The sequence below is a fragment of the Odontesthes bonariensis genome, chromosome 22 (assembly GCF_027942865.1).
Source record: "Odontesthes bonariensis isolate fOdoBon6 chromosome 22, fOdoBon6.hap1, whole genome shotgun sequence".
Classification (NCBI taxonomy): Eukaryota; Metazoa; Chordata; class Actinopteri; order Atheriniformes; family Atherinopsidae; genus Odontesthes; species Odontesthes bonariensis.
The window spans coordinates 19957482-20201274 of NC_134527.1; the positions used below are offsets into that span (position 1 = coordinate 19957482).

Genomic DNA, 243793 nt, shown 5'->3' on the forward strand with positions numbered 1-243793 from the left:
ATTTCTTTCCCACAGATACGAAGGAACAGAGACACTGCAGACAAAATCTGCTGCAAGATTTTTGCAGTAAGGACCTGTATAACATTTCAGAGTGGGGCTGCGAGGGGCACCTTTGTAGGTTTAAAGTGATGTTTTGTCATTTTTCGTGTGTCAGTATCATCTTGATTTATAGTAGCATCTCTTATATGTTACTCATAGTCAAATTGTATAAATCGGGTCTGTTGCCAGCAACCGGACTTATTGTTACAGTATTTTGTTTGCATTTTTGCCTCTTTCTCCTCACCTTTAATAAATTTGAAGTTCAGAGGCAGTTATTGCCAGCTACGATGCTGACAATTATAATAAAAGTATTTTCCAGTTGTCGGTGCTGTGGTAAGAAGCTTTAAGATATCCGGTATATCTTTTCACTGAAGTAAACAGTCAGTGCCATTTGTAACATAATCATTAATAAGATGTCATATTTTTGTCTGTTCTTGCTGTTGTTGGCCTGCAGAGCTTCATATTATACACCATATAATATGCTATGGAATTAGGTTGAATCAGTAGATTTAAAGGTAGATCTACTCTAACATTATCCTTCTGAGATAATTTCTCAGCAAGTGTCTCAAATTTTGTATTTGATATTGTGTAAGAAGGCATCCTCCGTTGATGTAAAGTTATCCAGATTGTCAGATGAAGTTGTTATCGGCATACTATTTACCAGCCGTGTCAGTTCTTAATTGAGTGGATCAAATCCAAGATGAGCTGGAATTTCTAACAAGTGGGAGTCCTTCACCTGCTTCACCAAAACATTTTGGAATCCTTCCTTTTTTGTTCTTCGTTTCATCTATGCGTGTGTTTTTTGTTAGACGTTAGAAGGTCTGTAAGCTGAGTTGTTACCTCCCATCCCGTGTTTTCTGCATCTGCTATTGCAGAGAAATAACATCACCAAGTGGCCAGGAGGCTTTGACATGCCTTCATTTTTTCGGAAGCAGTGTCTGTGCAGTCTGTAGCTTTGTGATTATCAGCAGCTCTGTACCAGTTTGTGCTGCCCCTGGTAGACTGGTTTAGTCATGATATATATTAGCTGGTTGCACCTGTTTGGAAATCTCACCCACAGACACTCCCTTTCACATGATCCAGGATTTGTCAGCGCAAACTAGTTTGCCAAGCTTAGTAAATCTGGAGCTTAATGAGTTTCAAAGAAAAATGTTCACTACTTCAATGTTATTCAGAAAAAAAAAGAAGCAGTTAAGTGTTTGATGACAAACTAGGAAAATGTGTACTCTCATCTCATTACTGCTTAAATAAAAAGTCTTATTTTTGCTGAGGTGACCGATTCCCTGATCTGCTTTAATAAGTAATGTTAATTTACGGCAGGTTCGTGATCCATACATTAATTTCTGCTCCGTATCAGTTAACTGGATACATCCTCATATCCTTTTCATGCCTCTCTACTAGTTCACTGTAATTTCAAGTGTTGAAATGATTCTCAAATATGATACTTTTATGTGCTTCACTAACACTAAGAGAAACATTTCTTGGTGATAACATCTGTTCAACTAAATAGGCTACCTCATGTGTTGAACTGCCCAGCAGAAGCTGTCTCAATGAAATTTGGTTTCTGGTCTCACAAAATATACACAAGACTTTTGTTTCATTAGAAATGACAACACCTCAATTACATCGCTTTACATGTTCCCCTTTTTGAAATGATGACTTGCACTAAAGAGCAGCTAAAAGCAGCCAAGAAGCATAAAAAAATACCACATTGTTTCTTTAATACGGACTTTTAAGCATGTCGCCTCTGACATGAATTGAATAATAATTTGTAGATTAATAAGTATGCAAACAAACCGTTATATTAACATGTTTGTAGTGTTTGTAAATCCAGGCTTATCGGTTAATCTGGCTAAAGCCTTTGTTCAGGGGCAGTTCTTTCCATTCAACTCATGTTAATAAACAAGCACATTCCTTCAAATAATTCACTCCACAGGATTATACTGGGTGGTCGTAAAAATAACAGAGCAAACTGCAGGGTCTCCAAAAGAAACTGGCTTTTATTCACCTGCCTCTCACAAATCTGGGACATGTGCCATTTTTTTCCCCACGAAGCAGTGCTTTCTTCGTGTCGACGCCGGTTAATCATATATGTAAAGCGACACCACTCTATCTGTAGCTAATGTGTAATTTGATAAGCAGCATCCACACTGATTAAACTTAGTTAACACGCTATATTTTGTTTCATATCAAACAAACTGCATTGAGGGTTTTTTCTCAGTGTTCATAAACTCTACATTATGTTAAAGAAAAGTTCAGAAAAGTTTTATGCATTTCTAAATCAAAGTGTTACAAACTATTCACTAACTGCTAGTTTAACTCTTGTATAGTTAATTGAACCCATTAGTACGATAAATGTGAGCTCATTCATTAAAAATCTATTGAAAGTAAAGAGTGGAGGAGGACCCAAGTGCAGAATGAAGAGAGCCAGGTAGATTTGAAGAACCTTTATCTAACCAAGACCACAAATTCTGCCACGTAGAGAATTAAGAAATGAAAACAAATGAAAAAAATCCTCAAACAATTAAATTAGGAGGATTTACACAACCCCAGAATGCTAAGCACATTAGGAAGACTGCTTACTAGAGTGGCTGCAGGTGGTTCAAGAGGGAACAGGTGGTGACAGAGTAACATGAGACGAGGCATTGGCAAACAAAGGACAGCCGATAAAAAACCAAAATGCAAAAAAAAAAAAAAAGGGCAACTAACCACATGATCCTAACACAACAGGAACCACAGACCAGGACAGAAATATAAAGTATATATAGATCTTCATCCTCTGTGAAATTTGATAAATGCTGGTAAATAGTGAATGAAATCGTGTGGATTTTGAAAAAGGTTTCACAAAAATAACACGACCCGTGTCGAGTTTAGAAAAGCATCATGCAAATGACATTTTAGACTGAGTGACGAGCATTGTTGAATCAAAGCTGGGCGAGCTTGTGATAAACTGACTGACGTGCCAGAAATCGCACCTGATTTAAAATTTGGTCATTATCCTGTTAAATATACACACACATTTTAAAAGCTTCCTGGAAGTCTGCTTCTGTCTTCTTGCTGATTAACTAAATTTGTGGTGATTGTGTTGATGTGGCTGAAAGACTAGTGATTTTACAGCAAGGCATGAACACATGTTGTTACATATGTTCACCTTAGATGCTTCAGGTTCTTACAACAGGCTTTGAATATGAACTGCATGTTTGCAATGGCTACCTCACGTATCCATTTACTTAGAATGACAGCTGATGCTGTATGAAGTTAACAGTTAACACGGTATAGGAGCCCATGTAACTGGAAATAAAATGCTCATGATTAAGGAAACATAAATACTATCTATAATGCTGTTATTTTTCTGCCATGGCATCAACATCACCCACAAACTAACCTCCTTTACTGAACACATCCAGATGGCAAAGCACTCAGGCTCAAAATTGAGATCAGTTACAAAAACCTGAGCAGGTTGCCTACGTGAGGTTAAAAAGCAAGTGCATCCTCAGCCTGAGAATTTTCTGTTGACAGCCTGAACCGGGGTGAGAAAAAAAATCTGTTTCAGAGTTTACGATTCTGTGAATGTCGAAGGGAAAAAAATGTTTCTGGTCACATTCCTGAACTGAGACATCCAACTCTCACCACCTCTGATGATCCCTGACACGAGGACAGATTTTGACGTTTGCTTTTGTCTTTTAAGCCTGATTCTTACTCGGCGCAACCGCGCAACTGTTCTGGCTCGAGAACCATTAATGACGTCATCGAAAGCGCCAGCCCCTTCACAGTTCCTTCAGCTCATAAGCGCAGTTTGCGCCGAGAATGCGTCACATTTGCAGTTCTCTCCAGACCAGCGAGCGTCACTGTTGAGGAAACAAGCTGAAAAGCATACGAAGAAAGCATACACAATGCCACCTGTGGTGTCACGTCAGCAGAGGCTGGCACATCTGATGCGGATGCAGAATGAATTTACTCTGGGTGTAGAACTGTATATGTATCTCAGAGCTAAGCGGCTGCGGCAAAAACAGAAGAGATGGTGGATTGTTCGTCCTTTGCAACAAGACGAACTTTGTCAAACGTTGTCCCAGTGTAACTTCATAGACGTGTCGTACAGATGTTTGTAGAGGCGCATCCTCGCGGTCACCGCGGTCTCTGCAGTGTTCATTTTTTCTTTTTCTTGGTCAGCTGTTTCCGGTGGAGCGCGCGCGAAGTCAGAAAAAAAGTTGTGTGCGCGCCCTTGCGCCGTGCGAGGATTTTCTAGCTTGCGAAGGGGGGCGTGGCGGAATTTTGGGACACGTGACCGTTTGCGCCATTTGCGACCAGCTAGTATGAGCGAGGTTGCGCCGAGTATGAATCAGCCTTAAGCGCAGTTTGCGCCAAGTATGCGTCACATTTACAGTTCTCTCCAGACCAGCGAGCGTCACTGTTGAGGAAACAAGCTGAAAAGCATACGAAGAAAGCATACACAATGCCACCTGTGGTGTCACGTCAGCAGAGGCTGGCACATCTGATGTGGATGCGGAATGAATTTACTCTGGGTGTAGAACTGTATATGTATCTCAGAGCTAAGTGGCTGCGGCAAAAACAGAAGAGAAGGTGGATTGTTCGTCCTTTGCAACAAGACGAACTTTGTCAAACGTTGTCCCAGTGTAACTTCATAGACGTGTCGTACAGATGTTTGTAGAGGCGCACCCTCTCGGTCACCGCGGTCTCTGCAGTGTTCATGTTTCCTTTCTCTTGGTCAGAAAAAAAATTGTGTGCGCGCCCTTGCGACGCGCGAGGATTTTCTAGCTTGCGACGGGGGGGCGTGGCGGAATTTTGGGTCACGTGACCGTTTGCGCCATTTGCGACCAGCTAGTAAGAATGGGTCAAAGCGAGGTTGCGCCGAGTAAGAATCAGGCTTTAAGGTTTATGTCCATGGGGCACTGATGCACACCTGTAGTCTGAATGGGACTTCCAGGTAGCATCCTGAACGTGGACGGAGTGCAGTATGCCATGCAGCACTGCAAAACCTATTCACTCTGAAGAAGAGACATTTTTTTTGGGTACAGTCTGAGAACTATCTGATCACACCTTGTATAGTGCAACATATTCACACATCAGCTACGCGTGCAGCAGTAAACCACATAGGACTTTGTATTCAAACCTTTTTACACTTGCGGTGTGACACTTGGTGCGATTGCACGTCACCCATTGAGAGCATGACGACATTGTTTATGTGATCAGTTAAAATGAAAAAAATTCCATTCCCACACAAATATGTTTTGCTGCCCTGGAATGTACTGCACACACCACATCTTCAAACTGCCAAGAAATGAAAACTAACGCAGGGTCTACTGTTGGAGGATTTATTGGTAGAAAGAGAGTGGAGCATGGGAAAGTTTGAGGGATGGCATTCATCTAATCAAAATCTGGGAGCATCTTTACGATCGGACCATTTTTGAAGTCGATTTTCAGACACACTTGAGCAGCAGTTTACAAAAGGGAACATTAGAGCAGTATAAAAGATAATACAGCATGCAGGATGCAGCATGTACACACATATACATAGTATATATAAGCAGGGGTGGTAAATAGCAAGTGTACGTGAAATCCAACAATGATGCAAATGAAAGAACTTTATGATGAAACGTGTCATTTTGTGTGGTTAGAATTGAGAAATAAATAAATATAATCAATAGTAAACTAGTTTTACAAACTGTCCAGATTAAAAAAACCTGTACTGAATCCCAGAAAGGGGTCTGATGAGCATCTTACCATTCCTCTTCCTTTGGACAATTTGATCTGACCGAACACAGAGCCTGCAAATTATAACATCAATTTTCAATATGTGGCTTATTTGAGTGAAAATAAAGTTCACACACATGAAAAACAAATTAAGACAACAGACAAAATGCCAGGGTTCAGCTGTGTCGCAGATTCAACACCTGGACAGCACATTATGCCAAGTAGCATGCGTTATTTATCATAAGGCATTCTCATTTTAATTAGCACTCCATACACCAGTATTGAGTCTAAATATGACAAAATAGTCACTTTCTGGATGTTCCTAATGGTACTGTGGTCTCCCTCTTTTCCTGGAAATGTTATCATGATAAGAATCACTTGTTTGCCTGCCTTATTTCTATTAACTTTCTTTTCTATTTTGCACTTTCAGTTACAGTGTGGTTAAAACTACGTGGTTGAGTTGAACTTTACTCTAATTTTACATGTGGTTCACGTTTGTTGTTAACAGTTGCTGTCTGCTGCTTGTTGGTTTTAATTGCATCAGGTGATCAGATTGGGAGAACACGCCGTGTTCTGCAGACATTCACTTCAACATGATGTTCGTGGAGTTTAGCCATATATGGCCAGCCACAGAAACTGCACCAACACCTGGGAAACAGTTGAAGGATTTGCATATATGTTTAAAGATTTCCCTACAGTATTTAACAAAAATAAATGAATAATTAAAATCAAGGGAGGGAGAGCTGTGTTTTGAAAAAGCACAAGAACCTCCTCATGCTCCATGCTCAGAGGCCAGACCCGACCACGCACAGATGCCAGTCACGCAGCTGACTTTTGCCGAAAAACACAAGCTGACACTTTTTTTTTTTGTTCTCATTATTCTATCCTGATGGTCTTATTTTTCCTGTAAAATCCCCTTACAACCCTGTGATAATGTTCTGACAGAGCATTCGCTTAATTCTATCAGTTCTGCTAGCAACATGGCCAAACTCAGGAAGCTTGCCTGTGCAAGCTCTCCGCCTCAAACAGGAAGTGCTAAGTTTTGCTCTGCAAATATTTCATCACTCTGCCTGCATACCCCAACGGACACTTGGCATTCTGAAACGGATGAATGAAAATACACCCACACATCTGTAACATGAAGCAATGTATCTTTCCCTAACTGCAGTTGCTCTGCAGCCTCCCTGCATTTATCACCTTATCTTGTCCTGCCAAAGTGAGGGGAATTGTTCGTTGTAATCATTCTATTGCATTTCCCAGTGAAAAGCTGTTATTTCTATTGTCGTTACATCCACAGAAGCTCCTAATCTGATCGTCAGTTCTCCTCGCGAGCTTTTCAGCTTCTTTGCACTCCTTGTTTTGGTTTGTGACCTTGACTCTTTTGGTTAACTGCTCATAGTGTTTTGTCCACAGCAGTCAGCTTTTTCTTGGTGCAAAAGAGTGTTGATAACCCAACTGAATTTTACATTGACATACCCACATGAAACACAACTATGGAAATAAGACCTTTGGCCTAAAGATACTAATCGTCAGGTGTGGTATATCAAAACAAAACTGCCTGTTAAACATTGTGTTTTCTTTTTCCTGCAATGCTCAATCAAATCAAATTGGCAGATACTGTTATCGAAAGCGACTAACAAGTAAGACACCTTATTCGGGTCTAAGTAATACAGGTGCAGAGCGAGTACAGAATAGGTGCGGAAGTACAAAGTAAGTGCAGGTTAGGTGTGTAGGGGGGTGCTCTCAGGAGAGATGAGTACTGAAGTAATTCTTGACAGTAGACGCCACTGCTCTGATAGCACTGAAACCGCCTTGTGCCCTGCGATGGCGGTGTCAGATGATGCTCCTGAGAGGAACGCAGTGATGGAGAAGGAGCACAAGCCTGTGCGGCCGAGTTTCGGCAGCTGGATGCAGACGCTGCTGTAGGCAGCACTGAATTGGATTTCGACAGCCACTGGAAGACAGAAGTTAAATGAGTAATGGAGTGACTGTTTTGGTTGATCAAGTTCTAGACCATCTGCGGGGGTACCACTGTGTAGTAAGAGAGAGATAATGGCCTGTACCAGGAGCTGGGTGGCATACAGAGTCAGATAAGACCTGATTTAACAAGTGAGGGATTTGTCCCTCCACCCCACCCCACCTCCTTTTCTTTTCCCTTTTCACTGATAATGGCCACAGATTTGATGAACTGTTGCATAAATTTGAATAACACAGCATAGATCATCCATTTTAAGCTGCAAAGTATTCTCATTGTTTCATCAGCAAAACAGAAGCGGCTAAAAAAGACTGAGGTGAAAAAAAGGTTTTGATATGTTTATTAGTCACTGGAACCTGAACCTGTAATGAGCTGGCTGACAGAGTGGTTAACCACATGGCAACGCTCGTCACACAATTCTCTGTTTGACTGTAACACATATCCCTTTCCTGTCAGTTGATGGGGCATCAAAGACGAATGTCTTTCCTTGGAAACATAATTTTTGGCAAATGGACAGGAATCATACCTGTGTGTCAGGATGCGAGGTCGGAGTTCTGCAAAAAGCAGGAGAACTTTCCTGCTCGTTCCAAAGCTAATTATACAGACACATCCGGCCATCTGATACACGTACACACTCATGCACACTGATATTAACACTTGATAGTGACTGCTTTGTCAAGAGAGTTGTTGACAAAACATGATGATATTTAAATCTATCTTGTTAATCTTCTTTTTACGACTCGGGGCGTTAGGTGCTGTAGCTTATGTAAATTGGTGTAACTGACAGTAATCATTTATTGAATTTTTTTGTTTAAAGGTCCTATGGCATGAAAATAAATGGAGGCTTTTATATATTTTTATAGGCTTTAGTGGTCCCCTAATACTGTATCTGAGTTTTTTTCCCCAGAATTACGGCCAGTCCCAAAAATGAGCTTTCCTTAGGATCCTCAGAATGAGCTGTTTAGTGTGGCCTTACTTACGCCCGTGGTACCTTGCGCAAATGTTTTGTGAATCGCTATGGCACGTAGATGGCACGGCAGCCCTATGCCGTAAAACTAGCGAAACCTGTTGAAATGAGCTTACTTTGACAATATGACGAACTAGTTACTGAACAACTCTCCTAACACTGTCAAACATCAAGCAAGTGCTACACAAGACACAGCAAAAAAGGCGTGCGTGAAGGGGAAAGCAAGAGGATTTTGACATTCTCATCTGATTGCTCTGGTTTGCACGTACCGCACGTAGCGCTATGAATGAATCATTATTCTGATGAAATGCACTGAATCATTATCTTGATTAAATGCACTGAATTTACGGATTCATTCTTCTTCAGGAAGCTTGAAGTAGGAGGTTTTGGTCTAAAATGAGCAAGCTAACCATCTCATGGGCATGCAAACACCTCCAACAGCCCAGTTGGCAGAGATAAGTGCTTGCAGATGCTATTAGCTGCATAGCTAACGATACAAACCCTTTGTTGTGGTAACAAGCTATGTAACTATACTGTACATACAGGAAAGCAACACAATTATAGAGCGTTAAATTACTAACTATCAGGAATGAGATCCTTCCCCAAGTGAGGGACGAATGGAGCAGGAGATTGACAGGCGGATCGGTGCGGTGTCTGCAGTGATGCGGGCTCTGCACCGGCCCGTCGTGGTGAAGAAGGAGCTGAGCCAGAAGGCGAAGCTCTCGATTTACCGGTCAATCTATGTTCCTACCCTCACCTATGGTCACGAGCTGTGGGTAGTGACCGAGAGAATGAGATCGCAAATACAAGCGGCTGAAATGAGTTTCCTCCGCAGGTTGTCTGGGCTCTCCCTTGGGCTCGGTATTGGCCCAAGTTCTGGAAACATTCGTCGGTGAAATATTTGGCGCACACATACACAAATCTCTTCGGTTCTGTCGTCACTTTCCCAGAAAAAAATAAATCTGTCCACTGGCTCTTTAGAGGTTCTGATGCAGGAGCTCTAAACAGATTTTTTACATCCATGTACAGCGCAATGAGCTGGCCAAAGAGCTGTGGGCGGGGAAAGGCAGTTTTGGCATAGCCATATATGGGCTCTGGGTGGAAACAACCTCCATGTCATAAGCGGCGCCCACGTCATAAGCGGCGGCTTTCCCGATCAGGCCATCTGCATGGTCACATTACCAAAAGCGGAGAATAATTTCCATTGCATGGTTTAGGTCTATCGTCATTTTTAGCCACTGGGGGACCGCAGGCAGGCTAGAGGAACTCATATCAATGTTAAACAACCTTAAAAAGTGAAAATTTCATGCCATGTCTCCTAAGATTTGGAAGGATGAAATGTCAGCCCATCTCTTGTTAAATTAAATTACCTAAAATGCATGCATAGTAATATTATACTCTTTCGAATTTTTTTCACCAATATAAAACTTGTGTTCATGACACACGGATGTTTCTTTTTTCCCAAAGTGATGAAATTAAACACTTTAGGATTACAAACTCTGTACTTCATTTCAGCTGTATTTGTGTCTTTCGGTTCAGCTCCACAGCTATATTATTCAAAACAAAGGCAGACAGCTGTTGTGAATTGAATTTTGAAATTAGATTCCTCTGACTAAAGGTTATTGCTGTTCCGCGTTTCCTGAAAGTGTAAATGGCAACTAAAAATAAACCCCCCCCCCAAATAGATAAAGCCATATACTAAGCAATTGTGGTAATTCTGCAGCCTCAATGAAATATCTGATTACAACATAAGGCAATGCAACAAGGTATGTGAATTAACAGTACAAGAAATATCTATCTCAGTAAAACCTTTTGACAGACTATCAGCATTTGCCAAATTCAATCATTTCTGTTGGTCATACGTGGTCATTATCAAATGAGTCAAACCAGATTTCAGGATATTCCCTCAGGGCTCTAGACTAACTTTTTGCACTGGTTGCACTGGTGTGCCCAACTTTTTTCTTAGGTGCACCAGCACAAAAGTTAGGTGCACCCAAATTTTCAAAGTTTTACAGGTTCACTTTTTTTATTTATTTATTTTTAAATCGCTGTCCTTACTAACTACTTACTGAAACTTACTGAAAAAGTGTTGGGGGGGGGCAGCAAGACGATGACGACGTCTATGCGCGACACCGAAGCTTGTAGAGTGTTAATCCAACATGGCAGCGGACACAACGTTACCGTTCGATGCAGCCTTAGAAAGTGTTTTAAGTAGCTTAGAACGCAAGTTTACTTTTAAAAAAATCGTTAAACGCCATCGTCTTCTCATACACAGTAAAGCGTCTTCTTCTTCCTCGTCGAATTTCTGTCGCTCTACATACGTCATCTGGTACAAGTGATACAATTGGCTATGAATCGCGCGCAAAGCAGCATGGGAAGAACCAGACGCCCTTTGATAGACATTCGTAGCGCCCAATAAACGGCTCTAGGCATTCGTAAACCACGCCTCAAATACGAGAAAATGCACACCTAGTTCCCAGACCACCATCTCATCGAGATGTGGACGCGTCAGCCAGGCTAGCCAACTCCTGTAGTTTGGTTAAATAATATATATCAGTATATTCACCGGTCTTCCTCTCCTCAAGATACGGCCGTACACAATGACGCATTCCTGCCATGTACTCACTGTTCGCAATTAGCACAGATGTCTTTTTTTTCAATGTATCTGCGATGACTCCTATAAATTGCGCGCACGCGACATCATTGCTGTACGTCGGGTTTACGTTCAAGCCATTTTTCTTCTGAAGAATTATTTCGGACTTGAACTTAGTGAAGGGAACTTATGCAATATGGTAGGCAACGTTAAACTTGATTATCATCTCGGGCTCTTCCGATGATGTGTTTGCTGCTGCCTGCCGCTGAAAGGCAGCGGGGAGAGGGGACACTTGACTCAAGCTAGCCTTAGCCACCACTAGCATACTAGCTAACGCCAACTAGCAGACTTTTTTAAAAGACAATTTCGGTCGTTTACAACATCCAGCTGTATTGCCCAATCTACCCATGATTTAGCCACAGCAAAGACGCAAAAAAATGTCATCCGACCCTGACAGTGTTGCTTGCACGGAGATTTCGGACTGACAACATAGCCATGGGGGCATCAATTTATATTGTGTTTTAAACGCTATTTTTATACCTCTTCTACAGCTCCAAACAACATAACACTTACGTGGTAGTGAGTAGAGGGTCCCTAAAGCCAAACCGAAGTGTCCCGAGGTCTTCATGTGGTCGGATATAGAGTCCAGAATGAATTTAATCAAGCCAGTACCTGCTCTCAATCAGAGCTCTTCCGTCAACAGGAGGCTATCTCACGCGAGACATCACGTCACGTGCAGGGCTGTAGTGGTCAAATTAGAGGTGGGTAAACTATGAATTTTTTGATCAGACAGACCGTGACGCGACGCAACGCGACGCGACGCGACATAGCACAAAGCAACGCAAGGTGTCGCGAATCTGTATGGCTGTCCTGGCCATATTCCATGACGTTATCAGTTAAAGTCATATTAAATCAATGACAGTCAACAAATGTGTTTGTAGTTTGTAGTTTATTAAATTTCAAATTTCAACAGTAAAGAAAAGTATGTGTAGAGTAAGAACTATCTACAGTAGATATGGTGTGTGTGTGTGTGTGTGTGACTTTAGTTGCGGCCCATTCATTTGAGAGACACATTCCTGTTTCTTTAAACACTACAAGGCCTTTCACTTTTTTGCGATTTTGCATCCAAGATATTCACCATTGACAATAAGCCAAGGGTTATCTTTTTTAAACCGTATGTGTTGTTTTTCTGTCCAGATACTGGGATGGCATCTGCTCTCTCTTTCTCCTCTCACTGTGTCTTCAGTCTCAGATTCTGCATCTCCCTCTACTTCAGACTCTCCACTCTCCATCTCTCCTGTCCCTGTTTCTTCTCTTACTCCTCTCGCACTACCTGTTTCTTCATCTCCTATTTCATCTTTCTCTGTTTCCTCATTCTCTGTTGGTCCTCTTTCATTTCCTCCTCTTTCCTCTTCTATCTCTATCTGATCTCCTGGTGTTTCTCCTCTCCCTGTGATCTCTGCCTCATTGCCTGTACCATCACTGCCTGAAAAAAGTAGAATTTAAGAGTTGTGGGGCTAAGGACACCAGTTAAGCAGCCTGCCAATTACACTGACAACATAAGTTAAAGGATCACTCATGTAGGCTATAACTACCAATGTCAGCATATTTAGCCTATACAGCATGTTTTTTTGTTATATTGTTTTATATTTAGAAAATATAAGATTGCTATTTTTGTTTTACACGTGCCAATTCAATGGCTGTTTAAAAAAAAATCATATATAAGCCATCATATAAATCGTATTTTTGCGGTATTTAGAATGACAATTGACCTTTTATTTGATTTGCTATTCTCATTTCACCTTGAAGCACGAGAACGTCTCGTGCTGTAAAATTATTGTTGTAAAATTACACTGGTGGCATTGCTAGCTTTCGTGATGTAGAATGACTAGCGGTGACGAGTGCAATACAAGGATAGCATGACTACGCATTAGCTAATCTGAAAGCTCGTTCTGTCATTGCCATAATTCGTCAAGTCAAACTTATTTATAAAGCACATTTAACGACTCATGTAAATTGATCTCTGTCAGTCTTACTTTGTACTTGAGGCCTTTTGCTGGCATCTGCGGAAGTGGAAGCACTGGATGGTCTCTTCAAATATCTCCTAATATCCATGATGATTAACTTTGAACAGGTAGGCAGGCAGGCAACTACACAACGTGTATGTGTTTACATATTCCCTGGATCCTGATTGGTGTTGCCGCTGCAGCCGAAAGGCACTGATTGGAAGGTCACATACCCGAATACAGAGCAAATGAAAATGATTCCTACTAAAGAGTTAAGTATGCTCAACAATATTTTTTAAATGACACCAAATTTATTTTGGATTATTCCAACGGCAGATCACAAGGCGCAGGGAACTTTGACGTGCGTAATTGCCATTAAGAGCTGCGTAAACGCTATTTAGAGGTGGGTAAACGCTATTTAGAGGTGGGTAAACGCTATTTCCTAAATTCCAGAGGTGCGTAAACGGCGTTTACGTGCGTTTACCCTCCACTACAGCCCTGGTCACGTGAGTCCGTAGTTGATTGCCGAGTGTGGAGTAACTCGCTCTGGAAAGTCACAATTTCGTTGCCGTTCTTTTTACAAACATAGTATTTCTTTCGAAAGTGAAATGAAGGTGTATGCAACATCAAAGCCTAGCTTTGTCACTCACCTCTTGTCGGTAGGCGCGCACATGTGAAAGCCCAAAAGAAAAATTGCGTTCAAGTATTTAAAACATTACCACAATACATGCCCAGTAATATTGTTGTAATGTTTTAAATACTTGAACGCAGTTTTTTTCTAAAGAAGATAATTGTTTTGTATATGGGATTATCGTCCATTGACTGTTTTGGGCTTTAACATGCGCGCGCCTACCGACAAGAGGTAAGTGACATGCTGTTTATAAAGTTGTTTTGTAACGTCCCCATGCCAGTAATGTGAGAACCATGCATATGGTTTTGATGGTAAGGCGTGTGACTTTATTGTTGGATGGTTTATAAAGTGGTGTGACGTTTCTGCAGTGTGCAAGTTGTTGTTTTACGTGGAAGGGTTAGCGCTTGCCCCTAGCCACCACGTATTTGGTTAGCATGAAAGGCTGCGCAAACAGCGCAATCGCTGCACAGGGAGCGCCGATTTGCACCGGTCTGTGTCCTACCGTCAGTATTTGACAACCTCTAGCAATGGAAATGCGCTTCAAATGCCCCGGAGTTCCCCTTTAAGAACGGTTCATAGAACTACAATTATATGAACTGCCACAACTTCAATTGGTTTCAGTTCAAGATGTCAAAGGCTAGCTAGTAGCTAGCCAGTTATCAACGTTTTTCAGTTAGGTAGCGCCAGCTATCTAGTCACCAAACTGGCTTGAAAAGCTATCTTGTGGCTAACCGTGACATGAGGTAAAACGTAGCTAGCGGTTATCCGGAGATTTTTTTTGTGCTAATCCGTTCGTAACTTTACGAACGTTTCATGAATGAGACCCGAACTGGCTTGAAAATAATAAAAATAATACTTTTATTTTGTACAGCGCCTTCCACCTATGAGGAATTATAAACGTTTCGAAACCATATTACACTTTGATGCAAGTTACCCACCTGTGAACAGACTCCATCTAACAGCTTGTGTCCGCACTGACTCCACTTCAAGGCAAAGAGATTCTGCGATATGGATGCAACCATTTGTGATTTCGTGATTGGGGGGGGGGGCAACATGTTTCTTTTTCAAATTTAACATCCTGCAGTTTGACACCGATTTCGGATTGTTTTGCATTTGATTTGATCTTAAAACGATATTAATAATAATTATCCAATAAATCACGAGTTGGTATTTTTTGACTGGGGTGGCAGGTGGGGTGGCAGACCCCTTTTCAGGGGTGGCGGCTGCCACCCCTTGCCACCCTGGTAGTTTCGCGCGTGCACTTGAGCAGGTAATATATTTCATAGTTGCGTTGTGCTTTTTCAGCGTTTCAATTCAAAATGTATTAGAACCAGTCACAAATGCACTATTGCCACACTTTCAGTAAATGCAGTGCATTATATTATCGGCTTTGCTGTATCTTAGCCAGGGAAACTGGTCAAGCCAATCTCTTCAAAATGTATACACTTTACCCCTTTTAATTTCAGTTGGTTCTGGCTCGGAGTCGATCATATGTGGCTCATTATCTGATGCTAGCTCCGGATGCTGGCTCATTATCTGATGCTAGCTCCGGACCAGGGCCTGACATAACGTGGAAGGTTGATGGCTCCGTGTCAGAGCATTGGTTGTGGTTATTTTCGGACGTATCAGGCCTTAACTTAAGGAAAAAGTTGTCAATCGTTCTTTTCATCTTATCACCCGCGGCTACATCCGCTGTTTATCTGAAGGGCAGAGGTTCATCACCTCTCTCTACAGGATGCGCGTGTTCAAACGTACACACACGTACACGGGCCAATCAGAGGGGGGTCCCGTCCTTCACTATCTCTGATTGGTTTAGACCACAATATGGGTCTAATGTGTGTCTGTTGTTGAACCACAGGGAGACTTTCAGAGTCACTAGACTTTTTTTTTTTTTTTCCTTGCAACTGTGCGACCTGAGATTTTTTTTAGTTGCACCATTGAGAAAATAGGTCGCACTCTAGAGCCCTGTCCCTGGAGCTCTCATCAGGTCTCAGTCTGCATGTGTTTCTGCATTAAAAACATGAATATATTCAGAATTTTTTTTATATCAGAGTGACAGTCTCTAAAGCTAAGGAAGACATTCCCACATAATGGGACCGCCACAGTAAGCAGATTCGATTGAGTTCTTACTCAATATAAATATCTCAGCGCAGACTCATTTCAAATACATACTTCTAAAGTTCCCAGAACAAAATAATTAAAAGGATCACAGTGTTGGCCCAGACAGACGTGACTGATTGTATACCGTGTGCCTGCCCGCAAAAGACCTCATTGTGTTTGCCAACTCATGTTTATGTGAAAAGTCATGCCTTAGGAAACCCAGAGAGCAATTTGAAATTGAGCAGATCATTTTCAAGAAACGCTGCCAAAAGTTGCCAATCACAGCGGTCCAATTGCCAGTTTGTTTAGACAAAGTTTGATTTGTGCCTCTGTAGGTAACTACAAGTTGTTTTGAAACTGGTACGAAGCCCTGGGGATGAAGTGGTGGCAATAACCATTATCATTCCCATACCTGTAAGCAAGTGAAAGAAACACAGTGTGTGCACGTGAATCTGCATGTGTGAACAGTTGTAGAATCCAAAGCTTATATCAATATCATTAAAATTAATCTCAACTGCGAGCGGATAAGCAAACAAAAAAGTCGTGCACGCACATCCCCACCTTTGAACCATCTATTTAGCATGATCTGCACAGTTGGTAAAGCAATCATCATCAGAACATATTTCTTATGAAGGAATGCAGAAGACAGGTGTGGCAGTGCAATATCATAACAAATGCCTACACCTTCTGATCAAGATTAATAATCATCTCATTAAATTCTGATACGAAACGAGTGAGGAAGTCTTGCACTCTTTATCCCAACAAAAACTCAACTCAGTGGAGGACCACACCTGAAGTTTGATTGCGAGTGATGTATTCACACATGTACAGTAGATTGAATACAGGAGGGGCTTATGAAATGATTATAAAAGAAAAGTTCTATTTAGTTTTCATTGATTAAAAGGCTCATGATTTGGGGGAAGGGGTACAAAAGCAAAAACTATCAAACAAGACTGTCGCAGGACATTCACAGGGGTCGCCAAGGCAAAACACTATGAAAGTATCAGCCTGAAGAGCAAAAATCTCACGTCTTCTTTCACCACCGCACCCTCGCACCTGTGCACACTTTGTCAGTTATTCATTTGGCAAACAATCCTGGTTGTAAGGAGAGCTCAGCTCCTCTCCCCGTCAAATATATCAGTGGCAGGTGTACTGCAGTTTGAGATGCACATGCTTCCAAGGCTCTGTCAAACTTTGCATGCACTTTGCGACTAATCTGAGAGGAAGCAACTACCGGCCGCAAAATGTCAAGTACATGGCTATTTTTAGCTGTTTGAGCTGTTTCTACTTTAAAGTCAGACCCTTTTCTACACCTAGATTACTGCAGCAGCGGCACATTTCCGGGCAACTTTGTCAACGTCCTCTTTTGGTTAAGTTAATAATACATGTCTGCTTTTAGTTTCTTCCGTTATTGTTGTGATATGACTTTCCAAAACATTATTTTCTCATGGTCCATTGTCTGTGCTGGAAGGGCCAATCTACAGCTTCGGGAACATTCCAAATGGGGCGCTTAACATTTGGGTGGGTGGTCCGACCAAGAGGAAAAACTATGGCTATCATTATGCCGATCCATCTGCCCGATACCTACCCGTGTCATTTTCTGTAGATGACGCCACAGCCTCAGACCTGCAAACACTGGGTGGATCTACCTGAAGAAATTGTCTGTGAAAATAAGATAATGTCTGATAGAAAGCATACACAAGGTACACAAATACATGAAGTCTATCTGTTCAAAGGCTTTTAGACTCTCATGGTAGTTTTGGAGTACAACAGCGTTACTCAGGGTAACATAGTCTGGCACAATCACTTTGATTCATACACTGCACATATAAAACATGAATATGTTGCATTGCTTTAAAATATCATCAATGAGTAATAGGACATGGCTGTTTAATCTGCAGATAAATTCCACACTGACATGGATAAGGCACGAGGTAAAGGTTAACTAAACTTGATTTATTAAAGTCAATGACAAAAAGCGCAGCCAACCAGAGCACCATAAAACTAAACTGTGAGAAACAAAATTCTAGGAAATAACTAAACCTGACTGAGAATATAATCTTTAACACGAAAGAACTGCGAAGAGAAACACGAGCAGTAACGGTGAGGATCAGACAAAAGCTATGAGAAACCAGGGAGCTTGAATATCGTGGAGTACTCATCTGTGAACGGTTGCAGCTGAGAAGATTGAACACAGGTGAGTGAGTGGAGCTAATGACCTGAACAGGGAAACCGGGGCTAACTATGCGACTGAAGGTGAAACTAAACTGAATCAGGACGAGACGAATGACATAAGAAACGAGAAACAAAAAGACAAATAAGGACTTGGCAGAAATAAATTGTAGTAAAACCCATGACTTAGTAACAAACAGGAAAAGAGAAGAGAAACAAAACCCAGAAAACCCAAGAACAAAGTCCACAAATCCACAAACCCTAACTCTTCTTAATACTGAAAGTTGTCTTGTGTCTTTTGATGCCAAGATAGTAATACAGAGTTGCAGAAAAAAGCATTGCTTTGATTATTTTCACTCATTTAATAATAGATATTGTGTATGAGTAGGATGCAAATGGTAGAATGGGCTTAAACTAGTATGGTATGCTCAGTAACTTATAGGAATTAGATGCAAGCATCCAGGCAGAAATCATCTCTGATCTTTTTCTCCCATGTTTCGGCCTCTCCTTGACATGCAAACACAGAAAGATTCTGTTGAAAGATTTCTTCCACGATGAGGGTTAGGGTTAGAAACTCTGGATAGTTCTTTAGTAGACTGAGTTTTGGCTTTCAATGTCAAATTGTGCAATGTTTGTGTTCAAGACAGGGGCATATGTGATAAAAATTAATGCTTTTACATGTTTGCACGTTGATGTTAAAGCAATACTATGTAACATTTCTACCTTAAAATAACAGCTTGAAAAAAATTGTGCAGCTAGAATGAGTTTTAATATTACGATTGGCATGTCTCCTATGCCCTTTGGGGGTCTGAGTTGGAAAAACTGCGCTATGTAACTTTGCTGGACCGGCCCGGGAGCTGAGCGGAAGTACTTCGACTTGCTTTCTGGCACACCTACCGCAAAAACAAATAGACCCCTCTCACGCTCCCAGGTATAAGGCTAAGCTAGCGCAACATTATCAGTACGATCATCATTGCAGAGGCACCGAAGAAACAGAAGAAGACGTTGACTGATAAAGCAACGTACATTACCTCCAAGCCTGTAGGGGGAGCTCCATAATGGGCTTTTTGAGAAGTTACATTGTATTGCTTTAAGTCACGGTTCCACTATACTGAGTAATGACGGTATCAGAATGCGCCATAGAGGTCAATGCTACACAATTCTACACTTTTGTGCTTCCATGTGGAAAAACAGCGATTCGTGGATGGGATTATAGTCATTATTATACATCCATCCATTTTTCTATACCCACTTCATCCAATTCAGGGTCGTGGGGAGGCCAGAGTCTTGTGAGACTTTCAGTAGAAGAAAATGATTTATCAAGTAGAGGAAAACCTGGAAATTTGTTCACTGTGGAGACTCGCGTGCACTAATTTCTGAAAACCAGCAAAATCTAGTCAGACCAGTTTCTCCTTTGAATGAATAACTCAGAATCAGTTACCCATTATTCTAACTGGCAAGTGATTTACACATTTATGCATCCTCACTACTGATTGTTCCACTACCATTAGGTTTAAGGAAGATACTATGCAAAACATCATTGGAATTCTATTTCAGGGTGGACTTCCCCTTTCCCATTTGCTCAAAGTAGCGTGTCTCATTGCTCATGAGACGTGCAATGTGCCATTCAAAATGACAGCCATGTTTCAGCAGAGTAATCAGCTGGGTCAAACAAGGTCAGTTGTTCACATAGCTCGTGTCTGCCGAGGCCTGTTGGGTTGTAGGTAAAGCTAGGTGAGGTAAGAGCTTTTGTGGCCTTGTTTGTGAATAAGATAAAAGGCGCATGAGAGGTTTTGGCATTAATTTGGTAATTATATAATTCATCTTCGTCTCAAACACAAATACTGTGAAAGCTGCAGGACGTGACGTGCCTGATGTTTGCTCTGCGAGCTGCCAGAGGGAAATACTTTGCAACTGTTGAGACTTGTTCCTCTAAAGCTTATGTTAAAACCGCACCTGAGTGTCGAGCTGATGAAGATAATTATAGCCATAAATGTTTGTAGTGCCTCGTGAATGTACTGATTGAGAGAGAAAACCAGGACAGATACAAAGAAAAAAACAATGTGTAAAAGCAAGTATTTGTAGACATTGCTTGCACTTGTTGCAGATTTCTGTCACATCCAGGAGCTCAGGACGGACCCACCGGTTCCCGAGAAATGAAATGACTGGACAGATTTGTGACAGTTCGGTTTGCCTCGTGTTGGAGTATCGATTGTTATCTTTTAATATGCAGACTCACACAAATACACACAGCCACTCTGCTCTCAGCATGTGCCATCAAGATAGTCAATCACAGACTGTATGTTCCAACCTACATAGGCAATGCTTTTCAGCAATGAGTCATGATTCAGAAATGATCCGACTGCACAGCAGTGTGACTAACAAGACATCTATTGTTTTTGTTTATTCCTGTCTAGAGTTGCACAATATATATGAACAAATGTGTAAAATATATGATATGCATTCAATCAGAATGCACTCAAAAGAAATTGAAGGCCCAGATATTATCTCTGCGTCCAAAAAAGTTTGTTCCAAGCAAAAATGTTATGTGGAAAAAATTGCCCCCTTCTTAGCTGAATTTTGTAGATGGGTTTTATGCTAAACGATGGCAACTGCATCATGACATTTTTCAATCTAGGTAGTGATGATTGCTACATTTTAGGAAAGACGTCTTGGTTAGCATGCATGCTAAGCGGTTCCGTCAGTTGTATGTTTGCCTGCTGTTAATTGTCACGACTTTTTTGGTGGCTAATTAGTTAGTGTTTGCCATCAGAAGCTTGGTGTGAAGATGTGAAGCCACTGCTGTTTTCAGATCAGTCCGCTCACAGGACGCAGAGGAGTGTAAGTCAATGTTCATAAATGAAATTGCTAATATGGGATGTCATACAGCTTCATGTCAAAAGAGGCGAACTATCCCTTTAACACCTTCTTCCAGTGCAATTGCTACTCTATATAAAACCCCAATGTCAAAACGCCTTATATCTTTTCCTCTTTCCTTGATGACATCACATTCCCGCACTTTGTCGACCAGACGCTGGGACCGTGTGTCTGTGTGACTGCTTGGCGAGATCCACAGTTACAATGTTATCATCAGAGGGTGTACATGAGTTTTTGAGTGCAAGTGGCAGTTTGATTGCCTGGACTTGTTGACTGATTTGGATTGCATGGTAGGCCAACAGCTTTTTCTGGTAATGACTACCGGAAAGTGTACAGCAAACACTATAACAGGAACCACTACTTATCCATGATGCCTGAATATTTTCCTATGTATGCCACGAACCACATATGATTGGGCTTGTTGTAAATAATGGAAAGAGTCCATGAAAAAGACAGATTTAGTTAGAGTAATGTCCATAGTTTTAAATGCATATCATTGAAATTATTTCCATGATAAAAATACAAAAGGTACACTATAGTGTAGGCATTCCATGGTATCAGCATTTCATTTCTATATGGATTAAACTGTGAAGTTCTCTTCATATGTATCAGAAGCTGAAATCAGTCAGCAAAAATAAGGCTGAAGTTAGGATAGAGAACTAAGATTTTGTTTTCTTTAATCTATTTTTTCATTTGTTATCTGTAATTGCAAATTCATGAAAAAAAAAAAACATCTCTTTGGATAAATCGTTCAGGAAGATGCTCTTCTGTCTCAAAATGGTTCAACATTAACATGACAGGGATTTTTTGGATTTTGGAGGCAGAGGGACAGTGCATAGTTCAACCCTAACCTTATATCTGATAAATCACTGCACATACAGTATATGTTGAATAGGGATTAGAATCGCCATGCACTTCATGGACCACAAATACAAAAGTATTGTCAGTTATTGCTCAAAAGCCTTACAATTAAAAACAATCTTTCAGTGTAACTCAGTCGGTGTTCTGTTAAATACGCAGCCAGCTGAGCAGCTTTGAATTCTTGCCCTCTGTTCTGAATTTTTATGGCTTCTGTTTTAGTCTTGTATAGCCACAAATCCCACTGCTGATAGAATTTTTGCATTGTTTATTGGGGTTAAATGCAGAAAACATCCTCATCTCGAGTGTTCCACCTCCGACCCGAACTGGATCACAGGGCTCGGGGAGTAACCTGACTCCCCCGGGGGGTTTTTTACTCCTTTCAAGTGACATGGGAAGTTTGTGTGGGATGTATAATTCGCTGGACTTCTTCAAACACACAAGCAAACACACAAACTGACAAGCCAATTTACGGTCCCTGTCTATGTTGTAGAATGATACTGTGTTGGTCTTTACAAACACTGATACAATGAGTTTGACTGTAAGGTTGCAGGAACTGACATACAAGTACAGACAAATCAGGACTTGGTGTTCAGAGATCTGTTCTCCTTATTTAGATCAACAAGGAGCTTTAATGAGGTTCTCCCTCTGTTGGCACTCTGCACCACGCTTGTGCAAAAACATGGTGGCATTGTCACAAACCAGTAAAATAAACAATAAAATGCAGATCTGCACTTGCAAGAGAAAATAAGTGAATGCAATTCATGCTGGCACTCACGTTAAAAAGATAAAACGATCATTCATTTTTACTCTTACTGATCATCAAACATTACCCATGGACGCCTGGTCTCACAGGGTTATGGTGCAAATACAATTCAGCAGCTAGATGATCCCCCGCCCAACCACCACCTCTTTTTTTTTTTTTGTAAATTGTGTTTCGATAAGGTCCTTGGGGAATTCTGCAGTATGAGGGAATCTGAGGTTTGCTCACATGACCTGACTCACGCATGATCCGACTCCCCAACGTGGACCTGAATAAAGATGGGAGGATGATCGAGGGTGGGGAGGAATGGGAGGCTTCATGCTTACTTGTTGCTTATACCTCCCTGGGGAGCTCGGAGATTTTCTCTGGTTTTCCCAGGCTGAGACACAGCTTGTTTTCAGTTGTTCTTGTTTGTTTCAACATTCAGATACTTTGTATGAACTCTTGATTGTTCTGAACACCTTAATCTCCACAGTTTTCCAATAAGGTGTCAGCCTAAGAAACTTAGTAAGAAAGTGTAAATTTGCACATTAGTAAAAAATTTAATTCAATTAGACTTTTACAAGAGAAATTAAAGAGTGATAACTTTCCACAATTATGTCTGAAATGCTCTTCTTCAAGCGCTTTACCAGCATCAAGTTCATCAGCTACCAAAGAAACAAACCAAGAATAAAAAACCCACATACACCCTTTTATGATTCATGAATTATTAAAGAAAATACCTTTGGGCTGCTTTTATTTGTCAGAATTGATATAAAGCTCAAAACCATCACTGTTTAATTAATTAGCCAAATATGTTGCCACCATGCCACAATGGAGTTAAAGGAGATATAAATCCATAGTGGACTATCAGGAAGACTTTTGTACACTGTCACAACCTGACCTGTGAGGCAATGACAAAAGTGGAGACACGACACACTGTTTATAGCAACCAATTAAAAATAATTTATTAAGTTCACCAAATTTTATAGCCAAAAAGGCTAAATTATGGCGTGTGAAACATCAGTAAACTGGTGGTGTAGGATGTGGATGGAAATGAAAATTCGATGCTTGAATGTTGTGGAGTGCAAATGAAAACAGAAGATCAAATGGGGAAAAAAACCCAAAGCCACCATCACCGAAAGGTCTGCCTCCTGCAGGAAGAAAGAGAGAGAGGGAGAGATGTTAAAGGGATAGTTCGCCTCTTTTGACATGAAGCTGTATGACATCCCATATTAGCAATACCATTTATGAACATTGACTTACCCCCCGCTGCGTCCTGTGAGCCGAGCTCCAGCCTCGTTTTGGCGTTGATGAAGGTAGTCCGGCTAGTTGGCTGGGGTCCCGAATATATAGCGTTTTGCTTCTCAAAACAATATGCGTTCAAAAGAGTAATGCATTTGCATCACAAAATCGTTAGCCAGAAAAAGTCAGACCTCACAATCGCTTGGCGCTTGGCCTGACAAACCTTCAATCCAGAAAGGCAAGGGCCTTCGCAGTATGAAATCAGTTGTTAAAAGAAACACAAAACAACCTTCCCCACAGCTGACAAATGTGTGTAAATCTGGCAGAATTTATTTCAGCATCGTGGCTTTTGAATAAAGAGCTCCCGCAGTGAGCCAGCCGTGTGCATCAGAAATTGTGCTTTAATTCAGTTCCTGCGTTTTACCTGAAGCCTGCTGTCACATGCACGAGGGTCCATTTGCATTTGAGCTACTTTGCCCATAACAATAATTTTTTTCAACAAAACGTAAAAAAAACCTAAATCCTGAATAAACACAGACATACACACACACATCATAAATACAGATTAGGCAGCTCAACCCAGGTGAAGTAATTTCAGCTACCGCAAGAGCAGAATCCAATGTGCCGCCCCACATATGTGCCCACGTGTGTCAACCCTGCGTCTATCTCCTTATACCCCGGGGCATTACCAAGTAACTGAACTGTTTATGTTATGATACAAAGATTAACTTTGCCTCTTTGGCTACCCTAACACAGTTACGGCAGCAATGTTTTGGACTGTCTGTGTTTTCTGTGTCGCCCACAAACGATCATCATGGCTCCCGGTCCAAAAGGGTAAACTGACCCATGTGGCATCATAAATCTTGTCATGCTGAAACTGTGTGAAACTGGTGGCTGTCCATGTTGCAAATCCCTAAAACTGCTACTGAATGCGTACAGAAACCTTCCTTCCAGCGGTGCAGTAAATATTTTCATAAGTTTGATGTTTGTTTCGCTCATTTTCAGACATGAAAATATATAAACTGATTTTATAACAAAAGACAACAACCCTGTCTCTGCATGCTTATATATAGATACATATATATAATAAATGTATAATTTATACATTTCCAGGTTTTGTAGAGGCACAAAATGGCAGATGTAAAAAAAAAGTATTTGTATTTCAGTGTGAAATGCTTGTCTTATATCTTGCTTTGCTTGTTGCTTTTATCTACAAGCCTGAGTGTTAACATCTATTTCTAATTTTCTTTTTATTTATACATCTAGATTCAATTATGTAAACAGAGAAAATGTCTCAGGACATTAAATTTGCATCAGCAATATTGTATTCCGATAATTTCTCTAATTCAGGGTGATGACCAGTTTCTGGATATCGACCCGAAAGGTGAGTCATGCAGCATTTACCAACTCTCCCTCGGTTTTTCATGTTTGAAGATTGCATTTGGCCGTCCAGAAGCCAATTTGTCTTCAACAGCCAAACAGACGGTAAACAGATTAAACGGATTTACACATGACCGCATGGAAAAAGGACTGACCTATGATGAGGCTTTCTTGTTTGCTTTGGTGAAACGTCACGCCATCTTCCGAGGTTAACTGGTTCACTTAATCTGTCTTCTGACCTCACGAGTTGTGCATTGAGTAAACACGATGTTTTTGCGTCGTGTCGACCTGCCTGACGGGCCAGAGAACATCCCCCGGTGACCTTATTCCTTTCCCATCTTTCCTCAAGCCGAGAAAGCGCCTTTGTCACTGTATACTGCCACATTCACGCACAAGATGCTTTGATTATCCATGAGTCTGACGGAGGGACTCATGGATAATAATTTAACACAATACAAAACAGAGCACGTATGTTAGTTTCTATAGGGCAACTGCATTGAGTAAACATTTTTTTGCGTTGTGCTAACCTGCCTGAGAGGCCAGAGAACATCCCCGGGGACCTTATTCCTCTCCCGTCTTTCCTCAAGATGAGAAAGCACTTGAATGCGGCCACATCCACCCACAAGATGCTTTTATTATCCATGAGTCTGAAGCAGAGACTCACGGATAATAATACAACACGATACCAAATGTTAGTTTCTATCGAGAATGAAGAATTTATTCCACTTTAGATATCTCATATGCCAACCATAATGCCTCGATACTTGCTTGCCTCATTGTCAAACTACAAAAGAAGATCAACTGTGAAATAACTGAAGTGTAAGACACGGAAGCCGCTGACCCGAAGAGAAAAATAAAGCCTGAGATATTGCCATTTCCAAGAAGATATTAAACCTTTAAAATAGACGGGATGAAAGTACACACGATGAAAAGAATGATATAACCCCGCTGGTGTGAAACGCAAGTTAAAGCAGATTGTGATGGTTTACAGATGCCACAAAGCAAACAGTGATCAGTATCTGGCACTGAGCAAAGGAACCCAGTGAGCATTTGTACAGAGGGAGCTAACTTTAAGAAAAATAATAAAGGGCAGGTGTGATAATTGGCCAAGTGAATCCAGGTGAGCGGAGAGAGCAGGAGAAAAAGGAAAGAGAATAATAGGACATGAGACAAAACAGAAAAATCCAAGATGAACTTCGAACATAGTCTATCGAGTCCAACATAGAAAACCCGGATATCAGAAAAACACCAAAAACATAACAAAAACCAACAGATCGAGGCAGGCACTGAGAAATCCAATCGTTTTCTTCTAACTTGATGCCAACAACACATTTTGCTGCATTAGCTTTTCTTTTAACAGCAAATATTTGGAAATTAAGAGACCACCTGTTGTCATTTCAAAAGCAAAATGTTTTTTCAGTCATTCTGGACCTCCTTTGTCATATTTTCAGTTACAGATGACAAGAAATTTCTACACCCTCAATTTGTGTTGGATCTGTCTCAATCCAGTCGTTTTTGTTGTTGTTTTTATAATCAATTTTGAAGGGTTAATCCTCCCCTCTCCTCCCGTTTATCAGCAAAGGAGTCATTATGTATTGTCATGTAGGCAAATGTTGCAGGTGATTGACATTAAGCGGTGTCACGTGCCAGTTGAACATCTTCACATGTGTGGCTTGTTGTACCCTCTAAATATTGTTATGGTACGGTACTTTTCAGTCTGTGTAGTACACAAGCCCTCACAGATCATGCAAGTTCAGTACTTGCTTTTAATTACGATGTCTACCAAAGGTTATGAAATCTACATACTCTTCCTCGGAGAATCTTTCACACAGTGGTGAAGCCCACTAATATTCACCTCTGAAGGATTCAGCCTTTCTGGGACGCTCTTTTGTTAAAAACCTTTATGTCACTGACAATGTTTGCTAATTAACCCAACAAATATTCCAACCAGGTGTTTTGGCATTGCACAATATTTTGTACCTTTCAAAAAGCAAGTCATTGTTTCAGTTTCAACATTTGATGTGGTGTATTTAAAAGAGAAAACATCATCACTTTGATGCTAAATGTGGTTTATAGGAATTGTTAATCATTGCATAACTAATTCATATTAGAGATTTTATGAAAAAGTTAAACGGGCTCCCTGAGCCAAACTCTTTAATGTGTCCTGACATTTATTTGAATTCTGAAGCAGAATGATTGAGATGAGGTCATTTTGTGTGTGAAGGCTTTTTTTTTTAAAGTCTCCCCCGTCATGTGTTTAAATAATGTTCAGCCAGCCAGTTAATAATGTGCTCCATATGTGCTCCGCTTAGGTGTTCTTCTTTTGTGTCTTATTTTGACCCATTTATTTTACATCATTAGGATGGCTAATACATGTAGATAAAAGCCAAAGAATGCACAATGTATAAAGAGGAGTTTTACCAGCTTTATGTGTAGAAAATGTCCTGTGTTAGGGCACATTGAAGGCTGAGCTTTCATCGTGGCAACATTGACGTCAGCAGCGATATGGTTATGTGATTAAGGGAATGGGTGTCTTGCTGAAGAAAGTGTCGATTCGTGGTTAGAAACAGGAAATGAACAGCAGGACTTTGAGAGTTTTTGTGTGATGCAGTGTGTTTTCTTCTCTTAAACACCTGTGACACTGGAGACATGTTTGCAGGGGAAGAAAACCATCGTGGTTTTAGCAAGTTGATTTGATATAGGCTGCTGTAGTGCAAGGAAACTCTCATGGGTGTAACGCTGACTGAAAAAGCCTAAACACAAACTTCTTCCAGCTACTGCTGCTATGTTTTACGTAACTTCTGTCCACTTGGCAGCATAATATGAACTGCTTTGGAAATATAAGGTTGCTTTAATAGAAATCTGACTCTGTGAGGAGTTCAATGATTATACCCTACTTTGTGTCGCTGATGCAAGTGTTACTGAATGAATTAAAGAAAAAGTATATGTAAGAATTACTGAATTCCATCACTTTAACAGACAGCTGAAGTCATTAATGTTTTTGTCTTTTGTGTCTGGAAAGACAACAGTTAACACCATGTCTGTGGTTGAAGTCAAGGCTACAGCTTTGACTGCTGCTATTTCAACTGTGGAACATTGGTTAATGGGTTTCACGCTACATACATGCAGTGTGCTTAAACTATGTGTACAGAGATGCTTTTGCAGCATTCTTAGAAACCACTTCTCCACCAAAGCCGACTTCATACACTCTGATCAGGACGCACCTTCTGTGCCGTTGTTCCATCCGTCATGCTGTGTATAAGCCACGTGCCATTTTCTCACAGAAGTTATGCTGTACTGCTTCCATAATGACCCACGGTGACACAGGTGTAACAAATGATTGAAACTAAAATAAACTGACCAAAAATGGGCAATGCGACATCATGTAACATTACAGATCTCGGTGGTGGTGCATTACTAACAAGCCCCCAGCTGAGCGCCTCTGTATGGAGTTCTACCCTGTGAGTGAGAGGGACACAGGAGGGAAGTCTCTGACTGTTGTTTGTGCATATGCACCTAACAGCAGCTCAGATTAGCCCGCTTTCTTGGAGTATCTGGGATGGTGTCCTGGAAGGGGTGCCACCTGAGGATTCCATTGTCATTCTGGGGGGACTTCAATGCCCATGTTGGCAATAAGCGTGGAGATAGGTGAGGAGCTCGGCCATCCGGAGGGAACTCGGAGTAGAGCCGCCGCTCCTCTGCATCAAAAGGAGTCAGTCGAGGTGGTTCAGGCATCTGGTTTAGGATGCCTCCTGGTCAACTCCCTTTTCGAGATTTTTCAGGCACGTCCAACTGGGAGGAGGCCCCAGGGCAGACCCAGAACTTACCTGAGGGATCACATATCTTCTCTGGCCTGGGAAAGCCTAGGGGAAGCTGGAGAGATTCGCTGGGGAGGGGGATGTCAGGGTTTCTCTCCTGAAACTGACCCGACCTTAGATAAGCAAAAGACAATGGACGGACGAGCAGTCATATGAGCATGATTTCATAGTAGGAAAATGTTGTACTGTCACCATACCAGGCAAAAAAAAAAAAACACTTTATAAATGTCCTGTCAGGCTGTTATTTTCCACTATCTAAATCCATTACAACGTTTCATTTCTTAACATATATTTTTAGCATATAACCCTGTTTTTGTTGAAGGATGATTAAATTAAGGATAATTAAGTTTATATTCTACATTTAGCTTGATTACTGTGTCAAAATGTCATAAGAGCTGCTCAACGTCTATAAAAAACACACATATCAGTGTAACAATGTTTTTTTGCTATGACAAGACCAACCCATTTGCCCTGTTTAACTTACCACTAACTGTTTGTAAAATTTAGGTCACAGTTGTCATGACAAAGACACGCTTCAGCGCTGTAGTTTCAGAGTTCACATCTTCACTGTGAGACAGAAACAGTGAGGTCAGAGGAAGTGGTACCTCTGTTTGGTGCGTTTTTGCACATTTTCAGCCCACATCACAGATCACACCACAGCTTTGTAAAGGTGTGCAAACACTAACATTCTGTCCTAAGAGATCTTGGTCACAGTCCAAAATGAACAGAATTGATTTGTTATTGGTTCTCTTCTTGAAGCAGCAAACGTGATCAGGGGTAGGTGAGCAATTGAACTGGGACTTATCAAAGTCTGATCTTTGCAGCTCAGGTTTTTGGAAGTGAATCATAGTGCTGAGAATCTTTGTAGATTTCCATTCATGCAGATCATGCTAATCACAAGCGAATAAAGAAAAAGGAACTGAACGTTTTTTTTAATACGGCTTCCTCAGCTCTAGCTCAGCACAGTTAGATTCCACGCTGAGCTGAGCTACAAATACAGCTCAACTTGTTCATTCAGTTAGACCACTGTCCCTGTCTGAGTGTACGTGTACTGGAGCGAAATCGAGTTATTGACAGAAGTACGTCCGACGCTTCAATGATGTGGACTATGACATGTTGTTTGTTTGACCATCGGACAAAAGAAACAGAAAAACATGTGAATGAAAGCAGCTTCATTGGGAATTAGTCTGTATTAATATACTCTTAGGCCTTACTTGTTTTACAAAATCTTGTTGAAATCATAATTGTGTTTGTCCAGCTTTGAGAAGTTTAATATAGTTTGATTTCTGTTGGACTAACATATCGTGTTCATTTTAAACTGCAGACTTGGTCGTACATACACAGCAATTTGTTTTCCTTGCTTCATTCAAATATGCTCATTGTTTTGGCTTTTGGTTTTGCCTTCTTCTTGGTCCCTCTCCTTTGTCGTACTTTGGATTTGGGTCATGAAACCATTTCTTCTTGTGTGCAGAAAACCCAAGATTCATGTATATAGTAAAAATTCAAAGGGTATAGTCACACGACTGGTGGAAAGTTCCAAATATTTGAGCTCATATGGGGTCATTCAAACCTTGAAAGTCCTTAAGGTCGAATATGTGTCCAAACATGTAACTTAATGATCTGGCAAGAGTTCAAATTCCCGGAATTCCCCACCAATCAGTTAGATCGGACGGAGCCTCTTGGGTGAAGAAGAAACAAGAAGAAGTCTGGTTGAATTCTCTTTAAACACTTAGGATTGTGGCAAAAAACGGAAAGAGATGTCAGTGGAATTTGGAAAAAGAGTTGTTGAACCTCATTAGACTGTAAAATGTTACAAAACCACTTCTAAAGAGTCCACAGTCGGATTATGCCCAAATAGTGGAAATTAAAGTGCATTGTTACGTTTACCAGGGGTGTCTGACTAACAAAGTTCAAAGGCGAAAAGAAGCACTCTCCAAAATGGACAGGTTTGGAGACGGTCTTCCTCCTTAAAACAACTCCATGGGTCGTTTGTTCATGCAGGCAATAACCACCTTTTATCAAATTCAAAGAGTATGAAAACTCTTTCATCGTGAAATCTCGAAATGACGTCCATAAAGGAGACGGTGGCATACCACAAGAAGAGATGTTAGCTCTAAACCAGACCAAGTTTTTATTTCTAAGCCTTAGCCAGTGATGTTATAGACTAAAACCAAACAAAAGGTTGCATCCTAAAGTGGGTTACCAGTCGCCAAAGGCAACCAGCAAAATGGCATCATAATCACATATGTTTTAGCCTGAACCAAGCTATACTATTGTCTAAAACCAAATTGCAAAGTGACAAGCGATTTTTTTTTTGTGTGTGTTTTGTTTCACGTTACCAACTGAACAAAATCCAGGAGAAATAAATTAAGTTGTATCTTGTTGCCAAACTTGCATCCATAGAGGAGATCCCTAAAGGTTGTATTTAAAGGTAAAAAAAACCCAAAAACGCAGCTAAACGCATGCTAAAGATCATTTGGACAAACCACAAGGCTGTTGGAAAAAAATGAAGTTAGCATAACACTGCAGCCCAGCATAAGAACTTTATGACATATGTTACACACTGCGGTGGTAGCATCGTGGTCTGGGCCTGTTTTTTTTTTTGGTTTTTTTTCAAATAGAACAATGTTGAATTGCATTAGTAATTCAAACGGAAAGTATCAGGGGTGGGCAACTGAATCTCAAGAAGAAAAAAAAAGGGTCAGTGAGACAGCAACCCCAAGCACACAAATTGACAAAGAATTATCAAAAATAGGTGTTTTGGAGATCCTGAGCTCAATGCAATGGAAATTTTGTTGGTACTGTACAGGACAGATAAAAAGCTTCCACATTGGGTTGCAAACATCTCTGCTGAACATCAGTTTCTGAAAGCAAAGGTTTGCGTAGGTTTGCAACTCATGAATATGTAATCAAGGACTATTCTCCTCATTAAATAAATGAGGCAGTAAGATCCATTTGTCTGATAAGTCTGGCTAAGGGTTCTGAGTTGGGAGGAAAATTGGTGACGTTAGTTGATGAGACTTTCAAGTACCATAGTATGGAAACAGAATTTCAAGAATTCATAGCTGCAAACCACGTACCTAACTTGTAAAGAAATGAGGCAGTTTTGCAGCGGAAATGTTTCAGCTGATTGGAATTTAGCTTAAATTATCTTCACTTCAGTGGAACGAAAATTATTTTAAAAAATTGTGTTCCAGCAGCTGATTGAGAATCTAAGAAAGTGAATAAATCTTTAATTCTGTTTTCACTTCATCATGAAGCAGTATTACTTATTATTCATTACCCTGTCAAGCCACGTGATGTTTTTTTTTTTTCAAAAAACAATATATTATGGGAACAACTGTATAGTGTGTAACAATGGCTAATAAGAATAAGAGGCTCAAAAGCAAAGCAAAAAAAAGGTTCAGACAGAAGGTTGCTTTAAAACAAATATTCAAAATGATACTGAAAGGCCATGTAGTATTTCCAGCTGGGGCAGGTGGACTGACAGACAAGACTGAATGGAGGCAGGCATTTTTTTATAGGTTAAAAAACAAGAACAAAAACAAGAACAAGTACAAGAACAAGGACAAAAAGGTTCTTGCAGAAAATAGAGTCGGATGGGGCTGTCAAACCGAGCTGGCAACAACGACCCGGTGATAAGTGGAGGAAAAACCAGGGAAGATAAGCAACAGGTTGATGAGTTGATGGAACTCAGGTGAGGAGGGTGCGCTGCCAGGAGCTGCAGACCACACCCTGTGCACACATACACTCAGACAGGGGAGTACAGACCAGCACACACAGAGGAAAGGGAATGGGAAACACACAAGGGAATTCAAAAGACACCAGCAGGCAGGGGAACAAGAATACAAGCGTGCGTAATACATGACAAAGAGAGCATTTATATTTAGGTGCTACTTTGCAGGACTTTATGTATTTATTCATATCCCAGAACAGTTCAAAGATAAATCAATTAGAACACAGGCAAAGCAAATAGTTATACTAAAAAGAAAATCTGCATTCTGCGGCCCGAGAATTACTGGTCAGTTGCAGCATCTCCCTTTGCTGCCAATTAAAAACGTTGTTTGAAGAGTGGTGCCATGTGTTCTTTCTTACATGTTGTGCTTTTAAAGAAAATACACTTGTGAGGTAAGACTCTGAGCATTTCACTGTAATGAAAGAGGTGTTTATTTATACATGAATAACAGAACCAAACACGAATAAACAGCAGAAAAACAACAAAAACAAACATAAACACCTTTAAAAATAAATCCATTCAACAAATAGCAAATCTAGAGAACAGATGGGGCAGGAGTTTTAGAAAAGAAGAGGGATTAATCAGTTTGAATGGACTTCTTTTTAAAGTTTACGGCTGTTATATTGATGAATGGCATATCACATTTCAATTGTTGTGATGGAGAAGTAGTGGATTAAATGTTCTTTAGTTACTTCTCAACACATAGATTCTATTAATTCCGTATAAATACGTTAATTGATCTTGTTCAAGCCACCACTTTCTTTTTTTTTTTTTTTTTTTTTTGTCATGTGAAGGATGACGAAAACAATATCCTGAGATGCACTGAAAAGAAGGAACTGAAAGTGTGACCCCAAACACAAGCTCAGCGTCTCTCTTTGCATGTGCTTGTCTGCGCAGTGTCTCAAACAGTTCACCGGTCAAATGAGAGGCAGAGGAGGAGCTGACGTTTGCAGCTTCAAACTTCCCCGTCAGTTGTGGGTGTGATAACAACGTGGAGCACTGTCTCGAGGCACATTTTACCAAACAAACTCCCCAGACTAAAGATGTTTCTCCGGCAAAGTCGTGTTTTCATTGGGAATATCGAGGTTTAAGTCTGTGCGTAAAGAGGACGCTTGGACAAGATGGATTTGGTGATCACTGGGGAAGTTGAAGAACGCACATCAATGGAAACGCTCTATTCCACGGAACTGATTGGAGAATCGTCGCTTTTTGTGAAATAATTCCGTACAGGTATGAATACCACAGCATCAACGGGGGGGTTAAAACCGCCCACCATCCCGGTGATTATGTTCATTTTCGGGGTAGTGGGAAATGTCATTGCCATTGTGGTCCTGCGAATATCACGAAAGGAGCAAAAGGAGACGACTTTTTACACACTTGTGTGTGGACTTGCTGTGACAGACCTGCTGGGAACCCTGCTGGCCAGCCCCGTCACCATAGCCACCTACATGAGGGGCTCTTGGCCGGGAGGCGAGTCGCTGTGCCAGTACTCCGGCTTCATCCTGCTCTTCTTCTTCTCTGTGCAGCTCAGCATTGTGCTTGCAATGTCAGTGGAGAGATATCTGGCTATAAACCATGCATATTTCTACAACGACTACATCAACCAAAGACTAGCAGCGCTGACTCTTGTGGCCGTATACATTTCCAACATCTTGTTTTGCGCGCTGCCCAGCGTGGGGGTCGGCCATGTGAAGCGCCAGGAACCGGGGACCTGGTGCTTCATCGACTGGCAGAACAACGACACAACAGTCAAAACTTTTAATCTCACGTACGCCGGCGTGAATTCCGCCGTCGTGCTGGCCACCGTCATATTTAATGTGATGGTGTTCGGAGCACTGATCCTGATGCACAGACGGTTCATCCGCCGCACGTCTCTGGGCACAGACCAACGGCGCGTCTCGGAGCTGCGGCGCAGACGGAGTTTTGGACGATTAGCTGGAGCAGAGATCCAGATGGTGATCGTGCTTATAGCCACTTCAGTTTTGGTTCTTACCTGCTCCATACCTTTAGTGGTGAGTATTGGGAGAATTGTGATATTACCATTTTGCTTGTGCGCATGTGCGCACTAGAATCTCACAATTTGTTAAAAAAAGTCGAGTTAGGGAATTCATCAAAAAGTGAGCGTATATAACATAATAATAAACGGTAGGATGAGTTTTTACCTGACAAACGGTCTGATGAAAACAAACAAGAATGTGGTTTATCCAATAACATGCTCTCAGAACTGTGTGTTCTCGTTAAGATCTTTGTGGTCGGATGACGCATCTTTCCGACTAACAGATGTGCTTGTTCACACTCTATGCGATCAGTTGAGCTGTTTACTAAAACTGTATCAGTATTCTTTCTTTATCTGTTAGCATTGCACCTGAAAACAAAGTGGTGCAAAACGATCCTCCTTTGCTCACCCTCTGCAAAGGAGCCTTGTCTCTTTTGGTGAGCCATTCACTCATTGTGTTACAAATGTATTGCACACACAACAACATGTTTTTAAATATCATCCGTTTTTTCACCATCAGAAGCATGTTAGAATGGAGTCTTAATGACCAGTATGAATATCTGTTTGATTAATAAAGAGCATAGAAAAGTGGAAATGTGCTTATGAATAGATCCTGAACTGGACTTAAAAAGAAATGTAACTTCTTTAAGGACCCAACTTTTTAATAAGTCGAAATATTAAACGTGGAGGCATTTATGACTCTGGCTTTGTGAAAGAATGACTTATTGATGGGACTCAGGGGAAGCAATAGCCACAGGCTCACTTATGATAACAGTGAGAACTGTTTTTTTTGGCCACATGCCACCTCTGCCCTGCAGTCGACTTACTTTCAGTAAAGCGTCCGTTTAGATTGGACCGTTCCCTGGCAATGATGCGGAAAATATAAAATAAACAAATATATTCATCCTGTTACTGAGGCGTAGAGAAGTTTGGACTTTCTGAGAAAACAACTTGAAATCGAGGATTCTGATTTATAACATGTTTATGTGTCTTCCTCCACGTGTTAACCATTTGTGGGTTGTTTGTTAATCTGCCATTCCTGTTTTCTCGTCTGTGTTATCAGTTTAGGATCTTTGTGAATCAGTGGTACAGAAACGAGAAAGAAGAGCTCTTAGGACTGAACCTGATGGCCATCCGCATGGCCTCAGTCAACCCCATTTTAGACCCCTGGATCTACATCCTCCTCAGAAAAACAGTGCTTCTCAAGCTGATGGAGAAAATCAAGTGTCTCTTCTGCAAAATGGGCTGGCGAGGACGCGAGGGCGGAGGGCACTTTCGCTGTGCCGACGGCTACTTTGCCTCATCCATCATCTCAAGGGATTCGCCGTCACTTGTGTCCCGTCATCCTCATGAAATGACGAGCTCCTGGCGGAACGTTCCGTACTTGTCCGAGAACGACGCAGAGGACCGGGGTTCATTTCAAGCGGGGTCGCAGGGCAGCGCCACTCCACCTGTGGCGCATGAGGTGGATCAGCCTCAGACGGGGCTCTTACAAAACGATTCAGAGGATAGAATGGCATGCAAGAGGGCCAATAAGCCTCCAGTTTGCCCCAAGGACCCAGCTCTGCATGTCATGTTCACTGATGAGACAGCAAACATGCAAGAGAAATGCATATAACCATCCGCATGACGTCAGCATGATCACTGTAAAAGGACACTAGTAAGCACTGCAAAAAAGATCTATCAGTCTGATTTCTTATGGATGGCAACTGCAATGACATTTAACAGATCATTACCGAACATAATATCCATTGTCAATACCTAAACTCCTCAGTAATAATTCACCACACCTTTCAGTAAAAATCACAACAGTTATCATTCTATAAAACGCCGTAGAGAAAAACATCACCGAGGAGCTCTTCTGCTGCACTTTTCTGAATCTCACACCTATGCCAGGCTGTTGGCAATGCTGTGCCTGTAGCATTTAGGCAACCTGTGCATTTACTGCAAAAGAATCAATGTGAAAATGTGAACATGATGTTAATTTAATTTCAAGTATGAAAATGTACGTTATTGTCTTCTCTGTGAGAAGGTCCACACAGTACGGTGCCATTTGAAATCCCTACAACATGAATATGCTTATAGTATTTTGTTGTTGTTGTTGTTATTTTGTTTGTATGTAACACTTTGGTCACATTGGTTGAAAGAGCAGCTCCAAAATCAAAGCTAGACTTGCACCAATCCCTGCATTTCATAACAGGCAGCTACACTGAGGCTATTCCACCACACACTAGAGGTTGAAAGGAGGCTTCTTAATGTACTTTGTTACTATAAGATTGTTAATGAAGTCCTTTCAGCCCATAACTTTGCAAGAATCAATCCAAATTCAGCTCATTTTAGCTCAATGTAATGTGCAGTGCATCTCATCTAATCAGACTCGATGGGAAAGCTGAGACAATGAAAATGGAAGACATTAAGCGGCCCCTCTGATAAGTTGTTTTAGACCAGATTTCCTGTCTAAACTTGGCTTTGACTCAGTGCTGCTTTAAAAAAAAAACCCACCCTCATATTTCGCCACTTTCTTGTGCATGAATTAAACCGAAAAATAAAGTTGGTAAATATTCATATGAATTCTGAATGTGTCTCCTTTTTGCCTGAATTACACGTTACGACAGCTGGTGCTTCCGAACCATGTTTTAAATGACTATATATCAATACTACATAACAGGGCAAAGAATCTACAAGCAAATGTCTCTCTTTGCTGAAAGATAATCGAGCCAGAATAAACCTATTGACCATCAACCCAGATCTCTTTAGTTTAATAGCAGTCACAGCTTTGTCAATCAAGTCAATTTGACCGGATGTTCCAAGAAATGACGAAAAAACATTACAACATTATGTACGATAAAGTTCTGTTTAAAAAAACCCATCCAAAATAAAATGAACCAGGACACAAAACAACGATGTATTCAGACCCTATTGTGACATTAAAGCTCCACATTTCCATTTTCTTTTGTCAGCAGGTCACTGACAGTCTCATTTCTAAGATTTGCAACACATGTTATCCCTCTCACCTTTTCCCACAGCAGCTCTGGTGGCTAAAGCGCTTCACCAGTAGCCGGTTCAGATGGCACGATCCCGCTCACCTGCAACCAGGTGGTTTCTTTAACCCCAGAAGAGTTCCAGGTCCAACGTGGCCATTGTCCAAGAGTCTTCCGAGAGCGCTGAAATATTCCTGGGAGAACAATAACCCATTAAAAAATCGAGCGCTCTGACCTCAAACCTAAGAAATCTGGTAAAGCTGGAGTTTCCCTGGAGACAGGAAATTGTGATTGACAAATAGTTGTGAGGACTTTAGCAGAGGAAAAATGATTCTTGGAAACTTGCACGCTTTTCCCACCTCATCATCTTACACTGCAGTGCATGTGACAGGCTGTTTTAGACATTTACACTCTTGAAATAAGAGGCCTGTGAAAACAACTGCCTATCAGAGGATGACACTCAAAAAGCAGTTGGCCAGCCTTTTTTTAGCCCCGCAATTCGGGAAATGAAAAGATAGGTGGTTTTTGCATCTGGTCAAAGTGTGTTTGTATTCAAAATGCTTGTCAAATGCATCTTTGAGCAAAGGTCAAGCTTTGCATTAACTTTTAGTCTCTCCCATACGTTTTTTTGTGTTCAGCTGTTCAGAGTTTTAGATGGGCAGACCATAGAGGCGCGTCCAGTCAATAATCTTTCAGGCCTGCGGAACTTGGCCTTTGAATTCACACCGGTCCCGCTGTAGCTCGCGCTCAAAAGGGAGTTTCTGCGTGCGGTTCTCACGGAAAGTTTCATGGTCTTTCCATGAACCATTGGGCCTATCACACTAAAATAACCGCCACTATTCCAGGCCACTGCCACCCTCTAATGACAATCCAAACTGAGGGAGCAGCTGTTTTGAAAATGCTTTTCCTTCTCTTACAACCATGAGCCGCTTTTCTGGACATCGGTTATTTGAATTGTCAGGGCCGCGTCGCTGTTCAGAGGCAGCCATGCTGGTTGTTGGGATGTTGGGAGTTTGAGGGGTGAAAGCATTTATAAAGGTTTGAACAAGCTCATTTCAGGCGGAAAGCTTGAGTCGCAAAATAAATAGTCATCCGAGTGCTCTGTGGCACCAGTGGCATTTATTGGAAAGATCTTTGACGGGAAATGAAGGCAGAGAGACAGAGAGAGGGAGCGAGGGGCATGAGTTGGAAAAAAGCGCCCCCAGCTGGGACTCAAACCCGGGGCAGCTGCGTCAAGGACCTTCAGCCTCTGCACGTAGGGTGGTCCCGGTGCCCCTTCCATTGCATGCTTTACTTAGCTACTTCTTCTGTTGACCTGACCTCTGCTTCCTGATCTCGTGTCGCACCTGTATTCGGGTAGTTTTTACTCTGCCCTATATTCGTTCATAGTCAGATCTTCATCCTTCAAAGCATTTCACAGCTCAAACCACATTCACACACACATTCACACTGGTGCCGCGTCACACACACACAGATCACATCTTGCGTAATGTGGTGACACGTAAACCGTGGAAGCTCAGGTTTGCCATACTGACCCTCTTCTGAGTGCCAACTGTTGCCAACTGAGCCAAACGTTAACTTGTACGAACAATGAGAATGTTGTCATCCACCTCTCAGAGCCGCTTTAAAGTGGTGGAGCTAGTTTGGTTGCTCAAGAACAGGCAACTCATGCATTAGTTCCTGTAAAAAAGGAAAGAAAAAAATAAAAATAGGACTTCGTGATTCTCTGTTAAACCAGGTCAAACACCATGAAGCATGGAGATGATGGGCACACCCTCATTACACACAATGTATCTTATTATGCAAGGTCTTAAAACAACAGCTGCACCAGCAATGATTCAGGGAAGTTACAGCCGAGAGCGCGCCAACTTAGATCATCGGGTTTCCTTTCTACCGATTCTTCTCTGCCATACTGAATTACACTTTCTGCCAAAGAGAATATGCAGCTATTTTTCTATTCTCCTGCAAACAGTGTTGCAGAGAATTCTGATTATCGTGACATTAAAAAAAGTATTAAGATCCTAATATTTACGCAAAATACAACCAAAGAAGACCGAGGAATGCCGAGCAGGTAGGTCCAGCAGCCGGTCTCCTCCAATCTAAGATGTTTATGGACTGTTACGAAAAGGTTATTCAAGTTAAACGTCTCACTTTCAGCATTTGAAATCTTTTCCATGTTCTGCTGTGAATGCAAATATCGGTTCATGAGATTTGCAAGTCACTGCATTGTGTGTTTGTGTACACTTTGCACAGCATCACACCTTTATTTGGAATTAGTTGTAGATGAAGGTGTGTGCATGCGCCTCTGAGAGAGGATGATGGCACGGGGGTGCGTTGTTGCAGGCAACGTTGGTGACCTCGAACCACCACAGGTATCACTCCATCACTCAGTCACTCCATCACTCGATCCTTGACCTTTTCATGCAGCAACACAATGACTCCAAGCACACCCAGAAGTGTTGCAAAAACAACAGGGAGCAGAAAGATCCGTCATGTCAAGCTGACCTTAGTCATTAACCCCAACCCCACAGACCCTGCTTGCAATGGCAGAGAGGTTTGAATCATGAGGCCAACAAACACAGCTACTCTGGGAACGCTTTCAAAAACTGCAGAGACTGCCGTGAGCTCCACAAATTCACTGCCAGGATGGTGAGAGTTTACAAAGCTCAGATCGAGACCGAAGTTTGAAAAGTCAAAAGATCTGATATCCGTAACATGGAACTCTATGATGACTCGGGGTTTTTTCTTTCAGAGCTGATGTTCTATGACGATAATTAGGCCAAAGCAGTCAGTTAGTATTAGTTGTAAATTGTTGCATTCTCTTTTACACCTTACACGGCATCCCTACTTTTGGTTGTAAACGTCTCTATAAAATGTAAAATCAGGGATGTGTCGAGCACAAGATACAAACTCTGTGTTAAAACGAGGACACAAGGATTAAAAAAAACAGTTCTTTCTCAAAGGTTGATGAATGTTTACTCACTGGCTGACATACTGCAGAGCGCGCCTGCTCTTTCTAAGCAACAACCCGACAGCAAGTGACGGCGAACACAGCTCATGTGTCTTCACAAAGGCTTCCACATAGAAAATGTTTTTTCCAATTTTACAGCTCACTAAACATGCACTAAGAAGGAACTAACACAACTCTGTTGGCTTTCAGGTGTCTGAAAGTAACCATGGGGTACGGAAGCTTTTGTGTGCCAAAGAATGAAACTTGTGCCATTTCATTTTGAATCCACTTTGAAAAGAAACAACTCAAAACTGTTAAAGTTTGAACTTCACATGAGCATCTGGAAGTGTTCTCACTCGATATGAGCAGTGGACTCCAACCCACAACTAATGTTGAAGTCTTTACTAGAGATGGAAAACATACATGACCTCAGCAGAACGAGTTAGTTCTTGCCTTCATCTTTCAAATGAGGGTTTTATGCTAAGGAGTTGCAGACCGAGTGGTTTCATAAATAACACAATTCATTTCTGAAAGGAAACGGAGCCGGGATAATCAATTCTTTCTGAGAGCAGTTCAAAGTCCTCTTGATTTGACAAACTGTTCCTTTGATGACGTCGCTGTGTCCTCTGGTCCTTTCTCCCCAGTCACTACATTTCTGATGTTGCCCTCGGCATCTATGACAACGGTTGTCCTCTTCAGCTCCTCATAGTGGCTCTGCCGCTCAGCCACAGCCACACAGGCTGCTAGCACTTCATCCGACTCAAAGTCGTAGTCCCGCTCCAGTTCGGGGGCATTAAGGATCCGTTTCTTGGTCTCCTCCTCCTGCCTCGTCTTCTCTTTGGTCGCTGAAAGCTGCCTCTGTAACGTCCACGCCCAGCTCAGGTCTTCCTGCCACAGGGTGTTCTCTGACGGGCACTGGTGGATTGCAATCTGGAAGGACCTCACAGCCTGCGGGGACAGTCACCAACACGATCATGCACATGAACGCAGGGAAATAACAGAAAACATCTGTGGTTATTCATTGTGTAAGTGAAGACAAGGTTACTGCTTAAAAAAGATGGAACGGCTCTGCGTGAACTCGGTCAGGTTCTGCTTGTAGGTTCATTGTAGATAAACGGTCACTGCTATCAGTGCAGGTGGCGAGCAGATGTGCAGCTTGTTATTGCCAAAGACGCTAACATTCTTTATGTTATAAAGTGGACAGATGGATTTTTTTCATTAAGAGGAGCGCACCATCTCTTGCCAACTGTGGACTTGCAGACTGGATTTGGAAATTATAGCTCCGCTGAGCAAAAGCACCAACGGTGTCGGTCCTTCGTGTGACCAGATGTCACATGACTGCCTGTCGCACGACTTCAAACACAAAGGGGACCAGAAAACAAGGTGAAGCTCGACAATTTTACAGCAGAGCACAGATCAACCGGTAAGAAAAAAAACACGGCGATGTCTCCAAGGGCTCCGCAAAAGCTCCGTTAAGCCCGAGAAGATTATTTTTCACGAGAAGTGAAGGATTCTGAGTGTCTGGAATGTTTTTAGCTTTTATTTGGGGTTAAAAGTCAAGATACCCTGGCCTTTGCTGCAAGGGTTTTAGATTGTTCTTCGTGATTCTGTAACACATAAGTGAACAATCCCACCAAACACGGCCGATAACACCTGCAGGTCCAACTACTGCAGAGAGGACGGGCTCTCGCAGTGGCAGACAAACCGTCTCCGGCAGACTGCAGAAGTCCAGTTTAATCAGCTGCGGTTAAAAATAAAAAAAAGTGTGAGCTGAATGTTTTGAACTCTGCTCCTTTCTATGGAGAGGGGGGGATAAAACCTTCAACCCGTGTGGAAATGTCCTGAATTCTTCTGTTTCGTGAACTTACACTGTTGAACCAGAGAGTCAGAATCAAACATTTGCAACACCAGCGGGTTAACGCAACAGAGTGCATTAGGGAGAGAGTTCTGATAGTTTGATAGCCTGGGAATTCCCATGCTGCTTTGCGCTCGATTTCATTCTCACTGCAAAGTCAGCCTGGAAACCACCGCCCTTATTTTTGCCAGAGTTTGGGAACCAATCACAGAACGGGGGGGGGCGGCAGCAAGACGATGACGACGTCTATGCGCTACACCGAAGCTTGTAGAGTGTTAATCCAACATGACAGCGGACACAACGTTACCGTTCAATGCAGCCTTAGAAAGTGTTTCGGAGTAGATTCACCCTAGGGTCATTTGAACCGTGACATCCAGCCAAGTAGCCCACCCGAAGTTTTTCCGATATTGGCTGAACATCAGCTGAGTTACTGAGTTATCCCGAATAGCTTAGTACAAGCGCTAACGGACCCTGGCAGTATCTCCAAAATTACCACACTAAAATCACATGTCATGAAACCAAACTTCTACAGTAGTACAAATATGGTCTGTAGTCACAAAACGATGCATTTGGAAGTTTGTACATAGTCCAGGAGTTTATTATTATCATCAACACAAGCCTGATAGCTTTTCTGCTGCTAAAGCTACGTCGACGTCACTTCTGGGAGCTGGGAGCTTCAAAGTAAGATGAGGGTTGAGCTACTACTGTAGACAACAAAGCAAGGCTGCTCAATTTCTCCATTATTAAAATAAATTCACAACTCTACAACATAAAAATTCATGTAGAATATAGCATATAGGCCTACTTTGTTGTCAATTTAAGTAGCTTAGAGCGCAAGTTTACTTTTATTTTCCATTTTTTTCTTCTTCCTCGTCGAATTTCTGTCGTCATCTGGTATAAGTGATACAATTGGCTATGAATCGCGCGCAAAGCAGCATGGGAACTACTTGACGTCATTTGATAGACATTCGTAGCGCCCAATAAACGGCTCTAGGCATTCGTAAACCACGCCTCAAATACGAGAAAATGCACACCTAGTTCCCAGACCACCATATCATCGAGATTGTGGACGCGTCAGCCAGGCTAATAGTTTGAGTTAAAAAATGAAGAAATTTAAAATACATCACTTTTAAGACGAGAGAAATATTTTCCACGTGAAAATCCGAGCTTAAACTAACCTCCTGGCGGAGGTCAAACATTTCCCGTCTGTTGTATAAATAACCTGCCCTGTCTGTGGCAGGTAAACTGAAATAGATTCCTGACTAATTAAACCGCCTGTGCCCAAAAACGGCAGAGCCAGTTCAGTCTTGAACAGACTACAGCCACATCAGCTCTTTTAATGTGAAATGAAACCTTTACCCAAAGATGTACCACTGCTGGCAAATACACCAGCCTCTCCAGGAAAACCAAGACCAAACAAACACAGTCGAGGCAAAGAGATGATCAATGGCCTCGCTTCCCGCTGAGATAGGTCCGAACACAAAAGAGTGGGATCAAACTTAGAAGCTGGCAGTTGTTTTATCTGAACGTGTTCCATTTTTCTCAAATGACAGTTTGATGCAAACGTGGCGCAAAAAGGAACACGAGAGACGATGTAAGCGAACGTGAGGAATAGCAGCACCACAGCATGTTGGTGCACGGAAAGCTTAAAAACTCGACCGAACAAGTCAAGACTAAAAATAGACTTTTGGTGTCTTTCATTTCCCAAAGAGGTGCGTCTACATTTGACTTAGTTTAAGCAAGTGTCTCAACAGTTCCCATTGTTGGGTTGTGGTGCTGTGGGACAGGTTTCCCGCCTTAGGGCACGCATGAGCGACATCAGCCTGAAGGGAATCTGACTTCAGGTTGCTTGGCTTTCAGACGGCGAACTATTTAACGACGATCTGCAAAGTTTCATGCAAACCACAGGTCCTGGCATGTTCCGAGGCAATTTGAGCTATCGTACTAGCCGCAGGCACCTGGGCGTGCTTTGAAAGAAGCACTTCGCCTCAGAGACCAGGAGCTGAATAAAAGTAGTAAACATAATTATGTCAAGTGTCTTAACAACTCCTGAAAAACTCAGACATCTAATTTACGGGCAACGGAATTTAAAAAAAAAAGGTTGCTTACTGTGTAATGTGTTTAGAATGGGTGGACATGCCACCGAAGATCATCCATCAACTGTGTGCATCAGTAAAATCCGGACAAATGTTCTCTGTCGACACGCCAGCTTGGATGTTGGCAAAAGGACGACACACAGTGCGTTCAGTGTTTCGCTCTGCGGCAAACAGAATCTCCTCCACCTGTGCTTTAAAGCTCGAAACATTCTGCTGCTTCCAACTTTCTCTGCGGGGGGATCGTCGTATGTGCAAGTCCGGCTAAAGTCGCAGCACAGGCGACGTCATTGAGTCACTTAAATTGCAAGTTACAGTTCTACAATCTGGATGCAAAATGCTGTAACACCTGGTCTCAGTGGGATGAGTTTAGACGTCGGCAAAAAGAAACCGAACAACACTTGAATGAGGGCAGCTTTCCTGGGAATTCGGCTTGTTTTTTTTTTACAAAAAAGAAGATGTTGGAGCATGTAGGGTGCCTTGGCTCACTTAAGGCTTGTTGAGTGTATACATGCAGGAGCGATTCGATCCCCGGGCCGCGTTATCTGAGCGCGTTAGCTTTTTGTACAATTCCAGTCGGAATAACGTTTACGTGCATTTTAAAAGTCCAGTTTTATTCGGACTGACAATAATTTGCTTTTCCTCGCGTTATGACCACCTCCTCTTGTAACGCTCTGACTGGTTGACGTTCACTTGTGATAGATGATTTATCCACTTCTTTCCACAGAGAACTTACCAAACAGTTCCATCTAACAAAGCTATCTGGTGCATCGGGTTAACATTTGCTATAAGATTTCTTGATCTTCTGCGAGTGTTCCCGGCCATACTCACCAGGTCCACCTCTCCCAGGTTGAGCTGTGCCCGGCCCAGAGTCTGCCAGCCCTCCCACCACAACGGGCGGAACTTCACGGCCGTCTCTGCTGCCTTTACAGCTGGAAACACTTCGTGCAGAATGGTCAGCACCTGCAAAATTTAAAAAAAACAAAAAAACAAACAAGCTGAAAGTTTTAGCAACTACGTGTACAGCATAAAGAGAACCAGGAACTAAAGGGGCCTCAACAAAAGCCCACCGGAAGAAATCGTACATTTAAGATGGAGAAGAGGCGGGAATGAACTTTTCAATCCCATTTTCCCCCCTTTTTTTCCAGAAAACATGCAAATACAGTTTTTATTTATTTTATTTATAGAGTTTTATTGAGATATTTCCATTCTGCTTTGTTGCCATGTTGGAAACATGAAATCACTGTGCATGTATTTGCATAGCATATTATTTAACAATTATCTAAAGAATTTGAAACGTTTGGATAAAAAAAAAAAAGTTTCCCAACAGGTCACTGCCTTTTGGTAATACTGGAAGCTTTTACTTGTCCACCACAGTGTCGTGTTTTGGGATGTTCGAGCCTGAAAAGCTGTACCGTTACGTTTAACTAAAGCAAAGCTGTCGTAACAAAGCAACTCTGATGCGCTAAAATACACTTCTTTATGAACAAAACTGTTGGTCTTTGTTCATTTTGCACATCTTAACCCTAAAGCATTGTTGTAGAAGCTGTATTTCCTTATTTCAGCCCGATGTGGAGGCACATCCAGCAACGAGAACACTGAAAAGTGAGAACTCGCTATCAGCTGGATCTCCGGCACGCTGAATTCGTGAAGGAAGATGTGAGGAAAGTTGTGCAAATGGCGCCCGTTTTAGACACGCATGGAGCTGGATGCATTTGGCACGATACTGATTGGATTAAATAGGAAGAGAGCATCGAGAGGAAGCAAATGGCCAGCATCAGCATAACCATAATCGTCATCTGAGCCAGAAACGTGGATCTGATTACTGCTGGCTTATTTTCCGTCGAATAATTGAGAAGAACATCAGCAGTTGCAATGGGAAGTAATAGGTGAAATTGAGTGTATACAAGCTGTCAAACACAAGACAAAGGATAGCAGTCTGAGGTCTGTTTGTATTCATTTTAATGGTGAGGGAGAGAGAGAAAAAACATTTGTGGTGGAGTTTCTCCGGGCTTCGTCCTCTAATGATTTCCTTCTCAAATATCCTTTAATGGATCATATTATATTAGGCGTACAATTCTCCATGTGATGTAAATGACTTTGGCTACAAGGAGGGATTTTTATTGTGTTACATTTAATTGATAAATAACGGAAAGAGCTCCATTTTGTCTGACCGTGCCCTCTGAATTTTCCGCTTTTTCCATATACTCTGCACACAAATCTTTGCATTTTGCAATCAGCAGCCTCGCTGTGTGCGGCCTTGAAGCCTGACACGCAATCTCAAAGCTCACTTGTGCATTTAGAAAGTATAATGTGTAAAAATGCACATGCAACACAAGCAGTGATGCGCAGATGTGAAAACATAAACTGTGCCATTACAAAAACCAAGGGAAGCACAAGATACACTTGAACTGTACCAGGAAACAGCAGAATATATCCGTTTCAGTCATAAACCTTCTTAAACCAAAGGCTTGTTTTGAGTTTTAACCGGCGGATCGGTGGTTTGATTCGTACGTGTCAAACTGTCCGTATTCAGATACTGACCCCACATTGACCCCTTACAGTGCATAGAGTTCCTGCTTTTCAACACCCACACTCACAAGACCTGATCGGCTTTCCTAGTTAGCGATTAAAATATGCTGAATGCACATTTGCAATTTCAGATTACCCAACATGACCTTGAATTATGTAAATAGAATCAGCTGACCACCTGCTACACTCATCTGGCTAACAGTAAAAGTCTGCAAATTCGTCTCAGCTTCAAGTGCACAAGCAGCCGAACTGAATTCAGGGTCTGCTTGCTGCTGGAATCCATCAGGCTGCTCCAGCAAGCGGGGAGAGCAGAAGGTATCATCAGCGGTGCGCCCTCCACCTGGTACTACTATCATTACAGCATTTCATCTCATTCAATAACCTTTGCGGTGTCATAAACTGCTGGCGTGCAGAGGGGCGTGAAAGGAAAGGTAAAGGTGACTTTATAGGTCAGTTATGCAGAATGTGTGAACGCCAAGGTGGTGCCTGTCGCTGTGTTTTTGAGAAGGAGGGAGAAAGAGCGGCAGAGGGAGGAAGTGAAAATGGGAAGTGGGCTGCGTCTCTTTCGTTGCGTCTTTAGGATCCCTCGGGTTTGTGTCTCTTTGACCCAACCCGCCCAGACTTTCTGACCTGCTAGCCACCCTTTAAATCAGGTTTTGGTGCATTCGGGTCGACAGGTGCATCCCTTGTACACGAATCGGAAACACTTTTGAAGGGTCAAAAGGTTCTGGGTGTATGTTCTATGTAGGTGTGGACCCCTGCTCTTGTCTGTCATTCCTTAAAGTTCCTTAAAACAAAAATACAGATACGGAAACATTCAAATCTTGTTAAGAAAGAATCTTTTTAGGTTCACTTTAGATAGGAGGAAAAAAAGAGGGGTTGAGTGCTCTTTAAAGAATTATGTGCTAAAATGGGAATCTTTTCTACGAAGAATAAAAGCAGCATGGAAAGAAAAGTACTCTGGTAGAACACTTCACTGTAATACTTTGGTAACATGTTGTGCATGACATACCTGAGATTTCATTTCATACAGTAATGGGTCGTCTGGAGTCAGCTGAATAGCCTCGTCCCACTTCTTAATGGCCTCCCAGTGCCTGAAGAAAACACACACTGTGGTTATGACCCGGTGGAGAAAACTGTGGGATTTGTCACATGAACGCAGCTACCCTGGCTGCTACAGATGAAGAGTTGACCGGGAAAGCAACGCTACTTTGCAGCTGTGCTTCTTTACTGTGATTAAAGTACGAATACATGCCGGCTGTTATTTCTGCCATCCTCCAGAGAAGCTGCTCGACGCGAAGTTGAATGTAGTTTTGTATCGCTGAGGTTCTTATCTTTTGACAACGCAGCACTGAAGCACATAAAGCTGCAGGGAAACTGGACACCCACTTTCCACGTCTCCAACCTGAAATGTGATGTATGTTATGTAACCGAGCGCAGGGTTTACACAGGCTTGCTCTTTGGATGTCACGAGGTGATTTTCCCTGATCATTTGTGCAAACAGACTTTTAAATAGATCTGACTCATACTTCTGTTTAGTTTAATCTTTGCTCTGCTGTAGGTTTCGACTGGATCAATTATCCCGACTTTCCACTTGCATAAAGATGTCTAAGAACTGCTAAATAAAGAGAAAAGTGCGTCAAAAAGCTACAAGCGTCCTCCACAACACCTGCCTGGCAGAATGGCAGAGTGCGCACAGGCAGCAGTTTGTTGAATAAACCAGGCAGGTCCCCAGACTTGAATAGGCAGGTTGCAAACCAAACTTGCCTCTCCTGCCAGAGCTTACAAAGTACTGGGAGTGTCACATGGCTCCCTCACAGACAATCAGAGAAACATAAAAAAAAAAAAAAAGATTTGCATCAATTCGGGCAGAAATCACATAAAGCTGGACCACAGGTGTTGCCAGAAGAGTTCAATCCTTCTGCATGCATTTGTTTCTGACAGCAGGAACAAATTGTTCACTTTTTACCCGCAATAGAGCGAGATGTTACGGGTTTCCTGACCAAGACAAAGACTGTGGGGCGGAATCCTTCGAAACAGATCGCCTGATAAAAAAAAAAAATCCTACAATGAGACAGCTCTACTGACCAGATCAAAAAGCTGAGTTTGCATTACAGTGAGAAAACATGACTGCACAATTTAACATGCAACGACTAGACTGAGGAAATAGAACTAGAGCAGTGTGGAAATCATACCATCACATGAAGCAAAGAAGACTGCAAAATCATAAGAGGAAATTAAGCAACACACCATGTGAACTCGATGAGTTAAAAATGACTTGTCTCCTGGGATCACATCTCTGCATTTTAGTCAAAGTCAAGGTTGGTGGGAAAGAATGCAATTACTCGGAGCCTCCAATCATTTAAAGATGGAACAGTAACTCTCATAGCCTGAAGAAAGCGTGAACAAGTGATGACATCATGGCCATTTAACACACTGCCATAGAAAACAAAGCAATGTTTTTAACATGTGTTTATCTTGTCAGCAGGAAACCAGTAAACTGTCCTGCTAACCTAAAAAAACAAAAAACAGACAACATTGACATCAAAGGTCGAGGTTGTTAGGGTCGAAAAAAAAAAACCTCCTCACTAACATCCTAAACCAGACGCCACCTCAAACCCCCTTAACAGCCATTATGGAGCTCCAAGACATCATTTCCCTGGCAAAACCCAGTTTTTCCTGGCAAATGTAATTACAGGCAATCACTAAAGCTAACAACACAAAGTGATTGTTATTTGGCTAAAAAAAAAGGTCAGCTGTAATGGAATAATTAGAAGACAGAAGAAAAAGCCCTGATTGCTTTATTCAGGTGTCTGAAAAAAAGAGATATTGTGAACATGCTGAATGAGCGCATGGTGCTGGATTTTTAGTTCAAATTAGAAAGCAGTGGAATATATATCTTCAGATAATAAACGTGGTAAACATTTTTCAGCTGAACCATGACTCACACATGCTTGAAAATGGAATGTTTCTATGTCCCTTCTAACATTGAAATATAGATTCTAGTCTGTTCTACCCTGGTCTCATGAAAGAGCCATTCATTTAAATACAAGGAATCCCTTTAAGTGAGACAGCTCGAAGTTTTCTGATCCATTCGAGGGAAACATTTACTGACAGTTTATCTTTACTTGTAATCCAGTCTTAATTTATTAGCTCACTTTCTGTTGTGTGCCCTGTGCAATGGTGCCCTCGTCTGGTGAATTTGTAACAGCACGTGTTTCTCCTTGCTGGGGAAAGCTTATCTCTGAATAACTCTGTAGATAATAGAAGTCATTTTTAAGACTTTTTAAGAAGTTAAAAATGAGGGACAGGGGAGAAAAGTGTTCATTGTTCCAGGCGATGAGGGTTTAACTGATTTAACGCGACTCTACATGCAGATTATCATACAGGGGCACCAAAGTCTTTACAGTCGTGAGACATTGGGCCTCATGCAACAACCGTTCGTACGCACAGATTTGTTCTTAAGTCGTGCGTACGTGGGATTTAAGAGAATTTGCGCATTCACCAATCTTTTCGTATTTTACGTTTTCTTTCAGGTACGAACAGAATTTACGAGTGATCCAGACCTGTTGTAGGAGTTTCGTAAAATAGTCCGCTGTTTTTCTAATCAAGTTTTCTTGACTAATAGATTGTATATTTAATTACTTTGAAGGAATCATAAATGAATATATACATTATACCCCATAATGATTATTCTGTTTGACTTCATTTATGCACTAATTGAAGTTTAATTTGAATCTGTATATAACAAGGTCAATGGGAAGCGTAACCAGCGGCTGACTTTCTACTTATGGATGCCCTAGCGCATGTGTGCTCCGAGACCGTGTAGATACCCATGTGGAGACAGACAAACTGCACTATAGCCCAGAGAAGGCATGCCAGATTTGCACAATATTGCCATGAACGAGGGTCTCCACCTGAACCAGCCCAGGCAGACCAGAAGGTGTGGTGCCAGAAGACCCCCCTCATGGACCACATCAAAGAGCCATGATGAGGCAACAACTGCTTGCACGGCTTTAGTTGCAGTCATCGAGCGCCTGCCCAGGGCGAGACGTTTTTTTTAAAGCCATTTTCATATCAAACCATTTCTTTTTTATTTCGGTGACATTACGAACTACAGGTGACAAGGAATTAACAGCACTCGTAATTGCTTCCCATTTCTTCGCTTTAGCAGGTCCCACTGCTGACACTGCTAAAAATGACAGATTTTCCTTTCTGGATCTCTGAAAGCCGAACTTCAATCTCAGAACCCGTAAAGTTGTTCTTTTTTCGCCTTGATGCCGTTTTCATAACTCAACACTCAACAATTTCTGGCACAGGAGAGAGGAAGCACAGCCTAATATGGTATCATTTTGGGCGTGGAGTATGCAAATCTACTATCATTGTGCACGTGCACTTAAATACGCACAGGTGGCATCCATCATTTACGCAGGTCATTTACACACTTTTTCCGAAGTTAGGAGCGTTTGTTGAATCTGACGTGACGTGTTCGTACGAGACCTTCGCACGAAAAAAGTAAGAGAAATTTAGAATAAAAATACTAAAATGTTCTTGCATGAGGCCCAATGAGAGGAAAAGTTTTGAAACATGTCATTTGTTACCTTTTGTCAAATCCTTGATTTTCATTTAGATTTAGGGACATTTCAAATTGTATTCAAATAAGGCGACATGAGAATTTTAGAGAAAAAGTGTCATAAGTGACTACACGCGTCTTTTTTAAAATGTGTGTGAAGCAACAGTTCTGATGCTTTTTTTTTTTTTTTTTATAAATGTGTTGCACTTGAAAGCTTGTTACATTATACAGTTTGTAAACCTTTACTTTGAAAGCAACTACTGATGCTTAAAGCTGTCAAGTACATTTGGTGAACTAGAAAATACAGTGTTTTCCCCTGAAATACAGTGAAGCAGAAGTTTGCGATGGCATATATTGAAATTACTTAGTGAGGTATAGCCACCTCGAAATTACTCGAGTAAATGTTCTTAATTCCTTTCCATCACTGTTTGTACATCCCTGTGCGAATATATATATATATATATATATATATATATATATATATATTTTTAAGCTTTGTAAGCTTGCAGAAGGGGCCTTTACCTGCCCTGCTCAGCAAGCTGTGTGCCCTCATCCTTCAGCCTCTTGCTCTTTGCAGCACAGTCCTCCAGCAGGATCTCCTTCCGTCGTTTGATAGCGTGCAGCCAATCCACCTCCTCATCCTGACTTTGTTTATCACCTTCAGCTTTATCCGCCTCAGTCTCAAAGTGCTGTACCGCTGACTTTGACACCCTCTCACCAATTTTCTTCTTCCAGCCAAATGAGGCCATTCTGCAGAAGAAAAAAAAGCGCAATGGGCGTTGGTGGTCACATCTCGCATTTCCTTTGCACCTAATCGGAAAAGGAGCTAATATAGCATGCTATTGCTATCACTGTCAAGATACAAGACAAACCGAATAAGTTTTACGGCTAACAGGTTTCTGTCTTTCTTATGCATAAATATAATATATAGCTACTTATATAGTGACAATGATGACGAAACTTTAGACAAAACAACACAGATAAATCTGGGTTAGCTAACGTTAGCTCTAGTAGCTTACCTATTAACTACATTAAAATATTGCCAAGTCGATAGGCTTGCGACCAACTGCACTTTATTTGTTTTTGCACATTTATATATACACAATATTGATGCTTTAAAACAGTCTGCGGAGCTGTATACGCACATGCGTCCACGTCTGTCCGTGACCAAGAATGGATAAGCTTACAAAAGCTAATTATTGGCCATGTTTTGTGACCTTTTATGGTAGGTTCAAGTCCTATCATTTAACTCGTTATAGGCCCGACGACATCACAATTTCACAAGCATGTCAACAGATCGTGGCAGAGCGGTTGCAGTGACTACACATGCACCTCTGCAGGCGAGTATAGACATGAAAATACAATCCAAAATAAATGCTTACACGGTTAATTCAGCCTAACACTGTAAATTATTATTAGTAGTAGTACCTGAACGCAGCATGACCCGGATGCTGTTAACATGTTTACGGTCTATCAAAGAAATGGCATTTCCGGTTCTAGTATTCAAAGTACGCAATTTGTTTAAAAAGCTGCAGTCTGCAACTCTTTTTCAAGCATAATGCCTGGAACTGTCTGGGGATTCTGAAAGTAGTACATTAAATACCCCAAAGCCAGCAGGTTTGTTTAGAAAATTGCAGACCGGACCGGTAAAAGGTAACCAATCAGGTTACGAGCTGGGCTCTGCTGCCTGTCAATCACCGATTGTGCACGCGCGATACAAGGTAGGCTCGTTCCCACGCTAATTTATCTAGACTATTGAACTTCATTACGGCTTGTCTACTTACTGTGTCTTCTATGATCGCAAATGACAGGTGAGTTGATGAATGAGGACTCGTGTAGGCGCATCTCTACGTGCACGAGTTCTCATGTGTTTTGATGGGGCGGGACAGGAAGTTGAATAACTTTTTATTTTTCGGTTAAAAAATAAGCATTCCTTGCATTTTGCGACTACGGAGGTCACCGTTTTCAACTTCAAGCGTTCTGATAGATCATGTAAACTCTTAAAATGCCAAAAATTAGGACTTTACTTATGACAACAACAAATCCTGCAGACTGCAGCTTTAATGAAGCTAAGCTCTCATTTGAGCAGTAAATAAACACTAAACATATCAAAGCACTATATAAGCATACAAAGAAGCATTAAAACAACAGTGTGCAATTTAGCAGTTTATTAGGCAGTCGTGTATACAAATAATTCAACACTATCCATTCAGATTTACACTGGTCAATCTGGTGGGGTCCCCTTTAACATCAAACAAAAATAGAACATTTTTTCTTTGAAGCAGTTCAACCTGAATCGAACAGTCTTCCAGGTCACTTTTCATAAGCTGGCAAAAAGGTTCATGTTTCAGCACACATTCATCTTTCCTACAAAACCCACCATGTAAGCAATGACACGTTTTGATCAATACTTGAAACTGCCCTTTAAAATGTTAAGTTTTACAATATCTCTCCAATACCACACAGTTGGTCTTTTTTTATTTTTATTTTTACCGTTTTATTAACTGTTGTTTAAAACTGAGACACAAAGGTCAAATATCAACTTAATATTTTCAGTCCGAGTCTGTAGTGCAGGACAAAAGAAACATGATCACAATTATGGTCACTCACCATTATACCTCTGAAATGTCAATTGTTCACCCAAATGAGAGCTTGCTTATTTTCAAAGCTGGGAGCGCATACTTTTAACTTCTTACATTTAAAAAAAAAAAGAAAGAAAAAGAAACGAGATTAAACTTTAGGTGTCTGTTTTCCAGTACAAAAAGAACAGTTAATCGAATCATGTTTAAATGACTAAATGTTACTAAATGAAAGCCCAATTCAGCTTAGCCTGTACCTTTGCTTTGGTTTTCCTTTTGCCATTATCTAACTATGGGAGCAGTCACTGAGGTCTTGAGTAGTTTGGCCACACGTTCAGATGTGTACGTTTGCAGTTAAGACGTTCCCTCTTTTTCCTGTAATGCCAAATGCTTTGAAAGAAACAAACAATCTATTTTCAAATGACAGTACTTTTGAATTAACACTGACAATGTAAGCTGTGGAATTTAGACCCCTTATAATTGCAATGGGCGCCAATAACTCTGACCTGCACGGAATTGAAACTTCTACTGACATACAAACTGATAAAACAGTACTGATGATGGTAAGGCAGCCAAACAGACACCACTTAAAACTTTAAGACTATGGACAGGAAAAGGAATGAGACGTTAGCAAATATAAATATCACACACATTTCGATTCAAATGCGTTTTTTTTTTGTTTCGTCTCCATCATCTACAGTAGCTGAAAAAAAACCACGCGCACAAGTCTGCTTCAGGTTTAAAGCATGTAAAGCTTTGATTAAGGTCAACCTTCAAAGGTATGTGAAAGCAATAACAAAAACATAAACATGTCCAAAGGTGACAATATTATGGGTGTGTTCACCTGCCAACGGACACCGTCAATGCACAGCATATAATTGCTACTACTCTTTTTCAATTTGGGGTCCTCCAGGCCTGTACACGTGTGATGGATTGGCATTTATGAAAGTAATGTAGGCAAAAGGCATTTCAATCAGTAATCATATTCAAATCCTATTCAAAAAAAAAAAAAAAAAAAAAAAGTAAATCAATTTGACATTTAACACGACACAGAAAATTATATATTTTTAGATTTCGACTGTCATAGCAAAACACCTCTTAAATGGTAAAAGCAGGTTATAGTTATTTGGAAAGACAATCAAGTATCAGAAGAAGTGTGATTGATGGAAACAAAATTGTGACAGACTTAAAAACAGTAAATTTAGAAAAAAAAAAATATATATCCAGCAATTGAACTTAATGCAAGGAAGAAAAACACATTCTATTAGAACCAACACTCCATCCACTTTATGCATTGATAAATATCTGTCTTTATATATAAAAAGGGGACAGACAAATTCAAACAAATGTTTACAACAAGGACAAAATGTTGTACATGTAGCCATTTAAGATTAACAGAAAACCCAAGATAATTGTGAAGAAGCGTTCTTATGTCCCTGACACGCGGCAGAAATACAGGGGTCACTGCACTTCTTCAGAGTCCAATGAATGTGATGGGCATGAGCCAAAGCAGCACCCCAGTACATCTGCACCACTTCTTCCATCCCCGCTGAGAGAAAAAAAAAAAAAGGAGCAGCAGGAAATAAAAGACATTTGTGCAAAAAGTGCTTCCTGCATCCTATGTCTGCCACTGAGCTCTCAACCCTTTCTTCTCTGCAGGAAAAATGATCTTGTTCTCTGTACTGACGAGCAGGCTCGCTCGCTCGCTACAGTACAGAACGTTCAGTGTAATACCTTCTGCATATATCTATGGGTGGGATGTGGACATCTGGCATTTAATTGATCAGAAAATTTCAAGACCCCCTTCCGAAATGTTGTTCTGTCCTTGCAAGTAATGGCGCGTTTCATTCTTCTTTCCCTGTAACCCTTCCAGACCCACTAAGCTCAGTATGCATCCCTTCAGCTTAGGGAGCACCATCCTGCATCAGTGCCATGAAACTATCACTTCATCCTCAGCCAGGATGAACTGAGCCATGGATCGGTTGCATGCTTATTGCTATAAAGACACTCAGAGAATAGAAAAGGCTAGCTATGATTGTTTTGCAAGCTATCGTGCAAGTAGTTTAATAAGATTCGCGCACATCTCAAAGAACTCAATGGTGTGGCTTCCTGGTCGTGGGACAGGCATGATGTCCCCGCCGCCCGTTGAGTCGATGGATGAGGTCAAGGATGATGCTAAGGAGCCTTCAGCGGTTTTGGTGGGCTGAACAGTGCTAGATGTGGCTGAAGCATCGGTCCCATCCACATCGTTTTTAATAGTGCTGCGGTTGTTGCCCACAGACCCAGAGCGGAGAGGGGTAGCAGTTCCAGATTTTGCCTCCAACATATCATCTGAATAACAAAAGACAGACGTGTTTTTTTTTCTTAAAATTTTACACACACACACGTAAAAAAAAAAAAAAAAAAAAAAAAAAAAAAACTTTTATTTTACTACCCAAAAAGGCTGCTTGCAGTACACAAAATACTTAAATCTTGAAATACAACAAACAGAGAAGCTGTGCGTCGATGCAGAAGAAGATATTTGAGCCGGCACAATTAAAGCTGAGTTGAACAGTACTGAAACAAGGTGACGTTACAAGTAGGGATGTAACGGTTACCGGTATGACGGTAAACCACGATAAAAAGTGTTGACGATAACCATTACCGCGTTCATTTCAAATATCATTAATATCACGGCATGAAAACCGTGAGTTGAATCCTTCCCAGCCTCATCAGAGTTCTTAATTTGTCGCGCATGCACACTGCGCAGCCTACAACGTGCATTTCTTGAAGTTGGAATCATGGCCGAAGGTGTAGATGACAGGACATTTATCGGCCCTCTAAGAGAACTAAATCCGAAGTATGGTCATATTTTGGTTTTTATAAGAATGCCGGGGGACAGTTGATAGAAGATGGTTATCCTGTCTGCAGAACATGCAGGAAAAAAGTTTCCGCTAAAGGTGGCAATACGTCAAATCTCCTTGCTCATCTCCGTGATCGTCACCCACAACTGTATAGCCAATGCAAGGTAAGTTAACGTTTCAGCTCAAATGCATAAATAAATGCATGGTGTGGGGACATCGGGTTGAAGCAGAATGCAATGATCCGTCTGTCTAACTTTTTAATAACGTGTCAATAATCTAAACAGATGCCTACGGCACATGTTCGTTCAGTGGTGTTAGTGTGGAGCTAATCGGGACACATCTTTAACGTTAGCCTCAGAGCTAGACGGGTGCACATTTGAGTTTATCATTCAGTTGTAGGCTACAGTTTGTAACTTTCAGACGGAAAAACAATTCAATATCGCCCAAATTCACCTGTGTTTTGCCCTGTAAGATCGTATTTCACCCCGTTAGCCTGTATTTCGCTCTGTAACACTGTATTTCGTTTTAAAATAAATGCAACAACATTCGCAGTCTGAAACTGTGCAGACTTGCCGCGGCAATACGCGGTCAAAACGCATGATAGCGGAGGACTCCACTCAGGGCAGACCACAGTAATATCAGATTCGGAAATAGTTCAAAAGCCGGTATTGCGTGCTCAGGTCAACAAACGTATTTCTGCATCAATTCCCATAACCCCGCGATCCGACACCAGCTGGTCTGACATGCATGCTTATCGCTATGCATTGGAAGAGTGTGATCACATGGGAAATTGCGGACTTGGTGCGAAAGTCTCTCCTTAAAACTTTCCATCATGCTAATAATAATGATCATAATATAATGAATATAAGCTGTTTACATGCTGCACTCTTGTTCCTTTAATGTTAATTGTTGATGTTTTTGATAAGAGTTTGCAATATAATAAACACTGTTGCACTTTTTTCAGCTTGTGTAGGCCTATCAGTGCTTTCTGAACAGATTGAACACACTTTTAAAAATACCGCGATAATACCGAAAACCGTGATCATTTTGGTCACTATAACCGTGAGGTTAAATTTTCATACCGTTACACCCCTAGTTACAAGACACGTTTTATAAATCAATCTATAAATCTAAATCGCGGACTTGCGTATCTGTGGACCTGACTGTCTTTACCACTTTTCTGTCTTTCTTTGGCAGGTTATGGTACTTAAAAAGGTATTAAATCTTCCTGTAAGTGTCATTAAAAATGTCAGTGTGAATTTCCTCTGACCAACATGGCAGAAACCTTGCATAACTTCACAGCAATACATCCACTACATTTCAAATGTTTTGGTTTCAATGCAAATTCAAGCGGCATTCCATTCCCTTCGGGGCTTCGGTTAAAACTTCGGTTAAACATAAATACCAGAGTTGTCGTGCCCTTCACACAGCATGCCAGTGCCACATCAAAGGCACCAAACACTTCTATCTGACAGTTTCCTTTGAGGCATGGCCAATCACCCACGCAGATATCCAGAGCTCTCAACTCCGAGTCAATCATTTATGAAGTCTACACTGAGAGGGCAGACGATGGGACAGAATCCAAACACCGTGCACAAACAGGCGGCTAAACTCAAGGCTAATATCTAGGTTAACATAAAATGTCATAATAAATATATTATCGTTAATCCATCGAGACGTGATGCAACAAAGAACCGAGTGTCACATCAGACCTGTGGTCATTTTCATGAGTTTTTTTTTATCAATGTTTTTATTTATCTATTTTCTAACAACAATGACTATGTGAGCAAAGTAATTCATTCCCAGGAAAAACTTGATCTCAAAAGGTTTTAATTTCATGTTTAAAGTTACTTGAGAGGCTGAGAAACAAAGGCTTCCGTGGGCATCGACCTATCCGTCAGGTTTTTCAGAAAACCTCCCTCTTAAGAGGCCATTTCGAACAATGCTCATGTGTTGGAAAACTAAGTGGAAACTTGAACGGGTGAATGAGTAAAGAAACGCATAACATGTTGGGTCAAAGGTCAAGGACATACATACTGCACGTTCCTAAAACACAACAAATATAAAAACAGCTTAAATTTGAAGTTAACTGGGCAACATTTGTTCTGTTTAGTCACGGATCTTGAATACTTCCCACAGGTTTTCTAGTTTTATGCAATATTCATAATTAATCGGTAACTTTATTCTAAGTGCAACCAGCCTAGTTAAGCTTGAATTTGGACAGCACAGACTCTGGAATATTTGGTGGAATGGTAAAGTAGACCCCCCCTCCTCAAAAAAAAAAAAAAAAAAAAAGAATGGAAAAGATTTGCTTCCTCTCCCATTAGAGGTGTGGAAACAATATGTTGACAAAACACTCTTTAAGTCATGCAAAACCCCCAAAGTGAAGAAGCTATGTTTTGTAGCTCTAATGTTATGTTAATGTGAACGTGATAGGGGGAATACGGCAGATGAATACAGAACTCAGGAGCGATTGCTGTATAAGAAATGCGTTGAGCGTTTCAAACGCACACAGATTTTATGGATTCACCAGGGAGCAAAGACTAGGTAAGAAAGATGTAATGCGTAACATCTGTCCCACAAAAATTCAATGCTGGCTGTTTTCAGCCTGACTTAACGTCTGCAACCTGAAGGAGCCGAGCAAGCCCGATCACTCAGTCAAGAACTAAAGATGCGCTGTCAACTTCGTCCTCTGATTTGGAGAGAGGCAACTCTCGTAGATAAGAAAGCGCAGCCTCATTCAGGTGTAAACAACCCCAGGTTTCACCAGCTGCACAATATGTTGGGTCCCAGGTCAAGGCCTTGGTGAGTAACCGCAGTCCAGAAGTCATTACATGTGATTTGCAGACTTTAGTGCCAACTGAATCGTATTCAACTTAACACGAGTTCACCACACGGTGGCGGCCATCTCAGAAAAAGATGCAGCTTTTTATGCTGAAGAAAGCTGTCTGGAATTTGAACGCAGCACATAAAAGACATTCAGATATGATCTGGCCGATAATATTTATTCATGAAAATGTAGCTATCATCATCGAACACATACAACTTGATTCGATTTACGATTGATTCATCAAGCTGAATTAAGCGTCAGCTTCATAAATTCAATCAGACTCTGTCACTGCTTTTCATGATCATTTCCTCATTTTGTGTGAACTACTAACTCTCCCTAGGACTGGTGGACTTTCCCAGTTATACTAAGCATGTGTTCTGTTCTGTTCTGTGTGTGTGTGTGTGTGTGTGTGTGTGTGCGTGTGTGTGTGCGAGTGTGTGAGAGCTATGTAAGCATGTTGTTGTACCTGACAGAGTGACTTATAAACGATTAGGCTCAACCCAAAGCGCCGACTGTTTCACCGCCCACCGTCTAAAGAACAGAGTAGGAAAACTTACCATCTATGCTACGGAAGTCAAGGAGGTAGGTTCTACTGTCCACTTGATAGAGTTGAAGGCTCATCTTGGTTTGCATCCCTGTAACAGGATTCTTCCTTCTCACACGCAGATAATATGGATTCACAACCTGGAAAGATTATTAAGAGAGCAGAAAGAATGTCTCTTGAGAACGCCGATTTAACAAAGTGTGCTGACGCACATGATTCAAATGAACCCATTTGTAGTCACCTCGTTCAAGTAAAACATATGAAAAATGTTCTTTATCACCCTCTCATAAACTTTCTTCCTTACCTTCCACTCGTAATCGAGCTGTTTCATGGCACGGCACACTTCGGTCATGATATCGTTGGGTCTGCTCTGACTGCGGATACCCAGGTGCCACTTGGCTCGTCGGACACCCTGGTGCTTGGACTTTTGGGGGTTCAGCTCATCCAGTGTGTGACGAGGCCTGGGAGGAGTCTCCGCCACGAGAAAGGGGATGCGCTCGGGGTGGGGTTTGATAATGCCAGAAACAGCTGCACCGGACGAGGTCAGGTGCTGGTCGTCTAGAAAAGAGTCAGGAGGGCTGGATGCCAGGTAGAAATCCTTGGCTTCACTCATGATGCGGCGATTGTCAATGATGAGATGATAGGCGACAGCTAATGGATCCTGATGGTTGCGGCTATATATGCAGGCTAAAACCTCCTCTTCTGTGCATTCAAACTTCTCACATACTTCCTTCAGGGCCTCATCGTCAATCATGTTGTTGCTGTAGGAGGGGTCTTCAGGGAACAAGTACTTTGGTAGCTCTTGTTTGAACCAATCATCCTCTCTGTGGGGAGAACATGACAGTTAAATCAACCGCACAAGTGTAACAGGGAAAATAGAAAATAGGCCTTTTCTTATATCTTATTCATTTATGATTATAAAGCTTCTCCGACTCATAATCTAGTCAAGACAGACTACAGTTATTGCATGTTCGGCTGGTAAATGATCTTACCGGATCTCTTTGATGGTGGCTCTTTTCATTGGGTCCACCTGCAGCATGTGTTTGAGGAGGCTAATTACTGCAGGATTCAGATACTGCGGGGTGAAAAAGATCCCGTCGCAGATCTTTTTAAAGAGTGTTGGCACGTGATCATCATCAAAGGGAAGTGTCCCACACAACAAGGCATAGAGAATGACGCCGCTACTCCATATATCCACCTCTGGACCAGCATATAATCTGGAAGAGAGAAAAACAAACAAACATGAACGCAACGCCTTAACTCGTTTAAATTTTTCTTTCCGACATGTAACGCGATTATAATGAGACGCGTGTTTTAGTTTTGTGTCGATCTCAGACTGAGTGACTGCATAGAGCAAATAGAAAGAGGTTACCTTCCTGAGATGACCTCAGGAGCAGCATAGTTTGGAGAACCACAGCTTGTACGCAGGAACTCTCCATCTGACATCATGTTTGACAAACCTGCACGGCATTTTAAAGAGTTATACAGCCTGCAAACGTGTGGAATAAACACATATACTTACAACACACAAAAAAATGTCATTGTCATTATCATTACAATACACGATTGGTCGGGGTTTTGTAGGGGGGCTTAATAAAACAATTTACTTAAACATTTAGCTGCTATTTTCACAAATGAAAAAAGAAATCTTGAAAACTTCGATATCCTCTTGATAAAGGTTCCACCTCCTCCTGTTAGTGTCAGTGTAATTAATCTCAGAACGAGGTATTGTGTGTGTAAAGAAATTAAGGTTTTAGTTCCTGCAAGTTAAATAATGAAGTAGAATATCATTCTACCACCTTTTGTTTGAACTTTTACAATCAGCAAAGCTCAGTCTCCGGGCAAGAAACAAAGAGCTTTTTCTCAGACAGCAAGAATAAAGATGAGTTGCAGAGACACGTCTCAACGCAGCAACCAAACTCAATAACAAACGATTGAAATTACTTTGGAATGTGCATTCCAGGGTCGACTGTCTTTTTTTTTTTTTAAGTTTTGCATTTGCTTTACAACCACAACGCACTGTGTTTACTCCTCTACACCTAAAGGGCAGTTTGGAACATATTGCCTTTCCATCAACGTTTCAGGTTTTAAAATTTGGACATTTACTAGTGTTTCACTCGCAATCCGTTTTCTTTTCCCTTGATTTTCCTAAGGAATGGATATATTTTCTGGCAAATGATTGCCTGTGACTTTTGATAACTGGACAATCATGATGTTCGGAGCATGGGTGTCCTCATGCTGACAAGATGAGAATGTCTTACTGTACAAATGCACGACAAGTGCAAGCAAAAACTTCACAGATTACCTTTGTGTCCATAACTACAAAACAAAGTCCCATTCAGACAGTTATAAATCCTCTTCAAACTAATCTGCGTGTCTCTGTGTTGTTTTTAACCAGGGGAAAAACCTCTCATGACTAAACCACTTGGGGTATGACTCTACCTCTTCTTTCTCACTGACGGACTGAGGATAGCCAAGAAGCTAGCAGAGCAAAGTCTCAGCCAGGCCACAAGCCAACAGGGCGCTCGCCGCTGCAATGAAGCCTCCGCCGTCTGGAAGGACTGAGCTATCCAGGGAGGTCGCCGAGCAAAATCTCGGCGAGGGGAGGCATGCTTCTGATTGGCTCGCCTGACTCGCAGAGTGCTGCATCTTCTCGCTTGGCCTTGCTTCTGCCGTGTTTGCTCTCAAAGCTCCCGAGTTAGCCCGCATCACAACCCCACCTATCTAGTCCCGAAGCAAGTGGTTTCTGCAATGCGTTTCTGTTTGATAAGGAGCAAGCTTCCCATCGCCTCCCGGTGGCTCGCCGAGCGCTCTGGCTCCTCGCTCTGCCTCATTTCTGCTGCATTCTCCACCTAGCCTGTTAAGAACTTCTCTGCAGCTTGCTAGCCTTACATTTAATTTGTCCATCACAGTGCATGCAAGTAAGTGGTAGAGCTCGACCCCGGAAGTAGTGACGATTGGCTGGCACTGGTTCCTCCAAATAGTCTACACTGCACATCCAGCCTGTCTGACCTCACCTTTATGACAATATGGCCAGTGCTCTGCAGATACAAAGCAGATATCCACAGCTACAGTACTTGACGGATGGTTTTGCTCATGGTATACATTTTTTGCGACATACAAAATACATCTTATAGATGTTATTTTTTTAGCATAGAGAGACTCAGACTGAATGCCTCTTGTTTAAAGGTTTATGACTGAGGAATAAATACATACATACCGAAATCTGCAATCTTGGCATTCATGTGTGCATCGAGCAGCACGTTTTCAGGCTTGAGGTCTCGGTGTACCACCATGTGCCTGTGGCAGTAGTCTACGGCTGAAATAATCTGCTGGAACAGTCGCCGGCTCTCCTTCTCATCCAACTATTAAAGTAGAAGTTGCCTATTAGGTGTGATCTTCTCTGTGACTCAGTTAGCACGGCACTACTGACTAAGCATGGCTTCATGTTGTCTTTTCATATCCTCTCCCACTACTGTTGGCTTGAGGGTCACACATTTTAAACATTTCCAGATCTTCACCACAGCCGGTTAATCAAAACAAGCCCAAGTAGCTCCTTTTCAGGCGTTCTGGTTATCTCCATTACAATCAAATTTTACATGTGTATGGATCACATCTTAACGGTGTTGCAGAAAATGTGGGACATCTATATACAAGAGCCTAAGACCATTACCTTTCCATTTTTGCAGATGTAATCGAAGAGCTCTCCACCTGAGACGTACTCCATCACCATGAAGATATCTGTGGGTGTGCTAATAACCTGATACCTGCAGCAATAAAAAAATAAAGTTGAAATTCTATTTTTCAACAACAGTTTGCAAATATAACAAAAACAACTCAGATGACCATTTCAGGTAAGTTATTATTTCATCGTATGTTCAAAAAAAGGGGTGTGTGTCTGTATTATAAGGTCAGAGTTAACATCGACTCAGCTCTTGGTTCCACTGTGGAATACAGAAACTCTAAAACTGCTCAGATGAAATACATCTGTGCTCCACATGACTCATCAGAGTAAGTGCAGGATCCAGTTTAATCAACAGCACGTAAATGACTCATTTCTGAAAAAGCGCTCATTACAAAAAAAAAATAAAAAATCCCTCGTATTAAACTGTATCATTACATCTTAATGTGTCCTTTCTCTTCTTTGCCCTCAAGTACTGTTTAATAGAACGCAAATATGCGCATCTGATTAAAAATGTTCAACGTAAAAACAGAGGCTTCTACCCAGATGACAGTTTGCATGTATCCCCCGTCAAATCAAGGCCTAGATTTCATAGCAAAGGCACACTTCTCTCCGTTTCTTTTCTAAACAGTCCGTGGCAGGAAAGAGTTGACAGCAGCACCTGTGAACGAGCGCTTTTCACATGCAGTGTTGTGCTTGGAGATTATTATAAGAAGTTCTCGATAAAACAAGACCTTCTGTCACCTGTAACTTTAAGTGATAATTCGGATGTGAATTTAGAACTCAAATCATAGCACAGCTAATGTCCTCAAATCAGCGTTTGATTCTGATTTTGTCAAAACATAACAGTTATGAATAAATTGCCCCCCTTCCAAAGATCCAGAGCCAAAAGGAAGTGACATTCACAACAGCAACACTGCTGCCTTCATTATCATAAAAGACTTAATCTGCAGTCCGAGAGCAATTCAGTTTCACATTAATGCTGACATCTGACAACAGTGGCAGAAGTATATGTAAATGAGAATGAAGCTGCTGTCCAATAAACACAGCAAGGGGAGGGTGGTGACAAAGGTTTGAAGAAGACTGTACCCTTCTCTTTTTCTCTCTGTTTTACCACAAAAGAATAATGCTTGAAGTTTTTTAAAGCACAACCGAAAAGAAAGGAAAAAAAAAGTTTGTCTGCTGATATCTACAGCCATTTCTGAACATGTACAATCTCATTTCAAGATTCAGTTGGAGGCTGATACATCCAGAACATAACAAAGGTCTTGAGGGAAAAAGAGGCAGTGTCATGGACCCAGTTAACAGACACACAGCAGCTCTAAAAGCAGATGGCCATATTTGGTGGCTGCCTTTGAGCTCAGATGTGATGCTGTTGGTTCATTGACAATAAAGCAAAGAATGGCAATGCAGGGTTGTTTGACACTGCTCAGCTCATTTGACTGCCAACTAATTGCCAAAACTTAAGAGCAGAAAATCTCCTGTAGTGACAATCAGGTGCCATTTCTTAACATCACGTGTCTAAAAGACAATCATCAATTGTCGCTTCTATCGTAAACTGTCAATCTGATTTCAAAATCAGCACAAGCTTGAACAAAACACAAAAATCTGTTATTGGACAAAACAGGCAAAGCTTTGCACTTTGCCCCAAAGGTTTGAGCACCCTGTTAAAGATTGGATCTCTCTCTCTGACTCTAACACAAAGTTTACATTCTTGTGCAGCATGCATGACATGGGACTGGTATTTTAGATTAGCCACACCTCTTGGTCCTTTTACAGCCGTGTAACAGTGGCACAAGGCCTGTGGACGTTCACGTAGCAGACAGGATGTATCACAGCAAATTTCTAGCAATCTTTTAAGATCAGCACCAGAGTACACCTCCTGTATACAACTGTTAAAAATGCAGGATATTTTTCTGCCCAACAGTAGTCAGTATCACACTTATGCATCATAGGCAGTTTAGTTTCACAGACAGCTCCCATGTTGAATGATTCATTCAAAATGTCTCATCTTTCAGATTTAACGGGTGAATATTAGTTATGCCGCAAACAATCCAAAACAGGACAGACCTGGTGATTCCTGCAACCAAAACAAACATGGAAAGGAAGTGGCAGCTCCAGTGAATTCACATTTAAATACAACTGAGTTTAAGACCAAGAGGTCACACTGCTGGGACAGAGAAAGTCCATGATAATGCACTTTTGTACAATAAAATGGAAAGCTAACAGAGGGGATAAACAACACAGGCAATTCTGGGAATCAAGACGAGGACTGATGGAGGAGGAGACTGGGTCAGAGGGTTATCTTAGATGGAAGTGTGCTGAAACACACTATTTAAGTCTGGAAATAGCTCAGTGGGTGGCATTAATGTGGCGGCAGGGGGGATTATGGAGCAGTGAGCAGTGTGCAATCTAGGACTTACAGTTTAATTATGTGAGGGTGCCTGAAAAGCTTGAGGTTTTGGATCTCCCGTCGAATCTTCCCCACCACGTCCAAGCTGCGGATCTTCTGTCTATTCAAGATCTTCACTGCCACTTGATGTCTGGTAAGCTCATGTTGGCCCACTGAAGGATTAAAGAAACAATAGCAACGATAATGTAGACAACATTATGGAATAATGAGACATTTGGCATCGTATAATTGAATATTGTTTGAGAATAAAGAAAATTTTCAGTTGTAAAGCTGTTTTAACTAGTTATTTCATTGAAGTGGACACAACAGTGCAAACTAAGCTTGGACAAATCATATTTAGATTTATACATGCATCACTGTGGCTGCTTACTCACATACAGCAAAGTGGGAGCAACAATTGTGTTTGTTTAGACTCACGTTACTGTCTACCTGATAAATCCAAGTCCAATGTTCACAGTCGCTGAACATAGTAGCTTCATGTCTAGCTGCAAAACCGCTAAAAAGGAAAGTATCTGTCTATCATCTGTTAAGAGATTGAACATGAGGCTTATTGAGCTTTATGGTATAGAAAAGCAACGCATTCAGTTGACCAATTAATTTATTAATGTAAACAACGTAATTCAAAGGAACCATAACGCTGCTAATTGGACTGAAAGTTTTTGTTTAGATACATAGTTGTAATTTGATGTTTACTGCAGAACCTCATGCAAAAAAACTTCTTTATATGAAGCAAGCGTGGTTAAACCCATTGTTCTTCAAGTGGTCTCCCAGCTCAAAAGGTGTAGAGATTTGTCTTTTGACAAAAACTGCAACAAGGAAATGGTTGGCAAACAATACCAACTCAATCTGAACAAATCTTCCATCCAGAGAAAGACACAACAGCAAAAGCATGCTGGCAAGAAGGGAGTTTCTGACATGGAACTTTTGATTTACCAGCTGTGTGGTAGTGAAATATTAAATCTTCAAAACTCACAATAATTATAATCATGGGGCATCAACTCCAGCGTTTCCTTAAAAAAAGCGCGTGCAGCAGAGCGATGACTCACTGGGACATTTCACCGACTGTAAACAGCCAGCAGTCCTTCTAAAAAGTTGCTTTAAGTGGTTGCTCCATTTTTTAGTTTCATGTTTCCGATCAATTTCAAATGTTTACTTATATGAGAGCAAATTCACTATAAGGCAGACCGGGGTCAAGTCCATTCATCTTTGTGGGATGAATTTTCAGTCCAAAGCAAGTTTACACAAATTAATCTTCGCATTGACGTAGGTTACTATTCGTGCTGCCCTGTACTGAAATCACTGGGCGTAGATTTGACTGGGTTTGTTCATTTCCATACACAACGAAACGCATAAACATTTCTTAAGCAAAACAGCAAATTCAATACATAGAGGATAGGTGAGACGAAATATCATTCTGCAAAAACTAACTTTAGCATGTTTTAAGAAGGGGGGGAGGGGACGTAACACACCTCATAACTATTTATCGACATAGCGGTAACACCAGTTGGTAAGGTTTACTTCCCGGTGTCTATCTTGACAGCGACTTGTGGCTAGCTCACAAAGCTACCAATGCTAAATTATAACGTGTACTAAATTCGTATTAAGTCTTACGACTTGGCCTGTATATTGCAGCTACATCCCGAAAAAGACTGTTTTCATCAGAAGGACGACTAACAAATACCGCGAGAGCATGTATGAAACCTTCCTGGTGTGGCGTCAAGTTAGCTTTCATAGCAGGCTAAATTAGCGGCTAAGCTAAAAGCACTCATTGCTACCATCTTTCAGTTTGCGGGATGCAGAGACGCCGAGGCAGTCACATACCTTTAACCTTTCCAAACGTCCCTACTCCGAGCGTGTCCCCAAGAATGTAATGTCCAATTTTAACTCTTCCTTCATGTTTTTGTTTTTCCGTCGCCATCTTCCCGCAGTGGCCTTCCTGCGGGGTGAGCTAACTGCAGGCAGAGACGGACCAAACTCCGATGTGTGCGTCTCTCTAGCGGCTCTGCTCCGAACGGAGGGTGGGATGAGCCCTGACTCCTGCGCGATTCGTCAAAAACGTATGCTACGTAGCATGTTGCCTTCCCTTGCACGCAGGGAGCTCCGAAATCGCACAGTCATCATCAACTTCTATGAAAAGTTGAAGTTTTTTGTTGCAAGTTGAAAAACAAGGCCACGGAGTGAATACAGACAAGATGTTCACCAGGCAGTGACTATAAGCTTAAGATATAGGACAATAAAAATGGAATAAAATTAGCTAAATGTAATCTGAGTTGATAAATGTAATTTATTTGGCAATCTAAACAATTGCATTCTTCTATTACAACTGCTGTTCAATACTACGAAGAAAGCCAGACAGTGCTTTTAATATGTGAAGATCTATCTACTGTGAAAACTCAGGTCATCAAGCACATTAGGTCCATCCATGAGAACAATTTCTATTCGTTGTTGTTGTAACATCCATTACATTTAATGAGAAATTATTTTGTGGTCACATAATAATGTATTGGCAAAGCTGAAAAAGGGATTATTCTAGGGAGGTTGTTTCCTAAATGTACACCTGAATGGTCACAAGTGTATCTCCAGTGCCTTGATAAATATGAATATTATCAAATGAAATGTGTGTTCCTGCAAACATTTGATAGACCGTTTGAGTGCAGAACCATTAATAGTTCTGTGCCATTAACGAACACGACAGAATCTGCTGAAACACGAGTGTCGATCCATAATTTCTGCTATACAAACCCCAGTGTATTGCCAAAAAGGGCATGAAAACATTCAAAAAATGAAGCACAGCCCTCTAAATGAGCAAATCCCATTTCATTTGGTTGTTGTCGTGGTTGTGTTGTGCAATTACACGATTGTGAGATTTTGCATAAATCTTTTTAATGTCTGAATACTCACGCCTGTCCATGGATGTGATTCATAGCTGGAACCTAATGAGGGTGAGCATTTGGAAGGATAATGAGCAGAAAAGGACACTCATCTGTCCACAGAAACCACGATTATGTGAGAACAGAAAATTGCTGTTATTAAAATCATACCAAGGAAAGCAAGACTGAACTATTTATGATCGAAAAGGGACTCTCAAGGTGGTGATTTTACTTGCTGTGTGGACTTCATATCCGCAAAGAGTTACGAGCAGAGTTACATATCTAACCAGTCTGTCGTCTGAGAACGCAGATTTTTACAGACCAGATCCTTTTCGATGTATAAGACAGCTGTGAGCCATCCACGGCTATCAGTTTTTATTCTCTTCTGTGTACAGTTTGCATCTTATTTGTCTCCACTCTTCACTATGCAAATTTTGTGGGATCGACTTCAATTGACTTAGTTATTTTCTAAAGCAAATTTACACGAATCAGTAGCTGAGCAATATGCTGTGCAAACTTTGATTCCAACATTACAGAAATGGTACTCATCTAAGAGGTCAGTTGGCCCAAAAAAAAGCCCAGTGTGGAAAAAATGGCTCTCGATTTAAAAGCTGAAATAGAGTGAGCACATCTAATATAGGGCGGCAACCTGCTGCGGTTTTAGTTTCAGCTGGAATCGGGGGATGCGTAGCAGTGATTTATTTTCAGACAAGCAAATAAGGTGTGTTAAAAGAAGCAGCCTGTCTCTTCGGAGCCTTAAATAAAGTCAGCTGGGATTTAAATTTCAAATTCCAAAGTGAACTGGGAGCCATTGCACGGATGCAAAGACTAGAGAGACATGTTCACTCTCTTCTATACTTTTCTGTCAGCGCTCTTGTAGGTGCATTTTGAACCATCAGTTTGTGAGCTACTTAGGCCAGCTGTGGATCAGTGATTAGAGTGGGTTGTCCAATAACCGGAAAGTCGGTGGTTCGATTCCCACTCTCGCTGCTCAAAAAGATTGATCGACTGACAGCTGGAGGGTCAGCTGCCACGGCTGAGGTGCCCCTTGAGCAATACCCATACTCCCCAGGCGCTGTGATTGGCTGCCCACTGCTCCAGTGTATGGCATCTGTCTCCATGACTGTGTGACCGTGTGCATGTGTGTGTTCAACAGGTGCCAACCTGGATGGGTCAAATACAGATGAGTACTTTTGTGTTGACATTCGTGTGTACATGACAAGAAAGTAATCTCAATCTTAAGTGCCTAAAGATGAGACACTGCACTAATTAAAAATATAATAACAAGCATGAATTACTTTTCAAATATAATGGGAGTAGGGCTGTCTCGGTGACGACGCTGAAGTTGGCATCCGATTCGCCAGCCTCCGATTCGCGCATTAAAGGGGTGGGCATAAAGGGCCATTTCACTGCTTTTTTTTGCATTTTGATCGACCAAAACAAGATCCTGTATGGAAACTACAAAAGTTACACTGATCAAATCTGGATGGAATTATTCTAAACAGGTTGTAGATTCATTAAAATCTTGTTTGGGATTTGTGAAACCTTTTTCTGATTTGTGAAAATACAGAACAGGGCCATTTCACTGCTTTTTTGGTATTCTGATCACCCTGAACTGGGTCCTGTATGGAAACTACATTACTTAGACAGCTCAAATCTGGATGGAATTCTTCTAAAGAGGCTATAGATTCATTAAAACCTTGTTTGGGATTTGTGAAACCTTTTTCTGATTTGTGAAAATACAGAACAGGGCCATTTCACTGCTTTTTTGGTATTCTGATCACCCTGAACTGGGTCCTGTATGGAAACTACATTACTTACTTATTACATTCTTTCTTCTTTTTTCTGTCAGTCGCTTTGTATCTACTGTGCAGTCTTAAAAACTCTTTTAGTTTCGCGAGTTGTTCTGCGCGTGCAAGGGGCCGTGCGGTGGTGGCGGTGGCCTGGACACGCACCGCGGAGGTCCTCTCAGCACCGCGGTGATTGCATTTTGCGGTTATCGCGACAGCCCTAAATGGGAGGAGAAAGCATTACAGGCTCTGTTGACTAACCAGACAAGGCTAAGAAAAAACTCCATGACTTCTTTCAGATTTAAAAAGATAAAATGCAGGTTTCACACAACAGAAGTAAACAGTTGAATGTTAACTGTGGCCACTGCTGTGAAGAATCAGGGCAGCTGTGGAGGAGAGCGCTTAAATGAAAGTAAATCGTAATGTTTACATTCAACTCAATTTACATTTTGGTTGCAGTCAGATGAAACAGAGATTTGACTTGCTTCTAGTCAGCTAAATGTCACACGGAGGCCTTGGCTTTGGGTGTCCAGCAGGTGGCAATGTTCATCCATGAACGGAGACAGAACGGTAAACATGTGAGGCATTGCTTTGGGATGAACTGCAGTTGCACATTCATTATCTCAGAGACTGCAAACCAGTGATTATCATCAGTGCAGAGTGGTGTAACTTCCGAACTGATGGTGTGGGATTAAAAATAAACAGCAATTAATCAAGATGAATCACCACAACAGTAACGTGTTGGGAATAAAACTTTCTGAGCACAGCGACATAGTTGTCACTGAAAGATGAAAACAACGATGAAGTAAAGGCAAGTAGAGGTAATATGCATTTTAAATGCTGAAATAAAAATTTAAAAAAAATACAGAAATAAAGCGTTGACTGAAGAAACCTAATATAGGCTCAAAGTCAGGGTTATTGTCTTATTTTTCTTCCTTTAAGAGAATCCTGGCACTGTCCAAATCATTTTCCTCTACGGTGGCTGCATAAGCTCCTGGCAGTTTATTACATGCAACAGTGGTTATCATTTTAATTACAGAGGTGCTTATTATAATCCTACTGGGTCCGCCTGTTAGCATGCTCGTCAAAGTCTTGCTTATTATCCTCTGTGCTGTTCCACACCACAGCAACTGCTCTCCCAAATTAAAAGCAGTAGATAAGACACATCCGAGCCCATTTTAAGAGAGGTGTGAACTCACCGCTATTTGCTTTTTCATGAACATTTTGTATTGCTTAAATGCATGTTTGCACACCAAGTGACGGCTCAGGAGGAAAATTTAAAACCGAGAGTAAAATTGGAGCACTAAAACAACGGCTCGACGAGTGGTAAGAACTAAAGAATCCCACACGGTATTCATCATGCATGGGAAGGACACGGGCGGGGGTGATCATGCAATATGCAGCTCGACATCTACAAAGCTGATAATGTGTTGTTTTTACTTAACAACCCAAGGTGTATTGTGGGTTTTTGTCTCGAAAGACAAGAATTTCATTAAAAAAAAAAAAAAAAAAAAAAGTTGGTTCGACTGGAGCCCTTTGTGAAATCGAAGAGATGTTTTCCACCTGGCTGGATGCTTCAAATCTCTTCCTGTTCAGTTCAGTCCAACCTGCCATATTTCAGACAAACCTTCGTTACCACAATGAACACATAAACGCTTTACAGGCCAGTGTAAGAACTTTAATTCCTTTGGTGTCTGCAAACAATGTTTGTCTTAATACTAAAATATGTCATGTTTCTACAAGAGCGAAAGCAACAACTGTGTAAAACGTGTTATGTGTAAAAGTATCAATTTCACAACATTAAATGTGAGTTACAGGAAAAATTCAAATGGTCAGATAAATACAGAGGCACAAGTTATGGAATCATAGGACAAAGAAAAAAAACAAAAAAAAACAGAAGCGAACGAACAGAAAAAGGCTGACTGATTGAACAGCGGGGAATAAATCCAACGCACAGATTAAATCACTGACCAAGACAACAAAGAAAAAAAAACACCACTTGTGAATTTCATTCATTCAGAAATTTGTGAAGACCAATAACAAAAAAAACAAACAAAAAACACACGTATACACAAATGGAATTCAACAAATATCATTAAACCTAACTTACCGATGAAAGATTATTTCACGGTTTTCTGGAATTAACAAGCTAAGAATGTCTTTAAGTGAATACTCGTGTGCTCTTCCTCCGTCTTCAAACTGTGTGCTTAAGCGCTACAGAGTCTGCATGTTGAGGCACTTGGAAAGAATATGATTGTACTTTTGTGAAGCATACTATGTACATTTGTTCTGCTTGTGTGCCTGTAAATCACACTCCTTCCAAAATGAGCGGGTGCTTACAACCTCACGGACCTAAAACTAAGTCAGCTTTGCTGTTCCTCAAGCCGCATACCGAAGCCCAAAGTCCTACTTTAACTTGATCACCTACTTTTCTCTAAAACTAATGTGAGTGAATTTTTAAAAACACATAGCAGTGCACTCACTTCCAAATGTTTATCAATTTGAAATACCTTAATTACCGATTCCAGATCTGCATTTGGTCTCCAGGGGCTGACGGTCCAGAGGAAATGGGCTGGCCCTGTTTTCTCTGGCACGTGATCTAAAGTGATACACTGACCAAGATTAGCCTGGCAAGCGATCTGAGAAAGACTACTGAGGATAGTGAAAAAAACTGCCTCTTGTCTCGTGCTTCTCCAAAAGCATCCTCACACACAGTTAAACTGAATGTCTCCAGAAAGTATGGAACGTGTAAAATTTTGAGTTTTCCCTTAAAATACAACCATGAAATTCTTAGTAAAAAAAAAAAAGCATCTTATCCATCTGATTACATATACAACTATCACTGCTACATTTGATTTAAAGGGAAAATAAACATGAATATTCACAGTCACACATCACTTAGTGAGTTTTGGGCTCCGTCTTCCAAATAACAGAAACCTCACACACACACACACATCACATATTCACAAAATAACATCCTCGATCACTGGTCCCACATTACCACAACACTCCACGTTATTCCGCGCAACCACAGGTGGTCCCTTTGCTCCACCGTTTGGAGCCTGACATCTACAGTTAAGGCAAGCTAGCGATGTCCCGCTTCGGAGGGGGTCCATCTGGCTTGCCGGTGGTGCCGTTGGCTTTGTCTTCAAAAATCAAAACTCTGGGCAGAAATAAAAAGAGACACGAAAAGATGAGGGAAAAAAGTCAAATAAGTAAGGTAGTATTTCATGTAATAATTCACCTCAGATGTGTGGCAGTGCATGTAGACTTGAATGAAGGATAGGTGAGATTGTAATCTATATGATGGCCCAGCAAAATCTGAATATTTTGGAGACTTTGCTGATAAAGAGGTCACGATGATTGCAGGGGCTGCTTCTGGTGCGTTAGTGTATCTTTAAATGGGATTATAGTTGAACACCATGACAAACTTCACAGTTACTTCAATGTAAGTAGTAGCTCTCTAGTAATGACACAGGGTGATGACTTAAACCTAAACCTAGAAAAACATTGTTCCACGAATAGTGTCACCCAAAATTAATTAAAACAGAATCAGCACCATGGATAGAGACGTGAAGACAGGAAAATGACTTTAAATGTAAATTTGAAAGACACAATGTAGTACAAGGATGTAAAAGAGGTACAAACTTACAGTATAAAATGGATTACACAGAGAACCAAAGCTACAATCAGATAATCTGAGCAGTAAGTGGGCAGGGAAAGAATGAAGGGAAACCACGGAAGCTCCGAGGGGAAAAGTGGTTTATGCCTTACACGGCAGAGTGAGTGATCTGATGGTAGCTATTCAGAGCGAATGCCTGTCTTTAATTTCCTTTTTTGGAAAACTCTGCAAAGCTCCACTAAGCCCATAAGGACCAATGATCCCGACGAGGAAGCCGGCACTTAGCGACTCAGGCTGTGGCACGAACCACTTTCGCTTCTGTTCTTCCTCACACTTACTGATAGCTTCTCTGCTCCCCAGCAGCACGAGGTCAGTCGAGTCACAACTGATGCCCGATTGGTTCCTCTGTGCATACTGCGAAGTATGTCCAAAGACTGACAAAAATGTACAAATGAACTATAATACACGCACACACACAAACAGTGGCAGTGAGTTAGTATGCGGCATGTTCTCATAGAAAAAGTCTTAAAAAAAGTAGGGTTTTCTGTCACGATCACGCACCCCATTGCTTCTTGCTACCTCGCATTTATATGCCTGATCTGTCTATCAAAACTTCGGCTGAACAAACAACAATGACTGGATGCCCTTTTGCACTTGCGCATTGCCCTAATACGAAGTGAGCCCAATTGTGGAGCCTGACCTAAATGGTTTTTCCTCTAATTGTGACAAAAATCAATTGTTCTCCTGCCAAATGCTTTAAATAACACTATTCTGCCACAATATTGCACCCTCTACTTTTCCCCACCCATTTACTTTCTCAAAAGAAAAAAGCAGCGCCACAAGGAAGGTTTTGCAGACCACCGCTATTATCAGTAGGTCCAGAAGGCTTCAGGCTGCTTAAAACAAACCAAAAGAGAACAATGAACCACCTGGGCGTTATGTGAAATACTGATGCAAGTTTTGTGCCGCGAGTTGACCCTGACGAAGCCGAGATTTCATCCTCCCTTTAAACTTTGCGATCCAACCGTTTCCAAAACCATATCTGATCACCGCCGCGCCATTCTTCTGGTGAAAATATGAGGTATTTCTGGAAAGCAAATATTATCTTACTGGAACGCCACGAGGTGGATGAGATGGACAGTAGGGAATTAGACTTCTATAAATGGCAGCCTGTTAGGATTATGAGATCCGCTTTCGGGAAAATGGTTGAGGGTAAAAGAGGAAACGTTATGTATTTCCTCCGCTGGGTGTTTTATATGGGATTATGAGATTGTCTACCAAGGGGTCCAGCCAGCTCCGTCTGGCAGAGCTGACAGGCAGCAGCTATGCTGGCTCTGGCTACTGCAGGCTGACCCAGTGCGGGGCCGCTTTAAACAGCTTATACCGTCTGCATTTCCCAGTCTCAAAACAGACCCAACTATATTATCTCGTCCAGCAGGTAATACTTAAAAAAAAATAGGTAATTATAGACTCTTAAGACATAATTCCAGTTGTGAAAGATGAAATTGCTGCACAGATTGGTTTTAGGAGTTTTGTCAGCTCTATGTGACTGTTAGTAGTTAATCAGCCTATAATCAGTTACCTAAGCCCATGATCCCAGCTAAAGATAAGGGTGTTGACTATGGATAGGCTACGTAGAAGGGTTTTGTTGCCACAGCAACCCACGTGGGTAGTGACATCATCACTAGTCATCCTCAAGCCCCATGCTGACACATGTGTTTATGTGAAAGCAGCATCTTTTTCTTTATTTGTCCCCCTCTCTCTAACATTTGCAGGTTACTTACAATTTGAGCACAGCGGAGCGCTTGCCCAGCATCATCTTGACAAAGTCCCTGTAGTTGATAGTGTTGCTGCTGCCTCCCGTCACCTCAACAATCATTTTTTTCAACTCCAGGTGAGTCTTGGGCACCCCGAGCTTCTCCATCATCCGTTTGAGACCCATTAGATCTGAGAGAAAGAGGAGTTGACAGCAACGATCAGGACGCAGAATGTCGAGGAGAATTACCAAAGAGAAGCTTGTTTTTGTCATTCGTTAAACCTGAAGTAATTTCAATTCTCACTCTGGGTGCAAAGGATGCTTCTAACAAAAGTTCATATCTTTCTTCCTTTTTAAATTTCCCTTCACCAATTACATAAAATCCATTTAAATTCCAGGTTGAAGAAAAATGAAATACAACGATTCATTTTTTCAGAGGAAGTGGATGAAAAAGTGATGAAATCAATCAACCGTGAGAAAAATAAAAAATAAAAAAAAGCCTTTTGTTGTACAATTTGTGTTTTCAAGACATATTTCCTGATGTTTTGACGTCTTGTTTGGTCGACCTGTACATTTCCCTTCTACAAGCCTACCATGTTGTTCGTTTTTGCGCCAACTTTTTTAGAAACAGCTGATGGAGAAACAACAAAGTCTCCCGTCTCACTACGACTTGGATACCTTCTATTGTTTCCATTGACAACCGACTTGTTGGGAACATGCCTGCTGTCAGTCAGCCAGGTGCAACAGCTCATGGAGCTCTATAAGCACTCTCGTTTAACTGCAGACTAATTAACATATTAAGACTTATCCAGGAATTTGTTTCACAAATGCAAATTTCGAGGCGATTCCATCGTTTTTTTGCCCCATAGCTGAGTTATCCTAATCGTTTTTTCTTCTACCTTATCTGGGGGGAAAAAAACAAACAAATTTATTAAAGTTTTTTTATTTGCTATTCTTTATTTTGCAGTTTCATTTTTTGAGTTATAATGTTCAGAGGTTAAACTGAACCAAAACAATAGCAACAAAGTGGTTGGGAGTGAGTTTTAAGTCTCAAAGGTTTTAGAACGTATGCATAGGGCTGCCATCGTCATCAGCTGATGAATAACTGTCGTGCAAACAACGTCGCCACTCGCCATCGTCCTTTTCATTTTATTTCAATAATAGTCAGTGATTAGTGGTATGGGTGCCTTTGACTGACAACTTTTTTTTAATCCTACATTTTCTGGGTTGTTGGGACTTTGCAGCCAAAACCATGAGGCTAGGGGCCAACGAAATTAAGTTGGGAATAACTTGGAAGTTTTGTGCCTCATAAGTTAAGTTCGAGTGTGTAACATTTAAAGCAAACCATTTACATATAAAGTAACAGAATTAACATAGGGCAGCCATTCTACAAAATGAGATTTCAGTGGCTGCAGGGTTAGAATCGGAAGTTGCTAAAGAAGTCTGAAAAATGCTGTGCAGTATTACACTAAATGTGCAATAACTTCTCACACATGAATACATCGATTATAAGTTTTCTTATTTACACACTCAAACGTACTTTTGTTAAACTGTCTTCATTCTTTTAAATTGTGTCGATTCAACGCTGGAGATGTGGCTCTGCTTTGCATCTTTGATGCTCTGTCTGAATGAAAATAAAGGAATCGTCAACGTTAAAAGTTGCTAAGACTTGTGTCGAAGATGTTTAGCAACGCTGTAAATCAACCCCTTGTCCTAGTGCTGGGCGGTATACTGGTTTATAATTTCGTTATGATATGAATTTTTAATATACCGCCATACCGGTGTATTTGATTACACAACGGGGGGAACGCTGCGTCGCGCGACATTGTTCGAGACGTGACCCTTTTCAGTGTTGCGCTTCTAAACACGCATGTTTACTGTCTGGGTGCGAGGTGGTAATAAGCACTTGCGTTACGCGAAGGTGAAGGTGGATAGCAGTGTTTCCCACACAATCGTGGCGGTGCGCCAGAGATTCAACACCGGCCGCCACATATTGCGTTTCGTTATTATTATTATTTTTAACGCTATTTGAAAAATACTCGTATTCGTTAAGCTGCATTTCCTTTCCCTGCTCTCCCTCCGTCTCTCTGTCATCACGCGTCTCTCTCACATAGCCTACACACACACACAGCCCCTCCCCTCCGTGCTTCCCTGGAAGCGTGGAAGCTTGCTAGCTTCAGCGTCGCGTTAGATTAGCTCAACCGAAAGAAGACGGCTGGCGAAATTCACGAAAGGTTGGCATCACGTGCAACTTTATAAAATCACACGTTAAAAAGTCCTATAAAAATATTTTATATTTTGAATACAATGTTGTCTCTTCCCGACCCGACCCATAGCAAACAAGCGATTACGCCTTCTTTATAAAGTTAACTAGTCGCAAGTTTGCTGTAAAAAAAAAAAAAATGTAGTTGGGTTGTCGAGGTCAAAACACTAGCAGCTGTGAATCAAATAAAGTAGTTTTTTTAAACTCTTACACTGAATGTTTGCTGCTTCAATCCAGATGAGTATTGAAAAATATTTTCCGCGATTGAAAAAGAGACGTGTGTGTTGAGGATGAGGACCAGCCTGAACCGGAGGTATCAGTCTGAAACAGAGCTGAACAGTCCGACCAGTGTAATTAGCAATGTTATTAATTTGTTTACAATGAAGATGTGAATATTAATACAATAAAGTTCTGTGTGACCAATTATTAACGAAGGAATTATTTTGAAGAATTTTTATTTTTAATTCTGTTCTCAATCTGTAGAAAATGCTGTGAACACCTAATTATGCATGAAAAAAAAAAAAAATACTGTGATATACCGTGAAACCGTGAAAAAATACCGTGATATGTATTTTTGGTCATACCGCCCAGCCCTAACTTGTCCCATGCAAATCTGATGCTTTGATTCAGAGTTTGTACATGAACAAGATGGCCTGGTGTCTGTGGTGTAGAGGAGGCTGAATCATATTGTGCATATCTACAATCAAATAAGATTTGACCTCTTTAGATGTCTGAAAACAATGGGAAGCTGTGAATATACTGCATCTAGACGGCCCACCCAGGTAAAGCCTATGAGGGGGAAACACCATAGTGTTTTCATTCAGTTAAAACAAGCAATTAATGTCCAGAGAATAATGTCCACCCCCCCCTCAGTCATGTTACTGTCATGGCTCTAAAGGGACAATTGACACACTGGTCCGAGAGTGTTTCTCAGTTTTGTACTTACTGTTCTTTGGAGGAATGGTGTGGGGGTTAGTACACTTTGCAAGTAATAATTTGTGTAGCTAGATAGATATCAGTACATCCTACACACTGGACCTGGAACACTTTGAACTTTTACATCATAGCAGGAAAAAAAGATATCAAAGTATCTCATTATCTCCAAGTGTCCAATCTGGTTTACAGCTGGCATTTTCATACAAATAAAACAATAAAACGATACGCATCAGGCACACTTCACTCTTATCTAATGCCATTTACAAGGTTGATAATGGCAGAAAAAAAAAAAGAAAGACCTTTGAACTGGTTTGTTCAGCATCCTGGCAGAGAGTTTCTGCATTCTGATAGTAGCAGTGCAAACTCACACCTCAGGGGCTGGAATCAGCAGACTTTTATCAAAGACTTTTATCAAAGACCTGATGTTTGAGGCTGTTTTAGGATGTTCCAGATATTATGCTGCACACCTATACAAACCTCTGGAGGAAGATAAACGAAAAGAAAGAGGACATGGAACCCTATATTTTTAGATAAATGAGATCAATTCTTTTTACTGGTTTAGCAGTTATGATGATAAAGTTTAAAAAACAAAACCAAAATGGATCTAGAGGAAATTAGGCAAGTGTCAGGACCTGCAGATGAATTATACATCTGCTGTCTGACACTGAACTTCACTTCACACCTGCTCACGTGTGAGTCAAAGTGTTTTACACTGGTCTATGGACTCGCTTTACATTAAGCACACAACCATGACACATGAGCCTGCTCATGTCCTGTGCTCACAGTGTCCAGACAATACAGTCACAGTATTAATTACTGCTCCCTCCTGTCAGCGCAGCACATGGGGTCAGATGTGCTGACAGCTGTTATCTGGGGTGCAGCTGGTGTTTTAGACCCGATTGTTACTCACCTATATCTCCTTGGTCATTCAGGTCGAACTCAGCATATTTATCTGCAAAACAAAGACGCACATGAGATTATTGTTTTTACAGTGGCTACTCATTCCCATCTCACCCACCACATCCTCCAGCCAGCGTCTTACACGTCAGCAAAACCCGGCAACACAAAGCGTCCGGCGACCTCGCAGTCACACACTCTGCTGAGAGCAGCAAAGGTCATGAGCATGAGCAGCTGACGATGACAGGTGGGTATTTGTGTGTGCGCGTTTTGCACGTCTGTCAGCAGGAAACGGGCAAAAAAAAAAAAGGCAGCAGAGTGGAGCCGACATGACGATAAAAAAAAACCAAGAGTTTCCAACAGCTGAAAGAGAAGTCTGAGTTCAGACAGCAATCAGAACAAAGAAACTAAGATGTTTCCAAGTTTTCCCTAGAGGTCAATCAAAACAAACCCAACAAAATGTAACAAATGTGTCTCATTCACGATCCGCTCTTTACAAAGTTGCAGACAGGAAACCTTATCTTCACAGTAGTTTACCCGACATAAGAAAACAAAAACGGCATTGCACCTCTAATCAATGATTTAATGATATTTTGATGATTGATAAAGTGATCCAGGAAATATTAACCTTTTCACCTCTAAATAAAAAAAAAGAAGAAAGGAATAGATCCTTTACAGTTTCGTTCCGATCTAAATCTTTTGTGAGGTGGTGAAGAAGTCCGTTTCATTGAATTACAAATCATGCCTGTAGGAACAAAAAAAATAGCAGCGGATCCTTAATTGTTTTGGCAGGGAGGCCAAAAAGTGCAGGGTGAATGTCAATTGTAGTTAAATCAACACAGCTTTATAACCAGAGTAAACTTTGTAAGTAGACAGTAAATACTGACCGCTGCATTTGCTCTGACTTATAGCAGCAAATTAACATGCCACTACAGTGGCTGCTTATACAAAAGCAAACGCAGGCATATTTGTGCTTCTTCTGAAATCTGTCTCCTTTCTCTTTTCCTTAGAGGACCACTTTAGTCAGATTACACTTGCTATTTCTGTCCTACAATGGAAGCTCTGTGTGTGTGTGTGTGTGTGTGTGTGTTGGGAGGGAGAGAGGGGGAGCTTTGTTAACTGTGTGAACCCATGGGGAGTCGGACAGGACAATGTCAACCCTGTTCGAAAACTCTGAGGGAGTGAGCCTCCTCGCACTTTTTCAGAGGAGCACTTGTCGTCGCGCAGCCTGTTGATCATCTGCAGCCACAGAAAACGGCCCGGCCGAACAAAACTCAAGCCTTCTGGATTTCTTCCTGACCTAGTTTCCTTTAGCAAGCGATGTAGCGAAATGACCGTGGCATCAAGTTTACAAAAAAAATAAAAAGGACTTTCTCAGCCAATTTTTCTTTGAAATTCAAAGGAAAGTCTGTCATATTTTGATTTAATCGGAGTCGTTTGCTCACCAGCCACTTTGGCAGATTTCATCTGAGGGGGCTTTCCATTTAAAAGGAAAATAAAAAGAAGAGTTTCTGATAAAAGCCGTCGAAACAGATGATGACCCAAGTGATTTCCTTTGCTGGTCTGGCCAACAGATAAAGAATTTTCCCATGCCTTTAACAGACACTGACCCTGAAGGCAGATAAGACAGATTGAATTCCACTCTCCTTGCAAGAGGTCTACTTGATAGTGACAGATAGAAAAGAATGCAAGATTAGGTTTGCTGATTCGAAGGTTTCGGCTGTTGCTCCTCAACTGCTTGTATTCAGCTTACAAATTGCAGCTACTGGGGGCTTGAGATTCGTGCATCTGTACCGTCATATATCCACAAAAAGATTATTTTTTAAAAAGCTAAACGGTTTAAAAACATTCCACAAACTGCAGTTTTATTGAGCGTGAAAATCACAGGTCTGGCACTTTAAGGTGTCAAAGTTCAAACTCTGGATTAATGGCCTCCACACAGCAGCGGCGGCGCACTTAAGTCGACGAGACACAAAAGGACCTAAAAATAAAAACGATTTATCAGACGTGTGCATAGGGCCGATTTCCCTCTTGAGGCTTAAATCGAGCCAAATTAGAATGACTTTTCATAAGAGATGGACCCCCTTAGTCAACAATGAAAGCTTGAAACAGAAGACCTCCATGCTGTGTCGTCTGTCATCCAGTTCCATTCACTTGAGCATTTACATGACACTCCTCCAATATTAAAGATTCTAGGCAGGTATCCAATGTCATAACTTGGTTACCGTGACTACGCCAATGCACGCTGTGCCCCTTAAGAAAAAAAGAGAGATACTCTCTACACTGCATCTTCTTTCACTTGTTAATGAATCCACTTGTGTGGAGAAAAGACTTACAAAAAGTTTTGCATATCTATCAGAGAAATTAGCAGCCAGTCAGCCGAGCTTTTCCTGCTCCTTTGGTCTGGGTAATACCGTGTCTACGCAGTATAACAACTATGATGTCACATTAAAAAACTTCTCTATTTCCAGAAAACATTGGATCTGGGAAAAATATTTGGCATAACAACAAAAAAGTTAATGAAGTTACTAAATAACATCCGAAAACTAATGAAAAGAAAACCATCATCGCATTGCTCCAACGATACGAAGATAGTTACCGATACTTTCTGCAGCCTTCGTGCAAAGAAGGATGTGATGCAACCTGGAGAGGAGAAGCGCTGATGCGATTTGATTGGTAGTTAAAAGCAGTGGTAGTGAGGGTGCTGACCTCTGGGTCACTGGGACAGTATGGAAGAGATGGAAAAGAAAAACAGCAAACCTCCCAGGACCTGGGTGCTGGGTCCTCTTTCTGTTTATACATTACTGCTCCATTTCCTCCAGCGAGCGTATACTCAAAGTAGGACACTGAAGCATATTTCCCATTTCTAGGTCTGCACCCCTTATCAGAATAAACAGCCTTATGTTACCCTGCCATGAATATTGCAGACAAAAATGACATTGACTGAAAAAAAAAGAGGACAAAATACTCTACGAACACCAAACAAATATATTTTTGTGTCATCTCTGATTAGAGGAGGGGAGTCTTTTTGTCAGTAATGCATTTTTTCATTCCAGTAATAAGCTAGTAACAATGTTGTTTCTGTTCCCAGGAGCCACAAATTTACTCAGCAAAGTTCTGAATATTGAAACAACAAGCAGAGGAACGCCCCAGCACATTCCTCCCTGGCCACAGAGCACTTGGCCCTTTGAATCTTTTAGAAATCACAGCAGTGGGTCTTTCCCACAGAGAACGGCAAAATGCTCGAGACTCAAATGGCCATCACGGGTGCGTGGGCTGCCAACGAATAAACAAAAGCTGAAGGTAGAACAAAAGCCAGAATAAGCGTTTGCACCCTTTAGAAAAAGGCAGCCACAATGGAAAAGACTGGATTTACTTACTTTTCAAGCCCTCCAGCTTTTGAGCCAGGTCTTCTTCATCCCTGTATTTCTGGTCTTCCAGGTATTCCTGAGAATGAAGAAGAGAGGTGCATAAAACTGATGGTGATCAGACCAAAAAAACAAAACAAAACACAGGTTTTACAGGCTTTCATGAAACTAAGACTCATTTAACCTGTTCCGATTCCGTTTTGCATGAGAATTGCATACATGAACATTCATTTAGCTGGGTCCTGTCAAAATGTTCAACTCAAGAGTGATGATTCATCATCACTAAGATGTTCTTCTCCCTGGATTGTCATTACTTATCACCGCGTCTATTAATTGGAACACCTCACAAGGGGATGAGAAGCGCCCGAGGGGAGCTATTCTAATGAAATTATAATGACGCAATATGCCATGTGGGAGTCATCCTCCATCTCGAAGAGAGAGCAAGAACGGCGGAGGGATTTTGTTTTCGGTGTTGACCTCTGTGTGTCTTTCAGGCTTGTAATTAAAGAGGATATCCATCACAGCTGGGTGTTTATCGGGGAGGCCTGACTCAGCTGAGCTGAATCAGGACTGCAACCTCCCACAGGAATGCCCTCTCGCAGTCACAAGAATGTTTGAACAAGTCAAGAAACATGAAAAAAAGGGGAAATGTAAAGAACGTTTATCAGGCCTGAAACAGCAAAACCGTATCTTCACCCGAAGGTTCAGACTGGCATTTTGTGAAAATGCACGTTTATCCCTCTCAGACCTGATGTAAGCCTCGCATTCCTTCTCTCCTCGAGGCCTGACAGGAGCCAGAGTTACAAGTTTAGAATTTTTTTTTTTTTTTTCCGAACACAGGGAAAGGGGCAGCAACTCGGGATTAAAGCTGCAGTCGGCAGGTTTTCAAAATTACGAGTCTAAAGTCGGAAAATTCGAACTGATACAACTTTCAGGTCCCTCCCCCAACCTCTAACAAGCTCCGAATCGCCCCCCAAACCCCTCCCCCTCTGTGGACGAGGTTGTGCACGTGAGTTCACACCAGTGTGAGCGCACACAAGCTGGGGCAGACTCACGCTCAGCAGCGTGTGCACAAGCTGTGATTGACAGGTAGGATTCCTCCACCCTAACGTGATTGGTTAAAAACAGCCGGGAGCGCTCGGTTTTTGCAAGCACGATTACAGGCTTCAGAGGGAGCTGCAGATTTCGTTATTTTTCCTAAACAGCCTATTTAATATTCTACTTCCAGAATCCCATGACAGTTCAAGCTAATATGACTAAAAAAAAGTTGCCGACCGCAGCTTTAAGGTAAAGGTTTAAGATGATAAACTGTTGCCAATTAAAGTTTGTATCTGTGTCGGAGTCTGAGAAATAAGTTTTACTGAGGACTGACGATCCTGCAAAGCTTCTCAGACAATCCTCAGGCGTCAGGCGGTTCACTTCACACACTTTGGGTCACATGGGCCAAGCCATTTCTCAGGTCTGACTGTTCGATATCATAATCTTTATCGGCCTGAGCAAGCTTTGCCAGTGCATTTGAAAACAGCCAGCATTCATTGAACTGTAAAGAAAAACTTGTATCTATCATTTCTCTCTCCATTCAACCAAATGGTTTCCGCACAGATGAAATCGTGTTATGCTTACAGCTACCTTTCCATCCTCTTGGCCTGAGCCGAGTTTGAGCTTGAGCTTTTGTGGAGGGGTGCAGGTACATTGGTGCGGAGAAAAATGAGAGCATACAGAGAGCAGAATTTTAACAGAAAGGCTGTTTTCATCTTTGTTGCTAGAATGTCGACTGAAGAAATCTCATCAATGTCACAGTAATGTCGCAGTATTTGTCAAAAAAAACTGTCCAAAAATGTGAAGTTTTATGTGCTTTCTTGTCTTTCCTTGTAGGAAATAAAGTGTTTTGGGGGAATGCATCACCAGGGGGAAAGAGTCAGCCAATTGCAAACTAATACAAATAATAAACCTGTCTATGTGACAGCTTTTTCGCAGGTGAATAACCATCAAAACACTGCCGGGATAGGAATGCAAATGCACCAATTTTAATACAATGGAGTGGGGATGGATGTCACTGCCCAAACACCTGTGGGTTTAATGGGGCAGCTGTTAATTTTAGACCCAGTCTTGTGAAATCTGGGGCCATCTCACCTCCCATTTCTCCAATGAACACACCACAAATATCTAAAGATAACAAAGATAACGGGAGCAGATTGTGATGCGCACTGAAATGTCACAGGCGCTCCTTCCTCCGACCTGCTTTCCACGCGGCCGCAGTGGGAGAGCTGATGACAGGCGGCTGGCCACAGTAAAGGAGGGAAACGGAGATTATGCAGACATCTAGTTAATCTGAGGGGACAGCCATAGTTATCTGACGACACAAGGCCCCGTGTTAAACAAAGAGCCCATTCAAACACCTGTCTTCCGTCGGAACAAAGAGGGAGAATGGCCAACAAACGCGCTTCAGATGCTTTCCAACGTTGACCCGCAGATCGAAACGGGTCAGGGGGGGAAATAGTCCCCGGACACATCAATATGTGAGGGAATGCCGCTATTCAACAAGTGCCTTGAAACTAGGGGGGAATCGTAAAAATCGATAAAAATGCATCACCCGTAACGACACGCTCTGCTACAATAAAATATGAATGGTATGCGAGGGCATTCATTAGTCAGAGCCACAGTGAAACAGCAACAGTGACGAGAAGCCTCTGTATGCCGCACGTTCAAAAACAAGGCCAATGCCAAGTCAAGTGTAAGCGAGCTCAATACACGCGACCGACCGTTAGAAACGCGCTTATAGAGGACACGCATACCTTGTTTACCTCCTCCAGTTTTTGCCTTTGCTGCTCCTTCAACAGCCCAAAGGCTTTCCCTCCTAAACAGAAAAAGAAAAATGGAAACAGAGGTGTTTCAATAATAGCAATATAATATCGACACAGGCTCTGTAGTCAGTCGGCCTCTGATGCTCTGTTGTAAAGACTCAAAGCTTTAGCTAGCGTCACAGATAAGCAGATGTAGGGAAAACGCTGAAGTACCATTCATTACCTTGGAGATTTGACGGCATCCTGGAATTTATCTGTGCGGTCTAAAGCCAGAAAAACGTAAATGTTCAAGCCACAAGGCTTCCGCGACCGTCCGCCCGCCAAGGTATTACTCCTATTTAAAGATTGGACTCAACGGGCCAGACGAGCACCGGCATCAAGACAGACGTAATAACAGCAGTAACTTCCGGTCAGTGTTTTCAAAATAATTGCTCGACTCCCGTGTTTTGATTGTGCGGTATGATGAGGTTCAGTTGGATTATACAAAATAAAGAAAGAAATAAAAATCAGCTAATATTCTTTTTGATTTCAATGATTATGCTTTGTTTGAAATAGCCTTTCTAACTTTCTTAATCGCCTCCAAAGGTGATTTGCATTCATTCAGCGCAGCTTCCATAAATCCAGGGAAGTTATACATTTTTTTGTAAGATTTTCTACTGAAAAATTGCCAGTCACATTACTACCTGTGTAAATTATAAAAGAATTCGATGTCAATTCACAAACGCACACCACATCATTAATTGGGGGGGGGGGGGGGGGGGGATTTTAAGCTCTTATTTTAAAGACAAACCATCCAAATTCCGGCCTCATTGTGCAGAAACCTGTCCTCATCTGCTCGCGATGCTTTTGGAGGACACTGGGACAACTCGTGCTCGCTGTCGCCACCACGTGGAACACGAGGAAAGTGCACACACTGAATGCCTGACTCACACAATACAGAAGTGCAGAAATACACGTAGCCACACAAAGAAGCCAATTCAAATGAATTGAACATATCTATTCTAAGAGGGGAGAAAATATTCATAAACAGTATAGGTGTAACAGCTCTATGCCTCCCTATCTGCAATGAAAATGGCATCTCTGCCTCGCTCCTTTTAACAATGTGATATGATTTTTGCAACAACACAGACGTTTTAAAATTAAATCAGAGACATATCAATTTTTTTCCCCAAATCTTTCACCTGAATAATCTGACTTCTAATTTAGTCTAAATCATCAGTCTAAATGCCTCAGATGTGCATTCTTCTTCGTGATGCAGTTATGTTGTTTCACGATGAGAGACATGACATTTTTTAAGGTTTCTTAATATTTTAATGCAGAGAGATTTCCCATCCTGTTTAGGCTATGATGTTAATCGTAATTGTGATGAAAACTGGTGGAAATCTGAATTATTGGGGTGATGTTATCCTGCAGCAAAATTTGAAGTATGTCGTGATAAAACTATTTTTATTTTATAAGGAATGAGTAGCAATCCTACAGCCGTGTCGTAAAAGCAGCATATTCCTCAACAACAAATGACAAAATCCAACCCCTTTTTCATAATGTTTCAGGATCACTGAAACAAAGAACACCAGTCTTCATAAAAGTCCTCACAAAGCAACAACAGAGCCACTGTATGCGTTTTGTAACAATGAGAATTACCTGTAAATGCCATTTCACTGACGGTCATCCATTCTCTCCAAAGCCGAAAGATCATTGTCAAGATTGTAACATCATTTTGGATATTATTTGACGCCGTCATTGCTTGTTTGCAATCGAGTGTTTGTTTAGAATGATGACAACAAAATTAGTTCTTTCTATACTTAAATTACTCTGGAACAAAGCTAAAATGTAGAAAATTTGAAGGGGTCTGAAAACTTTTAATCAGCACTGTATATTCACTGGCATGCATATTATATACAGATTACAAACAGAGAGGTATCTAACTAAACACTATACGATCCTTCAAACCAGCCTGTTTTCATCGTCGGGCCTACACAATTTCCATAGAGGATTGTTGAAATTGTAAATCAATCATCATCATTTGGAAACCCCTTGTGGGGATTTTTTTGGCTTAACAATGATACATTTTACATAGATTTTTACACGTATGATAACTTCAACAAAGCCAAAATCAACCGAAAAGGTTGAACCAAGTTCCTGTTTGTCATGTCTAAGAAGTCACGTAAAGTTATGTTTAATTTTGTGTCTATGTTGTCTCGTGGCTTCCTGTTTTATTTTGACATTTAACTCCTCTCGTTTCAGGTTACTTGCTCTTTCCTCATGTGTCACCTGTCTGGTTGTCTTCCCCTGATTGTTTCCACCTGTTCCCCATTACCCTTATGCATTTAAATAGTCTGCCTCTCCCTTTGTCCTGGGCCAGTTCTTCTGGTCTTTCTAGCCAGAGAACATGTTCCAGTCCATGTCAAGTTTCTTGATCACTCAAGTCTTGTATTCTTTGCTTTTTTTTTGCTACTTTGTCATAGTTGCCTTCCTCGAAAGAGTGATTTTGTCTTTTTTGTCTGTTTGTTTTATTTGTTTCCATTTTTGCATTAAAGATTGTTTATTTGTGCTTTGTCTTCTGAGTTGTGCTTTTGGGTTCAAGTTCTAGTTCAGTCCTGACACTGTTTAGTGACAGATTCTGATTAAGGCTAATATGTCTAATCATAAAGGCTCATCATAAAATCACATATTTGCTGAAGGGTCTGGTAGCACTGAGTTTTATATGACTAAAGTGGAATTATTATACCGCAGGAGCAGAGAACATGCACAATCTGTACAAGTTTTTGTTAAATAGTAAATGCTTGAGTCTCCATATATGAATAGCGAAACAAGTGATAAGTACTTGTAATATATCTACTGAAATTTTGATGGTAAGGAAAATATAAAAACATTGTTTAATCAATGATTCGTTTCTGCCTCTGACAGCAGCATGAGAATTAGATGTTTTACTTTTTTTAATTATTTTTTTTTTTACATGATTTCTGTGTGATGATGAAATGAATTTAGATTTCTGCATGAATAAAATCAAGTCTCTTGAAAATTACCCTCAGGGCTCTGCAAAATTCATGGCAATTATTTCACCATTTTTTATTTATTTTTTACGCTTCTGACTAAATTAATACATTATTTAAAAAAAACTGACACCGAACGTAAATGGTAGCTACAGTTTTACCTTTCTGCAAAAAAAACGAGAGACGTAACTAAAGCCTCGGAGGGAATCCGTTTATGATATGACCCTCTGCTGTGTGCCATACAGTTCCCTGCTATTTCTCTGAAATGGGATTTAGAGAAAACCACATTATATACACACCATATACATTTTAGGCATAATGTATCATGCATTTTTTCATCTAAGATGGTGCCTGTCTCAATGAACAACCAGTTTATGAATTTGGTTGTTGGTCTTTTCTCTGTCCATGGATTCATATATTTATCCCCCCCCCCCCATTTTTTAAAGCCTTTTTTTAAGTGTCTGGAGAGTCATTAAAGTAAAGTAGGTATTGTGAAAGACTTTTAGACTTTAACTGTGGGCTATTCTGCTCTAATAACCCTTTTCAGATAAGCTTGAATTGTTTTGAAAAATTCCTCGTTTTAGGGCGTACTTGTTGATCTTTTAAGGGCAAACTTTAGGAAGTGGCACAGTTCCATCAGCTTGCCGTGTTTTGTCTAGGAATGAAGAATTACCAATTAACAAGAAGTTACCTGTAAATTGTGTCATTTCTGCTAATGGTTTTGTTTCAGTGAATACGTGCACACATTGAAAACCTTTCTGTGCGTAAGGCGTTTACAACATAAGGAGAAGATTACAAAGTTTACAGGTAGTTACTTCTTAAAGAAATTTCTGTTAACAGGAGTAGTGGAGGCCACGATGAGGTCTGGAGGACCAAAATCATCTGAAAGAATTGGTTGTGGCGATGAGGAAGATTCAGCCGACTATGGAGGGGTGGTGGGGCACAGTTCTACTGTGTAGGTGTACCAGCACAAATTTAACGAGCACGAGAGAGCAATCAAACGGAGTAAAACCTTTCGGCATCTTCACCACAAAATTCAGAGGCAGACATTTTAGAACTGAACATATAAACAAGCTTTTTTCTTTTTTTTTTTTAAATCAGACATCTGTGGATGGAGCCTAAAAGAGCAGTAGATGGAAAACAGTCCAGGAATGTCACAGAAGTAGAACCCTTCTTCATGAAGAATGGGTGACAATCTCCAAAACAATAGCTGAAAGACTACAGCTGCAGCAAAAAGTATGTACCAGCTGTGATATTTGTTAAGAGGGCCGAGATAGTAAATGGACTGAATTTAGAGCACCCTTCCTAGTCTTGTTGACCACTCAAAGCAATTTCATGCTACAAGTCACACGCTGCTGAAGATGCTACAGACAACGCGGGGCTCAGACACTTGCCCAAAGACATGTTGTCATGTGGTCCAGGGGACCAAACCCCTCATCTGCCAATTGGCAGACAACTGCTCTTCTTACTGAGCTACAGCTACCATAGAGTGGCTAAAAGTTTGCTTTGTCCCCTTTTCTTTCTTTATTTAGTAACTTTAACCAAAAGACACACAAATGTAATCTTATTTTAAAGAAAGATTCCACCTTGAACTCTAGTGTCATTTTTTGAAATTCTTTTTTTTTTATTTTTTTTTTTATAAAATCAGTTAATCTTTTTCTCTCATGGCATTTTAAAACAGAAAAAAATTTGATCGGGGTGCTTTCAGACATGAGTGCATATGGAAACGCAACAGGCCTGTGTTTAAATAGAAAAAACGCAGCACCACTGCTCATGTCTGCCAGTTACAACGAAGACATTTAAACTCACTTAATGCTACAATTTCTAATCTGTCAGAAAATAGCTGTATCTACTGTCACTGTGGCTGAGGAGCTAAACACCAAATTTGCATAGATGACAAAATGAGCGTTCTACACGAGCATACTTTCAGGTAATTCATGCAGTTTATCACACTGCCTAGTGTTTCACGCGATAAGACACTCTCTCCACTGATTTACATGAAAAGGTCTTCTGCTCCCCCTGTACAACACTTCCAGATACTAGACTGCACCATATTAATCTACGAGACCACTCTGGGAGCTTATGTCTTCTGTTTTTTAAGTTCATTAATTCAGTGTTAGATCATGGAGCAGCTTAGGTTTAAATAAATTATGACCTTGGCAAGACCAGGGGCTGGTAGTAAATTGAACGGACTGCAAACACTCTCAAATTATAATGAGTTGCCCTCCCAGAGTTTTTAAGCTTTCCTTTATTTTTTGTGCTGTTGATCAGATGTAAGTTTTTTTTTTTAACATGTTACTGACAGCCTGAGTTTGCTGTACTCAAAAAAAAGGTAGATAGATGGATAGAGGAAGCTATCATGGCACTGAGAAAACAATAAAACAGTTAAACTTGAGCAACATTCTGTATAGCAGTGTCTCAGAAAATATAGTACAGTAGTGGTCTTAAAAACATACTGAGCAAATAATCATCTAAAAATAGAGTATGAAATATTTTGTAGTAATTTCAGTGGGTTGGTTGGTATTGCATTTTTATCTCTAAATGGGCTTAACCTTGAAGAGACTGTCCACTGCCTGAGGGAAGAATCTGTTTTTCCTTCCGTCTGTGCGTGCTCGAGAGGTCCTGAGTCTGCCCGAGGGAAGCGGGAAGAAAAGTGAATGTCCAGGGTAGGTGGGGTCTCTGATGATGGGGTGCCTCTGGAGGCGGGCCGATGTGGATGTCCTCTGTCTTGGGATGAGGAGATCTGATGATCCACTCTGCTGTTTTAATTTTAATGAGGTGTGAAACATTCAGGGTCCCGATGAGATCATCTGAAATGTGGACCCTCCGGAGTTTGAAGCTTGTAACCCCTCTGCCCCTCCTTGCCATTGCTGCTCAGCCCTAAAGGTTTTTGTCCTCTTTTTACTGAAGTCGATGACCATTTCTTTAGTCTTTTTTGTGTTCAGGATCAGGCCATTATCCTTTCTGGATATCACTGTGGAACAGGAGTGGTCAAAAATCCCAGTGGAGACATGCTGAAAGCTTGTGTGCATGGATACGGATTCAAAGAAAGGCTTTGTCACTGATAACCAAGAAAGGGTATGAATCAATTTCCGGACATTTTTAATGGAAAAGTAGAAAAATAATGAACGCAATTTTTTTTATTGGCATATATCCCATTTCCAGCCACAAGTATAATTTACTCTAAAGTAATCAAGCTTCACTTCACAACTATATACATGCTGCGGTGGTGTTGTGGCTTGCACTGCTGCCGCAAAGCAAGAAGATTTCTGTTGGGGCCTCTCTGTGCTGTGTGGAGTGTGCACAAGGTCCCAAAGCAGAAAATGCATGCAAGTCATTTACATTGCATAATTGCATTACATTATTTTTACCAATTTTTATTTTGCTTTTATCCAACATGGCTCGCAGGTAAGAAAACATGTTGTGGGGTTCGGTATCTCTCCCTGGGACACATTGACATACAAGTTGGGGAAGTTGAGAATTGATCCTTCCATGTGAAACCACTGTAACACCTGAGCTACAACCATGAGCCCAAAGTAACTGCCTACAGGCATACAGAGACCAGGGGCCAGACAGTGTCAAGTCACAGATATAGAAAACACAGTGAAATACTTCAGCGTCAACATCCAACACTCCAGGTTCATTTTGTTGTGGTAACCTTAAGGAGTATTTTCCGGGCATGACCTTTTGCATACATAACCAAGTCATTTTGGTGTCTTAACGCAACAAATTATTTTTAGTTATACTGACAAAAGAAAAAAAAAACTGTTCCCTTGACCTAACCAACTGTTGATACCAGAACCTAATCAAACAGCTTCCCATACAGCATGTGGAACTGTAATTACAAAGTGAATATAAAGAAAACCAAAAAAAAAAAAACTAGCTGCAAAAAGTCACTGACCCAATTTGGCTCTCTGTGGGTTCCACGCTTGTGGGTCCTGTGATAGTCCAACACCTCCATTGAAGCCCTCTCACAAAGACCTTGTTGCTTGTTTACAAGTAAATATCCTAGGATGATGTTTCTGTGTTTGGTGACGACGTCTCTTATTGCTTCGGCTGGAGGATGGACAATTGAGAACCTCTCAGGGCTTTGCTGCAGAGTGGTCAGAGGAAACCTTCACTCCAAATAAACACACATTACAGCTTGCTCAGACCCTGCAAAAAAAAAAGCACACACAGCAAAAGGACTATTGCATTGAGGTAAAAAAAAACATTCCCTGATTTTTATTGATTGCAAGGATCAAATGTTTGGACTCAGTTTGAAATGTCTTGTCTGGAGAAAAACCAGCACCGTGCCACAGGTGGAGCATCGTGATGAAAGCAGCATGTGGTCGAGGAGTTTTTCAACAGCGGACACAGGAAGACTTATCAAGGTTGGGGGAGAGCGGAGTGATATCCTTCATGAAACATTATACCGTGCTCCATCAGACCGGGTTAAAGGTTCAAATTCCAGAGAGATATTGACCCAAAGTATACAGCAACCGTAATGTATGGCTCAACAAGAGCCCTGACTCCAACCCAATCGAACATTTCTGAACAGATTTGAACACTGTTCCCCTATCGCCCCCTATCTAACCCCACAAAACTTGGGAGGATTTGCAGAGAAGAATGTCTGATTTGCCCAAATCCCTGTGTGCAAAGCCTGCCCAAGAGGACTAGCTGTAATCTCTGCCAAAGGTGTCACAACTAAGAACTGTGTAAATTGTCTGAATACTAAATATATATATATATATTTTCCATTTATACTGAATAGAAAAATTCTGAAATCCTGTTTTTGCTTTGTCATTATACTGGAAAAAGATGTTAGAATGAAGCCACAACATTGCAAGATGTAAAAAAAACAAAAACAAAAAAAACACCCTTTGAATGCATGGGTTCAAAGTGTCAAAAGTAACAGTGAGAATCCATGGAGAGTGTTTTTGGGGAACAGACACATTGGATCTGACAGGCTGTTTAAGCGAGGAGTAATCAGAAAGTTGCTTTGTTTTCGCTTCAATTTCTTTTCAAATGTTTGAAAAGACACATCAAGCGAGATGCTTTCTGCAGTTTGATTTCATACAATTGACGACACAGAAATGTGATTTCGTAACCGTGGGGTGTGTGGGAGGCAGCAGGCATAACACTGGAAATGAGTTTTTAGACATCTCTGCAGAAGATGTTAATTCAGAATCAGGGGTTGAGATGGAGGTTGTAAGTGAATTAGGTCAAAGTTTAAAGGGTAATTGCTTCCTTGTTGGGTGTCTGTGAATAGCTGCAGGCAACCATGGTGACAAAAAAATAAAAATTGCAGCAGGATGTAGAAAGTACAATAGATGGATTTTATTGAATTTATTTATTAACGAGAGTGGACACGAAGGGATGTATTAGTACGAAGGAAATGACGAGGAGGGGGAGCAGCATTGAGGACAGCACAGAAGCAGACTAAACTACATCAGAACCACAAGTAATCGAAAGCAGGCATATCAAGTCCCAGTGACTCAAGGGCTGATGGAAACAATTTGCCACCAGGCCAATGATTTTTGATATGCTCGCGTCACGTTTAAAAACACCACAAGAGGGCAGCACAGATTCACACTGCTGTTGGCTCTGACTAATGCCACCTTTACTCAACATGCAAACATACCAATCATTTTAAAAAAAACAACAGACACATGGTGAATGAAATCCATCCAAAGCACGTTAGATTTAGTGGCACAAATAATACTGAGCTTCATCCTCCAATCTAACACAGCAGATAGTCAGATTAGTTTGTAGTAATGCTGAATCCCAGAGCGGTTCAAACGTTCAAATAAAAGTCACTGATTCTGCTGCAAAACCAGTTTTTTTCCTGACAGTTATAAAGGCCAGTTAATGCTGCAGTGTTCAGTTAATAGCCTGCTAAGAATATGTTTGATGGAGTCAGAGACTTAGGTTCACGCTGAGCTTTTGAGCTTACAAAGAGAAATGTACCAGCATACAGCGAAGGTTCAGTCTAAACCACAACTGATTATCCACATCTGTTTCATCACAATGTGAAAGGACTGAGCTGAGGAAAGAAAAAAAAAATATATATTCATATTTCTCTTCACCCTCTGAACCTCTGTGTAAAAAAGATTAGTTCCAACTGTGCTTCAAGGACATCTGTGATAATCTGGCCAATTCCCGTTTCACAATTCTAATACTGTGATAGAGTAGAAAGTAGAATACCACTTTTCAAACATTTATTCCTAAACCAGTGTAGAAGTGCTAATTATCAACAAACATCTTTTGTTATTCACAGCAGGGCTCTCAAATTGTTACCAAAAGCTAACATGAGTTTCAATTCACCACTACATGCCATATACGGTCATTACAAAACATGTAATTGGGCAAACAGACTTATGTTAATGTCATAATGTTGATTAAATCCCTCAACGTCTGTAAACAAATTAGAAAATAAACCATTATGCCCTTCAGTTGTTTCAGTTATTTTCATTATGTTGCAGTGCAAAACAATAAATAATGCAGCACTTGAAAGCAACAATTAGTACTAATGATATTAATTAACTGAATTCCATCCATCCATACATCTACGTATCCATCCTTCCATCCCCTTTACTCGTTGCTAAGGCTTAACAATAGTGGCAACAGCAGACAAGCCCTAAAAACCCCATTATGTCAGCTGTTAAATAATAATTGTTTATTCTGGTTCAACATCATTATTTATGTCCCCGTTCCTGCCTCAGAGAACAAATCTTTCTACCTCTGTGACAGGATTTCACATGGGAAATGTCTGTGTGGGTGTTCTCCACACATGATGGAAACATCGTCAAATATTTGACAAATGCTGAGCTATTGTTACCAGCTATTGTTACCATATCACATTACACTGGCACACTTACAACACACGCTTATGAATGTATTGATGAACGAGCGCCATTATGAAGGAGCAGCAGGTGGAACCATGGGTTGAGGAGTGAAAATCTGTCACCCTCTGGACGAAGCTCATTGTATCTGCTTGTGTTTTGGTCATTTCCCAAAGCTTTCGACCTAAACTGAGCTCCAGATTGAGTTTTACTTTGATCCCCAGCACCCTGCGATTCACCTGTTCCCTGAAGTCTGTATTTTGTGTGTCCAATCCAATTAAATGATGTCAATCTTGTGATCCTTCTTACCATCACTTGTGAATAAACAACCTTTTTGTTAAGTTCCTTCCTGAATTACAGTCTTATCGGGGTGGTGCAGGTGTGTGTTGCTCAATGACCGCATGAGCAACGTGAGCTCCTCTCAGGGACACCTGAGGGAAAGTGGAATCAGATGAGGAGTCGGTAAAGTGAATCGTGCCCAGAATAACCACTGATGGGCCTGTCTTTGAAGTCAGCCAAGGTAGTGACGCTCTTACAGAAGCTAATGACCTCTGTAGCCTGATGGGACACAGAACTAAATCTTCCCTTTGAGTCAAAATATTTTTCTGAATTATTTGAATTTCTGAATCAGATTAAAGTATTAGTCTCATTTGTGACCTGGATTATCCACCGTTTTCCAATGTTACCTGTATAATAAACCATCTAGTAGTGGACGGCATCATTTGGATCGATGCAGGCCAAGTTCACCTTGTATGTATCCCGTTTTTAACAGTTTTTCTTGCAAATTACAGCAGATGAAGCCCAGAAAATTGTCTGAAGGATTGAACACAGAAAAATCTTTGAGATGGAAGTGAAGCCCAAGGCTAATTTTGTGCAGTTCTTTTGAGGAATGTGTTTGTGTAATTGTTAGTGTGCAAGGGTGTACTCTGTGCTGCACTTTGAAATGTCATTGCTCAAAGATCATTAAGCATTGCATAAATAAGTCTGAATAAGAGCTCCAGCAAGTTGTTGTTGATTTCCTGTCAAAGTATTTATTCTTAGGGGAAATTTTTATTTTTTTTATTTTTCCTGTAGAACTTTGGATCCTGTACTTTTCTTCTTAGACAAACATATAGCCAACCAATTATCCCAATATTAAAGTTTTCATAAATTAAAGAAAAATTGACCCTAAGTTCGAGAGGATTAACCTCCAAAGAGAGCTTCTAGGCAAGCGTTTGTCGCTGAGCCCTTGTCCATCTTGGAGCCCACTGATTGTTAACTAATGACTATGCTCTTGGGGAAAAAGCCAGCGGATGCTTTTATATTGATGACTTGCTGTGCAGCGCCAACTTCACGTGAAGGCAGATCGTCTTGGAGCCATACATTCTGGTTAGAAATCTTGGGCAGCTTTTGCTGCCATCAAAGAACGTCACAGTGTCACATCACATTAAAACCTCACAGAGCCAGAGGTCAGAGGCTGCAGCTGCTGGAAAACACCTGCAAAAAGACTCAAAGTTGCCCTGACTGGCTGGAAGCTGCTGATATAGGTTTTTATTTTCACATCCTTAGGTTAGATTATTTCCTCCGAAGAGGATATATTGCATCTTATTTTAGTTCCCACAAGAGCTTTATCTATGATGGGCACTTAACACTACAGCAAGTTTACTGTTGCTGGAAAAGATATAAAGTCTTTGAGGGTCATATTTTTTTACCCTTTTTGAATGACTGATTCAGTGATTTTATATTATTCTCTTGAGTAAAATAAGAAAACAAGAAAGTACTGCCCACAAAAAGTGGTCGCTCTTCCCTGTATTAAGATTAGCGTCAGCTAGTGCTGAGCTTCCTCACATCAGTAAACTATGTATGATTTGACTGAAGCCGTTAGGTTTTCCACAGTTTTTCCTGCCATAAAAGTCAGAAAGCAGCCGGAATCCCAATGTGCTCTCATATGCATGGAATTCTTCAGGGCGTTAACTCCAACATTGGTTCCAAATCTTCAGTGCCCATGGTTATAACCCAGGTTATTGCCTGAATGGAAATTAATCTGTGAAAGTTAAGAAGCTAAATTATCATTAGACAATAGCTAATACTAATTTCATGCTTCTCTTTTTGCTCTCCACATGGATTGCTTACCTCCATACAACCAAAACCTGCCTCATGGCCTTTCATGGTTGTTACGGCCCGATAAATTCCTTTTTGAACATTTTGTGTTTGTTGATTCAGATTTTTCCCTCTTTCCTCCAGCCTTTGCCATCGTCTGGATATCACCAGTGTTTTATTTCCCGTCTTCAGCTTACCACACACAACTTGCTTTCTTGCTCTAGTTTGCACACCTACGCCCACTTTCTCAATGATCTTTTTTTTGGAGCTCAAACTTCCAGTTTTTAACCACTCCCTAACAAAGTCTCAAACAAAGTGCTGTTCCTGATCTGTATCCAGCCTTATTGTCTCGCTTTTTGTCTCGTACTTCCTGAAGAGGCTCAAAAAAAGGGAAATATTCCCCTCCCAAGTTCTTGAAAACTTCTATAGAGTGAGAGTACTAAGCGTCCTAACAGTTGGAACATCACAAATTGGCTTGTGATGCGCACGGTCCAAGATACAGGACTTTGCAGCAGCTAATTATAACAACAACTGTTCTCATCTAGGAAACATCAGTTATGATGGCGACGTGGGGTTTCTGCACAGAGCACAAAAGACAGGAAAAAGACTCAACTCCATTCATAGCCTGTTTATCCTTCTGCTGCCTAGCAAGCAATACAGAGGTATCTCCCGTTATACTGCCAGACTTGTGAGCAGTTTCTTCTAAACACCACCATGTTTTATGCTTAGAATTTAAGAATGTATTCTTTCTCATGCAACTATTTATGTTTTCTGAGTAGGATATAGGAAATCTCTTGTTGTGTAATGACAATCGGAACAAATATTGAGTTTTGAATCATTGATCACAATTGAAAGGTTTGATAGATCAACATATGGGCTTCTGTGACTGTTGGTCAAACAACAACAAATAGACATTTGAACATTTCTGGGATCAGGGATTGCTTTTAAAGATGTTTTCTGACATTCATTAAATTAAATAAATGAGAACCAGTACTGAGAGGATGAGGAAGAAGTTTCTTTCTCCAGACCATCCGTCTGCTCAACAGTGAGCGTTAAACTAGACTCCACTTCTATCTGTTACTACTGTTAATACTGTATATTTCAGATACCTTTTATTCTTATTTGATATTTTTATTCATTTTTATTCATATTTCATATTTAATTTTAATTATCTTTTTATTGGTAGCAGGACAAGGAAGAATTTCACTGCACATTGTGGTTGTGTATGATTGTGTATGTGACAAATAAAACTATTTTGAATCTTGAATCTTGAAATAATACGATAACTGTGCAGCGTTTTTCATACAATCACACGTTTTTTAAAAAAACTTTTCAACAGGTAACCTCAAATATAAGAGGTTTCACATACAAGGGGAGGACCTTTTATACTAGAGGAGTAGCCTACAGGGAATAAGATCAAATAAAAAAAAGGTGATGTAAAAAAAAAAAAATAAGTTCACCTAAATAATATGCAGAAAAAATTTGCTTTCTGTTGCTGTGAGAAGACATTTTCACTTTGTCCAGTCGGTGAACCCTTTGGGAGTTTGTTAGATCCAGTAAAAAACTTGATTCTTTAATGGATAATTGACATTTGCAGTCGTAAATCATGTCCCATGACGCAATCTTTAAAACCACCTAGGAATCAATCAACTATGGTGTCAGAAGTCAATACAGTTGACCAAAAAACCCTAGAGGAAACAGTCCAGCATCTTAAACCATCGACATCCTGTCTTGACACAATGCCATCTGACTTCGTTAAAACTATTGTAAGCTCTGTCCAAACAGATTTGCAGCAAATAATAAACTGCTCACATCAATCAGGCACGTTTCCTAAACCCTTAAAAGTAGCTGCCATCAAGCCACTCCTAAAAAAGAGAACATTAGATGCTTCCATTTCAACCAACTACAGACCCATCTCAAATCTTCCTTTCATAGCCAAGATTGTTGAGAAAGTGGTTTTTAATCAACTCAGTAACTCCTTGAACTCCAGTGGACTCCTTGACAAATTTCAGTCAGGCTTTCGACCTCACCACAGTACAGAAACGGCTCTTATTAAAGTGTTAAATGACATACGGTTGAACACTGACTCAGGCAAGGTGTCAGTTCTGGTATTGTTGGATCTCAGCGCTGCATTTGACACTGTGGATCACAGTATACTGCTGAAGAGGTTGGAAACCTGGGCAGGACTCAGCGGGACAGTCCTAGAATGGTTCAGGTCCTACTTGGAGGAGCGGAGTTATTTTGTGACTATTGGAAGTAATCAATCTGATCGAGTGGCTGTTAAATCAAGAAAAAACTGAGGTCATTGTGTTTGGCAACAAAGAGAAGAGGTTTGCTGTCAGTAAACATCTTGAGTCACTGTCTCTAGAAACTAAACACCAAGTCCGGAACCTCGGCGTGCTGATAGACTCAGACCTGACCTTCAACAATCATATCAAATCAGTCACCAAATCAGCCTTTTATCAACTTAAGAACATATCCAGAATTAAGGGTTTCATGTCCCAAACAGATCAGGAGAAGCTGATTCATGCTTTCATCTCCAACAGACTTGACTACTGTAATGGTCTTCTGACTGGACTCCCCCGAAAGAGTCTCAAACAGCTGCAGCTCATTCAGAACGCTGCAGCCCGAGTTTTAACCAGAACAAAGAGATCACATCACATCACCCCAGTTCTCAAGTCTTTACATTGGCTCCCGGTCAGATACAGAATAGATTTTAAAGATCTGCTGCTCGTCTACAAATCACGGAATGGTTTAGTTCCAGACTACATGAATGACATGCTAGCAGAGTACAAACCCAGTAGAGCTCTGAGATCTGCTGACTCAGGTCAGATAGTGGAGCCCAGAGTTCAAACTAGACACGGTGAAGCAGCTTTTAGCTGTTATGCTGCACACAACTGGAACAAACTACCAGCAGAACTGAAATCAGCCACAACTGTAAGCACTTTTAAATCCAGGTTAAAAACATTTCTCTTTCGGTGTACTTATGGTTGAGTTTATATCTTTCTTTTTCCCCTCTTCTTTGATTAATTTTTATTTTTTTTTTTCTCTCTTTAATTTGCTGCTTTATGCTGTTCTGTTAAATGCCTTATCTTTATGTAAAGCACATTGAGTTGCCTGTGGTATGAAATGTGCTATATAAATAAAGATGCCTTGCCTTGCCTTGCCTTTGAGCATCTAATCAGACCTCCCGGCAGAGAACTGAACAATGTTGGATCCTTTGTAGTTCTTATTCAGTCGCTGATGACTGCGGGCAACAAAGCCACCTGTGGACACAGGGGTGGTTGTTTAAAGCATTTGTGTCTTTGGAGATTAACGTGCTGGTCAAACGTGCGGGCCGTTAGGAAAAAAAAGGAAAAAAAAAAAACTAAGTATACAGTCTCCTCTCTCTCCAGTCTCTTGTTACTCCTCAACAGTGAAGTCTGTTCAGAAAAGGCTGACTGAGTGGGTAGCGTAAGCATTCAGGTGCCAGCGGTACACTTTCACAGTGTGAAAGTTGAGAGCATGCAGGGATTAGCTGGAAGAGGTGTTTGAAGTGGGTATTACCCTTTTTTCATTCACCTCGTGGGTATCTCTTCTTTCACTGCTTGGTGAGCTCAAGCAGCTGGAGAGAGTGGCCTGTTGGAGAACAACAGAGTGGGAGCGAGAAAGGCCAAGTTAGAGCCATTCACTCCGGCACGCTAGTTCAAAAGCACAATGAAATTATCAAACAACCCAATTTTCATTATGCTGAGACTTTTCTTCTGTTTTCAAACAGTGTAGGCTACACAAGGGGTTTGGCCCTTGCAGAGAACGTTTTTAGATTTTGGATTGTGACTTTGGAACAGCAGAATAAAGCTGTAAGCACAACAATACGATATAATCTAAACTACCCTCCAGCAGATCCACAGGTATGATGGCATCAATTGGAAGTTGTGTTTTTGGTGAATACGAGTCCAACATCTGTTCTACTTCATGTTCTGATTTGGATGGATTTGGTAAATATTCAGCTCACAAGCTGCTAAATGTTCCCATCGGCCGACTTACTGTGCCTAAAATGAAGCACACAAATGAAAATACCCGTAACCTCTGAACCACTCGTACACACACTGTATACACGTATGCCATGGAGAATGCCCCCCTAAAATCTCTCGTGAAAGTGATTTTAATGAGATAAAAAAATGTATTTTCTCAACATGAATAAATGGCTGCGGGTTTATTTGCAGCAGTGAGAGCGAAGGTCTCGAAGCGGAGGTTATTTTATGCTTTTCAGCAGCCGGAGAGACTCAAATTTACTATATTTTGATGTGAATAACTGCTCAGTAATGATCAATACGAAATACCTTTGACTCCATTAGTAGAGACGTGCCATCCATTAGACATCCTGTTATTTTTACGGCTTACTTACGGTAGTTAACGTTATTTGGACACGAACACTTTGTGGTTTGGTAACTCTTGTCCAAGATGCATAAGAAATAAAAGAAATGGAATGCCAGGTTTGCAAATATAATGGTTTACTGCAATGTGTGTATTTTTAGTGGCACAGTGTGTGGGCAAAGTGAAAGAAGAGAGAACTCTGGGTGCATTTATGGCGTCAATAAAACGCCAACCTTGCCTTCAAGCTTGTCCTGTAAGCAGTTTGAACACATTAACTCCAGCCAGGCCCAGAGAGTCACATACAGACATCGACAGCAGTTACTCTCTCATATGGAAAAGGTCAGAATCGTTCTTGTGCAGAGGAGGCAGGGAAAGATTAAAAAGGGAAGCCATGAGACTCAGTGTTATTTTTACAGCGTGCTGCAGAAGGTAAATAAGACTAATGTGTAATGGCAGCACAATCAGAGAAGTTTGTGAAACTGTCAAAAAGAAATCTGTTGATTTGCAACCTGAGGCGAGACATTTTTCTCTCTTTGTGTAAATGAACACAAAAGCAACTCAACAAGTATAATCTCACGGTATGTCATCAGACTGTCTGAAAATGGCTCTCAGATTTAACCTCACAAAATGATTGTATAGGGGGATGTGGAGCTGGAGCAACTGTCTTCCATTCCATCCAGCACTCTGAGGCCAAGATTTGTTTTCAGTTTCACTTTCATTCACTGTCTAGTTAGATTTAGGTATCTAAAGCCACCTGGTTAGGTATAGTCATGACTATGGTTTGGAAAGAAGCTGCCCTCCTCATTGTGGCATTTGATTCTGCTGGTAGATACAGTCGGTGGTCTTGAGAGCAACTGCATGCGAAGCATAAACATGATGTCCACAATGGCACAGTATAGAAAGAATTATTTTTAACCCTAAACAGGATTGCTTTGCAACCCTATCTAAGGAGTTTTTTTGTCTCCTCCTTACCAAGTGAAGTTATTTTCTAAAGCCAAATAGAAAATGGCAAGGCGTTGTGTTTACCAACTCAACCATTATATTGGCGTCCATTACGGTGATGATTGGCTCGTAAAAACAATGTATTTTATTCCCAATTTGGATCCGTTTCCAATATTAAGCAATCATAGTTGGATTTAGCCCAGAACTAAATCCAACTACAAAGTGTTGAACAAGTTTTTGATTGAATGCTTAGAATGATGTGGAAGTGCGATACAAGTCTGATTTCCCTTCTGCTGCTTGTTGAGGCAGTATTAATGCTGTTTAGAGTTCTATTGAGTGGTATGACCATTTCAGCTGAAGGATTTGTTGTTCGGAAAACATCATGGCCTGCCCTCACAGATCCTCACACAAAAATCTCCTGCATTGTTAGAAATCTCCTGTTTCATCGTCTTGGTAAATGTATTGAGTGCATCTGCGCAATGCTGTCAAAAGTGAACAGAAATAGATGGACAAAGTGCTCAAACTCCTGTGTAAATCAATTTTTCATTGGTGGCAAACAAACAGCTCCTCTGGATAACGTCTGGGAAATGTTAGTTAGCTTTAGTGCATGTGTAAAACTGATCCAAATGCGATCTTTTGGTTTGAATCTTCTCCTTCAAATCCTGATTGATAAGGGCTCTATTTGTGCTTGCATTATTTCTAGAATTCGAGGGCAGTACACTAAAAGCTGTTAGTCAGTACGCACTGTTGCAAACATGCCTGTTAGGTGTAATGAACTAGAACCACACTGTATAATCTTACTGACAGACAAAGAGAAAAAAATAGCAGTGAAACAATCTTTCAGCCTCTCACCTTGGCAGAGGACCTCGGCGTCTTTCATCTTCTTATACAGTACACCCTCGCAGCTCTCCTTGGACTTTAAAAAAAAAAAAAAAAAATAGAGCCAAGGTTATTCAGGCCCTACAAAACCCCTTGCCAGCAATTGTCTAGCTAAGGAATGCTGGATAACAGAAAGTGCACTTAACGTGTCCCAAAGAAAAACAGCTCAGCTTTCACTCTTTTTCAAATGGCATACTATAGATATTTGGTGGCTGAGAACCAAGAACTCCTGCATCATATTTTACATTGCACACTTGCGCTTGTGATTGTTTGCTAAGCCTCTCTAATGGTGAAAGTTTTACGAGCCAGAAAATACATTTTCTTCCTTTGCAGAAGAAACAGTTCCAGTGAGAACTGGCAGCGTCTGTGCATCATTTCTTGGAAAAAAAAAAACAGCAAATGAGAAACAAAGATTAAGATTTTTCCTTTTTTGGGCCAGTCAGCATTAAAACAACTAATCGACTCTATTTCAGGGTGTCTAATGACCCTCTTATGGCTCCGGATTCTGGTAAGTATGCAGTACTGTAGTGATTTTCCTTCTTATGGATTTTTTGACTCATTGCAATATACTTTCTTCATGCAGCTCCACAAGCATGCAGTGAAATTTGCATCCTATTTATGAAGATAAGCTGTTCAAACACAGAACCTCTCTCATTACTCTCTATTTGCGTCCCGTGGAGCAGGTCTTTATTTTAGGCCAGAGTTACATCATATGGATCCCTTTTGGGCTATTCTACAGAATTATAACATTCCTTGTAACTTTTTTCACAGCTGTGGTGGCACTTGAAAAACAGCAAAACTTTCGAGATAATCAGCTCATAGAAGTAATGAGTTCACAAGAATAAAAAAGAAGCAACAAACTCATTGCTACATATCTGGGGATTAACTTATATATTTTTAAGAGCTCTATAGATTCCATTTCACAGCTATTGCAAAGAAAGAAAAATCTGTCTTTTACTTTTGCTTACAGATCTGCAAGCTGCTGTAGAAAACCACGTTTCGTTAGGTTTTGATTTGAAAAACTCTTCATGCAGACAGCAGTTTTTGTCAGCCCCATCTCGCCTGTAATCAAATCACACCTGCTGGTTCTGATTGAGGAAAGAGCTTATTATCTCTCTGGTGGAGGCCTCCCATCATTTTCTCAAACATATTCCTCAGTCACTACATTTATAGAGCCGTCATCTTCTGCCCATATTTCACTATAAGACCAATCGCCTGCCCAGAGTACGACACATTTATGGGTAGACATAGAATTACAAGACATTTTTTTCTTAATCATTTCGCCCACATTCTAAGCAAAGATATTTTGCAACTAAGTAATTGTGTTTCTTACTCTGGTCTTTAACAATTTGATTTGAATTTTTCTTTTTAAGACAAAACTCCTAAAGATTTGCTTCAAAGGATCACTTGGGAAGATGCCAAAGTGCTTGTCACCAACTACCAATGGCTGCACCCAATTGGAACAACAATGTTGGGCCAACATGGATCATCCTTCCATGACCGTGCGCACACATGGCTATATTCCAAACTTCTTTCTTCATTGTAAATAAGACAATACTCAGATTTACGTGTTTACATGAGTTACATTTAACATATTCATTTCACAATCCTTGTCGCATGTCACAGAGCACATTCTAAATAATGATTCAGGGGGCCACATTATGTTCCCCTATCCCACTGCAGTTATAGCGCCCATCCAAACCATACATTTGAAAACACAGAGGATTACTCAGGTTTTCCCTTTGCCCCAGAACTGTGTCTTCTTTTCTTTCTTTTTTTTTTACTCACAGCCATCCTGTTCTGCACCGACTCTGCTGCTGAATCTGACGTTGCCAGATCTTGCAACAGAAACATGAAAACAATCCCAAAACAAGCGACTGGGTTGTCAAAAATAAAAAGAAGCAGTTCTCACAACAGTGGAGATGAAGGCAGGCTCCCTAAAGCAGCAGTGTGTGTCGTCTGATAGCATAAAAACGTTGGCAGGATGTAATATTGATGATGGTGTAAACACGTCAGATCAGTGCACGCAACTTGGCGTAATTTGATTATCGTTTATTCCAAATCATGTCCTTCTTCACATCCTGAGTGATGAAATGCAGCATGTCAACAGCAACATCAAATGATTTAATTCAAACAATTATAATATTAGGTAACAGGGCCTAATAACCAATGATAATCAACTTTGATTTCCATGTGATCACCACCAGGTGATCTCTTGCTTCCAATTTTTTTTGTATCTTAAAATGCATTTAATATCAGAAATAAATAGATCCATAAACACGAGTCTCTATGTGTTGAATGTTGGAGCCTACAGCTATGAGCAGGTGCTTTGAATTTATTTTCGAGCACAGCAGGCCTTGTTGAAGCGTAACTTAAAAAAAACAAACAAAAAAACCCCCCAAAAAAACTGTGCAACCTCTGAGACTTGTCAAATTTCAAGTCTCTTTCACACAAGTGCAATTATATTTGCATGGCTGCTTTTTAAAAGAAAAAGAAAAACAAAAAATTTTTCTTCCAGTGACATCCCGAACATGTAACCCTGTATTTAGGTGAAGTAACTCCTCGGAGCTGTTATTTTCAAGCTGTTTAAAAACAAATTTGTGTGACAAGAAAACATGTGATAGAATATGCGGTAAGATACAAGGACCAGTGGTAAATCTGCAATGAGGACGCAAACAACAAGACCAGTAACGTCTGTTTGCGCTAGTATTCTGTATAACTGAAAACACAATATCCAAAGCATCAACCACTGGGTTTATCAACAGCTTCTTCCCTCAGGCCATTTAAACTCTTAACCAACTAAAACAATAACTTTGTATACTTTCAGTATTACTCATATGCGATATCGTTATTTTCTTTAAAAAAAATTTTGTGTGATGGTAAGTGATTTGTGTTCTATGTTTTTCTTTTATTATTATTATTATTATTATTATTATTATTATTATTATTATTATTATTATTATTATTTTTTTTTTATCTAATGCAAGGGTAGACCTACTTTTGCTGTGTTGGAAAATACAATGACATAAAAGGGTCTCTGTTTTTCCAAATTGCCAAATTTCTTACCATAACTTCAACTGACAGTCTATTCATTTACCAAATGAGCTTAAGCCAGGACATGCGCAAAAGCATGTCAGAACCAACCACAACACAGAAAGTAATATCTTATCTCTTTTTCTACCCTTAAAACACTTTCAGCTTAATTATACCCTGGTAATTGCTGCGTATGTCGCTTAAAAGCGCCAAGATATTACTGGCTTATCCAGGTTTTGCCCATCTTCTTACAGTTAGTTACAGGGTGAGGCAAGAACTTCTATCATAGCATTGTAGGAATACTGCAACAAAATTTAGAACTGTGGATAATTTTACAAAATCTGGTAAAAATAAGACAGTAGAGTTGGGAAAAAGAGGCTGAAATAATAATAATAAAAAAAAGTTAAAGTCTAAAAGTCAGAAAAATTCTAATTGGAAGATGAAATGAAGGCAAAAGACAATGGAGTAAGAGAGAGTTAAGTTTCAGTGATTCAAAAAAACAATGAAAAGTGACAAATATTTTCTTTTCAGTTGTTAATCATCGCAGGCTTTTGTTTTGTGTATGCACTGCCTTTATAAATGCATCACTTACACAGCCTTATTCTAAAGGTGAGACACCACAGGCAGATTGGATTTTTTTCCAAGTTCCTTGTGTATTTAGCTTTTAAAAACTTCTGTCGGGATTCTATCAGTTTTGTGTTAAACCACACATTTAGGTGTTGCCACTGCAACTTTAGACCTAACGTACACGAATGATAGCACATTTAAACAATGCCGCATTTTCACATCTTATGGTAGAAAGGTGCAACACACTGAGTATTGCAGTGATGTGCTGATCGCTGGGAGCAAATCATTTGAAAAACTTACCACAAAAGTGAGACACAGGCACTTATTTGTTATACAGGTCACACCCCAGTCACGCATCTGATGGTGATTATGTGATCACTCTCCAACACCAGGGTGGAGAATGCAATGTTCCCTTTAAAAAAAGAAAAGAGCAACCACAATCATCCATCCATCCATTTTCTATACCTGCTGAATCCGTCGGTCGGGTCGCGGGGGGGGCTGGAGCCTATCCCAGCGGTCATCGGGCGAGAGGCGGGGTACACCCTGGACAGGCCGCCAGTCCATCACAGGGCCACACAGAGACAAACGAGACAAACAACCACACAAACGCTCACACTCACTCCTAAGGACAACTTAGAGACACCAATTAATCTAACATGCATGTTTTTGGACAGTGGGAGGAACAACCACAATCGGTTAAGTGAAAATAAATGGCAATAAATCCTTCAGATGTATAAAAAGAAATAAATACGACACCTTTGCAAAACACAATCCAGTAAGCTGGAAAAAAAAACAAAAAACTATACACGTTTTCTAACAGATTATCAGAAAAAGTTAAAACATCGGATCTAATTGAATCTAAGGGCGGCCGTGACTCAGCGGTTAGAGTCAGTCGTCCAATACCGACCCTAACCAACCAAGGTTGGCAGGTTCGATTCCCACTCTCACCACTCAAAAATTGGTGGAACTGACAGCTGGAGGGGTGGCCGTCCACCTCCTTGTCACAGCCGAGGTGCCCTTGAGCAAGGCACCGTACCCCCCATGCTCCCCAGGCGTTGCGAACGGCTGCCCACCGCTCCAGGTTGGCATCTGTCTCTATGAGTGTGTGACCCTGTGCATGTGTGTGTCAACAGGTGCCAACCTGGATGGGTTCAAAGCAGAGGACAAATTTTGCGTGTATGCATGACATATAAATCTGATCTTAATTCTTAACATCACAAGCGCAACTTTATCTGAATCATTGAATAAAGAGGTGCATTGCAAAAATATCCATCCATGCATTTTCTATGACGGCTTAATCCAAGTCAGGGATGCGTGGGGCCATCCTATCCCGGCTGTCATTGAGTGAGAGGCGGGGTACATCCTGGACGGGTCGCCAGTCCATCACACGGCCACACGGAGACAAACAACGGTGCACACTCACACTCACTTCTACAGACAATTCGGAATCACCAATTACCCTGACATGCATGTTTTTGGATGTTGGGAGAAAGCCGGAAGTGCCCGGAGAGAACCCACGCGTGCATGAGAAGAACATGCATTACAAAGACATTTCAAATCAAAATCCACTTCATGCACTTTCTTGGCCTTATAACAAGCCAACATCTGCCTTTTATGTCATAACATGCCCGTGTTTTGCATTGCACAAAAGTGCCATACGTCCTCAAAAATGATAAACTCACACATTTGAAAGATTCCAAAACATCCACGTTTTAGATTGTAAATTGTATTACGCTTATGTGTTTGCGTCCCGTTAAACTCTCGCATGTTATATTGCACAACTGTAAGATGTTCAGAAATGCTTAGAGAGACAGAGGAGGATGTGGATGGTGCTGTGACACTGAACTCTCTTGCGAGAGAACTAAATGCAAGCCTTATTTGATGCAATAAAGTCTGCCACACTGCTCACTGCGCTGAAAACTGTCGGATTTAGAAATAAAATGTGAAATTGCGTACAGTGAAAAGACCACTGGATTATTTGCTGCCCCAGGCGCACAAAACGTGTCTGACAACATTGTTTTTCATTCCATACACACAAATAGGTACAAGCCGACTTTATCATTCACCCCCCCCCCATGTTTGTTTGAGGCAGCCTCTTTTTTAGATTTCCCCTTGCATCTTTTTGGCATCAAGTCGAGTTTACCACAACATACTTGTTTCGGAAACGCTGGTCTAAATCCCTCATCTGCCAGATCTTTTTAACATGTTCGTTCTCTACGTACTACATGCACAATCGTATCAGCAGAGTTCATCTGGGTTCTGTTTAAGCTTAACAATTCCCAACAAGGGCCAAAATATCTCTCTCTGGAAAAGGAAACGCAGGAAACATTTAGGAAATGTGACGTGTGATGTGACTGCGAATGAGGTTGCAATTATTTCATCATGCGAAACCCTTTTTTCTTTTATGTTTGAGCTCGACTGATTCCACTTGTTGCAATGTGAGAGCCGACGGTGTTGACGCGCTCCAGTCTGACTTTTTAAAAATCAAGATTGACCGGACGACTGGGGCACTCGAATCTAGTATTTCTATTAGTCTAAACAGAATCGTGTTTATATCGACCGTAGGCCCAATCAGCTCACACGCAGAAACATCTGGCACGGATTTGGTGCAGCAGATGATAATTAAATGTGGGTGATTTACTGTGGCACGTGTTGAGTGCAGGTGCAGTGCAGTGTAATAGAAAATGAGACAAAATGCCAAAATTATTCAAGTCCTGAGTATGTGCTGCAAGAACCAGACAACACTCCTGACTCTGTTCAATACAAATCACAATGTATTAGTGCCAAGAGAAAGGCAAGTATTTGCATGTTTTTGGGATTTCAAAAGCTATGTCAGACACCCAATCCCCCTGCAGTGTTTTTTCTTTCATTTACCCGTGGCCTGTAATATATCAGGCATTTATTTTTCTCCTGTTATGAGCCTGTTTAATCTGTGCACCTGACTTACAGCACGCCCATATGCTGTGTGATTGCTGGATTCCAAAGCAAATGAAAGGGTGAGAGCAGCTTTTGAAATCTCTTTTTTTTTCTGAGAGTCCACGAGGCATTGCAGGGCTCAGAGTTTTAAAGTGAAGCTGTTTTGGTTGGTGGTGGTGCACTTATTTGGTGTTCTTCAAGTGGAAAGAGCGGCGGGTGTGTTAGAAAACATCTTTGATGTTAAGGATTTGTCTTGCCTGCTCACACCACGGCAGGCGCTCTGCACTGTTTGTTGTGGATTTACTTGCTAATTTGGTCTGTTTTTAACAGTAATACTTTTATCGGTAGGGAATAAATATGGTAATTGTTTATCATTAACTGTTCGTTATCTATTCCGAGCACATGCTTGATATTTGAACGACTGAATGACATGCACCCTGACAAGTAAAGAGCAATGTGACTGTAGATGGAGCCTGCTGTGTATGTCAAAGAGAGGCTGGTAATTACCTGCTCCTCCCTCTGAAGCTGGTCACTTTTTATCTGCACTCTTCACTTTTGAATTAATTAATTAATGATTATTTTTATGTTTATTTTCTTTTTTTTAATGATTTTATTGCCTTCTTGGGATTTTATGTAGCTGTAAAGCACTTTGAATTACCTTGTGTACGAATTGTGCTCTACAAATAAAATTGCCTTGCCTTGCCACTACTCGTTTCTGCTCTGTTTCACATCAAGAGTATCACCAAATCTGCCTTTTTTCACCTCAGAAACATTTCAAGACTCCGGCCCTCATTATCCGACTCAGTAACAGAGACCCTCATCCACTCATTTATCTTCTCCCACCTGGACTACTGCAATGGTGTCCTGTCTGGGCTACCCAGTAAGGCCCTTGACAGGTTACAGTATTTCCAAAACTCAGCTGCTCGGGTGCTAACTCACACCAAGCCCTAGCAGCACATCACCCCCATCCTAAAGCAACTTCACTGGCTCCCAGTCAAAGCACGCATCACCTATAAAATCCTTCTCTTGACCTACAAATCTCTCCACTCACTTGCACCTAAGTTCTCCTCCAGCCCTACTCCCTGTCACGGCTTCTGCGCTCCTCAGACAAGGACCTACTTTCCGTTCCTCGTACCAGACTAAAAACATATGGAGATAGGGCCTTCTGTCCAGCTGCCCCTACCCTATGGAACAATCTGCCACTTCACATCCGTTCTGCCCCCTCTCTACTACAGTTCAAAAATAATCTAAAAACACATCTCTTCTCCATGTCCTACTCTTCTTAAAGGGGAACTCCGGGGCATTTGAAGCGTGTTTCCATTGCTAGAGGTTGTCAAATACTTCTAGTAGGACACAGAGAGGTCCAGATCTGCGCTCCCTGTGTGGAGATCGCTCTGTCCGCACAGCCTGTCATGCGAGGCTAATACGTGGTGGCTAAGGGGCAAGCGCTAACCTTTCCACGTAAAACAACAACTTGCACACTGCAGAAACGTCACACCACTTTATAACCCATCCGACAATAAAGTCACAAGCCTTACCATCAAAACCATATGCATGGTTCTCACATTACTGGCATGGGGACGTTACAAAACAACTTTATAAACAGCATAGAACTCACCGGCTGGTTGTAGGCTCGCGCATGTGAAAGCCCAAAAGAGTCGATGGACGATAATCCCATATACAAAACAATTATATTCTCTAGAAAAACTACGTTCAAGTATTTAAAACATTACAACAATATTACTGGGCATGTATTGTTGTAATGTTTTAAATACTTGAACGCAGTTTTTCTAGAGAATATAATTGTTTTGTATATGGGATTATCGTCCATCGACTCTTTTGGGCTTTCACATGCGCGAGCCTACAACCAGCCGGTGAGTTCTATGCTGTTTATAAATTTGTTTTGTAACGTCCCCATGCCAGTAATGTGAGAACCATGCATATGGTTTTGATGGTAAGGCTTGTGACTTTATTGTCGGATGGTTTATAAAGTGGTGTGACGTTTCTGCAGTGTGCAAGTTGTTGTTTTACGTGGAAGGGTTAGCGCTTGCCCCTTAGCCACCACGTATTAGCCTCGCATGACATGCTGTGCGGACAGAGCGATCTCCACACAGGGAGCGCAGATACGCACCTCTCTGTGTCCTACTGGCAGTATTTGACAACCTCTAGCAATGGAAACACGCTTCAAATGCCCCGGAGTTCCCCTTTTACCCACCCCTCTGGCTCTACCCTTCCCCCCTTCTTTTCTTTTGTTAAGCGACTTTGGGTACCTTGAAAGGCGCTATATAAATCCAAGTTATTATTATTATTATTATTATTATTATTATGACTTATGAACACTGAATCAACTCCTATACTGGGCAGCACCTTTACTCGGACCAGAACAGCTTCACCATGAAATGCAGTACATCCTTCAACAAATCTGGTGAGGGCAGTCCCCTCAGTTTCTCCACCGCCTTGTGTAACAGGCTCCTTGACGTCCTCTCTAACTGACCTCAGTGTGTGCATATCTCCCCCTAGGGTTGTGTCCTGACTGGGCCTGTAGAGAGGAGGAAGAGCAGCTGGTGGACTGGCGTGGAAGGAGCAACCTGATCCAGAATGTTAGCAAAACAAAGGAAGTCATCAGAAGACACACCTCTGCTCATCAACAACACAGAGGTGGAAGTGGTGGGGAGTCAGGGGGAGTCTGCTCATTACAGACACTCTTTCCTGGACTCAAGATCATCGGGACTTGTCCATCATCGGGACTTGTCCATCATCGGGACTTGTCCATCATCGGGACGACCTTCCATCCAGAAACTTGGCTATGAACACTGTCTGAAAAGGACAAGGACTTCTCTCACCCCCACCATGGTCTGTTCTCCCTGCTGGTCTGTGGCAGGACGCTCATCCCTCGGCTTCATCCCTCAGGCCATGACTGTTCGACTCCTCCGGCCTTATATTTAATGCACAATAATCTTGGTGCAATGTCTACATGCATTTTCTTATTTATTTATTACATCTATCTATCAAATACGGCATTGCCTGGCATGTGGACTTGAAAATGTTCTTTAATGTTCACGACATTTATCTTTTTTTCCTTTAAGCTGTTTTTTTCGTTCTGATGCCTTAAAACACGGCTTTAGGTGTAAACACAAGCCAAAATGAACATTCCGCCAACAGCAACTAGTGCTCACACTCTCAGGCTCAAGCTTCAACCTTTTTCTGTCAAAGGAGGAATGTTTTTGGATACACATAACACGTAAGATAAGCTTAAATTCAGTCACTGGAGAAAAAAAAAACGTGAGATCACAGCAGAGTGATTCCTCCCTTGATCCTGTCTGTCTGCTTGAACTCTCACGGAACGGCAGCAAACTCTGAAGTCCATTTGATTCTCTGCGATAAACACAGCTGCTTCTTGTTCTTTGATACTTTTCTCCACCTCCTCTTATACTAAAAACTCCTAAAAAATACATCTTGGAGCAAAAACGTATGTAATAATAAAACTTTCTGCAAGTTTGCCACTTTTCTTTACTGCGTGCAGGAAAACTATAACCAGGTGTCTCCGTAAGATTTCGAGCTCGAGAAGGCCAGCTGAAATGAGCTAACCCAAGCAATATCAACTGAAATATCAATTATCGAGTGAATATTGCAGTAAAGTAATTGCAGTAAAGACTCTAATGACTCCGTCTGTGCTGTCTCATGTTTCTCATCTGTCATGAATTTCATTTTCATATGATAATGACACTCATCTCCACTTAGCAGCTAAACCGACTGAAAATTATTCCTAAACCGCAGCTGCGTTTATCCGCGTGAAGGATGGAAGCAGAAGGATGTTCTGCTTTCCTGCTTGACAGAAAAACTGGAATACTGATATACAGTTCTAATTCTGGGATTTTTTTGGGGGGGATTAAAATAAGTTCTCTGATCTTCAACCTTGAAATATCTGTGATATATACTGGTACATCCACATTTTATTACTGTTTTTTTTCAAAGGTGAAAAGCTGACTACAGTTACAAACACCTCATTTAAGATCTCTAATCAGTGAGAAAGTTGATATCTTGAACATACTTGGTTGTAATTTGAGAACACCAAACAAAAAGAGAACACAGCTTTACAATCATCCAACAGCACATTGGACTTTAAGGCGCGTTTTGGGGGATGTCATTTGCTTTCTTGTTCAGAATTTAATGAGAAGACTGATATCTCTGTCATATCTCTCCCTTTAGTGTGAATCTAAATGCAAAAGGTGATTGGTTTAATGTAAACAGAGGAGAAGATGACTCACACGGCTGATATATGAAGAACTGAGCTTGTGCTGTAGAAGTTGGCAAACAAGCTATAACACCCTCATGTTGTTAAGTGAGAATTACTACACTTTCAGACTCAACTCAGCACAGTTACAGGCACAGGCACAGTTGAGTCGAGCTGCGGTTGCAGCAAGACTTGGTGATTTAAGTTAACCACCGTCCTTGTGTCAGTCTACAAGCAACTGAGAGGAATCCAATTTTTGACAGATGTTTGTCCAATGTGTGAAACACTGTTTGAGACATGTCTAAACATATGGACTTTTATAGAAGCTTTCAGCTCTTTGTAGAGGTCGCCTCGGACCCGGACAAATCTAGAAAAATCCTAGCCTAGAAATCTAGACGCCCCTAGCGGTCGCAAATGGAATTTGCTCCGGGGCTACAGGGGGCACAGCTGTACAGGGGGCTCCCTTTTACAGCTTTTTGCTGTACGGGTCTGGCTTGCTAGGCTAGAAAAATCCACAAACACGTTTTCCAGAGGTTAAATTTATTGGGTTTCTTGACAAATTCCGTTGACAGTTTTACACGTTTCATCTGCTATGAGCACCTCTTCCGTTTCATTTGTGCATTGTCGTATGTCATTACACTGTCACACACTAATGTCCACTAACAATGCGATAGACTGAGCAGAATTACCCTTTCAAGTATATTTCAGAGACTAATGTTTTCTATGTGATGGCTTACGATACTCAAAACATATAGAAAATGATTATAAGTGGGTGTAGATATGTGACAGGGACTTCTTGTTTGAGTCTTGATCAGATTCAGCTTTTATAAAATCAGTACAACGTGACTCTTTTGATGACCATCACTTCCCGAGTCTTGTCAGTGGAATATGTACTGAGAAGACTGAAGTTACATTTATTCAGAGATAAAAATGCTCGAAAAAAAATACTTTGCTCATCGGGAGCCAGCCTGTGTGACCATCCTTGACCCCAAAACAACAGATGCAGCGAGAAAGAAAAATAGACAAACCACAAAAACAGAGAGGTAGGCACTGTAAGAGTCCTGAAAACAGGTTGCGTTTTGTTGAAGCCTGACCTGAACCCTGCTGAGGCCAAGATGACTAATTGTTGATGAAGCCATGCTGATGGAAAAAAGCTCAAGTGTAGATGAAAGTGTCAGTCTGAAGGAGGCCACAGTGCCCACCTTTTAAACTCACAAAGGAAAATCAGCATTATTCTAAACTTGACGGCACACTCCAGCTTGTTCGGAGAGGTTGGTTATTATTCAAGGGGGAAGCTGAAGTTCAGATGATGTTGGTAAAAAAGAGAGATGGACAATAAAATACAGCAAGAGAGAAAGAAAGACATTAAGAGGAGGAGGATTAGATATTAATCAGAGGAGACAGAGGGGAGCTCCGAGGCTTTTGGCTGAACTGTAGGTGTGTCGTTGTACTGTGGTGGTAAAACGATTGCTGGTTGCTGCGGGCAGAAGGTGGATACAGGGAGCTAATGAAAAGACATCACTGACTTTTTGAAGCTGAACAAAAAACAAAAAACAAAACAAAAAACAAAAAAAAAGACCACTGCTCCTTTTATTTAAAAAAAATAAAAAAAATCCTCCTTGACCTTTCTGATGTTCGGCTCTTTTATCAATGATGTAATCCTCATCTCCAATTTCTAGGCTCTGCCTGCTCCTGTGGCCTGTGGGCAGGACTGAGGCAGGTTCGAGGCAATGTCCCTGAGACTGTCTCTCTCCTCCCTGATCTCCCGTATGTCCTGTTCGATGAGGGACAGACGGCTTTGCTGTTCTTTAGCAGCCGAGTGCAGCTTCTGGATCTTTGAGCCCAGCGCCGGGCTCTCCACGCTCCCTCGCAGCATGCTCAGACGTCGCGCCGTCTCGTTCAAGATCCGATCGAATCGCTCCAGTGGCACGCTCCCATCTGGTCACGACATGCAAGAGAGGGGACAGATGGAGGGGGAAGAAATCACAGGGATAGACTTTTAAGATCAGTTTTTCTAACAGTGGTTCAATAATGTCTGTCCTGCATTAGTGATTCAAATAGTGTCTCAGCCTGCACAATGATCTAATTACAATGATTTGGTCATTATCCTCTCAAGCATGTTAGCACACTGACCACAAAGTGCAGAATCACGGTCTTTCTAGCTAATTTTACAAATTATACATTGTATAATACATTAAACAGTTTAGATTAATAAGACATACCATTCTAAGCCAGAAATACATAGCTGACTTATTTTAATGCACTTAAATCTATCCTCACTTGGCTCTGTGAACAGCAGTTATTCTTGTTTTACTGTCTGGATAGAAACCTGGGAAATATTTCCTCGTCAAATGAGGCATTAAAAAGCCCTGAACTCTTTAGCGATCTGACATTTAAGGTAAAATGAAGATTAATTGCTTTTATAGGCTTGGAGGGCTAAAAAGGTAGCTACAGCGACAATCATCCAGAGACTGACTTACCAATCTTACTGATTAGCTCAGTTAGTGTAAGAGAGTAGGCCTGGAGCTGGAGCTTGGCTGCTTCCATGTCTTCCTTAATGCTGGTCAGGGACCCCGCAGGCTAGATATAAAAAGAAATACCATAAGAAGCATTGTTTTAAGCTGCACAAAGGGTGAAGAGATCAATATGCATCAATTTTTGCTGTTCAGATGTGGCTGTGTGAAAAAGCAACTCGGAGATGGAAATTTTCACTTTATGATGACTTGGTATTTCTTGGAAATGATAGTTGCAAAGACCGTCTGAAATTCAGATGAGAAATGGTATTTTTGAGGTGTGCTTTTTAGAACACCATTTCAAAAAGGATCATTTTATTCTCTCCCTCTATGCACTGCGCAGCAGAAGATGTCGAAGCTGCTTTTTGCTCTTTTTTGTTGAGTATCTGTGTAGATTCATGCTCTGTGTAGTTTGCTTCAAGCTCTGGACAATCATTGGAACTCCTGCTCATATTTTTACTGCTGTAGTTCCCTTCAGACCAGAAGTTACCTTTCTGCTTATTGGACGTCATACACTGAAAAAAGTGACTTTTTGGTCAAGTAAACTCTATTAGAGTAACTGTCATAATTTCTACCTTGTATTTTTAAGATTCAGTAAGAACTAGAGCTTCTTAAGTAAAATTAAACATTTTATTAACGTAATACATTAATTATGGGGGAATAGTAAGTTAATAATAAGTTTTACTTAGGTATCCTCATACAATTTAAATGTTTAATAGTGGTATGTACATAAACCTAGAAATATCGTAACAATGTTACGATAGGTGGTTCATGCCATAAAAAGGTCCAAAAGTATCCAAGAGTTGAAAGAACTAAAGCTATTAGGGCTTGGTTGCGCTCCCTTTGGTCACATCTCAGTCTTATTTTCGTGTGCAGATATACATTGATTTTAAGAAATAAAGTGCATTTCAATTTCATACTCATTGATTTAACTTGGTTTGCCATCTGCAAGTTGCTTAAAATGTACCTCTGAGCTGATCTGGGACTTTGCTTCCTCAATTACCAACTGCTGCTCAGACAGCTGCTGTAGAGCCGAGTCTATATGGGTGCTAAGGTGAGCAGATGCAGTCCTGGTGTGCTTGGCTTGGGTCAAAACGGCTTTGGATTTCTGTACACACACAAAAAAAAGACATATGACACAACCATGAAAAGCTGAGAGACAAACAGTTACTGACTGTTGGAAATAAGCTGATTATTTCTAGAAAGAGACCAACAGCTGACCGCAATGCTAGCAGATCTTCACTCTCCTAAAGCTACAGTGTACCTGAGCTCACTAACATGATGGTGTTGTTTACTATGCTTGCCTCATGGGTTGATCTGTTTTCACTCTCTTTTTTAGCACTAATATACAGCATCGGCTGAGAGAAATGTTGAATGTACAGCAGTCAGGATGTAAGCATAGGTTCTGAAGGAATGGCAGTAAATAAAATTCAAGAGGATGACAAAAGCTCATAAGCCTGCGTTCCCATGTTGATTACAAATTGGTTTTCTTAAATGCTAAGTGGGGTATGAGGCATGATGTGTTTGGATCATAATTTAAAAAAAAAAAACAAGCATTTCCAAAGACAGCCTGTGAGGCCCTTATTTATTGATTTAATCCTCCACCCCCTGATCTCACAGCACAGATGAATGAGCTATGAATGAAGATGAACAGTTTTATGGCTTTGTATCTATAGTTCAATACAATGTTATATTAACTAGGCCACAAGCATGTTTTTGCAGTTCAATCACATTTCAAGGATTTCATCTAGTACCTCTTGTAACTAAACCCCGAACACTGCTTTTCAAATGCCTACACGAGTATATTCGGTTTCACTCTAAAATCCATAACAAACGGCACAAAATACTGCTTCACTGTGAATGAAGAAAACACTGCTGATTATCCTAAAACCTGCCAATAATCTGTAGTTGTCAAAACATTCAGTTTAAGAACAAAAAGACATGATGGTAATGGGAAAAAAAAGCAAGGTATTAATGAATCAATACAATTCAAATACTGAATAGAATAGAATCGCAGTGTCGGTAATCCATGTAAAAGTAGCAAACATATTTTAGTCGGGATTAAAGAGTTGGATCTGTAAGTAATAATAAAAGAAAAAAAAACAAGCACATACCTTTGCCATATCATTCGCCATTTGCTCTACTTCCTTGGTGGTGTTGCTTGTGAGACTGGAGTTTTCCATGGCTGGTTCTAACATCTTTTCAATCTGTGAGACCTTCTTGCTGACCTCAGATAGAACCTTTTCCTGCAGGGGTCTTTCTTTCTTCAATGCAGCCTTGGTCTTGGCTTGCCGGCGGGGCCACTCTGTCACCATGTCTGAATCAAAAGACGCTAGGCTTAAAATGGGATCAAAGCCCTACAGGACAGATGCAAATGGCTCACTGTCCACTGACTGAATTGTGTTATCTTAACTGATCCTCTGCACAGTCTGCTTTAACCTCAGTATCCTTTAAGTGACGCTCCAAACAGACAAAATCAATTAAGATTCACTAAAATATTTTCAAAACTTTCCATGTCATTATATTCTCAACAAAAGCTGCTATTGCAGTAAAGAGATGACAGATACGTCAATCTATTATATAAGCACCGACATATCCATTATAGTAATACAAGAGTCTGCGGCTCTCTCATTTTAGTACTTGACATTTCAATTTGAGTTGAATAATTGTTTGACATTAAACTAAAACAATAAAGTTGGATAGATAGATAAAGGCTCACCTTCCAGTCGTCTGTGCAGGGTGAAGGCTTCTGATTCCACCTCTTTCCCCATCACTACAGATGACAAAGCCACAACCTTTGCCTCTTGAGCTTGAGCTTGGAGCTTTATAAAGAGATGATGAAAATGATTGGAGTCAGTGGAGCTGGATATATTTGAGGCATGCAATGATCCTCATCGAAAGCTTTAATGTAGTGTAAACGGTTGGAAGGGCAGCACAGAGTCAGTTTAAGACCTTGCAGCTATGCTACTGGATCTACGATGCTAAACTCATGCAGGAGCACTGCACATCCCTAAGTTTAGGCAAATTTAGAATTGAGCTGTTTTAGACATTTCAGTCGGAGCTATGAATGCATGAATTTTAATTCTTTCAAGTCTGATGTGCCAAATCCAACTTGGCTGATGCTTTTTTTTTCTTTCTTTCTCCTAAAACCTATAGTTGAGAGCGTACAAAAGCATTCCTGTAACCTTTTTTTTCATGGAAAATGGAACTTAATGTAATGACTATGTAATCTCAGTCAAACATATAGCAAAATAAAGTGCTGCAGGTAAGTGGATGGAGCTTTTACATCAAGCTGAAAATACACTGTAGTGTAGCTCACTAAGACAACAGAGACTGCTGCTTCTATGGGTGTTGCACTTTTGACATTTTTAGATGGTCCTTGCACGCACTTACAGTCGTCTGAGCATAAAAATCAAGTGTCACTTGTTCAGCTCAGATGCTATAGGTGTTGTCCACCATATTACGTATGTAGTTGCTTTTATGCTCTCTGGTTATGAGTGCACGGAATTTAAATCTGTGAATACCTTGGAGCTGTTCATATTTCAGGGAGAAAGGCTGCTGTATTGTGTCGGCTCTGCGTATATAAAACGTATACGGTGCACGCAAATGAGTCAGAACTCAGGAAAGAATTCGGAGCTTTGCTTCCTCTTAATTCAAAGAACAACTCAGAACTGAAGAACTGCAGCAACCGGTCACAAATCAGTTGGTGGATCTTTGGTATGAATTGAAGTAGGATCGGCTGCCATTATCATGCACAGACCTAAAGCCGGCTGCTAACACGCCTAATAACTTAAGAAATTTACCTTGTTAATGTCGTCCACTTTGTCCAAGTTCTTCTTGGCTGTCTGTATTGCGGGCTCCATCCCCTCTCTGATCTCACTGATGAGATTGTCTTTGCTGTGCATTTGTTGGTCCAGCTCCTCTGTCTGTTTAAGGAGGCTCTCACCCCACTAGATAAGAAGTAACAATACACAGAGTGAGAATTTTAATAAGAGCAAGCCTTTCACACCTTCACTTTTATAAAACCTTCATGTGAGCATGTTGGCCTATATCGAAGTCATTTTACAGTATTATTTCTGCCTAGAAATGCTGTATATTTAATCGCTGCTCTCTGGAACAACATGTACCCTTTGAGAGACAGACTCTTCTCCCCGATGCCTACTCAGAGGACCTCTCTGCTTGCCAAATGCTAAATCAAGAGGAAAACTTGAATTACTGTCTCGTGGTTGTACGCCTCTGCTGACCAGTCGGGTCGCAGTTTACTTCCATCTCTCCCTCTGTTGCCGATTTATGTTGTGGCCAGATGAGTCCTTTTGTAGAACATAATCATCACGTCATTGTTGCATTATTTTAAGGTAGGTTTTGTTCCATGTTGTCATTACCCCAAAAAATACGGATGGGTTTAGAGCTCACAGTGACTTTGACGGCCAAATTTTAAGCGTCCAAGTGAATGTTTGTGTCACATGTAATGAAATTAGCTCCAGGAGCTCCTGAGATATCAGTGGGAGAGACAGATGTACAGACAGACAACCTCATTATGTCTGCAGCTGTCACTGATGCAGAGGCACAACAGAATGCAGATAACATCACACGAGAGAAATAAGATAGAAATTCATCTCTGTGTGAGCCTAGTTAAATGAACGAGAGTAGTTGCATATGTATTTCATTGTCTGCAGCTATGACACCCGTTTTAATTGGAGGAACGTTCACTCAGCGGCCAGCTGTTTAATGCTTCGAGTTCCATGGATAGTCTGTCTACACTAACCTCCGTTGTATAGTTGTTTGGGTGTACTTGGCCCGTATCTGATGACGTTCTGACATCCATGAGACCCGATGGAGCCAGTTGACGTAAGGATGATGTGATGTTACTGAGGGCAAGCTTCAAACCAGCATCTTCTTCCTCAAGGGCCAGCTGTTCGGCCACAGTGTCATTCAGTTGCACAGCTAGGTTCACCTTCTGCTCCTGCATTTGCGTTATTCTGACATGAAAAAAAAGAAAAACCAAGGAAAATGTTGGAAGACAAAAAAAAAAATCACAGCCTTTTCAAATGAATATGTCTGACATCTGATTTATTATGTTTTAAGTTATTAACAAGAGATCCTATGCTGCAGGCTGCAGGTCATTCAGCGATTTCTTTCTCATATCTTGGGTTAGACACACTGAAAAAGGTTCACACTGTGTCAAATTCACGTAAATATCTTGTCTTGAAACAAGGCAAATTTGGTCGGTGTGAGTGAAGAAGAGAAAAGGGACACGGACACTGCGAAAAAAAAAAGCATGATGAATTCATGCCTTTTTTCTGCAAAGTGTCGGCGTAAAAAAGGCTGAGTGCTCTAGAAGTTAAATTGACATTTTTATCAACTCCGTGGCTGTAATAACATCCAATCAGTTTTGCCTCAACAGAGCAGATACCGAAATGGATAAAAAAAGGGGAAAAAGAAAAAACATCACATTTAGCGTAGCTTCCTTTTTTTCTTTTGAAAATGGTGCGTGCACAGCACGGACTTGCAGTTTCTCTCGGTTACATCGAACCACTCACACGGCCACTGCGGCAACGCCGCAAATGACCCACTCGAGTAATTTGTTTAGCAGTCAAAAAAGTAAACTACAAATACATTTTTTAATACGTGACTTTTTTTCAATTAAAATCAAACTAATTCTATACTTACATGTTATATAATGTATGGGAAAGCTGTTAAACACTTACACCTGAGTCCAATGTAACTGATGAACATTGTACCCTGTGTTTTGGAAATGACTGTGTAAATGGAAATAACATGTACATGTGCTGTATTCTTGTGGGTAAAAATTTACAAAACATATTTACAAAAAAAAACAAAAAAAAAACTTATACCTGACTGCACCCGCCTCCTTATAAAGACACTGCATTTTAAGGACTTCAAGATCTTTAAGGGTCACAATCGTATTGTTACTGTTTTCCAGTTGTTTTAGTGTCCATCTGGCTTCTGTTGTGTATGACCATCAAATATTATAGCCAGAGACAAAACTTTCAGTAGAAGCGGGCAGTGATCCCTCCTATTCAACTTGGTGTTAATTAATCTTTAATAGAATGTTATATTTTATCTTTCTTCCGAGTCCCTTATGCAAAACTTTAATCTGTGAAGTAATTGCAGCAATTAAATATACGTAGTGCAGTAAAGAGCACAAACTTTTGCTCTGAGATGTGGTGGATTGATGAAAAGTAAAGGAAAAGTGTCTCGAAATGGAAGAAGCAATGGTATTTGATTAGATTTGTAGTACCACTTTCTTTTGCAGTAGATAAACCCAGTGACTGATAAGTAAAAGGGTTAACATACGTATACAGGCTTGATTAGGCCTATAACACAGGCCTACTGCTAGTCTAGAAACAGGTTGAATACTTTAGTTATTTTCTGACTGAATAGTTTCCTCCCTATAAAATAGCTCTGATTTGCTTAAGTACCAACACATGGGGAAATATGAGTGGGAAATGCAATTTAATGCTGCCCATCTGTGCATAAACTGCTCACTTTGCATCCTATAAAGTGACACACACACACACTGATGTGCAGCATTGCTTCGAAGATGAACAGAACTCTCCTGAATCAAGCTGACTACTGTTAGAGGGGGGTAATCAATTTTGAGCTCCTCGCCTCTTGCTCTCATCATGGCCACCGGAGGGCTTTTTGCATCATTCTGTCTAGCATTCAGGATAATCCTCAGAGCAATCACACGCTAGGAGATGCAGTGAGTGTGCTGCAAATCCAAGAAAGAAATAGGCTTACAGTGGAGAGAACCTATCCCCCTGTGGCTAAATGTCTTACTCCTTGCCTCCAACGGGCTTTAAAAGGCGGTGGCGAAGAAGAGGACCTTGAGTTATAATACAGGGATAGGTGGACTTTGTTAGACATATACTACCAAAGTACAATAATCCATGGAGTTGTGCGGCTCAGTCGGATGATTGCAACAAAGAATGCTCAAGGTGAATAACAGCATTCACATAGGCATATTTTCTGCTTGGGTTTGTCTTCGTGGGAGTGTGTTTGGGTTATCTTTTTCTGCTCACCGCTCTGTTAGATTCCTGATGTACTCCTCTGTAGAGTTGTCCAGCAGTAGATCCATCAGGAAGCTGAGAGTCTGCTTCGAGGCTTGTACCGCCCTGCTGGCTACGGCCTCAATGTGCTCTGCTGTTTCTCTGTGACTACAAGGCGGGGGAGGAGGTAGACAAAGTGAAAATAGGAGAAAAAAAAGCGCGTAAAATAGAAAAATAGACCATTACAGCTGCCCGAGGTGAGGTGAAATAGATTTCGGCATTGATGCCATCCCCTCACTGGATCTCCTGGCCAGGTTTCTGGAACTACCGCATAATAGAGCTGTGCAGCCGAGAGCATCGCATCACAGTGGTCTAACCACATTGTAAGTGACAAGCCAAGAAGAAAGAAAGAAAGAAAAAGGCCAGCAGATATCCCCAGATTACCGGAGCGGTCCTCGCTTTTTAATTGACTGCTAAAAGCCCTTTGACGAGACTTACCTTTTCATTAGAACCAGTGAATCATTGACAATAATGTTCCACTTGTTAGGTGCCGACATCGCTTCAAAAGGAATGATCTGTTAAAAGTGGCAGAGAGGGAAAGCAACATATTGAACAGGTATGAGAAATGAAAAGTCAGGCCTTGTAGAGACTTCAAACTATTTTTGCAGCTTTAATGAATTCATAAAATAATTAAAGGATTCTTCACACTCCGGTGGGCCTTTTTTTTAAAGACACAGTGCTGTTTGCTGTCAGAGAATCTTTGACCATTTGAAATGGGCTGCAGTCCATTCGGAAAGAATTAAAGGATCTTCTCCGAAACTTGACTGAAGTTTATCAAGTTTGGCAAATAACAATATTCCAACAACGAACTATTAAATATATGTAAAAAGTTGAAAGCAAGAACATTTGGAAGCAAAAATTATATCGCCTTTCGCCCTGATAATTCTAATGTGCACACAGTTGAATGCAGAGTCCTTCCATGAGTGACATTTAATTTGGAAAATGCAAATAAAATGTGAAAACTGAATTAACAATTGACACTTTTGCATTATTTCTTCATTTTGGGAGTCTGCTCAGCTTATTAATTTGGAATTATAAATTGCTGCTGCTTCGGGCTTGCTCAAGTGATAAGGACTGCGGTTGTACATTATTTCCGCCCACACGCAGACACACAATCATAAAGACGGAGCTATATATTGGCAAAACAAGCTCACTCATCAAACCTAAATAACATGGTTCACCAAACCTAAATCACTTGGCAGAAGTGTCCATAATAGATTCCATAAAGCTTCATACAGAGAGAATGAAGAGACTCCCAATGGGCGAAGAACAAGTTGTTAATTTGAGTGTCCATCAAACATTGGTCGGATTGTCTTTTTCAAAGGCAGTAGTTTGCCACTCAGGTGGAGGAGGGTGGTGTTGTGACAAGAGGGAGGAAAATATTGTTTTCGCTTTGGGAAATCTTTGTGGATTTATACAAAGAAGCAATACTGCAGCGTACCAAAATGAGCACAAGAAATCGATTGTGTTACAAGCATTTCCACAAAAATGCTTGTAGTGAATGGTAAGAACACTGGTATTTTAGCTATCCAGAGTACTTTATGAAATGAAATACCCATCAGTGTGAAAGCACTGTTTCCAATTTAGTCCCATCTTTTTATTTTTTATTATTATTATTACAAATCGTAAGATACCTTCATCAGTTTGTCTGTTAGTTTTTGGTTTTCCACATCGGCATGATCTTGACATGCTTGGACTCCCAAGCCTTTTTTTTTTTACCCAACTTAAATTGAAAATGTTTTTTTTTTTTTCTATATGAGCCTCCGTAAGCGTCCAATGTTGCTAACGTCAGGTGACCGCGTTGGGAAGTCCACGACCAATCTGATCTCACGACAGATCACGAAGAAGCTACACTGATCCACAGCGTAAATGTTGCCATTTCACCATTTTGTATAATTACTGCAAAGTTTTTATTACTCTGTAGCCTACACAGATGCAGTTTAAGTTTCAATTTATCAGCATATCAACATCTTACGCCTCAATACGTGTTGCTATGAAATGGTGTCAACTTTCCACAAAAATTGCTTGCGTATATAGTTCTTGGCCTCCAATTCTTCTTAGGAGGTCAGGGGGAATGGCTCTTATCCACTGCCATCCATTGCTGGTTTGAGACTTAACTTGCACAACCTTTTCAACAGTCGTTATATACTTTTCAACTTCTTTTCCCCTGACTATCCCATACTATTCTAACTATTCTACTGAGCTCACCGGTAAAAGTTTAAGGTAAGGTGTTTCAGATAAACGGTTAGTTTCAAACCTGAGGTCAGAATTAGGTCTACATGTTACAGAATACATGGCAGAAGGTTACAAAAAAAAAAAAAAAAAATCTACATTGTTGTACCATATATGATTTTAGATTCATTTAATTTGACATGAAAGGACGCATTACCGTCACGACAGTTAAAATGGTTCGGACATGTGGACGCATGTAAGTATTACACTTTTCTGGTGAGACTAAGCTGCCATGACAGTAAGCGCTTCCTGGTTGGCTTTGGTTTTCAATTAGTCAAACTTTACGAAGCTTTGAAGTACATCTAGTATAGTATGTCTCTATGGAAAGGAGATCTACGTCTCCTTGGTCACGGTGTAGTTAAATCATTTGATACACCCTCTAAATCCGTTACTGCATCCACTGTAATATCATTCTGCCTCCTGTTTGTTTGTCCCCTCACATACAGCCATCTGTTACTGCCTGAAATCTCTGTGAGAAGGAACCCTAAAGAGGACTTTTTGTCAGTCATCCACTGTGGATGCTGTTGTGTTTTACAAAGTGTTCGGCCTCATTTCGCCTCCTGAGAAGTGCTTTAGGAACCGCTACCTAATCGTCTATGGCCTCTTCTAGAATACCTTCTTTTGATAAGACTTTTGCTGTTTGGAGTCTGATGCTCTTTATTTTAAAAATTGATGAGCTTGCCTTTCTCTCAGTGAACAAAGCTTGATGTAATGATTTTGTGATACTGCGCTCACTTTCCGTCTGCCTGATCGTGCTTTGGATACAACTGGATCATTTGTTTTTGGAGTGCCATGTAGCCCTCATCGATACAGGTTTTGAGGCGACACCAAGAAAGGCCTAAATTTTGTAGATTAACGATCAGTCACTTTCACTAAAAATCTAAGTGATACTTGAACAGAGACCTGAAGCATTAGTTGTTCATAGCACCATCGCACTCGAAAAGGAACAAAAGATAGTCGCCCACTTGACTTCCTTGCTTACATGCTTATTGCAGATGGAGCTGATAAATATCTGTGACTATTATGGAGTTTTCTGACTAAACAGAGATGAAATCTGATCTTTAGAACAAAGTTAACACAGTCAATGACATACATTTGCTTCAATTTGTTTGCTGACCCAGAAATAGTGTAAAATCTTAAATGTTTACTCACATAAAGTAAAATTATTTCAATATTTCTATTTTCCAGGTTTCCTTGACAAATATGACAGTTTCATTGTCAGCCTTTCTGCACGTGCTAACTGTGCAAATTCAGTGTAACAGGCACAGAACACCTGAGTTACCTACCATGTTGCCCAGGTCCTGTGTTGCCTGCTTTAGCTGCTTCTCCGACGCTCTGATCATGAGTAGAGTGTCTGTGAAGGTTTGGCACACATCTCTACTCCTTTCATCCTTCTCCCCGTCCTTCCCCTCTTCCTCTCTTGTGCTGATGCTGCAGTTCAAAGTGAAGGTAATGCCATGCAGCTGGGCTAAAAGTGTGCCGGCAGAATCCTCCAGCAAGGAAAATTGTTTTATGAAGGCCTCACGTGCCTCTGAAACAATAAAGGAAATAAAGCCACATTAGGTGTTTGACGGATCATTTCACTAAGAGTGGCATTTTTTCCAACTCCTTGTAGCTTGTAACCATCGCTCATTCTCACCTGTCATATATCGTGCTAATCGATGGAAAGACTACTGTCCCTGCTGTCTATCAGCAGGCAGAAAAACACAAACCATATGGAAGTCTGTCCAAATTCTCACACCTTTGTTAGACTTCACATTCTTTGGCATTTCTAATCTAACTGACTGCATAGCAACTGTGGAGGTGAGTACAATAAGTACAGTATGCCTGGTTTGTTGCTTCAGTTTGTCACATACTGTTCCGCTTTGTTTCATAAAATGAGATTGCGTGTGCCCAGTATGGATTGTTCTGCCTCTGTGTGCCCACGCAGTGAGCCAGTGGCTCCCAAATGCTCATTGAATCATTACAAAGCCATCTAGTGTCTTAAAAGGCATGGCTGGAATGTGCGTGTATGCAATGTGGGTGTTAAAAGGCAGATTGTTAGAGAACTGTTATCCTGATTGCAACTATAATCATAATAAACCAGGGATTAGAGATGCACTGCCTGTCACATAAATAGGGATTAAGTTGGTCACATGGTGCCTTGTTCTATATTGTTATGATTTGTCTCCATTTGGCCTGTGCAGCTGAGCCTGTAAGCCTGTTCCCCTCCAAAGATAATGAGGATATATCAGCATTGTGTTAAAGTAATTGGGAGAGGTTGGTATTGTTGCTTGCATCCTGATTTAATCGCTTTGTTGCGTCGCATATGTTAAAGCGTCACACGGAGGAGACACAGACAGAGCAACAGCCCATTTGCAGACAGCCGGAGGTTGCTTCACATCAGATTTTCTTGGCTATGCTCACTGGTCTTTCATGTACTGATATGGCACATTATCCTCTCGCAGCCATAACGTGACACAGCAGTTTAATGGCAAATAAGCTAGCTTTATGTTTCACAAAGCAACCCTCATGTGTCTTCTAAGATGTCATGACCAAAGAAGAAACATTAAAAAGAGTGACAGGCTGAGTGGAATTATCTCGGCTTTTGGCTGCTGTACCTTGGAAGGCCAGAAAATCCTCCAGAGCATTGGGAAAAGTATCTTCCCTCTGGTGCTCATGCTCATAAAGCCGAGCCATGTGATACTTCAGCAGGTGGTGCTGCTTTCCAAATCTACCTCGGCAATCAAAGTGAGACAGGAGCTTCTCCAAATCCTGTAGGCGAGTCTGAAGCTTTTCGGCCTGAAAAAAAAAAGCATCATTATTCGAAGGCGTCAATACGAAATGCAGGTTTTGGAAGGCTAAGGAAGAACCTCTCCCCTCCAAAAAGAAAACAAAATAACTGCATTTGTTCATCCAGAAGCAGTGACTGAGAGGTGACTGCAATTCTTAGCAAAGCAAAACATCAAAATGTAACATTTCAACAAAAGCAATGAATAAATGAATATCAACAATGTGATAAGGGTGGAATGCAGTTTTCATATCTGGATTCACTCACTGTTCTCTGTGTCGTATGCAGCCGAGGAAATGGTTGTAGGATATAACTAGATTAGACTTTGAAGAGACTTGAAGTCGGGTCCGAAAATGTAATGAAGGTGATGTGATTGGCACCGATCTGTAAACCGTGGTATTTAATGATCCAGATCTGGATCTCTTTGCTGACGTGTTATTAATCCCATTACTTAGCAACCTTGATGTTGTTAAGTTCCCAATTTCAGTCCATTGATTCTAACCCCAGGTTCCCAGAAATGTAACTGAGTATATTTATTAAGCATGATTTTAATTCTTTAGAAATATTCTCTTCCTTTATTCTTGCTTATATTCTTGCCTGCAGTATGTTTTCATGATTCTATTATATTATTGATATTCTCTCTTCTTTTACATGCCTGTTTTTTTCCCCATTCTTTCTTTGAGCTTGTTAGTCTGTTATCTGTTTAATGTTTAAGCCAAAGGAAAGTACAAGCAGCATGATAGGGAGTGCGAGAGGCAGAAAGGGGGAACAGAGGGAAGCCGAGGACAGCAAGAGTAATTGCAGGTGTTCAGAACAGACAAGGGTTGGGATGTTCACTGAATTGCTAACACCGTAGAAATCAAAGCATGCATTCACACAGGTGCAAGCTGGTCTGCAGAGAACATACAGCCACTTTAGCGGGGACAAGAATGCGTGCAGAAAAAAGACCGAACATGTCGGCGGTATTGGATTGTCCTCAGAAGGCAAATCCAGGGACACGGCCTGTTAGCGTAAATGGGGTTGCAACAAATCTAAGGGGACAGAAAGAAGCAGCTCAGGAGATCATTAGGGCAAATGTCTCTGTCTCACTGCACATCCACTGTTTGCTTGCAATCTCAAAATACAAAGGAGCCATATGGCTGTCGTGAGGGTCTACAAAGGAATGCTCAGGGGGGACTGTGCTATTTCAAGAAAATGCATCTCATAATATCAAGAGCCAAGTAACACTATGTAGGTGTGGAATATATTTAAATGAATTAGTGCAGCAACCAAATGATCAACATAGAAATGTGTAAAAACAAAATGTGAACATAAGGGAAAATGGGGAAAGATGAAAAGAATGAAGATTCAGTACAGGGGCAAAAGTACATCCACACAAGTAATTCACATTTGGGGCGGGAGAGACTGGTGCTTAATTTGAATGTATATTCCTTTGTGCCTCCTCTTTCTAATGTTATTTCATTCAATTCCAAAGAGAAATTATGATAGGATTTGCTCCTACTTTAAAGTGTAAATTGAATTGACCATTCAGTCAGACAAGATACCTTTTTTTAGATACTTATGCACGTCTAAATCATGATTAAGTTGGAACAGTATAGAAAGGGCAGTAATAGAAAAAAACATAAATGCCTTCGCTTGTTTTGCCTTTCAATTCATGGCAGACAGTATAAACCAGAGACATTTCATATTTTGTCTCATCATATTCCCCTTGGGCCCCGATAAAACACGGTGCCATCACACACCCTGGTTTTTTGGACTCGTGCTGATGAGAATCTGTACGGCTGTTCTTGCTTTTGCTCCGAGGCACGAGGTGTTAATTTCTTCCGAAAAAGTTGCGGAATCCTGATCCATTTGACCTCAACACGCGGACGCAGAGTGTGGCGTTCCATCCAAGATGACTCAGAGCCCACAGAGGTCAATGCAACCGGACGAGGTTAACATAAGGCTGAAGCATTTAATGATGCTCTGCACTGCATATGGAGACATGCAAATCCCTTGCATCTTTCTTTAAGAAATATTGCTTTAAAAGAATTCAATGATTTCCTCACACATTTTTTGACATCCTGGAGATTTTCTGCCCACCTTTGCCTCTTAAAGGCTCAGTCTTTCAAGGCTACTGCTCTTGTACTATATCCGAATTATAATCACCTGTTGAAATCACAGGATAAGAAATATTTCTTCACCACTTTACTGGTTCTAACGGTGTTCTTGTCTTTATGACACACATCCACACACCGATGGACACCTCGGAGGCAAAGTGGGGATTAATGTCTTGCACTTGGAACCGGAAAAAAAAAACGCCAACTTTTTGATTGGCAGAGACTGCCCTCCCCCTGAGCACCAAGCACTAGTACTAGTGTTTTGTTAATCTAAAGGGGAAATTAATTAGTTGCAGTGCAAATTTTGAAAAGTATTTGCTGCTGTCCCAATAGACCAAAAAGAAAACTGCTCTCTCAACCACAGAGTAACAGAAGGCATGCGACATCTTGCAAGAAACCTTAAAAGATGGTGAAATACGGACATAAGTCGGTTAAAACACAGTCTGTCCTGAAATTCTGCTTGTCAGAGATAAAGCAAATGAGATGAGGTTGTGTGAGTTTGGCGCCTGAAGGAATGTGTCATCATCGGCCTTTTCACAGCACCTCAAAGAGATGTCTGACCACTCTGTTTTGAAGTAATCACAGAATAATAGAATACTGGTAAAACGCATTGTATGATATTTGGTGTATTCAGAGCTTAGAAAATTTCAGCCTCCTAATTTAAACGGATGGCATCATTTGATAACTTTTGGTTAAAAGAAAGGAACAAAAAAAAAAACATCTGTTGCATACAGTCGTTGGATTAATGCAGCATTTGATAAAATTTCTGATTCTGGAGTCCTGAATGCCATTATCAGTCCATAAACTATCTTAAATCAACTCACCTGTTTCTTTACAAGGCCATAGCAAACTGGGCATTCCTCACACTGGTGAGTGGCTCGGTTGTGGAAATAATTCAGCTCACATTTGTCGCACTTGTAACCCACAAAGCCCTGGCGGCAGTGGCAGGTGCCGTTATTGTGACACTGCATAGAAACGGAGCCCATCGGGTCACAGTTACAGGCTGGATGAGACGAGATAGCACCACCGGGAGATGGGAGAGGAGCGGAGAAACAGATAAAAATTTTGAATAGAATTTCAAGCTAGAAATGCTTTCATAGGTGACCTGTATCAGAGGATTAAAGGATGGAATATAGTGGAGTTATGAAGCCTGAGGTAAAGTATTGTACCTCTGCAACCTCGTGAGGAGAATCCATAGAAGCCTACATGGCAAGATTCACACAGTCTCCCCTCCACTCCAGCGCGACACAAACACTCCCCTGTGATTGGATGGCATGCCATCGATGATGAGCCAATTGGATTACATTTGCACCTAAGGCAGGCATGGGAAACAATATCTTTAATGACATATTCAATTTTCTAAAACCTTGTTGTTATATATTTTCATGTAGATCCACTTTGAATTGCAGTGGGGATCTGTTTACCTTTCACATCCAATGCCTGCTTGAAGGTTGAAGAAGCCAACTTCACAGTAAGTGCAATCCCGTCCGGTCACATGACCGAGACAATTGCAATTTCCTGTCAGAGGGTGGCATTCATCTACATACCCAGAGGTTCCAGCGGAACTGCAGCTGCATGCTAGATGAAACAAATAAAGCAATCTCATGTTAAAAAAAAAAGATAATGTTATATTGTTGACGCCTTACATTTTCATGTATCACCTTATCATTTGGAATATCTTATTAGTTTCATCTCATTTGAGCGCTGGAGGGAAAGTGAGAGGAAATGACAGACAACAGAAGGGAAACTCAAGGATCCCTCTGCAATGGTGTTCTGCAGGCAAATCCAACTGGGGGTTACGCGGTGAGCTGAAGTATGAGGAATAGATATGGAAATCAAAGGATGAACGCATTGCAGCTATTACTCTTTGGATCTCTGTCTCCCTTTATAACTTTATTGGAGTTTTAGTTGAATTTTGTCCAATCCAATAACTCGTATTTTTTGAGATATCTGAACATTGGCCATCTGTTTGTCTTACTTTCACCTTTTGCTTTTCACAACATAAAAGCAACTTATGGAGCAACTTGTGGACTGAAACTGCTGAACTGAAAAAAAATAAACGAAATAAATTGAATGTGCATTATTTTTCTCTTGTAAACAGACGAATCTCACCAGGAATTCTAAAAGCAGGTACAAAGCCTGATTTACTAGTTCAAGATTTTTACAGTTACAGCTCCTCTTTACTATTGATTGAAACGCTCAGAATCTGAGTTTACTTGTATTTCTATGTTGAAACCTTTTTATTTCTCCGCATGTAGCACAACATTGAATAATTCTGAGTGTTGTGTACTGGAGCGTTTCAAGTTTGTGCGTTTCTCTTCAAGCACAAACTTTCAAGGAAAACAACAACAAGCAACAACACATTTCTGTCAGCAAGAAAATACTTTCATTATTTTATTATAGGAAACAGATCTCCCTCCCATTCCCAAACCAGTTTTCAACATAAAGTATGCATTAATAGATTATCATTCCATTTCAGTCCACTCTCAGTTACTCACGCCTGCACTTCTGGTCAGCTGTTTGGCTTAGGGCATTGCCGTAGAAACCCCGCTGGCACCGCTCACAGTGGTCCCCCTCCGTGTGCCCCAGGCACTTCAAACACCGCCCCGTGATGTGGTCACAAATTCCCACTGCGTTGAAATCCACATTGCCATTACAGTTGCATCTCACGCATGGTCGAGCTGTCCCAAACTGTCCCAGGGGTTCACCATAGTAACCGTCTTCACACATCTGACAGCGCATCCCTACACATGGGGGAAAGGTGAAAGAGTTGGGCGGGAATTCGATGAATGACTGAGGCCATTCTGCTGTTAACTCAGTCAGTTATGATTAAATTAAAAACTCATGTTGAATGCGTCAGAGTCACAGGTGGCAATCTGCTGTGGAATGACAGCGACTGCGAATGTGCTGCTTTGAGGCCACGGTCTTCAGTACCAAGCTGTCATGCGGAATAATTCTCATTGTTTGGCTCCTGACATAATGCTCATTATTTGCTTTGTTTACTGTCTATTCAATTCATTTTAAATAGCTGGAAGCTCATGTCACCTGTCTGTCCTGCCGGGCAGTTGGTGCAGAACACCTGTCCTGTCTCTGCAATTTGGGCACAGCTGCTACGGTCTGGACAAGGGCAAGGCAGACAATCACCAGGCGTGCCAATCAAGGCATTGCCATAGTAACCATCCAGGCAGTGCTCACAGGTCATGCCGGTAGTGAAGTCTGAGCACTCACACACACCTGAAACACAAAGGGGAGAGTAGCGATCACACATTTTTATCACACATGTGCACCTGGTTCTAAATGTTTTACACATAAATACCAGAGAAGATGTCTCTCACTGGCAGCAGAGGGCGCTGCGTTTCTGGCCATGAGATATTCCACAGCTCACATTTCATAGAAAAAACAAAAAAGGAAAAAAAAAAAAACATTCCCCACAGCCCACCATGGAGAGCAGAAGACAACTAAATTCACCCTGACTATAATTGCTTTGGGAAATATGTGAGCCAAATGCTGGAAAGACCTTCAAGAAGTAAAGCAATTCCCCCACCAAGTGGGAGAGATTAGCAATTCTATGATGTCCAAAACACAACTGTTGTTTTGAAAGCTAAAAGAAAGAGACATAACTTGCAGCTTTGAATTACTTTCTATGTGTTGATTTCCATGTACATTAACTATACCGCTGGTGAATTCCCAGAGTAGATCATACTACATTTTAAATCCATTAAGCTACAGGCAGTGCTGAATTATGACAACAGTCACAAATTTCTGAAAACAAAGAGGAAATATCCAGAGAAGTGAAGACACCAATCTAATATGGGAGTGCACTGCTTGACTGATAAATAGCAAGGCTGAGAATACTCCAGCTGCAGTTCAGTGACCCAGGGCGGCCCTAACGTCACAGTCTGAGACAATTAGACCCACAAATTCTTAAAAGTAACCGAGTGCAACCAGATCTGAGATCATTCAGCAAAAAAAAAATCCAATATAATGAGGCGCTCAACTTTATTAACAGACTGAGAGAAATTAACAGAGCAAAGAAGAGAAATAAGCCTTAACCTTAAGCCTTAATTTGAAATTCCAAAAAGTAAATGGGAAGAAGCTGACAAACTGTATTTATTTTCAAATCTTAATGAGTAGTCATTAGAACAAATATTAAAAACATTTTGGCCCTCACACTCTAAGAAATAATGTGTATTTCTGTGTAAAGAAGAAAAAAAACAATCAATTTATTCTGCACAAGGTGTTTTTCTGTTTTTATTCACTCAAGGAACACACTGTACAATTTAAAAGAATAATTGGGCAAATTTAAGTTTCTCAACTGACTCTGGTGCAGATAGATAAAACTAATTGAGTTTTGATTTTCTAGAGAACACCACCAATACGATCTTGATGCACTGCAAATATAAATTCACAGAGACCTCATTAAAATTTCCCATCTCTCTCTCTTAGCCTACGGGATGATTCAGGGAGAAGCTCCTTGGTGTGCATTTTAAAATCAGCTCACACCACCTGAGAAATGACTGCTTGTTGTTTTGAGGTCAATGCAACCAGTGTCTCACATTGCTAAATAAAGCCCTGTTAAGTCATCACCTGAAAAAAAATCAGACACATGAGATAGAATAACAGTCACAAAGCTTAACTGATCCCTCATCCATTGGGGGCAACAATTATCCTCTTGCCAGATGAAGTGTGGACTTCTGGCAAGAAGCGATTGGATCTTTTTTGGCGAAGCGAGGTGAACAATATGTAACTTTAAGCGTGAAATGCCAGTCATTAAACACAGAATTTAGTAATAATGATTGTTCCCAGCCTAAAGAAGTGAATCTTTCTTGAATTTCACAAGGCACACAATGACACTGATGGTGTGCGCTGTCAATCCCCAATGAGCCATAGTAAATCTAATAGCAGCAGAAATGTGCTGACTTTACCGAGTGTGAAGATGACTGAGCGTGATATGAGGCAGTAGAGCCACTGAGGGCCTCCTCGACACCATTATCATTCCACCGGCTCCTCACAAAAGCTAACGCCATGCATCACAAAATGTCGCTGAATGGCCGGATCCCTCCTCACAAGGTATCCCCTATCGACATGCTAATCACCCTTGCTTTGTAATGCCTCTGAAGAATAATTCCATTAATGAATCAATGAGTGTTCAATCAGTGTTCATTCAGCCGTAAGCAATTGGGATTTCTGTGAATCTCCCTTTGGAGCTGCACATTATGAACACTTTAACAAATCCACACAATCCGGCTATTCTGCTCTCAGCCTCTCGTGCTGCTCCTCTTTCAGCTGTGCTGCTTTGCACTTCAGCGCCCCTGCTCTCTGCCTGAACTCTGCTTGTCTGTTCTGTGATGGGAAAGCAATATTTCTGTATAGGAAACAAGTAGGCTCGAGTTGTTCTCATATACACGTCACACCCCATAGAGCTCTTTTCTCCCAGAAAATATTCCCCCTGCGCTCCATCCCTTCATTGTGCTTCTGAACGCAGCCTCTCTACAGAAATACACACACATTCAGAACCAATGCGCTTCATTAATGAAGCCACTTGCTGAGGACAGGAATACATTGGAATACATGATTGTGTGATAGTTGCAGGAATGCAAACAGACAGTTCTAACCCTTTCCAGATTCTTTCAGCTGACTGGGTTGGTTTGTACTTGACCATTGTTCAGTGTTCCTCTCACACAACGTGCCAAGAGTAGCTCCTCAAAAGATAGTGGTTATCACTGTTTGCAGGGGCTTGCATTGGCTTTAACGCCAGATGGAGACAGCAAAGTGAGAGAGAAAATCCAAGGAGAAATGGGTTTTTGTTTAGGAAAAGATCAGAGCCGACTTCTCTTCTGTTTCCACTTTCTTGCGTCTAAAGTCTCCAGATTTATTTTGCTGAACGGATCATCTCACGTCACTCTGCACCATCTTGGGAGGTCTCTCTGGGAAAGAAGGGCAACATGTGGGGTGTTTGATAAACAAGTCACATGGGTTCAAAGTAACCCATGGCCGTGCGAGTTGTACGAGTGTTCCGGCAACTTTTCATTTGGCCCCTGCAGCACAAACGGAAGAAAATCTGAATTATAATGGTAGACAGCTTTTTTTTCTATTTATTTTCTGTATAGTATAAGCGAAATGACAGCATGGGTGTGATGTCTAAACATAAGCTATTCAAGACCGCCACAGAAAAAAGCTTCAGGCTGAGAAAATCTATTTACTAATGCATGGGAACACCCTGTTTTAATGAAGGAGAGGGGGGAAGTAAAAAAGAGACAGAGAAAAAATATTTTGCCTGCCCCCCTAAAGGCCTCGGGGGTAGAGGCTGGCTTAAATCTGCTGCAGGATGGTTTCACGGCGACGCTGTTGTCTAATTTAACACAGACACACTGCGAGTGCTGCAGATGTGGCTTGTCACCGAGGTCTAAATGGACGGCTGCAGAGGAGAGAAGGAGGGATGCTGAGGGAGAAAAGGAGGGACAGTATGTTGTGTTCAACCCCATATATAATGTGTGCAATATGGATGACAGGGGAAATATGTTTTGTCATGGTGCGACTGAGGAAAATAAATGCATCAATTCCTGTTTTGTGTATAGAGGCTGTCAGCTAAATTGTTATAGCCGTGGCCCCCGCGGGTATCGGGGATGGGAACCTTCACAGCAGCAGCTGCGGGTCATGTTGTCTCACTGAAGCTCTGGGTCAACTACTTGTTACAAAGGGGTGGGATCAATTATTTAATGTTGATTTTTGTGCAATTTATGCTCTCGAAATGTTGCCAAATCTATCACTGGAACTGCAAAAGTCCTATCCAAACTGAATGTGTTTGAATATTGCGATTTTGTTTGAATATTCAAGCGATTAACAACAAGTGTAGAACTTTTATCTGACACTTACATGACATGAGGTGGATACAAAATGAACTTTTTTCCTGCTTGGTCATTTTAGTCTTTTTGTCTGCCTATCCTGTATTGGGTCCAGCTTTTTGGTTTGATTAAAATATCTCAACAAAGTGGAGAGACTAACTGAGATGACTGAGAGCTCAGGCTCTGATCTTTGGGTGATCACTGCCACCGGCCATTCTCTTCTACCTCTCTATGGGTGTTTTTAGGGATCTCAACAGAGGTAAACATTCCTCTCCAAAATATAGACATAGGTCATGATTTTGTATCCTTCAAATTCTAAATTGACAATTTACTAACTTTCACTTTAAAACTGCGACATTTTGTGCTATCGAGAAATGTAGCTGTTACACACTCTGGAGTATAGCAGTTCCTTGTATTTATGCTTAAGGGGCACAGAGTGAGTCGAAAACTGACAGCAAGCATCATTATGTGCCAAGTTGGGAGTGAGAATGAGTTGTCTTGTGTGCCTTGTTAAAATCAGTGCCAATGTGTCAGTGCAGAAATGAAAATATTCTACATTTGTCTCACCCATGTAAATCCCATACCTGCTTGCCTAATAATTCAAATGGAAAATAGGATGAATTTGACATTTGTTTTATTTCAGTTAGCAGTCTTTCGGTTAATTTTCCATTATTATGTAATAAAACAGAAGTAGGTAGGTGTAAGGCTGCGATGCCCAGTTTTTAACATTACATGAACATAAGGGTTTAAAGAACTTATGTTATGAGATGGGCTTAGGTGTGTCATTTAATAATTAAAAGGAGCCAGATCAACCAGACAGGTGATCTTTGTTTATGTTAGTAAATCCATGCTGCTCATCCTTCTGCCTTCAACCAGATAATTGCCCAGTTTGATTGAATAAGTGTCTTCAGGACTTTAAAAGAAGAAAGAAAAGGTGGCTCTAATCTTGTGGCTATGAAGAAAACCAACCATACTTGCACATGCGTCCGCTTCAAGACCCCCAAATGGAAAAAAACATCTTTCTGTTCCTTGTACTGTTCCATTACAGCAAATGCTTGTTTCTTACTTTGACATTTGTGTGGGGCCAAATTTTTTGAATAATGCAGAGTGGTTTTTGCATAGCTAAATGTCACGCCCACAGAATTATGTTGGAGGAGGATGGGAAACTAAAGCTTTTTCTTTTTTTTTTGCTCTTAGTTTCTAACGGAGAGTAAACCACCAGAGGCTTCTGCAGTGAGATAAATTCAGGTCTGGCTCGTAAAGGCCATCACCGGGAGTGCCTTACTCCATCAATTAGAGCACAAAGGAATAAATGACGAAACATACTGGTCATTGCAATACTCATTTAAATGCTAAGTTTACATGGAAGTAGTGTGAGTCAGTGCTCACCAGCAAACAGCCACTTTGGAATTAGAAAGAGGAAGTCAGGGTGTGCATTTCCCAAATGCCTGCTTAAATGCCATCTTCATCCCTCTGAGGTCATTAGTTAGAAAACTCTTTGAGAGAATGTTGAGGCAGAAGAACTGATGTGGAGGAAAAGCTGGCTCTAACGCCGGTTTATTCAGTCCTTAATCTCTCTGGTGGGCCGTGTTTGTTGCAGGCTAAGCCCTAAGATGCCTGGTCTGTACCAGCGTGATGGGATATAAGGAGCGACAGTGAGGGGAAAAGGAAGTGAGAAAGAGCAAAAGAAGACAGATGAAGTCATTCTGCAGTGAATCTTCCCATGTAATTTCTATTGCTGATCCTATTCGCCACGCTTTACTTATCTCCTCTCAACCAGCGCACTTATTTTACACAAAAATAAACAGGGAGATAAACAATGCATGCACTCTGTCTGCCTGTCTTGGCTTCCAGTCACACTGTCAAAGATTGCTGATTTGAAAAGGTTTTGACCTTTTTCTTGATGAAATAAGTTTAGACAAGGAAAACTTTCTGCAAACAACCTCGATGCATCATCAGAATAAAGGAAAATCTGTCTGTTTCCCAACCTAAATATGGCTCCCCATAAGGGGTGCACCCCTTAAAAAGTCTTTGAATGCACATCAGGTGGATGTGGCAGCTTTTATGCTCATTCTTGGGAAGCAGTGCCATCCGAGGGAGGTTATCTGTGTCTACATGTGATGCACCATACAGAAGATGACAAACAGTGGAGCTCTAATATAGCACCCTAACACTGAATATCCAGCAGAGTGTCGGGAGCATCATGCGTTTCATTTGTTTAGGTGATTAATGAGCACTCCTCTGCAGGATAGCCTGCAGAGAAATTTGAGTGTCTCTGTTCTATCTATACATTACAATCATCTCTCCCCCTTTTCCAAACCCTCTCTTTGAGTTTATGAATTATGGCCTGTTCCCTATTTTATGGATGGGGTATATGCAATTACCACAGTGGATATGCTGCACAGAGGCAGGTCCAGTCCACACTGAAATTGAAAGTCTGTTCAGAACTGAAAACACATGCAGTGCTTTTTTTTTTTTTTTTTAATATGAAGGGCATATGTTTGACTTCATCAGCCTTGCAGCCCCAGAACTCAGCGATCGCAATTTGCTCATTCCACCACAAATATTAACATTTCCAATCTGTTGTGTTACGCTACAGCAAATAGAACCGACACGACCCAGAGAGTGTTAATAAATCATGATTATGAAGCACCATTGGCTGCAGCTTCCCTCAGCAGCCGGTGTATAAACTCCATCCCAGTTTTGTTTGTGGGCACCCCCTGCATGATGATACAAGTCGTTAGGTAATTATACAGCAATTAAGATTCGGATAGAAAAACCAGCAGGTTGGTCCGCTTGCATGCTGACAAATGATGAACAGTGTGTCCATCAACTTACTTTGATAGTTCTCCTTGACCTGAACTCATAGATTCACAGAGAGTTTCTGCTGGCTGTTCGCCTCCTTTTTATTTTCTTATAAGAAAGCCAGCAGGCTGTCAGAACATGACATGCTACCATAATCATCCGTTTGAAAACCTAAGGCTAATTTTAACTAGGCTTCCTTTTCTGATATGCAGCTTATGCTATTCAACAGAAGACTCCAAAGGACAGAGCACACAAGGCTTTTTGATCCGTGACTCAGAGGACACCATGTTCCATATTCAACACTCATTCATCATTTGCATGGCGCTTGTGGCATTCAAATATTTTAAAACATCCTAAAAAGCACATGTGTGTGTGTGTGTATGTACTTGAAAATAAACGTCACGATTGCTGAAAATTTTACCTAAACCTTTCAATTTCTAAAGAAATACGTCAAAATAAACAGACTTTTCGGCAGTAAACTTACTTCTACCATCACATCTACACTCGTGCCTACGCCCAACAGCCAAAACATTAAACCACTGGCCTATCAATGAGTGTGCGACCAAAACCGCTCTGTCCAGTCAGGGCGAGGATCTGAGGGAACATATGATGTGTTCTGAGGTTCCTGGTTCTTTTTTTTTTTCTTTTACTGAAAATGGTCACACACAAAGAGTAATACAGTACTTAATCTCTTGATTGATGTCTTTTTTTCTGTATTTTCTTATGCTACTGCATTTGAAAACAACTTCATGGAGGAACCCAGCGTTACTGCATTTCATCAAAAAGTCAACAGTCGGTGGCGGTTGCGTCTCATTTAGCAGGCGAAAACATTACTTGGAGGTTGGTGAGGATAGAGTGTGGAGCTACACACACGACTGCCAAGCTGAAGTTTGAGTCCCGTCCTTACCACGTTTCTGCATTCAGTCCTTTAATCCTTGTGCTTTCACTCGATAATTGAATTGTTCTCGAGTCTGTTTTTCTACAATTTGCCCATATTTGCTCAATTTGATCATATCTAACAGAAATACCTTGCATCAGGGACATGGTGGTGTTGACAGGAACTGTAGCACTTACATGCTGGAAAAATAGAAACTAAAACTGATAGAAAGTCTGCTCACAGACTAATGTTGTTTTGATATCCAATGAAACAGCCCTGACGACTGCTGTTTCGAAAACATTAAGACTCTTTAAAAAGTGAGCCAAAGCGATTAAGGGAAAAAAGATGAAATAACGAGGAAATGCACTTTTTAGTTTTTATTAAAAAAAAAAACGAGGTCTAACATGTGGTCTAAGGAGACGCAGGAGATCTCCACACAGAAGGGAGTCGAGGATGCAAAAAAACAAAGTCAAGGTGAATGGGGAGAGCAGGAAGGCAGCAAGAGGCTGAATATAGGGGAGTCTGGTGAATAAGAGGCAGCAAATGTATGTGTGTGTGGTTTCTGAGAGGGAGGGAGACTTCCAGATTGAGGAAAGACATGAGAGACACGGGAAATCTGCAAGCAAATTAGACATCATTAGCCAAAAGGCGCTTAACAAGTCTAATTAGGGGAGAGGCAGGCAAGCAGTGATACCAGACTCGCTCCCGGACCTTAGACACACGAAAACCCGGTCTTATGAAGCCACAAATATGACACACACTCTTTCAGCTCAAGCTGAAGGCATCTCTTAACTGGGTCAGATCTCTGAGACTTTAAGTTGGAGGGTAGGGAAGGGAGATGGCTGTGAGAGGAAATGTGAGATAGAGGAAAGATAAAAGATAGAGGGTGGGACATCAGATGGGCTAGTTGTCTGCTCGAGTGAGATGGAGAGGGTTGTTCAAAACCGTGAGTCTGATAGTGTGCAAAAGACTCAGGGAGAAAAGGAGACCGTGCATATAGAACACACTCCCAGAAAAGCACTTGTAAATAACTGCAGAGAGGTTGACTTGTTTACGCAGCCAACAGATGTTGTTTTACCTTTGTCATTTACGGGACACTGCATAAGGGGAGCAAATCTCAAAGTAAACCGCAGTTGCCGTTATTATCTACCATAAACATGTCAGGTACATTAAATCCCGACTTTGAGTGCTTCTGCTGTTATTATAGAAATTAGTTTTGTGGAATCAGATTGTTGCTGTATGAGTACAGTCATCCAGTACTCTTTGAGTGATGGCTTTGCAATGCTCCTAAGAGATGACTGAGTTACGTTCCCTTGAAGCGACGATGACTGCCTGTCAGCTCTAGAAAGGCCCAGAAAAATGCTTCAGTCAAACAGCCTGCATCTCTCTCTGTTCCTCGAGCTCTCTCAAAAGTGCAGTGACAAAAAATAGTGTCTCAACAATGTCTGATGATCCCTCATCTCGTGTAGCTTTCGCTTTAGAATGGCTCTATCTCATGACGGGCAACCTGGATCAACTTTATATTCTACAAAGCAAAAAAAAACCCGTTCTCCACTGTTCTATTAAACAACAGGCACAGCGTGTCGCCAAAGCCAGCAGCAAGAGCGGCAATAATCAGCATCGGCTTATCAAAGTGTGGGCTTTTAAATCAGTCTGCGAAAGTGTCTTTTTTTACTCGAGCTCCATTGTGTTGAATGGCAATTTAAAGGGGAGTAAAGGCGATGCGAAAACTCCTATGGAAAGAAACAGTCTCTGAAGTCATAAAGTGGCGCTGGTTCTGATTTACTTTTGCTTTCATGAGCCCACTCCGGCGATATAATGCGAAGTTTGGAGTCCTCCAAGAAACGGATTACAGAGACAAAATAGGCGGCTGTTGCACATCCTACCTCTCTGTCCACTAATTGAAATGGCGTCAATACATTCTGAAACCCATGCTTCCCATAAAGCAGCTTGATGAAACATTTCAGTGGTTTTTATGATAGTAGTGTTACTTGTGTGAAGGTCAAAACTGACAAAAAGGATGTGATATGTAACCTTTGTAACTCGGTCTTCCCTGTACAAATTTGGAGTTTCGAAGCCTCAGCTGAGACACTCAAGTGATATTAAGACATATCGTTAAACTTAACAAATGTCCGCGGAGGACATTGTTCAGCTTTTTTGACAGCCCTCCTCATAACCATTGACAACGGCATGGACTGTGAAATTGATGGAGTTCACTTTTGAATATAAAAGGTTCTGCACTTGATTTATGAATTTAATATTTCCGGCTTTTTCAGGCTTTTCTCCTTTCGCTGGAATCACTGAAACAGAAATGTTGTTGATTAGTTGTTAGTGAAGTGGTACCATAGTCATTATGCCTTCCTCACATTTTCTAGATTTATCACTTGATGACTGAGACTATAAAGGAAAAGATGGCTGTAGCCACCGAATCTGAGACGTGAGGACAGTGATGAAGTGCCTTCAAGGCAAACACCACTGGTTAACGACAACGTTCTACATCAGCTTTTCTTTACTCCTCAGATATATGTATATATACATATATATACATGTAGAAAGCCACAACTTCTAACCCCCCCCCCAAAAAAAAAAAACTTAAAAAAAAAAAAGAAATCATACCTCTTCCTCCAATAGAACAGGCATGTTACTACAACAATACAAGAGGTGGCAGGTTGCGCTTCTCATAATCACAACTCTGAAATAATCAGGCTAGTTCACAACTTTTGACTGGACCGCGAAACCACAGCACCACACAACGACACAGAATAAGCCTCAGGCAGACTTGATAAAAATTGATACATTTAAAAAGAAAATAATAAATCAATCAATCTCATCGGTTTTTGTCCATAAGGTGTCACAATCAGACCACTTCTGTGCAAAGCTGTGGTCCATAGACGTGTGTTATTCTGAAGGAAATGCGAGCTGCGCCTGTTTTCGTTGCCCCAACCACAGGGAAAATGAATGTGTGCACCTCTGTTTTGTGTTTCCACAAGAGCGAGGCTGAACCTAGCTAAACTGACGTCTACTGCAAAGTTATCTAACGTGGGACCGCATGAAAGGCAAACACCTGTACTGGAGCCAGTCCAGGGATTTCAGAGCTCATTGCGACTGAGCATACTACAGTTTCCCAGACCCAAAGTTTTTTTTTAACTTTGCTTTCACCTACTAATGGTCAGGGTTAAAGGTTGATTGTACATGGTTAGATTTGGATGTTAGAAAATAAATGGTCGAGGTAAGAAAACTATTCTTATGCCTCCTTGTCCAAATACTCCAGGCTTCAAAATGGCAGTTCACAAATCATTGTGTAAATGCAAAATACGATTTGTAGTTTCACTCGTTACCGGTTTCCGGGTGACAGCCTCCATGCCGGTGGCAGCTGCATGGCACGCATGTTGAGAGAGGCCCTCTGCGAGGGTTTTCGCGGGTGAATCCCGGAGCACACCTCTCACAAAATTGACCTTCAAATCCCAGGGGACAGGAGCAAGATTCCACCCATGGAGCAGGATGACCGGCTGGACTGGAGGAGATGGAAGCTGAGGACAGGGTTACTCCAGCAAGTTGTGACGTGTCTGGAGAGGAAAGAGGAGGAGGAAGATGGGATGAACTTAGTCGTAAAACTGATGCTCGTAAATGTGTCTGTGTTTGTGACAATGCATCTTGTTAGGCAGTCATTTACGTCTCCCTCCTTGTCTCATTACAGCTTTTGGCCTCTGTTTACAGTCTGACACGCACACACACACGCACACACACACACACACACACACACACACACACACACACACACACACACACACACCTCCAGACAACAAGCGATTCATCCACCCCCATCCCCATGAACGCCACCCTTAATGCTCACTTGAACACACACCTGTACCTGGCCACGCACATACACCAGTCATCCAGAGACTCTTTGATATAGCAAATGAATGAAGTTAAACTGCAGAGCGAGATGTGAAGAAAAAAAAATACCGGAGACCCTGTGGAGTTATGTCAAACATGCAGTTGCTGTGGGGTTTGGAGATCCGTCTCTCCTCTCATGAATAGCGATAGGGGCATGCCATCCTGAACCAAATCCCTCTAACCCTTCAGTCTCTGAGCTGCAGCCACAAAATTACTTTTGGCCCATTACTGTGTCTGCTCTCACTAAAGACTAGATGGATAGATAGATAGATAGATAGATAGATAGATAGATAGATAGATAGATAGATGGAATAAGCTGCTGCATAATAATCTGAGTGGAAGAAACAGTTTGAGGTGAGAAAGCAACCAGAGGAGAGGATGAACCCTGACTTCTAAGTCATGATCCAATCGTTCCTTGAACGGTGATGAAACCCACTTCATTTGCACCTCTGAGGGATAATCAGTACGCAAGCCTGTCCTCTACTCGCTCCTGATTTCTCGTTGCTCCTTCACCTGGGGATATGTGCAATTAGAACACTTTTCAGATATCGAAGCCTGTATTTCCTTTATCTATTACGTTTCGTTTGAAGTCATGCTGTTTTCTTCATCTATCTTTTCTTTTTTAAAAACCTTGACACGCCAGTCAAGATTTTATTCAACAAAAGTGGCTTACTGCAGCATGGTATACTGTTAAGGTACCTATTCATTAAGCTATTAAATCATTGATTGTTAATTTTTTATTTTTATAAATATTCATGACAGGTCCTCAGTGATTGGTATCAAAGCCTGCCTTTACAACACTGACATCACATTATAGGATACTCTTTGGCTTAGAAAGATTTGGATATCAAAGTTTGCAGCACTGCCTGTAGCAATAAGGCACTTCTGACACTGTTTACAAATTAGTTTGAGACCTATAATGTGCAGCAGATGCAGTGCAAACTGTGTGCATGACTCTGGTAGCATGTTCGCGTGGGTGGGTGGGTACAGAAAATAGTTTGATGGAATATGCATGACCGTGACTCTGTTAGTAACTGCACAAACTTCTGTGCCTGTGTTTGCGCAACTATGCAAGAGTGGGTGTCACAGCTCCTGCACTGTGCAACTAATTAAAACCATGCAAGTACATGTGAGAGAACTGGTAGTTCTGGCCAGCTGTTGTGCCTTCTCTTTACTCTCATCCATCGTAAAGCTACTCAGATCCTGCTCGTTGATTACAATACAAACCATCAGACAGAAAAGGAAGAAGGATGTGATAAAGAACAAGAGATGAATTTCGAGAATAGTTACAAACAACTCGGAAAAAAATGCTGTTTTGCACTGAACCAGATATAGCTCAGTTGAACTACTCTATGAGAACATATAGCAACCCTAACAATTTGTGTTTCTGTTTGCAAAAGATGTGCCGACATTAAAAAAAAACCCACCTTGAATCATTCTGTGGCACACACGCAGATCAACCATATCATAACATATTGCACCGTGTCACTATGTGTTTAATAAAAGCTAAGTCAAACGTAAATGCAGTTTGTAAAAAACTAAGTACGCCCCGTGATATAATAGCTTGTAGAGCCACCTTTAGCAGCAATAACTCAAAGTAATTGTTTTCTGTATGATGTTATCAGTGTAAGATTGTTATAGAAGAATTTTGGCTGACTCTTCTTTACAACATTGCTTCATTGAGGCTTGCAGCATCTATTTATGCACGGCTCTGTTAAGGTCCCTTCAAAGCATTTTAATCAAGTTGAGGTCCGGACTTTAACTGGATCATTGCAACCCATTTATTTTTTTTCCTTTCTAGATACTGTGATGTAGGTTAGATGTAGATATGATTTTGTTCAATTTCATCCAAGCTTTAGCTGTCAGACAGATGGCCTCACATTTGACTCTAGAACACTTTGGCATACAGAGGAGTTCATGGTGGACTCAATGACTGCAAGGTGTCCAGGTCCTGTGGCTGCAGAACAAGCCCAAATCATCAGCCCTCCACCACTGTACTCAACAGTTGCCATAAGATGTTGGTGCTGATATGCTGTGTTTGGTTTTCTCCAAACATGCTGCTGTGCATTATGACCAAACATCCCCACTTTAGTCTCGCTTGTCTAAAGGATATTGTTCCAGAAATTTGTTCAAATACAACTTTGTAAACTTGAGGCATATTCTTTTTAGACGGACGATGCCATCTTTGTTCAGGCTTTTTCTCAATGCGTTGTCTTGAACTTTAACATTCAAAACGCCAATTAAGGCCTGTAGAGTCTGAGATGTAGCTCTTTGGGTTTTTTAATGATTTCTTAGGTACATTTTACCATCTGACCTTGGGGTGAACTTGCTGGGACGTCCACTCTTGGGAACATTGGCAGCTGTCTTGAATGTTTTTCACTCATGAGTAATCCTTCTCCCTGTAGAATGATGGACTTCAAATTGTTTAGAAATGGTCTTATGACCCTTCCCAGACTGATGGGCAGCAACAATTGCTTCTCTAAGATCGTTATTGATGAACACACACCTGAATGCTTCAGACCAGCAACTTGCTGATGATCAGTTAATAAAGTGCATAACATTAGCAGCACCTGACTGCTACTTACACTTAAAGTTTCTTTGGAAGCAATAACGGGGTACTAAAATGAGCCCCCCACCTACTTCTGGTGCTACTTCTACACAGTTTCTTTTGGCTTCATTTTTATTAAATACTAAGTGTAAGAAGTCATGTGTTGTTGTATAAAGTTGTTTTTGTCTAACTTGAGACCTGATAAGGACCAGATGATCTTTAAAAGCCCTGATAAGGCAAATCTTATTACTGACACAAAGTATATACAAAATAAGAGTATAGCGTATGTATCAATAGTATAAATATAATAATGCGACAATCAAGGTTAAAGACACGCATCCTTGAAATAACAAGCATGATAGAATCTAAACTTGTGTTGTACATAAAAATCGCAATATCCTCCCACATAAATAAACATAATGCATACTTACAGTTGTGTCCGCCAGCATTGCTGATTTTCAAGGCTGTCAGGTTGTAAAGGAGACGTTGGAACTCAAAGCCAGACAGACGAGGTTTGAAGCTCTTCTCGTATTCATGAAGTCTGCAATGAGGAGAAGGGAAACATCATTTACAGTATTTTCTGCATCACATGCATAAACTATGATGAAACACCAAATATATACAATTTCAACAGTCCACACATAGAGCACAACAGAGTTAATTTGTGTACGTGGCAGATTTATTAACAACTAGAGTGGCTTTAAAGCAATTTTATTGCCCTCCACAAGTACTAAGATGAGAAAGACCCTGCAGTCCATGTATACTTCATGTTTTGATGGTAGCCTATATAAAGCATAACCAGTAAACACACAAGAGTGCAAATGTAAATGTGCTGACTTCAACATATATCCAGGGTCTTGATCTCTGAGATGTGCCATCTGCTTAAGGATGTTGTGCAAAGCCAGGCAGCACAGCTGACATCTGCCCATTTCACTCCTGGAGTCTCGCATTCTTTCCATCTTGATGACAGGTGCTGTGTCAGCTCCGCACAGCTGATGTTAAATTGCAAAAAATTCTCGCATTTAATCTTCATCTACGGTTACAAAAAAAGACTTATAGGAGAGGGAACTTCTTCTAATATATGGTATCTGCTGTATAATACTGGTGTATCGTTGATGACGAAATTAAAAAATTGACGGGTAAAATTGTGCTTTCATAAGCAGGAAATGCCAAATATTTTTAGCAAAGCAATCCATTTTTGCTGTGAGTTTAGTACAGAACTTGTACCCTTACAGTGTGTTACAAAGGATTGCAAATGCACTTTGGATGGTCTTTGTTAAAAGTATCTGATGACATGCTCAGATCTTGGTGTTCCCCTAACTTAAAGGACAAGACCGGTTTTTTGACATTGGGCCCTTGATTTCACATTATAACATGATGTTCTACTCACCCCTGCTTGTTGTTGGTAATTTGGAGCTGTTCCGAAGATATTCGAGAGGCGTCTGGCTGCTCTCTTGAGATATTCGGCCATGAAACGGTTTCCTATGGGCAACATTATACAGGCACAAACTACGCTGTTTATAATTTATTAATTACTGTACACTAGCACTGATAACGAGGAGGTGCGTCGCTTACTTAAAAAAATCCAGGTTACTGTAGTTTTGAATTTTAGCCGAATGAATAAATAGGCAGCAGGTCTGTGGGCTGTCTGTGGTAGTAGCACGACGATGACGTCAATAACACCCACTTTACGACAAAAAATCAAAATTACAGTAACCCGGATTTTTTTAAGTACGACGCACCTCCACGTTATCAGTGCTAGTGTACAGTAATTAATAAATTATAAACAGCATAGTTTGTGCCTGTATAATGTTGCCCATGGGAAACCGTTTCATGGCCGAATATCTCAAGAGAGCAGCCAGACGCCTCTCGAATATCTTCGGAACAGCTCCAAATTACCAACAACAAGCAGGGGTGAGTAGAACATCATGTTATAATGTGAAATCGAGGGCCCAATGTAAAAAAAACGGTCTTGTCCTTTAACACCATCCTCAGGCCAGACATTCAATTGATTCACTTGTTTGGTTGATTATCTGCAGAGCTCGTTTCTCTCGCAGACTCAGCTGTACTTTGTGTTAAATAATAAATAATTCCATTCAGCCACCCTAAACTGAGAGGATGAGCATGTTGCAGTGAAACCTGGGAAAATCCAGCATAATAGCGCCGTCAAGATGTCAGAATTTACAGTCTGCTCCACGAGTATTTACTTGGTGACACAGTTTCTGATCATCTAAACTCCCAGTTTATTTGAAACAAAACAACAAAGTGTCATTGAAGACCTGCAGCTGTGATTTAATGAAATTGTAGAGGTATACGTTTAAGACTTCCATCCAGTTTCTGGCAACTTCATGACAAATAAGGTGATAAAAGGTCTGAAAATTATATTTAAATTTGGTCAAAAATTGACGAAAGTCTTCATATGAGCACCTAAAAGTTTTTTACCTTACTTTCTTATCTTCAGCAGACAGCAGCCTGAGTGCTCTCAGTTTGGTTTCATGACAGGTGAACTGAAGCTAAAAGGTACTCAGCAGGGGGGCCATGAGAGGAATGAGTGTTACGCTGTGTAAAACGACTCAAAGCTAAAAAGATTCCAGTGAATGCTGTTTGGGGAATTTTTTCGCTCCATTACTTCTGCATCAGACAGTTACATGACTACATTTGCCCAACACAGCCCACGTTACCACAGAAGGTGTACACCTGTACGGTATAGTGGACTGTATCAAAACACAGATATTCTTTTGCTGAAAGAATGTTGTGACAAAGTAAGCTGTCAGCTGCAGAACTGACACACTGTAACAATCCACGAAATAGCTTTTCCTTGAACCATTTGAAATTTTTCGAGATTTGAGTTGTTTTATAACTAACAATTTGCCATTCTAGTGGCCCCGTTCTGAGTACTCCGGCTTGCCATTCAGGATTTATTTTCGAGTCTCCAAATTGATATTTCTCTCTCTGCTGCCTACTGCAGGTAAGACACTGACAACACAAAACCCCACGTGAACCCCAATATCCAGAGACCAAAATGTATAAATTATAATCGGTAAAAAAACATTTAAAAGACAACTTTTTGGGGGGAGGAACTTTGTAATTATAGCCAAGAATACAGAGCAAAAAACCTCGAGTTTCTAAACCATATCAGCCCAAGTCAGGCCTTTCATGAGTGAGTATTCAATGGCCTCTATTTTATTAGGTCAATTGTTCTCAGCATGACAGTAACTCACTTTCAAAATGCTTTATTTTGAGCATTGGCCTATGTCTTGGCATCTGCATTAAAACTGCACATTTATGGCTTGCCTCACAGACTCTCTTGCTGCGGGAGGTCCTTGTTCCCTGGCCTGACATGTAGGCATAGTAATAAAGAGAGGCAATTACAAACTGGGCCTCAAAGCCATGGTAATGGAGCTGGTCAGACAGCGATAAGCCGAGTGTGTATCAAAGTGAACAAACTCCCAATCATGCTTTCCCTATGGAGTGTCCGTGTCCTTTTTAATCAGCACCAAGCAAAGTGCAGAGAGCCACACTGTAATTAAGTCTGTTCCACAGAGGAGGAGAGGCGATCATCAGGAGAGAAAAAACCCAGAACTATGCCGGACCTACATGCAGACATGCACAGGCAAGCTCAGAAAGATAAGACAGATAAAGATGCAGGGTGAGAAAGACGCAAACAGTGTGTGAAACAGAGAGATTATCAGAAGGCTTGTAAACAACCATGTAATTAACTGTAAGATGAAAATATATTTGACTTTATAGGAACATGTTATTATTATCATCATAACGTCACTGTGTAAGTCTACCTTTGAATAAAACATAGTTAACATCATTGATAAATGATGTGGCAGTGAGTACTGTATATTCCTAGTTGCCAACATAAGCTGTACTAAGAATAAGTAATGTTTTTTTCTAAACTTTCAACATCTTAATTTCTGAACCTTATGCAATGAGCACGAGCTTGTCTGAGAGAAACTTTGATGAAAGCGCTGTTTTGAATTCTCACTTGCTTTTATTAAATTGATTACAAGGCTGATTTACTTGCACTGCAGATGCAAAACCGTCTTGGATTTCAGTACATATTTGGGATAGTCTATTGCAATAAACACATCTTGCACTTTCAGATTTCTGATGACGTGCATTTTGTCAAAGATATTGTTTAGGAGGTCATTTGGAGGTACTGCATAAACATGCACAGTGGATTATAGGTGAGTTACAGTATATATAGTTTCATTGTCAGACAGCCTAGGTATCTAGTAAAATAAATCATGAATAATAAACACATAAATAAAAAAACATAAATAAATCACAGGACTCGGGATTTCCATGTTTCTCCTTCATTTTCTCAGTCACCTACAGCAAAAGGTTCTCTTTTCTTTTTTTTTTCATTTTGGCAGCAAACTCTCATTTCAGTATGTTTAGCTGGTCATGATGTATGATCTAAGTCGCGGATTTTCAAAACATGGATGAGCCAAGTACCAGATGGACCACATTCCTGCTCTGATAGCAATGCTCTGCCTTCTGCTGCAAAGAGCTTTGCACCTTTAAACGGGAGTCATACATCCCAAATTACCTATTTTGGCAGTTAAATCTGTGAACTCCTGCTTACGACAGACGTAATGCATGTAGAATGTGATCAGACGATTGTAAAGAAGAAGCAGAGCTTTTTCTTCTATCGGTTTCCCTTTGCATGAATATCATGCCCACATGCTGCAAATGAACAAACGGCTAAAAGCAGGGCAATAAAACTTCTACGCCCACTGATTTCAAGGGAAGAAAAAATGAGCAGAGAATACATGAGAGAGAGAAGTGGAAGCCACCTTTTATAAAGCATTCACCACCTCCTCAAATCAATCCCCACAGGAGGAATCTCTAATCTTCCATATTTTTCTCCTTTATCGGATTCTAAAATGATCTCTGCATCAGGTGGGAACACAAAGCCACTTAATGGGTTATCATATTTACCGTCTATGAAGGCAGATGCTGTCAGTCAAGAGAGAAGTGTTGAGCGTGTGTGTTTGTGCTCATACTCATGTTTATTTATGCTTCCAGATGCTTTTATCAAAACACTCAAAAACACATATTTCCATTTTTGAAACACGATTAATTTTAATGCCCGTGCTGCATCTGATTGCCCTGAGTAAAAAAAATGCTAAATTCACTCGGTGTGTGAATACATGACAGAGAAAGGCTCAGGGATATGGAGCAAGATGGATATTTTGAAAGAGTGCATAGGCATAAAAACAGGTACATGAGAAGTGTAATGTGAGGTGTGTGTGTGTGGCATACGTCTGGAGAAAATATTTAATGACCAGGTTGGTCTTCAAGCTCCAGTGCATTTTTGAGGGGAGAACCAACCATCTCCTTTAGCCAGAGCTCTTGGCGCAAAGTGAGATGTCATTACTGCTGCAGAGACACCAGACTGAGGCAAGGAAGTATTGGAGGTGACATAAAGGCACAAGCTTCGACCCCCTTGAGGAGCTGGATCCTCTAACAAGAAAGATATGCTTCCCTTGGAGGAAGCCCAAACAACCTTTTCCTGTGCTGCCTAATGCGATTACAAGCAGAAACCAATTTGTAGGTGAATCAAGGAACTCTTTGACTAAGATGTGGCCTTGGGTTGAAAAAAAAGGTCATGAAAGTTTACAAGCTAACACTAAATCTGTGACACATTCAATAGCCCGAGCCTATAATTACCAGTCACGACTGCTGTAATTTGATGCATTAAGTGCTAATTAAACACTTTCCCATTGCAAGTAGGATGTTAGATGGTATAATTAGGTTTTTGTTGACTTGTGTAAAAATGGTTTAGGTGAGAGAAATAAGTCAGACATTGCTGAGTGGCATCTAAAATAAGTATAACAACTTGAGATCAAAATATATAAATGCTGAGAAAAGGTACTTGAATACTTTGTCATTTATTTCCACATACAATGGATCATGGGAAAAGGGAAAGAGTCAGCCGACAAGTCCGTTTGGCAGCAATATTCATTGAAATGCTTCATTAACTAATTAATTAAGAGAGCAACTCTTATTGTGATAATATATTGTAGCTTTGAGTCAGGCACCAACTGGGAGGGGTACTGGTATGGCCTGTTATTGTTAAAGATGAAGCAGTTTGACCTTTTCAGATTGAAAACAAATTGAAAATCAACCTAAAAAACCTGCTGTCAGCAGCACAGGAAGAAGTCTGCAGCATTCAGTAAGGCCACAGTCTTTATACAGGACAATGCTCAATCACATGCATTAAAAATACTACACCATTTCACTGGCAAGTGAAGGTCTACAAAATGACAGAATAATGACATTGTTAAGTTCCTGATCTGAATTAAGTGCTGGAGAAGAATTGAAGCACTTTGTGAAACCTATGATTTATAGTGAAAATAGACAATTCAAACCTTTGAAAATTGTTTAGAAGGCTGTGACTGTCTTGCACAAAAAAAGTGAGAGTTTAGGAAATGTGTTTTTGTATTGAAACTGTTTATAACCGTTTTAATTAATCCAAAGAATTTGACATCAACTGTGTAGTTACTGACTGGGTATGAATTAGGTTGGAAAAGAGCTCAAATGCCAGCACATCTCTAATAATGCATATAATCCTTTTCATGCATTCTACAATGATATAGAGGATAGTTACATGCTGAGGTAAGGTTAGAGTTCGACCTGGCCATTTAATTGGACCAATGTCCTTGTCCTTGGCAGGGAAATTGATCAGATGACACGATGCTGTGGACTGAGTGAGAAAGTGTTCAAGACGTTCCACCACTTCAAACTTTCTCTGCGGGAGATGATTGCACATGTAAGTACAGCCGAACTGACTGCACAGACTTTTTTTTTTTTTTAATCAAAGCAGAACGAGAATCTGGAAAAGCTTTAAGCAAACACAAGTTGACAGATCGTCTTAAATCGGCAGCTTTTCAGTCACATCCTTTGGCACATCTAACCGTCTGACAAGCGAAACTGACAAAGATGTGCTCGAGAGCAGCTTTATTGAGAATTTGCCTGCATCATAATATACTAATATACACTCATACTTTACTATTTTTACAAAAAAAACGTTTCTTTTCTCTCAATCATCTGATGTCGCCTTTTCTAGTAACACGCTGCCTCCTTCCCCCATCGCCTGATCTAAGCTGAAGTGCGTGTCTCCGCAATTGCCAAACAATGATTTCAAAATGACTGACCTTTCTTATGTCAAGTTCAGTTTTCAGCAACCACAAACAATATTGCCAGTGTATGACTCCTGCTCAAACTGCCAACACTCAGTGGTATTCTTGACAACAAACCACTGTGCAGAGACTTCAAATTAAATCCGACCTTTCATTGCTGAGGATTCCGGACAGCTTCTTCCTCGTGCTTTAATAATTTCCAACCTGAGATGCTACAGTTCCCTTTTGTAGACAGGTGCAACTTACTTACAATGAAATAACATACTGCACATTTTTTTTCAGGTTCTTAAATATTTTAGATATTGTCTTTCAGCAGTAGCCAACAGGTAGCTGCAATTTTTTTTACCAGTACTCTAAGACTGTGATCCCAGCAGCGTTTGGAGGCACGACGGGACTTTTTTGAGCCAATAGACTGAAACAAGGTCTGTGGAGCACAAAGAGAAGATGATGAAGCTGCGTAACATTTCCTTATGGACTATTCAATTCTATCAACAGTTTGCCTTTTTTTCTTTGTTTCACTTCAATCAAGCCCTGGAAACAATGGCAATTAAATCCCTTCTAAGGGAAGAAGAAGGCTCCCGTACATAGAGGATGTGAAGTTGTTCTGTGGGTGATGAAAAGGAGAATTAAAAACAACACAGTGTGAAGGAGGCGCTGAGTGGGATGAGAAGGATTACGGGCTTCGAGACTCGAGGCCAAGAGGGGGAAGAAAAAAAATAGAGTGAATAACTTAAGCCTGTTTTGAGCAGGCTCACTGTGGAGACTAGGCCACCTGCAACCACAACCCCCAGGTTGACAAGCCTAATGAGATCTCTCTGTGACTGATTAGCCTGCTGCTTCCCCACAGGTCGTCACACCAGGCTTCACCTCTTCGGCCACAGTCTACCTCACTCTGCCAGCCCCATTCCTGCCTTAGGTCTGACTATTTTTCCCTGAGAGGGGCAAGACAGAGTCGAGATAGATCAAATGAAGAATTTCAGCAAAGAAAGTGGCAGTTGCACAAGCATACAAAATAGCTGAAAGTCAATACCAACCGGAAACTGAACTTGTCTGAGAGCACAGATAAATTCATAGGAGAGCTATTCCCTTTTAGCAGCGAAAAACACATTTTACAGGGTTGTAAAATGTGTTTTGAGGTTATGAAGAAAAAAATTATATTGAAGTGAAAATAGTACAAATAAAACATCAAACTCTGACAGTGCAACACTTTTATTGCTATTCAAAAAAAAATGTGCTTTTTAGTTTGATGGCAGAAATGTATTTTTTAAAAAGTTGGAGCAGGGTCATGTTTATCACCGTGCTGCATTGCATCTTTTTGACCCTGAGTGGAACTTCTCAGCTCATTTCGAGTCCACTCATTTTTGTTCAACACTGAGCCAACATCGTCAGCAGGTGACAGGTCTAGATGGGATGCAGGTCAGTTCAGGTCAAAACTCTCTTTTCTCATGACAGAACGCACAACATCTTTGTTGAGAATAAAGGTCCAAAACCTGTGGCATGATTACTTTTTCCCAAACTCAGCTCCCTTTGTCTATGTGGAGACACAGATTACATGTTGACATGTAAAAACATTCACCATCCATCTTGCTGATGGTGTTCAACAACCTTGTGTCATTCACGATGAAGTCGTTCACCCGGGACGTCTCACTTTACGACAGTCTACAGATGTTACACTCTGTTGATTGGGTCACTTATAAGGATCATGGTGGCAGTTGGTGTTAGTCTGCCGACTCTCATTGAAGAAACCATGGGGTCAAGGCCCATCTTTTGTGTCAAAGCTTCCCTTTCACTTGTAAATAATCAGGATTTGGAGTTTAAATCCCATAGTTAAGGTTAGATCTAGTACACACGGTTACTAAGTACATGGTTAGGTTTAGAAAAATATATGTGGAAGGCTTACACACTTTTATAGTCACGCATTGCTGTTACAGTAATTGTTGTTAACAATCTACACATATGCTGTCATAGCGCAGAGGAAAGCCAAGGGCAAGCTGAGCCATCCATTCCTGTTACCATGCTAATTATAGTTGTTATAGAATTTAATTGGGCGCTTGCATTTTCAGTTATTTTACAGTTTTTGTTTGTTTTTTTTTCAGGTCGGTTAGTGCCAGAGTTTCAGGAGAGTATTTGATTTGAGCACACCGATTTTCTCATTGTCGCCATGATGTTGTAATATATGCAAAAATGCTTTTGCAATGTGTTCCTGAAATATGCCAAAGGAAAAAAAAACACTGTTTGGATTGCAGTATACGCTGCTCCAATCCTGTGCATATTATTAGGTGCTACTTGAAAAAACAACCTTTCTTCATAACATTTTCTTTCCTGGAACTTGAAATATAACTTGACTCAGAGGATAAAGTGTCGGTCCTGGGTCTCATCGGTCATGATCTCGATCAGGGGAAAAATACAGGCATGGACCTTGAGTTTGCATTGGACCTCTTTAGATTTTCCTAATCCATTAGTTATGTTGCATACTGTAGGGGGCAAAATCCCCATATTCTTTAAAACCTTTTAAAAACCATTATTCTTAGATTGGAGAACTATTTCCCAAAGGGGTAAACCTCTAATCTTTATTTAAAAAAACCAAAAAAAAACCCGAGATGCTCTTTGTTTTCCCAGTCACGTTATCGACCTCTTGCCAATTAAAGTACAGGAATCAGTTGTGTGATATTCCACACAGTGTTTCATAACCAACACTTTTCTGATTTGCATTGTTCTGTGTTTTACAGAACTTTTTCAAAGCTGCAGCACAGTCTTCCTTTTTGGTATGCCGGTGAGACAGTCACTGACAACAACCTGGGAGCAGAGAAGATAGTTCAGCAAAGTTTTATGCATTTTTTTTTCTACCTGCGTCTTGACACAATACTCACATACCCGTATGTAAAGTATTGATATTGTTGGTTGTAACCATTTTTTTTTTAACCGTTTGTTCATACTGGCTGTAAAGAACCATTGCCATCTCCTTCTTGTTGCTTAGAAAGCCTGTCATTTTTAATAAAAACCTACTTGATTTGTCAAAGTCAGACAGCAGATTTTTCTTGTAATTCACTTAGCATGTAATGCAACATACAGTGACTGTAGCTTTCGTTTCTAATCACAGACAAGGCAATCAGTTATGAAGGAGACTTTTGAGAACCAAAAGGAGCTGAAGGAATAATAACAGGCTCAATGAATTCCAGTAAAAACTTGTGAGATTGACTGTCCGGTAAACTTGTACTTTAGTTTGATCTTAAATGCAAAATAAATTCCCCTTTGTGGACTTTAATTAGAAACTAACACAAACAAGCTGAGGACGGCGGAGAAGATTACCAGGACACGCACTTCCCTCCATCCAGGATTGTTGCGAAGAAGCGCTGCCTGAGCAGAGCTCACGGCATCCTCAGGGACCCCACACATCCTCATCATGAACTGTTCTCCTTGCTGCCCTCAGGGAAAAGGTTCCGCAGCATCCGTGCCAAAGTTACCAGACTCCTCAACTGCTTCTCCTGCCAAACCATTAGGCTGCTGAACTGTCAATGATTTCCAAGCCCCCCAAACTCTCTACATACCCATACAGATGGATTTCACCGAACACACATCCCATAAAACCTTACTGACCCACTTTCTGTGCAATATTATCCTTATTGTGCAATACCATCATGTGCTTTCTTTAAGTTTTTTTTCTTCTTTTATTCCAGTCTTTGATTCGGTTGCTAATATACAATGCTCTTATGCTGCTATATAAACCCTTTATTTATCATTATAATCAATACTATCTCTATATATTTGAACTTTTATTGTATTTTTAAAAAAAATGTAATTAAATTGCACTGTTTCTGGCCACAAAGTCCAGACTGGCACAAGACAGTTCTATCAGGTCTTAGTTTTCCAACAGAGATGTGATCTTTTATAACTAAAATATCATACATCATATTGAATCTAGTTGAAATGTAAGTAGAAGACAGATTCAGAATTTGATTAGTCAAAAAGTACTAATGCTAAATGAAACATGTGAAAATTCTCTGTGAATGTATACATCTGTATATTTCTCTGTACATAAATGTGTTCCGAAAGCTACGAAACCATGTCTCCATCTGCACATCAGTGCGGCGGGCTACATTATGCATGATACAGTACATGAGTCAGATATTTTTTTCAGATTTTTAAAACCGCAGCCGTTGGAAGCAAAATTGCTGCAGTGGGTCAGAGATGTTTGAACTCAGACTCTCATAAAATACGTAAGTATTTGTTTCAAACTTTTCTTTGCTTTTAAAGTTAGAAAAAACTTGGTGCTAAATCCTGGCGCCTGTGCTGCAGCTCTCCGCATGCAGTGCACGTTTCAGCAGCGCCGTGCACAGCTTGGAGAGCACACAAAGACACACTGTAATCCCTGCTAGAAGCACCTGGCTGACAAACACTGCCTAATGATGAGAATAGAATTGTTTTTTTTTACACTTATTTGTACCTTCTCAACACATTTGGGGCATGTTATTTTACAGTTATACTTTTTTTTTTTTTTTAAAAAAGGTGACATTTACCATTTTGGCATTTGAGAATGTATTACACAGCAGGGATAGTATGCAGCTGTTGATTGGGTTTCTCTCTGGGTACAGTACCCGAGATGAATTTTTACTCTGAAGTGGTGATATAAAAATGAACTAAAGAACAAAGAGATAATATGTGCACAGGTTCTCTATAGCACTTTTATGCCTGCATGGGGGGCAGTGATACTAATTTTGGACCGCACATGTAGTTCTTGTACTTCTTGAGGAAGCTAAGGTCCTTCCTGCACCAAGATGATGCATATCTTCTACAAGCCTGTTGTGGAGAGTTCACTCTGCTTTGTAGCCATCTGATGGGGCAGCAGTATAAGCGCCAGAGACTCGAGGAAACTTAAAAAAAAAAACTAATGAAGAAGGAGCTGGCTCTGAGCATCTCTGGAGCCACCCCTGGACCTGATTGTAAAAGGAAGAATGCTGCACAAGTTGGTGAACATAAAGAACAACTCTGACCATCCTCTTCATGACGTTGTGTTGAAACAATGGGGTGTGATCAGTATGAGGCTTTTTTAACGCTGTTGTCATACAGAAAGATACAGGAGGTCCTTCCTGCCAGCAGCAATAACTGTTCATCCTGAAAGCTTATAATGATTGCTTGATTAAAAAAAAAGAAAAAGTGAATAAATAAATAATGCTGAAAAAATATAATTTTCCTCTAGGATGAAGACATTTGTTTCCTCTTTAATTTGATTGGATTTCTTTTAATTTTATCATTTCAGCGGTGGTGGTTGAATTAGTTTATGCACAAAAAAAAGAAAAAAAAATGAAACTGTCAAAAAGTTACATACAATAAGTTTACCAAAAAGTGTTTGTTGATGCTGAATTCAAATCTACTGTATGCACCTTCAGATACAAATTCAAAAATGACGCTGAAGGAAAAGTACGAGGTCATCGGCAGTCATGTGACAAAACAACCTGGACATTCATGGCAGCCAGAAAACCTCCACATTTCCTCTGTCACGGCCCTTGGCCTCCATCTTTTATATGAAGTGTTTTGTGCAGCATTGCAGGTTGTGAATTTGCTGGTTTGGCTGCGCACTCCTAGCTCACGAACCCCCGGGTCTTTGCACTCTTCCACTCTGTCCCCTTTGTGGCAGGACTTGACCTAACTTGACTTGATGTACTTCTCCCCCTAGTATTGCTAATCCATTTTTTGGTGGTGTGTGTTGAAATGAGTTTTTTTTTTTTGTAAATTGACAAATGAATTGAATCTTTGGTTTGATGTTTCTTTTGTAAATTTGTCGATTGAAGCTTTCTCTGACTGTAAGATCTAGTCTGAGATATTATCAGCGAAGTTTTTAATTTGCATCAAGTCACTAAGGTGACACACATCAGAATCATATCATCAAGTAAAAATCAAGGAAAGCTATCCTTTAACTGGAACTGTCGAACAAATCTGAAAATCGTCACGGTTATACACGCAGTACTAAACAAATCAATATAATTTTGTTTATTTCAGGTCATACACTGTCTGTTTATATATCTTTATTTCTATGATGTTTTCATGAATGTTTTTCATGTTTTTTCCTCCCAGTTTCCTTCATGTAGATCAATATTTTCACTTCATCTGCAGGCTGTTCTGGCTAATTTCAAGCCCTGCTGTTGGGACATCAAACTGCAGAGGAACCACTTACTACATACTCTACCTCGAGGCCAAACTTATACTCAGTCTAGTGCTCTGCATGATGTCGCAATAATCCAGTTAGCTCTCCTTTCCCTGCTACGACCTAGCCATCCTGTCAGCTTGACCCCCCCACCCCCTCTGCCTCATCGCAGAGTGACGCTCACATTTCAGACACAACATGAGACTTCTTTTCTTTAGTTTACTTCCCCGCTCCCAACTCAGTATATTTTGGGGACATTCGTGCATTTGGTCTCTTTCAAATGAGAATCTTTTTGGCCCTTTGTCAGACTGTTTCATTTCATTTGCCAGCCTTATTGTTCCCATTTCGTAACTGCACGTCAGCTGGCTTTGACTGTTGCTCTCATTCTATCGTTCTCAAACCTTCAATGCCTCACAGCGGCTGCACTTTTCATGTCACTCAAGGATCTGCTTAAATGTACAAGATGTATAAATGGAAATGTAATACTACCGCAGTGTACCTTCGAGATCTACATGACAGCCAGCATAAGAGGGAACTGGCTCACCGCAACATTCATATTCAGGCGTTCTTCAGCAGGGACCGTGACAGCAAAGTCAACGTGGGTGAGCGCTAATTACACGGGTGTCCTGGATAGTCTGTACTCTGCGGACTCTAAATATAATGTTGCAAAAAAAAAACAACGCTGGCAACAGAGAGATGCACAGATCCAAAAGAAGAACAAACATATTGACATCCAAGCTGAGACTTTCAGTCATTAAAAAAAAAAAACAATAAAACATGTGCAAACTTTCATATTGACAGGCCCGTGCCGGCATCCTCGTACCTGACGATGAAAGAGAGCCGCGGGGTGAGGCTGGGGTCGTGGTTGAGCGCTGGTTGGGAGGATAGGTCAGCCGATAGGGTGATTCCAGAGCCTTGGAGGAGCAAGGTGACGTGGTCGGGGAGCAGCTCGGGGGTCTCGGAGGTGAAGGTGATGGAGAGAAGCTGGCCATAGCTGTGGATTTGATGACCCAGGAATCTCACTAGCAGGGAGGTGGAGGTTAGATGTTAGAGAGGTGAGTGGAGTCATCTTTATAATTGAAGTCTGAGACAGGTTGTTACCATTACTGTAAACACAGATGTGTGTGCAAGTGTGCTGCGGCAGAAGCTGAAATGTATCTATTTTTGTGTAAATTTCATCAAATCCCTTCTCTTTCAGTCTGTGTGTTTACACAAGGGCAGAGTAACTGGCTTTTTGAGTGCACACTGAGCACTGCTGGAGTTTCTATGTAATTACCCACCCTCTGATCTTTGGCTCCTTGGAGTGCATTAAGAGGACTTCAAAGATTTAACCACCACAAGAGACCCACCACCCACCCTTAAAACTGGCTGAAACAAAAATACACAAAAGTTTCTTCTGATGTATGGAAATAGGCAAATTTCTTGCCCTCCCTCCAATATTCAAGCGTGAACGATATAAACTCCACAGGACAAATTGGAAAGTCAGTTACAGTGGGATGCAAAAGTTTGGATGCCTCTGGGTCCTGATTCCTTCAACATTTTGATCCAAAATCGCTTTATCTTTTTTTTTTATGTACCATTTTATACAGTTTTGAAATAAAATATAAAAGATCCAGAAGCACACGCTGTAGTTATGGTCAATAATTGGTTAAATCTCCTTTGACGAGTACGATAACTTGTTAACAGTCTTTCAGAACTTTTTTGAGGGATTTTCACTCATTCTTGCTGCAAAATGCCTCCAGTTCTTTAAGACAGTAGCACCATCTTGCTTACCGACTGATACAAACCCATTCTTTACATTTGGATAAATTTGGTAAATTTTCCAAGCACACCTATTATATATGCTATATGCTATATATATATATATATATATATATATATATATATATATATATATATATATATATATATATATATATATATAATATGCTATATGCTAATTGTGGCCATGAAAATCTGTTTTACTGTTATCAGTCCACAGGACTTGTTTCAAGAATCCATCAGGCTCATTTAATATTCTTTTGGAAACTTATAATGATTAAATCTGCTGTGAAAAAACAGGAAAACCTTTCCATTGATGACTCCTCCATACAGGTCATACTTTAGCAGGAGTTTCTGCTCAGTACAACTGCCACTACAGAAGCTGCTAACTCATCCTGAAGGTCTTTTGGATGACCTTTCGAGCACATCTCTCTGAAAGCTGCCTTAGTCCACCAAACCTTAACCTAAACCCGACCACGAGCAAATTCTTACATACTTCCTCTGATAAATATATCAGAGGAAGGGGCAACCTGAAAACAGTTTACTTTGCTCTTACTGCCTTCTCGTGCACTGTGGGTATCAGTCATTTAATTTGAGTGCTTGGAAGGTGTTTAGAGGGGTTAAGGTTTAAGGAGTCAGAGCAAACATAAAACCTTGAAATGTGCACCGCCTGTTCCTGAAAAAGCCAAAGCAGTATTAATCGATTTATGGTCGGGATCGTAGTGAAAAGTATAAGACAGCATAATTCTATTGGGGTTCCAATACTTTTGTATTGTGCCTCGTATTGTTCGCTTTGTTCAACTCTGAAGCCACACACAACAACAAAAGCACTCATCCTTCTTAAAACGTGGGGAGGGGGGCACCGTCCTCTTTAACTTCACACCCTCCACCCTTCACCACCACTCGTTCATCCTCGACTCTTTTAACCACTCCGAAGGATTCTGAATTTTAAACTTTTGCATTCCACAGTAGTTTACTCTAAAAACGAACAAATAATCGTGCATGTTTTGAATGCAGAAAACAAAGAACAATGTTGCCATTCTTTCCTAGATGTGGTTGAGTAAGTGGGGAAAAGTGACAGGTTGCACGCTTGGTTGCCGTCTTGTTTCAAAGCGTAATCGTGTGTGAAGTACATCCTGAGCTCCTCTGGGGCCTGAGAGGGGTGTGGAATTGAGTGGGTGATTTTGCTTGCGAGGGGTCTCTGGCATCATTCAGAGCACTTCGGCTGTCTGATCGTCCAATATCTGCTCAACCTGGAGCCTGTTTTTATTATTTGTGCATTGCCCTTACACAGCCGACTCCTGTCCGCTGCTACATTGATGAATCTTCTTTTTTTTTTTTTTTACCTCACCTGTATTTGAATGAACCTTTTAACAACCTGAAAAGAGTAACTTTGCTGTTATGAGTAATGTATTACTCACTGATCCTTTAACTGATTTCATGCAATTCATTGTAAACTAAAGGATCATTTAATCACCTTCATTTGCTTTACAATAGATTATGTTGTTATACTAACAGTCCAGCTTTTTTTGAGTAGTTCAAAAGCGAGAATGTTAGATAAAACGTTGCTCTTGAAATGAAACTATCTCCACCAGCTTTCACATAAAAAATACATTAGTGTGAGGAAACCTGAATAAATGAGGCACTTATTTATATTACTCACTGAACCGTTGCACGAGGATTTGGGGGACATGAAAAACAGGAAGCGATTAAATGAGAAGGCTTCAATTACATGAGTAATCAATAGCACTCTCTTTTCAATCCAGTGAGCTATCATTCACGTCAAAAAGACTTCAAAGGAAAAAAAAAATAATGGGATAGGATAATTATTACTAGCCAGGAGCTCGGGTTGTGGCTTAGCAACCACCCGCCATCAGCAGAGGACAAAACACATCGCTACTTTAAACAAGCTCGCACACATCTCAGGGTAATTTATGAATCAATATCTATTGACAATAAGAGGAATTCCTTCAATATATTCTCCCACATCTAAACATCCTAACCAATGAAAATATAACAAATAACAAACACACTCTTCAGCCTTGCCAAGGACTCAGGTCTGTGAATTAAGACTGAGAGAAAGCCGCGGCCGCTGTATTTGGGCAGGATGGGCAGAGCCCCGCCTGCCACACCCCCAACCTTTCCGAAATAAATAAAAAAAAAAAATAAAAAAAAAATATTTATTTCAACTTCAATCACAGTGGGAATCGTATTACACCATATTGTGGCTTGTGACGGACTTTGCGAGTGGAATCTGTTTTTATTTTCGCTGAAATATAGCCTACCTCCAGTGTGGCTGCTTAACGTTAGATCTATGGCCACTGGCCAGGGCAGATGCCTGGCTGCCCTCAGCTAAGCCCGGCCCCGCCGCCCCTTCTTAGAACTCTCGAGCACATTCTACCAATCAGAATCATTGTAGGCCCCTACGTAGCATAATATCATGTAACATTTAGCGAGCCTGTATAGATGCTTTTGGGGCAGGTGTATGATCTGCCCTGGACATGGAAAGGACTCAAAGGGTTTAAGAAATATATTACTCCGCCCATCTAGCCAGTGGGAACTTCAGTGCCGCCAAATTCCCCTACAAACTTGTTGGATAAAACGGATAACTATGTCGGATTTGATGAAGGATATTGGCTGTTTAATTCACGTTTGTGGTAGGTAAAGATTTTACTTTATAGTTGCTATCTTATAAAGTTTAAGTGATTGTGAACAAAGTCTTTGCAAAATGGGAAACTGGGAGTGATTTAATGAAATATCTTAGCTTGATGAGCAAAGCAATGTTGAGACAGTAAACAATGTGTAGACAGCTTCGTACATGTACAGTAGGTTACTTGTCTGCTAGCTTAGGTTTCCCCAAGACTAGCTAAAAACGTTGTAAGGATCTCATCCGAGAATCTTTGCTACACTGTCCCGCCTACTGCTACTGCACCTCAGGAGCGAGTCAGTCTGATAGTGGGCTACAGTGAGTGAAAGCAGTAATCCGCCGGTGAAGTTTTAACCATGGCTGCTAGCATCGAACCTGTACTCAATAGCGTTGAGTTTCTCTTGGAGAACTCATTTGAAAGACTAGATTTGGGAACAAAATTGGCTACTAAAAACCTCGGCCCCCATAAGCCTGATATTAATATAGTTCAGCAAACAATGGATAAGGGTAGGTCATTCAATCGGACGTTTTCCCGTGCGTGGTATGACAAAAAGCCCTGGCTCTCTGGTTGTTCCAATAGGAATAAAATGTTCTGTTTCCCATGCTTGCTCTTCCAATCGCCTGGCACGGGGGGACAAGGGGATATGTGGAGCACTGTTGGTGTGTGTGACATGAAGCATTTTTCGGAAAAGGCAAAAAAACACGAGTCCAGTAAGGCGCATCTCTTCGCTCATTTTCATGGTTCTTTTGTGTTTGTTGTATGGCAGACTTTTATGCGAGTGCGCACATCCCCCCCTGCGTATGGTTGCATAGACAATTGGCCTATTGCGTATGCTCCATAAAAGTTTGCATTTTGATAATGCAGATCATCTGCCCCGCCTATTTTCCAGACCACGAGCCGCTACTGCTGAGAGACATACAACAGGTGACAGGAACTGAACACTGTCTGCATTTCACTTGTTCTTATTCACACTATTTCAGTGTTCCTCCGTTTAAACTGTTAACATTTGTCCAGTTTAAAAGTTACGGACCACTAATTTACTCGCTTAAGACGCCTTGGCTTCCGTGTGATAAGAATTTGGAAGAATTTTGAGAATTTTGAGAAGAGTTTGAAAATGATCCATTCGACAGTACACAGGAATAGAATGGGAAAAAAAATGTCAAGGGAAAAGTGATAAGAAACATAAAATGAATAATCCCAATAATTTTCATTAATGGTCTGAACATTTAAAGTTTGAAACTTATGACAAATTGATAGAAAACAAGCTAACACAGCATAAGTTAATGGGATTTTAAAAGAAAAATCCTCTTTCTAAGTCTTCTTTAACTGCTGTTTATTGGTGTTGGATTTCCATATCTCTTTAAAAATTTAGAAAATCTGAACAGCATCTTTCTGCACCCTCCTCTGTGACACACTACATCGGCCATTTTATGAAATTTGGTCTCTCCAGTGAGTCATTTAGACAAACACCACCAAATCGGCACTCAAAAGAGAAGCATTTGCCAGCAGACGATTATTGTTGCATTAGAGAACAGACCCAGTGGAGCCACATTTTTGGGGAGCTGACAAGGTAGGTAATTACCTCCATTTGGGAGTGATGCGCTGTAGTAATGAGTAATGTACAAACCTCATGTTCACAGAAAATAAAAGTCAATGGATATTACTTTTGAAATGATTAATAGGGAATATGTACAGCCCACAACTTGCATAACTGTGGGTAATGAGCCCAGTAATACTACTTTGTGACTAAGCTGATATTCTCCCATTGTGGTCCTTATGGTTCAGAGTAGTTATGCTTCAGATGTAGTTTGCTGGCCATTATTCTGCAGAGGTTTAGTTTACATCATGTGATTTTTTTTCAGTTTCAGTGAGGTACAAAAGCATTCGCTCATAACACTAATAGACCATAGAAAACCAAAGCACCGCTTGCTTGGCATAGTCCAAAACTATGAATGACTATAAAAATTCAAAACTAATTTAAATAGGGCAGAGTTATTCATGAGCAAGTGTTATCTGGTGTCTGTGCATTGCCATGGATTTATATTCATTATTCTAACTCACGTGACAAATTGGAGGAGATTAGAAAGTTTTGCAATTGCTATTTGCACAATAAGCCTGCACCACATGTGGAGCATGCATCTCTTTTTTTATATCAAACTTCTTACATTTAGCGCATACTTCATCCATCACATGAAAAATTAATTACTAGATCAATTTGGATGGTAGATAAATGATCTGGTGTCTTAAAAAGAAAAATAACCACTGGCAGTATTGCATAAATTAATGTAGCATAAAAGTTGATTTTACGCTCGAGTCACACACCTTTTTGTTTGCATTCCTGTGAAATAGTTCATGTTGTGGGCTGCTGGGTTCCTATAAAGGTTTGGAGATTCTGAAAAATATCTCACCGATATTTTTTGGCAAACTAAATAACACAATATTATAATATTTTGGATACAGTCATTGTTTTACAACAAGACTAAGGATTCAAGGATTTAAGATGTTGTTTTCTGTGCTTGTCACAATTTGAGTTATACTGTGGTAAGGACCCAAAAAGCTGGACTTCCGGAAGAAGGAGGTGAGGGCAGGCAGTGAGATAACACTTCTAGTTGTTACAAACTAGAAGTGCTGCTGGAGCGGGACAAGCAACACTATCAACGGAAGGTTACAAAACACAAACAAAGAAAAGACTGACGGATGGACTGAAACTACAGGGAACTCACAGAAAAACACAGGATGCCCTCTGGATTACAAACACTCAACAACACACTGAACTGTCAAGGGAACAAAGGAAAAGCAGGAGAATATATCCGGATGAGGGAAATTAACAACAGGTGGGGCAATTAGCAAAAGAGACACAAGAAGTAAATGCAACAGAAAACTCCACAAAAGAAAAAAGGAAGCAGGGAAACCAAAGTGCAAAAGAAAACCGAGACGCAAAGTCAAAAACAAAAAACTCATGGACCACGACATGCTGTAGTAATACAAATAGGCATTTTTCCTTTTTAACGTCAGCTTCGACAGTATCAATTTTCACTTGTTTCCAGTCCTCATGCTAAACCGAAAGGCCTTTTTTTGCTGCTCCTGTACTTCATTGTTAATTCATTCCTATTTATTGAGGTTAAGTATGTGGAAATGCTTTATTTGTTTGGCATGCAGTTTAGTCAACTTTGTAACTGATAGATGTGCCTTGTAAAATAAAACAAAATGGAAAAGAAAAGAAAAAAAAAGGCCTTGCCCTTGATTTTGAGACCTGCCACCAAAAGAATTGTGATTTGAAATCTTTGGGTCCAATTGAATTGAAAAGGATACATTTCCGTCCTCTTTCACTAAGAAAGCAACACAAACCTGAAAAACTGAAAAAGAAGTAAAATTACAGAGAAAATGTCTTTTTTATGTTTTCATTTCAGGCCAAAATGATCTGAATTTTATGTTTTTCTATGTTTTAACCTGATAATGCCTGACCCAAAGAAATAATGTACGGAAAATGCATTTTTTAAAATCTGAAACACCAAAACGAAAATAAGTAAAATTTTTACCTTAAGGGTGATGCATTCGGTCTCAGAAATGTATGTATCAAATATGATACCCACGGCATTATAGGATCAATGAACTTAATTTTTTTTCTCATTTAGATTCAACTCAACAACTCGACTCAACTCCATACATATGTATGTCTTACTTGTTAACTCCAAGCAGGAGTTCAGAGAAGTTTTCAAGATGTTTCACCAAGATGAAACTCGCCTCGAAAGCCAATCGGCTTTCAACAAAACAAGAGCTCTATCAAACCTCTCATTTAAATCTCAGCAAGAAAACAATCACTCTAAAATGTCAAAATATAGAAAAAAATAATCAAACGTTAACCTTGAGCTTGAGCTGTGGGAACTGAAGGATAAAAGTGCTGATGGAAAAATATATCAACAGATTTACAGCTACAGTAATGGAAATAATAGTTGCAGCCTTAGGTCATTACTAATAAACGATGCATATATTTCAAGGAACAAGCTTCAGTCCGCGGTTCCTGATTTTCAGTTTGTTTCTATGAGTCTGTCAGAGTGATCTGAAGTCCGCTGACTGCGCCACAACTGACAGTCTGCCAGGAGCGCATCAAGCTGCCATCACAACAAGTGATGTACGCCCGCATAACTTTTGTTAAATAGCCAAAGAACTCCCAATCAATCAGAGGGTTTAGACTTCTCTCCGTCTAAATTAAATCAACTCGGTTTCGATTAAATAACTGCCGCCTTGCACAAACACAGGTCCCCTCTGAGGCTCTCACATCGACCACCATGCAGACAGTCTGAGAGCAAAAGCTGGATGGCCAAACTTTCAAATAGGTCCAATCCTGCGGGGATCTCCTAGTCCAAAACTGAGCTGCACTGCCTGAAGCAGCAACGCGTGTGACCCGAAACCTGATCTAATGAAATGGAGGAAATTTTAATTCCTATTCTGTGGCAGCACCAAGATGAAATACATTACATATGCAGACGAGTGAACTACATCAAACGCACCCCGTGCAATTAATTGTGAAGATCCGTCTTGGATATAGATCTTACGTGACAGAAGAAAGCACTGTTAGAAAAAATCAAATCTGTGATGTTTTTCAGAGAGGTCAAAGGGGACAAAGTGGAAAGTGGAGCAGAGTGGTGAAGGGTTACCAAAGAGCAGAGAGGAGCTCAGAGGACTGATGTCAGCTCTGAGAGCTCTTGTGCAGCCCACACAGAAGTTGTCTAGAAGACACGCTGTTCTTTTAAGAGCATGCGTTGATAGAAAAATTGTTCTGCTATGAAATACTATGAGTTCTCTCAGTGTAGCCGAGGTATTAAAGGTTTTTTTAAGTAAAAAGATCAGGGAAATGTACTGGGAATGAAAGGATGAGTTGTAAGTATATCGACTGTCAAACAACGGTCCTCTGAGCTTACACCTCTGACAAACACCAAGCTATACAGACTGTAAGAGTCTATACTCCTAAAATTAGCATATTATCCAGATGTTCAATCAGTCGAATCATTTTGTCTGAAATGTCTTTCATTTTGTGAAGCTACCTAAGCCGTCTCTAAAACTCGGTTGAGGTATGTAATGCTAAAAGAAAGAATGTGTTATAAACGTTCCTTTTTCAAAATGTCGTACTTTTACCATAAAGCGTCACCCCAAATTATTTATCTGTATCTTAACAACATCAGTCTGTCACTTTTTGGATAGTTTGTTCAATAAATTGATCCTACAGTCTTTATAGAGGGCTGCACCGTGTGTGTGGTGGTTAGCACGAGGTAGACTAGCTTCTTCCCACCATCCAAGGTAAATTGAGGATTCTACATTGACCTTCGGAGTGAGTGTAAGCATGTATGCTTGTTTGACCCTTAGGTGGCCCTGTGATGGACTGGTGACTTTGTTTGCATCCGTCTAATTTTCGTCATGAATAGTGCATTAGCAAAGTTGAGTGCTGAAATAAACATATTGGTTGAATTATCTGTTTTAATTATTCATAATCATAATACAAAATGTGCAGCATCAAAGGTGCTCCGGCTATTAATTCTTCATGGAAGAACTTTCCGAACTGTTCGTTTCAAGCGCAGTGAACCTTTTGTGTCCTACTCGCGGTTCATTTAACCTTCGAAACTTAACTCTTTCTTGCGACACCTCTTATTCACTCTCTTTCAACTTCATCCCTCAACTCAATATTCTCATGTCCCCCCTGCTACACCTCTTTTCTGTTTTGCATATTTTTTGACTGAAATGCCACCGCAGGTTACATGCAAGTTTAGTCGGAGGTCACCCTCGTGTTGTGTGAGGCCCTTAGCTTCAACAGCAGTTTGAGTATAAATGACAGGTAGCCTTAGGCTTCTCTCAAGGTTCCTCTTTCTCTCTTTCATTTCCGAGCTGAACTCGAGGACATCCAAATGCAGCTCCCGGTCCTTCTGCTAGAGAGATATTTCATTAAAATTCTGTTCATTTTTCCCTCCTTCTTCCATTTGTGTCTGTTTTCTTTGAGTCTCCCTGCCGCTTCAGGCTCAGCAGGTTGGCCTGTGCTAGAGATATGAAAAAGATCACCATTGCTGGCTTTTCAACAGATGGCTATAAGGACTTGAATTAGATGATGTCCCCTTCAGCATGAAACACTGCCCAGCCAAGAGAGCTGTCGTTACTGTCCAGCAGATTCAAGTTGTGACCACAGTTCTTGGAGGCAGGTCAAAGCAACTGTTTAGGGAGGAACTTCATGTTTGTCCACGACAGTTCCTGGCAGCTGCACTCAAGTCTCACGTCACCACGGGGACTTGAACTCCCTCCGTGTCAACTGTCAAGCAGATGTCCAGGATAAGGCGGAGGGAAAGTGGCAATGCTTCAGAGTAAGAATGTCTCCAAGTGCATGCACATATTCACAAATGCCTGCCCACATTCATTTAATACTTGACTGATTTTAACTGAAAGGAAATAGAGAGAAGGTCAATTTAAGATGTTTACACAAAAATGAAACATCTCCTTGCAGTGAAAATGAAAGGAACGATTTTGACATCCAACTGGTGTATTTGCTCTGTTGGCCTGAACGTCATGGGGAACTCAGAAGAAGTCAAGTGCAATTCTGTCTTCCATTTTCTTTCATACTGTCATACTAAGAATTGCTGAGAGTAATATCTGCGAAGTATTGTCCATGGCTTGGCAATCGCTGATATTTCTGGAGCTGGGTGAGCTACGCTTGTCCTTGTCCACTTCGCACTCTTGCTACCAATTCAACAAAATTGCAGATGATTGAATTCTTTCCCTTATGTGACAGCTCAATCCCAAGGCAAACTACGGAATCACAGAAACTGGATTTTGTATTTCTGCGCGGCGTGGTGTAGTGCAACTCAGGATTATCTCTTTCTGTGGTGAAGAAAAAGCAAAGGGATTTCAGCACAAAACGCAAATTAAAAGTAAAAACAGCAGGGCCAGTGGCTGGTAGAGAGGAGTGAGAAAACCAAAGCTGCTCCCACCCCAGTCTAATCTTTAAAGTGACTCTACACATGCACCACTGTGAAAAAGGCAGGAGGAAATTAGATCATTAATGGGGATGGCATGGCAGTAGATGCGTCTATGTATTATGTGGCGAAACAACATAAACAAGCACTGCGAAAAGTAGATAAGCAGGCTGTCACAAAGCTGTTCTCAGCCAGTTGGGCCACTAATCTGTGTGTTGTGGCCCATAGAAACACCACTGTAGACTGTGTGAACAAGATGGCAACTTTAAAAACAACATTTAATATATATTTATAATTCTATATCCAAGGATATTTATATATCTGTGACAATTTTACATTCTGAAGCTGTGCCACGCACACACAGACACACACAGACACGCACAGTAAAACTTGCCTGTCAAAGACTTCCTAATGCACTTATAATGACATTTGACAAATCATGCCTGACCACCATGCTTTGTCACATCCCCTTTCAACTGAGTGCTTTTCATCTTTCAAAAAAAAAAAAAAAAAAAAAAGAGGCCTCCAGATGGAGTTATTCTCTGTGATCATGCATTCTGGGCATTAAACCTCCAGAATACAGAGTTAATGGGATTGCTCCTGTTTTGCTTCTGGCTGCAGATTGTGGTGGCTGGAGGTTGCTGTGAGTTGATGCCTAGAGCCGACTTAGAAGAGACAATAAGAAGCCAAGCCAATTTTCACTTTGTTGCTTCTCCAGAATAGCCAAGACATCCAATTCCATCAGGTCTTTGCTGCCGGGGCAGCTGATAGAAATGGGCTCTAAGTCCCGCAGTTGGGCCAGCTTATTCCCTTATCTTCTAATGGCTCTGATAGGGGATTTTTAAGAAATGGTATCAGAATAACCATCGCAAGACCCACTGCCAAACTTTCCTGACAAATCTTATTAGGTTACCAACAGGAACATGCTACAGATCTTAGAGAGGCTCTTACAAGAATATGATTAAAATGTAACAGTTTTAACAGGCTTATTATCAACTAATATAAAGAAACAGTCCACAATCCCTAATTAGCTTTCTTAGGAATGTTGGCTATGGCTTATTGGCTTTCGTAAGACTGATTGTTTAAGAATTTCTAAAACAAAACAGTAGCATTGCACTAAAAAGTGTTCATCGCAAAAAATACCCTCAAAGTAGTGAAAAAGGTTTTTGTCCTAGACGAAGTATGACAAAGGATATTGCATCCTCTGACTAAAAGAAAGATCAAACTTTCATCATTTCAAACCTTTTACTAACTTGCCTAGAAAATGGAACTCTTATGTAAATTACCCATTTTATAACATCTAACTTGCAGTTGCCACAACAAAAACCACCGTTCGCTTTTTTTAGTTGTGTTTGGCATGGGTTTGACAGTAAGAGGGAAGCTCTGATGTCTAACCCAACCTAATTGAACCCAACAGCAGATTGTCCCTCCCTTGAAACCTGCCTAGCATTGGCTCTCTGAGAAATACTATGCTTGGAAATGAGAGAGGCCCAGGAAATATAAAAAAAACAATAATAATCCATCACTCCCATTTCTGGCTCTACATTCTTAGTATTCTCAGAAATTCAATTAAACACACAATAAACGGCACAATTAAACTGCTTGAGTCTCAATGCAAATGAATTCAATGATTTCACCTGCACTACCAACTATGCAAAATTACTGGTAATTCACTACTCCCCAATTTATGAATGTAACCCACTGTTGGGTTTGAGGTAACAATGAATAGGTCTATTCATATGGATGTGCTCAAATATCTGCCAATTGCTGTCTGACTCACCTGGAGCTTTGTAGAAGCCATTCTCTTCCTCAGTAAGAGGCAGCAGGAAGACTTCCCCTTCCTTCCACAGCAGGGGGTACTCCTGGCCTCCAGAGAACTCTCCCAACCAATCATCATGATCTGGTACAGGAATTTAAAAAAATGGGGGGGGGGGGGGTCAGAGTAGTTCTCTGCATCACTGGTAATGGGGATGTATGTTTGACAGTATCACTCACAACAAGGGGTTTGTGTCTAGATTGCTTTGTGTGCTTCTGTGATTTATTTAGTCATAGACGAAGAAAAAAAAGAATAAGAATAGTTTCTCAAAGAGATTGGAACCTCTGAAACCTATGTTTAAAACATGGACCTAGGCACCATGTGTGAAACTGTGAATCAGGAGAGACTGTTCGGATGTAATCCACCAGCCAAAGCCACCTATTTTTTTTTTTTTTATGAAGAATGTGTGGCTTGTTAAAGAAAATACTTAATACATCAATTCAGATTTTTTTTTCCCCACAAAGACTGCCCTGGTACTGAAATACTTCTTCAAAGATTTTAAAACTTCCTTTTTTTACTGCTCTGTATAGGCTGCTGTGAAAAGCGAGGTAGTCTCAACACTCCAGCAAAGAGATGTTTTACACGTTAATTGATTAGATTGGCTTCCTCTAATCTGCATATTAGACCCCAGTGGGAATTCAAAAGGACCTGGTCTGAAATAATCCTGAAGCTCCTGGAAAAAAAGCCCTCGGCTGTTTAAGTTCCCGGTGCTTGCAACAGAAATGCACCTTTTGGTTTTAAGAATCTCTCTCCGGCACCACACCATCATGTCCAATTATGATCACTTCTGGCTTCAAAAGGACCACGATGTTAACAGCGAAAGGCCAGACTGGAAGCTTCAAAACAACACTTCACAAACCAGTGGGTGACGCCACAGTTGCTATGTCTAGTTCTGATATACTTTACACTATGAGGCATTATTTTGAAGAAACAAGTAAACTCAAAAAACGCACCGATATACAGATATTAAATATAATTCAAAAGAAGATCAACAAATAAGACTAAACCGTTTTCTTCATTACATGCTTTTTTTTAATGCATGTCAAATTTCTTTTCTTTTTGGGCCACTTGGTCAGAAGTCCCCCAAACATAAAAAAACACATATCTAAGAAAGTTTATGCATCTAAAAGATAGCACATCTAAGACAGTACAATACGTATAAAATTCTAAATAATAATGCAATGAGTCATGCTGCAGAGAGAAATTAAAGAGAGTCAGAGAGAACAATATAAACATTGTTAGTCTCTCAGAGAAACAGATCTCTCACAGTAATGAGTGGACCTCATTAATGCCCGAGGAGGCTTGGACAATACCTTCAATGAAGTCTGAAGTGATGTTAACAGCACTGAAGTGATTGGATGAGAAGCAGACGAGTGAGTGGCCAAAACAGAAGCACCGCTGACAGCCTTCTGGGTTTACTTGTTGTAAATTGAAAAATCCTGGCTTGCATCTGTGGGTACAAAACACACAACCCTCATGCATAAAAAGTTATTAGGATGCAGATGCTGTACACACGCCTGATTCGCAGCAATTCACCACATCCGTGCTGTGGTGTTATTCTCACCATCCTTTTACATTAACCGTAGTGGTGTTGGCTGCTGCATACTGCAGTGATGAGGAAAAAGGGAAGAACCGAGCTCAGCTGGGAGGACTCTTAGCTCTGACCTATGCACATTTACTGGCATATGGGTGGGACAGGAACACCACTGAAAATCAGCCACTACACTAGTCGCATTACACAGGAGAGCGGCTTGTTCAATGAGCTGTGAAATCAGTAAAAAGAAAAAAACCTAAGTCAACAAACAGGGAGCAGAGAATTCAGCCGGGGGGGAGACTTGGGGCTGTAAGTATTTCTAATATCGCAGAGCGTGTATCAGTTTGACCCTGTGTCCTGGAGGAATATTACGGCGAGGATAATAGTGGTGTTAACTGTGCTAAATGAGAGAAAGCCTACAAACAAGAGCAATGTCGAAACAAATTCATTTCAAACCTCTTCCTTTTGCAACCCCTGCTGCACATGCTAACCTGGTTGCTGGGGGGAATTTGCATCTTACAGATAGTGAAAAATGACTTGATAACGTAACATGTTTCATTCTTAAGGACGAGATCTCAAACATGAGATTTGGCTTCAGTTGTTGTATTGTGCTGGACTTTAAAAGTCACCTTGGCAACAACACTTTATGTGCGCACGTGTGTCACAGAAGCAACAAGCTTTTAACCCACCTATCACAGCTCTGGCCCTCCACATTGGGCTTACAGTAACAACGTCCATCCAGTGGAGAGCAATTGTCCACGCTCCCGCTGGGGTCACAGTTACATGGCCTGCAGACACAAGGGACATTAAGATGACTCCTTCAACAGATGTGTGTATAAAAGACAACATGCAGTTCAGACAGAAGGATCTTTAAAGGAATACGATTTAGAAAAAAAGCAATTTCCTGTGGGAAAACAAAAATGACTGATATCTACTTGAATGCAAAATGCAATCCCCGTCAACCATTACTGATAAAAAATAAAAAAAAAAGGGCTAAATATTTTATTTTTGTTTATAGGAAATATTTGAGCTACTACCTTTGGGTGCTAACTATGTGCAGGATGTTACTAACTCCCAACTTATCCCAAATTACTTTGAGACAAAATTACACATTCTTGGCCAACAAGGCAGCAGGTGCTGGGCCAAGCATGTTGATGAACCGTGGCAAAAAAAAAAGAAAAAAAGGCTCACACATTGGAGGGCTCCTCTCATGGGTTTACAATCCATTGTATGAAACATAAAGGCTGCATAGACAACCTTGATAAAAAAAAAAAAACAAGTGAGCAGACATGGGTCAGCAGCAACACGGATTGTGTCAAAATCTGTTTGATCATGTTTATTGATTGATTGCTTTTGTTTCAGACTCTAACACAGAATCTATTTTTAATGAGGCGCTATTACAAATAATTCAATTATCCCAAGGCAAGCTGCCTCTACTTGTTTCTGCTCTACTGGTCTGAGTAATTCATACCTCTACTCAACAGCTTCCTGCATGGATGACAGAGAGCAGTGTGTGTACGTGTGTGTGTGTGCGTGTGTGTGTGTGTGTGTGTGCGCATGCAGGCAATTGCGCATGAGTGTATTGATCGAATTTTGATTGACAGTTTCTCCTTTCTGCAAACAATTTCTGTTATTAAAGTAAATCTTTGCTCAACACATTCATCACTGCCATATGTGAAAAAAAGAACAATACCTTACAGGGGTTAAATGGTTGTCAGGTAACTGTGTAAATTGGCTTTCATGTCCACTTGTGGATGGCAGTAACAACCTGTATCAACCCTAAATGGTCGATACAGCTGAGAGCACATGCTAATTCTTAAGTATTTGCTAAACTAAATTAGAGTTCATATAAAGGTGTGCTTCTACCACATGACTAGCAAGTATAATTGCTGAGTCAAAATCTTCCTGAAAGCAGCTCAGTTGATAAGGGTTTACAAGCAGAGCAGCCCCACTGCAGGCCATAGAATCAAAACAGTTAACAAGTAGATGCTAACAGCCTCTGCAGTGATGGGAAAACTAAAGAAAGTCTGCTAATTTTGCTTGGGTTCCTCACTATAAGTGACCCATTTCATATCGTAGCCGAGCATCCACCGCTCATAAATAAATACCTAGCAGCTTGAATGTCATATTCTTCTGATAAACAGCCCGACTGTCTGTTGTCATTGTGTAGTCTGAGAAATAATAGCAGCATCAAACAATCATTGGTATTCGATTCAACACGATAACAATTTAGCATTCCCCTGGCAGCTAGAGTGGGTCAGAGAGAGCTAAGATAGACTCCTTGGGAATATGAATATGACAACATACACCTACATGCAGGCTCACATGCACACATGCATAATGTATCAGAGCTTCGGTCAGACAAAGTTGAAATGCGCCTTTTCTCTTCAGAATGTATGCAGTTGGTCAATGCATCTCAAAGTCACCACAAAGGGTGCTGAGAAACAGTCAGACCGAGTGTGCAAAGTCTCAAGTCTGCCTGTCTCAAAATCAATTCAACCCTCTGATCTTATGCTTGTGGCATACCAAAAAAATGATCACTATCAGAGCAGAGCACAAGTATGGAGACACAATATTTCCGTGAATGCATTTCTTGTTCAGGTTGCCACCTGAGTGCATTTGCAATCAGCCATCAATCTGAGAATCAAGAGAACTGTTTTATTGCCCTTGCATTTAAACTTCAATGTCATTCAAATAAAAAGAACAGGAAATATCAAACTATGAGTAAGTTGACTGATTCACAATCAATATATTGCCAGTAAAATAGCTAATTAACAGTTACTGCTGGTAAAAATGCACGCCTGTCAAGATATATTCAAAAAAGAAGTCCTATATAACTACATTTGTGTATATTTGTCCTAATGTTGTAAAAGAATGTATTCTTGTGACTAAGACACAAGTCAGAGCAGCTGTCCATCAATCAATGGGCCAGAGGTTTGACCAAAGCTTTACTAATCCGCATGTAGCTGAAGATGCTGAATCCCACATTACCCCATAACAACTTCTTCTAAATATAAATGTATCCATCACACTGATGTGTCATCTGGAGCTTTTCTTTTACTTTGACTCACCTTCATCTGTAAAAATTCAAAGTTGACAGCTCTGTCATTAAAGGCATGGTTGGTAATCCTGTTCAGAAACACATTTTGTAATACTGGGTGAAATGGTCCGTCTATCCTGAGAGAAATCTATACAAGATGTATTTAGAAAAAGGGACGAAAATAATCAGACCTCTGTGGCAGCTGCAGGACTGAGAAAAAGCTGACCAATCCGAGATCAGCGTCCCGCTGATCTCGGATTGGAGCGCCTACAAAAACCAATCAGATGCCTCTGCTTTCTGCCTACGCCCCCCTCTGTCGGCTCCCTGCTCCATGTGCGCATGCGGTTCTACCGGCTTTGGATGACGCACTGACGGAATGGGGAGGGGGGGGTGGAGCTTAGAGGAGGGGACACTTTCGAATCTTGCTAGCTCTCTTGCTAGCTCTCTAGGATTACCTACCATAGCTTTAAACAGATACGCTTTGTTTATTGATATGACACCGAAGATGTTCAACTGGACGAACGTGACTCCTGACGCGGATGTGATGCAATCAGAAAGAGAAAAAAGGTCTCACTTTTTTTTGTCATTGCTGGGGACAACAGAGACACTTAGTCAACTTGCCATTCGAACCCAGCAACAGGCAAGTTTTATTTTTGGCCGTCGTCAAGTTATTCATTGGATAACTGATTTGCATCAGCTGACAGGACCCATCACTGGCAACGTTTGTCTTTGTAAACAGTGAAAGTGATGATAAGAGCCAGTTTAAATGAGAAGCTGCGTCTTGAATGATTCTTGTAAATGAGAAAGAAGGAGAAGAAATAAAGGATTTGTTAAACTGTATCAACAAACTGATTGGAATGGCTCTGAACATTTGAAATATTTATGGCAACAGGCAACATTGACATTCTTGTCTCATTTCAGTCAACTTCAAAAATCCACTCATACTGCTTGGAGCCCATTTAGTTTTCCAGAATTTATTTTTGAATGTGCAATGTGTTTATGAGAACTTTTGTTCGGTAATATACACACACAAGCTTTTGAAAAGACACAGAAAGCAGAGCAGAGGGAAACTGCAATTTAGTGATTATTCTCTGTGGGCCCAATAAACAACAAGCGACCGAGCCCTTTATTTAACAAGTAGTCGTTACACGCATTGTCAATTTAGAAATAATGAGTACTGATTAACTTCAACCAGTAACTCTGTGGTTACATGAGATTGTATCATTGTGAACAAGTAATTCTTTAACTGAACAATTCCTGTGTTAAACTTAACATCTTTAAACACAAGACTCATAGATTAGGAATAAAGATAAACAATGCTCACCGGGTCTTCAGTTATATAGATTATATCTATGATGAAATAAAATGAATTAACTGGATATTAATTGAGTATTTACAGCAATTAATTGGATACATAATGGAAATAATTTCCAGAAATAAACAACTCAGCTTAGATGAGTGTGTTGACAGCTGATGCAGGGGAGATCACAAAGAAAATTTGAGACAAAATTTTGTGTTTTGTGTTTGTGTGCGTAAAACAACAGTGTAACTTGCTTAGTTCACAGTTTGAGACTTTATCTGCTAAAGCATTTGTATTCAAAGTTGAGTCACAAATCTCCTTGTTTTGCTCCACTATAGCTGTAAATTTCTTGGTTTGGGAAGGGGATGTAGATCATAAGGAAAACCTGTTAAAACGAAGAAGATCAAACATATTCTTGTCTTTTTATATTGCAGACAATATTGCAATATTAAAGAACTGTTTGTGGAAAAAATGCATCAACCTGTATCTGATGTCACCGTGTTATGCTGCAAACTGTTGACCAATGCTGCACTTCAGCTTGGAACAAATGTAGCTTATTGCTCTGTTCAGAATATCTTTAACTCTGGGACGTTGGTGGGTTTCCTCACATAAACTGCTCATTTCGGGTATTAGCTTAAAGTCAGTACTTCAAAATACCCAAATTTAATTCATCTCTAACCATTATTTGGTAGAATGAAATGTGTGCTTTAGATTGAATTACACATGACCCCCTTTCTAAAAAAAAAAAAAAAAAAAAAAAAAAAAAATCAACCTCAGAGAACAATACCTATCAATTTGCTGATGAAACTCAGTTTTAAAAAGACAATAAAAATGTATGTAAACCCGTTAGCCTCGCCAAGATCATAGCAGCACTGTGCAACCAAAATGGATAGTGTTTCCTTTTTGTAAAAACATTCAATTCAATTTAATTTATATAGTGCCAAATTACCACAAATGTCATCTCCAGGCACTTCAAAGATACAATCCAGTTGAAGCCAATTAGAATCCAATTCATTTTAATCCAATCATAAGCCAATCAAATCCAATTCATTAAATTCCAAATTAAATTAAGATTAAAGTGTGACTGTATATCAATACAGCTGAATAGCCAATAAAGTTGCTCACATTTTCACATATTTTTCAGACAGCCAAAATGCATCTGAAATTTTGACTATGATGAATTATGACTATATGTCAAATGGTCGCTCTGCTCTATTAAAATCCTCATTTTATTACCACATCTAACAAAGTCGCCTTTCAAGTAATCTAAAGACAACGTCTGTGCAGTAAAATCCTTTATATTTATATGTATGTTCCACAGAGGAAGTTAGAAGCACCAGAATCTCTTGAATATTTTCTCACAGACATACTTATGCATAATAAATCCATTCCTCTCCCTTTGCTTGTATGCTGGGACAAAGGAGATCAGCTGTGCTTTTCATTCTGACTATTGGCTAATGTGGGACATTGCAGACACTACATGTCTTGCTCTAAAAGTGATGTTTGTTGGTCAGTCTGACTGTCGATTGGCGGAGTCCAAACTCTGAGGTATTCTGACATTGCTTGCACAATTTGCAACCTAAATTTATCCTATATCCAGTTTGTATATAGAATCAAATTTGTCTGCCTCGTACATCCTAAACGTCTGTGCATCTGTAATTATTCCTGCGTGTTGCTCACCTGCACCCAGCAGGGCCAAGTGAATGGAAGCCAGCCTGGCACGTGTCACACTTCTCCCCTGTCGTGCCAAGTCGACACACACACCTTCCCTCCATATCACACTGCAGACTCACGGAGCCTGGGAAGAACAGTGGATGGGTCGTGTAGCGGCAAAACAGAACATAGAATATAAAGGGGGGGGGGGGGGGCACAAGGAAAGAAGTTGAGCAAGATTATTGGGTCTTACATGTGATGGATCAATGCATTATTATTGTTTGGGGATAAGAGGATACCCTGCTTTGGAATTCCTGCTCGCAAACCCCAAAGATGAGCTTTGAAGAAAAGCATATAATCTTTCAGCACCATTCTATCTGATATGGTGCAGCTTTAGTTATCCATCCATCCATCCATTATCTATACCGCTGAATCCGTCGATCGGGTCGCGGGCGGGCTGGAGCCTATCCCAGCAGTCAATGGGCGAGAGGCGGGGTACACCCTGGACAGGCCGCCAGTCCATCGCAGGGCCACATAGAGACAAACGAGACAAACAACCATGCACGCTCACACTCACTCCTAAGGACAATTTAGAGATGCCAAACAACCTAACATGCATGATTTTTGGACAGTGGGAGGAAGTCGGAGTACCCGGAGAGAACCCACGCATACACGGGGAGAACATGCAAACTCCACACAGAAAGGCCCCAGCTGGGTGTTGAACCTGGAACCTTCTTGCTGTGAGGCGACGGTGCTAACCACCACACCACCGTGCAGCCCCCAGCTTTAGTTAATGGAGAGAAAAAAAAAAGACCAGCTGGGGCAGAAAGAGAAGGTAAAAGGAAGCCTGATGGAGTCAGCTATAACGTCTGACCAATATAATGGACTCCAACAGCTCTGCGCACTCACCTTATACTGTTTATATGCATAGGAGAAGACAGCGGATGTTTCTGTTCATTTCTCTCTGGCTCTCTCTCATTATGCTGATGATGATGGCCAAACGTTTAATGTCCCTACACCTAAAATTACACGTTGCTTAATGAGCTATGAGTCTCTTTATTGATAATGTTCTGCGAGTCAACTGGATCAATTCACAACAGCACGGTTAAGTGTAGTCATGGATTGCTTTAATGATCAAGCCATTATAAATATGATGAGATGTGCAAGACATTAGATTAACAAGATTGTATAAATTATTAATTAAAAGAGATTCCACTCTTAGGCAAGATTTGGCAGCTGAGAAGCCAGTGGGTTGGAGGAAATATTAATGCAGTGTTATTAATGTTTTAAAAACACTGGCCATAAAATTTGTAGAAATTAATCCAGTGTCCTGTCACTACATCTTGCATGTGGCTCCTCTTTGTGCAAGGACAGCTTTCCAATTTAACCATGATTACATTTTCTCATGCAAGAGAAAACAAAGGCAATGGATAATGATGTCTTCATGGATTATAATTGTTATTATCAAATCAATTAACGGTTTTATGTCTGGAGCTTACCATTGATATGGCAGTCGCAGGGTAGACAAGGCTCATCTGGAGCTTTCCTGTAGTGGTTATCTCTGCAGCGCTCACAGTGGGGCCCATCAGTGTTGTCTCTGCAGCTCACACAGCGCCCCCCACTGCCAGTGCTTCTATACTGCTCCATGTCAAACGCGCACTCGTCTGATCTCCCGCTGCAGTTGCACCCTGAGAGGGATGGAAAGAAGACAAGAAGGAGAAGAGGCAAGAGGTGAGAGAGAACAAGGAGAGAGGCCACAGACTACGATGGAAACAAGGTAAAAGGAACCAACAGAAATAGAATAAATCCAGAGACACAAAAAGTATATGTGTGAGAGATTATGTGTTCTGGGATTGGATAATAATTTAAAGGCCCGCTGCTAATCTCATTTCACACGGGCCTAATGATGAGCCAATTGGCTGTCAGGGGGCACTTAGATAACAGCATTTCATGTTTATACAAGAGCAAATAACTCAGCTGATAACACGCCATCACAGCCTCCATGCCCCTCGTATCAAATCACTCTTAGTTTACCAGTTACCCTGAGGGAGGACTTAGGTGAAATTGCCCATTTTATTATAAATCAAGCTCTCTGTTGTGCTGAAAATAACCATATGATCACTCTTCTCTTTTAATGAGAAGTCTCAGAAGTACTCACCCTATTTAATCAGCTGATTAAAAACCTAAGCCGGAATCAACTTTGGTTAAGAAACACAGAGCCTCAATGTGATTCTATTTTTAAAATGGCTTTCCTTTATGCTGTAAATATAAACGATTACATTTAAAGAAAAGTTCAGTTTGAGAGAAACCTTCATCACGTGTCCTTACTTTCGGGCCTCTTTGAAAAGTGTTTAGAAACTTTAACATTTTTGACACGTGATAAACTTGTTATGAAACTGGTTAAACGCGTATCAGTAAAATACTTCGATACGTGTATATCAATCGCAGTTTTCTATGAGCTGTTTCTGGCTACCTCGACAATAAAAGAGCCCACCTTACAGGGGGGAATATTCTGCCCTTTTTTCACAAGTTGACATACGTTGAGTAGAGCCGAAAGATGTCACGAAGCCTAGTTTTTTTTTAAGATTATGATTTAGGGCATGGAGTGTGTGAGTCCACTCAGCCCCTCAGATGGGAGGAGATAAAGATGAGGAGGTTAAACAGTATGTGCGTTTAGATGGCCCTCCGGCTGCCTGCCGCTGACTTTATGTGTTGATGAGAACTGTCAGCGACGAAAAGCCTCGATTATTCTTGCCACATTGGTCATGATACCAAAGGGCCCAGGGCGCCAGCTATTGTGTCATATCGTGTCATTTGGCTGTAGTCAAGTTGAACGCAACATCCCACCGGTAGCTCCCAACAGCGGCTGATCTCATGGGAATACCAATTAGAGCATCACTTTCACGAGAGCGCTTTATATACTGCTAAATATATAAGCAAGGCTATATATAGGCTGGTTTAGGAGTCATACATTTGAAAAAAAAAAAACCTAAGTCATTCATACCTGGGGGTGGTGGCTGGAGCCTATCCGACCTACCGTTGGGTGAGAAGCGGGGTACACCCTGGACGAGTCGCCAGTCCATCACAGGCCCACGCAGAGACAAACCAGACAATCGACCATGCACACTCACACATACTCCCAGGGTCGATTTAGAATCACCAATTAACCAAACAAGCATGTTTTCTCGACGGTGGGAGGAAGCCGAAGTATTGGGAGAGAACTCCCACATACACAAGGCGAGCATGCAAACTCCACACAGAAAGGCCCTGCCCCGGGATTTAAACCAGGAACCTCTTGCTGTGAGGCAACAGTGCTCATCACCACACCACCATGTAGCCCCTAACTCAATCAGAAAGATGGAAAACATGTTTCTGGCATTAATTAATCTGTAGACGTGAAGTCATTTTACTCACCATCCATTACTGTTCAGAATTTGACATTATTATATTCCACAGTGGCCAGCTGGCAGTCTTTTTTTTTCTAGCATCCAGTCTTGAAAACATTTACAAGATGGTTTTATAAAGTTACAGAAAAGAACAAATGTTTCACCTCTCACAACTTGCAATCTTTTTTGAGTAAAGTCCAAATCATCCCTGGAAAATGAAGGCATCTGTGCAGTTAAGAACTCACGGAACAGCCGGCCTTTGCTAATATTCATCATTGTTTGTTATTTAGCATTAATTAGTATTGAGTTGGGGTTTTTTTGTGCATTTTTCATCAACAGTACAGTAGTAGTCTTTCCACTCAATCATAAACACATAAAAGGTCTCCTGGAGATATCAAATCTCTTGTTCCAGATCAGAGTTTTGCGAAGAGAAATTGTGATTCTAAATCTGTTTTCAGCACAGGAGGACTAGTGATGAAATGTTCTCCGCTTAACGAAAAGCTTAGTTAAACACGAATCCCACAGAAGTAATCAAATCTATACCACAACGTGTTTTTCTCGGAAACTTTCGAGGTAATATTAAACCAGAAGCAGTCATCATTTTTATCATTTTTGTATGCACTTTATTTTTGCTATTTCATTCCTTGCTTCAAAGTCGAGCTATCCACAGACGATCTGAGGCTCAGAGCATGAAAAAGGATCACGTGTCATGATGCCAGAGAAGAAAAAGGGGAAATTGGATATGTTTACAATTACATCTTCATTTCATTTTTCAAGTTCTTTTTATGGGTAAAGATTTATGACAGCTTTCTCTAGTTAGGTCGCCACCAGCTTTTTCTATCTGCTGTTTGGGCAGCTGTCTGCAGTAGTTATCATATTTCTAACAGATTGATTTACATTTTTAATGCTGGCTTGTTTACTGTCATGGGCTTTGACATTAATTTGGTTTCTGTCAGCTCAGCGAACAAGCTGATCTGGGACATTTTAGCCAAGCTTATTGGCTGGAGGTGACAAAGTTTGCCTCAAGCAAGAGGAAAAACACCTATCAGGAGCAACAACTAGTCTGTGCTACAAAATTGTCATATATACACGCGGTGTTCTGTCAACTGACTGGAAAGCCAATGGTAAGGAACATGTAATCATGCTGGTTTTGAGTGGGATGGTGTGTGAACCCACGTCTTCACAGTTAGGATGAGACTTCTTAATTGCTGTGAGCGGTATCTGGGGCTAAGGTGTTAGTGTTTAGCAAAAATATAAACTCAAAACAGTGGGGAGGCTGCTAATTAAACCACAATTTCTTATTTCCTGTTCCTACAAGTGTTAAATGCAAGAAATGAGATGCGTAAGTGTGAAACCTAAGACGGCTTTTATGGAGTTTAACTGAATGTAACAATCACTTTTGCTCTTAAATCATCACTATAAGAATGCAGTTATTTTTTCTGTGTAATAATGAGACGTAATTGACGACAGCTATCTGCTGCTACTGAAAATTAAAGTGATGAGAATTGTAGTAGAAAAGATGAAAAGTTTGACACGAAACGTAGCAAAAAAGCTCCTCGGGACCAAAAGGAGCTGAAGCGTAATACACCACGGCTCATGACAAACTGTGAAGAAGAAATTACAAATAACAGCTGGGAATAAAAAAGATTCAAAAGTGCAGATTTGAAACCCAATATGCATCTTTTGACAGATCCTGAATCCTTTGCCATCACATCTGCAGTCTCTCTGGTCATAGTGCAACAGAATCTGACAAAACTGTCCTCCTCCAACACAGAAAGGTGCTGCATGATTCAGTTCTGATTGGCACTGGTGGGCTGCTTGAGACTAAATTCCACCAGCCAGCTTTACTTGTCACCTCCCATCCACTCTATCTTTATCATGCCAGCTAGAGGTGCTGCTGCCAGTGCTGGTCAGGCAAACTGACAGCCAGGCGGCAGCACTGTCAACAACAGCCTGAGCCTCTGACTCGTTTCTGTTATCAGTGCAGATCCATGTACAGTCCGACATCTCATGACTTGTGAAGTAATTTAGGAAGTCTACTCTTATACGAGGGAGAACTTGCCATAGTCGAAGGCATTTAAATGAATATGGCAGCGTCCTATGTTTTATTAGTCTTCCTTTAGGTTACTTCAAAAGCTATATCATGTGGGAAATTTGCTTGTTCAAACATGTGTCACGTCCATTGGGTTTTCCTCATGTTTTTAGTTCTTTTGTGTTTTATCATGTTTTAGGTTATGTCATGTCTTAGTTTTTAAGTTCATGTTTTAGTTTTGCCATTGTTTTCCCCACAGTTTGTGTTTGCTCATCCACCTTCATTCACTTCACCTGTAGTTTTCTCCTCAGCTGCACCAATCACCCTCCTCAGTATTTAGTTTCCAGGTTTCCCCATGCACTTTCACTGTCAGATCCCAGGTCTTTCAAGTTATGCCAAGTCATGTTCTTTGTTTTGTTTTGTCTTGTCTTAGCCATGTTTTCTTTTCCACAGTCTAGTTTTGTCATCCGGCTCAGCCGCACTTTATGTTAACTTTTTTTTTTTTTTTTGTGAAAATAAATCAAGTTTGCCTCTACTTTTGAAAGTCCGCATCCGTGTCCTTTTCACGCCTCGCACCCACCCATTGTGACAACATGTTCCTCAACCCAAAACCAGCTCCACGGAAATCTGGACGGCTTCTGATCTCTTAAGGCATGCCACTATGCAGCCCAGTGCACTGTAGAAGACCAACTGAAAAAGAAACAAAATGAAGGAAAGACTTGAATAAATGAATACAGAAACCAAACAAAAACCTCAACCTCCTGTATTGGTGGTGCGATGCATATTATGCCTGTGGCATACAATCATTCACAGAGATGACTCGACTACCTTGAGTCTCAGTAGAAACTGAGTGCATCTGGATATATGTGAACAGCGTTAGTAAATAGGGTCAGAAATTATCGGTGGCAATGCACATTTGATGACGCCGTTGCTTTTGTACTACTCTGACATTTCATGAAAACCAAAAGAGCCCCTCGTATCTAAGTGATTGAAGAGTATCAATACATGGCGTTTTTCCACACTTATCAGCACAGACAGCTTGTTGACAGATGTAGAGGGGTGTTATGGTAGGATTGCAGTGCATAAACCCACTCATTACAAAAACAATGGGTCCCAGTCTGTATAGGTGTGAAAAAAGTGATATGGTCTGCTTAGTCATTTCTCACCGCTAATCTTAACAGGTGGAGGATTGCGTGTGCGGTGTACACAAAGAGATTTGATTAGGACTGAACGCTTGGCCCCACAGTGGGGAAATCTAGCATCTGCGTTGTGGTGGGATCATTTCACTTGCATGATTTGAGTTTACTACTTGTCCCCACTGAGGAGAGGGTAATTGCAAAACCAATACGACATTATTCTGAGTGGTGTATGGTATCCATAGTGGAGATGGTGGTGCATGCAGAAGCAATTAACCCTTAGTTTCCTCAAATTCTGCTGCATTTCTATTTGTTTTTTTATTCTTATGCTTTTTTTTTTATTTGCTCAGGCATCTTGTTTATATTGTTACTGCATTAATGATTACTTATGACATGAAATACTATCAACTACATCCAAAAAATGAAGTAAGCAGGAGCAAATGTAGACATGGAGACCATGTCTGCCAGAGCAGCCTGATCAAACGCAATTCCTCCACCCAGTGTTATACTTTGAAGTTTTTGTATTATTTAAAAAAAAAACAACATCATTTGGATACACTTTCTGTGATATTTTGTAAGTTAGTTTACCCCAAACCTGCAGCCTGTCAGTCATTACTCTCCTTTCACAAATAGTCTCCCTTCCCGTTTTCACTTCTTGTTTGCCTGGTTGTCCTCGCACTTTAGTCGTCAAACATTTCAGGTGATGGACTTTCGGCCTTTTTCTGAATACCGTTTTCTTCTCACCCTTGGATGCTCCTGTTTGCTTGGCTGCTCGGACATTTTGGAGTGCATTATGGACTGTTTTATTAATGCTCCTCACCCGTTTTGTTCACAATGCTGACTGCCTATCCATGTTTGACCCAAAGTTGCATTCAATAAACCTGAGATTTTGGATTTGACCTCACTGTCATATCAAAACTTTAATTATTCTGGATAATGCAGAGGGAAGAAGTGCATGGTATGTTGCTTTTGCCGCACTGATTACTACTACCAACTACTAAGCTAATTAAAAAGGATGTGTAAGTAAAGACATTCTGCTGATTCGAACTTTCTTTGTGGGAGATCATCACATACGTAAGCAAAGGCAAATTCACTCCACGGACATTGTCGTTAAGTTTCTTGGAAGGAGATTTTTGTCAGATGACGCTGCGGTCCTAAAATCTGGACTTCATTAGAGCAGAGCGACAGTGGAAATCCTTTAAATGCCTAGGAGTTGACATGTTGTCTTAACGGGCTACATTTGCTTCATGTGCTAATACACACTTCTGCTTTACAGTTTTTCTAAAAAGATCAGCATGTGTTAAGCGCTTGTGAGGAGCAATTAGGCCCAATAGAGTTACATGCTGTACACATGCAGGACGGATTTGATTCCCAAGTGTACTGTGTTAGTCCAACTTTAAGAGCTAATATGTGTACATGCATATCTATAAGTCTTTTTTGGTTTCACTACTGTGTAAATGTGCCAAGTGATGACTCATTAAAACCTCCACAGTCACAGATCGTAACCCAGTTAGATGGTGATTATTGGAGACTGTGATCTGATGTGGGTGACAGTATTCACCACCAAAATTGGAAGAAAAAAACACTATATGAGGGAACATCTTTTGAGGATCTGGGTTCTGTGTCTTTGGTAGACTTCTAGAGACCTACAGAGTCAAGGCCAGGTTGTTCCTAAGTCATATAATAGCACTTTACAGTTGTTTCATCCCCAGTTTATTTCTTTGTGGAATGAAGATTGTGAATTGAGATGGGAGAAATCACTCACTGTCTCAATCACTCAACATCTTTAACACAAAAATCCCACACACAGCTTTCCACAGCCTGCATTTGGCCATCTTGACCACATTTACAGGTCTGCCCACCCACAACCACCTCTCAGACATGTTGTTTTCCTTAATCCTTGTCCTTGGGACCACACAGCCGGTGAATCACTGACACTGTGGAGGTTTCATGCGAGTAACAAGGCACACTCAGCTCGTGGCTCAGTGTGAAAACACAGTGCACAGTCTCTCCAATGAGTGAAGCCACCTCCTCAAACAATAGGCATAATACATGTTTGGATGACTATCAGTGTGGAAACCTAAGAGATTAAAAAAAAAACACATGAGAATATAACATTGTTTGTTGCAAATCCCCTCAGTAAAGAAGATACAGTGGTGCATGTTTATATCCATTACACTAAATGTAGAATGGTGACTTTTTTGTGTGTGTGGGGACCTTACTGCTTTCAATAGTGTTTAATCAATAAAACAAGAATAGGTAAAATGATTAAAAGATGTGTAATACAAATTATTTTCAAAAAAAAAAATCTCAAATGTTTTTACAGTCAACAGTCAATATATAAGAGAAAAAGTAAAAATGTACCCATATTTTCATTTCACAGGTTTTTTTCTATCTCAAGGTGATGATGGAATAATCGTGGGAATTTAGTTGTGACGCCTGTAAATGGAAACCTGCTACTTCTCTGGTCTTATTCCTACTATATATTAATATAGTGAAAATAAATGTTTGGGGGTGTCATGATTCGAAAATGAACTTTCATGCACAGATAACACCCATTTTGTTCTATTATTTTTAAAACGCGAGTTTGGCATCAGACGTTAGTCTGAATAGTCAAACCCCTCCCCCAAAAAATCAGAACAGTTTTAGGATGAGTACCTTGGAAATGTACTGAAATACTGTAACGCGACTCAAACATGTCCAAAACAAGTCCAGTTTCTCTGTAACAATGTCCCTTTGAAAACAGTTCTGCTCTAAAACATTAATTATTTAAACCCATGAATGTCTATGGGCCATGTTTGAATAAATGCAGCCCTTTCATTGAAAATTAATCATTATGTTTCTGTCACCAGTGTTTACTGATATATTTTTTAGTAGCCCACCCTATTGCTATCAAAGGATTTCTTGTCATTAATGACATCCATTACTGATGACAATAATCTGCTCTCAACAGTTCAGCTGCCTGGCAGTACACTACCTCTCAGCTGTGTGCATGAAATGGAGCATGAGGGGGTTGGCAGTGATACAGACGGTTTCTCTATTATGCTCATGATTTTGAAGTGGTCATTTCAAATGGTCATAAAAATCAAGATGCAAAGTGATTGCAAACTCAAAACTGTTTCCAGCACAATCAAAATATACTTGTGGAGCCACCGAGGCCGGGATATATCATAGTGCAAATCCTGACCTTTTTGACCCTTTTTCATGGAGGATTATTTTTATTCTTTTTAAGAAATTGCTAGAGGTTAAAAAATACCAATGATAATCATGCTATAAATTAAAATAATCCTGTTCCATTTTTAAATGTGTATGTTGGAGAGGTAGAGTCAATGTATCTCTTTGATCGATTCTTGGGTCTACTCGATAAATATACCTGGGTGATCCACCCAAGTTAAGTCTTTATGAATAAAAAAAAACAGGCTCAAGACGTAATATAAGAAAGTAGTCATGTGGATTTCTATTAGGAGCTGGCTTTTTGTCTAGCAATTGGCCCTTATGGGAGGCTCTGGTTTCTGTGATTGTGTTTAGGTCCTTTCAGCACATCCTAAGAGAGAGCGTGGTCTATAGAAAAAGTCAGAAATGACAAGGAATGCAAGACACAACACGTGGTGGCAGGTGATAACATAGGTCAGTATCTTTGCTAACCAAAGGCCGAGTGCTGCCCACATTATAACATGTTTGAATCCGTGTGCAGTTGTACTCTAATTGGGTGCTTTCACTACAGAAAATCCCACTTTGTCCCTGTGAGAAAAATGGATGGTCCAGTGCCTTCAGTAAGACTGTGAGCCAGAGACTAATTTCCTCTGAGAGACCAGTCCAGCAGCCCTTCACACTCCTGCTGAGCATTTCCAAGGACTCGTTAATTTGAATATGATGCCTATATAGTCGTATGCATTGCCCTTACACTGCTCCCCGGGGCTTTGTCTCAAAGATTAGTCTGGACACACAGTGAGAGCCATGTTCTTTTTTAACCTCCTGTGGTTTAATGTCGAACAGCTCCTTAAAAAACCCTGAATGAACTGCTAAATTGCTGTACGAGATAGCAAGGCCATGCAAAATCACTGCAATTGACTAAAAAATAAGATTTGATAGGTTGGTTCCAGACTCATCAGTGGTAGCCTACAATCTTTTTTAAAAATTAATTTTGACTACATAATTGTGGATGTTAGGAGATAACCTTTGCTTTTTCATACAAAAGGGAAAGCTATGTGAATACCTCCCGAATTACTTATAAAATGAAACAAAATGCTTGAAAAAAGCATAATGACTTTCAGAGAGGATGGAATGGCAACTGAATATAAATCCCAAGTTACGTTAACTGGAACTATGGACAAAAGCAGTGGACAGTAGAATAGTGAGATCAAATTACAAACTGTTAATATTGACGTCAAACATTAGTGTAGACCGTCATCATGCAGGTCACTTTAAAATCCCATTTGGGTTGGCAACTGATCCTTCCATCTATTTCCCATACCTGTCTCTGGGTTGCAGAGGAGGGCTGGAGCCAAACCCAGCTGTCATCTGTCAAGAGCATGGCGCCCACCCTGGACATGTCGCCAGTCCATCACAGGACCACACAGACAGATGAGATAATCATGCATGCTCACACTCACTCCTACGGCCAATTTAGAATCACAGATTAACCTAACATCCATGTCCTTGAACCGTGGAAGCAGTAACCAGTATCAGCCCGTAAATGGATGAGGAGAACCAGCAAACTAAACACTGAAAGGCCATAGCTGAGATCCAAACTAGGAACTGTCTTGCAGTGAAGTGACAGTGCTAACAATTTTATACCATGCTATTATAGTTTTTTTTTTCCCCATACTATTAGCAATATTCAATCTATAAATATCTGACCAATCAATACACAGGCCATTTCTTCATCAGCCATCTTTTAGCAGCAGGCAATGCTTTTGTGAGGGTAAAGGAGGTTGCTGCCATGCTTCACCTACATGAGAGGCAATGCAAACCGCAGTCTCACTGTCTTCTGCCCTTTATATGAATAATATTATAGTACTGTTGCAGAATACGCTGTAGAGAGGGACCGCAATCCCTGCAGGCATAATGATTTCTCATTTTTACATTTAATTTGTTGGATGAATGAGATGTCAGACTGGCCAAGAAACCAACAGTGATAAACCAGCCTGGTGAGGAGTCATGTTGCACATCTATATGACCTTTAATGTGTTGTTATAGATGAATGGGACCTCTACCTGACCTACACATCAGACATTTATGATATAGTTTGTCTTTTTCTTTTTTCTTAAACAAAGCATTTGCACTCCTGACTGTAACAACCTCAAAAACTGCCTAAAGAATCTAACGAGCGTCTGCAGTAATGCATACAAAACTCTTGACAGGTGATTTGAAACATGTTTCAATGTTTAATGTGTGTTTAACATTAATACAGCAAAGAGTCATAAATGTAATCTATAATACATTTACGTTAGCGGGGCCAACTGCTTATAATAAAGAAAATGTTTTTAGGATATATGCTTGTTCACTTTCTTGGCAAGAATTTGATAAAACATTGATATCTCTCTTACATTTGTTGGTTAAATTTCAAGCTACAGCTCATTCTATCCAGCTTGCCCATTAAACCACAAAATGCTTTTTTTTTTTTTGTCAACTGATTTGTGTATTGATTTAAGAAACTTCCTTTGATGGACTAACTAGCTAGATGAACCCACTTTGAGGCCAAAGACAGCTGTGACCCTGAACAGTGGAGAGATGGAAATACTGACTGTAACTTAGACCTTGAAGTCTTTAAGAGTAAAAATCGATGGCGGACTGTCAAAGACATTTTAGTAGTTTAACTTTCACACAATTTCCCTCATCATCTCATTCAAACTGAAAAAGCAGATATCTTGTGAGATTTGAGATAACACTTGCCTGCAGAGGGTAAAAAATAAAGTGAACTGACTGAGGCTTGATAAGGAAATCAGTGTTTTTGTGCAATAAACTGCAAAACTGGAAGTATTGTCAGAAAATAGGGGGGTAAATGTAATCTATTACAAAACCTGCTCAAAGTACGACAGCTTAAACTGTTTCTTTTATTATGGCTGTGAAATAACTATTGACGTGTAGAAGGCACCACGAACACCACTTGCTTAATCTCTTTTGTGTTAGCAGGAATCACCCTCAGAAGTCCAATTTGAAGAGAAAAGTCAATTGAATCGCACACTTCTCACCTTTGCATTGACTGATTTATTAAGGCGGCTGACATTTCGGGTCCCAGGGCCCTTTCTCCTTGGGACCACGAAACGTCATCCTTTTTTGTAAATCGAATCAGAGGTGAGAGATGTGTGTGCGGGAATTGACTTTTTCTCCTTTAAATTGTGTAAAAGATATTGCGAACCTTTATCAGACTGATCAATCCTAAAGGGATTTAATCTTGAGTTTCAGTGCACAAACTGGTGACAGCTAAGGTGAAGATGAAGACTTATTGCTTTGCATCAAAATCACTGCAACATTAAAACTCCCATAGGACAAAAAGTGTGCATTGTTTTGTTCCACAGTTTCTCTTGCCGATAAATACTTAAATTCTGTGCTGACAGGGTCACTTAGCAAACTTCTGGATGATGAAAGCCTTTGCACCTCATACAAATGCTGAATTAACAACATAACAAATGTCTTATCTTTTTAACATTATTGAAGTGAAACAAACATGTTAATCTGCTTCAACAAGCAGACATTTGCTCAGTAATTTATTCATATGTAAATTATGTTATTTCATAAGCTTCAAATAAATTAAAACATGCTAGCGCTTTACAGTAACTGCAGAAACTGCCACTCAGTTTTTTTTTTAACCACCTCACTCTGCAGGCAGCAGAGCTTGCAATCGACTTTTGTTGCTCCCTTAAAGGGATATGCCACCCCCAGGCCAAATTAAGTGTATCCCCGCATTCCCGAGACATAAATAAGTGTGTGGGAGCGTTTTCCTGGCGACCCAGGCATTGTCCGAATCTCACAGCACTGACCACTGCTTGGTTGCGCGTAATACATACATGCTAGCGTCGCCAGCGTTGCCACTCGAAATATTTCGCCCAACGTGAATTAATTTACTTGATTTACCTTCTAATTACTGTGTGAGTGTTGAGTGTTGCGCAACCAAGCAGTGGTCAGTGCTGTGAGATTCGGACAATGCCTGGGTCGCCAGGAAAACGCTCCTACACACTTATTTATGTCTCGGGGATACGGGGATACACTATATTTGGCCTGGGGGTGGCATATCCCTTTAAGGAGTTTTTACCCAGTTCAACTCATTTTCCAGATACTTTAATGTTGTCTTACTCACACAGCATGTCTGAAATTGACATGCAAATTATCTATTACCTCGCATTTCTTCAAAAGGAGAAATCTTTGTTATGTTTTGTTTGTTCTGGAGTGAAGATACGGATAAGATTTGCCTTCAATTAATCTTCCATATAAATGTCTACAGTAGTGAATTGCACAACAGTCAGTGCTATCCTCAGTCAGCTAAAACTTCCTGTAGCTGCTTTTAAACCACACAAGGATTTCACTTAACTTTTCCTCTTTAAAAGACAGCAGGGTTATCGGAAATTTTCTTTATGACATTTTGGACCATTTCAGAAGAGGCTAGCTGAAAGTGCTTTGATAAATTCTAGTTAACTTACAGATCCAAATTCAAGCTCTGCAATTCTAAAAAAAAACTAGACAATTTTATATATATAGTTAATAATTTAGTTGATCAGGTAAACCTGTCCAATGCCAAAATGACAGTTTTTGAAGTCCATACACAATCCATTATTGTTTGAAAAAAATATCCACAAGAAACTGAAAACACAAGCTCAAGAGAATAACACAAAGCAGATCCTAAACTCCAAACAGTATCAGGAGTGCCTTAGAAAAGCTTCAATGATAAGCATTGGATTTATCTACAGTATCATGAATCTTTATTGACGTTCAAGAATGTGATCTCCCAGCTACAACTGCAGGCGTAATAAGTTAAAGTTAGACCCTACTGGCACAGCCTCAGGCTAAACCAATTACTACATCAAGCAAACCCTGAAAATTGGAGACCCACGGCAGCCTGTCGGGGGAAAGTCTCAGAGGGGTAGAATCCTGATAAGAATGACATCCCAATATATCTCCAATACTTTCATACACACTAAGTCAACTATTTATTTACAGTTTGCATATTAGCAGTCCAATATCCAAATTGGATTTGGCTCTTCTATTTTTTTGACACCTGAAGCTTCTTTTATTCCTTTTGCTCTAGGCAAGAAGCCTCAAATTTAAAGCTGATGTCAACCTAATATCTTAAACTACTGTAATGTCGACGTCTTCAAAAAATAAACTATAAAGATATTAGATATATTTACTTGTACAGAAGCATGTTTTCATCATTATTATTGTCATTAGCACTCAATATTTATTCAGACATATTCTGCTTGATACTATTTACACCACATGTGAAGTACGAACCACAAATGTGTTTAAAACATATGATTTTTATCCATGAAGTTCCATTAGAAAATCAAAGAGAAAGCCTCTATTTGACCAGCTAAAGAAGCAAAAGAAAACAAGATGAGCCAGATAATGCACGAAAGTGGTTTATCAGCTGTATGTCACTGCATGCTTATTTTGCAAAGTTCAGGATTTATCCTAATTATTGTCTTATTGATAGACTCTGTGATTTTCAAACTCTCGAAAGGTCACAAATCTGTTATAGTTTATTCCCGTCTGCCATACGAGGACCAGTGAAAACCATCTTTAAAAGAGACACTTGGAATTATTATTGTCATTTAGTTTGTTTTTGACTAATTAGCACCTTTTAACATGCCCTATTTTTTCACAATAGTTAAAATTCATGTTGAACTGCATCAGTCAGTTGCTGCATCCTTTTTTTTTGTTGTTGCAAGAAACCACTAGACAGAATGTTACAGTATTTTGTCCTAACTATCTGTACTGTGTATATATTATATATTCACTTAATATGCTAATAAATTATTTGAGTCCTTATCATTTTCTCAGTGTTCAATATTTAAAATAAAATATAACCATGTTGTTAAAGATGCACAAAACTGGCATATTAACTTTATATAACTTAGAAGGAATGGTCGGTGTCTTTGAAGACTGGCTTTGAGCAAGTCCTGACTTTGAATGCTAAATGCAGAGCAAATGCTAGTATGGAATTAGCCTAGCTTAGCACAAAGACTTAAAGCAGGGAAGCAACTAGTGAGTTTTCCATGAAGTGCAGTAGTTAGTGCTGGAGCAAAGGTTTTTTCATCAATTACAAGAAATGGGACAATGAGAGGAAAAAAGGAATTGAGTAGTAAATTACTTTTAATAGAAAGAAATAGGCTCTACATCCAACAGAACATCTACTGAAGCAGTTATCTAAGATGTTTTCTGTTCTGGATTCACATTTGAGGTAATATCTATTACTAAAAGTCAACTCTCAGTTTGGTATTTGCAAGTCAAGAAGCCTCTACTTTTTGAAAATTGCCCAAAAGATTTCAAACTAAACTATGTTGTACTGGCACCATCACAGCTGCAACCAAGACACGTTGCAGCATTTTAATGAAGCTTTAAAAAAAGAGGGAAAATTGTGCTTTAAAAAAACCCAACAGGAATATCTTTTTTATTCAAATGTTTGGGCTGAAAACTCAGATCTCACTTTTTAATTGTATAAAGGTTACTTGGAGAGTTGAGAGTTTAAAAGAAAGTTTTAGGCAGTATCGTGACTAATAGCTTTGCTCACCCCTGAAAAGAAAATCTTTCCATAAACCCCAGGGATCCGTGACATACTCGCCACAGCAGAAAAAGACAATATGACGGCACTGTCACTTCACTACAAGCGAAGTACCAGCCAATTTGGGCCTTTGTTTTGGTCTCCTCCCTTTGTATGGAGACACGCAGTCCATGCTAATTCATCTGCATGGTTATCTTTCTCTTGGAGTCCGCTGATTAACTGGTTATCACTACATGTGTAGCCACGCTGAGCTGGGATAAGCTTTGACCGATCTTAGTCCTCAAGGATGACTGGGTACATCCAATGAATAATGGAGGAATTAAAAATTCCTCAGTGACAAGAAGCGTGATTGGAAACACACGTTTAGTAGAATAGCGACATCTTTCTAATAACATGCTGCTGTTGTCACGTAAAAACTAAAGAGATTTGCATTGGCTACATTCGTTTTGTTGCATGGATGAAGAGCTGATCATCTGCACAATGCATGTGCCCAAACCTGAATCGTGACAAAACATGCACATCATACCACATGGAGTCATCATCAGGAAACATATCAGATGCACCCTAACACACAAGATGTCTAGCTTGTACAAACCTGCTGAATGTCTGCACTGAATGCTGCTTTTAAAGAGCAAAAGAAACACAGAAAAATACTTTACTTCCCAAGCAACTTTAAAAGAGAACATAAGAAAACTTTTCATTCCAACCTATATCACTTTCAAATCCATATTATTTATATTTTTGTTAAAGTGGTACTGTTAATCATCAGGTTTTTACCGATTTATCACAGTCCAAAACACTTACTCTAGACAACCATCTTTTTTTTTTTTTATAAAGTTAGCCAAAATCGCACATGTTATGATGATCTATGATTGTGGACAGAGGTCCTGTCGACACAAACATGCATGCTTTGGGTAGCTTGATTTCCCTCTACCAACAGTGAGGTACAGTGATGGAGTTTCACGAAAAGCAAACTTGATGCAAGGATGAAATTAAAATGTTAAATGTTCTATTGATCTATATGTTTTAGGTTAACCTCTGATGGCTGGCTTGAGGTCTGCTGTTACTGACAAACTTCCAGACCAGAGGTTCGTACCTAAAGCTATATGCCGGGGTTTAACGATGGCCAGCAGTGGATCAAACCAATGAGGGACAGAACAGTGCAGAAACTAATGTTTATAAACTTTAGAATACTTCAGTTTAATTCCCACAAGTTCTTTCTATGTATTTTAATGATTTTTTTTCCCAGAGAAAGTGGGTCTAGATCCTCTATCCCCCAGTGATTTCTGCCAAAGCACATGAAATGTAATAAAACAGATTATTATACCTTTTTCAACGCATAAAATAACTTAATATCTACAGCTTATGAGTTCTATACTTTAATCTTTGGTCCAGAGATTTCATTTAGGTTGTAATAAACATTTCGCCTTGTTCGTTTAATTTAATTTCCTTGATATAGATTTTCTGATTGTAGTAACCAGGATGAAAGAATGCCTTTTTGTCCAAATGTTTTGCCCAAACACCGAAGGAAAATGGTGTCTGTTTATATGACTGACATGATAGGTTGCTGGGGCAAACACAGTCTAAATTTGTTCAGCATCAGATAGAAATGTGCAGTTACTCGGAGGATTCAGATTCACGCTTTCATATTTTGTGCTGCTTATACATAAGTGTTTATGATGAAGAAAATTGATGAAGTTTTTTTTGCAGTAGACTATTAACTATGTCACCTGCTCGAAACAAAGACTCAGAGTAATTAAAACAAGCTTGCTGCTCAACAGAATTCAGGTAAAAACATAATTACAATTTGTGAGCCACTTTCATTTTTGGGGGGGTTTATCCCTCAGCCAATTACATTTCCTCCTTGGCAGAACTCCTTAAAAGCGCGGGGTGCTGTGAGCCAAACTGTATAATGCTCTAATTTATGAATACAGAAGCACAGATGGAAGCATGCCTGCAAACATCTATGCAGAGGACCTGATTCAAAATACACAAACGTTCTAAAGATCTTTTATTACCAATACTTGTGAACATATTCAAAAGCTTTACACTGTAGCAGTTTTTGCTGCCTGTAAATAATTTGAATTTATTTTTGTTTCTGCTCAAAAACGGATTATTCTACAGTGGTGGCAGACAAACTAATCTGTGAAGCTGAATTCCAAGTAAAATATCATTCGGTTTACAGCATAATGAAAATCAATGAAGTTCGGTCTCTGTTGGGACATGATGGCCATACTGATTGTCAGACTGTAATATTTTTTTTCCCCATAGTGATGAAGGTCAGGCGCACTGATGTATTTTATACAACCTCAGACAGCCTGAGCTTGTCACTTGAATTTAACACTGCCCTGTGGATTTTCCAGATGGCTGAACCCAGCGGGTTCATGACAGAACCCCAGAATCAAACTACTCACTCAAACACTCGTTGGCAGAGTCCCCAGTGGCCCTGGCCCAGGGTCTGTCCTGGTAAAAGGGGTGACATCTCTGGCAGTCGGCTCCCACTGTGTGATGTTGGCAGGCACAGGACAGGCCACCCTGTTCCCCTTCAGTGCACTCGCTGGCATGACCGTTACACTTACATCTAAGGGAAACATGGATACATTGTTAAGACTGCAACCACAGTCCATCCTGAAGCCTACTCTTTTTCTTTCCTCTACACAATTATGTATTATGTAGTGAATGGAATGGAAGGGGAAAACCGAGAAGGTATTTCCACTGTGAGGAGTTGTCCCTCCCTGTTATCTCTCACGGGCGGAAAGTTGGTCTGAGATTAAATCAATGTGCAACTGCTAATGCACTCAAACAGTACAAGAAAAAGCAACAGGCACAAGCTGTGCTGTACTTAAAAGTGTCAGAAAAACAGGGCAGAAAATCTTTTATTTATTTTTAAACAGGATAATTTTGTTGCATTTACAAGCCTTTGTTTAATGGTGAGCGTTCTAGATAGACGAAGAAATGGAGAGAGGAAGCAGGGAGGAAATGCAGCAAAAGGCTAAAATCAAACTTCAGCCGTCAGGACTTATAGCCTTGGTTTGTGGTGCATGCTCAAACTGGTAAGCTAAAGGGGAGCCTGTAGATGAATGAGGTTTATTCAGTGGAAAAAAAAAAGAAAAAATCTGTAAGTCTGGCAGCAACCTGCCTAGCAGTGACTTGCATGCACATTTGGCTTTTTTCCATTACATCATACAGCATTGCTTGCTAGTTTCCATTGTTGGTAGCACAAGGTAACTTATGGCGCTTTTCCACCAGCTCGCTTCGGCTCGGCTCGGCGCGCTATTGCGTGTTTCCACTAGCACGCTGTAACTGCAACCGGCACGATTTTTCGTACCACCTCAGCCCTGGTTCCAAGCGGGCCGAAGCGTTACTAAAACGTGACGTCAGCCGACTGCCTTCCACTGATTGGGCGATGAGTGTCGTCACTGGAAGCGTAATAACGCGGATAACAAAGGCTAGCGTTAGCAACCGTTAGCTTACCTCCAAACGTCGGCTGTGTTCGAAACCGCCTACTTCTCCTACTATTCCTACTAGTCATACTTTTTTAAGTTCCCGGATGTACACTAGATGCATACTAGATTCGCCGAAATGTTGAGTATTCATCATGAGGTTACTTGTCACACTCAAACTACCCAAGATGCAACGTAACGTGACGTCGCCCATCGCCATTTGAACGGTCAAATTCCGTTAACGGGACGAGAGCAGTCAAAACGGCATAACCGGAAGTGCGTTGCTCACTGCGGCTAGCTTTAGTAGCGCCGAATTCGTGGGAACAAAATTGTAAATAGCCGGTATTTTGTCAGATTTTCAACACCTTGGGGGTCTAAATGACTACTTTCTCGCCTGTAAATGTTTCAAATGTTGCTAAAGTTATATATTTACAGAGTTTATAGCTTAAGCGAAATCAGCTTTTCAGGCCGGCTGATTTCGGCTCGGGCAGGAGTGAAGTAATCTGGTTCTCACGCAGATGGATGTGTCGGTTGCCTAGCTGTTCTCTGCTGTGAGTAGGCGGGGGTTGTATTCAAAAACCTCTCGAACCTGATTGGAGAATTCAATGTGTGTGTCACGTACTACTTCGACCAATCATATCGAAAGCGGACGTGACGCGTTGGAGCGCGACCAGTCTCTCGGTCTGTGGTGGAAAATAAACAAAACACAACAGCAGCGAGCAAAGCAGGAGCTAGCAGCAGCTAATCGTCCGGCAATGGCGGTAAATGCTCCTCTTTTAAAGAATTGATATGTGGTAGTTTAGATAACACCGTCGAAACCGCCGAATCGAAGCTGAGTCCATGCTCTTGCATCCGTGCCGCCATTGTTGTTGTCGTACTGTGTTTGACTGTGTTCGTTGTCGCGCCGGATGCTACGTCATACTTGTTAACACCCCGCCCCACGATTGTGATTGGATCTAGGCATAGAGGCGGGCCCGTTTATGGGGTAACCGAAGACTTCGGGCTCAACACGGCGCGCCCAGACCCTCGTGCGAGCTCACGAAGTGTAACGAAGATGCACGAAGCACGAAGGGTCTGCGTGAGAGCCAGGCTAGGAGTGAAGTGCACTGTGTGTAAACGCTCTGCATACTATCTGATCGATGAGTATGCCGTTTTCAAGTATGTAGTATGTAGTAGGCGGTTTCAAACACAGCCGTCGTCTTTTTGAAGCTCTACAGTACTTTTCAATACTGTTTTGTCTGGCGGCCAGGAGTCTTCTTTGGCTCTCTTCTTTTGCCTTCTGTGCGACAAAAAGCCACAGGGTGAGCAGCAACACGTGCAGCCGTGTTACGACGACCCCGCCCACGTCGAGGAGGCACGAAGTGTAATGGAAACACAACCAAACCGAGCCGTGCCGAGCTAGTGGAAAAGCGCCATAAGAGACTGTTGCAAATTCCTTCAGTGTACGAGCCATTCTATAATCTTCTATGCACATCACTTACAAGTCGCTCAATCAATGCAGCGTACGAAACACACACAAGAAATGTATGTCTTGTCTCTGTTTTTTTACCGCAGCTTCACACAAGCTGCAGTGATAAACAACAGATCCTAACATGTCGAGGGGTTAAATTGTGCACTGGAAAACAAAGCATAGAAGCACTGTGCTGAGTTGAACTATACTTTACCATACCATCGTGGAAAGTACCATGTAATAGAAATATGCCATGAAAAACACACTGTAAGTTGCAGCCACGCCACAGAACAAAGAAGCTTGTATTACAGCGCTCACTGAGGGAAGAGAATATTTAGGATCGTCAGCCTGTTAAAAATAAAAGATGACACAGTGCTTTATTGATGCTGCTCGATGAATTTTTCTTTTTTATCTCCATTTCTTTCAGTTTCAAAATAACAAAGGATACATAGCACGAAAAACGAGCATACCCCCATCCCCTCTGGGCAAGTATCACAGCAAGTCATTACTATTCAAGTACTTTCTCACAGGAACAACTCTTAGTGAGATGTTCACATCCACTGCTCACAGCCTATCCATAGATATTTGTGTAAATGAGATGCTAATGAGCAATGAGCCATACGGGCTAAACATTTAGCATGCATCTTTTGAGGTAATCTATTGTTGACTTTTAGGTGTGTTTATGGTCATTAACCTCTTATAAAGGCATTTTTACCTTACAGAGAGTTTTTGCACCCAGAATTTCCGGATATTTTTCATCTACGGTTCCTTCTACCAGTGAAATTTTCTGACTGCAAGTGAATACAACACCTGCCTAACAGCCCAAAACAAGATCTAAGAACACCCCCCCTCCTTTCCCGCCAAAGAGGTGAGAAGAGCGCTTTTTATTCAATTCCTCCCTTCCTTTTTATTGTCCAAATAATTTGTAAGGTACGGGAAAGGTTTTCCTCTAACTTACAGTCTTATATAAAAAACTGTATTTTAATCATAAGAGTTTCACATAGCTGTTTCAAGGTGTCAGTCCCTGCTGATTGTTGGAACAAGTATTTCATAAAAAAAACAAAAAAAAGCATATAAAGATTTTAAATTTAAATTGCCTGAATTACACATGTGATGACTGTGTATATGCCACACGCCCTAAAAAAATGATAGTATGACATCTCGTCAATAGTCCTCCTAAAGCTCAAAACTCCTGGGGTGCCCAAACCTTTGAATGGCCCTCCTCTCCGTTCTCATTCTCCAAAAACACTCTCAGTTTGCATTTGCACTGAAGAGGAAATTTTCATCAAACTTGGGTGCCCAATGCCATGATACACAAGGTTCTGACTGAGTCTTCATTGTGTTTAAGAATGTTTAAAACAATACTTGGGTGATGATCCTTTATTTTCTGAGTCAGGTTTCACACAATAAGCACTACGTTTTTGCTCCCTCCATATGTAGAAAGTCGATCATTTCCTCTGAAGACCGGTGGCAGCTATGCCTTCCTGTGTGTGTATTATTTTCCTGGCAGTGTTGCTGATTTTTGTCAAGTGGCTGCGATAGGGCACAGAACCTTGTCGCTCGGTGGCAAGCTCTGTCAAATTTAGTCAGCTGCCTTACAACCACATGGAAGCTTGCCTGTGGCTCAGACCCAGTTATTTCTGTTGTCACTGAGATAACAACATAGTGGTAACTCCAAAGTGCCTCCAATCCACATATTAGACCTTTTTTAAACTTATGGTGGGATAATCCTCAGTGGACATGTTTAAGAGGAGGGGATCTGGAGTGTACAAGCAACGTACATGTAGTTACAAATATCTATGGGCAAAATGTTGTTACCTCATATAGAATGAGAATGAGGTGATAATGCTTTTCGCTTATGATTCTTGCTAACTTTTAAGATTTATTTCTTGAAGTAAACTCTTTTATTTTTGTTTGTTTGTTTACATTATAACTTCTACAAATTTACACCCAGAAGCAACGTTCTGGATACTGTCTGACTTGCGAGTCAGCTATCAGCTCCCTGAAGCAGTTGAGCTTGAGGGTGAGGTCGTGGGAAAAGCTCTCTCATTTTCCTGTCTCAGATTGAACGGATGACCTTCCCGACACAAACTTCTTTCTCCAACCTTGAGGTCACTACATCTACTACATCATAGCCGTCTATCTTAAATTACGATTGTACTGATATTCTTCAGGAAATCATGACAAATCTTTCACAGCATCTGACATGCAGATCTGACGTGAAGCAGTGTGGTGTAAAGGCAAGTGTACCTGCGCAGAATGCCCTTGTATAAAGCTAGCATGTTGCTTTGTGGGTCTGTCCCTCAGGTGTTGTGACATCGGTGGGTAATTTGTGATGGTGCTGCAGTGATCCTAAGTGTTTATGACAGGTGTCAGATCAAGTTTACACTCCCTCTGAAGGCTTCATCTCAACTACTTAATCGTCCACTTCTATCTGCAGCACCAATGTATAGCATGGTCCATGGTGCCACGTCCTTTCTTATTACTGTGAGTAAAAAAAAACTAAAGAAGTCAAAGGAGGATGGGCGACTACTGCGGTTTATTTTCATCCGATAGCAACTTGACGGACAGCAAGCAGCTCAGGATTGCAGTGTTGACTGCATATTGCAGTCTGTCTGTAAGGCTACCCCCTGACCCTGAAAATTATACCCACAAAGCAAATATGCATCATGTTTTGTAGAGAGGGCAATACTAGTCGTTATACTTAACTACTTAACTAGCATACTGAAGATATCTTAAAATCAGATCTGTATCTCTGATTTGTATGCAAATCCAAAATATTCAATCTTAATTACAGTTTAGAAAAAAAAAGTTTGGTATTGAATGAATACTGGAAAAGTATTTAGTCAGCATTGACTTAAACAGGTTGTACACAGTAACACTGAATCATCAAAATACGATTTTCTGAGATTCAAATTACTGAATGAATACCCTCTGCCTAACCTTTCCCTTTCAGTCATGCAGTACTACTAACCATAACGTCTGTAAAAACCCCAAAAATAGCAAAGTCAATTCATCATCTTTCGTTTATCCAAGGCAACAGGTCTAGGAAAGAAACCCAGACATACCCTACCCCAGCGGTATTCTGCTCCTTCTGGGGGGCGGTCCCGAGGCATTACCAAGCCAGATGAGATGTGTGATCACACCTGCGTTTTCTGGGTCTGTCCTGGGGCTTCCTCACTGTTAGATGTGCCAGAGAAACCTCCAAAGAGAGGCAACCAGGAGGCATCCTTATCAAATGCCACATCCACATCAGCTGAGTCTGGCCGTCCTCTAAAGGAAACTCATCTCTGTTGCTGGTATCCTTGACCTCATTCTTTCGGTCACTAGCCAAATCATTTCCCCTTTGTATATAGTTTTTTTTTTCCCTCTATACTCCATTTATCATTTTCTATTCTTTATTCTAACTTTAATTTTTAACTAAATGTCACTTAGGGGCATTTTTTGTTTGTTATAAGCAGTTTTTGAGGGGGCCCTGAGAAGAATTTCATGACTGATGTGCCATTTTTACATGTATGTGACAATAAAGCTTGAAACTTGAAACAAATCTCATGACCATAGCTGAGGATCGCCTTTATTAAAGCAATATGCCTTCCTTTAAAGGGATAGTTCGCCTCTTTTGACATGAAGCTGTATGACATCCCATATTAGCAATATCATTTATGAACATTGACTTACCCCCTGCTGCGTACTGTGAGCCGAGTTCCGGCCTCGTTTTGGCGCTGACGAAGGTAGTCCGGCTAGTTGGCTGGGGCTAAACAAATAAAGCGTCTTGCTTCTCAAAACAATATGTCAGACCTCACATTGCTTGGCGCTATTTTTGCCTCCCTTGATATCAATGCGTCCAATGTAAACTGTGCAGACTGAAGAGCAGACCGAGCAGTCCCCTACTTCCGAGCAGTAAACACAGTAACAGGTGCAGCTATCGCTAGGTGGCTGGACGCATTGATATCAAGGGAGGCAAAAATAGCGCCAAGCGATGTGAGGTCTGACTTTTTCATGCACAACGATTTTGTGATGCAAATGTATTACTCTTTTGAACGCATATTGTTTTCAGAAGCAAGACGCTTTATTTGTTTAGCCCCAGCCAACTAGCTGGGGCTAAACAACGCTACCTTCGTCAGCGCCAAAACGAGGCTGGAACTCGGCTCACAGGACACAGCGGGGGGTAAGTCAATGTTCATAAATGATATCGCTAATATGGGATGTCATACAGCGTCATGTCAAAAGAGGCGAACTATCCCTTTAAGGCTAGGGTTTGGTTTGTCCATTCAATTTACTTTAGAAACATTTAGACACTAAACTTTAGAAAGTTTAGTGTTTTGGAGGGCACCATTTTGAGTTTGCCTTACCTGCCACCCACAGAAAAATCCGAAATGGCATAGAAGTATGAGCGCAAAACTTTGGCATCCTTGAAAAACTCATCCCCAAAGGTGTTCAGTCTGTCCAAAGAGATGAGCAGGTCAGTGGCTGTCACCCATTCCTGAGTAAAAAAAAAAAAAGGCAGACAAGAAAAGGCCAAAAGAGTAAGACAAAAATAAATGAATCAAAGCAAACAAGCTGGAAAAACACTTTCATGTCACCAACTAAAGATGAATGGGAGAGAACCAGAGGAACAGCTGTATTTTTCTCAAAGCACAAGGAGGAAACAAAACGGTCTAAAATGCAAAATAGGCTTTCGTCAAGAAAGGTAAAAGAGACACGGATATGTAAAGTTGACAGAAAGCTAGAGATTAAGCTGAAATGGAGAGTTGGTGGATGAAAAACCAGGGGTGATGGTGTAGTGGCGGCGGGGAAAGCAGATATAATGAGAAGATAATGAGGATAGCAAAGGAAACTGGGGGGATGAGGAAAAATGAAGGGGATTAATGAGGACAAAAGCTGATATAAGATGGAAAAGACACAGCATTGGAACAGTATGTCAGTATAAAGGATTGCACTTGGCAAAACTCCACCCTCTGACATGATTTATGCTCTTCTGTTTGAGACTACTGCAAAGGTAAAGACAGGATGAAGCAACAGTAAGATAAGAAAGTGAGTGAGGTAAACAAACAGAAGTAAAACAAATAGAAAGTGCAGTAGTGAGGTGGGAGACAAAAGTGAGGCCAGGTAAATGGAGAGCAAATATCATCCCATGCCAATGAACAGAACCAATTTTAAAACAAATAACTGGAGAGAAACTTTCTGTTTCTGTTGGCTGGTTTGGGACTCCGCGGCAGTCCTGAAAAGGCTTGTGTTACTGTGTGTTTTCATGCAACTCCCCAGAGATGTCTTTGAAGCCTTGCACTGGGAGACGAGATTGGAGCGGATGGGCTTCAGACTAAAAAATGTAAGACGAGTTCTTTCATTCATGTTTTTTCTCCGGCATTACAGTGCATCTTTGTGGTGCCGGCATCTATTGGATAACATCTACATAATAGGACCAAGCTTTGCTTATTCTCAGCAGAAAATGTGCATGCTTTGTGGAGGAACTCCACAACCTCACAAACCAACTATAATAAATTATTATCAAAATCCCCTGGAATTTCAAATATCAAAATACAGGTGTTAATGTAAATCGGGCAAGTCTGAAACATGTTAGATTAAGCAGAAATACAGTGTCAGATTTTAACGTGTCACAGCGGCCAGCTGGAGCGGAGCTCTCCACACAGTCCAGGCGTCTTTTGCATGCTGGCATCATATGCAATATTAATAATTGCAATTACATATTGCAGCCATTCCTTGGCTGCCCTCTCCAGGGGAGCCTCTCTCCCCCGGTCTTCTAGACCCCCATACCCCTCTCCCTTCTGGCTCCTGTACACAGCACACATTCACAAACGTAGGGTTTGAGGGCTGGTGTGTTCTGTGGGGGGCAGCGGATGGGTCCACGTAGGTGGTCCCCTTTGCTGCACTCTGCAGCCCCCCGCCCTTGTTTTAATTAGACCTTAGACATCACTAATCATGAGACACACACACACACACACACACACATTATGTTTTGGGGGGTGATAGCACTGAGTGGTATCTGGTGGGCGGGGCTCTTTGGGTATGTAGGCTGCCTGGAGGGCCACGCTCCCAGTTCCACAAGGTTGCTTGCCCCTCAATTTTAAATGCTCACTATTAGAAAATATCAAAGAGCCGGGGGGGGGGGGGGGGGTCTTCCCGCACCCCTGTTGCCTGGTTGCTGCCTGGGGCGGGGGGGGCCAGGAGGAGGAGTTGTCCTGCTGGTTCGGGGTCTGTGGTGGCTGGGGGGCTGCTGGCCCCCGGATGTGCCCACTGTGCCACACTCCAGCGGAGTTGGGGGATGGATGCATGTGCTGTGCGAGTGTTTGTGGATGTGTTTTTTTTTCTTTTCTTTTTTTTTTCTATTTATGTATGTATTTATTTATTTATTTATTTTTCTTATATGATTTATGGGGTGACTGGGTCTGGGTCTGGGTCCTGCTGTCCTCTGGCCTGCTTGTGCTGTTCCTGATGGGGGGGGGCCTTGCTTCTCCCCGCTGCTCGCGGCCTCACCCACCTGTGGGCACGTCTTGACTCCCGGGGCGCTTGCCCAGGGGCACTGGGGCAGGCGCTGGCCCACTCTCGGGTGTTGGGCGGGGCCCCTGCCGGGGGGTTTGGTGTCGCTCGGGCTCGCGGGGGCCGGTTCCGGCGCACAGCCCGTGTCTGGGTGGCGGGGGCCTGGCGGGGCTGGTAGGCTGCCACCTCTGGTCGCCGGGGGGGCTCTGCCCGATGCTTGTGGGGGCTCTGTCCGGGGGCTTCCTCTGCTGTCTTCTGGGGGGATGCGTGGTCGTCCCTATGGTGGGCTTCCTGGGTTCTGTACTCCTTGGGGGCTGTTGGTGGCCTGGGTCTGGGGGCCCTCTCGGCCTGCTTCTGATTGCTGGGGGGGGGGATTGTGGCCCTATACACTGATATTTAAGCATGGTTATTATGTGGGACTATCTATGTGTATTGCATGTTTATGCACACACACACACACACACACACACACAAACTCTCTCACACACACACACACACACACACACACACACACACACACACACACACACACACACACATTCATTAGCCCAGTAGCATGCTCACTAAGCAGTTGTTGTGCTGTCCTGTGGTTTAAGGTCACCTGTGTATTATATGAGATTGCTGCTGCTTGTGTTTTTTTTTGTTTTTTTGTTTGTGTGTTTGTTCTCTGCTTGTCTGCTTACAGGTGCTCCTGGTGCTTCTAAGGCTGGATTCCCCTCAAAAGCCGTGAATCGTCTTCAGTTTTGTTTTTACAGGTGTAGCAGCTGGTTGTCTGATTTTTCATTGTTTTTTATGTTTGTCTCTTCATGTTTCTGTTCCTTTTTTCTTTCCTTTTTTCTCTTCTTCGCTCTCCCTCTCTCTCTCTCTGTCCCCCGGTCCGGTTCGGCACTATTATCATATCATGTTAAATATTGTAACAAAAATAAAAATGAGGAGTTGATGGGCATCAAGGGGAGCTTTACATTCATAAAGCTTCCCTTGGCATAGCAAATGTGTTTAGCATAAACGGTATTCAGATTACAATTCTGTTGCCATAATGCTGGACTGGACAAGGGAAAAAAAATAAATAAATAAATGAAAAAATAAAAAATAATTGCAATTACAGACATCAATGACAGATAACCGGTGCTGCAAATAAAACCGAAATGAGCCCACATCCACCTGATCCTCCCGTCTGACTGTAGATTTGACCCTTAAATTATCATTCGGTATCAATTTAATATCATTCAAACATCACAAGCTTTGAAGAATAACAGGCAGAGAGAGAGGGGGAGAGGCTTTAATTACGCTTTTAAAGACTGTATCACGTCTGTACACATGTCTTAAAACATGCATGAACCGAAAGAAGTGACTGTTATCTGTTAAGTAACACACATTTCCTTATATGGAAAGCCTTGTCGGAATGATGGCACGTTCGCATGTCGGATTGGCGGGATGTCGGATTGGCGGGATGTCGTAATGGCGGGATGTCAGAATGGTGGGACGTTTGCATGTCGGAATGGGTGTTGCCGCCGGCCCAACAAACCACACCTTGGAAAAACTGAATGACAAGTTTAATTTGTTCTAAATCATTTGGTCCAGTGACATTAAAAAAAAAAAAAAATCATGAACGAGGCAACGCTTGGTGTGTTTAGAGAATATGATAAAGGATATGACAGAATAGAAGAGTATCAAGAGAAGTTTACAATTTGAAGTTGAATTCATTTAGAAGAAACTGAAATGGCGCACTGCCTGGAAAAGAAGATTTAAAGCAATCTGTTGGTTTCCTTATCTTTATTTTAATTGGCATTGTTTGAATTAGACTTGAATGAATTAGATTTAAATGTATTATAATTGGATTACAATGTATTTGATGTAATTTGCATGAAATAGACTGCTTCTTTGAAGTGCTTTGTAATGACATTTGTTGTTATTTAATGCTATATGAATAAAATTAAATTGAATCTATTGAATCAGAGACGTGATTCAGTTTTGCAGACAATTCTACACACAGGACCTCAGAGGCTGCTGTGGGCCAAAGCCGGTGCCACAACAGACCAGCTAGTAAATCACAACCAGCTCTAATATGTAAATATCACTGTCCTACCTCTACACACATGGTGGTAACACATATAGAACAGTTACCCTTAACTCTACTGTTCATAGATGGAGTCGCCATAGTTAACTGAACTGACTGACAGGTTTTGTGTCCTCTGAGCTTCTAACATGTTCAATGGCACTTGGTAAATGTCAGGACCAGACTGTTCTTATCTTTGCTGAGTACTGTGACTCTCTCAATGTAATAGTTCAAACTAATGCCACCCAGTATTATCATATCTTACAGGGTTAAAGGTATGTCATGTTAAGTTTTTAGTGTTCTAGGATAACTGCAACTTGAAAGCAAAACCCACAGGATCAAACATATGATGATACATTAAACATGCACTGAGTAATCAATTGGAGACAGTTCATAACACAGATTATTTTCCAATCTTAACAGAAGCTAACAAACAATTGTGACCAATTTTTTTCACAAGCTCAGTAACAAAAGATTAACAGAGGCACCTCTGCAGTGCTGCTCTGGATCAATGTTGGTGCTCTCACTGTTGTCAGCTTCCCTATCATCTGGGCAGACATCACCACAGCAAACGCTATAAAACTAGAAAACGATTCATATAACTTCAGTGAAAACCATAAGACTTGATTTACCTTGCTCTCAAATTTCAATATATTTAATAGGCAAACACAATCTGAACCATCTGTATAATTAACTTAATTAAAGTATTTGAATTGCAAATGTTAGTTACAAGTTAGAAAGAAACTGAAATAGAGCAAGTGACTCAGAAAGATGTGAGGATCACAAAAAAGGAAGGTTGCTGCTGTAGTAAAGACTAAAGACAGGCTGCAGACAGGTGTTCATCATGCAGATTTGTAATTCAATATGGGCAAGTCTATTCAATATCAAACTCAAAAACTGCATTTAGCTATGACCCTATCCTGTAATGATAAAGACGTACATTTGCAAACTTTTAAACAACTGCACTTACTTAATGATAGATGTACACTCTGAATTGTGCATAATTGGGACTAAACTAAACTAAAATCATGTTTTTCAGTTAAAAATGTTGAGATTAGGATCACTGTTTACTCAATACATGGGGACATTAAATAAGCACGCTCTTTCCTATGTCTTCATGCAGAACACTAAATGTATAACAGGGTAGTGCTGTACTAATAGTTTCTAAACTGTCCAAATTAGCTAATCTAAAAAAACAAAAAACAATTTACTTTGGAGCGTCAGCCACCTCCACCAGTTACATCCAAATGCATACCGTGGTTTACATGAGGGCTTTATACAGGAAGTCAAAGTGTTGAGTAATCTTCAGCCAGTGCAGCACCAGAGTAGCCTGGGAATTCCCATGCTGCTTTGCGCTCGATTTCATTCTCACTGCAAAGTCAGCCTGGAAACCACCGCCCTTATTTTTGCTAGAGTTTGGGAACCAATCACAGAACGGGGGGGGGCGGCGGCAGCAAGACGATGACGACGTCTATGCGCTACACCGAAGCTTGTAGAGTGTTAATTCAACATGACAGCGGACACAACGTTACCGTTCAATGCAGCCTTAGAAAGTGTTTCGGAGTAGATTCACCCTAGGGTCATTTGAACCGTGACATCCAGCCAAGTAGCCCACCCGGAGTTTTTCCGATATTGGCTGAACATCAGCCAAGTTACAGAGTTGTCCCGAATAGCTTAGTACAAGCACTGACGGACCCTGGCAGCATCTCCAAAATTACCACACTAAAATCACATGTCATGAAACCAAACTTCTACAGTAGTACAAATATGGTCTGTACTCACAAAACGATGCATTTGGAAGTTTGTACATAGTCCAGGAGTTTATTATTATCATCAACACAAGCCTGATAGCTTTTCTGCTGCTGCTAATCTAAACAAAACAAATTTGTCACGTCGTCACAATCTTCACGTTTCAGTAGTATCCACGAAGTGCTTAAGTGCTAACAGCGCACATTAGCTCCCAGGTTCTTGACAACAGAATCGCTCGCTCTCTCTCTCTTGTGCATTAGGCTAACAAAGACACAATGTCAGCATTTGGATATATGGATCTCGGCATTTTATCAAAACATGAATGCCAACATTCACAGCTCGGCATTCAACATGTTAAGCAGCTGGTCATGAACTGTGTTAAATTTTCATTTTAACACCCCCTTTTTTAAAAAAATCCCGGGGGAAAAACCCCCTGACCCCCGTTAAAAATTATTTTCATGTCTGGGCTACAGCCCCGAATGTTTGCTCAAGCTACAGACGCCCCTGCTTTGCAACCAGGCCTAAAGAACAAGTGAATTATTTGTTTTTATGGTGAAAACAGTTACAGTTTCTGTTATCTAACTTTAAAGTGTTTTTTTCATCGAAGTACCATCACCTGGCACTTATCTAAATGATCTAATATTATATGCAAAATGTTCATGGTCATGTCATTCCTGACACTGTTGCCTAGTAACCGCTTTATTTTCTCATCATCTAGCTTGTTCTTTATAACTGCAAACTCCAAAGATCATTTGAAGTTTAAATATTTGAGATCATTTAAAGATAAATGCAGTCGAACTAAGACTGCTTTATTGGTCAATCATGAACAAACACCTGTTCATGATATGGCATTTTAAAGCATCAGGCTGAGGGTTGCACCAAAAGCTATTTCCTAGTTAAGGAAAAAAATGACTAATAGTATTAGATGAGGTGTGGGGAATTGGCTAAGTGACTGAGAATTGGCTTTTTTCCTGCTCCAAAGTATCATCTTATTGGTTGTTAAAATGACCTTTACCTCTGAGACTGTGTTTTGCGCCCTTTGTTGGTCCTGTCTTACTCAATCATTTTGTACATTTTGTAGAATTATGAAGAATAGCATTATGGTTTGCGTCATAGTCCATCAGTTCAAAAGATGTGAATGAAACAATGAATAGCATGGAAATATCTTGTGTCCTTTCAGCTACAGAAGATATGAGTCTGTATGACATGGAATGGACACTGAGCAAATGTTCACTCTTCTAATAATCTCAACGTAGCATTACTCTTTGTTCAGCGAGTGAAACAAATGGTTTAATTGGTAGATGGCACGACATGAAACAAAGATGACACTTTTGGGCTTTCTGAGACTCTCTTCTCAGGTACCTACTGTGATCTCACTCAGCTTAAAATAGCCTGAGGAATAAACTTTGAAGGTAAGTTTTTTTTCTTTTTTTCTTTTTAAGAGCTGCTTCTCAGAGGCTTTGTTCCGTGAGTGTTACAGAACAGAGGAAATTATGTTTTGAAATCAGACCACATGCATTGTTGTTGCCCTGCAGTTCCAATAGACATACCTTTGGGGCCTCGACAGGCCATCATCTTATTTTAAAACATCTGGTGTGAATTTGGTACACATCTGCTCCTGATTAGTCATCATAACCACTGGAATTCAGTGCCATCTGTGGTGAGCTTTATCAGAAGCTGATGTCAGTAGTGAACATTTCGCCTTGCATTTAGTTGCTGTCCTCTCAATACTGGATACCTTTATCTTTTTTTTTTTTCTTTCTGCCAGCCTTATTATCTCTACTAACTCTGACTGTAGCTGAAGTGCTTCCTCATCTTCAAAGCATTCTTAGTTTTGGCAGCCTATTGAGGCTTATAGAGCAGCTAGTTAATTATAACTGTAACAACTACGTTTCAGAATTGAGTGTAGTCAGCTGGCATTGTATTGTTCCATACAACTCATAACTCATCGACTTTGCCCCTGTTTGACATGGCTCTTCTGGCTAATGAGATTTGGACAACATCTATGATCCCAAAGCACTGGGCAAACGGATACTCATTCTTCATTTTATGTTTCACTACCTGATTTTGGCCTGATTTTTTTTTTGCCCTTGTTTATGAGAGGCTCTGTGAAGCACAGTGCATCAGATATTATACTTTCCTATACATTATTAATTGGCATGCACATACTCTTTCACCATACTTGCAGTATTTGTCCAGCACTGGATTACAGCAGTTACAAAAAAGTTACATAAAGGCTTCGCAAACGGAAGAAAGTATGAAGAAAAAAATCTAATGTGGTTGAAAGCCAATGGGTGGCAGTCAGCATCAACTTTATGGTGCAATATCTAATTGGTAAAATACTCTAATATTTCAAATCCAAAACTGCAGACGTGTTACAACATTTCTGAAGCCGTCATTTTGTTTTCATTTAAAAGCAAAGAGTTAAACCTGAGATTTTCTCTGTGTTTTTTGGTTGTAAGTAACAAAACCACCTGCCTCTCCCCAACAGTCGTGTTGGGGAGAGGCAGCGGTTTGCATGGCCTTAGTGCAACCTTCCTAAAAGCATCGCTTTTTTAATGTAAAAGTAACAGATGGCTGCTGACTAACTGGATGGCTTATTTAAGGTAATTCAAGTTTGGGAAGTGAAAGTTGACATGTCCTCTTAGCTTAGACATTGTTTCAGTATCTTTTCAGCTGTTGCATTGTAGTTGTTTCAAATGCATACACAAGTTTTAAACACATAGCCTAAACATTGCTGAGAAACGTCTGGTCTATATATATCTGAGCAGAAGCACAGCGCTGAAATTGCATCTCAGTTACGTATCTTATCCCTCAAAGAGAAAATTTTAGTGGCTAAAAACCTAACTTTAAACACATCTGAAATATTTATTTTGTTTTTCATGCCAGATGTCTAAGAATTGGGAAACTTATTTTTCGTTCCCATTTTACATAATCAATATTGCTAACAATTCAATAATTATTTTCAAATGGACAAGAAAAGGGCCTGCACCTGCTAGCTTTCTCACACTATCAAATAAATCAGCAACATTAAACTGATCCTTAATGCTAAAATACACATGATTTATGCCATTGTTATTAAGAGACCATTTTGGATACTAGTATTTCATTGCTTTTGATTCTGACCTCATACATAATTAAATGTTTTAAAAATATTCTTAATTTCTAAGGCACGATAAAAGCAAATGCTATGCTTCATTTACCATTGAGTGTGGGATGATTATCATACAGAGGAGTTATTAGTTATGCTTGATATAACAGTACTAATTATATAATAGTTCCAAATATCACTTACCACAATGAAAGGAAGCAGTTTCTTAGGGTTAATTAGTAGTCAGCCCATTACTTATTATTTGTGCAAACTACAGCAAAAGCTTAATTAACTTTGATTCTTACTCCCTTGGAATTTGGGCTCACAATTGTACAATGATGCTGACATAGGAATAGAAGTCGAGAGTGGCAATGAGCCAGTCTTTTGCTTAAGGCAGTAACTGTCTGTTGGTTAGTAACTGATCAAGTGAGCAGGTTCAGACAAATAGAAATGAATCAGACCACACTCCGTAAAGGTTTTGGCAATACTGCAGTTGCACACCACCGCAGTGGACTCCCCCTCTTGTATAAAATCTCTCATGTCTCTTTTGTCTCATCCGTAGATGTATGTCTTCTTCCATTCACCCCTCTTCTCTTCCTGTTTCGGTGTGTTTCTTTCAACTTGGAGGGCTCCAGGCATTAACAGGAAAGAGAGCAGTGTCCCTCATTTCCAAAGTTAATAACTTTTTAATTTAATTGCTTAAGTTCACTGTGCCCTCAATATGTATTTTCCCTCCCTTTCCTCTCATTGTCATTCAGTGCCAGAGCTCCAATTTGCCACACGGCTTTCTAGAGTGAAAGACAGGGTTGGGGTGGAGGATGGACTAGTGGCTGGAGCGACAGACAAACTGTTTTAATGGATGACTGAACAAATTCAATTTGAATTCATACAGCAGCTTTCATCTTTTGCCTGATTATTAAAAAAATAAAAATGAGCTTTACCAACCAGACAACAGAGCGCCCTTTGAAGAAAGCCATTACTTAAGAGAAAACATCTAAATGCCATGTTACAAGTTGAGCGTTGTTTATTTCGAGTAAAAAGCTAATTTTGGAAATAAAACACATTAGATTGCTAGAATAACAAATAACATATGAATTCATTCGCCTGCGCATTTGAGTGTTTTTGTGCTTTAACCTCTTAAAATGGCAACAAGATATGTTTTAAAAGCAACAGAAGAAGCATGCGAGGTGTCTATGTTGAAACTACGTACTCTCCAGGCTCAGGCACGGGTAGCAAATCTGCAGTGGGATTAAAATGCTAATAAAACAGGCAGAGTGCAATTCCGGCTTTAAGCCTTATGAAATATGTATCGCTCTGCGGGAGCCATATGCAGAGGAAATGGCACACTTACATGGCACAAAGAGGAACAAGGATCTTTTCAAGTTCTGTTGACAATCTGTAAATAAAGAGTGTGTATAACCCCTGGAAAACTGCCCAGCTTTTGCAGGTTTTTTTTGCAAGATTTTTTTTTTGATGTGCTGTAAGTACAAGGGCTTGTTGGATTGTTGTTGTTACAGTTAGAATGCATCTCTTTTAATGGAAACTCTCCTTAATTGAAATGTTTTGATGGTCTGTCACAAAAAGGTGCATTTGCATGAGAGACATGATGTGAAAGGATTTCACTTATTTTGGGTACCGTTTGACTATATTGGCTAGAAATGTCAACAGAAATCCAATATCACACCAAACACTTACCTGCTGTATTTGCTCTGATTACATTCACATTAAGGGAAACCCAGTTTTTCTGAGCGACAGCGAGCTTACATTTATTCCAGATTATTTCCCCCTGCACAACAGCAGGAAGGAGAGGGTTCAGTCCGAGTCACATTACTGTTAAAGATCCTTATCCAACTTTTCGTCTTTTCAGGAAAGGTTAACTCTTAACAGCAACAATTTGAAGTCACTGCATCTCCCAGAAAACATTCAAACAGATGTTAATTCGACACCACTTTGGCCTTTATAATCAGTTAGAGGAAGTTATCCAAGGGATGAGGTGCAGCTATCCCTCCCCAGTGTCGCTCCCAGCTTGTCACACATTCCCCTTAACAAAAGTTGCAGTTTACTCCCTTAGTGTCAGTTTGGAATGTGCATCACGGGCGTATTGCCATCAATAGAAGTCCCAAAAAAATCTGGAATAGATGATGATGCCATAGAGCCATTTTCTATGCAGGAGGTATGACAGTCATGGGATGCATCCCATAGATAGCCAAGAAAATGTGGGCAGGATGTTCTGGGATTTCATCTCCTCCACCTCTCCAAACTCCAACTGTAACTTTAACTTATATGATGGTCTGTTGCCAGTGGAAATAAGATGATAATAAAGACTAAGAAACTAAAAATTGTTTGTCATGAGCCATAATTTGATTTCCACGATGAAACTCAAGGGTTTAACTAATATATGAAGTAATCATTGCCATACCATAAGATTCTAATAAAATGGAAACATGGTGCATTACTCCAGTAAATAGAAAACTAGAGATATGACTTGAGCTCGTAGAACTCTTGTTCAGCTGTAAGCCGGAACGCTGCTGTTATGCTAACAGGCAACAGATGACATGCAGTAGATATGATTTAATAGTTTTGTTTAATAATAAGACTAGCTGACTATCCATTGTCATTATATCTAAGTCATTAGCCGAACAGGTAACAGGTAATGATAGGGTGTATAACAAAGTTCAGATGGGCCGTTTAGTTCTTGCAGCTTGAATGTTTCATTCCCTGTCCTGTGGTGTTCACTGGATACAAAGCTGAAGTACAAACCGTGTGTCAAACAAGACTTTAACCCATTACTCATTGTTGAGATGGAAATAAATCTGAGCAGCCACCTGCTGAAACAACTGCTTAACTTTTAGCCATCCAATTTAAACTATGCTTTGCAGATGTCTAATACAGTGGAAACCGCTAATAGTGGTCACGGATACAGAAATCAACCGCTTATATAGATCAAAAGGCTTGGGACAGAATCATTTCTATACAAATGCTGTTTAAATAATTTGTTTATAGTAATCAAGAAATCCGCTTATAATGTTCATTTTTGGCCATTTTATGAATGTAAACATGTGCAAAAATAATTTTAAAACTACGTGTAGCTATTTTATTTTTTACTCCCTTGATTCCTTTCTGGACGTCTGCTTCTGCCCTATGCTTCTGCCTCGCTAGCTAACGTAACGAGTTGACACCGGGCAGCAAGCGCACGAATCATGGCTGGAAAAAGGAAGTCATTTTCTCTGAATGAAAAACGTAGTCTCCTCGAGGCGTATGACAAATGACCAAAAACGAGCCAACGAGATGCTGCGGCGAAGCTTGGCATTCCTCAGGTGCTTTTCCCGGGCGCCGTCGTTTTCTTTCTCCGTCGTTAGCATTCATGACTGTCTCTCATTGCTTAATTAGACTACACAAGGTAGCCTGAGGAATGCCAAGCTTCGCCGCAGCATTTCGGCTTGCTGCCCGGTGTCAACTCGTTACGTTAGCTAGCGAGGCAGAAGCATAGGGCAGAAGCAGACGTCCAGAAAGGAATCAAGGGAGTAAAAAATAAAATAGCAAAAAAAATAAAAATAATACAAATTCGGTTTTAGTAATCAACCGCTTACAGTGTTCAAATTGGCTCTGGACCAACGTGATCACTGTATAAGGAATTAATGGATAACAGGCTGCTCACACTTCGCTAAATGGTCCACACTTTTTATCTAAGTTCCACAAATCAATTCACAATGTTTTCTTCATTCAATCATTAACGCAAACATTGATAGTGTTTTGTTTTTTTTGCATTCTCTGTAATGTGCTTTATCTATGCTACTGATAACGGTATTTAGGTTATTTTAAAACTACGATAATTCAGGGGGAAATGAGTCTATTTACAGTCAGCTAAGGAGTAAGAAAATATCTGCTTTTGTATTTATATTCTTTAAACACAATCAAGTGGAGCAATCACAGACTTATGCTGTTTAAAGGCAAAACATGGCAGGATTTAGCTTGTTCTGCATATGATTTTTGTACTTTAGCTGGGAATCCAAAGCGATAACAATCAATTCTGAAAAAAGCAGCACTTGAGGGCATTTATTTAGATTAGCCTACACAAACATTCAAAAGAAAAAAGAAAAAGAAAAGGATGAAAAAATTCCTATATGAGCAATGGCATGCACACACACTCGACCCAAAGAGAAAAGCTATTTCAGCTTTGACTGCAGGTCTTTTGCTTTGGTTCTGACTAATTATAGTCGTGAGATTAAATTTTCCCTGTTTCTGTCGCTGTTGCAAACCTTTCATTCGAAGTCACTTAAGTGGGTGTTGCAAATGGCTCTCTTGCTGTTTTTACTTTGCACAAAATGGTAGAGGGGGTCAATTTGAAACTAACACTGGAGGTCTTTCATATAGGTGCCACAAATGGGACACTTTTATTGTTGGCAAATATTTCCAGAGAAGAAACCTCCCATGATCCCACCACAATGACCTCCATGTGGACAGGCCGACCACATATTCTCACGGACGACAACAGATGTGCACTCGACATGTGGAGTTAAAGAATAGCAATATTTACGACACTAAAGCTATGCGAGCGGTTTCAAGTTTAGCATTTCAGCAAATATTTACCAATTCTCACGAAACACGGTACAGCATCACACTTTGGTTCCGCCAGTATTTGGCTGTAATTCAAAAACACTTGACAAAACTTTAGTGGGACCTGATGAAGCCACAAAAAGAAAAAAAAAAAGTGAATGTTTGTGGCGAAGCACGCGGTAAATATTGTCGTCACAGTTTAAGTTAAAACCCCAAACTATTGGTTTAGCCAAGTTTCACAAATTCATACTGTGACAGACTAAACAAATCTGTTTAGGCTAGCTTCACAAACCATCTAACTGTGTCTGTTTCTGATGCATAAAAGCATCCAGGACTTCCTAGCGCTGTTGACATTGAAAGAATATGCTGTTAAAACAAAGTCAACTTCAGCTATTCACTACCATGGTATGGGAGGAAAGACGTTTTAAGGCCTTGAACTTCATATTCAAAATAACTGCAGTGTGTACTTTTTGTCCCTTCTGCATCTTACAACTAATAATAAGTGCTGTTTTGTGAAGGGTTTTTCAGAGTGTTGCTGCCTGTATAAGCAGCTCAAGCAGAAACCAATGTGTCACTATTAAAAAGGGCCATCTTTATTTTGATGAGTCACCGGGTGGAAAAGAGAACTTTTATATTTTGATTTTTCAATCAAAGACGGTAGCTGATGTGTTTTATGTTGTCTCGGCTCACCACACCCATTCGTCCCATCACCCTGAAAATAGAGGAGGAACGAAAGTTTTAATGAAAGAAATGGTGCAATTGATCGACCTCATATTCTAACCGGAGAAGAGATCACAGTCAATTATGGGTTTTCTCATCTTGTTGTTTAAAGAGGAGACAAAAGGGGTGGGGGTGGGGGGCTGGAATGAAGGAGAGAGGGTCTTTGGCAGGTCTGTTGAGAGATTTGCCACCCAATCCATGTATTCTTAGCTTGTATTGATCCCCCGCAGCTTTATAATCAGAGGTTGGATGTCATCCAAAGCATATTGAAATGCAGCCAGCAACACCATTAGTCGTCAGGTTTTCTTGTGACTAAGAGCCCCTTACTGTTCACTGCCCACCAAAGGCCATGTGTCCTTTCATGAATTCACCCCATTAGGAAATACATAATAATGGTGATCTTTACATCAATGTGTACATCAAGGGGACCAAGATTAATACACACATTATATATTATCATTATTATGTGTCAATGTAAAAAAAAATATCATGTCAATAGTAGTTTTGCACTGGTGTGCGTGTAATCTGATCAAACCAGATTTGACATCAATTTCAATTACTTTCTTCATAAAATAGATTATTTAACTTCAGGACTGTTTAAATTCCTAATCTGTATCTTCCCTCTGAAAAGAGCGAATGTAACGAGACGTGCATTAAAAGAATGGAAAAGGCAAGTCTTTCCACAAATCTTAATGCAGTTAAACAAAGCCTGTGCTTTGTGACACGTTCCTAATGAAAAGATTTTTTTCACAGACTGAATACAGGGGAGGTTTTTCCCCACTCACTAATGCTGAAACTGATAGATTTTTCCGTCCATATGTTCACACTGATTCATTATAGGAGTGCAGGAATGATGATTGAATGATGGCTGATGCGAGGAGAAACAGGGGCCAGGCTGAAGGTGTGGACAAACTTGTGAATCAGACTTTCTAAGTCAAGCAGCTGTTGGATTAGTGTGAAAACGTAGTCTGTTTCACTTGACATCAGTCTGCGAAACAGAAACCAGTCTTTTTATGTCGGAGAAATGATTTCAGATCCTTTAAATGATCAGAATTTACTTAAGTCTATCAACAGCTTGTCAGATTGTGAAGATAACTTATTTTCTTCTGGATGAATATGAAAATCCTTTTACAGCCATAAATTCCCAGCTAAATTATATACCTAAACATATTCACTGTTTTGCTCTTAGAATATTCAGCTGCTAGAAGGATGGCTGGATAAATAAATGGATGGAGACAGTAGATGGATACCTCGTTTATCATGTTAGGGAAATTGATTTAAATTGAGAGCATAGCTAAGGATTAGACCAAATCTTTTCGGAGCTATTAAGGTTAAAAGTTTTAACAACCTTTAAACCAATCTATTTCAAGCCATGCAAGTGTAACATAGAGAGCCGCTGTAATCTTATTGGTTTAAGTATTAAATATAGGAGGTGTTAATTGTCTACTCAGCATTTTGCAGCTTGTCTCAAACAACAAAAAATGTTTCTGTTGCGTTACAGTCATTTCCGTTGCTTTGTTTTTATATGAAGTGGAAAGTAGGGATGAGGTGCATTCTTGTTAGAAGACATAAACAGTTTTTAAACTAAGCGCATTTACCCAGAAATCCTAATTGTGTGCTGAAATCCAGACTGCAAGTGATCTAAAGAACCAGTATTACATTGCAAAATGTTAACTTCCAGTAATTTTCTGCTTATGTTTCAGGAGAGTTATCCCAACAATATATGCTTAATCAGTAGTTTAGAATATTCCGTATTTGTGCCTCATTTCTGTCTATACTCTGAATATTGTGAAGTACTCACAATAGATCTCGATTTACTTAACCGTATACTCAACAGTAAGACACGTGAACAAACTTAACGGATAACAATGTTTTCTGGCAAGAGTGGTCAGGAGTTTGGATTATTGGTTCATCCTTTTTGGAAGAACATTCAGGTATTAATCTAAATTATTTTGATTTGAGTCCCCTTAGTCTTTCAGTTTCTCTTTTGAGTAGTATTCATTGGCTCTTTGGATCATTTTACTACTTTTTTTGCTTCATTTGGCTACGCTGTTCTAAATTTATTCTGTTTACTGATTTAAAGATTGCAATTTGCTTTCAAACTTCATCTGCCTGGCTTGCAAATGTGCCCCCCTACCCCCAACTGAGCTGTGGTGATGAAATATTCTTTTAACACACCAGTTGTGTAGACAGTAGGGTGTATACACCAATTAGCGCACTAAGTGCATAACTGAATGTTGCGTATAAGGCAATCCACGAATAACACGTTAATTCTGACATTCACGCGGATGTTACTTTGACACTATGCCACCCACTTAATCATTTTCTACAGTTGGGTGTTGTGAACTGCATAATCACAGTAAGGGGCATTTACAAATCATTTTATGTCATACCAAAAGTCTGACAACACGTTTAAAAATAGTCTGATAATAATAAGTAATAGCTTTAAGAAGCTAATATAATGAAACAAATCCGAGCTCTGTATGAAAATGATGAAAAATGTCCTTTTTTTTTTTTTAACAGCTTCCAGCTGATGGAGCGTACAGAGATTTTAACGGTTTTGTGGACACACCTTGATGCACCTCGTTTTCAGTTGTTCAAGAAGATTACGAGATGAATGTGTTTCCTGGAGCTGAGCTTTAACAGGTAAAGACTTAAGTTAGGTCTACTGGGCAAATCAGACAGATAAGGATTGTGTTCCCCAAAAAATTTCACTCCACTTAAAGTGTACACTTCTTTCATCTTTTCTAATTCTAGCCAAGATGTTTATTAGAGATCAAAGCGAGGGTGAACCTACCCTGACCACATGCCCTTTCCTCCTATCACATGATTCTCAAACAACCTGCTTTCCCATTTTTCCCATTTTTCTCATTTTTTTTCCCGTATTCCTTCATTCCTTAAACCAACGTAATCCTTTCCTGGCAAGAAGGAGGAGTTTCTCTGTGGGTTAATGCATCGTGCATCCTTTTCTAGCTGACAACATAGTGCTCACTTTGCAAAACTTCAGGAGCATAGACTCAATCCTCTGTCCTACAAACCTAGACTGTTGCTAGCTATTGTCCCAGGCTGCCAGTGGCCAGGCTTACATAATAAATAGAAAGAAGCTGAAATAGGACAGTGGTAGATAGTGTAACGGGATTCATCGGAAAAGGACAATTTAATAATCTCTTAGCAAACCGGGCTGCCATACCGCAGCTATCTTTTTTTTTTTTTTTGCAAGACTTTTAGGAGTGCTCTCATGCAAAAAATTGTAGAAGCACCGGCACAAGAGGTGAAGTAAGTAAAGTAATACACACTGGGCGGATGAGGCAGGGAATAATAGGATGGGAGGAAAGATTTGTGTGCTTGTCGAAACATCCAGAGAGGTCTTTTTGGACTGTGGGTTAAGAGGCTCTTGCTAAGCCACAGACATATTTATTTTTCATTCACCCTCTATTCATTGTTGTCCCCGCAGGATAGAAGGAGTTGAATCTCTGAAGCCAAATCCAGTCCTTCCCTTTTCATACAGCTGTTTGTCGTCTTACTGACAGTAGCCTGCCACACAATGTGCCAAACCTATAAATGCACTAAAGCTAATCCAATAGAGCATTTAATTCCTGTTTTCACTCTCTGCAGATACACGGAGACCTCGCCTTGCAGAGATGAGTAGAAAACGTCCCGCTAATCCTGCTACTCAGTGCAGTTAGGCGTACGCTTGAGAGCTGATGTGGCTTTACTCCTGCTGTCTACGCTTCATCTTTTCCAAGTTTCAAATGGGATCACTCTTAAGGAAAGCTACTTCTTTCTACTCCACAGGAGGTACCCGAGGCATTACACATTCAGAGTGCCATGGTTGATGAGAGGGGAGGTTTTATGAGGAGACAACATCTGGCAATAGAAAAGTGTGTTTTTGTGCAGCAGGGGGTGGAAATTGGGTACATGTTGAAGCTAAGAGCAGGCTTCACCTCCCCACTTTCTTCTTAAGTCATACATCTTACTGACGTTTAGCATACAAATAATTACAAGCAAATGAAACGCACCAGCCCGACAAAAAGAATCTGTCCTTTTGGTTGGAGTCAGGCTCCCAAATATTCTGACATGTTTTGCAGATGAGCTAAATTAATAAAAGAAAATTGTTAGGAAGAATAAGGTTTACCTACAATGAAGCCAAATAACCTTGAAATCCATTTATAATAATTGTATACAGCAAAGAGAGTTTCTTGGCAGGAAATGCAGGACACAAAACTCCCTCAACTTGGGTTTGGGAGATTACTTCCTTCCCTAAGGTTGGAGCAAGTCATGGTTATGCCAGGTTACACAGCAATTCCCCCACATATCCTCGCTTACTCTTCTTATTTAATGATGTGGAGGAGGACAGTTTTCTTCACAGAGCCGCGAGTGTTGCTTTACCAAACATGTTTTTCCTCACCAAGCTTTAGGAGAATGTACAGAAAAAGGTCGGCATCATTTTTATTATTGTTTTGATGAGGACTCTGCACATGCAAGGGGTTATAACTGGAGGCTGGCCATCGCAGCTTCCTTCTAAACTTGAACTAAATCAGTGTTTATGATGCAGACTGTGCACGGAGGAAATGTTGGTTGTTGTTGTGCAGATGACGAATAAAAATAACATCATACAGTATGGAACTGTGGAGAAAAGCAAAATGGCCAGTGGGAGGCTGATATGTTGTCCACATCCCTGATTTTGACAGAGGCAGAGGAACTAAAAAAAGGTTTCCTGTCACTTCATCCAAGCCAGGGTCATTTATTGTTGTCGCTTCTTCAGTCAGTGAGCTGCTTTATTGTATTATTGTTGTTGCTTCAGGTTTGTGGGATAGCAACACGGCGGGGAACTGTAGTTCTGCGTGCGTTTATGAGATGACGCATGCTCACCTTTGCGTATATATTTCCATGTTTCCTGCTTATGTGTGAGAGCAAAGTGCTGTCACTTCTGACAAAACCATCAGTGATGTGTTCTTGATTTAACGCTAATCACTGGACCAAGCTACTGTGATTTCTCCAACACATCACCTTCCCTGGAGAATGTTCATTCGGCTGTTTATTTCGTAGAAATAAATCACAGATATGTTACAAAACCTCTAAGATTAACCGCTGAAGATTTTGGCTTAATTATTTCTTTTCTTTTCATTCATAAATGAATGAATGAATGAAGGAGCCCATATGTTTTTCATTTATTCTGTTGTGCATTTTCTATATAAGTAACACTGTTTTGGGTTCTTTGGTCGACTTTATAACTTTCCATTTTGTTCGAACTTGCTTCAAATGTTCTTTTACCTGCAGACTATGGCATATTTAGACTTGTGAAGGTACGATTTAGAAATGTAAATTACAAAGTGAATTTAAATTTTTTTTGCCTTTCATATTGATAAAAAGGCCTGTAATTACAATAATTTCACTTATTTAGGAATGTTGTATATATGGAATGGGATGGGAGCAAAATGCGTTTCCCCCACGAAATAGAAGGTTGCCTTAAGTGTCAGTGTCAGTATAGTTATAATATTTTACTACTATTTTTGCTGTCAGCCATTTCAAACTAACAATTTGCACTGTTGCTCGAACAGCCACCAGAATTTATGACAAAAACACTATTTTTAGCTCCAAAAATACCGTAGAAGCTCCTTATAATTCAGAACTTTAGACACTAAAATATCCTCTGTGGACAGGACTGAACAAGAGGGGTATACAAAGAAAATCGCCTGAATTATCTATGTGGCACATTGAAGCATACTTGAAATACACCTTTTTACACATGTGAGATTTACATTAATTTGCATTTCCGTTAAGCTCAAGCTGAACTCAAAACTTTCTGTCATTACGCTCCGCTTTCTCTCCCTTTTCCTTTTACATCTGCTAGTTTCCCTATAAAGTAGATTTATGAAGCCCCAGGTTGCTCAAGTGGAACATTTTTCATTTTACACTAAATTGTTTTGCATCAGTTCAAAGTGATCTATCTGAAAACTGAAATTGAAGAAAAACTGAAATATCAAAAGCTGTCTCAGAATCAGAGGAACATGGTGGATTTCTGCATCTGACAGAGTATCTGTTGGCCTGTCAGGCTGGCTAATTTAGCCTCCTGATCAACTATTTGATTTATCAATTCAATGATAATATTGTATTGTTTATAGCAGTCCCGTGGGATCTCTGTTCTAACTAGATAACTAACTGTGCGGTGATGGGGCAGTGCACATTTTCTGTAGATGTTTATCCATTGCAAGTTACTGTAAGCAAGGCTGAGACCTGTTAATCATGTTGCATAAATTCATTTCCCCTTGTGGCAAAAACAGCCACTGCTACACACAACATCAAAGATTCTCAATAATTAATAACGAGAGAAGTCTCAAAGTTTTTCATATATGTAGAGACACACTTCACATGCATGGACAGATGAATGCACACAGCACTTACAGCCCTGTCAAAGAAAAATTGAGCGGCTGTATTTAGTGCTTTATTTAGTCACGTTCTGCTATGATTTACTGTACCCGCCCCTCCAAGGCTCACCCTCAAGAGGCTACCATTAATGCAGGACGGCCCTCTCAAGGCTTCATCCATGTTAATCACAGCTAAACATGACATTAGATTCACTTCAACTGCTTTGAAAAACTGAAAGGCATACATGGAGCGTACATTCTCCAATGTAAACATGTTTCTTAAATAAGGTCAAGAGTAGGATCATCTATAATCCATTATGGATTGTTTGCAAGATTTTGCAATGGCATACATGAAAAGGAAGCAAAAAATGAAATGCTTTTCATCTTTCATCAACAGAAAACACTTGTTTCTTTTAGGAAATTATTATATTTTTTGATTAAGTAGCTCTTGCCCTTCATGATCATATGGGAGAAATTGCCTTCTGGTTATTTGTGTATTCAACAAAGGTATTGATAGAATACTTTCAACATAATAACTGCAGAGCACACATAATAATGCATACAAGAATGCACGCTCACCTGCAACAAAAGGCTTTGGTCAAAGTTGTATGCGCTTGGCCGGCCTTCCAAGGTGGAAAAAGCCACGTTTCCTCCAGTGAGGGGAGAGATATCACTGAACTCGTCTGTACATAAAGCGGCCCTTTCATCATCTCCTGGGCGAATATAACCTTTGGCATCCTTCCGGTAAGTCTTCCTACACGAGGCGCTGTAATATTGGTAAGGTAACCAGGGCCCATCCTCTTCTGTACGCTTGTAAATGGCGAAGCTCTCCGGCCGACTGGTGTAGAACTTCAGTCGTAAATAGGTTATCTCAAAGGCTTTCCCTATGGAAGACAAATTGTATCAGCTTTTAATAGAATCATTACAACAATTTGTATTTAAACAAGATTCGTTGTTGTTGTATGGACAGATTGGCTCCGTTATGTAAGAGACTGTGGGGTGATAGTTTAAGTGTCTGGGATCACTGAAAAAAAACTGACAGAGCTGCATTAGGGGGATAGTTGATAGACTTAATTTCCTGTTCCTGTATGCAGGATAAATGAATGTCATTCCAGCAGGGGCAGAGGCATTACCAGGATTGTTGTCTCAACATCCAGATTATAATCAGCCCCCAAAAATGAAACCAGTTAAAGAGAAAAGATGCTTTTTCTTTCCCTCGCGGCACAAGTAGCACAGAAAAGGCCGGTGGTTGCAAACATCAAAGACAGGAGAAAAGGCTGGACCGTGTTATCTGATTTGAACTGAGTCTGATACAACATTTGAGATGGGAAAGGAAAGTAGGCGGTTTAATCAATAGAAGGGGCATTAATCAAAAAAGATATGAGCGTCATAAAAGGCTGAGTATGATATAGAATAAAAAACATAGCTGATAAAGCAGGATATCCAAAGATATCAAAGTTTTAATCACTGAGACACACAGAAAGTATACAGACAACAAACATCCACAAACACTCAATTACCTACCTGGGCTTAGCAGTTTAATGAGGCCCGATTTAGGTGCTGTTTACAGATTCAAAACTTATCACAAGATTTGTAAAGAACGACTAGTTCATAAACTTGCCCTATGATTAGTTGACATATCAGTATGTAATGTTATTTTCTTGTAAGACAGAAACCGATTGGATTTAAGGTAAACCACCTAATCTGTCCTCAAAGCTGGAAAAAAATCGAAGCTGGTGCGTGTGATGTCAGAATATTTAAATAGAACGAGGCATTGTTGGACTGCACGACAGAAAGAAGTGCTGGTGGAGTTGGACATTGCTTTTTTTTGTCTAGAAATCAGTTGAGTTATTATTCAGTTAGATAGAAAATGGAAATAACAAGCTGGGTTATCAGCTGTTGTGATCATCCTCAGAAACAGCATGAAATTTCTATCTCTTTCAGCTTTCCAACTTGGAAATTGGATTAAGACCGTTTATTTTGTGTTGTTTTGCTCTTCTGTTTAGCTTCTCTTTGTAATCTTGATATTTACCAGCTCTCTCTTGCTCCCTGTCGCCAGTTTCTTCTTTTTTTTTTTTGATAGTCTGTATTTGGTTTGGTTGGGTGCTCGGCAAAAATTCCATACAATATGGTGATCGCTACCCAGAAAGCACCATGATGGTGCTGTCCTTTTTTCTATAAGAAGCAGGATAAACGTTTTCTCCTCGATCAGAATTTTCTTCGTGATGGCATCACTTCCACATCAAACTATTTGCTTTCAACTGAAACAGCCAGTATATAATTATTACAATACAATGCTTTAACATTCAAGCTAAAATAGCAAATATGAGGTGATTTTGACCAATTGGAAAAAACAACTTCTCTGCAATCGGTAGTTTACCCTTTTTAAAAACTAACCTCTCAACTGTGATGTTACACCTCTAGAACATTCTTTTGCAGGTTTCTGTAAAGGCAATATGGTTTGCAAAAACAGTCTCTGACCTTAAACTCACACCAACATAATGCTTGGTTGTTTATTCGACAAGCTAAATAAAATGATCTGAATTACTCAATGAAAAAAAACAACAATTCTTCTTTTTTATTATTTATTATCGCGTTAACTTGTTAATTTTTTAACGCCAATACATATTTTATTGCGCATTAACACAGGTTTTATTCTTTTTATTTAAAAAAACCAAACAAATTTTTTAAAAATATTTGGGGCTTTTGTGCCTTTAATGCATAGGAAAGTTCAGAGAGACAGGAAGCAGGGGGCAGAGAGAGGGGGAACAACACGCAGCACAGGGCAATCCGATACTTGAACCGGGGCCAGCTGCAGCGAGGACTATAGCCTCTTGTACATGGGGAGTCTGCTCAACCCACTACGCCACAGACCACCCCTGTTTTATTGTTATTTTTATTATTGTAAAAGTCTGTTGCTCACAGGCTTTTATTTTGTAAAAGTCTGTTGCTGTCTGCTACAGAACCGCAAAAGGAAGTAATTAGCGGATCCACCAAACATGGAGAAGGGTACGGAACTTTTACTCGGCCATTTTCATTTTAAAGTACTTCCAGACGGCGGAGTCGACAGAACCAAAGTCACCTGTAAACACTGCCAAGTTGAATTGTCTTATCACCGTAGTAGTTCCAGTCTAAAATATCACTTAAAGGCAAAACACACAACTGATAGCAGCAAGTCATTCAAGGAAACAGACAGTGGAGCGAGGCTTCTACATAAAAACTACATAAAAATGCTGATGTTAAAAGTGTGTTTGCACAACAAATGTTATGACACTTTCATTCATATGGCAGTACATTAAAAACTATACACTACTTTTGAATTAATTTTTGGATTTTGCGTACAAATGGGATTAATCGTGATTAAACAGGGAAATCATGTGAGTACTTAGATTAAAAATTTTAATCGTCGCCCAGCCCTAATTTTAAAATCAGGAATCATAACATTTTGGTATATTTTTCTAAGCAGTCTGCTCTACTTTTATGTACAACTGAATTTGTCAGCAACACAAAGTTCCAGTATGTATTACATAAGGCTGTCTAGTTCATAATTTGTTTGGTAGTGTGGAATATTGTTAAAATAAGAATTATGAAGATGGTGATTTAAGGTGGTAACTGCTCTGATGAAGCTGATTTTATTTTTTCTTGTGGCTGTCGAATTTCCTTACAACAGCTATTTTCTAACTTAGTTGTGACTACAAGTCATTTCAAATAATCATAAACGGAAAGAAAATGCATCCAAGGTCCTTGATTCTGCACTGCTTTGTTATGAATTATAGATAACTTGAGGGTACAACAGCGCATGCATTTCACATCTCATTACCGGTTTGCATTTAATGTCTATAAGGGTCACCATTTGCCCACAGGCCACACAGCTCATGATCTAAATGGTCGAAGGACTTTAATTGGTACAGTCTGTCAGAGCAAGGGGAGAGTGGAGGGAAAATGAGGGCTTTTTCGTAAATTCGAATTCCCCCCAAATGAACGTCAATTTGTGAAACTGATAAATGTATTTCTGTGTACTGTCTCACAATAGAAATAAGGAGATATTTGCATGTTTCACGCATTTCTATTTGGGTAGGTTTTTAGGGGGATTTCAAAGCCATAACCAGGTTGTACTGTAATTGCTGCTGCAATTAGTTAAAGACGTGCAAAGTAATCTTTGAAGGTGCACAATGAGAGGATGAGTCTACCAGGTAGATCATAATCAAGGGAGAAGAAAGACTTGGAGCATGCATTTTCCACCCTTTTTAGCATGCTGCACATTGAGTAGGCTTGAACTAATGGATTAATTCTCTTTACAATGATTTCAGTATGGGCAGCTGCAGTTGGAACGAAAGAGATTAACAGCAACGATGTTTTCCTAATTTGGTTTTGTAAGAAAGCTGACATCTTCCTCCCTAATCTCAAAGCAAACAGATACTCAATGAGGTTTTTTTTTTGATTGAGCAGTGTCATTTCCTCTCCTCATGTTTACTCACTAGTCAAACAGCAATCTTGGAGCCAAATCAGGGAGGCTTAAAAAGTCATATTTCCTGAATATGAACATACATCCACATATCTGCTAACTGTTGCTCGGCTTAAAAGGGGATTAACTGGGCAGGCACGAACTGAAGTCATATTGAGACCAGGACGAGGAGTAACATGTTCAACATCTCTTAACAGGCTTCTTCAGTGCTCTCCTGAGTGTTTTAATCAACATCATTTGATACTAAGCCTCAGTCGCTCTCCACACTCATAGAGGGATTCTATCTGCTCTTATGGCTGTAATGGCATCTGTTGCTTCTCTCTGCCAAGTCAGAACTAGGCATCTTTGAGACTTGTCTCTCTAGAAATCTTTAATGGAATCTTTCATCTAGGAGCTCTAAGATCATTTAGCTTTCATTTCCTCCCTGCGTGAGGTGAGCTCAGCCCTGCTGAGGCAAAAAAAAACATAAAGGACACAGAAGATGAAACATTTGCCGGATATCCCCCGCGATGAAAAGCTGACTAATTGCAAAGGATATTTGTTTGTTTCGATGGTTAATGTCTAATGATTCGTGAATCAAGATCTATAATGTATTCGAGAGTTGATGAAGGCACAACAGTGTGCAATCATTAGGTTATATGGCCACAGCGGGGGGGGAGAGAGAGAATGTGTAATCATTTTCAAGTTGCTCACCAGCAAAGTAAAATGAAACAAAAAATAGAAGTTTAGTTTTTATCAGTTTTCACAGTTCACTTTGAATCAAAGATCTGTCTTTAGACGGTAAGTGGAAGGTCTCTGAGCACTGAAAACTGAGTTTGAAACCCTCTAAAACACCCTTGCGTGGCTTCACACATTTGATGGTGAATAATGCATCTCAGAGTAAGTTTCTAGTGTCTGTGCACGCTTGTGAAATTGCTTTTCTGACACTGATTACTAAGAAGGCTGGTGTAAGCTGCAGAGGTAGCCCACTGTCTGAACTCTACTGAGTCATCCGTGTCAACCTAACACAGCTGCTGCTGTCTGCCCAGACTCAGACTAAACTACTCAAAAAGTGTTGTACAACTATTTACAACCTGTTTACTCCACAGCCTGAGAGTGTTGCGATCTTTAAATAAATGAACGAGTACATTTAGGTTACAGTCTCGCAACATCTCAGAGTCTAGAAATGAATTTTCATTGCATATAAAGGTTTATTTTTTAAATGTTGAGCCAATAATCTGGCTGTGAAAGGACCATGCCAACTGTGGCAGTCTTTTATCGTCATTTCAAATCAGAGACAGGATGTTGCTTTTCTTTGAAGGCGCTGATGAGAACCAGCTGTACACATCAATGTGTGCTGATAGAATGTGTGTTTCTTTGTGGGAAAAACCTGACCCCAATTCCTTACCATCAAACCAGCATTTTCTTTATTCCCCCCCCGCAACCCCTTTTCCTCATTATGTTTTGTTTGCTCCCCTCGAAGCAGCCTGACTCAACCTTTTCTCTCTACTCTACCACAGACCCACACTGACCTGGCTGAAATGTGTGTCCCTGCATCCTACTGCTGTGTTTATCATCCCAGCATTTGCCTTGTTTCCCTTCAGAGAGAGCTTGTTTGGTTTGGAGAGGCGAAAGAAAGCAGTAATGTCAACGGCACCCCCCACCAGCAGCCCAGATGGACCACAGAGCTTTCATATGCACCAAAAGGATGCCACACATACAGAAAATTTTGGGATATTCAGTTACACGACATTTAGTGTTATGACAACTTAATTGTCATACATTTAGGAATACAGAGACCGAAACATCATAGGAGCAACGGCAATTTAGTCAGTGGGAGACAGAGATATGGGTGCTGGGTTTGTTTAAGGAAAAACAAGCCCTCTAGGTAAGGCAGAAAACACTTATGTAGCAGAAGCAAAAGCCAAGTCTTAGCAGGAGAATACCAACAACAAAGCCTCAAAACAGAGCCAGACATCTACTTGCTATTGGAAATCAATATTCTCCATCTGGTGGAGGCGCTTCCTGCTTTCAGACCACGTGATCTAACCGTTCATCTGTGGTCAGAACTCTGACATTTTCACATTCTGTCATTATATTGTGCTTGTGTCTCGTTCCTTTGAAGCGCAGCTTTTTGACAGGCAGGTCCCACTCTCTGCCAACAGAAGTGGACTTTTCTCACACACACACATGTATATACACGTTAGGGGACTCGGTTATTGTTTTTCAACCCTTTGTTCAATAGTAAACAATATTTTCAAAATAACAGAGGATCGGATCGATCATGGAGGCAAACCTACAGAGAATTAGTACCCGACTCTATAGAACTGTGCAGCATTGGGAAGTTCAATATTGTTACATTTTCAACAGCACTTTCTTTTTGACGGAGTCCTGGATCCAGAGGAGGCAACAGACCTCAGCCACGAGGCATTACATGTCCTCTGGTGCGAATTTTGCCCTTGTTTGTGGTCTTTATAGAAGCTTTCGCTGTCAGGAGCAAAAATCCACTGTAATCAGGAGGGCTGGGTATCGCTACTGATTTCTCAAGTCAATTCAATTCCAATTCAGAAGGTCACGATTCAATTTAATGTTCGATTCAATTCGATATCGATTCAAATGATTCAGTTTTAATACAAATTTGGCTCGGCTACAAATGGATTGTCACAAAAATAACTACAAACAAGGAATAAATCGAATACACTCTTTGTTCAGGCACAGTATCGGTCAGCATATTTTCTATATTCAAAATTCCGCCACACATCTACCTTCAGGCATGTAGGTGTCGCTGATGGTGTTGTTGCTTCTCTCAGGATTTCCCGTCTCCGCACTGTTCAGGCTGTACCCGACACATGCAGACTTGTCTTGTAAAACTAGTCTCGCCCAACAAGATTCCTAATGCAGATAATGCCGAAAATTGAACATATTGACAATTGATCAAGGACCGATATTGGATTTTTCAAATGAACATTGATTTGAATTGGAAAATCTTTTCTGACAGTGACTGGATGTGTTGAGTCCCAGATACAGGGAACACTTTTATTCCAAAAAATGGTTAATTTCTAACTGTAAATTAAGGATTTCACTCGTCCGGATACTGAGGTTGTCACCCAGTGGGGTATGGCGGAACAAAATAGTTGATGAAAGGGATGAAACACTATTATTTTTCATTTCTTTTGGCTTAAACTTTGTTGCCATGTGTAGGCACGTACTCTTTGTTCTGTGCCTCTTGTGCTTTTGTGGATTTTCTCTGGGTGCTCCAGTTTCCACCAAAAGACATGCGTGTTACGTGTCTTAGGGATTGGTGGTTGTGCACTGGGATGGATGTCAGTGTCTCAGTGTCTTTCATTGTAAAACAGCACGCTCTTTAAAGCGTACGGCTTCTTTTTGTGTAACGACTCTACCAGCCTGACCAGCCTTATTGCTTTCATAGTCTTTACATCCATTGTTAGTGGCACATGATTCAAATGAAGCTGTTTTAGTACTTATGTAGCAGTCTTGTCATGGTTTGGGCATTTTCTTTTATTCTTTCTCTTTTATTTCCAAATATTTTGCCACCTGTTTTGTTACCTAACTGAGTTTAGTGTTCTTTCCTGTGTTGGCAGGATCTTTTAATTGTTACAGCCTCATTCCATAACTTCACACCCTGTTCCGAGTTGTTTGCATATCTGTATTGTTTACATGCAGTATAGTACTGCTACAAGCTGATAATCAAATTACATGGCGAGGGCTGCATTCTAAAGTGTTATTTCAGGATAAAAGTCGACTGTGGTCATGTCTACATTTTGTTCTGAAGAAAAACCTTTGTGACCTTTAGCCTATTTATTTCTTTTGGCTAGTATTAGCTCTTATCTAAACACTGGAAAAGTATCCATTTGTTATTTTGTTTTCCCAGTTTTCTTTTTCCTTTTTTTTTTCCAATCTGGATATATAATGCCACAACATACAGATAATCACTAATGTGAAAGAACTTATTCCACTTTTTCTGGTTGATAATCCCAAAATGCTAGAAATGGCAAATTCTCTCAAAGTGGAATTTTCTGCTTATACCATTTTCATAACCGCTGTTTGCTGTGCAGGTCAGTTTGACGTGGGTTTGCTGTCTTGGTAACAACCTTCCTATGGCAGTGATACCGCTGATGCCTCAACCAAGAGAGGGCCATGGTGGAGCTGTGTTTTCACTCCCGATTGTTTACGTACGAATCTATTTGTTTTGTGTATGTGTCTTTATGTTTGTTTGACTATCTGTCAGTAAATAGATAGTCGACTGGCAAATACTGCCAGTTGACTATCATGAACTGTGGTGAAGGGGTAGAGAAAGGAGGAGGAACCTTTTCAATTTAGGTTAATCAAAATTTGAAAGTACTTGGGAGTCTTGGGAGTTTATTTTGAAAGATGTACAGATTAAAGTTAAGCTATAGTAATGGTGTTATATGGTGACATATCGAATTGCATCGAAAAAATTGTAGCCACTAAATTTAGCTCAGTCTATATCAGCTATTTCCCCAGTTCTGTTCAAACTTTCCTCAAAGTGATGGGGAAATGAACATGTGGCTCTGGGAAAAGGACTCTGGCTGGGAGGTAAATGAAACTTTTGAATTCCAAATGTATTTTATGGAAATGCCAGCCTAACTTCAGTCCCTCACCAACCCACCTCACCCCCCCCACCCGGCCCTTCTATTATCACTACCTGTAAAACTGAGGGCTTTACTGCAGGACACACGTGAAAACACTAAATTTAACCGGTTGCAGAGGACTTTATGATGAATTTGAAATATCACAGTGTGAAAGTGCAAATAGGAAGGTATAATGGTTACATAACATGATCAATTGTGACCAAACTACAGCCCAAATCCTGCTGGAGCCATGTGAACCACCAGTATGCATGCTGATTATAGTCTAGGTTGTATGTTAATAGAAAAATATTATCATATTAAGATCTGACTGCTTTGTGTTTGAGTGGGCATAGGAGCTCAATGAAAAAGGCACAGTAAACCCCCAGATCCTTACTCTGTTTCTATTTTTCCATGTCAGGTTAAACTGTATATCCTTGTCATGCAAGTATATACAGTGTAAATCAGCAAAGTGCCTTTGCAACAACTACACGCCATATCTGGTCCAAATTGAGTTTTATGAAGATGGGTCTAGACTGAATAATGCAAATCATGTGTTGGTCAGGACATCTGTTTTGATTTACCAGTTCCCCCATCCCCCGTGGGCTTGCAGTACACAAAACAATGCGTCAAAATGCTTGCTGCAAAGAAAAGTGAAAAGTTAAGGATGTTAAATTCAGATGGTGTGAGAACAATTGACATGCATTGCTGTGAGATCTCCAGGCTCCAAATTCTCTTCCCTGGATACACAAAACTCAATGCACATGCAAAGCTTTCTGGTACATGAAATGGTAATACAAGGGTAATACACATAGCATTATAGACCGAAGCAATACCCTGAGCGTTCAAATACTTGATTTGGATCACTCTGCCTGATCATAAACACAACAAATTGAGGAAACTCTGTCCCTTTAACTCAGGAGTCAAACTGAAAGCAGAGTGTGCTGCTGCTCTTACCGAGGTGGAGGGTGAGGTTGACAGATTTGGGATACTGGATGCCATAGTACATGGACTGACTCTGCCACCACGTGGGCTCGTCATTCCTGTGAAAGTCATTCAGGAAGCTGGCATTGTGGCTCAGGTGTGGATGTGAAGCATCACAGTAGTGACATGCGCGCGTTGAGCCAGTCTGCATGCAGTAGTCCTCAGGTGGGGAACCGCACACATTTGACGCTACTACAGTGCGATTGAAGGCAACATTCTCAAACTTGGGCATACAAAAGCTTGGAACTCCCTCCTCGTCATAACAGGAGTCCATTGCGGCCCAAGCAAGAGGCCGGCGGTGCAGAGGAAGAGAGAGCATAAGGGCCAGGAGATGACAGCTCACAACAAAGGATTTATCCATGTCCATAATTAGATTTACTCTACACACAGACTTCACACTTTAATTTAAAGATTAAAACACATAAAGACTCTAACTTGAGATAAATATTCCAACAGCAGAAATAAAAAATAAAAAGTAGTCCAGTCCAAAAGCTTCTTTGTCTCCTGCTTTGCCTCTGCCGGGTCTACAACATATGTTCCCCCTCTGTGGAGTGGAATTAAGTTTCCGCAGGATCCCTACACTTCAGGAACAGTATGAGGCAGAGGAGGGGCAAGGGTGGGGGCTGAAAGATCAAAAGACCCTCAAACTCTTCCTCCTGCTGGTCAACACGAATGCTGCACCACCGCCGGCTCCAGCTGTAACGCAGGCCCGGTTAAAAAAAATGCAATCTGGCCAGAAAACACATTCTCAACACGCAGCTTTTTAAATGTTCCAGCGGGGAGACTCTTACACCTCTGGGTTTTAAGATAGCGTGTAACAAAGCGCCTGCATGTTACCACTTATAGGAACAGAAAATATCATCGATATGGTTTAAAAAACGTGCTCGGCTCTTTGCCTCACGGCAGGACATGCTAGTAAATGCTGACTGTAATAATTCACTAAAGGTGCTAAAACTGTCTGGAATATTTCATCAGGCATGCATCATCTCCATAAAGGAATGTCACTCAGGGGAGTTCTGCCCCCTAAAGGAGCGTTTTATTTTTTTAAAGCGCTGCATAGTGTTTTCAGCTAAATCTACTCAGGACCTAGGACACTAAAATGGCAGAAGTAATTTGCAGACTGCTATAATCAGTCATTTATGCTGACCGCTTTGAGTCCTTTACTCTTTTATCGTTACCCAACCGTCAGTGTTTTATATCTCTGAGCAATGATTTAAAAGTAGGGAAACTATAGATATTGGTGAACAATTCATCCATGTATATAGAAAACATCAGACAAAAATCCAATGTCCAAGACTACATTCACACATTTTGATACTGATTATACTTGCAGTATAAAACATAAAAATATAAGGGTTTGGGGGCTGAAATCCGAGTAAGGTTCAATGTTATTTTGTACAGATGAGGCACACTCATAAATACCAAGTAACCAAAGGTTTACAGGCCCCTCCAGAGGAAGATCAAGAGATTTTTGAAAATAGAAAAAGAATTGTGAAGAGTCTGGATTGACATTTTCCATCTTACAGTGATAGAAAACCATTAGTGTACATTTGCAGATTGCAGTGACAGAGAAGGCTCCTAAATCTGAGAGATGGATATCAGGTAAGTGGATACTAATACCACTGGTTGCTCCGGAGGTGAGCATGAATGACTGGAGCTTGCTCCAAGTGGCCAAAGGGAGCCAGAGGAGAGCAATTCAAAGTGTAGTCCTGCAAGACCCTGACAGAGGGGTGTCAGCAGTAGCAAAAAGCCAAAGATGACCTGCATTAGAGTTGAACAGCATACTCAAATCTGAAAGGGAAGAGCTGAACCTGAGAAGTGTGCAAAGGCATTATACATGAGTTTTGTGCCAGATGATGTGCCTGGCGCGCGATCGCAGCCCTCGACAAATATCTATTTGCAGCCAGGACATGAACGGCAAGATACTCTACAGTTGCATCATCTGTGGAAATCTCCTTGGTCATGACCGGCTCTGGCCTGTCTCAGCTTCAGTTCAAGGTGCTCTTCCTCAGTCAGTATCGTCAAGTCTAAGTATCTAAAACATATTCATAAGTGTGGAATGAACAAATAACGTGCAGTAAAAAAGAGCACGATAAGAACTACTTACATTTTAAGAATATACTCATTTTCTGTTTGACACTTCCCAATCTATATCACTGTTTTAGTGTGTCACAACCTTCGACTGGTTCTGTATTTATAAGATGTCGTGTTGCTGAGTAACTCGTCTCATCATCCGCCTAAGTCTTGAGGATTTTTCAATTATCGGTAAGATATCTACAAAACAGTAAACATGTAAAGAACACATTGTGATGCCCCCTCATCTCTAAAAACAGATGTTCACGAGCAGTTGATTTTAAAATGACACGTTCAATTTCATTATGAGCATTTTAAAGATTATTATATAGTCACTGCTGCAGTTCATGCTTGTGATAGTGGATATATTAACCCTCATAGGGTCTTCGGGTCTGTGGGACCCATTTTCAGTTTTTAGCTTAATAAAAATGATACAAATAATTATTTTTTCAAACTAAGATTCATTGGCCTTGGCTCATTTTCTGTGAGGAACATAAATCAGAAAAAAAATTTCAATGAACCCCCCCCTCGATAAGCTGGTGACTCCTTACAGCTGCAAACGGAAGACCCTACGATGGCCTCTGGTGATATTCTTTGATATGTTGGATATCTCCTCGTACAACACCTTCGTCCAACACCTTTTGGATGTCACTGAGCCCAGAGTGGAATGGGGGAAAGCTGCAGAAGAGGCGTCTCTTTCTTGAGGAATTGGGGAAAATGTTGGTGAGACCTCAGATTGAGAGAAGACGACATCTTCCAAGTACCCCAATCTGCCATTGTGAGGAGGATTCAGGGGAAGAGGATGGTGCCACATCCTCCCAAATTACAGAACCACCATCTGCAGAGCCTGAGGTAAGTGTTTGATGCTGTTGCAGTATAATAATTCATGTTTCTGAGAGAGAGAAGTGTTAGTAAAGATCCTTATCTTTTCATTATTCTCGATGGCCGGCAACAACAAAAAGAAGCGCTGTGAAGTGTGTGGACCCAAGCAGGACAGAAAAACACAATATACATGCACCTAGTGCAAGAAGTACATATGCAATACACACACAGTGAAACTCTGCCCCTCGTGTGGTATAGTCTGGTATGAAAATAGCCGTGTTCAATGGGGCTAATGTGTTGTTCAGACAGATGTTATGTGTAAACTGACCTGACTAGGTTGAATATCTAATGAAATTCAAATAAATAATACTTGCTTCGTTTGTACATTTGTTGATTACTTTCCAGTTATAACTGTTTTATGATGAATTTCCTTATTTTGTTACATTTTAATAAGAAAATGAACAAAAACGAGTGGCATTTTTATTCATAAATTTAATTTAACAAAGGTAAAGGGAAAAAAATTGTTTATAATACTTGCAATTGGGATGGAGTAAACATCTGCAGAGTATTTTAACAAAAAAAGGTTTGATTATGTTGAATTAAAACCCCCAAAATGCAATGGGTCCACCAGACCCAGCAGGACTCCCTGTGTAACAAAAAGACAAGGACCCTATGAGGGTTAAAAACAAAGAGGGGTACAAGTGAGCGCAGATTCGTGTCATGAAGTTTTATGTCTAGAGATGTCAATTACAACATGTTCTCAGCCAAAAATGGTAGTAAAGTTGTGTTGTGGATTACCTCGGATTTGGCATTGGTTTATGCGATGCATAACTTTGAGTATCCAACACATATTTGTGAAGCACCGCCACATTCAAGAGGTGTAGAAAATCCACTAGCAGCTGGCTACCCCTATCCCCAAAAGAATCCTCTTTGTAGCAAACACTGCTGTATGTGTGTGAGTGAGTGAATAAATGAATGAGTGAAAAATCCAAACACAGTTTTCAATTTGTGCATTCTCGATACTTATCTTCATTGTCCTTGCTTCTTGGTCCCTCGCACCTTAAATTTGATTTGAGAAGAGGAGATAAGCATAGACATAAGAGAAATCCAGAATCGAGTCAACAGGCATTTAAAGA

At 40.6% G+C, this 243793-nt stretch overlaps 5 protein-coding genes across 6 annotated transcripts; 1 reads left to right on the forward strand and 4 right to left on the reverse strand.

Moving 5' to 3' along the window:
• Positions 1-33321: 33321 nt before the first annotated feature.
• Positions 33322-53086, reverse strand: ttc33 (tetratricopeptide repeat domain 33). Of its 2 annotated transcripts, none has more exons than XM_075456630.1 (5): positions 52851-52928; positions 52354-52581; positions 48271-48352; positions 45558-45689; positions 33322-41726 (listed from the first exon to the last, which is right to left on the reverse strand). In XM_075456630.1, the coding sequence occupies exons 2-5, from the start codon at positions 52578-52580 to the stop codon at positions 41352-41354; spliced, it is 816 nt and encodes a 271-aa protein (XP_075312745.1). In that variant the 5' UTR covers position 52581; positions 52851-52928; the 3' UTR covers positions 33322-41351. The 2 variants fall into 2 exon arrangements, with proteins under 2 accessions (XP_075312745.1, XP_075312744.1); XM_075456629.1 differs by lacking the exon at positions 52851-52928 and adding an exon at positions 52977-53086 and having other exon boundaries at positions 36684-41726.
• On the forward strand, positions 33720-37418 carry ptger4b (prostaglandin E receptor 4 (subtype EP4) b). Its single transcript, XM_075456628.1, has 2 exons — positions 33720-34863; positions 35911-37418. Exons 1-2 carry the CDS (start codon positions 34084-34086, stop codon positions 36463-36465), a joined length of 1335 nt encoding a protein of 444 aa, XP_075312743.1. The 5' UTR covers positions 33720-34083; the 3' UTR covers positions 36466-37418.
• Positions 53087-54304: 1218 nt separating the features above from the next.
• On the reverse strand, positions 54305-68736 carry prkaa1 (protein kinase, AMP-activated, alpha 1 catalytic subunit). Its single transcript, XM_075455105.1, has 9 exons — positions 68544-68736; positions 66733-66874; positions 64301-64394; positions 63848-63992; positions 62000-62087; positions 61620-61844; positions 60932-61451; positions 60641-60767; positions 54305-56741 (listed from the first exon to the last, which is right to left on the reverse strand). Exons 1-9 carry the CDS (start codon positions 68638-68640, stop codon positions 56458-56460), a joined length of 1722 nt encoding a protein of 573 aa, XP_075311220.1. The 5' UTR covers positions 68641-68736; the 3' UTR covers positions 54305-56457.
• A 4302-nt stretch (positions 68737-73038) lies between these two features.
• aif1l (allograft inflammatory factor 1-like) lies at positions 73039-87420 on the reverse strand. Its single transcript, XM_075455251.1, has 6 exons — positions 87252-87420; positions 87020-87081; positions 84237-84303; positions 80870-80911; positions 76789-76951; positions 73039-74545 (listed from the first exon to the last, which is right to left on the reverse strand). Exons 1-6 carry the CDS (start codon positions 87268-87270, stop codon positions 74458-74460), a joined length of 441 nt encoding a protein of 146 aa, XP_075311366.1. The 5' UTR covers positions 87271-87420; the 3' UTR covers positions 73039-74457.
• Positions 87421-116383: 28963 nt separating this feature from the next.
• Positions 116384-240290, reverse strand: lamc3 (laminin, gamma 3). The gene is made up of 28 exons (XM_075455921.1): positions 239736-240290; positions 230304-230608; positions 209038-209168; positions 202207-202373; positions 185017-185205; positions 183545-183662; positions 178214-178312; positions 177304-177440; positions 175955-176074; positions 163633-163831; positions 149942-150051; positions 146404-146631; positions 135584-135772; positions 135037-135282; positions 133963-134116; positions 133708-133850; positions 133363-133541; positions 130270-130450; positions 128956-129200; positions 125876-125952; positions 125411-125545; positions 123130-123343; positions 122168-122314; positions 121084-121186; positions 120479-120681; positions 119332-119472; positions 118332-118431; positions 116384-117789 (listed from the first exon to the last, which is right to left on the reverse strand). Exons 1-28 carry the CDS (start codon positions 240127-240129, stop codon positions 117527-117529), a joined length of 4917 nt encoding a protein of 1638 aa, XP_075312036.1. The 5' UTR covers positions 240130-240290; the 3' UTR covers positions 116384-117526.
• Between the last annotated feature and the right edge of the window lie 3503 nt (positions 240291-243793).

Excerpts from the sequence above, each read along its gene's own strand:
- prkaa1 (XM_075455105.1), bottom strand. The coding sequence starts at position 68,640 with ATGGCGACGGAAAAACAAAAACATGAAGGAAGAGTTAAAATTGGACAT. Across the intron at positions 66,875-68,543 it reads GACGTTTGGAAAGGTTAAAG|TGGGCCAACATGAGCTTACC; the intron begins GTATGTGACTGC and ends TTAATCCTTCAG. Across the intron at positions 61,452-61,619 it reads GCCACCATCAAAGAGATCCG|AGAGGATGATTGGTTCAAAC; the intron begins GTAAGATCATTT and ends TTCTCCCCACAG.
- lamc3 (XM_075455921.1), bottom strand. The coding sequence starts at position 240,129 with ATGGACATGGATAAATCCTTTGTTGTGAGCTGTCATCTCCTGGCCCTT. Across the intron at positions 134,117-135,036 it reads AGCTGACCAGAAGTGCAGGC|CATGCAGCTGCAGTTCCGCT; the intron begins GTGAGTAACTGA and ends TGTTTCATCTAG. Across the intron at positions 133,542-133,707 it reads CTCCTCACGAGGTTGCAGAG|CCTGTAACTGTGACCCGATG; the intron begins GTACAATACTTT and ends CGTCTCATCCAG.
- ttc33 (XM_075456630.1), bottom strand. The coding sequence starts at position 52,580 with ATGGCCTCATTTGGCTGGAAGAAGAAAATTGGTGAGAGGGTGTCAAAG. Across the intron at positions 45,690-48,270 it reads TGTATGAAATGAAATCTCAG|GTGCTGACCATTCTGCACGA; the intron begins GTATGTCATGCA and ends TAAATTTTGCAG. Across the intron at positions 41,727-45,557 it reads ACCTGGGAGAGGTGGACCTG|GCTGTGAGGTCCTTCCAGAT; the intron begins GTGAGTATGGCC and ends CTGTCCCCGCAG.
- ptger4b (XM_075456628.1), top strand. The coding sequence starts at position 34,084 with ATGAATACCACAGCATCAACGGGGGGGTTAAAACCGCCCACCATCCCG. Across the intron at positions 34,864-35,910 it reads CCTGCTCCATACCTTTAGTG|TTTAGGATCTTTGTGAATCA; the intron begins GTGAGTATTGGG and ends CTGTGTTATCAG.
- aif1l (XM_075455251.1), bottom strand. Across the intron at positions 84,304-87,019 it reads AACTGGAGGAGGTAAACAAG|GAATACCTGGAAGACCAGAA; the intron begins GTATGCGTGTCC and ends CTTCATTCTCAG. Across the intron at positions 80,912-84,236 it reads AAAGCTGGAGGGCTTGAAAA|ATAAATATGCTGAGTTCGAC; the intron begins GTAAGTAAATCC and ends TTTGTTTTGCAG.